Source organism: Lacerta agilis, chromosome 6, assembly GCF_009819535.1.
Source record: "Lacerta agilis isolate rLacAgi1 chromosome 6, rLacAgi1.pri, whole genome shotgun sequence".
In the NCBI taxonomy this organism is placed as follows: domain Eukaryota; kingdom Metazoa; phylum Chordata; class Lepidosauria; order Squamata; family Lacertidae; genus Lacerta; species Lacerta agilis.
In genome coordinates, this window is record NC_046317.1 from 72591489 (window position 1) to 72879846 (window position 288358).

General features: G+C 44.3%; 4 protein-coding genes across 12 annotated transcripts; 2 read left to right on the top strand and 2 right to left on the bottom strand.

Annotated features, from left to right (window-relative positions):
• The first annotated feature begins 11557 nt into the window (after nucleotides 1–11557).
• PLCG1 (phospholipase C gamma 1) lies at nucleotides 11558–97254 on the top strand. Of its 3 annotated transcripts, none has more exons than XM_033153395.1 (32): nucleotides 11558–11910; nucleotides 50440–50592; nucleotides 51648–51741; nucleotides 53277–53324; nucleotides 62895–62979; nucleotides 63436–63519; nucleotides 64339–64361; nucleotides 64871–64943; nucleotides 68682–68783; nucleotides 70149–70267; nucleotides 71302–71387; nucleotides 72514–72634; nucleotides 74114–74282; nucleotides 75323–75445; nucleotides 76461–76562; nucleotides 77713–77900; nucleotides 79388–79588; nucleotides 80888–81007; nucleotides 81197–81377; nucleotides 82554–82631; nucleotides 83235–83338; nucleotides 84250–84346; nucleotides 85571–85643; nucleotides 86949–87106; nucleotides 87555–87651; nucleotides 88233–88457; nucleotides 90039–90187; nucleotides 92034–92148; nucleotides 94525–94686; nucleotides 95283–95371; nucleotides 95508–95695; nucleotides 97056–97254. In XM_033153395.1, exons 1-32 carry the CDS (start codon nucleotides 11709–11711, stop codon nucleotides 97096–97098), a joined length of 3852 nt encoding a protein of 1283 aa, XP_033009286.1. In that variant the 5' UTR covers nucleotides 11558–11708; the 3' UTR covers nucleotides 97099–97254. The 3 variants fall into 3 exon arrangements, with proteins under 3 accessions (XP_033009286.1, XP_033009288.1, XP_033009287.1); XM_033153397.1 differs by having other exon boundaries at nucleotides 85577–85643; XM_033153396.1 differs by having other exon boundaries at nucleotides 64874–64943.
• Nucleotides 97255–106515: 9261 nt separating this feature from the next.
• Nucleotides 106516–151697, bottom strand: ZHX3 (zinc fingers and homeoboxes 3). 3 transcript variants are annotated; one of them, XM_033153398.1, is made up of 4 exons: nucleotides 151594–151697; nucleotides 128328–128433; nucleotides 108874–111826; nucleotides 106516–107147 (listed from the first exon to the last, which is right to left on the bottom strand). In XM_033153398.1, the coding sequence occupies exons 3-4, from the start codon at nucleotides 111677–111679 to the stop codon at nucleotides 107137–107139; spliced, it is 2817 nt and encodes a 938-aa protein (XP_033009289.1). In that variant the 5' UTR covers nucleotides 111680–111826; nucleotides 128328–128433; nucleotides 151594–151697; the 3' UTR covers nucleotides 106516–107136. The 3 variants fall into 3 exon arrangements, with proteins under 3 accessions (XP_033009289.1, XP_033009291.1, XP_033009292.1); XM_033153400.1 differs by lacking the exon at nucleotides 151594–151697 and adding an exon at nucleotides 132797–132844; XM_033153401.1 differs by lacking the exon at nucleotides 128328–128433 and having other exon boundaries at nucleotides 151594–151695.
• A 14327-nt stretch (nucleotides 151698–166024) lies between these two features.
• Nucleotides 166025–206899, top strand: LPIN3 (lipin 3). 5 transcript variants are annotated; one of them, XM_033153405.1, is made up of 20 exons: nucleotides 166025–166125; nucleotides 178015–178215; nucleotides 180616–180711; nucleotides 183146–183396; nucleotides 185391–185498; nucleotides 186433–186550; nucleotides 189758–190223; nucleotides 190863–190962; nucleotides 194865–195049; nucleotides 196146–196242; nucleotides 196901–196970; nucleotides 197921–198013; nucleotides 199370–199419; nucleotides 200472–200604; nucleotides 201932–202080; nucleotides 202713–202799; nucleotides 203625–203777; nucleotides 204714–204828; nucleotides 204942–205045; nucleotides 206169–206899. In XM_033153405.1, the coding sequence occupies exons 2-20, from the start codon at nucleotides 178024–178026 to the stop codon at nucleotides 206314–206316; spliced, it is 2715 nt and encodes a 904-aa protein (XP_033009296.1). In that variant the 5' UTR covers nucleotides 166025–166125; nucleotides 178015–178023; the 3' UTR covers nucleotides 206317–206899. The 5 variants fall into 5 exon arrangements, with proteins under 5 accessions (XP_033009296.1, XP_033009295.1, XP_033009293.1 ...); XM_033153404.1 differs by lacking the exon at nucleotides 166025–166125 and adding an exon at nucleotides 166132–166259; XM_033153402.1 differs by lacking the exon at nucleotides 166025–166125 and adding an exon at nucleotides 166132–166242.
• A 7299-nt stretch (nucleotides 206900–214198) lies between these two features.
• On the bottom strand, nucleotides 214199–234773 carry EMILIN3 (elastin microfibril interfacer 3). Its single transcript, XM_033153407.1, has 4 exons — nucleotides 234193–234773; nucleotides 224066–224188; nucleotides 217233–217480; nucleotides 214199–216211 (listed from the first exon to the last, which is right to left on the bottom strand). The coding sequence occupies exons 1-4, from the start codon at nucleotides 234390–234392 to the stop codon at nucleotides 214317–214319; spliced, it is 2466 nt and encodes an 821-aa protein (XP_033009298.1). The 5' UTR covers nucleotides 234393–234773; the 3' UTR covers nucleotides 214199–214316.
• Nucleotides 234774–288358: the final 53585 nt, after the last annotated feature.

The following is a 288358-nucleotide window of genomic DNA, read 5'->3' on the forward strand; positions in this document are numbered from 1 at the left end:
CAATGTCGGGCTATTTCCCCAGTCCCTTCCCTTCACCCCAACCCCTGCTTTGCTTAACATCCAGCCTGATTGAAAGTTATGGGAGACTGAGGCGCTTGCTTGCTAATTTGCGCTGTTTTGGTTGGTCCCGATAAAGGTGTTGCCTGAATGTGGACTCCGAAAAGCCTGGTGATTGATGTGTTTCTCAGTTTGGACAGCTATTGTCACCCCTCTCATTCTCATAAGGACACGAAGATGAGCCCTGCCTGCCTGGAGAGAGGTCGTGTTGTCCCTCCATAGCCCTCTGACTTGAGGCAGCTTTTAAGGAATATGTTCAGGAGAAAGTGGGAAAGTGGGAGATTGGGAGGAAGGAAAAGGAAGCTCAGGCACCACTTCTTAAAAGTTATAGTTCTCATCATGACCAGCTGGGGTGGGAACAGTTCAGGTAACGTAAAGGAAGGGTTGCTGCTAGGTGAGAGCTGAGCAAGGGCAGGGCCCAAGGCAACTGGTCTCCTGGGAGAGGGGGTGGAATTGCCCTGCTTCTCTCCCCACCCCCACCCACTGTAGATTGTGTTTATTTCAAAACTGCAGAGACTGAAAGATGATGAGCCTCTAGTGAAAACCAGATATGGATATACATTTCCAGAAGGGCATCTCCACAAGGTGAAAAGCAGCTGGCGCCTTGGTTGCAATTTAAAAGTTGGCAGATGTTGGACTGTTGTCCAAAGGGTCCAAAATGCATAACTTCCTCCTTTGTTTCACACACACACACACACACACACACACACACACACACACTTCCTACAGGGCAATTTACTGGGGGCTGCATGTCACTGGGCAAAAGAGGGTGAAGTGATGGATAGGATTCTTACTTTTAAACCACAGGCTACATAGAGCCTACATGAAATTCTGTAGGGCACAGCATCTTGCAGGTCTATGCAAGGGAAGGCAATCTTTCAGGTAGGTGATATTTCTTTCAGCCAATCTATGCAGGGCTCCTCCTTGGAGTCCATTTCAGTACTGGTGCCATATCACCGGATCAGTGTAGCCCACAATGGCATGTTGTGTAATAATAATAATAATAATAATAATACCTTTATTGTCATTGTACAACCTGTGTACAATGAAATTAAATGAGCTTCCCCACCACCACCACCACCCAAACACTCTGCTTATCCCTGGTCAGGAGAAGGAGATCTGACTTCAGTACCAAATCCTCTCTATTCATCTGTGACAGGGTTAACTGGCAACTTCCTACGCACCCAGATTGATGTGATATATAATGCTAATGGTGTTGGCTTTTCCTGTTGCAAGCGACAAAGCCTTTTATGCACAGTTCATGGGGCCCTGCTGTCGAGTACGATTTCTCCGGAGATACCCTCCGACTTGAGTGTTTTTAAAAGCGCTGTTTCCTGTGCTGCTAGATCGTATCTTGGCAGCTAGCCTCCCTCAAATGTGTCTGCCTGCTGCAGGTGAGCAGCTTTGTTGGATGTGTTGATGGAACAAGTGCTTCTTCAGACATCTCTAGCAAATTTGGCACTGTGGTGCAGGATTCAGTCATAGGAACAAGACACCAAGGGGCATGAGGCTTCTAATCGATCAGTACATAGGAAACTGACTTACACTGAGTCAGAGCATTGACCTATCAAGCTCAGTATTGTCTACATCAATGGTGGGGATGTGGGTGGCGCTGTGGTCTAAACCACTGAGCCTCTTGGGCTTGCTGATCATAAGGCCGGCTGTTCTAATCCATGTGATGGGGTGAGCTCCCATTGCTTTGTCCCAACTTCTGCCAACCTAGCAGTTCAAAAGCATAGCAGTGTGAGTAGATAAATAGGTACCACTGTGGTGGGAAGGTAAACGGTGTTTCTGTGCGCTCTGGCACTCACCATGGTGTCCCATGCACCAGAAGCGGTTTAGTCATGCTGGCCACATGACCCAGAAAACTGTCTGCAGAAAGGTTCCTTTGGCCTGAAAGCAGAGATGAGCACCACAACACATAGCCAAATTCAACTGGACTTAACCATCCAGGGGTCCTTTACCTACACCAGTGGTTCCCAAACCTTTTTGGGCCACCTCCCCCCTGGTTCCATAAACCCACCCCTAAGGCCCCCTACCTGATATAAAGCATTATTCAGAATGGTGGTTTGCATGACCCACTAAGGAAGGGGTCAGAAAGGTTTACCTCACCTGGGCCGGTTCACTCCCATGGAGATTGCTCTGTGAGCTGGATCACGCCTGCGCAGACGCGATTTCCAGTGCCATGGAAGCGAGTCCCCACTCTGCGCTGCGCTATTTGAGCGCAGCGTGTGGGGACTCGCCAAGCGGGCGGCTCGATTCGGGGGCAGCTCGGGGGCCATTTAAATGACCCCTGTGGGCCGCTTGTGGCCCATGGGCCACAGGTTACTAACCCTTGCACTAAGGAATATAGCAACACAATAAAATTCAGAACAGTGACAATTAATTGCACATTTATTTAAAATCCAGTTAAAATACACCCACCATTGATGGTAAGGCAGAAGCTTTTACAGGCTACCATCCTACCATAGCTGTCAAGTTTTGGATTTGAAAATAAGGGATCAGCAGCCTCACCTATCCCGGGGACAGTCACATGGCAGTGGTGGGCGGAGCCAGAAGCAAAAGTGGGCGGCACTGGTGTGAACGCGCGCAGTAGGCTTACTGTATTTTGGAAACGCTGCCCGTGGGCTACAACGCCTGTAAGCGCGGGAAATGGCTCCCGCTTGCTTTGAGGCTGCAAGGAGGCGAGGTCTTCCCAGTCCCTGGCCAGCAGGGGGAGGGAGAGGAGCTGCTTCCTTTGAAAAAACGGGAAATTAAAGGGATATAAAAAATAAGGGATAGCAGCAGGAAACTGCTTGAAATAAGGGAGATTCCCGGGGAAAACGGGATACTTGACAGCACTGCATCCTACACACAGGCACACACATCTCCAATGGTGTTCACGTTGCTATACAGAATGGAAGAGGGCTGGTCGCTGCCCCAAGGAGCTTGGCATATAAAACTCAACATGGGGGAGCCACAGAGGAAGGAGAGGGAAGAGGAACAAAAATGAATGGAAGGAATATAGTTGCTACATGCACACAGGTTTGGGTGGATGTTTAAGGCATGAGAACTAAGGAGTTACAGCAATGGCTTCATTTGGTAACTACCCTCTCGGATTTAGACCTCAGAGCTCTCAGCGTTTCAAAACTTTACATCCAGCCACATCCCCATGTGGTGGACTGGGCTGTCTGGTTTTCACATCGAGAGATTTATTTATTGCTTTACTTATTTCAAGGGCTGCTTCTTTAACTTTTCATTCCGTTTAGTCTCTTCTTTGTCCTTGGTAAATATCGGTATGTCTAGTGAACTTTTATTAAAAATAACTAAGCTGGTGCAAAGTCAGGGTGGCTGAACCCAATGATGGAGCAATGTTTCCCCCCCCCTTCCTGGTTTTGTTTTAATTATTTCTTTTTATCCAGATTCCTTTGCCTGGTTCTGAGGCTGGGGAGGCAAAGGGAAATAGGGGATTTGGAAAGAATGAGAGCCACAAACTGCCCCTGAAATACTTTCCATATCAGCCCTTTATTCCCATAAACTTCCCTTTGTTCTCTTTCCAATGCAGCTTTGCAATTGGCCTGGTGCTTTCAAAAGCAATGGTAAACCTGGTGTTAATAGGAAAAGAAATGTATCCTCTGTCTGAGATTTTTTTTTATGGGACAGGGAGAATGCACTTTCTTAGTTATTTTTACACGGGGTCACTAAGACTTCTTTTCAGGCTGGAGAAGAATGAACTTCTGGCTCAGGTCCTGGGGAATGCAGATTCATTTTCTCTCTCTGCCACAGCTTTCCCTTCTGAACCTGGGTAAGTCCATGTGAAGGGCAAGATCTGTCTGACACGCCTGTAACTCTCAACATGCAAATGCAACTCTTGGTACTTTGTGGCACTCTTTTATTGCTTGGAAATAATTTATAAAAAGGATCAACAATATAACACGTGCAGCTCAACCCTGTGCATCTTCATTTGGAAGCAGGTCCAGCCTTATTAGTTGAAATAAAAGATTGCAAACAAAACTGCCACAATCTTGTTATTCACAACTAAGGGTACTTACAAGGGACTGCAGTAAATCAGCATAGCACAGTAGGAATCGAAAAGCATTTTGCAGAAAAGTGAGAGACATTGGAGGTTGAAAGGGGGAGTGTGGGGAAGCTTATGAAGCTTGCTCCATGCTGATCCTTTCAACCTCTGACACTGGAGGTTGAAAGTGTGAGTGCCCCTTGAATGGAAACTGCTTCCCCCTCCTCCTGCCCATCAGCTGATGTGTGATTGTAAACGTACCTTTTTTCCAGCAAAGGAGCAATTGGAAGCCCACAGTGAAATGTCACAATCAGCTTTCTGGAATAATACTTCCTGAAGTTTTGGCCTAGTGCTAAAGCAGGCAATTCTTGCACTTCCAATTCTTTGCACTACAAAAAAACACACACCCAGGAATACTCCTGGACCAATTGCTCAAGTGACTAGGCCACTCCAAAACTCAGCCACAAACCAAAATCCCCTGTTGCTTCTTTCTGCTTGAATGGCACGATTATCTTCTCCTGGAACATTATGGCCCAGGTGCTGCCAGGTGAAAATCCTTTATCACTGTTCCACTCTGGCTATGAATCAGACCCTTGTTCCATTGCAAGGGATTATTTCTGATGGCATCACTTCCATTCGGGAGCATGGAAGGACGCAGGTCAGCGTGGGACCATGGGAGTTCTTTAATGTGCTAGAAGAGGCGCTTTTACAAAGGATTTCCCCCCAAGCCAACATCAGGGATATTTCGACGTCCACAAACATGTCTTGGGCAGGAACGCCAAGTGTGAATCATCATTAACGTTTAACTGCTGCCTCTTTTTGTCCTGGTTCCAGCTCTCGCTAGTGATCTTCTTGTGTGAGATTGATTATTTCATTAAGAAGTGGGGTTTTTCAAGGATGCAACAAGAGGAGCTGGCATTGTCTGAAAGCCAATCCATGAGGCCATGAAGGCTAGATTAAGCAGGAAGCAAACTACCCTAAGGGCAATGAAAACATAAGGCAATGGGCATGTAAGTCAAAGGGAAGGCAGGATAATGGCAATAGTAAGAGCAAGGCACAACAGCACAGACTAACACTTATTTTGAAACTGCCTCCCTTTACCTGGCTGTTTCTCCAGATGGCTCATTACAGCCTTCCCCAACCTGGTGCTCTGCAGATGCTTTGGATTACAATTCCCATCACCCCTACCATTTGATTTTGCTGGCTGGAATTTAATGGGAGTTGTAGTACGAAACATCTGGAGGGCACCAGGTTGGGGAAGGCTGGCTTGCTATCCTTGGCCACATTTTCTTCTGCCATGGGCTCAGTGGGGGTTGTAGCGCAGGCCTCCACAACTTGTGACCCACCGAAATACTCACACACACCCCCTCAAAGCCACATACTGTGTTCTGCCCCCTTTTTTTCTGTCAACCCCTTTTTTTGGCAGCTCCTTACCACACATTTTAAACACCAGTGAACGCAACGTACAGAAAGACATGATTATGCTGGTGAATTTTCAGGATGATTCCCCCCCCCCTTCCCCCATTTAAATAGATAAACCACAAACTGATGAAGAAATGTGGAGAACTGAACATAAGGCTGGAGAAATGAGAAACTGAGAGAAACAAAATTTGACAGATTCACCCATGCCTTACCAGAAGCACCTGGTTTTGTTGCAGCTGCCATCCATTTGCTAGGCAGATGTCCAGCTAATAGCTCTGAGTGGCTGGCTGATGGGAGTTAATGATTAAGAGACAGTTGGGAATGAGATGCCCATCTGAGTTTGAGGAGACACACACACACATAGAGACATACACACACACACACACACACACACAGCACTAAAGAGAAGGGCAGATGTGTAATTGTGTATGCGACAAAAAAACAAACCAGTTTTGAACAGGCAGAAAGAGCACTTGCTGTGCACTGGATAAAGCAATATGAAATATTCACTGAAAATAGCAATAAAATCAAACATTAAAAACAACAGGACATAAAATTCACCAAAATATAATTAAATAAAACCAGCAGCTTTAAAACAAATACATTTGGGTGGGAGCTTCCTAAAAAAATGCTCAACACCCAAAAATAATGATTTAAAGTTTTTTGAGCTGTTTCTGCTTCTTTTTCCATCGCATTGCCATACATCCGGGTTTCCTCTGACATTTTGCCGTTTTGGCAAAATCCCCCGATGCCATTTTTACACCTGAAAACCAGGACATGTCAGGACTTCTCCTGATGTATGGCAAGCTTAGTGTTTCCACAGAAACTGTTTACTGAGCGCTCATTCATCCTGATTGGTTTGCAGGGAGATTAGATGATGTTGCATCAGAGCAAGTGTTACCCCACACTTTTTTGGTGCAGTTTCTCATCATTTTCCTTATCTCAAAAAGCCCGATCTTTGGGGGGAAGTGGGCTTGTTGCACAAGACCACCCAACCAACTGGAATTGTGCAATGCTGAATTTACCGGTATGTGACTGAATCCCACCCCAAAATAGTGACAGCTGGGAAACACACAAAAATCGCACATTTAACATTTCATGCCTGGGTATGAGGACATGGGAGTTGAGCCGTAGCCTGAGATCACACCTGAGGTTGTTGAGACAGGGCAGCTTCTCCGGCTGACCCCCTTTTAACCCCCATCTGTCATGCAGATGATCAAGGGAGCCACATGGGTTGAGCTTGGTGTTACTTCTGCAGCCCCAGGGTTGGGGGAAGCTTAAATGTGGCATCTGATCTCACCCTCTCCAAGCCACATGCTAATAAACATTCTAACAAGATCATAAAAATACATTTAAAAATGTATTTTTTAATCTGAAGAAGTGTGCATGCACACGAAAGCTCATACCAAGAACAAACTCAGTTGGTCTTTAAGGTGCTACTGGAAAGAATTTTTTTATTTTGTTTCATACATTAAAAAAATCAGTCAAAAGTCCTTCCACCCACAGTTTCACTTAACACAGATGCACTAGGATTCAGTCCTGAAGTACTTTGAGAACCAGGAGGAAAAATATCTGGCTGGTTGTAATTGGAAGCCAAACATTGAGGCCAATAGAGCTGGACCTTGTTCTGATCAAATAGGCTATTCTTATGATATAATAATACAGCTGGGGAAGGTCTTGTTTTGTTTTTGCTTTGCTAGAGAAAGCATCATTTGCTTCTGCTTTCCATATTCAGTTGCAATCAAAATTATTCGAACCCCCCATTGCAAATTGGGTTTATTAACAAAATTTACAGACTTTCAGCTGTTTGCAATGAGCAAATCAGACAAAAGCAATTGAAATAGCTCAGCATAATGGATGCTTCAAGTGGTTCCCCCAAATTCAGCTGAAATTGCAACTTATACTGGCTTCTCCAGTCTCACTCTTATTCAACCCTCTAAACAGAATCCCTCCCAACAGCACAAATACAACTGGGGTTGTCTCAAGCACACCTGATGCAACTAATCAAGGGCTTTTTTAGTTGCACCAGGTGTGCTTGAGTTGGAACACCCTTTGTTTGATTTGCTCATTGCAAACAGCTGAAAAGTCTGTCAATTTTGATAATAAACCCTAATTGCAATGGGGGTGTGTGTGAATTTGATTGCAACTGTAGCTCTTAAAGGCAGAGAAGACCAGCTAGAAAGAGAAAAACTTTAGCTAGTAACCAAAACCAGTCCCCTGCAGGATGTCCAGGTGGTGCAACAAGTCAGCGCATATGGCTGTTAACCAGAAGGTTGGTGGTTTAAGTCCACCTAGGAAAAGCTTTGGGCAGGATTCCTGCATTGCTGGGGGACCCTCAGGGTCCTTTCCGACTCTATAATTCTATGACACTGTAAAAAAAAAAACAAGGGACCAGAGAAGTGGTTAAAAGAGGACATGGATCTGCATAAAATGTGCACGTTCATTTATATGCACATTTCAAAATCATTACTGTACTATGATTTGAACAGAAATGCCTCACCATAGTGAGAAAATCGGCGTGTGTGCCAGCTCTTTATAGTATATACACGATACTTTTGAAGCATTTTGCTTGCTCCTGCCCACCAAAGAATCTTGGGAACTGTAGTTTGTTAAGGGCGTTGGGAATTGCAACTCTGTTAGGTGTACACTGCGGCTTCCAGGAGGGGTGTGGGTGGGTGTGCTTTAAATGTAGAGTGTGTGTGCAGCTGTGTGGTACACAGGCAACGTCAAGGCATCTGCTCTCCATTCTTAGGGTTAAACCAGGGTTGGACTGGACAGCCCTTCAAACAGAAGACTGTCTTCTGACAGCCATTCAGCTAGAGAAGTGGCCAGTGCAAAGTAGAACACACCGTCCCCCAAATCTCAACCCCTAATATTAGAGGGGAAAGTCTCTAGGGTAGAGGACATGGCTTCTAAGCACGTTTGGATCCTCGTTTCTTTCATTACAGAAACCAACCATCGCTCTTTACATTCTTCTTTCCCTCTCTGCTTCAAAGAGTACTCTTACGCCATAATCACTGTTTCTCTCCCTGAACAGTATCCTTTCCACTAACAGCTCAATCCTAGGTGTTTCTACTCAGAATGGAAACACGGCTTTCTCTCAACTGAGTGTACCTATAGTTATAAACCTGACTGAAAGTCAACTTGGCCAATACCTCTGCTTCCAACAGTGGCCAGCTGGATGCCTCTGGAAAGGTCACAAGGAAGGCCTAAAGGCGATAACTGTCTTCTAGGGTTGTCCCCCAACAAGTGACATTCAGGACTATACAGCCCCTGAAGCTGGAAGTTCTATTTATTAACCATTGAAGGAACAATGTAGAGGGTTCTTTCCCTCCGTGTTTTCTCTTTACAACGACCCTGTGAGGTAGGTTGGTTTTTGTAGTATTTGTGTGTTTTTTCCTTGGAGGAGACCAGAGGCCAGCCAGGCAGGGCGCAGAAGGGCTCCTCTTGTGGGGGCTGTTTCCCTAGGTCCCCCATCCCACCACAGCAGTTAGCAGGGGACCCGACGAAGGAACCTCCTGGGCCGTGGAGAGGCCTCATAGGAAGCCTCTGCACATCCCAGCAGGCTCCTCCGCCAGGGCTTTACTTGGTCTTAAACCGTATTGTGTTGTGTTGTAATCCACCTCGGGACCTTAGGGTGAAGGGGAGGTATGTATTATTGATAATTCTTCACCGTAACATCCTAGGGCAGGCTGCTCTATAAAAATACAATACAGTTGTACCTCGGATCTCAAACACCTTGGTACTCAGACGTTTTGGTTCCCGGACGCCGCAAACCCGGAAGTGAGTGTTCCGGTTTGCAAACGTTCTTCGGAACATGAACGTCCGATGGGGCTTTTGATTGGCTGCAGGAGCTTCCTGCAGCCAATCAGAAGTCACGCTTTGGTTTCCGAACGTTTTGGAAGTTGAATGCACTTCCGGAACAGATTCCGTTCGACATCCAAGGTATGACTGTACTATAATCTGTTAAGATGATTTCCAGTCAGAAGAATTGATTTTAACCATATGTCGCTTTTGAAATCTTTACGCCCAGGCTTTCCCTGACTCACAAGAACGGACCCTGTGGCACATGTTTGAATTTCCATTTCATTTGCTTTTCTGCTTTTATATTGCTGCGTTACTGGTTTTAGGTTTTTGTCTCAAGGCCCTATTGTTTGTTTTCTGCACCAGTGGTTCCCAATTGGTGGCCTGCGGACCCCAGGGAGTCCACGTAACCCACGGGGGGGGGGGTGTGTGTCTGTGGTGCATAACAAAAGCTACCATAGAGATATCAAAAAAAATTACAAAGTATGGGGTCTGCAGTACTTGGCTTATTGGGAACCAATACTTCTAGACCATAATCCACTTAACAGCTTTTATTTTGAAAATTAAGTATACAGTATGGAAAGCAGCAGCAGAGACAGGGTGCCTGACCTAACACCGTCTCCCCAGTGCAACACTGCAGCCACCACAACACAGTAGCCATTGATCTGAATTCCACAGCGGAGTGGCGCGTGTGTGTGTGTCTGTGTTGCATCTTCTTCTGCCTGTCTTGTCCCAACTGTAGCCTTCCACCACGCAAGCGGCGACAATCCCGACGCCCGACCCCACCGCGTCCTTTTCCTGCTTCTCCTCTTAGGCGCCGTCACGTGTTCGGGAAGACGGCGAAAAAATAACAAACCAACCAAGCCGCCACCTGGACGCGGGTCGAGCCGAGACCCGAGACTCGCAGGCCGCAAAAGGGGCCCTGCATTGCGGAGGCCGGCGCCTCCTGATGGGGCGATAAGATCCCCATCACCCCCCTTCCTTCCAGAGCTCCTCTCCCGGGGTCCCTTTTGATTTGGGGTGGGTGGGTCGGTGGGGGAGCGGGAAGACAAGACCCAACAGAAACGTGCCACTGCCTTGCCCTGCCTCACTCGTGCTGGGATGAAAAACCCACCCGCCACCCCCAAAACGTCTCCTGATCTCTCTGCCCCCGCCCCCCCCCATTCATGCAAAGGCAAGGAGGAAAATCTGGATTAAGGAAATCTTCGCTTCTCGCTGGGCCCTGCGGACTAGTCCTGCCTGCTCACTTGGGGGAGAGGACGTCCGAATCCAACCCTGAGCCTCCTCCCCCCCCTTGTTATAATGTGCAAAGAAAGGAAGGTGGGGTGGTAGGACGTGGGGGGGGGGGCGATATGCGAAAAAAGAAAATCCTGCTCCGTTTTTCTACATCTCACCCGGACCTTGCATACGTTGCTGCAAAGCATGACACAAAAGAGTCATTTAAGAATGTGCAATGGACTCCGATTACTGGAGATTTTCCTCCCCCCGCTACTTCCAGCCATTACTTGCTGAGCTCTAGGGAGATCTTTATCAGCCTGTCTCTGATCGATTCCGAGAGAGAGAGAGAGAGATCTGCCTGCAGAGTCGAGGCAGCGCCAAAGGGGGCTGGCAGAGGAGGAAGAGGAGGAGGAGGAGGAGGAGAGGGAACGGGGGCGGGGATAAGAGGGGCAGTCGCAGGGGGAGGGAGCAAGACTGCGGGGGTTGCGAGAGCCCTCCTCCCCGCCCCCGATCGCAGCCAGCCCTTTCTAGCCCCCGGCCAGCCTTGCTTGTGCTTGGGGAAGACCGACTTGGAGTTATATTTTTATGCATATTTGTTTTCTCTTACCTCCCGCGCCGCCGCCGCCACCGTACCATCCGGCCCGATTCCCTTTCTGCTCGCTTTCGTTTTAAAAGACTCCGAGAAGACGCGGAGGAGGGGAGTGGGTGGGTGGGTGGGTAAAAACCCAAAAAGGAACGAAGGAAGAAAAGAAAGAAAGCAGAGGGAAAATGGTGCATGATCGCGAAGGGGAGAGGGGTGATTTTCTCTTGTTTTGGGGGGTCGAAGAGCTGCTGGTTCCCAAGCGGGCGCCCACCGACCGGGGCTAAGGAGTTCGCCTCGATTCCCTCCCGTTCGCATTATAAACACTGGTCGGTGGTGGCATCCTGGCTCCTTCCCGTTAGGGACGGCTTCCCAAGATTTGAAATTCGTTGCTTCTCGATTGGAAAAGGCTCGCAGGATGTTGGTGTGGAGTTGAAAAAATAAACCCACAACCCTTTCCCCCCTTTCCAAGCTTTTGCTTCCAGCTTTGCTGTAAAAGAAGCGTTTGAACTCCTTCTTTTGTTTGGGAAGTTTTCTACCCCTTTCCCTCCCCCCTTCATTCGCCCAGCGTTTGCTGAACCCGAGGGGGGGCGAGAGAAAGAGAGAAGAAAAAGGACTCGGGAAGCCACCATGGCGTCTGTTTTTACCAATGGACCCTGCAACCCAAGCGAAGCCGAAGTGGTTCACCTCTCCAGGAGCTTGGAAGTGGGCACCGTGATGACTTTGTTCTACTCCAAAAAGTCCCAAAGGCCAGAAAGGAAAACGTTCCAGGTGAAGCTGGAGACCCGGCAGATCATTTGGAGCAGGGGATCGGACAAAATCGAAGGCGCAAGTAAGTTGTTTGGCTGATAAAAAAAACACAAACACACACACACACATTTTAGGGAGCAGCGTCTGAGTGGAATGTGATGGTACATTTTTTGACGCTTTATACTTTTTCGGGGGTTGAGGCTGCAGTCCTGTAGTTGGGGGGGGTGACTCTAGGGGAAAAGCTCCATTTGCCACAACTGGACTTACTTGCAAGTAAATTACTTGCAAGGCTTAGCTCCTGCTTGAATGAACTCTCCCTCTAATGTAGGGGATGCAGCTAATGGTCTTAATAAATTAACAGATGCATGCATATTAATTCACCCCTGCCCTCATGTAATGCTTTATTGGTTTTGCAAATCCACAAATGTTTAGCACACAAATGGGCTTAAAAAAAAGTTGGGGGAGGGGAAAATCCCAACCTGGTCACCTGGGGAAATCCTTACTCACTATGGCGATGACTGGCTAGTGGTGATTTACATGCCTAATTTTTTTAAGAGTCATTTGTTCTAGGGCAGCGATGGTGAACCTGCGACCTTGTTGTCGGACTCCAACTCCCATCAGCCCCAGCCAGCATAGTCAATAGTCACAGATGATGGGAGTTGCAGTCCAACAACATCTGGGGCTCCAACAGCTGGAGGGTCACAGCTTCCCCATCCTGGTCCTAGGAGAATAACGTAGGTTTGGGTTATTTTATGAGTTGTTTTGTGCAACAACCGTCCCAGAGCAACTTGCTCCGTGGTAGCTTATACAAAGAAAAATCCAGCATCATTTACAGTGGTAATATATATTAAAATTGTCCAACAATTATACTGCCTTAAAAAGAAAAGAAAAAATCCTTCCCATTCACCAAAAGGATAACCACCTCCAAACCGAAGAGATTGCCCATGAAAATAGCAGCAAGAACCACCTCAATGTTAGCACCCAATAACCTGGTAGAACAAGAATGCCTTTGACTGGGGGTGTAAATGTTGCTGAGTTTTCCTGAGGTGACCATTCCACAAAGGGGAGTCTGCCACTGAAAAGGCCCTGTCTCTCATCCCCCAGAGTATGGCCTCAGATAACTATTTTGGGGCTCATTATTGCAGAAACAGCCGTTGGTGAGCTTTTGGGGTCCTAATAATAATAATAATAATAATAAATTTATTATTTATACCCCGCACATCTGGCTGGGTTTCCCCAGCCACTCTGGGCGGCTTCCAACAGAACATTAAAATGCAATAATCTATTAAACATTAAAAGCCTCCCTAAACATGGCTGCTTTCAGATGTCTTCTAAAAGTCTGGTAGCAGTTTTTCTCTTTGACGTCTGGTGGGAGGGTGTTCCACAGGGCGGGTGCCACTACCGAGAAGGCCCTCTGCTTGGTTCCCTGTAACTTGGTTTCTCGTAGTGAGGGAACCACCAGAAGGCCCTCGGCACTGGACCTCAGTGTCTGGGCAGAATGATGGGGGTGGGGACGCTCTAATAATAATAATAATGATTTATTTATGCCCCGCCCATCTGACTGGGTTTCCCCAGCCACTCTGGGTGGCTTCCAACAAAATATTAAAATACAATAGTCTTTCAGATGTTAAAAGCTTCCCTAAACAGGGACTTCTTTAAGTCCCAAGCCATGGAAACGTTATATGTCAAAACCAGCACTTTAAATTGGACTTGGGAGCAATTCAGCAACCAGTGCAGGCACACCATAATGGGTGTGATCTATTCTGAACGCCTAGTGCATATTCATAATCCGGCTGCTGAATTCTGCTGTCTTCTTCCTCTGGCGGAAAGGTTACTGGCCGATCTTGGGCCAGCAAGTATATCTCAGCCCAGTTTATCCCATGGGATTATTCTGAGGATATGAAAATACTTCTCTTCCCACAACACATAATTTATGGCAATTCCTGCTCCACAATGTGGAGATGTTCGTGGGCTTAACTTTGTAGGAGAATAGGAGTCTCATGCCCGGTGGAATTATAAAACACAAGGAAAAAAATCAGTTTAGAAATCAGTGGTAAATGCAGGGGAGATTTGAATGGTTCTGTCTGCCATCTTGATTTTTAAAAGCATCCAATTGTATCCCAAACATGGACAATATCCTGCTCCTTGATCTCAGGAACCATCATGCAAAATTTCTTAAGAGGTGTCCAAATGCATACTTTAGAGAGTAGCCTTTCTAAAATATACTACAGAGTAGACAAACTCATGGTTTATCAGTGGTGGTTATCTATAATGGGTAAATAGAACCTCCGGGTTCAGGGGCAGTGAACGCTGAATACCACATTTTTTTGAGGGGGGGGGGGTCCTGCTCAGGATCACATAACCTTGGTCCTTAAAGATCCATACTTCATACCGCCAAGCCTTATTCAAGATTCTGACATACAAAGCCCTGAATGGTTAGGACCAAGTTATCTGAAGGAGTGCCTCCCTGTCTGTATTGTCCTGGCTGTGATCTTAAGAGCTACTGCTTGTCATAGCATTGCCAAGTGAAATATATGGGATAGAGCCTTCTCGGTGGTGGCACCCTGATGATGGAACAGCCTTCTTGATGTATAGCTGCTACCAACTTTAGTTATTTTTCATCACTATCCGAAAACTTTTCTGTCAAGCCTTTGGGGACGTAATCCTCTAAAGGTTCTGGTGTGTACTGAGGGGAGGAGGTGAATGTCTCGTGGTCTGAACTGTGCAAAATTGCTTCTGTTTTAATGCATTGGTTGATTTTATGAAGTGCTGTATTTTTGTGGTTGCCACCCACCCAGAGATCACTTGGTGATAAAGGGCAGGATATAAATTTAACAAATAAATTAAATACATAAATGGTGATGGGTGGGTATTATCTTCATACCCTGCTTGTTGACTTTTGAGAAAGATCTGGTTAACTACGCTGAGAAACAGGAAGTTGGGTGAGACCTTTAGTCGGATCCAGCAGGGTACTTGTATGATAGAAAAAATTTAGGGGTGTGTATGTCTGTGTAAGGGGGGAATCAATTATGCTTCCCTGATGATAAGGTTCTAGTCATACATTTGCAAGGTGCCATTATTTAACTGGGCCAACCATTGCTGTTGAAAAAGGTATTGCAGGTGTTCAAGTTTTACTGAAAGCAAGCTTACTTGGCCTGATGGTGAATTCTGTATCACCCTCAAAGTGGGTAGTACAAGTGTTTGGCATGCATATAATTCCAATATGCCCTTACCTCAAACTATGGTGCACAGATTTGTATAGACACTTGCCAATGCAATAATAACTTTTTTTAAAAAATGCATTGTGATGTAAGCAAGCATTCCCCTCCTTCCTGATGACATAGGTCAGGGGTCTGCAACCTTTAAGACCAAAAGAGCCACTTGGACCCGTTTCCGAAGGGGAAAAAAAATCTGGGAGCCGCAAAACCATTGCGACATTTAAAACAAATATAACACTGCATTTTATTTTTAAAAATCCGATTTAAATTTTAAAAAATCCGATTTAAATAAAAAAAAAATCTGATTTAAATTTAAAAAATCCATTTTTTTATAAAAAAAACCCATTCATTTTTATTCACCCTGGGGACCACTACCAGGTCACAGCCTGATCCAAGGTGGGTTGCAACAGCATACAAATATTTGATTTGTTGTTGTTTTTTTAAAAAAAAATGAGTCCTCAACTGCACACTTGTGTTAAATGTTTGTCCCATGTCTTATTGAAGACTGCTGGCTTTTACAATAATCTTAGTGTCTTTTACCCTTAATATTCCAGACCAGAGGCTATGTTCACCTCTTCCAACCTCCTCTCTTGCTAAATAAAGCTCAGAATTGCACCAGAGAAGCCTGTGATGTTTGTGCTGACTTGCATACAGGTGGCTGTAGTAGTTCGTAGTGTTCAAACCTTTTTAGGGGAGTTCCCTGCCCCCTTAATGACAATGGCGATAGATTTTGCACATGAACACAGATCCAAGTTAGGACTCCTCTCTTCCACGCCAACAGGTGCTTTGTCAAGGCTCCCCTAACACACACTCAGGACAGAGGAAAAACTGAAAACGTCCCGGCCTTGCTCCGGGGCGGAGAGAGACGCGCGCCCGCAAGAGCGCGGTCTGAGGCTGAGAGCGGAACCAGGAGCGAAGGAGGCAGCGGCAGGGAAACAGGCGCCGCTTCCTCGACCATTTTTAAAAAGAGGGCTTCCCCCCTCACCCGCCACCCTCTGCCCCTGGCCCAGCCCGCAGCTGCCTACCTCGTCGTCGCCTCGACGCAGCAGCCAGCAGCCTTCTGAGAGGAACCGCGGCCAGCCCTCCCCCGCGGTCCCACGACCCAGCCGAGGAGTCCTGGCCTCCAGTGCCCGTGCGGGGACGCGTCTGAAGGCCCCCTTCCTGCCCCCATCCCGTCCCGCCTCCCAGCTGCCTCTGGATGCCGCGGGGTCCCACATACCCGCCGACCCCGGAGCTCCGCTGTCCGCCCCAAGGCCGCCTCCCACGCTAGGAAGACTCCCGGAGCTGGGCAGGGTTGGTCCCGCCAGGCAGGCTCGGGGGGCGGCCTCTCCCATGGGTGCCTGCTTCGGAGGCGGAGGCGGGGTCTTCAAAGTTCCCCCTCCCGCTCACCCAGCTCCATCTCTTCCCGAAGGAGCGTGCACGCCGAAGGAGCGTGCGCGCCTCAGGCGCGCTCCCCGCCAGAGCCCTCGGCTGAGCTGCGCCACCTCTACTGCGTCCCCACCGCCTCTGAGCCCCGCTGCCCCGCTGTTCAAGGCCAGGTGATCCTGGGTACGCCCCTGAGAAGCGCCCTCAGCCTCCGGAGGGCGGACCGCCGGCCAGCTGGAGGGCGGTCGCTGCCAGCTGGAGAAGTGGGCGGGTGTATCCGCCCCGGAGCCGCGGCAGCCGTGTAAAAGAGCCGCATGCGGCTCCGGAGCCGCAGGTTGCTGACCCCCGACATAGGTAGTCACGATCACCTAACCATTCCACAATTTCCCCACTTGCCCTGTTGATACATCAGAGCTGCAAGAGGAAAAGATATTTCCTGTTTTTCTCAAGTGATATATATATATATATATATATATACACACACACACACACACACACACACACACACACACATATATATATAAAATTTCAGATTCTTCTCAATCATGGCAACTGGTTTTTGGCTTGCACATTCCGAAGTTTGAATATTCTCTTGAAAGGTTTTTATAATTATTATTTTTTTTGGGGGGGGGGAGATTCTAAAATTTAAATTGTAACACTTTAAAAAAAAGTAAAGGGGAAAGTACAGCTTTTGAAGCAATGTAAAGCTTTTGAAAGCTCTCAGTGCAAGTTCGAACTGTGTAATTCCTGCAGGCAGGAAACAGTTAATTGTCTGGTTCTCTGTGGTGAGTAATATTTGTATCCAGGTGACAAGACAAGGAAGATTTTGTAAAATGGAAGATATTTTTTTCTGCAGTGATTGCACGATAAATGAGTAAGGTATGCACAAGCAGATTGGCTAGTATAAAGTTCACTGCACCAGGAACTTTTTGGGGATTTATTTTCAAGGCTAAGTTCCTCTGTCAGATACACTGTCTGTATATTTTCAAACTTAATTCATAGATCTTCCTCAATAAACTTTCATTTATTGTTAGGTGCTTAAAGACTGCAATATCCTCCCATGTACTGTAATACAAATGTTATTTTCTGTGAACCTGCCTTTTTTTTACCAATACCTTCTGCTGCCATGTGTTCTGAAATGTGGAGGTCTGGGGTACTTGAATCTCACGCCAGATAAAATCTGGGTAGTGAGCAACTGAGATAGCAACACACTTTTCTGTCTTTCCGTGAGCTATAGATATCACTCAGCAAAAGGTCTTGGCACCTTCAAAACAGATAGATACATTGTGGCATAACAATTTATTTATTTGTTGCAGTGTGTGTAGAAATAGAAACAGAAAGAAACTGAAATGTAAGAATACAGTTTATGACGTTTCATGCTTTTGGACCCCATTGTACACACACACCCCTTTTGTACTTGTGCATGTTTTTGTTTGTTTGAGTGAGTGAGAGAGATTAAAAATATATATACATAAAGGTAAAGGTAAAGGTACCCCTGATCATCAGGTCCAGTCGTGTCCGACTGGGGTTGCGGCACTCATCTCGCTCTATAGGCCGAGGGAGCCGGCGTTTGTCCGCAGACAGCTTCCGGGTCATGTGGCCAGCATGACAAAGCCATTTCTGGCGAACCAGAGGAGCGCACGGAAACGCTGTTTACCTTCCCACTGGAGTGGTACCTATTTATCTACTTGTACTTTGATGTGTTTTCGAACTGCTAGGTGGGCAGGAGCTGGGACCGAACAACAGGAGCTCACCCCATCGCAGGGATTCGAACCGCTGACCTTCTGATCAGCAAGCCCTAGACTCTGTGGTTTAACCCACAAATCTTCAATTAAAGACAACAGTTCATGCATCTGAGTCAGTGGGCTCTGCCACAATAAATTTGCTGATTTTTAAAGTGCTTTTTCCTCTTGCTCTTTTTTTTTGTTTCTGAACTAGACTATCACAGCTACCCCTCCTGGAAATGACAAAATAAGAAATGCTAATCTCTAGAGATTAACTGTTAGTCACCAATTTATCAGCCTTTCAAGCAAATGGTCCCCCCCCCCCCCGCAGGATGGTGGATTGATTAGCTGTAATCCTTTTGTAAACCCTGCGAGTTGGGCCTTTAATCATACTAATTTAATATCTCTGTCCAAGCTTCATGTGCATTAATTTGGGGGGTGGGGTAGGGAGCAGGCAACAAGGCAGATTTCCAGAGGAAGAGATTTAAACTTTGCATCTCTTCCTTATTGTCATTGAGGTTATTTTTTTTTGCAGGCATCAGTGTAGGGAGTAATTTTCCTTCTTTGCAGCATTGAGCTGTGATTGATGGGGTCCTATTTCTCTTTCTCATAGTTATTTTGCTTTCAGTTCCATGAGTGGATGGGGGAGGAGGAGAGCTGACCATGAAATGGTCGGTTTAGCATTATTTACGAATCCAGGATCGTGGTTTGTTTTGCCCAAACCGCTGTGATCACTGCTGTTGGATAATAATAATAATAATAATAATAATAATAATAATAATAATAATTTTATTATTTATACCCCGCACATCTGGCTGGGCTTCCCCAGCCACTCTGGGTGGCTTCCAAAAGAATGTTAAAATACAATAATCCATAAAACATTAAAAGCTTCAGTAAACAGGGCTGCCTTCAGGTGTCTTCTAAAAGTCTGGTAGTTGTTTTTCTCTTCGACGTCTAGTGGGAGGGCGTTCCACAGGGCGCGTGCCACTACCAAGAAGGCCCTCTGCCTGGTTCCCTGTAACTTGGCTTCTCACAGTGAGGGAACCGCCAGAAGGCCCTTGGCGCTGGACCTCAGTGTCCAGGTAGAACGATGGGGGTGGAGACACTCCTTCAGATATACTGGCTTAGTGACCATAATTTTTTTGGGTGGAACAAACCCTGTGTTCAGACGTAACTATGTACCTGCATCTGATCCCCCCCCCACTTGTGAAAGGGAGGAAGGGGGTATGTGGTCTGTATGCACCAGGATGCAGACCATGCAAAGTATGGTTTTAACGGACAATGTTTTCTGGCTTAGTGTTATGTGTGAATGTGTCCAAAAATGCTTGAATAAAGGCCAAGAAGCATTGTATGTCAGCATTGCAGAGCAGTACAAACGCTGTCCACCTATCCAATGGCTGTGCTTAGCACTTTGTCGCAGGGAACTTTTCAAGATGTGTGTCAGATTAATGATTTCCCTTGCAAAGAATTGCTTGCTTGCCAAGGTGAGGAATATCTGTGAGGATGGCCCATAGGTCTGCAACTATCTGGAGTAAAGGGAGGTCTTCTAAAGGAGGAAACTGTGAACTGTGGTTTTGAGGCTACGTTATACATGAGTGCATCAACTGATTCCAGTGGTTGAAATGATAAGAACGGTTCCCGGACCCTGTCAGTGGTTGCATCTGGGATGGCTGCTCATTCACACAAATTGCCACTCAACAGAAGACAGTGCTGTCCACCAACCTGTACGGCTTTGAAAGAGGATTGGACAAATTCATGGAGGAGAAGCCTATCAGTGGCCAGTAGCCATGATGGCTCTTCTCTGCCTCCACAGCCAGAAGCAATACAGTGGTACCTTGGTTTGCAACCGCTTTGGATTACAACCACGTCAAACCTGGAAGTGCATGTCCCTTTTTTTGGATTACAACCCATTTTTTTGGGGGGGGGGAAGGCCCCATAGGCGAAATCATGCCTTGGGTTACAACCTGTTTTGGTCTACAACCGGACCTCCAGAATGGATTATGGTTGTAAATACCAGTTCCTGAAAGCCACAAAGTTAGAGAATGCTCTTGTACTCAGGTCCTGCTTGCAGGTTTCCTATAGGCATGTGGTGGGCTGCCATGGAAGAGAACAGGATGCTGGACTAGATGTGCCGTTGGTGTGATCCTGCAACCCCCTACTTATGTTCTTAAGCACCATTCTTCTTAAGTAGCATGCCAGTCAGTAATGCAGGGCACGTGTGTGTGTTTTAAGCATTGCACCTGCCTGCAGCTTCCATGTATTTGAAAGGAAAAGGCTAGATTGGAAACATTTCCATTGCCTTTTCTGGTTTGGTAGATGGGTGTGCTTGATGTAGCACCTAGAAAAGGAAGAATACTAAAATTATTAAATGATGACAGGTGCTAGTATACTTTGTGCTAGGGTACTTGAACTTGGGAACAGTCGTTCTTGTGAGTTGAGGTCCTGATTCACTTTCTTCTCTTGTTCTGCTTTTCGTAGGCCTTCCTCCAAGATGGCCTTAGAATGCATTGATGTGAATATCAGTGGCTGAATGTAAGAATGAGCTTTGTATTATCAGAGGCATTAAGGAATACTGTGTGTTCTGTCTTGTGCTTAAGCTGAAGACTTTTTTTTTTGAAAGGCTGTCTGCCTAGTCCAGGGGTCGGCAAACTAAGGCCTGGGAGCCGGATGTGACCCCCAGGCTCACAAATCTGGCCTGCGCCGCAAAGCCGGAACTTGCTGCGAAGCCGAGACTCCCGGCGATGGCGACAGGAGGAAGAGGCCGAGCGGTGGCGGCTCTGCCAATCAAACGCTGCACCTAGTTTACCTCAGCACAGCGTGGGGACGTCTCTGCCAATCAAACGCCATGCCTGGTTTGATTGGCAGAGCCGCCGCCATTTGGCCTCTTCCTCCCACCGCTGCCACTGCCCTGTTGCTCCTGTGGGCCAGAGAGTGGAGCGGACGAGCTCGCTCTGCCTACCCGCTTCAGAAGAAGAAGCAACAATGGTGGTGCCGGCGGTGGCAGCCCCTGGGGTGGTAAGTGCAGTGCCTTCTATCTCTAGGAGGGGAAGAAGTGTATTTTGCTCCTCCGCCTCCAGCCCTTTGGCAAATGAGGCAGGCGGCAAACTGAGAAGGCGGCTGGGGCTGGGGTGTGTGTGGGGAGGAGGACTACTTGCCCCCCTCGCAGTGTGCATAGGAATTCGTGTGTGTGTGTGTGTGTGTGTGTGTGTATAGAGAGAGAGAGAGAGTCCGGCCCTCCACAAGGTCTGAGGGACAGTGGACTGGCCCCCTGCGGAAAAAGTTTGCTGACCCCTGGCCTAGTCTTTGTTTTCAAGCCCTAATACCCAGTGCTCTGGATTCTGTCTGAGGAGTGAAAGTTAAGCCATGGGGTCCAGTGCTTGATCTGTTCTCTCATTCTACTTGTCCAGCATATCCTATCCCTCCTTTTCAGGGTTTCCATTGCTGAAGAGCATCAAACTGCTCTGTTTGTGTGATGACACTATAATAGGAAACACTTTAAACTACTGCAGTGAATAAAGCTCTTTTATCCCCAATGACTTCAGGGATACATTGTGGGCGATAGCAGTCCAAGGGCCAGTGCAGCTGTATCTGTTTTGGTGCCCCGCAAGGTATTGTCCTCCTTCCCCTTATAGTTGAGGGAAGAGGCCTGCAGACTGCTAAGTATTCATGATGCTTCATTAAATATATCATTAAAAGCAGTGCTGTGGCCTGTTTGGCTGCAGGACAGCCCCACATTAATGATCAACATCCATCACAGGTCTACATGTGCTGTGCTTACTCTTAAGAGGACCTTTCGTAGGGCTACTCCACGCAAGATGCCCAGCCAAGCACTTAGCTGAGAAAAGGATGCACAGGAGCAGAAAGCAAGCGAGAGGGTCTTCTCTTCAATAAATCAATTGCGACTTTGCTGTGCAACTGGCTGCAGAATCCATATCTCTGGTAACAGTGCATCTCACTTGCTTGATTGCTGGATCATTTTGAGCCATTCTCTGCTCTGCTGGGCCCTTCATCACTATAGCAACAGACTGGAAGCAGTGCCACTTATTTTAAAATAGGAGTATTATTTTTCCACACTATTCGTGTGCGTAGCTGGGCCAGTTTGTCACTGCATTTGCGCTTACTTGCTGGGTGTGTTTATTGCATTGGAAGATTGTGGAGACCTTTGGTCCTGTCCTTTACAGAATATGCTAGGCTTCCAGTAGTTCATCTGAACAGGGGTGGATAACCTGTGTTCATCCAGATGCTGCTGAACTACAACTCCCATGATCCCCCACAATTTGGTATGCTGGCTGCATCAGGAGTTCAGCTGCATCAGGAGGGCTACAGGCTTCCCATCGCTGAGCTAAAGTAATCTTCCATTTGTATCTTCTGTGATGTAAAAGAGCATGGTTGAACTGAGATGATGGATTGGGTATGAGTGGCAGGTTTGTACGCTCCCTCCTCCCCTTTTGCTGTATGTCAAGGGAGGAGATTAAGCAATTCTGCTTCTAATTTGCAACAAGATACCTTTTTGTCTATATGTGGTAAACCATGGTTTGCATCAACCAGAGTTTGTCCTCAAAGCAAGATAAAACTGTGGAGAAGGGAAGGAGGCAGCATGTTATCCTGAAGCTCACTGTTGTTTGTTCTTACACCTCCAAACCATGGTTTGGATAATTGTCTAAACATGACCATTCCCTTTCTTCACTCCCAGAGCAAAACAAAATAGAAAATTCTTTCCAGTAGCACCTTAGAGACCAACAGAGCAAAAACGTCTTGCTGTCAAGAATCCCATTTGCTGCTTGCGAGAATTGAGTGGGTGATGGAAGAAGTCTCAGAGTGCTTGTATTGTGGGAAACCGGGTGAATTATGCAAGCCGCCAGCTGAGACTGTACAAAAGAAAGCCAGCGCAAAAGTTAAAATGAAGCAGTTATGAATCCTGGACTGACCAAATAATCTTAGCCATAAAACGCTGCTGTAGGCAGCTGTGGGTCCTGACTGCCAGATGAGTGGTCTCAAGTTGCTGTTCTCCAAACGCTGTGGAAACCTCTTAAGAAAGCAGAAACTTTCTTCTTTGTGAGACTGGCTGAAACCTCTTAGCAGATGTTCTGTAATCAGTTACAGGTCAAATAAAATCTGCATTAGGAAAGTTGCTTTTAAGTGTCATTACATATTTTAAAAACAGAGGTGTTTTTGTTTTGTTTTGTTTTTTAACATCTGAGTCTAAGGCAGTGTTTAAAATGCTGCTTAGTATTAAGTGTCATCTGAGTCTTCCTCCCTTTTCTGGATGCTGCTAATATAGTTCCTGTAAGAATATCTCTACTTTTTAATGCAAGGTAGAGGAACTTTTTCAGGAAGTCTTCCAGGGGTTTTCAAGCTCAAGGTGGGTGGGACCAGAGGCAAAGTGACTCTTAGCTTTATGCTACAGATGTTTCTATGCCCGCTCTCCATCCTCCCATCTGAGCAAGCAAGAAGAATGATCATAGTTCAAGAATATACAAAAGTACTTAAGGAGGGTATGGAGCAAGGCCAATGAGAGGTGCGGCCAGGAAGGGTGTCCAAGGGTCAGACAGAGAGATCTCAAGGGATGCATTCAGCTCCTAGGGTTAAGGTTCCTGATGCCTGCTCAACACAGACTCCTAACACAAAACAATGCCAGTAATTTAATCAATTTTCTTGGCTTTTCTGTTGACCATATTTCCTTTGGTTAATGCATCTGAAGAAAGACTATAGCTGAAGAGAGCAGAAATGGCAAACTAAAAACGATAAGGTGCTTCCCCCCCAAATGACCCAGTCGCAATACCTTTGTTAGATTCTTGTTTGTCTTTCTTTAGCCACATCAAGTAATTTCCCCACCCATTGTCCCATTTCTGAACTCCTTCAACCGGGAGGTTGCTTTCAGCGGCCTGAAGGAACATAGTTTGTGCATTTCACTGAAGAAGAAGAAGACAGCAAAGCTTGTTCCCAATATGGTTGCATTTGCAATGTGTCAGGATTTGGTACCTTCTAACAACCCAACCTACACTACTGAATAATGGTTGCAATTTGATTGAAAAAGTCCAATTCCTGGCCTTTCAAGATGTTGTTGGATGAGTGTTAATATTTTTTGGACATGTTCATATCATGCCTGTTCTTGTGGCTTAAATTATTATTGAATCTTACTCTAGTCTTTAAGCCACATTGAGGTTTGGGAAAGCAGTGTAAAATGCACTGAACAGTTCTTTACTTGTAAGTTTTGGAAAGTCAATTGTTTCCCCACACATTTTGGCACTTCTTAAAATACCTTACACAAAGTTTGCATGGTGGTTTCTGGCATCAAAGAGCAGGTTTTCATCTGCACTTGTATTCAGTTTGTTGCCATTTTGAATCAAGATCTTGAACTGAATCTTTCAAAACTTTTAACTATAGATTTCAAACCTGCACTAATCTTTTTGAATTCCGGAACAATGCCAGGTAAAAGACTTAGTCTTCTTTTTTTAAATTTGTAAAGTGGGTTGCAGCAGCATAGTTCTCCCTTAGAAGAAGACTCTTGTTCTCTGTGGGATGCCGAGGTTGTGAAATAGTGACCAACAGAATAACCCTTTTAGATCTGATTCTGTGCCAGTGGACAATATTACTTCTTTATTAACCCTACAGTCCAATCATTTGCTGACTCAGAAGTCAGCCCTGCTGATCAGCACAAGGCTTCCTCTCAAATTAAAATTCTGTGAAGAAGATTGCAAGATTTGTGACTTGGTGTCCCATTATTTCTTCCCAGCTCTCCCTGTTATTAATATGTATGAAGAAGTAAGAAAATGTGTATATATTCCTCATAAGGCCAACTAAGAGTCATGTTTTCTCTCTGGGAAATGGCCATGTGTGTTGGTTACCTAAATGTAGGCGTAAGTAGTATCTCTGTCTAAAATGAAAAGTGGTGCAGATACTGGAGAGTAAGAGAGGAGGTGGGTTCTATCTCAGTTGGAAGATACAGGCTGAGGGCAGCTGCTGGGATGGATTTTTTTCCTGTTTACATGCTGGGAGAGGTGCCAGATGGTGATGGAAAGCCAAAAAAAACGCTTTACCATTGCCTCTGTGCAGGCCCAAACCCGGGGTGTGTGTGTGTGTGTGTGTGTGTGTCACATGGGTCACTTGGCTCGGGCCTCCGATTCCAAAGGGGGCCTCGGTCAGCATATTCACAATCGCTCACTATTATTTAAATGTAAATACTTAAAATAATCATTTTCCCTATGCATTTTTTTTTAAAAAAACAACACTATTGTATATCTATATGTTCCATTTCGTCTTTATATGCAGATACGGTTCAAGCCTTGAAATCCCCAGGGTGGAAAAAGGGGGGGGCACCTTATCTACCTGGCCCGGGCCTCTGCCTGGCTCTGCAAGGGCCTGCCTCTGTGTGTGTGCACGCTCATACACATTTGTATGTGATTTGTTTGGTTTTTTCTTCTTCTTTTGGAGAGCATGTGACTATCAGAAAGAGAGCTCAGGATTTTTGGAATCTCAAAAGCTGCAGTGCTTCTGTATTTTTTGAAGCGTACTTGATTACTTTTTGTCTTCCCCCACCCCCCTGCCCAGCCAACCACTGATACGATGCTTAACAGAGCAGCTTTCCTTTTGATAAATTGCTCTTCACCTGTTGATCCAGAGCAAGCCACTTTGCTGTCCCTCTGTGGGATTCCTGCGTGCACTTTCTGCTGCCAATGGACTTGTGGGGATTGGTAATTACAGTGCTGAGATCCCACAACCACCTCTTTCAATTGTGGCATGTGCACACACACTCTTAAACACACACACACTATGATGGTGATGGAAATTATCTTACAGACATAATGACTGGAAGTGTTAGAATTAATGTTGCTTCATCTGCAGCTGAAAATTTCTCTCTCTGTCCTCTTGCTAGCGGGGGGTGGGGTGGGCAGTGGCGGAGATGAACAACAGTGGAAACTATGCAGTAGTGCATAGGATCTGATGCCATGGTGGTAGGGGAAGCAGACAGCTCATTGAACCTGGACCATTCTTGTCCCTTTGGACCATTGGCATTGACATAACGATGGTTCGAGCCGTTCTGTGCTCTGCTGTGGCTATCCTTTGCAGTGGCACAATGCTCTGGGGTTTTCCCTTTCTAAAGGGAGTGGAATATAAAGAGGTTTTTAGTTGCAACTGGGACAGATCTTCCCACTTACCAGTGTGTAGGACATTGTTGTTTCTGAATATCTGTATCCCGCTTTTTGAACCAAAGCCTCAGCGAAGCTGAAAATAGCATTAAAACCAGAGACGTAAGAATAAAACATAATACATAGACAGCAAATTAAGCAGCAGGGACAGTGAACGAAATTAGCAGTTACAAAGAACTCAGTAAAACAGCCAGGGAAGCCTTCTACAAACCCGAGCACCCCAATGGCCTCTGAAAAACAACACTGCCTTCTTCTGGCATTGGAAGGCTAGCCGGAAAAAAGGAGAATGAAATTTTCTCTCTCCCCCCCCCTTAGTATTTTCAAGAAACCAAAGAAGGTCATTGAGGAAGGTCTTCAACAGGTTGCTTCTTATGGCAGGGGTTGGTCTTTTAGCAGAGATAGTGCCATAGAATCAAGAGGCTGTGTACTAGCAACATAAGCTTTTGAGAAACCATAAAACAAAGGTAGCCAGTGTTGTTAGACTACAACTCCCATCAGCCTCAGCTAGCATGGCCAGTGGAAAGGGATCATAGGAGCTGCAGTCCAACATCTAGAAGGCACCACATTGACTGCCCTCTGCCATAATACACCCATATAACTGTATTTTACTGAAAATGAAATTTCCACAAAATAAATTCCAATTGCATATTTACCTCTGCCCTACCTTTTCTAAGCCTCACTAGTGCATGGATTTTATAATACTCAATGTATTCCAGGCTCAGTTCAGCAATCTTTTATATGTGGGTCTTGCCCACCTCAATCCAAACTGTAATGATTAAATTGCTACCGTAAGTAATTCCTGATGGTCTCATGGGATTGTAGCACTGGCATATTACAGAATACTTTTTACTGGCACCCTAGGTAAGGCACCAGAGGTGATTCTTCTAATGATGCCAGCAATCTCTATTTCTGCATAAAGCTTGGATCTTGGCACATCCATCCATGCGAAAGTCATCTGCCCCAGGGAGGCACATTGGTAATATATCTGCTGTTGTCCCTTTTGTCTTGGTGTCACATACTGTAGTTGCTAAGGAAGAAGGAGATAAGCATTGGAAAGAGGTTGATTTGCAACTCAAGTCTACTGTGAATCCACATGGTGGAATAACCGGTGACGAAAAGCAGGATGGATTTGATTTAAATCAAATCCATTTAAATCATGATTTAAATCACTAGTCAGTAAGACTTGGTTTAAATCATTTTTTTTTTACAGAAAGACTCATTCTTGCTGGCATAATCTTAATATTTACAACCAGAGGAATGTTTCGTTTTTTGGAATAATACATAGACAGATAATTGTGAAATTATTGTGAGGTTTATTAAGTTAACTGTTTATATTTGGACAACTTTTCTGCTGTACTTTATTGGAAGGAGAAGAATAATCATTTCCTTAATAACAATTTAAACAATTTATTTAACTAAAGCAATAACAACAACTGATGTGGTTAAACGTTTGTTTTTTGTTTTTTTAACTTAACTTAAAACAAATCCTTATTTCCTGATAAATAGCCTTTGGACTGCAGTGGTACTTCAGGTTACATACGCTTCAGGTTACAGACTCCGCTAACCCAGAAATAACGCTCCAGGTTAAGAACTTTGCTTCAGGATAAGAACAGAAGTTGTGCTCTGGTGGTGCAGCGGCAGCGGGAGGTCCCATTAGCTAAAGTGGTGCTTCAGGTTAAGAACAGTTTCAGGTTAAGAACAGACCTCCGGAACGAATTAAGTTCCTAACCCGAGGCACCATTGTATAATGTAACTTAAATAGAAAACTATCTTTAGAAAGATTTTTTCCTCCAAAAGCATTTTATTTTAAAAATCTGATTTAAATTAAAAAAAAATCCATTATTATTATTATTATTATTATTAATCATTGATTTTTATCCACCCTGACAAAAAAGGGTTATGGGCTGGGTCTGGTGCATGGATCATTGATGTTCCATCCTTGCCCTAGGGCAAACTGCTTTCTTTCAGTCTCAGCCCTGCTCCATGGAACCTGGGAATAAGAAGCATTGGCCCGCCTTACAAGTTGGTTAGTAGCTCCAGTGGTCCTCAGGCAAAAGTATGTCATCTGTTTTAACAAATTGTGCCAGAGGGGTCATGATGACACACTTGCCTGATAAAACCATGAAACTGAACTTAGATCAGCCTGTAGTTTTCCAAGGGCTGGGGAAGGGGGCAGAGAGATCTGAGGCCAGCAAGGTGATCCTAAGGCAAAAGAAGACATGGAATGGGGAGGGAAGTGCAGGACCACCCAGGAAGCCTCAAACAAAGCTTTGAATTTTTTCCGCTGACACTGAGATATTGTGGCCATTTTCACCTCTGTCCTGTTTGGAGGCAGACCACACTAACAGCCCAACCAAGTACTGTGAACATGCCAGTTTAATTATGACCTGACAGATTTGTGCTTTTGTGCTAAGTACTTGCGGCTTCGGGATGTTGTTTTTGTTTGTTTGTTTCGGGAACAGTAAAGATCTAAAAGTTTTGTAATTTTAAAAAAATGGACTTGGCCGTGCTGGAGAGATACCAGTAAAACTCTAGGATTTTCTCTGGTTTCTTCTTGCCAGAGCATCCCTTCAGATCTAAAGCTTTCATTGTGAGTGTACTTAGTTTGAACCTTTCATCTGCCATTTGGTAGACGGTCCAGCAGAGAGCTGGAACCTATTACAGGAAGAAGTAGAGAGGCGTAGCTGGAGTATTTTAAACTTAGATTTTTAGAGCTCTGTTTATTTGTTTCTGCATTTTAAATGAAAGGGCACGGAATTCAAGTTCAGCGTAGAACAGCACTATTAATCATGAAACCTTTCAACCTGTTTTTGAAACAAACAAACAAAATCAAAGTGGAGAGAGAAAAAAAACAGAGCAGTAAAGCTCCTTCCATTCCCTTTGTCTTTATTTCTGTGCTGTTTGGACAAGTTGCTTACGATTTTTTTTCTGGTTGCAAGCGTTCAGTCATTTGCATGGACTGATACAGGGTTTCCGTAAGACTTTACCATGTGCTGTGCACCAGATTGCAGATTTTATCACCATTTCTTCTCTTTAGAATTAGATACCGTCTCCTTTCCTATGTATTTCCTGCATATTGATTTCATATAGTACTTAAGTGGAAACTATGAGAACATAATGAGTCTTCCTGAATCAGACCAAGGGTCTGTCTAGTCTTATCATCCTGTGTCCCAGATTGATCAACCAATGATATGATATGTGTAAGGTCCTTGTGGTGGTTACTCACGAGTAACGGGGCAGAACTCTGGCATGTCTTTTATCAGGTTTATTGTGCAAACTATTTACAGTGCACAGCAAACAAGTTCATGACCATCTCAGTCACTTGCAGAATCCGGGAGTGGCCCCTTCTGGCTACGTCCCCAACATAAGAATTTTGGGACCCCGAGTCTCTTCCTCCCCTCTTTGCGTTTCACCCCTCTGCGCAATTGGGCCATGGAAATGTCATACCTCCCTTCTGGTCAGCCAGACGAGATGAGGCGCTGGGGCTCTCCGCAGCATCTCCAAGCCCTCTCCCCACCAGGCTGCCCATTTCCCTCTCCTCCCCACTAGAGGCATTGCTGCTTCCCGCGCTGGAAGAGGTACTGCTGTCCAGGTGGCGTCGGGGCTCTCTGTATTCTGACAGAGCCTCAGCCCCCCTCCCACTGCCCAATGGCAGTCCCCTGACAATATGAAATTAAAATAGTTTGTAATATATTTATGTGACTTTATCTTCATCTTTTAAAACTTTGTTATACTGTATATCACTTTGGGACATGGGGGGGGGGAGAAGCAATGTATAAAATTAATAAACCTAAACCTAACTACAGTGGACCCTCTGGATACGGATTTAATTCGTTCCGGGGGTCCATGCCCACCCCGAAAAATCTGTATCCAGAGCTCTTCTGCGCATGCGCGAGTGGCAAAACCCGGAAAAATACTTCTGGGTTTGTCGCTTTTGCAACCTGAAGTTTATGTTACTCGAGAGTAACGTAACCCGAGGGTCTACTGTAGATTCTTCTGGGAAACTTATAGGCAGGGTGTTAAGGCAAAATTTGACTCTCACAGCTGCCTCCTGGCAAGTGGTATTAAATGGTACTCTGGCCTCTGAACACAGAAGTTCCATTTGGCCACATCATGACTAGTAGCTATTGGTAGACCAACCTTTCATGAATTTATCTTAAACCCCCATTTTAAAATACATAAAGCCAGCAGCTGTCATCACATCTCGTGGCTGTAGTAGACTCTCTAAATTAATTGTGTGTTGTATGAAAGCTTCCATTTGCCTATACTGAGTCTCCTGTTAATCAAGTAAATAGAGGGAGATTGCTGAAAACTGAAGTGAAATCTCTTTGTGGTGGGGGCAGGGACAGTAAGGCTCGTCTAGGGTTGCTCTTGTAAGGATAAACCACCGTTTATTGTTAGTTCTTTTAAACTGACCACAGTATCACAGCAGCTAAAAGGTGTCAAGTGAAATAAACACGCAAGGAGAGAATGATGTATATATACAGTATAGGCAAAATTAAGCACGGATAAAAAACCCCCACTGTTTTTAAAGGGGTGAGATTCAAGTCTGAACTCTCCCGTTTAAATCGGTGGGACTCAATAGTTCTCAATGCTGGATGGACTTTTGCTTTTGTGTGTGCACATACTTCTAATAATGCATTAATGCAAGCTTCGTCAAACGTATCAAATCTTCCCAATAACTTTTTAAACTTGATGGAAGGACCAAACGAATTGTTAGGCAGTGCATTGCATTGCAGCTTGGGAGGGAAAACATGCTGTGCTTGGTAGCAAAGGTATTTCTACCCCCCCCCCCCCCAAGGAGCTCCTTGTAAACTGAAAGCTGGTCAAGGAAAAAAGCAATCATCTTGGCTTCATGGCATGCAGCTCTCTGCTGTTTATGTGCACAATGGATGTGATTATTTGATAAATGCTTAATTTTATTTCCTTTTTTCCAAAAAGATAACACCAGCAGCTTCTTCTTGTAGCACAAATTTACTCATTCAAAGTAGATATAACAATTGAACATATTTTAAAATTTAGGCACTAGGATCTAAGGCAGAAGTTGTAGGGAAAGAAAGGCTCTGTGCTTATGGGGTGAGGGGGGCCCAGTCCTTTGGGCTTTTTCTAGTAATCTGAATGTAGATGTGTGGCCTTTCCATCTATGCATTACTAATTTAGTTTAGATGCAGATATCTGTCCACATTACCAGTATATGGCGCCACACAATTTCCTTGCTGGTGTGAGAGTGCACAGTTTATTCCTGTGATGTACCCAGACTTTAGTTTGGGCCAAAAAAGCTGTTTGTGGTTCAAACAGCAGCCCCGCTTTTTAAAGAATGACTTTTGATCCTCCATTTTCTCGTCCCCCCTTGCTGCCCACCCCCCCAACTGCAGCTCTTAAACGCCTTGGATGCCGAGGGCGAAGAGCTATGTCAGTTTCTCATTATCAATTGATCTTTGTCCTCTGAGACACCTTTCTCATATCTGGTTAGTGCTGCATCCGGCGCAGAGAATTATACAGGTTACGCCGTTAAGAAGATTTGCTGGTGTGAGAGAGTTTGTGGGGGAAGATGCATCTTCTCTCCAGCCTTTCCTACTCTGAATTTTTCTTCTAGCATTTGGGGTTGAGGAAGAGGAGAATGGCTCAAGGTGTGATCATTGCATAAAATTTGGGTTGCAAAAAGAATATTTAGCCCGAATCCTGTTCTGACTGATGGTGGTTATGTTGTTACTGTTATTTTGTTTCATTTTGTTATTTTGTTGTGGTAGTAGGTGGCAAGTGGCAAAAATGTCTTGGCACAATGGGCCACAACAGAGACAACTGGAGAGGAACTTATTTTCCCCACCCCCTGAATTTATCCAGCTCTGTCTTGGACCTGGTGAGGTTGTTTGCTACCATAAGCATTCCAGTTACAGGTAGGTAGCCGTGTTGGTCTGCCGTAGTCGAAACAAAATAAAATTTTTTTCCTTCCAGTAGCACCTTGGAGACCAACTAAGTTTGTTATTGGTATGAGCTTTCGTGTGCATGCATCTGAAGAAGTATCTGAAGAAGGTATCTGAAGAAGTGTGCATGCACACGAAAGCTCATACCAATAACAAACTTACAGTAGTTGGTCTCTAAGGTGCTACTGGAAGGAATTTTTTTAATAAGCATTCCAGTGGTAGTATGTTGCTGCATTCATCTCTTGGGAAGTAGTATTGTGTGTATTCTGCTCCTCTGGTCTTAAATGCACAATTAAACAACTGGTTGCATGGTGTTGCATCAACCAACCTACAGTTGTAGGTCCATTTTTCAAGAACGCATCCTATTGCAAAAATCAAAATACAAAACAAAGCCGATGATACTAGGTGAGATGGCTCACTTTGCCTGCAAAGTCAGAAAATAAACAAGATGCATATTTTCAATCAATTAGATTTTCTCAGCTGGTCTACATGGTTCCAGTTTGAAGCTAATATTTAAAATAAGAAGTAGAATAGATAACAGCGTAATTAGCAGACAGCAATTCAAGTTTATTGATGTGGCTCTGAAATTGATGGGAGAAGCAGGGAGCATTATGAGCCCATATATCTTGCTTAGCTGCTCTTTGAATAAAATAATCTGGCTCCCAAAGCAGCAGTTCAGATAGGATGACATACTAGGGTGATCACATGAGACTTCCTTTCAGCAAATTATTCTGCCGGCATGGCAAGCTTTCAACAGAAATCATTTTTCAGAAACAACAAAGGGTATGTTCAGCTTATTTGCCACCTTCCCCCCCCCTTCAGTGCCCCACAATGTATTTTGTGTGATTCCTGGTGGTGCAAAATACAGGTGTTTTTTTTTAAAGGCCTGCCACATTACCGTGCATCCAAACCCTAAATTATGTCACTAGGAAAAAATAATAGACTGATGTGTGACCATCATAAACAGATAAAGCATCAAAAATTATAGTGATTTTTAAAAATGTTATTGGATTGTAGAAGCGAAATTCCATTCTTTGTTGGCATCAGAATCAATGCGAGTACTAGGAGAAAGCCCTATCAGTGTTATAACCAGCAGGTGCGGTTTTGGGTCAGACTCACTTTGTGGCCAATACTGTACACAATAGATATTTACCATCTTACACCAGATGCCCCTGACTGCTGTACACGCTTCTCACTTCCATCCAGAATATACTACAAGATCTGTTATATACAGCCAAGCCCTGTGATGCAGTTTCATTTGTTATCATCTACAGCTCCCAGCTAAAAATATTCCACTGTATCGTGAATGATTTGGGCAATTCCTTTCACAGGACTTGGGCTGTAGGCACACTGTTGCTTGTGACAGGCCCCTTATAAAAGAGTTATTCTCCAGCGGCAACGGGCTGCCTGAGAGAGATCCCAAAACAGCGACCAAAGCTTGCAACAAACCCAGACGCCAGCCCTGTCCCTGCATCTGCTCAAGCAACACTCTTTCAAGGGCTAATATCGTCAGTCACCACATCAAGGGTTTATCTACCTTGCTTGTCTTACAACATGATATTTGCGACAGCTCCCCAACCGTCCCTGCATTCTTGACATAATTGGCCAGAACAGGCCATTCTCTATGCAAAAATAATGAACGGACAAAAGTTTCACTTCAAAAAAAGGCAGCGTTCAGAAACCTGTGGGGAAGGGGTCAAATCACCCAAGAGACTCTGCTGTTGACTTGAAAGTGGCCATTTTTCAGCAAGGAAACTTCCAAGGGGAATTCCAGTTTATCAAGAAGCGTAATTCTGTCACTTTGGGCCTGTATAAAGGCCATGGCTTTCTATCACCACAACACGTGTTAATTAACATAGCAAATCAAAGATTACTGTGTGTTCGTGACCACACCTAGTGGGGATGCTGGACTCTGAGCCAGAGCTAGACCAGGGGAATTCTGGAGACTCAAGGAGACCCTTGTTCATGGAGGCTTCTTCTGACAACCAACAGAAACTCATATGGCAATTCTGGACTTTCTGCTGTGACTGCTGCCACTTTCACTTGAGGTCCAGGGGGTGAAGGGGAAGAATCAGGGATCCAGCCAGGGCTTGGGATATTATCAGAGGAGTTATTGGGGTAGGTTGGAGGAGGGAAGAAATCAATAAGAGGGGGCATTTCAGTCTGCACTGGGGCTATGGTTGGTTCCCCCAGATCCTTAGTCATAATAGGGGTCCAAAGCAGTCTCCCTGGGGAATGAGGAATGGTTATTTGCGACTATTTCCAATGGAATTGGTTCAATTCTGCTTTTTGCATTTTGCTTCCATTTGGCACCAGTGTTTACAACATTTCCCCCCTTTTGCTCTACATATACAGTGGTACCTCAGTTTACGAACTTAATCCGTTCTGGAAGTCCGTTCTTAAACCGAAACCGTTCTTAAACCGAGGCGTGCTTTCCCTAATGAGGCTTCCCGCCACTGGTGCCCTTCCACCGTTCAGATTCCAGGTTTTGCTATAGCAGCCTAACATGGCTAGTTCTCTTATCCTTCCATTGATTTGTTCACTCACTTAAAAAAACCTTATTCGGATCAGGATAGCTGCATTGGGAAGGGGAAGGTTAACCCCTTTTATGTGGTGCTATCCAGATTTAAATAACCTGCTTCCAAGTTGCTATAAGTTCTCTGCACCCACAGAAACAATAGAGATAACTGCATTGTGCCTGCATTGATAGTTTATTGCTGTGGGGCTCATGCCAGCTTTGTGGGGCGATTTAGATCTGGAGAGCAGTGCAGGGCAATATAACACCCTCTCTACATTTGCCCCCTTGAAGCTGTTTTTAAATGCAAGGACCTGCCATGGTCCACATTCAGAGGCTTGCATGTGAAAGAGCGAAAAACCAAACGTGTGGGAACTGGAGAGCCCAAATGGCACTGGGTTTTGGAAAAGTTGACATTATGTTGCATTGTGTGTTTGAACTTCCAAGATGGCAGTTGTTACCCAAGATTCATGTCATGATACATCCTCATTGTTGGAGTGAGGTGGGGAAGGGGCCCCTTTCAGGAAGTGGCAGAGCTAGTATAGATAGCAAATGGTTCTTTTTGGAGTGGGTGGGAAGCAACAATACAAAAGTACTGCGGACAAATACTACTGGATGGACTTGAAAAAATTGTTTTTGCCTAGGCTTCTGCAGTCTAATTGGAGGGCATGGGTGTACCAGCTATTTTTACATAGGATCTTTGCCCTAATGTACCTCAAATAGTGTGCACATTCTTGCTTGTCATGCTACATCCTGTCCTGGTTATTGCTCCACTTTTGGGTTTGAGTGTGTGTGTGTGTAAGTGTAAGTAAAAGTACATCATTGCAGAAGATGAAGAATTGCAACTGAAGGGTTTTGGTACCCAGATGGTCTAATCCAGGAAGAAATTGGCTGCTTTCTGCTGACTGGAATCGCAAAACCATTTACACAGCATCCTTTATCAGCTTGTGGCTCACTGCACTGGCCTGGAGAGTATTGGGCTGACAGCTGGGTGGGGTTTGTGGTTCTGTGGTGATTCTCATGACTGAGGCCAGATTAGTCACTAGCAGATGATAAAGGGCTTCGAAACATCCCTACAGGAACGGGGAGTGTTACTGGTATTATTATTATTATTATTATTATTATTATTATTATGAAAGTCAGTTAAAGCCAGGACAATTCTATCCCTACTGAATCTTCAAATAGTATTGTATCAACTCTCACCCAAGGTTTGCTGTGTAAAAAGTATTTGAAACAAGGAAGCAAAAGAGAACTGTTCATAAACATCACAACTAAAGGGCAAAGGAGTGGGGGCCTTTGCAGATTCTGTCATGACTGGGCTTAGATGCTACCAAAACTTGCTAAACAAAAACAGCAGTTTTAAGACTAGCAAATTAATTGGTGCATTAGCTTTTGTGGGTCTGAGCTCAGTTCCTCAGATGCATGAGATGGTAAACCTCAGTGGGCAAAATACTAGGGTTTTGTTTTGTTTTGTTTTTTTACAAAATGAGATAGAAAATGCAGGCCACAGAGCACAAATGAAGATGAGATATTATAAAAGGAGTAAAAGATAAAAGGAGTCAGTGTGATCACTCTCAATTGAATTGGCAAAGAAAACTGAATAGTGTACATAAACCTCTAAAAAGAAAGACATGTTCTGTTGTGGGCTAGCCACCCCCAGTTTCTATTGGGTCCAAGGCTGATTATGTCAAACCTTTAAATGTAACCCAGCTCTTCATCTTAATTGCAGGAGTTTCTCTTTGAAATATTTCTGTTGAAAATATGGAAGTATTCAGGACTTTACTGAATGGCCAGGGAAATGCTTCCCCATTGATTATAAGGTTATAGTTTTTAATATTGGGAAACTTTGTCAAGATCGTCATCTTGACTGAAACAAAAACAAAACACCAGCCATAGTTAAGTTAGGAGTAATTGTAGAAAACATCCTAAAATAAGCCAACTCTAATAATTTGTAGAGACAAGGCCTTTTCAGTGCCACATTACTGAATGTAGCTGTGATATTTTTGGGGGTAGTGCTGAGGAAATGATCCCCAGAGTTGGATGTTGGCTAGGCACAGCAGCCCCTGCTGCAACGAGCAACTGGGTGACTGCTTATTCCCTTAAAAGCGGGATTTGTATAAATCTCATTGCTGCACTAATTGGCAATAACAAAAGGAATGTTTAAGGCAGAAATGGGGGGGCGGATAGATGAGAGAAATGAAAAGTTAAGACTTTGTCTAGGTAATTACCTTCTGAAATTCCCATTACACCGTGATGCCTCTGAAGCCATGAATGTGGACTCCAAAGTGTAAATTGAAAGTAGGGGTAGGGAGAAATTTGATGCACTCTACATTTAAAGGCGAGCTTACTAAATTCTCATTTTTGAAACAATATGCGAGCTGAAACACATCTATCCTTCAAAATTCCCAGTGATCTGCATTTCGCAGTGCAGTTCTCTTGCCAAATCATGTGCTAAAATATATATATATCATATGCTACGGTAAAGCATGCATATATTAGTGAAAATAACATACAAAAATGAATTCTATTAGGGTAAATGTGGATATTAGGCAGACCATAAAAATATACATAGTAAGAAATTCACACGCAGTGTTGCCAGTTTTCATGAGGTTCGTTTGTTTTATATTTTACAGGCAACTCCCAATTTGCGCGGGGGGTTACGTTCCAAGGCCCTGTGCATTTAAGTGAAATCACATATATTTGAAACACCATTTAAAAAACCTGCAAATACCCCATTCTGCCCTGCCCTGTTCTGCCCCCACTTTTTTTACATTTTTGTGACGTTTTGGGGTTGCTTCTAGGTTCAGCGTGATTCGTGGTCACACACATATCAGACGCGCCTAAAAGTCATTGCCTGCAGTTGAAAGAGCTGATGTAGAAATATGGATAATTTAAGATAGAAAACGCAGACAAACCAAAAATGAATATTCACCCATCCCTACTTGAGAGAATAATACGGATGTATAATATTGCAACATGCTCCGTGGCCTTCACTGTGCGCCCATCTCTTGGTTCTGCATATCTAGACCTCTGCAGTGTTCTCATATTATGGCATCCATCTGTTGCCCGTCAAGGCCAATGTACGTCCCGCTTCGACTTTGGACCATAGGAACGAATTACCACCCCCGGGCTACTGCGTTCTGCTTTGTGCCAGCCATCTTGCTCCAGCTGCTCAAGTCTCATTCCACCCAACTATGATTGCATTGACAAGGGAGAATGAGTGTTTATGTAACCAAACCCCAGTGCGTGGGATTGGTAACCTCTGGCCCTGGCTAAAGTAATCATTGTTTGCTGGAACAAGAGCAGCGCTGTACTCGAGACAAGTGGGTGTGCTGTAAAGCCTGGAGACTGAAGAGGAGTTCCACTCTGGAAGGGCTTCCTGTTTACCTTCAGGAGGGTGGCTGGTGTTGGCTGAGGTGTTCGGTGTTTATTTGTGACTTGCATGACGCTACGCAGGTTGGGAATAGTCAGGAAGGCTTGCGTTTATTTTGTCGCAATCTTAAATTTGTGGGTCCAGTGTGCCAGACCTGGACTGAAGGAAAGGGTTGCAGCGAAAGGGGTAGTAAGTCGAATCCACCACAGAAGCTCATGCAGCAGTTGGGAGGGAGAATTTACGTGAAATTAAAAAACAAACAAACAACATTTTGCTTATTCAGAAATAACTTCCTTCAGTATTTCGTTCACACATGCCCTCTTCATGTATGGGACTAATGTTCTCAGTTCTCCCCCACTTCCTCAGCAAATCCTGAATTTCTGCCTCCTGTGCTTTCTAGAGTGGTTGAGAGGTGAGTTGAAATGGTGCCAAGCCTTTGCCAGCTGTGGTGGCCCTTCCAGGAGTCCTGGTGGCATTTTATTTTCCCATTTCAAGAAGCATTGCCCTTACTCTTAACTGGCTTCATAGCATAGCATTGTTATGAATGAAGGGCAAGCGTAATACTCTCCTGGTGGGAAGAAAACCATGCCAGCTGCCTGTCACCAGGACTCCCGGGAACAGCATCAGGACCAAGGAGGAGGTGGTAGTGATGTTGGGGGGGGGGAGGTGAACTGGGGTGCAGTTTTGGTAAATATTTCACTTCACCCCAGATGTCCCCAGTTTCTCACTCAGATTGATTTGAGCGAGGAATTTTGTCTCATTCCCCAAGGCACCCCCAAAGGGGTCAGTAGTAACTGCTCTGTTCTGGTTACAGGTAGGTAGCCGTGTTGGTCTGCCATAGTCAAAACAAAATAAAAAATAAAAAAATCCTTTCAGTAGCACCTTAGTAGTAGTAGTAGTAGTAGTAGTAACTGCTCTGTTCTGGTAAAGTCCAGGTAGTTACTGACAATATGACCTTTATTTTCTTTCCCATCCTTTAAAAGTACAATTTTCCTGCTTTGTGGGTTTGTGTGTGGTGAATGTGTGGGCTGCTTTACCTTCTATTAGAGAAAATATTCCTCCCAACTGAGCACAGATTTCCGCCCCCCCCCCCCCGTGACGCCTCTCTTCCCCACCGCTGCCCGGCACAATTCATCCTCCTACAGGTTACCCTCTGCACAGCCCAAGAACTGAACAAAGAATTTCCTGACAGCTTTGTAAAAGCAAAAACAAAAACGCAGGGCAAGCGCCAAATCAAGATCATTCAAGCAAGCAGATTAAAACAATCTGCATAAATCCTACAAACAATAATTTGTGTGTCTTGGCTTCAGGGATTGAGGCAATTGTTCTTTAATTGGGTTACAACCCTTATGTGGGGGTGTTACCTGAGCCACTGTAATATGCACTAGGAATACATGTCCCGATACCCTAGGCTAGTAAAACTGATAATTTTATATGTTGCTGTTCTCTAGCACTTATCATGTTGTCATTCTAGGTGTCATTCTGAGGTGTTTCTTCCATTTTGGGGCTTCTTGAACCTTCACTTAAAGGCATAAATGTGGGTATTCTGCTGAGAAAGGCAGTTGCTTCTCATTTTGGATGTTATTTGAGGTTTTGCTTTTAATGCAGGAAATTTGGCTGTTTAGAATCATAGAATTATAGAATTGTAGAGTTGGAAGTGACCCCAAGTGTCATCCAGGAATCTCGGCTAAAGCATCCATGACAGGTGGCCCTCATGACTGTTTATAACCTGGAAATGTTTGTTTCTGAGTGAGGAATAAACTAGCTGTGATTCCTCACATTGTGGTGTAGTGGTTAAGAGCAGTAGACTTGTAATCTGGGGAACCGGGTTTGTGTCTCCGCTCCTCCGCATGCAGCTGCTGGGTGACCTTGGGCTAGTCACACTTCTTTGAAGTCTCTCAGCCCCACTCACCTCACAGAGTGTTTGTTGTGGGGGAGGAAGGGAAAGGAGAATGTTACTCCTTAGGGTAGTGATAAAGCGGGATATCAAATCCAAACTCCTCCTCCTCCTCCTCCTCCTCCTCCTCCTCCTCTTCTTCTTCTTCTTCTTCTTCTTCTTCTTCTTCTTCTTCTTCTCACTGCTTTTCTTACCTTCTTAACAGAATCATAGAGTAGAATCATAGAATTGTTGAGTTGGAAGGGACCACAAGGGAAACTTTTGCCCAACATGGGACTTGAACCGATGGCCATAAAATTAAGTGCTTCATGCTCTACCAATTGAGCTATCCCAGAGGGCTACTTACAGAAGGGAGCAGCCTTCCATTCCACCTTTGCAATGAGGAGTGATGGTGGAAGAAAGATATGGTTGGGAGAAGCTGGGGTTGGCTGGTATCTTAGGAACCTAGGCACCTGTCTTATATTGAGTCAGACCACTGGCCCGTGATGTAGCCTAGTATTTTATCCACTAACTGTAGCACTTCTCCACGGTTTCAGATGGAATTTTCTCCTAACCCTACCTGGTACAAAGCAGATGCTCTAGGACCCTTTACCTAAAGGGGTCTCTCGGTTGACCTCTTGCGTATTTTGAAAGTGATAGATTATTCTCTGGGTTGCAAGCTGGCAACCTGAGGAACCTGGTTGTTCTTGGCTGAGAAAATTAATGGTCCCGAAGGCTTTTTTTTTTCTTTGAGGATGATGAGCAAACTTTCCAGACACTGGAGTTGAGTGGTAAAACCACCTGGTGTATCAGAGGTGGGAGTAGCTGATCTGATTCTGTAGTGGCTTCCGCAGAGCCATTCTTTGCTTCTCTGTTTGACACGCAGAAGTGCCTTTCCTGCTAGTAAATGAAGGGGGTGGGAAGGAAGCTTGAACCACAAGGGTGGCAGCGAAGGGAGCACTGTGCATTTACTGAGGCAAGGTGCAAGGGAAGTGGCTTCTATTTCTGCTGAACATTTGTGCCCAATCTTCTGCCATTCAAATACCCAAAGGCTAATCTAAGAACTGGGTGGGACAGGTGACAAGAGAAGGGGATACCCTGTGTCAATAATGTTGTGCCGTTTGTTTGGGGGGTAGGGGACCTATTTCTGCTGAAGGCCTCACTTAGTCACGTGCATTAATTTAAATGGGTTTATTCTAAGTAAAACTTAAGTTGACTGCTACTCCATTGGTTTGGTTTTTTCTTATGCCACCTTTTTCTTTGAGACAGCCTGCCTGCCCTCAGTCTCATTTTTATATATCTTTCTAACTTCTCTATCTGAGCTAGTTTATCACCGAAACGCATCATAATTGTCTACACAGATGTGGAAGACCGGGAAGAAAATAGCAACTCTGATGGCTGTGTGTGTGTGTTTGTGTATATGTCCTTTTTCAATGTCCTGATGTTCCAAAACAGAAAAGGACGTACAATTGCATCCTTTGTCCCTGTATAAGCTTTAAAATTTAATGTAAAGATGCAATGCTTAAAATAATATAGTTGTCCACGCCTCTCAGGCAATTCCCCGTCTTGCAGAGTTTTGGAATTGGAAGTTGCAGTTCTCAGACTCTGATTCTAATTAAATGGGAATTTCAAAAATGCATTAGTAATCATGGAGTAGTGATGGTTCCTAGAATGGCTTGTTTTATATATTGACGCTTAGTGTTGAGTTTTATGTGTTCCGTGAGACTGTGTGCATATAGCCTGTTGAAAAAATATTATATATTGCAGGGGAATGAGGAGTGGGTGGTGTGGAACAAAGAGGGGGGTGGGGCTGAATGCAGACCCCATCACCTGCTTTTGAACAGCCAGTTGGCAGGATTTCAGCTTTGTTTAAATGTTGGATCAGAAAGGGGAGTCATATGCTGGAAGTTTTCTGGCACTACTTCTATCACCCAGCCATCTCCAATTCCTTAGAGATCAGTGCAGCCACTTCATCAATCCCTTATGGTGTGCCTGGCATTCCACCAAAGCTCTCAGAGGGAACTGGGCAGCTTTGGTTTGCTTGAATTGGGCCACGAGAGCTTGAGTTCAGCTGAGTGTCTGGATATATTGGCCTCTGTAACCTTACTGCAACCTGCCCAAGCTCCCTTTCAGAAGTCTACACATAGGTTTTACCCAAAGGACTTGAGGAAATTGTTCTTTTTTATATAAATATTTTTTTTATTTTTTATTATATTTTCAAATTCATACATCCACCAATGCATCTTGCATGTTATGCTTGTTGTACATTTTTTGTTCCACTATACAGTTTAATAAAGTATATGTACATTTCATATGCGATTTGTCTTTCATTGGCTTTCTTCTCTTTGCTTCCTCATACACATAATAATAGTAAAAATGCTAATAATAGTATATAAAATTACATAAATTATAACTCATATTAATATAAACAACAAGTAAGAAAGGAGGAAAAAGAAAAAGAAAAGAAAGAAAAAGAAAAGGAGGACTTGAGGAAATTGTTCAGTGCCCCCGCTTCCCCAGCAGCTTCCTAAATCCCTATTGCATTTTTCATCTAAAGCTGTAGCTGGGGACATGAGTGGCAGGCAGACTGACTCCTGCAATTTGTGATGGCAGTTTTCGAATCACTCCAAGGATCAGAGAGTGTGGGGATTTGTGGTGAGGGGGCTTCATTTTGCTTTTCTCAGTGTTTCAATGAAAAAAAATGTCATGGTAAAGTTAAAGTCTATTGGACACCCTAGCCATCTTGTTAAGGGCTCCACGCACCTGCTGAAACCCATAAGGACATATGGGCTCAGAGCTGGCAGTAAACCTCGTGTGGCTAGCATAGGAGTGCCAGCCCAACAGCAAATTTCAGATTTAATCCAGCTCAAATGTATATTAATATGTAACCATTGAAGCACAATACATTGTTTTATTCAATTTTTTTTTAAAAGTTCCATTTGTAGTTCTAAATTTTGCTTGCTATAATTTTGTGTGCATTGGGAAGCAAAACATTCCTTTTGGTGCTGGGCCCTAAACAGGTTGGACTCAATGTATTATTGAAAAGGAAGGTACAGAATAAACTAGGACTTGTGTTAAATTCATCACAGTGGCAAGTTATTTAAAGATATGTCAACACCCTGGATAAATTAATATATCAAAAGTGATATGTCAAAATTATTTTCTTATATGTATTTATATCCTGCCTTCCTTCCATTATAGAATCCAAGGAAGTGATTATTATAATTATTATCATCCTTTATGAATCACTTCTCGTGACTCGTCCTGAAGCCACAATATAAATATGGCTCCCAGGAAGTCTACCATCCAGACCTGGAGCTGCTTAGCTTCAGAAAGATGGTAGCCTCATCTCACTGCTTCCCTCCTCCATCTCTCCTTGAGGCTTGACTGTAGAGTTAGCTCATGGGTAAACATACCTGCCTGCTGTCTTAGGCAGAGGCACCTTTGCCAAAGCTGTTTCTACTTCTAAAGGCACATTTAAAAGTAAAACAAGCACGAGCAAACAATGCCTGATGGGTTGAAATATGCTTATATGATAGGTTGTGGATGAAAAAAACCACAGTTTCGTATTTTTACAGTAGGGGTTCCATTACACCTGGGTGTCTACAAAAGGGTTTTTACTCTGTGCTGCTTGTAAATGTCTTGTGCCTGGAAAACTGTGAGTCACATATGTCATTAATTGATTCCACTGAGGGTTTTCACAGTCATTTTCCAGGAAGGATATTGACCTGACTCTCTCTGTGTTTGTTTTGTTAAACAAGATCCCGTGAACCTCCTTTAGTAGTGAGACGGCAGCATAAATGGTCTCTCCTCTACTCGATCTCTCTTTTTTTTTTACACCCATGTGAGCTTCAGTAATCATATTTGTTGTCACCAGATGCTGTTGTCCTGATCAGTCTTTGAATTCTGCTGTTCCCTTTCATTATCTCCTCCCCCAGTTATTTTTCTTTTTCCTCCCCACAAGTCGTTTGTGGGCTTGAGAAGCAAAAGTGCATGCTTATTATACCTAATACCGGATTTTAGAATACATAGCCTTGGAAACACAGCTGGATAAATGCAAAACGGTAAATGTTTCCTACATGGTTACACCGCTCCGTGTGCATGAGTCTAGGGGAATGTATCCCTTTGAGCCTATAAGAAACAGGTGGATTTCTCTTTTGTGGAACTTTATGAAGCAGAACCAGGACCAGCTTATGGCCTCATTCCAGGTGGTAGAGAGGCTGGGGATCTCTGAAAGTTTGGAAAGACTGAGGGGGAAATGGAATTGCTCTGTGAGAAGGGAAAGATGGTTAGCTTGTTCCACAGCAAAGCAGGACACTGTGTTTCATAAGCTTCCTGTTCCTGTCTCCTTCCTGCCTCTGCCTCTTCTTCTGCATTACAATTAAACCTTCCCTATGCTTTCCCCCCTGTCTGGTCTGAGTAAACATAGCACAGTCAGCTTGGGGTGAGTGCACATTATATTTTACCACACATGTGGCAAGCAAGTGAGGTAAAAGGTGAGCATGTGACATAGGCTGTGCACACACAGCAGTTTAAAGTGGGTTCAGTATACAGTGGTACCTCAGACTGCAAACACTTCGGATTACAGACTCTGCTAACCCGGAAGTAGTACCTCAGGTTAAGAACTTTACCTCAGGATAAGAACAGAAATAGTGCGGCGGCGGCAGCAGGAGGCCCCATTAGCTAAAGTGGTACCTGAGCCAGCGTGGTGTAGTGGTTAAGAGCGGTGGACTCATAATCTGGTGAACCGGGTTCTCGTCTCCGCTCCTCCACATGCGGCTGCTGGGTGACCTTGGGCTAGTCACACTTCTCTGAAGTCTCTCAGCCCCACTCACCTCACAGAGTGTTTGTTGTGGGGGAGGAAGGGAAAGGAGAATGTTAGCCACGTTGAGACTCCTTCGGGTAGTGATAAAGCGGGATATCAAATCCAAACTCCTCCTCTTCTTCTTCTTCTTCTTCTTCTTCTTCTTCTTCTTCTTCTTCTTCTTCTTCTTCTTCTTCTAACGGTTTCAGGTTAAGAACGGACCTCTGGAATGAATTAAGTTCGTAACCAGATCTACCTCTTTACATCCTATATGTGCATATTTTTTGTTTGTTCACATGATGTCCTCGCCCAAGTGGCAGCCTGCGCTCCCCCCCATTTAATTTGGATTTTTTTTTGCAGACAATGCAGTATGGGGGGGGGAGAGATCCAATATGAAATTGCATGTTACCCAATGGTAGACATCCTGAGGCACATTGTGTATGGGGGTTGTTGTTGATGTTTTATAGATATGTGGTGACATTTTGCAGGATGCCATCTATCACCACACCTCCTGCCTCTATTGGTGAGGTGTTCCTCAGGCTGCTGGTGAGACTTCATGAAACAGAAACAGGACCAGGATGTAACACATAGGAATTTAAAAGGGGCAGCGGCGGAGGAAATAACCCAATATTTTGTGCAAGTCTGCTATATCCGAAAACTTTTATCTCAAAAATAAAAACTGGCTGCATGCCCAACTAAACAAAATTCTGCACACATGTCCAAAACTTGAAACCTCAAGTTTCTGAAAGTCAAGATGGGTGGTCTACTGGTGGTCACAGGCGTGGCACACACTTTTTTCAACCCACTGTTTTGTGCAGATGTATATAAGATAACCACACACACAGGTAAAGAAATACCTGCATGCAACCCCATGATGGACCTCAGATTTCTGGAAATCAGAAAGGATGAGGAATGCAAATTATGGGGAGGGAACAAGAACAACTAATTTAAAGTGTGTATGTAGGGACAAACATTTCCAAAAGCGCACATGGAAAAATTGGATCTGTGTGCCCAGCCATAGAGTAAATAGGATCACAGTGACTAGGAAAATTAATTGTTGGGAAGATATCAAGGTCTAGTACAGACAGGGGCGTCGCAGGGGGGGCGGAGGGGGCGGGGGGCCCCGGGTAGCGCCCCTGCTGGGGGTGACACACCGGGTGTCGGCCCCGCCCATTGGACTTTTTAAAATCTTTTTTAAAAAAATCTTTTTAGGCTATTTTCGGCACTGCTGGGGTGGAGCCGCAGGGGCCGCCAGCGAGTCGGGGTGTCACCCCCCTCGCTGGCTGCCCCTGCGGCTCTGCCCCGGCAGTGCCGAAAATAGCCCCCGCCCTCCAGCGGCTTTTCGCGCCGCTGGCTGGCTTGCGGAGCTGGGGCAAGGAGAGGGGCGGGCCAGCAAAGAGGGGTGACACCCCTCTTCGCTGACCTGCCCCTCTCCCTGCCCCACTTGCGCTCCCCCAAGGGGGCCCGGGCGGGGGCTTTGGGAGCTTCTGCGGGCAGCAAAGAGTCCCGAAGCCGCTGCTGTAGCACAAAGGGGTGATAGGCTGCGGCTTCGGGGCTCTTTGCAGCCCGCCGAGGCTCCGAAAGCCCCCGCCCGGCATCCCCCGGGGGCGGGGCATCGCGGGGCGTGTGTGTGTCATGACGCACACGCAGCGATGCCCCGCCCCCGGGGATGCCGGGTGGGGGCTTTCGGAGTCTCGGCGGGCTGCAAAGAGCCCCGAAGCCGCAGCCTATCACCCCTTTGTGCTAACAGAAGCTGCTTCGGGGCTCTTTGCAGCCTGCCGAGGCTCCGAAAGCCCCCGCCCGGCATCCCCCGGGGGCGGGGCATCGTGGGGCGCGTGTGTGTCATGACGCACACGCAGTGATGCCCCGCCCCCGGGGATCCCGGTCCGCCGCTTCGAGAGTCTCTGCGGGCTGCAAAGAGCCCCGAATCCGCTCTTTGCAGCCCGCAGGGTTGCCAGGCTGCGGCTTCAGGGCTCTGCAGCCCGCCGAGGCTCCGAAAGCCCCCGCCCAGCATCCCCCGGGGGCGGGGCATCGCGGGGGGCGTGCGTCATGACGTCATGACGCACGCACGCACCACGATGCCCCGCCCCCAGGGGTCCTCTTGGCTTCCCGCCCCGGGCAGCCAAGGGGCTAGGAACGCCCCTGAGTACAGAGAATCAGTCTAGGTCCCAAACCTGATGCAGAAGAAAGGAAACAAGGCAAGGCCAGACAACACAGCAAGGCTGGGATACTAGAATCGGGAACTAAGTGCCACAGAACGAGGAGCCAGAGACCTGTGTTGTTGCCAGCAACAGAAAGGTGTTTAATGGCATATCACTACAACTGAGAAGCTCAAGGGGAAGGTCTTAAATACTCTAGCCTCCTAAACTGCAGCCTAACCACAGCTGCTGAAGGAGCATCAGGGCTGACTCATGAATAGACTTCTTACTTCTTTTACATTAGAAGTCAGCAACCAGAGTCCCCTGGGACTAAATCCAGTCAACTGGGGAGTGCAACCTGCTCCCAGTGTGGAGAGCCAGTGTGGTGTAGTGGTTAAGAGCGGTAGACTCGTTATCTGGGGAACCGGGTTCGCGTCTCCGCTCCTCCACATGCAGCTGCCGGGTGACCTTGGGCTAGTCACACTTCTCTGAAGTCTCTCAGCCCCACTCACCTCACAGAGCGTTTGTTGTGGGGGAGGAAGGGAAAGGAGAATGTTAGCCGCTTTGAGACTCCTTCGGGTAGTGATAAAGCGGGGTATCAAATCCAAACTATTCTTCTTCTTACTCATAAGTAGGGGTGGGCAATATATCAATACTTTGTCTCTTATCAGTGTGAACCACGATAAAGGTTTCATATTTTTTCACCCTGGCCTTGCCTGCCCTGTAGGTTGCGGAGTAAAGGGATTTACTTTGCAGTAAAAGCTGCTTTCTTCCTGCACAATCCCAAGGTGCAAGCCCCTGCCTCTTGCTAGAGACAGAGTCTGCATAACAATAAACTTCCCTGCCAAAGCAGAGAGATTCAGATCAGCAAAAGATAAGATCCACATGGCTTTTCTCTTGCTTTTGTTATGCAGGTTTAAGGCACATACCTCGCCTCTTGCTAGGCAGAGTAGAGACCCAGCACAATATCTGGTTGATATCAGGCTAAGCATGATATGTCTACAATTTAAGAAGGATATTAACAAGCTGGAACATGTGCAGATGAGGGCAACCAAGATGGTCAAGGGTCCAGAAACCCAGCCTTATGAGGAATGGTTGAAGTAGCTGGGTGTGTTTAGCCTGGAAAAGAGGAGATTGAGAGGAGACAGGGTAGCCACCTTCAAATATCTGATGGGGTGTCATATGGAAGATGGAGGTAGCATGTTTTCTCCTGCTCTGGAGGGGGAAGGACCTAAATGAATGGCTTCAAGTGATGAGAAAAGATTCTGAGTAAACAACAAGAAGAACCTCCTGACAGTAGGAGCTGTTCAACAGTGGAAAGGACTCCCTTGGTAGGTGGTACATTCTCATTCCTTGGAGGTTTTTAAGCTGAGGTTGAATGGCCACCTGTTACTTAGTTTTCACGTGGCAAGTGGCACCTAGATTGCCTACCTGACTTTTTAATCCTGATCTACACCAGTTCCCAATTTGTTACAAGGCCAAGTTCAAGGTCTTACTATATTAGTAACAATATTAGTTACAGGTAGGTAGCCGTGTTGGTCTGGCATAGTCAAAACAAAATAAAAAAATTCATTCCAGTAGCACCTTAGAGACCAACTAAGTTTGTTCTTGGTATGAGCTTTCGTGTGCATGCACACTTCTTCAGATTCTGTTCAGAACAGTAATATATTTTCCAGAAATATTTAATGGCTTAGTTGAGCATGCTATCACTGAGTAAATTTTCATTTCATTATATACATCAAATTTAGACCCCCCCCCCCAATATTTTCCCCAGATTATTTATAAGATCCAGTCCAACCATCTCGTCCTCTGTCGTCCCCTTCTCCCTGTGTCCTCAATCTTTCCCAATCTTTCCTCAATCTTCTTCTCTTCTCATGAGGTGGCCAAAGTATTGGAGCCTCAGCTTCAGGATCTGATTTCAGTGCTGATTTCCTATTTTCCCTATGCGTCACAGTGGCCTCTAGCGGTCCCAGGTGAACCCACAGAGCAATCTAGAATTGCTTAGAATGCAAGCAAGGCTTGAAGTGACCAGTGTGGAACTGGTAAGATGTTTTCCCTTTAAAAAAAAAGCAGTGGAATAATAATGGAGAAGCAGGTGGTGCCAGGAACTCACTGTGGTGTGGGCATAGTGGTCGGATCATCATTGGATTGGCTCTGCCATTGTGCCCCCACCATGCTAATTGCCTTGCCCCATCAGTAAGTGGCAGTGGCACTCATTGTTGAGAAGCTGGGTGTGCCACCCTGCCGTCACTTGCCCCACCAACCACTGCCACACATAATGTAGTGATGGCCAAAAACTTGGATAGTTCAAAAAAGGGGATTAGACAAATTCAGGGAAGATATCAATGGCTATTTGCCATAGTGGCTTTGTTTTTCTTCTACTGCTAGAGGCAGTATGCCTCTGGGAAGCAAAACTGGGGAGAGTGCTACTTGTGGTCTTCCTGTAGACACCTGTAGGCATTATGAGAACAGAATGCTGGACTAGGTAGACCAGAGGTTTTCAACCTTTTAGAGTCCCTTGGGAGTCCTCTGGGCAGCAGTTGTTGCCATCAGGGCCGTCTTACCCATAGGCGCTAGGGGTGCAGGGCACCCGGGCGCCGGGCTCTCAGGGGCACCAGACTGAGAGTCCGGGGCCGAGATTTGGAGTCCGGGGATTGAAGAGAGCCAGGCCAGCCAACACCCACTGCTGAGTGGAGCAGAGCCCATTGGAGCGCTGCAGGTTTTTCTGCTGCGGGCGCTGAGGCAGCTGGCCGGGATTGGCAGGCTGTCAAGAGGCCCGCCCAGCACATGTACGCTTACACGAGGTGCCCGGCTTCGGTCAGTTGCCGCCGCCTTGGGCTTGACTGTTGTGGGCTCTGCTTGCTCGCTGGCTGCCCCTCCCCTCTGCCACTACTGCTGCCCCGGGCTTCTCTGTTGCCACTGAGGCAGCCAGCCAGCTCTGCCGTGTGTGCCTCGACGGCCTGCCCAGAGTGCACCTTGGGCTGGTTTATTGCTCTGGGCTCTTCTGCTAAAAAAAGGTTGACAATTCTAGGCAACCGGGGGGGGGGGGGCAGGTGGATCTGTGCACCCCGGTGCCACATGTGCTTAAGACAGCCCTGGTTGCCGTCCTTGGTCCCTCCGTACCCCAAAGCGCCTGCGGAGCTTATAGCCAGGGCTGCTGCAATAAATAGCTGTGCAAGCCTTTGGGGGGCAGAGACGTGAGAGGGCGTTAGAGAAAGGAAAAAGGGATAGAGGTCGGTGTAGCCCGGGGCACCCCTGACCATTTAAGGCACCCCAGGGTGCCACGGCACATTGGTTGACAACCACTGAGGTAGACTGTTGGCGTGATACAGCTGTGCTATTCTCATGTTCTTAATAACAGAGGTCTAGACTAGCATTGCAATTCAGGATCAAGCCGTATTGAGAGATTGCATATTAGCTAACACAGTACATGATACTGGAACCCACACCACAGGCACCTTTTTAAAGCACCCTAATCTTGCCTCATTATAATTTATCCCTTTCCCTTATTTTTTCTCTTACAGTTGATATTCGTGAAATCCAAGAGATTCGCCTGGGAAGAAACTCTCGAGACTTTGACCGATATCAGGAGGATCCCTCTTTCCGGCCAGATCCCTCTCACTGTTTTGTCATCCTTTATGGCATGGAATTCAGACTGAAAACACTCAGCCTGCAAGGTGGGATCTCTTTCCCACTTTCCTATTTTTATTGGGTAAATATAGGTTCAGATGATACACTGTGATTGTCCTGTTCCTCCCACAGCCTTCTAAGCACCAGTGCCACTCCCACAACCCACTCTTCCTTCAGGAGAGCCTGGCTTCTAGCAGAGGGAGCAAGGGGTGGCGCTGATACCAAGAGGATGGAAGAAGGTTCTTGGGTGCTGGTAGCAGCTGCCATAATAGATAACTATTATAGGGAGCACGAGGCTTCTGAGCAAATGGATGCTTGTTCACATCTTATCTTGTGAATCTACTCTGTGGCCAGCCCTGTTGTTGCTGTGTGTCCATTAACTGTCATACTTATTGGAGAGTGAGGCTCATGCTGTTTAATGCATAGCAAGTATCAAAATGGATAACATTTGGTTTACTTTTACAATACTCATTTTGGGGAGCTTGCAAGATTGACCATTGATTTGAGATGTTTTGTTTTTGTTTAATGTTATTTCATCATTATCATCATCATCATCATCTGCTACTTCTAAAATGTTTAAAAGATGTACTGCGGCTTCGAGAAAATTCAAATGTCTTAATCATCTGGTTTTTAATATATTTAAATTGGGGATAGGGAATCTCTAGCCTTTCACATGTTATCCCATCAGCTGCAGCCAGCATGTCCCCTATGTACCATAGGGATATAATTTAAGAGTGTGATATGGAGGATGACTCCACAACAAACTTTTCCCCAATTTAGAAAAACCCCTTCATGTCACTGCCCAGACCTTACAGGGCACTGGTGACCAGAGAAGTAGCTATTTATAGGTTCGCCATTGAGTATTAAAAATAAATTCTTGATTTGTTTAGAAAGGGTAGCTGCTTTCAGTCATAAACATTTGAAACACAGGGAATATTCTTGAGGTTTATGAATGAAAGCAGAGAGCCATTAAACCTCGAGCTCGGTGGGATTAGCTTCCTCCTGCTGGAGACCAGCTGCTTGGGGACTTCCTTCTTGGAAACGGGGGTCAGTGCCTGTATTTCATATCTTTACAAGGCCGGCTTGTTCTTTATTTTCACAGCCACATCCGAAGAAGAAGTCAGCATGTGGATCAAAGGGTTGAACTGGCTTGTGGCGGATACCCTAAAGGCTGCTACCCCGCTGCAGATTGAAAGGTAAATCAAAAAATTGGGAACAGGAAGACACAGGCAGGTGGCTCTCACTTAATCCCCCTCATCGCCAACATATTTGAGACTATGCATGCCAAAAAGAAAATCTGCACTGCCTTTTCATAATAAATTTATGTACAGTTCCATAATTTACAGCTTCCGGGAGTGAAAGCTCCTGAAATGGTATTGATTGATTGATTCTGAAGCCACCATACAGCTGAGAGAATTAAAAATGTGTCTTCCTTGATCTGTGCCCCATGACAGCTTCTCAGTCAACAAATGCACTCCTGAATCTTTCACTCCTGGAAGTACAGTAATGCTGCAAATTATGTAAATGTAGCTCAGGTGCTCAGCCAGCTCTCTGTCGTTGCACTTAGCTAAGCTGGACACCCCCATCAGCAGGATGCCTGGGTTCCTTCACTCTTCTTTCTTCCGCTCTCTCTGCCACCCACACCTGGTGTCTCTTTATGTCTGTGGAAGCATCCATTCCAATGGGGACAGGACTTGGGAGGGGAGATCAGTCCTGCCTCTTCCGCGGAGTCTTCCTCAGCAGCTACCAGGCAACAGCCAGCCAGCCTCTTCTGGGTAATAGGATGGTGGAAAATAGCACAAAGGCTTTGGCACAACAGCTGGGCAGGGCCAGCAGAGCATAGAACAATTTCCAGTTGTGTCACACATCCACATAGCAAAGGGCTGAGCCATTAGAGCAACTTTGTAGTAGTAGTAGTAGTAATAATAATAATAATAATAATAATAATAATAATAATAATAAAATTTATTATTTATACCCCACTCATCTGGCTGGGTTTCCCCAGCCACTCTGGGCAGCTTTCAGCACAATATTAAAATACAATACAGTAATTCATCAAATATTAAAAGCTTCCCTAATCAGGGCTGCCTTCAGATGTCTTCTAAAAGTCAGATAGTTGTTTATTTCTTTGACATCTGGTGGGAGGGCGTTCCACAGGGTGGGTGCCACTACCAAGGAGGCCCTCTGTCTGTTTTCCTGTAACTTCGTTTCTCACAGTGAGGGAATCGTCAGAAGGCCCTCGGAGCTGGACCTCAGTGTCCGGGCAGAACGATGGGGGTGGAGACGCTCCTTCAGGTATACTGGGCCGAGGCCATTTAGGGCTTTAAAGGACAGCTCAAGGTCAGATGTAGGTTCTCCATCCCAGTTTTATAGGATTCAATTTTGATACCTCTTCCTGTGGAATCCTATACATGTCTAGTCAGAAGTGGCAGAGATTTATCAGACCATTTTGTTGCATAAGCTTTCTAACTTTGATTTTCAGAGAACATGGGGTAGGGAAGCATTGGAGGTCAACGTAGGTTATATGCAATTCAACCCTTGTACAATACTGTAGAAAACAATTATGTGTAGCTCTTTTCCCCCCTTCTTTATCCAACCATGCTTAGTGAGTATACTTCCACTGTACCTATTTATTCTTTGGTGAACTGTGGGTAACCAGTGGATAACCTGTGCTTTGAAAGGTCAGCACAGCACTGGAAAGACTAAGATTTCAAAACCTATTTTGTTTCAGGTGGCTCCGAAAGCAGTTCTACTCAGTTGATCGCAACAGAGAAGATAGGTAAATAGAGCAAAAGTTTCTCTTGTTTACAGTGTGGTCTCATTTATTGGGGGCATCCAGAAATCTATGTAAACAGCAATTCTGTTTTATGGCTGTTCCATCGCATTCTTCAGTCCTAAGACTAAGAAGACTAGACACACATTTGAATTTTAAACAAGTACTGTAGGCTACCTTTGGCACGCCTGCTCTTGGTGTCAGTGCCGATGTACCTTGCCATCTGTCCTTCCATCTTAAATGTCCTCTTCAATTGCCTCTAGGTCCCCCCCACCCCACCACTCAACACAGATTTCCTTTAATGATGTTAAGAGAGTAGTACATTAACCTTTCAGTATTGATTTTTAAAAAGAACTTTTCCCCTGGAGAGATGAAATGTTTTAACCATTACCACTGAGTGCAAAAATGGGAGTTGGAGCGCAGGCCCTGCCAATAGGAACACGAGAAGCTACTTTGCACTAGGTCAGACGGTTAGTTCATCTAACCCATTATTGTCTCTTTGGACTGGTGCTGGCTCTCCATTGTCTCAGGTGAAGGTCTTTCCCATCACCTTGATACCTGATCTTTTTGAACTAGAAATGGTGTCGGCAGCAAAAGCCACCTGCCTGCAAAATAAATGCTGCAAGAAAACTTTCCGAAGGTTCCACCTTACAAGGGCATGTGCAACCAGGAATAATGCCATTGTTGCCATGGTGACTGAGCATCTGATGGATTTGGTAGTCTGCAAGATCATCTGTTTTGCCCGTTTCATTTTTTTTAAAGTCTTCGTTGGAGACAGAGATTGAGCACCTGTGTTTGTTTATTTAAAACATTTCTGAATTGTTTAATATTTAAAGATCTCTTAAGGGAGTATGGTTTCCTTAGGCCAAGGGAATAGTGCACAATTAATTCACTGTGTTAGGACATGACATTTCTCCTTTGCAAACAGGGAAGGGGTTACATGTTGCTGGTAATATTTCTGCTCACGCTTACATTACAGCTTTCAGCCCTTCCATTCCTGAAATGTAGCTATTTCCCATCTGTATTGATCTTGTTCTGAAGCCGCAGTGGGGACGGTTGGATGTGTTCAAAGGTTCACTCTTAGACTGCACAGGGGAACAGTTACGTCCAGCAGTGTCTACACCCTAGATTGCCCTCCAGAATCCTTTGCAGTGCAGATGGCAAGTAAATCAATGTGGAGAGTCTTCCTTGAGATACTGTAAGTTTGGGAGCCACTGCCATGAAGGAGGAATGCTAGAGAGTTGTTCATCTCCCACTACTGCAATGATGTGCTGGGAGACACCTCATGAAAGTTACTCTGCCCAGCCACTAAAGGCAAAGGAGCCCACTTGTATATTAAACCTGCCAAATGTAGTACAGTCGTACCTCTGCTTATGTATCCCTCTGGATACGTAAACTTTGGGATGCGAATGCGGCAAACCCGGAAGTATTTCCCGGGGTTTCGCCCCGCATGGAAGCACTAAACCGTGCCGTGCGCATGCACAGAAGTGGTCCTCCAGTTGCAAATTCCTCGAGATGCGGCCGGACCTCTGGAACGGATCCTGTTCGCAGCCGGAGGTACCACTGTACTTGCTTGATACCACTGTACTTGCTTGATACCACAACTTGAAACCCTTTGAATCTCTTTCCCCAGCAAATAAATACAAGTTGCATTTCCCTTGTGCCTCCAGTGCCAAAGGCTGCCTGGCGCCTCTGCTGCTTGCTTGTGTCCTTTCTCCCTTGTGCATTCGGTCTTCCTATTTCCTGTTCTGGCAGGAGGCCTTGGCTTGATCGTTATTTAATCAGGAGCTGGGACAGAGGCAGCCCACAGCACCAACACAGCATGGAGGCAAATAATGAGCAACATCTGTCAGGGAGGGCGGGGTACATTATTGCATGATTTGCATATTGACGAGTTTGTGTCGTGTCTTCAGGAGATTATTGCCACCTGCTTTCTGAATTCTCTGCTCCGTGGACTTGAGGGGATGGTTCAGCCTGCAAAGCAGGAAAAATGCTAAGTGCTCTCAGTGGATATAATAAGCCAGCCTGGGGTTCTAAATGAACCTTTGTCATGCCTTCTTGTTTGTATGTGTCTTCTGAGTTTCCCTGTTTCCACAGTCCCTTGTCTGAGAGGGCGAAGAAACAAAGACACAACTGGCTGGTGTGCTTTGAGCAAGAGCCATTGTTGTCAGAGGAATAAATAGGCCCTTCTTTTGTACAAGGGACCTAGATGCTCAAAGCAAGGTCTCTCGAAATCTAAATGGCAGTTATCTTCTTTGTGTGTATTTGACTGGTGTGTGTGTGTGTGTGTGTGCATGTGTGCACACACACATGACTAGCTCTTCATCAAGGGAAGCTTTACAACCTGAATAACAAATAAAATTTGCCATGCTCATTTGCTATGAGATTGAAGTTGGTGGGGGGGGGGCCCAGGGCAGTAATAATTGAGGGTGCCCCTCAAGAGACAACGGAAACTCTGCTTTTTGCTTAAGTGCAATGCATTCTGCTACTGCTGCTGCTGCAGAAGTGCAGCTAGGGAGGGCCGGGGTGGCAGCAGGGTGCACTGGGCGCCACTTACCCCAGGCACCCAGCTATGCTGCTGCTTGGCAGCGTTCAGTAAAAAAAAGATATTGGTATATTAAAATTACAGTTACAGGTAGGTAGCAGTGTTGGTCTGCCATAGTCAAAACAAAATAAGTGTGCATGCACATGAAAGCTCATACCAAGAACAAACTTAGTTGGTCTCCATAAGGTGCTACTGGAAGGATTTTTTTATTTTTATTTTTATTTTTAAATTACAACGCAAAAGCAGCCAGTAGACGAAAGTAGACATAAAATAAATACAACCAACAGGTACTAATGGCCAGCAAAAAGCTTGGGAAAATAAATGAGGTTTTAGCAAGTGCTGAAATGTCCTCTATGTTGACACTAAGCTGGTTGCATGGAAGGCACCACTCCACACATACCTGGAAGTGGATTGCTCACATGTTTTTGCTTGCTTGTCGGCCTGCTATTTGAAACCTGCATGTGTACTTAGATTCTTTGAGTAAATGCTGGAGCCAACACATTTGCAGGGAGGTGTGCTGTAAATATAGTTTTATAAATAAAGAACAATCAGAGTTTCCAAGCTGGGGAAATCTGGCATGCTCGAGGTTGTGGTCCTCCTTGACAACTGAGCTGTCGATATGGTTTACTCCTATACGCACCCGATCCACACAGTAAACCCATGTGTTGGGGCCAAAGCAGCATGGGTTGCATGCACACCAGGCCAGCAACTGGAATTAGACCTCGCATACTTCAGGAAATGCTTTTTACCGCATAAGTTCTTCCTACTTGCAAAGATCACCAAAGGAGGCTCTGCATTAGGTGATAACCCTTGAGAGGCTCAAATTGCCAGGCTTGGCATAGATGCTCCTCGGTGGTATCATCTGGTACTCTCTGTCTATTGAAGCTCCCTGGTTTATATCCTGATATACACCTCACTTTAAGGCACTTAAGTGGGTCTGTGTAAACTATCCATTTGTTCGTATTCCAAAAGTGGATGAACACCTTCCAAATAGCAAGGTTCTCCCTATTAAAAGGTGGGGCTCAGGAAATTCAAGGACGTTTTCCCAGTTCCAGCTTGCTTTGAACTTCCTGGCCTTGATTGGACTTCTTTTTTTCTTGCTCTTTGTTCTCAGAGAACATGTGTTATAGAGTATAATGGAGACTAGTGGTGGGTGTTCAGTGACTTTGATATGGTTTTGGAATCTGTACATTTAATTCTAGACTCCTGCAATTATGCAAGTAAGAGACAAGCCCTTTTTACCATCTTGGGGGGCGGGCGGGCAGAGGGAAGCCTGCTTCTTAGGCAGATTGTAAATTACCTTTTCTTGATTGCGCCATGTGTTTTTGATTCCTTTCAGAATAAAGCCATTCAGTAATACAGTTCCTGGAATTAGCTGGGTGAAGCCTACCCTCATCGCCTGCTTTGGTGTGCACACTCTGCTGATAAACAGATATTTTGGGTTTTGTAAGAGAGAGAAATACCCCTAGTATTTCAAGTGAAACTAACCTGTTTTGTGAGGTTTGGGGGTGTTTATGTTTTTAATTTTATTCTATGAGGAAATAGTAGGTGGGATTGCTTGTCTGGCAAACTCTCAGGGCCCCTCCAGACACCCCTTTCATTGCACATTCATGATGATTTGTGCTCATGATACTATTGGGGCAGTCACACGTGATGCCACTTTCAATACTATTTGCACCTGCAGAAGTTTCGGAGTGGCCACACCACATCATTTCCAATCCAATCTCCTGCTGAAATCCCATAACTTTGTATACCCCCAAATGTTCTGCTTTATTTTTGTCCCACTTTTGCAGCCACTCTGCAAAGCAGTAATGTGGTAGCATTGGGGAAGCACTGCAGAACAAACTAAAGCAGAATAAATCCACCACTAATGCACTGTGGTGGCGCTATGGGTTAAACCACAGAGCCTAGGGCTTGCTGATCAGAAGGTCGGCGGTTCGAATCCCTGCGATGGGGTGAGCTCCCGTTGTCGGTCCCAGCTGCTGCCCACCTAGCAGTTCAAAAGCACGTCAAAAGTGCAAGTAGATAAATAGGTACTGCTCCAGCAGGAAGGTAAACGGCATTTCGGTGTTCTGCTCTGGTTCACCAGAAGTGGCTTTGTCATGCTGGCCACATGACCCAGAAGCTGTATGTCGGCTCCCTCAGCCAGTAATGCGAGATGAGCACCGCAACCCCAGATTTGGACATGACTGGACCTAATGGTCAGGGGTCCCTTTACCTTTACCTTTAATGCACTATAGTTGAGTCAAGAATTATTGCAGAATTATTGCTGGCATCCATCTTTCTTAGGCGACTGGGGGTGAAGTCAAACTGTTACGGGTATGTTTTGCAGCCCTGAAGTGTGCAAGCCTCAGGGCGCAAGCCTAGGCAGTGTGTATGGAGGTCCTGGGATGCCCAGATGACAAGACTCCCCTCTCGGCCTCACAGTTGGGCCAAATGAAAGCAAAGCAATTTGTCTGGCACCAGCTTGGCTGCAGGAGTTGCTGGAAGGAGGTGTGCCATCTTAGGGACTCCACTCTAGATTTGTGTAGATACCCCACAAGGCAGCTAAGGTTTACAAACCCCACCTGCCCCTCACTTCCCTCTACAGAATATGCCTTCAGTAAAACAGCCTGGAGGGGTTTTGAGCTGGAATGTTCATATAACCTTTGCCTCTGCACATGTGCAGAAACCTGGAGTGTTTTTTTTTTTTTTTTACTATGATCTGAATATGAGAATCACACAAAGTCATTGAATTTGCAGCTGTTGTAGTTACAGAAATCCTTGTATACTGATGTGTGTGTGAGTGTATGTGTGTGAGAGAGGGGTGAGGTGGGGAGATGAACTCGTGATTACAGTGTGGAAAACTGATTAGTGGCCATTGGTCCTTTGTTCAGTTTCTCAGTTTCCCTTCCTCCTCTTGGAATGCAGACACTGTTTTCTCACCCACTGAGATCTGGAAGTAATAAATGGGTAGTTACTGGGTTCCATTTCCTGACCTAATGACTGGAGCTAATCCTCAAACTGCAAGGTTGTCTGTTTGCAACATGCATCTCTCAGGAGTTCAGCTGGGAAGGATTTTTTAACTGGATTAAGTCCAGTGTTTTCCTGTGCTGCTGTGAAGGGAGTTCTGCAGTCTCTCTTCCTGGGGAGAGGGGACCATAGTGTCTGGGTTGCCAGGAGCACATTATTTCTTTGCCAGCAAATCCTCATCTGAAACTGATTTGCTTGGATTTTATCAGTCATCGTTTGGCTGACAAACTCTACTGAATTGTTAGGTTTCTCCTCTCAACCTCAGTTTGCTCTGTGGAACACAGAGAATCCCTGGACAAATGTAAACCTCGGCTAATTAGCAAATGGTCGAGATCAGAATGTTGAGAAGGCTCCTTTGATTTGATTACACACTGCAGAAAAGGTAAAATATGTTGATTACATAGAACCACTGGTAGTAGTGCTCCTAAACTGAAAGGCCAAACTCATTTAATGACAGGTAACTTGCTCTATTGGGAAAAGGCTGTAGCTCAGTGAACAGGAGGTCCCAGTTTCAATCTTGCTCATCTCCAAGTAGGGCTAAGAGAGACCCTTGTCTGAAACCCTGGAGAGCTAGCGGTGGTCAATGTAGACATTACTGACCTAGATGGACCCATGGTCTGACTTATTATAAGGCAGCTTTCTACTTTCCTATTTTGGTAATTGGACCAGTCAATTATCCCATGTTATTGAAATTCATTTAAGTTAAGAGCCCAGTTTGCATGGAGGGCACTCAGTGAAGAAATGCTGTTCCCTGGCACCACACTTTGGAGTCTCCTTGCCAGGTAGGAGCAGAGTCTCAGTCTCTCTCTCTCTCTCTCTCTCTCTCTCTCTCTCTCTCTCTCTCTCTCCATATATATATAATAGCAGTATTACTCTACCGGGTCTTGCGTTAGAGTCATCAGCAGTTTATAATGAAATGCTGCTGAATTATCTAATCAGGCCAGCAAGAGAGAATTCCCTGCAACTAGCAGACAAAAATGGTTCACTAATCACTGTTCCTGTTTTGAAACCTTACTGGACACCACATTGGCACGGGTTCAGATACCCAGTCACATCCAAATGATCCTGGCATTGCCAAGCGATGACCCATGAGCAATATAGTTTATCGAAAAAGGGATGCTTTTAAATATCTTTAACATAATATGTGGAGAGGCCTTCAGTAAGAGGATGGAGTGCCATCCAGAGTTCATAACCTATTCTGAATCTGTGGCAACTAATTGCACTTTAATGATCATCATATGCCTGCTTTATGGGACTGGGTGAGTCTATAATTGGGAATATAGCTAGCTGGGGGGGGGTGCAGACCACCAGGGTGAATTGCTTGCTTCGTGCAAAAGTTGTGAATGTTGCCCATTGTATAGCCTGGTATACAGTTCTGGGGCAGAATCAGTGGTCATGGTGCATATCAGTATCAGTGACATGGAGAAACGGAGTCATGAGGTCCTGGAAGCAAAATGTAGATTTCTGGGAAGAAGATAGTTCCTGAAACCACAACCTCTGGCCCATGGGCCTTGTTGGAATCCATGATTTGCAGGCAGCTTTGCAAGTTTGCAGTTAGAATCTCCACAGCGTGGGAAGACAGAACATGAAAGGAATCTGCCAAGAGATAAGGAGACCCAGCCTTATACCGTATAGGCATGACCTATAACACTGGTGTGTGTGGAGAGTTTTAGTGTGGTGTGGCTAGTGCTGAGGAGTTGCTGAGAGTGAAGAGGTCGTGTTGTAAACAGTAACTTGTGAATAGCTTGTATGTTTGCTGCTGTAAATAATAAAACAACAAGAACCAAGTTGCTAGTCAGCAGTTTTGGTTCCTGCTCGTCGTCCACCTGGGCAATCTCAAGAGTTGCTCAATAATCGCTGCGATACTCTGCTATACTTTGCTAAGCTGTGCAACAGGCGAAAGCACTTTGAAGGTTCAGATGGCTTCCAAAAGTTTTAACAGGCCTAACTGGGCTCCCCAGGCCATTTCCCCCAACCCCATATGCACCTGCCCTGCACCAGATGTTATGTGTCATGCCAAGTGTGGGGTAGGCAGAGGCACAGGTGCAAAAGAATTTCTCACATATTAGCTGGTGTGTCGGGAGTTCAGTCCTGCTTGGTCCACATGTACCAGTGAGTTCCTGCAGGGAACTGGCTTGCATTCCCAAAGCTTGCAGAAAGCAGAATTTGAATCAGCTGATGTGCAGAGAATTTGATGCGGCCGTGGTGGTATATCCCACACCTGTCAGTCATGTGACATTGATACGTGCAGGAGGGAAAATAAAGATCTGGCTTGTTAGGACAAAAAGATCTAGCTTTACCCCACTGACATTTAAACGATCGTAACGTTTTCCCTCTTCATCTGAGTGGGAAAGTTATATGCCACACCAAATCTTCCTCAGCTGCTGTCCACTCCCCCCGCCCCGCCCCCAATCAGTTTAAAATCAGCTTTGCTGCTTTTTTATTTATTTTTACTCTAGATGGGCTTTTCTCTTCATTCATCAAGCTCTTCTAATGTTCTTGTGTATGTAAACTAGAATAAGGCTTGAAAAAGCGTTAGGAGGGGTGAACTTCAGTTCACTTCAGAGGGTATTCAATGAAATAATTGCTCAAGTGAAATGAATTATGCTTGTGCAAGGGGACTTCCCCTCCATCACCCACAAATCCGCTCCTGAGGGAAAACCTTAAACAGATTTAGTGGGGCTGCTGAGGGAGTGCGTGAAATATTCTGTTATGCAAGGAGAAATCCATGCACTGCTTGAACATTTCCCTTAGCGCTGCTTTGAATACAACCCTTAACGTAACAGTTTTCAAACTGTTTGACTTTTTCAGAACTCTGTTAACGTTATTGGTGGCAGAACCACGGCACATCTGCCGCAAAACCCCAGTGCAATGTCATATTTTTGGGCATGCAGGGCATGGACTCCCTGCTGCCCTGTATGAATAGTTGGCACAACCTAGAATGTGTTCCCCTGTGGCCCCATGTGGCAGAGCAGTCCTTGAGGATAGGCTACCTTATTTTCTCATCTGGGAACCCCTGCTAGGCTTCCAGTGAACCCGAAACACAATTTGGAAACCCATTTTCTTAAACAGACCCATGAGGCCCACGAGGACTTTTTCCCAACAGCAAACAAATAAGATTTTTTTAAAAAAATGACTTTCCCCATTCCTCTGGAAAAAATTTTTCCCCTCACATCTTATGTCTCTGTGCTCTTCCTCCTTTTCCTTTATTTTCTCTTCTTCTTCCTGATGCAGCTTGAAGAGAAACCATTTCCCAAACAATTTCTGAAAACTGTCCAAGTGATGGCTGGGAAAGCAAACAGACCTGTTTTTCTCAAGCTGTTGGTTGTTTTTTTTAAAAGCTCTTTTGAAATCATTTCAATCTGCCGTTTGGGAAAGGCCCACAGGCCTTCCCAAGTTGTATCCTGCAGAAGTGGCAGCTTTAATAGTTGTGTAATTTTGGAGATATTTAGAGATAACCACCACTTCAGCTTCTGCAGGGACTGTAGGTGGTTTTGACCTATCACCCTCCTTTCATTGAGTTGCCTTCGATTTTATAGGTGTATTTGCCTGTTATTCTGGATTTAAAGCGAGAGCTCAGATTTTAGGAACCAGGCAGCAACCAGGTTGTCTGTGGCAGTTGCAGCACCTGAGGACTGGGGTTATACACACATTCACTCCCCCGGTGACTCTGGGGCCAGCCACCGGAGACGGAAGTTGTGAGAGGCATCAGCAGCACTTTGAGTGAGGAAGCCCTGCCCTCGTGAGGGATGAACATCTGGCTGCTTTGGCAGCCATTTCTGGGCCAGGGTCATTTCCTGTGAGGCCAGCTGTGACCCGTCAGGGTGGCAGTTAGAACATCTCAGGAACTGCAGTGGAGGGACCTGTATGTAATTTTGCCCGTCCTCATTGGCTCTTGGCTTTTAAATTGTATTTTAAATGTATTTTAGGTAGTCTCTCGAACTTAGGGGTTAGTGAGAGGTATAAATGCTCCACATGAACATGCCCAATAATTTATTTTCTTGTTCTTTACCATCTAGGATCTCTGCAAAGGATCTGAAAAACATGTTGTCTCAAGTGAACTACCGTGTCCCTAACATGAAGTTTCTGCGCGAGAGACTAACAGTAAATACTTGATATTCTTTGCCCCTTTAAACATGCATTCTCTTTGAAGTCATTGCCATCAGCTGGACCATAGCATCAGTTGGGGAAGGGCCATAGCACAGTATTGTCTATTCTGGCTAGCACCAGCTCTGTGGGGTCTTGGAGAGAGAAATGTGTCTTCTGTTCACTTGATCCTTTTAACTGGAGAAGCCAGAGTTTGAACCTAGAGCCTTCTGAATGAACATGTGCTAGCGCATATGCTCTACCGTTCAGCAAACTATTAAGACACTCTGGGGATGGACACCTGCTTTGTATATTTAAAAACACATTGGTGGATCGCAAGGATTGTAGTGTTAAAACACCACAGTCATCTCTGCACTCTGCTTTCCACAAATAGGAGAACTGGGGTGTCATACATGACTGAGGATGAGTGTTATTTATTAAGAGGATTTCCTTCTCCCTAATCTCTCATTTCAGGATGTGGAGCAGAGAAATGGTGATATCACATATGGACAGTTTGCCCAGTTGTACCAGAGCCTGATGTTCAATGCACAAAAAGGGGTGAGATACTTCTAACTGTAATATTTGATACTTTGTAAAATCTATGCCTCCTCTTTTGTTTTGGTGCTGTTCCACTTCCCATTACTTTCCCTTTTGTTTTATCTAGCATGTGAATTGAATACATTTCAAAGAGCAAACTATTTCCCTCACCTGCACTTATGACCCTAACTAGAAAAAAATATCTGTGCCTACAAATGGAAGGTGGAAAATGGGAAGCTCCTTTTGCAGTTTAGTTTCTAGTGCCGTGTACAGATAACCATGATCAGAAAAGTGAGGATCACCAGCTCTCTTGCATCAGTTTTCTACACAGACCAGGACTTGCTGTTGCTATGTGTGCTGCTGACCTGCTATTGTGAGAGAAAGGGACTCAAAGACAGACAGTAGAGTTCTGAAAAGGAAGAGGTCCCAAGTTTACTTGCCATTTTGTCTTTGTTTTTACAGAAAAAAGTGTTATGTGAGCTCTCACCATTTGTCCATCTCCAAACTCCAAGCGTCTCTCTAACTTATTGTATGTAAGAACTACATGACACCCTTCAGTAAGAATATTTTAGGGCAGCCTGCAAATAAAACAACAGAACAATAATAGTAAAACAATGATGAGAATCAGTGTCGTCATTGAGTTGTCCCCCCCCCCCCAGCCCACATCTTTTATTTCATTCATTTCATATGTGGGTATACTGAAATAATGATGGCAGGCACAGCCTAAAATAATAGGGGATTGTGATTAAGCCGTTGCATAACTTTACTGAAGTGTAAAGTGTGACACTGAATATACCAAGCAGAATCAGCTGATATATGCATTTTTTCCCCATTATGCAGATGGCTATTCCATTCTTGGAAAGGTAAACTGCTCTCTTTCCTATATACAGTGGGAGGGTTGAGTGGGTTGGAAATTAGACTTGTTTATGAATGTATGTTGACATTTGACTGCAGACTGCTCATTTCCTCAATAGGACCCTATTCTCAATATGTCTTCAATGAAGGGCCTTGTTGTAAAAATGCTGGGCTGAGCTGTTTGGTGGTGGAATTTCTAAATCAGGGGTGTTCAAAACAGATTCTGAGGCTAGGTTTCTCTCTTCCCATTCTTAGTTCACCATTGGCATAGCAATGAATCTATTTCGTAGCAAACTGTTTTCTTTGACTCGTTATTGCCTTGTGGGAGAGGGAGGAGCAGAGACAAGGAGCAAGGCTGTCATGTATAAGGATGGTTGAGGCTCCCTAGTTGCTTTCAGTAATCCATCTCAGCTCTGACACTGTCTTCCTTGTTTAGCCGATTTCTCAGTGCAGCAGCTGCTTGTTCTTAGGGTGATGCTTTCTAACCAACGTGTCTTGTCTGTGCTTCCTTCTCCAGCAGTGCAGAGAGATCTGAGCACTGCAGGGTATCACTGAAGGAGTTCCAGATGTTTTTGCTAGAATACCAAAAGGTGAGTTCGTGCAATAGAAAGGGAAATGGAGAAAGAAAACAGCAGAATGTGATAATCAATGGCTTTTTTTTGGACACCACTCAACACAGTGACCTCTCGTAGGCAATTGAGAATTCTGAGTTCTTTAAATAAAGTTGAGTTCCTTGCACTGGTGCTGAGAAATAATTGGGCTCTTTCAGCCACAGTAACAATTAGAAAATTTGGAACAGCAGTGCCTTATTTCACAGGTTGCACTGACTGTTTAACTACTATTAAATATAACCAAACAAGTGCTTTTACGTGGAGACCTGGCTTCTCATCAGGTCTATTGTGTTAGCTGTCACCTAAATAACGCATATGGAGTCCAGAGAGAAAATAAATCCTGATAAAACTTTACTGGGCAAAAGTGAACAAGGCCTTGTCCGTAACAGGGAAACACTGAACCCAACATGCAGAGGAAAAGGTCCCTTAGGAGCACACAGCCAATCAGAGCATATGTTGCCTCTGTGTTGATCATGCCACTATGCCTGGTTGCTAAGCAGGCCTCCTGTCCCCCTCTTGGCTGGTAGACTTTAACACTAACAGAAATAACTCTTAAATTACAAACTGAATGAACCCTCCTGTTGCACATCTACCATGCTGCTAACCTTCATTATTGTGGTCCTGAGGAAAGGGGGATGACGGATTAAGGCAGGATTCAGGATGTGGTTGGGGAGCTGGGCAGACCAGATGAGACCAGGCGCCAATGAGACTAGATGCTTTAGGCTGCCTTAGAACTATAGTGGATTTTCCATGACATCCAATTTCTCTTCCTCTGAGGAGCCCCACCCCCCAATAGTCCTAATCCTGACAGCTGGTTAGTAGGAATGCAGCATGAATCTGCTGAGTTGGTTAAAAAACAAAACAAAAAAACCTCTTTGCTGCTGTGTCTCATTTTTATGTTTTAAAGCTAGATGGGAAGCATTTTAGTGGTCTGCATTTTTAATTGTTTTATAGACATTTCTCTTTGTCATAAGCCACTTCAAACAGAAGGGAAGTGGCATGCAAATATTTCCAATAACTGTATGGCTTGAGAACAGTCTGACATCACATGATGCAGAACACTTTGGATACAAAGGAGGCCTGCTAGGATGGCAGAGAGGCTGCCTGAGAATAATAATAATAATAATAATAATAATAATAATAATAATAATAATAGAAATAGAAATAAATAAATAAATTATTTTATTTATACCCCGACGTCCCTGGCCAAAACCGGGCTCAGAGTGGCTTAACATCAAATATATAACATATTGCCATAAAATCAAGCAATCAATTCAAATACATCCTAAAATCAAATCAGAATCAAAGTGAAATCCAACCCGCAAATTAGGGATGGGGACCTCAAATGCTCACCAGGCCTAACTGTTTATACTGATCTTATATGAGCCTGTGAGAAAAGTTGGGGGCACTTTCATATAAGTTCTTATAGGGAGAGAGGGGGAGTCAGACTGGACCAAGGCCAAAAGGCCTGGCAGAACAGCTCCATCTTGCAGGCCCTGCGGAAAGATGTCAGATCCCACAGGGCCCTCGTCTCTTGTGACAGAGCATTCCACCAGGCCGGGGCCACAGCCGAAAAGGCCTTGGCCCTGGTCGAGGCCAGTCTAATCTCCTTGAGACCCAGGACCTCCAAGATGTTATTATTTGCGGACTGTAAGGTCCTCTGTGGGGCATACCAGGAGAGGCGGTCCTGTAGGTATGAGGGTCCTAGGTTGTATAGGGCTTTAAAGGTTAAAACCACAGCACCTTAAACCTGATCCTGTATTCCACCGGGAGCCAGTGCAGCTGGTATAGCACTGGATGAATGTGATCCCGTGGCGAGGACCCCATAAGGAGTCTCGCCACGGCATTCTTGTGCGGGCCACTCTGAGCTCTCAGAAGAGATTGGGAGAATGGGTGTGGAAATACAGCTGTCACCATTATTATTTATTGCAATAAATGCCAGTTCACAATGGAACAATGCAATTTGGCAAACAAAGTTATTGGAAAAACTGACACAAAAATTAAAAGTAGTAAGAGGCCAAAAGAAACACAACAATTTTTATTCTGTCTGGTGTGACTTTATTGATTGCACAAATAATGAGGCATATGGTAGAACAGTACCCATAGTCTGCAGCACAGTACGGCATGCATGAAGTAAATATTTCATTTCCCCTCTTCCCCCTCCCTGCCCTTCCTACAAATTCTAATTGTTACTGATACAAAATATATTCAGAAATGTCTTTCTGAGTGTTTGTGGTTGTTTTAATTTTTATGTAATTATTGCATGTCATTTGCTCTAACGTAAACAAATACTTATATCTCAATGCAACCATGTTAAACAGTTCAAAGAAAATGAAAATGAATAAAAAACACCAGTTCAAATTTAAATAGACCAGGTAAACTGGAAAAACAACTCTGTGCTTGTCTGAGCTGTTTCATGTTGCATGTGGCTGCCAGCTTGCAGTGGTCCCAGGAGTGCATTAAGATATTCACTAACTAGCGCAATTTCTGTTTCATCCTGCTGATATTGTAGAATGAGGACAATATGCCACTGGAGAAGTAAACAAAAAGAAAACAGCCTGTTTTCTGAGCACATGATGAAGGAGAGGGAGCCATAAAGTCAAAGAGCAAAATAAACCATGTCTCTCCTTGCTCTTCCCTTCATTACTCTGATGGGAGTTGGGGATATTATCTGGCATAGGGCATAATCCAAGCTCTGGGCTTGGGGGCAGTGGCAGAACCACTGCTATGTCTGAAGCCCTGTTGCTCACCAGGAGGTGGGGAGCAGTAATTACACTGTGTCGTGCTAGCACAGTAGAGAACAGGCCTATCACTTAGGATCCAGTGGGTCACTGGCTGGCTCATCTCTATTCTCTCTTTGGCCCCAAACACCCCATTTCAGGGGCTTACATTGGTCTACCTGACTTGTGAGAAGTCATTTAGGGCCTCTTGAATATTGGCCACAAACCCACCATTCCACATATTCCCCACATATTCAGGGCAGCTTCCTCTGTGGCTTGCTATTTTCTCTTTGTAGCTGTACGAGTTGCACTGCCTTGCTAGATGTAGGCTAAGCTGAGAAATAGCTCCTTCTCCAGGCTTCAGGGTTGTACAGGGATTTGAGCCTAGGCAATTACAATTCAAGCCCAACACAATCACCCATCCTTAGCTCTTCACCTGCAATTCAGGGGTAATAATACTGACCCACCTTACAAAGCTATTTTAAGGATTTCTAAAGCAATAGATGTGACACACACCAAGCACTTTAGGATTGAACTTTAGGATACAAGAAGTTAAGATTTGCAATATGATGTTGTATTTGTTATCTAGAAGTTAAAAGATATAAGATGTTGAGATGAAGATTAAGAATAATGGTGAATGAATTGTTAAAATAGTTAGAAAAGTTACTAAAGTAAACTAGAATTGAGCGCAGGAGAGAGAACGGGGGAAGTCCCCCCAATAAGATTTGAAATAAGATTATAATTAATAGTTGGTGTGTTCCTGTGTGTAAGGTATGTATTAGTTTTCTTTTTATATTTTGTTGATGTTGTTTGTAGTATTTGTTTTTTCTTTGAATGATTGTTATTATTTGTTGTTTCTTTTGTTGTATTTGTTTTTGATGTGGAAAACCAATAAATTTCTGTTATAAAAAGAAAGGATTGAACTGAATGCTTGGATATGCTGGAAGAATCTGGCTTCTGAAAGTTTCCTTGTCTTCCTCCTTCCTTGTGTTTACAGGAACTTTGGGCTACTAACCCCCTCTTTGTCCAGGACTTCATGTTCAACTTTCTGAAGGACCCACTGAGGGAAATCGAAGAGCCTTATTTTTCCCTGGATGAGGTAAGACTCCCAAGAATCTACTGATGTGGGTGGCTGCAGCGGGGCTGGGTGGGAGGGTGAAGTGAGAAGGTACATTGCACAAGCCCCTTTTTACTGTTCCCCTAGGATGCTTTACAATTCCATGTTCTCTGATAGAGGCTGCCTGCCGGCCACGTTGCAACCAATGAACACTTGGCCTCCCTCCCTCCTCTTGCCCCTGCCATTTCTCTGCTGCTCCTGGGGGGGATCACTGGTACCTCAGTCCTGGCTGCCGTGTCTCTCTGTGTTACTGCACATGTGGACAGGTAATAGTCTTCAGGAAGAGTCAGGCCAGGCGGTAGCTATCCTGACTGCTGCTCACTGTAGTGAATTAACACTACAATGCGGCATAATGCAACACTTTCTCGCCTCCCCCCTTCATTCTCTCTCTCTCTTTCTCCCCTTATCTGTCTTCTGATGTACATCCTTCTCTCCTGCCAAACCTCCTTACCCACCACCCTCGGTCCCACATTTAGGCTTAAGAGGGATAAATGGGAGTCCCACCCCATTTTGACAACCCAAATTTATCTGCAAGGAGCGAGGCCAAGTGGGGGAATGCTGTGGGCCAGGTTCAAAAACCTTTTGGGCCTTATCTGGTCCCCAGTTAAGAGCTTCCCTATTCCTTATATCTTCGATTTCCCAAGAGGTCCGGAGGGTGGCAACACGAGAATGGGCCTCCTCTGCAGTGGCTCCCCTTCTGTGGAATGCTCTCCCCAGGGAAGTTCACCTGGTGCCTTCATTATATAACTTGAGGCGCCAGGCAAAAAAAAAAGTTCCTTTTTAACCAGGCCTTTGGTTGACCTGATCAACATCCCATACCCTTTTAAAATGTGGCTCTTTTGGGGGGGGGGTATTATTGGGTTATTGTTTTTATTTTTATTTTATATATTGTTATTGTGATCTTTTTATTTGAACTGCCCTGAGACCTTCGGGTATAGGGTGGTATATAAATTTTAATAATAATAATAATAATAATAATAATAATAATAATAATAATACCTCAGTTTTCAAACACGCCTCAAAAGTCTAACAGGAAACGCGGCTTCCACTGAGTGCAAGACTCTGAAGCCGAGCTGTCAGCTATTGAGATTCAGTTTTTGAACATTTCTGAAGCTAAGTGGTCTTCCGGAATGGATTACGTTCAAAAACCGAGGTACCACTGTAGTTTTGTTACGGTTTTAATTCTTGTTTCGTGCTGCTGCCCTTTGGATCCTATGGAATGAAGTGGTGGCGTATAAATGCTGTAAAGGAAGAAACACAATTTTAAAAGCTTATTTAAAAACTGCCTTTCTTGTTTTAGTGTTTTATGTGGGTTTTCCCTTCCCTTGTTTTTCTCCCTCTGGGCAGTTCCTTACCTTCCTGTTTTCCAAAGAGAACAGTATATGGAACTCGGAGCTTGACGTTGTACGTCCTGAAGACATGAACAACCCCCTCTCCCACTACTGGATTTCTTCCTCGCATAACACGTAAGAAGATAAAGGAAGTTCCCTGTTTAGTTCTACACTTGAAAATCTGATTTGCATGATGAGTTTGGCTTGGTTCCCCCACCCCCACCCCATACCTGTCTTCCATTTGTACCAGCAGGTCAGTATGTTAGCCAACAGCCGTTAAGGGATCTCAGGAAGACACAAAACCTGAAATGAATCCATCTACTCAAGTGGTTTCCATATTTCTGCTAAAAGAAATCATTAGAGTGGGACATTTTTTGATTGATACAGTGGCACTGGGGATGAGTGAGATGTCTAATCCTATAATCCCAGTCCAGGTTGCCCCTGCAACTGGAAATTTCCAGTAGTTGCTCAGGTTTTAGACAAGGTTAAACCTTGTGCAGCTAATGGCAGCTTCATGTGTGTCATCTGGATTGGGGCCAAACCCTCCAGCACTTTGACTTCTGTACCGATTCCACCCCTGCCCCTCAACAGCAGCTACTTCCCACAGCTACATCACATTCATTTTGTAATCTTTGTCATCTCAGAGCTTCCAGAACCTATGTTGGAGATGCCTGAGCTATTGGCACTTGCATTGCTCGTTTGTGGAAAACTGGAGGGAGGAGGAACAAAGTGTGAAGCTGGCTCTGAAATCCTCTAGTTTGGATCCTTTGCATAAACCTCTGTAGCTTCACCAGGATTTTTTCGAAGTCCATTGAATTCTTTTTGGTAAAAGAATTTTATGAATTCTTTGCATTGGTGCTGTGGCACTGAAGCAGGTGAGGTGGAGTTATACTCAGTCCTCTTCACTAATTTCATTTTCTGCATTGCTGGGAGAAGGAAAATGTCGGCACATCAACCAACCCTTCTTGCCTGGGACACCATGAACCTAACGCCTATCCTGATGCAAACTGAGTTGTACAGTGTACAACCCCCCCCCCCAAAAAACCCTGCTCTTAAATTATCTGTTGCATTTGAGTGTGTGTTGTTGTTGTTTTTAACATCGCTGTTTAAGCTTGCTGTGATGTTCATAGGTCATGTAAATGGTTTTCCTGTCTTCTTCTCATGGATAGATACCTGACAGGAGACCAGTTCTCAAGTGAGTCTTCGCTGGAAGCTTATGCTCGATGCCTGCGCATGGGATGCCGCTGTATTGAGCGTGAGTGCTGGCCTCTTCCCTATTGCTCCCTCCAAGGCTGTTTTCTCCATCCAACTAGAAGTGATTTTGCCTTGGAGCAGGGCTTCAGCTCAGTGGTAAAACACATGCTTTTGCACACTGAGGTTTGCAGCTTCTGTCTCCCGTTGAGGAGATCTGGCAGTAGGTGATGTGAAAGACCCCTGTTTGGAGCCCTGGAGTGCTTTTGCCAGTCAGAGTAGCCAGCACTGGGCTAGATGAACAAATAGTCTGACCTGCTATCAAGGCCGTCTTTAGCATATGCGTCACTGGGGTGCAAAGATCCACCCAGCGTCCCCACATTTAGTTTAGCCCCCGAATTAACTTTTATTATGCTTATGTCAGACAAATGCCGACAATTAGCGAAAATAAACATTTTTTAAAAACGATTTCTCTAAATGAATTTGAACTGTAAATGATGAAATTAAAATGTGCCATTGTGAATGACGCTGGCGCAGTGCGTCTTTGGTAAATGAGCGCACAAAGTCGAAAGCCCTTCAGTGAAACAGTAGGTATACATTTCGGTAATACCTAGGTATGTATGTATTTTAATTTTCTAGCTTAATCAAAATTACTTATTATTTCATAACAGGTAGATAGTTAAGAGCTTAGGCGCCCCCCTGAATTCGGCGCCCAGGTGCCCCGCACCCCTTGCACCCCTGGGTAAAGACGGCCCTGTCTGCTATAAGGCAGGTTCCTGTGTTCCACATGTCGCTACACAGGCCCAGCCCAAAGTTCTCTGCATCAGAAACTTTTCAAGGAAGCCAGGACACTTAATTATAAGAGCTTCCTGTAGCTTGTGCTCTGGTGTCAATAGCATCATCAGTGCGCTGTATGCTACGTATATTCACAAAACTGTTTTGACCTGCATTCCCTTCCACACATCACTTCCACGTATGTTGACATCAAGAAGGAAAAGGAAATGATATTGTTCACTGGAATGTGTGTTCTGCCAGGTTGCTGGCTGCCAGAGTGCTCATGATGCATGCCTCTAGATTCCTTGCTCACGAGAGATTTCCTGCAGAGCTGTGCCTTGCCGCCTTATAATGATGATGCTCTTTGCTTGTGTTTCTTGAGTTAGATGCCTTTTCTTAATTGTTCCCCTTTTTAGTTGACTGCTGGGATGGCCCTGATGGAATGCCAGTGATTTATCATGGGCACACGTTAACTACCAAAATAAAGTTTTCCGATGTCCTAGCCACCATCAAGGAACATGCTTTTGTGACCTCTGAGTAAGTAAAGTGGGGGGTTGTGGCATTCTGTCCTCCAGGAATTTGCAGCTCACGTACTTGGATTCCAGGGGCCTCTGACATGCAAACCCTAAATTGCTTGCTGCAGCTTGTCTGGGGGTTGCAGTACTTGAATTTATATATGTGAACCGCTCTCACCATATTTCTGTCTGCGATGATGCATTGGCATTGTAGTCGGTAAAAACACCCCCACCCTAAATATTGTCTTCCTTCTGTAACAAATATTAAAACTGGGCTATACATAACTCGCAATTCAGTGTGCATTTGGCTCATACTTTTATTTCATAAAATGTATTGACCGCTTGATTGTATGAAACTTCAAAGTGGTTTACAAAATGATAAAACAGTAGAATCAAGAAAAATCTAACCCTACCTTAAAGCGCGCAGAAGTTAAAATACTAAAACCATTTAAAATTACCTCAACTTTCTAAGCATGTGGAAAGGCTTGTTTAAGCAAGAATGTTTTTAGCTGATGTTGAATAAGCAAGGAGTTCCAAAGTCCAGGTGTTCCTGCACTAAATGATCAAGTTCTTATAGATGTGCACTAGTTACAGGTATGTAGCCATGTTGGTCTGCCGTAGTTGAAACAAAATAAAAAAATTCCTTCCGGTAGCACCTTAGAGACCAGCTAAGTTTGTTATTGGTATGAGCTTTCGTGTGCATGCACACTTCTTCAGATACACAGGTGTATTTTTTATTTTGTTTCGAGATGTGCAGCAGGTATTACATGCACCCGTAGGAGTGCCAGTTCCTCTGATGGAAGTGTTTGAGTGCGCATTTGGGGGCAAGGTGATCTCATAGGTAAACTGGTCTCAAGTTGTTAAGGGATTTGTATACTAATAACAGCACCTTCAACTTTGTCTGGTGGGTTATCGACAACCAGTGCAGGTCTCTGAGCACAGATGTTGTATACCAACAAAGCATCATTCTGGGACGAAAATGTTCTGTTTTGTTTTTTTAATGGAACTAAGAAAAAAACCTGGATTTTGGCATACATGCTGATCAAAGCTGCATAATTAATTTCATTTTGCAAAACCCATGCATTTAAAAAAAATAGTTACATAATGTGTCCCTTTTCTAATCTTTGGTATATGTAGGACCTATGCAAGGCAGTGAAACTTCATCTCCAGCTACTGGAAGTTTTAATCTGCAATTCACTTGACATGAAATGTGGATCCAGACATTTCAGCAGGCTCTGCTAGTGCCCTTTAAGCATATTTTTTAAAAAAAACTTTTAAAAACCTTAAGCAGAGATTTTCAAGAAGCTGGATTCTCTGCCTGTTACATTCTGTGCTTTCTCTGTGCTCCCACACAGTCACTTGTATATACACAGCCTTGATCATACTGAGAGATGAGTGCCTCCTGAATTACCGTAGAATAATAGACTCTAGCAGCTAGACTATCCAGTCCACATTATTCTGGCCTAATGGCCATCACTTGCTGTTTTCGTTTGGCTTTCAGCTTCCCTGTTATTCTGTCCATCGAGGATCACTGCAGCATCGCCCAGCAGAGGAATATGGCTCAGAACTTTAAGAAGATCTTTGGAGATATGCTGCTAACCAAACCGGTAGATATCTCTGCTGATGGGCTTCCGTCTCCAAACCAGCTGAAGAGGAAGATTCTCATAAAGGCAAGTCTTTTTCATGGCCTTTGCTTTTGAGATAACAACCAGAACTCAAAATGGGGGTTGGGGCACATGGTTTCTTGGCATTATAGCTTCAAACCCTCTACGTTACTGCAAGTTGCCTAAGGCTAGTTGGTCTGTAAGATCTGACAACAATTGATCTGCCTGGCCAGGGATGCTGTGGACCACAAGATGCATCTTGCAAAACCAAACAAACAAACAACACCCTGTTTTTGCCAAGGGTGTTTTGTGATCCACTGAATTCCTATATATGTGCCAACCAATACAGCATCCTTGCTGTTTAAGTTATTGCACTTTAACTGGATATGTAATGTTTATCATTCTCTTTTCTGGTATTGGGGATTCATACAAATAATGTAGAATCACAATTATTGCATTGTGAAGGCAATGAAATAGTCTAAGAAATGAGATGAAGATTAGATTTCTTTAGCGGGCTAGGAAAAATATCTAATATTTATCTTGTTCCTTAGGGTGTTTATGAGAGCTCAGGGGGAAGCTCTCAATTAGATATTGGATGTGCCCTATAGGCCCACAGTTGTCGGTCCACAGAATTCTGTCCTTTACTGCCAACGCTGGGAAATTGCTACTCATATGACTTCACCTTAGCAAGATTCTCAAAGCTGAATTCAAATCTTGCTTCAGGCAGGATTTAGCTAGGAAATCTTCAGGGTAATTATCTTAGTGTGCAAACTCTGTTGTGCCCCATAATTAGTTGTGGGTGCCCTAGAGATATCCAAAAGGCAGGTCTTGTTCTCTTGGGCAGTGTTTTTCAACCACTGTTCCGCGGCACACTAGTGTGCCGCGAGATGTTGCCTGGTGTGCCGTGGGAAAAATTGAAAAATTCAAGAGAATTACTTTATATATAGTCAATATAGGCACAGAGTTAATTTTTTTAACATTTTCTAATGGTGGTGTGCCTCGTGATTTTTTTCATGAAACAAGTGTGCCTTTGCCCAAAAAAGGTTGAAAAACACTGCTCTTGGGTTCATTTTTAGAGAAGCTGAGGTGTATACATTTCGTTGCAGCACAAGAAACTGGCTGAGGGCAGTGCTTACGAAGAAGTGCCATCCACTGCTGTGTATTCAGAGAACGATATTAGCAACTCAATAAAGAATGGAATCCTCTACCTCGAAGACCCCATCAATCATGTGAGCTTCTTGTTACTGCTGCTTCTGACTCCTGTGCCTAGACTTGGTTGGTCTGTATGATCAAAACAGCAATTAAGCTGACTGAGAAAGGATGCTGTAACCCCTCTTTTGACCATAGATGTATTGTGATCCATTTAATGCACACAGAAACTTTCTCTTTTCGCTTCTACTGACACTCTGGTTACACCTAGACCTTTCACTTGCTACAGCCAGTGATTGTTGGCATCCTAGACCTGGCCATAATGACACCTTAGATTAAAAGGAATGCATGGTATAATGGAACGATGAACGAAAACTGTGCATGTAAATGCATTTGGGTACTGCCACATGCTATGTCTCCACCATATAACAAATAATCATGCCAACTGGGGCAGGGCTGCCAGTGGCCTTTGTATGTGAAGGGAAAGCACGTGGCTGAAAATGGTGTCATGGGTCTGGCCAACATGAACATTTATTTAAATCAGGCATGTCCAAAGTCCGTTTTGGGGGCCTAATCCAGCCCCCCGGCCATTTTTATCCAGGCCCTGTGGCAGTTTATTTATTGGGGTCAAATCCTAAAAAAAAAAAGCTCAACAACAAAACTTTGGTTGGCCCTCACATACACTTCATCAAATCTGGCCATCTTTGAAAAAAGTTTGGGCACCCCTGATTTAAATGATCACATGGGCCTTTGCAGGGCAGTGACTGTAAGAAAAGTATGTTGTAATACAAAGCAAAGCCAAATCCCTCTGTATAATATCTTCATAGGACTCCATTTTACAAGTGGAAGCATTTGATACTTTTAAAAAAGAAGAGTTTAGGCAGGCGCTGCTTATCTTCTTCTTTTTTTACTTTGTATGGCACTTACAAAGCAGACAGGTCCTTGTCCAAAGGCTGTCTCAACAAGTTGGTTGATCTCAGGATAAGCCCCCCCCCTTCACTTCTGGTCTTCCCACAATCCTTTCCTAAACCTGATAGACGATGTCTTGAGGGTAATATTCTAGGATGAACATCTTTTCTACATGTGTGTTTGCAGGATTGGAACCCCCATTACTTTGTCCTGACCAGTAGCAAAATCTATTACTCTGGAGAGAGAAGCAGTGATTTGGGAAATGAGGATGAGGAGGAGCAAAAGGAGGTATGTGAAACGACTTGCCACAATTTTTCTGCTGTGCTGCTGAAGATCTTCAGGCTTCTCGGCCATGCAGGTCTGGAAGGAGAGACTCTTCCTACATCAGAAGGTGCTTGTATAGGTGCGACCTATGGAGCAGTGGCAGCTGGAGGTGGGCACCACTGTGCACTTAGCATCCCACCAGCCGTATTACTGTGCTTACCAGGAGAGGTGGTGGGAAGGTCAGTGTGGTGCAGGTATAGGAGCATGCATTGCACTGTTCTACCTGCTGCCTCCACCACCCTACTTTCCAGTAGCCAGCTGCCTCGGTGATATATGCTACCGTTGGACCTTGAGCAGCGTAGATTCATTAAAGACAGTCATGCATTTTTTTTTAAAAAAAAACCTATGAACATTATGGGATTTGCAGTATTTTCTGTATCGTGATAAATGACACAAGATGTGAAATTTAAAGAACAAACCAAATAAGACTGAACTCCTAAGTGGGTTTCCCTTATTATATCACCTTCATTCAAATATCATCAATCCAGTGATTGATGATAGTGTGCTATGGCGATTCGCTTTTGGAAGGGCTAAAAGCAAGCCAGACCAATCATGTCTTCTTTCCCCTCTGTAAATTAGTAGTGACCTACTTTAACACTGAACTCCTCATTATATTAGAAAAGCCCAACTTAATGCAGTAAAAAAAAAATGTGAACAGGAAGGCCACTATAAAAAAGAAAGAAAAACAGCAAATTAAAACCCAAAATAAACATGTATTGACTTACCACCAAAAATAAATATAAACAAAGGGCCCCATTGAACATCCCTTGTGGATGAAGCTGTGATTATATGGCTGCCTGCACTGAGTACACTATTTCCTCAAGTACTTGTTGTTAGATGCAGAGATTGCATGCCCCAACCCCTTGGTCTCTCTCAAGTTTGCTTGTCCATTTACGCTGTTGCATAATAGCACATCGAGGAGTATTTTTGAAGCTCCTGAGAACACTGGTCTCCTCCTGCCTGCGCTGAATCTAGATTCCTGAAATCTGGAAGGAGATTTACTGGGAAGAGGAAGTTGAATTCCAAGACAATGTAGTATGGCTCTGCCTTCATGCAGAGCTGGTCCTTTCCACAGGAAACTAAGCTGGTAAGCCTTCTTTGGTTTCCATACTAGGTGAGCAACAGCACTGAACTCCACTCCACCGAAAAGTGGTTCCATGGCAAGCTGGGAGCTGGGCGTGATGGGCGCCACATAGCAGAAAGGCTGTTGACCGAGTACTGCATAGAGACGGGAGCCCCTGATGGTTCTTTCTTGGTGCGAGAGAGTGAGACCTTTGTTGGTGATTACACCCTTTCTTTCTGGTAAGAAACTCTTGGGCATGGCATCCACCCTTCAGGTATCTCTGTAACTAGATGTGTAACTGAAAGACACAGGTTAATGGATATGAGGCATTACACAATCTCCCTCCCTCCCTCTAGCCAGAAGATTAATGGAATTTGGATGATATGTTATTCATTCAGTTTATGTAGGAATTGGGAAAAGATGGCTTATGGCAGATTGAGAAGCAGTGTGTGTGTGTGTGTGTGTGTGTGTGTGTGTGTGTGTGTACTAATATTTGACTTACCTTTGCTGTTGCATTCTATGCAGTGTTTACATTATTTGACCTCACATCTGTGAGATCAATGGTAACTTGCCCAAGGCCACACATTGAGATGCATTGCTGTGAGAAGGGATGTGAACCTGTCTTTCACATCCAAAGCCAGCATGCCGAGTCCATTGCATTTTTGAAGTTGGTCACTAGATTGAACAGGAAGCTTTGCTGTGCGAAGGAACCCTGCTGTTTGATTACTGGAATATTTGCCTATCACAATTTGGATTTCTAAGGCTTTAGCAGCAGTTGCAAAGGTGTTTTGAGGTTTTAATGTTGAGGGGTAGAAACTTGTTCCTGTTAATACACACACATTAATGCCAACATTTTAACAGCACAATTCTAGCCATATATATTCAATGGGGCTTACTCCAAGATAAGTAGCATTAGGACTGAAGTTTATGTCAGGCTTTTTGAAGTCCACACACAACAGGATACCTGGTCTAATAATAGTGGTCTAATAATAATAATAATAATAATAATAATAATAATAATAATAATAATAATTATTTGTACCCCGCCCATCTGGCTGGGTCCCCCCAGCCACTCTGGGCGGCCTCCAACAGATATTAAAATACATTTAAAATATCACAGGTTAAAAACTTCCCTAAACAGTGCTGCCTTCAGATATTTTCTGAATGTCAGATAGTTATTTATCTCTTTTACCTCTGCTGGGAGGGCGTTCCACAGGGCGGGCGCCACTACCGAGAAGGCCCTCTGCCTGGTTCCCTGTAGCTTTGCTTCTCGCAGTGAGGGAACCGCCAGAAGGCCCTCAGCGCTGGATCTCAGTGTCTTAGCTTTTCATGTAATTTGAAATTTCCCCAAGCAGCCTTTGCTTCATCCTTTTCGTCAGCTGAGTGCTGCTGTTTCTCCCCTATCTTGCTTACCACCTGTTGTTTTAAGGCACAACCATGCAAAGAGCTGGTTGGATACTCTCAAGGTCTACCAACCTATCCCAATCTATTCCACCCTACTGAATAAACAGCTTTTCGCATGACACTCATGTTTTCAGGCAGTGTTAACCACTGTTGTTTGGAGGAAAATGGAACTAAAATAATATTTCTTTATTTTAAAAAGCAATTTTAGGCTGTAATTCCAAATGCATTTACCAAGGACTAAGCCACACTGAGTACACTGGGGCTTATTTTGTGTAAACACACATGGGATTTCACTGCTGATCTTTGTTTTTCTTGCATGCAGGCGCAATGGGAAAGTGCAACACTGCCGGATCCATTCCCGGCAGGATGCTGGAAGCCCCAAATTCTTCCTCACCGATAACCTGGTGTTCAACAGTCTTTATGACCTCATCACTCATTATCAGCAGGTGCCGCTCAGATGCAATGAATTTGAGATGAGGCTGACTGAACCTGTGCCACAGACCAACGCTCATGAGAGCAAGGAGTAAGCCAACATGTTTTTGTCCTTTTGCTTATGTCAGAATTCCAGTAGAATTGTTGCCTATGAAGCATTAGGGCTGAGATCATTCAAGAATATTGTAGCCTGAATTTAGCACCTTGAGTGATGATTTTGGATATAGCTCACACTTAATTGGAGTGGTTTTATTTTGGTTACTTCTATTGCCCTACTGCAGGGTTGGGGATCTGTGGCCCTATGGATGTCCCTTGACATTAGTTCCCATCATCTCTGACCATTGGCATGATGGCTGGGGCTTATGGGAGTTATAGTCCCGAAATATCTGAAAAGCCACCACTTCCCCATCCTTGTCCTACCTAACCTACTTTGCTTCAGAAGAGGAATTACATGTCATAGTTTTATGCTAATTAACCTGCTATCTCTGTCTTCTTTTTAGCTGTTACTCCTTATTATGTGCTTGTCTTCTAATGAATTTTCATCCTGTTATGTGGGCCCTTGGAACATTTCATTGGAAAGGCAGGATACACACACAAATCTGGTGCTTTCAGGCCATTCTCCACAACTTGGTTAACATAAAAGACAAACTGCCCAGAAGTCTCCAAAGAGTCTAATGTGAATGGTATTCTAGAATGCTCAAACCGCTCTCTTACATTTAACTCCTCTGCACTGTTTATGTGAAGCTGCAAAGCTTGCTTCCCTGCTGACACACATTTAATTTTAATTTAAAAAAATCTACCTCTGAACTATTATGGACCCCCAGTTTAGAGATGCAGAGAGATGGAAATGGAGCTGAACAAAGCTCAGGAGGAAGCCAAAGGACCACGTTTTTCCTTTCGTTCCAGTTTGCTTAAGTTTGTGCCTGCAATATTCCATTGTGCCACAAAATCCCTAAGCATAGAACCTGCTTACATCCGTTTGGAGGTTAACCATGGTTATCCTAACTGGTGTGTGCAGATCAGCTTGGAGCCTTAGTTAGCATTCACCGTGGTTGGGATGTGTGCAGAGGTCACCTTTAAGCATGGCTTTGTCACAGGGAAGGATTGGATTTGTATGTAAGAGGAGGACCCACAGACCAGATGTGGTCTGTTTCTGACCTCTTAACAGTTGAAACATTGCTTCTGCACTGGCCCCTAGTGAAAATGAAGACTGGTTTCCCACTTCTGCAATGAAACCACAATGGCTCTAAATCTCCAAAGGAAACAATACAGCCAAGTGCTTTGGATCTGTTTATTACTCTTCTGTGAAAAGAGTTAATCCTGGGGTCCAGGCATTTATCAGGTACTGCTGTGCTACATTCACTTACATTGCATTATTTTCACCCCCTAGATGGTATCACGCTAATCTCACCCGGCCTCTGGCCGAGCGCATGCTTATGCGGGTGCCACGGGATGGGGCCTTTCTGGTGCGCAAGAGGAGCGAACCAAACTCCTATGCAATCTCCTTTCGGTGAGTAGTTTGTCTCCCGGGTACCATGGACTGCCTTATATATGTGTCGCTGTGGCTGTGAAATGTAGGAAAGGAAAGTAAATCTCCCCCCACCCCAATCATCATGCAACAAACACCCTCTTCAGCCATTGTTAAGTGGTTGTTTGAGAAATGACTGATCACTTGTTCTGCTGCTGTTTTGTTCCCCAGGGCAGAAGGGAAGATAAAGCACTGCCGAGTCCAGCAGGATGGCCAGACCGTCATTTTAGGTAACTCTGAATTTGAGAGCCTGGTGGATTTAATCAGCTACTACGAGAAGCACCCGCTGTATCGCAAGATGAAGCTGAGGTATCCGATTAATGAGGAAATGTTGGAGAAGATCGGGACAGCGGTGAGTATGGTGTTAGGAATGGAATCCAGTGCATTCTTCCTGGGACTGTGGTCGTAACTGCTCTTGTTTTTCTAGAATATGGCTCTAGGGCAGGGATGGGGAATCTCCAACTCCCAGTCTTCGCTTGCCAGGGGATCTAATTTAGCCTGCAAGGTCATTCTTCAAAATCACTCTCACTTGTCCATCAGCTGATATCACTGGGTGATGTCAGCTGATGGGCAGGGTTTTTCTTTAAGTCCTACTGGGTGTTGCTTTTACAGCGTTTTCCCAGCCCCATATATCTGTCAAAGTTGGCTTGCAGTATGGCGGTGAGTCCTGACCTGACCAAAAAGGTTCCCTATCCCTTCTCTAAGAAAATGGAATAGTCCACTTCTTCTAGAGCAAGGATGGAGAACCTCTATCCCATGGGCCAGACTTGGTCCTCTAGTGGTCCGAATTTGACCTGTGAGGCCATTTCCCCCAAACCACACCCACTAACACCACACTGAACATCATACGCGATGTCAGGTGCAGGACAAGTATTGGCATGTCTTCAAAGGAACAACTGAGAGCTTAAGGCATGCTCTCACCATCCAGCTGATGGAAGGAGGAAGTAGTTTTCCTTTTGCAAACAGCCCCACACTGCTCCATGGACCTCTGGCTTTTGGGTGTTTAAAGAGCAGTGTGGGGCTGCTTGCAAAAGGGCTTTCTAACAGCCCTGCACTGTTTTTTGAAATTTTGAAAACTGGAGTTTCACAGTGCAGTGCTAGGCTATTAAAAAACCTTTTGTAAACAACCCTGCACTGATCTTAAACCTCTAGTTTTTGGAGGCTGAAGGAGCAGCACATGGCTGTTTGAAAGCCCTTTTGCAAACAGCTCTGTGCTGCACTTTGAAATCCCAACAAATGGGACTTCAAAGTGCACCTTCGCCTGATGTCACAGTAACATCTAGTGATTGACAGGTAAACAGCCCAACCTGCCTGCCAAATTTGTCCCACCAAGGGTTGGGGAGATAAGAATCTAGCATGTTGGCTAGAAAAAGTGCTCACCCTACTCTATAGCGTGGGGAGAGACTCAGCCTGTTTCCAAGCTGTAGAATCACCTTATAAGTGAGTGACTTTAGTCACCTCTTCTAGCTCCTGTGATCCTTGCCTGAACAAGCATACAGATACTCATCTTCTTTCCTTTGTTCACCAGGAACCAGATTACGGTTCACTCTACGAAGGTCAGAATCCAGGATTTTATGTGGAGGCCAACCCTATGCCAACCTTCAAGGTATTTTCTTTGTATCTTGAGATGTGTCTTATTACAACATTGACTGGGCTGAGATCAGCTGTTAAATTGCTTGTGTGGCCAATATGTTTTCACTACCAGGGCAAGTAGCAGCTTATGAGGAGGTGGCTTCCCTGTGGATCAGTCCTTGCCTTGGCTGCATTTGCATTTGCTTATCTCCATCATAATCTTTAGTCTTGAAAATGCTCTTAACAAACCATTAGCACACTGGGGCCTTGATGTAAATGCCTACCCACCCTGCAAACATTAGTACACTAAATTTTAAACCCCAGGCACTAGCGTATTCATGAAGTTATTTGCATATGGAAACTTCTGACTTTCATACACAATTGGAGAGAGAACTGAACCCTAGTAATGGGAGTCAGAAAGGTAGGCAAATTCCTGGCCAATCATTAGTTTTTCCTATTGATTGCACTGTATTCCCCCCCCCCCACGGTGGTCTTGCACATCACAAAGACTTAGAGGCAGGTATTGATACCTAATTGTAAGTGGATTCCTGCAGAATTCCTTGGTAATGAGTGGCATGTGACTTCATCTCGGCTTCTGCCGTGATCACCTAGCCTCATTATTTTGTATGTGTTTCAGTGTGCTGTCAAAGCCTTGTTTGACTATAAGGCTCAACGGGAGGATGAGCTCACCTTCACCAAAAATGCCGTCATCCAGAATGTGGAAAAGCAAGAAGGAGGCTGGTGAGTTTCCTTTAATCGCCAGATGATCAGTCCTTTTAAAAAGATCTCACAGAGATCACATCTCCAAGCAGCAACAGGGCATTTGCTGACTTTCCCATTCCTGGTAATGCCCTTTGAAAAGAAATCCCCCCCCCTTTTATATGTTTTAAACAAAAAAGCAAAATGCGAAGCTGAACACCCGCCTCACTTTTAGAGCCAAACGCATTGGTTCCCAGACTGTGGGAACCTAGGTTGCTCCTGAACAGCTGAAAAGCAGCTAGAGTTGGTAGAGGGGATTTGAAAGGGTGACTTAACCCTTCCCCCATCCACCACTTTCCCCCTTACAACTCCTTCCGACAACTTCTCCACCTCTCTCCTCTCCATCTTGTATTATACACTCGCCATGCTGCTTTGCAGCTGTTTGGGAATGACTAGGGCAGGCACCCCCAAACTTGGCCCTCCAGCTGTTTTGGGACTACAACTCCCATCATCCCTGACCACTGGTCCTGTTAGCTAGGGATGATGGGAGTTGCAATCCCAAAACAGCTGGAGGGCCGGGTTTGGGCATGGCTGGACTAGGGTTTCCAGATACAGGGTCTGCTACTGAACTTCAGCTTCAGCCCTTAGTCAAGAACACTTTGGCACAGGGAAGTGTTTTTGCTAGTGGTGTGATAGGGCATGAATTTGGTAACTTATTTCCATTCCTTGGAATCAAGGCAAAATTAACAAGAGAGTATCCTCGTTTGCCCTCCTGCCCACCCCGTTACTGGCAGGTTGCAGCTTAGTGCACAGCTAGCTAGCTCTGTTGGTCTGCTTAATGCCATACATTTACGTTCTCTAATCAATGCATTTTGATGACCTTGGTACAAAATAACACTAGTTTGGTGTAGAATGTGTACGGCTTTGCACATGCATCTTATCATTTCTTCCAGGTGGAGAGGAGACTGTGGTGGTAAGAAGCAGCTGTGGTTTCCATCTAACTATGTAGAAGAAATAGCTAGTCCAACGGGCTTGGAGCCTGAGAGGGAGGTGAGCATTCAGTTTGGAGAAAGATGGAAAGAGAGCTGCAGAGTCTTATCAGCTTCAGATTCCAGGGAAAGCTCAGCTTGAGTTTTGGTCTTGAAATAAGGCCTTCTAAATACCCAAAGGGCCACCTTCTTCCACGTGAGCCTGCCTGCTCAATAAGATCTTCCAGATGGGCTATCCTGTGCATCGCACAAACACCTAGTTTACATTCAGCTGGGATGTGGGAGAGGACCTTTGCTGTTGTTGTGGCAAGTTCTCTGGGTCTCTTTGCCCAGTAAGACTTAGAATCATAGAATCACAGCACTGGAAGGGATCCCCAAGGGTCATTAGTCCAATCTCCACTAAAGATGGCCATCCATGAAAGGGAGAGTCCATTTCCGACAGCCTTCTGTTGCTGCCTTAATACATTTGCTTTCTGGCAGGTATTTTGTAGGCATTAAAGCTCCCTGGTATATTAGTTTCAATTTGGCCTTCTGCAATCTGGTTGTTCTTCATGTTTTAGACTACAACTCCCATAAGTCCCAGCCAGTGTGACCAGTGGTTAGGTGATGCTGAGAGTTGTAGTCCAGAATTAAATTCATTCATTTTAAAGTGATTTATTTCAGGGGGGGTTGTTTGTTTGCTTGTTTTACAAACAATCAGTATATAAATGTTATGAAATAAAATAAATAAGTGTTGTTATCTGCCACGACGATGAAAACAATAACTAATAATACATGGTTGGAAGCTTCTGCAGTTCAAAGATGTGTGTGGATAAGAGAAAGATTGTGTTAGTTATCCTTCCTGGTTCTGTTCACAATTAACACCTGTATGCCAGGACTGTATGATGAAACCACACAGGCAGATATCTCAGAAGAAAACTCCACTGTAATAAAATTCCTTTCCCTTCAAATGTGGCAAATCTAAATAATATCCAGAATTAATTTTATTACTTTTTGGCATTTATTCAGTGTCAGATGGTCCTTTTCCAGAGGACTGAGTAGCTCTAATTTTCTAACCACAAATCACATTGGGCAGTGGAGGCTCCCAAGCAGGGGGTAGTCAGCTGGCAGTGGAGCAGGAGGCCAAGGGAAGGATAGGCATTTAAAATGTTTTTAGAATACTTTGCTATTTTAAAACAGAATGCATTTATGTGCGCGAGTGCTATTGCCTCCCCTGAGGTTCTCACGATAGGGTAGACTCTAAAATGTGGGGAAATGTAGTAATATGCTATGAACTTGCTTCCAGCAACAGATAGATGAGAACAGTCCATTGGGAGACCTACTTGGAGGAGTTCTGGACGTACCAGCCTGTCAGATTGGTAAGTGGATGCTTCGTGTGGTGGGTGGGAGAGGCAAGAAGTGATAACCGATGCTGATTTTCAGCTGCAACTATTTCCTTAGAACCCACCTTTCCTTGCTAATCTGCAGGTTTTCTGTTCCCAAGGCTTTGCTCCAGGATAAAGGCCTTGTGTGGCTAAGTGCTCAGCCATGCAGGACCAGTTCTCTGGGTTGCTATTTAGCAAGGGCTGTGCATGCGGGAATGTTTTGCCCCATATCAAGCCCCCTTCAAGTGCATGGGTCTTACCTGCCTGCAGGAAGGTGGTCATGCAAAAAAATGGAATTCTGGAGTTCATGGGTCTGACTATTGGGCAAGATCTGTGCACCAGTGATTCACACATAAGATTCTTATAGGAATATAGAAGAGTGCCTGCTACAGTGCCTGCTTCTGGAGATCGATCCTGGAACAGGATTGTCTGATGCAAAGTGACACACCTCATTGTCTCTTCTGCTGAGTTGCTTCTTTGCTGCTGAACACGAATTCTCAAACATACTGATGGTTAATTTGGTGTTTAAACCTGCATTTTTAGTTTATTTGGGCCTGTTGGGGAAAGGCAAGATATAATAAATAAGAATCGGGTAGTGTCTTATGCAGAAAAGCTCTGCCATAGACTTTGGGATGACACTGCCTGTCAGAATGGACAGTACTGGGCTAGACCCGTAGTCTGGTCTGGTAAAATGCTGCTTCCTATGTTCCTCCCTAACCATCTTGCATTGATGGACAAAGCAAGAAGGGAAGAGGAGAGGGAGGGAGGGAGAGATTTTAAATATGGGCCTGGGGATTAAATGTAGGCCCTTAGTCTGGAAAGGTTGATGTCCACTGAAGCTACCTCTTAAAAAATACCATTGCTGCTTCCTTTCTTTCAAAGAGACTTTATTTATTGCATTTATATACTGCCAAGGCACCCAAAGTAGTTTACAATTTTGAAATACCAATGCAAATGATGATATACCATGTAAAATTGACCCAGGGGAGCAGGGAAGAAGCCAACTTGAGAAGGCCCTGATGTTAGCCTGCCTTCTTCCTTCTCACAGGGCAGATGATGTCTATTGGGGTAACAGTTTGTCTGCAGCTGGCCTTGTGGGGTGCAGAAACACTCCAACTAGGATGTTATCTCTGCCTCCCTTCTTCAATTACTTCTTCTTTCTTATTTTTATCAGTTATCAATACTACCTACATACTATGGAGAATTTTTTAACTATAACTCTGGTACAGATCATGTCTATGAGGATCTTGAGGCAGGCTGTGGCTTAATCTTTGTTTTCTGCTCATTCCTCATCCACAGCCATCCGCCCAGAGGGAAAGAACAACCGCATGTTTGTCTTCTCTATCAGCATGGCTTCCATCACACGATGGTCCCTGGATGTAGCAGCTGACACACACGAAGACCTGTTGGACTGGGTGAAGAAGATCCGTGAAGCCGCCCAAACTGCTGATGCCAGGGTAAGATATGCGGTCTCTTAAAATTTTGTAAGCCATAGATGCAAAAGTTGAGGAACTTGTTATGAAGGCTCTTGTGGTCACTGCATAAAATGTGAAAATAAAATAAAATATCTGGGTTATATAGGAATGCCCGAAGAGTAACAGACCAGAATGGAGATACTCCACTCATCATGTTTTGTATCCCTGCAAGTGGTTGGTTCCCTGCTGTCTCTGCCAGCTGTATGCATTTAAGTGACTGAGTGCAGTGGGGAGAGGTTTTGCTGACTGTCTTGAAGATGTACCTTTGTAGAAAAGCACACACTTTTCACAATATTCTACACACTTTTCAAACCACAGTGAAATCCACTTGTCCTGCTGTTTCTGTTTTCTGCTCATTGAATTCGTGTACCTGAGCCAGTGCTTCCACCCATACAATTAATGAGCCCTGTTGTCTTTTATTCTTTGTCAGCTTTCAGAAGGCAAGATGATGGAGAGGAGGAAGAAGATAGCGTTGGAGCTTTCTGAGCTGGTCATCTACTGTCGTCCTGTCCCCTTTGATGAAGAAAGTATGTGCGGATTCTATTAGGCAAATATTGCAAATGCTGTGCAATGACCCATTGCACGGCTAGAGCTGATTACTGGCATTAGTTCAGCCTTGTGATGTTTTAGTTGAAGCTTTTAAATCATTGCACCAATCTGGCATGGTAGGTTGGTAAAGCTCTCACTTGTAGGTATTTGAAAGGTGTTTGCCAACCATGACAAAAACACACCAGTAGTTGCAATATAGCATTTCTTTTCTATATTGGTTCAAAACCTAATTTGTAATCATTGCTAATTCATTATCCTTGGATATACTATTTAGTCACGACTCTGGTTTATCTAATTCACAACTTGAATAATCCCACTGAAGAAAAAAGTGGACATAGATTCTTATGGCTTATTTTTTTACAGATGTGAAAATTGGCTCTAGATTTCTGAAGCTGATTGATTTGTTTTTTTAGAAATGACTAGAAATATGCATATCTTATTTGTGGAACTGAAAAGTTCTTTGTCTCCCCACTGCTCTTTCTTCTCCTGTTAAATATTGTGGTGGGATCATTCTGACATAGGCTGCTCCGTATCATTGTCTCCCCTGTTTCCTGTACAGAGATTGGCACAGACAGGGCTTGCTACCGAGACATGTCCTCCTTCCCTGAAACCAAGGCAGAGAAGTATGTCAACAAGATCAAAGGCAAGAAGTTTCTGCAATATAACCGGCTACAGCTTTCCCGCATCTACCCAAAGGGACAGCGCCTTGATTCCTCCAACTATGATCCTCTGCCTATGTGGATCTGTGGCAGCCAGTTGGTGGCACTCAACTTCCAGACACCAGGTGAGAGCTTAGGGCAAGAGTATACAACATGGTACCTGCCATATGTTGTTGGACTGCAAGTCTCATCAGTTGCCATGCTGGCTGGGAGTTATGATCCACAACAGCTGGATGGCACAAAGTTGGCTAGCTCAACTTAGGACATGTCTACTTTGCAGGAAAAAAAGGTATTGCTTCTGCATGGTCTGGTGTCCAGCTGCTTACAAATGGGCAAAAGCTATTTGTGCTTGCTTATGATTGGGAGTTGGGCCATATTTTCTTCTTCATTTGAATGTTTACCTATAAAGCCTTAAATGGCTCAGGACCAAAATACCTCAAGGACCGCCTCTCTCCATATGAACCTACCCAGACCCTGAGATCATCATCTGAGGCCCTTCTTCATGTGCCTCCCCCACATGAGGTCTGGAGGGTGGCAACATGAGAAGGGGCCTTTTCTGCAGTGGCTCCTGTTTCTGGAATGCTCTCCTCAGTGAGGCTTGCCTGGTGCTTCATTGCGTATCTTAAGACAACAGTCAAAAGTGCTGGGCTGATACTCTGTGGCTTTTGAAATGTTTCTGGGAGAGGGGGGTTGTTGCTTTGCTTTGCTTCTGCTTTTGTTTTATTATATATTTTGTCTTTTCATATTGTGTTTTTATGTTGTGAATTGCCCTGTGGTCTTTGGATGAAGGGGGGTACACAAATCAAAATAATAAATAATGTTAACATTTTTTTTATAAAAAAAATGGGTTGTGCTAGGTTGGTACATATGTCAGAGTAGCTAGGATGCTGCCTCAGAACAAATTTATATAACCTTAAAACCGGGGGTAGCCAACATGGCAACCTCCAGATGTTGTTGGACTACAACTCCCATCATGCTGACCCAGATGGGAATTGTAGTCTGGTGAAGCCTGGAGGAAACTGTTTTGAGAGCCAGCATGGTGTAGTGGTTAAGAGCGGTGGACTCGTAATCTGGTGAACCGGGTTTGCTTCCCTGTTCCTCCACAGGCAGCTGCTGGGTGACCTTGGCCTAGTCACACTTTTCTGAAGTCTCTCAGCCTCACTCACCTTACAGTTTGTTGTGGGAGAAGAAGGGAAAAGAGATTCCTTAGGGCAGTGATAAAACGGGATATCAAATCCAAACTCCTCCTCCTCCTCCTTCTCCTCCTCCTCCTCCTCTCTTCTTCTTCTTCTTCTTCTTCTTCTTCTTCTTCTTCTTCTTCTTCTTCTTCTTCTTCTTCTTCTTCCTCTTCCTCTTCTTCTTCCTCCTACCCTCGATGTAAAATGTGGGAATGGGCATACATGTGTTGAAGTCTGAAAGTAACCACGGTATTGCCTCATCCTATCCAGGTGTCAATTGTAACAAGCCTTTTCAGTGGCGGCAGATACTTTACTGTGCCCTTCTAGCAACACTGTCAGTATGGTTCATTATCTTTGCCTTCTAAAAGAAACTGCACCTGAGGTGTTCAGGGTTTTGTGAGCTGGCCAGTTAGCACTGGCTTTCCTTAGGGGCCTCATGCAAACATGGCCGTTATGCCCTGAATTGTCCTTAATTGTATTCCATAGTACTGGAGCTGTTGCTCATCAGAGCCACCTGTTCTTTTGCAGATAAGCCAATGCAGATGAATCAGGCCCTGTTTATGTCTGGAGGCCGATGCGGCTTCATGCTGCAACCGGGCAACATGCGGGATGACATCTTTGATCCCTTTGACAAGAGCACTCTGCGGGGGGTGGAGCCGCTTTCCATTTCCATCGAGGTTGGTGTGTTATGCTCTTCTCTGCATGCCTGCTATAACAAAACCTTATTTTGACTTTGGTTTGGGCAGACATGTCCCTTCTCCTACAGCCCCAGGCTTCAGAATACTGCTACATTACGTCATGAATAGAAATCTTGGGTGTGTGTAGTACATTCATTTCTCCACCTCCTTGATCTTCTGGCCCTGCCCACCACTAGCATGGAGCCCTGAGAAAGTTGCCCACAAGGGAATGCAACTCTTGGGCTGAAATATTTCCTCCACTTTTCATTTTTCATACAAATACCATGCACTGAAGTTCCTCCTCCACTAGAGGTCCGGAGGGTGGCAACACGAGAATGGGCCTTTTCTGCAATGGCTCCCCACTTGTGGAATGCTCTCCCCAGGGATGTTCATCTGGTGCCTTCATTATATACCATTAAGTGCCGTGCAAAAACGTTCTTCTTCAACCAGGCCTTTAGCTGATTAATATTCTGCGGCCCTTTAAACGTGTTTGTTTTGGTGGGGGCGGGGGTAATTGTTTTGATTTGTTTTTGTTCTAATTATTTATTTGTGTTTTTATCCTGTATTTTTATCTTGTGAGATCTTTGGATGAAGGGCAGTATAGAAATTTAATAAATAACGGCAATTTTGTAAGCTAAGGCCCTTCCCTCCTATCAAACAAATTACCAAATGTTGAGCCTGAGGTGCTTTTTGTCTCAGCCACAATAACAATGGACCTTCTTAGATCAGTGCACTGAGTAGCCCTCTAGAGATGGAACCAAATAGTCAATGCCACCCAGCCAAAAATCCAGCAGCACAGATTGACTTGAAATAGGTGACAAAAGAGAGCAGAGTCACACCAGGACTGCACAGTGTCAGGGCAGAGGGGAATTCTATGGGGGCAGGAAAATGGCAACATGCAACCTTTTGCCACCCATAGGTGGCACCCTCCACTTAGAAACCTCATGCGTTCTGTATTTAGCTGGGGCTCAATGTAAAAGCATTGTTGTGACTCTGGCTTCATAATTTAAGTCAAGTGCAAAGCAGGGGAGCAAAGAGCAAGGTGATTTGTTTGTTGCTTCTGTCCTGGCACACACCACCAATGCTTTTGTCATTCTACTTTTATATAGAATGAAAAGGGCATATGAGAGGCAAGACAAAAGATTTCTAAGTCCTATCTAGGGTTGTTCATCCTGATTGGGATTCAGTCATGATCAGCTAGCCACTGAAAGCATGGAACTAAGTTAGTTACGACTGACTTGTTCCAGCGCTTCAGTGAGACTCGCAGTGTAGTCCCTGTGCATGTTTGCTTGGAAGTAAGTCCAACTGTATTCGATGGGGCTTCCGCCCAGGCATGTGTGCATGGGATCAGGGCCAATGACTTTAGGCTCTTTCATAAGATATCAGATACAGATGGGCAAATGCCTGTAAAAGCCCCCCCCCCCATTTCTGCATTTTTTGTGCCATCAAGTCAGACCCTGTGTCGACTTCAGCTCTGTACCCACCATGTGAGGAGAGTAAACCTCTTGTTTGTGCAACCTTAGCCTCCTGGGGATGGGATGAAACACTCATGCCCAGCGCTTCAGCTTGCCTGTGCAGCACTTTTGCACCACATGCACCTGTCAAATAGGTGTTGGCTCTCAACAGACTTACTACGTCTTGTTGGAGAAAGCTGACCAGGGGCCATGACAAAATGCATTTAGTTTCAATGGATGAAATGTTTTGTTTGTTTGTTTTGAAAATGTTGTCTGTGCTGGAGTTACCTCAATAGATCGAGGAATTGGCCTGCTGCTGCAGTGTACATAGCCATTCCTCAAACTGTGCAAAGCAATGGCCTAATTTTGTCTTCCCTACCTGCCCTGCGTAGGTCCTCGGGGCACGACACCTTCCGAAAAATGGAAGAGGGATTGTTTGCCCCTTCGTAGAGGTTGAGGTGTCTGGAGCTGATTATGATAACGCAAAGCAGAAGACCGAGATGGTGGGTGAGTATCCGAACCACCTAAAATTCAGACGGGTTGCAAGGCATGACAGTGTTGTTTGTAAGTCCAAGCCAGGGCCGGATTTAGGTTTGATGAGGCCCTAAGCGACTGAAGGTAATGGGGCCCTTTATATGTCCAGCTGTCCTTTGTCAACAACAAATTGCCACTTTTTTGTGTTGAATTTATGCTATATGGTAATTTATGGACCTAATAGGTTTCTAAAGCCATTTGCACATATAGAATGTAGGCACCCTATATATAGAAATGGGCAAACCAGTGACATTTTAGAGAGCAGGCTAGCATGTGGGGCCCATTATTTACATCATAGGACCCTAGACAACACAAAACACTGTTGCTGTATGTGGGTTTTATTTTACTTGTTTTTTATCTTCTGTTTTGGAAATGTACATCCAGTTTTTTCCCCTTTAAATTTTTTTGGGGCCCCCCAAGAGAGTGGGGCCCTAAGCTATAACTTGTTTAACTTATACGTAAATCTGGCACTTGCCCAAGCTAAGAAGAGGGCCTCGAAACATTCCTTCTCATCCCCAGAGGTATATGTGTACTTTACATTAGGGTTCCCCTTCCTTTTGCACTCTTACTCTGGCATCATGCCTTCAGCTTGGTGTGTGAAGACAAGATTTTCAAAGATTTGCTGTAACACTAGCCAGTTCCAAGCGCACTGCGGCCTCTTTGAGGTGGCAAGAAGTGTTTCCTGTTCACTGAACCAGCTTCCTTCTCATCGCCAGAAGTATATGTGTACTTGGTGGCCTGACATTTGGGGTTTCTTCCTGTTGCGCTTCTTACCCTGGCCTCTGTGCTGCTTTTTCTCATGTCTCCGAATCATTGTGTGAAGGCGAGGTTTTCTGAGCTTCGTTCTAACACTGGCCAGTTCCAAATAGTCTGTGATGTGGCAAGGAGTGTTTCCTGCTCACTTGACATGCAAGAAATGCTAGGCAAAAGAGGGGTTGGAAACCACTCTGGTGCCAAGAATGGAAGCTACAGTCTGCTGCGGAAATGAGATCGTATAGTAGCAGATTGCTTGATATGCATTAGATTACTGAGATGCCTGGAAAAGAAATGGAGTTGTGGAGTTGATTGTACAAATTGGCCTAGCCATCAATAAGGAGCCGGTTTGTGCAGCCCTGGCAAGTTCTTGGAGCATGTTGTCCTGTGTTAATGAAGAAACACTTAAGTAGTCGCAGAGAATGCTGTGTCTCAGTAAGACAGGAAAGAGTCCAGGAACACCGTCTTTGGAGGAAAGTGGAGGAAATGGCATGTGAACTGTGACAGTAACTGCAGCAATAAATGTGCCATACATGCATGTTTGTGGTAGTTAAAGTTTGAGAGCCCGTCTGATTGCATTGGATTTGGAGTTGAACGGCTTGACCTCAGGTCTCTGCTCTGCCCTGAACCTAGTTGCATGGACTTGGGCAGGTCTCAGTTTGTCCTGCCATAGGCAGGGCAAATCCTCACTGTGGGAGGCGGTTAAAGTGGTGACAACTTTAGGACATCTCTCTGAAAAAATTGCACCCTTTTCCCATGTACCTATCTATGATGTGCACCAGCTGCCCTTCCTTGATGATGGGTAACAACAGACTCCATTGAGGTGGTGCCACAAACACATGTGAACACTCCTCTTAGAGGCAGCACCCCATTCCAGGCAAACAGGTTGGTGCTTTGGAACAGCTGTGAGATTCTGGAAGATGGTTAACTAAGGATAAGGGATGCAGGAAGGTGAGCATTCCCATCAGGTACTTGCAAAGGTCACAGGGCTTTCGTGGTTTCTTGAATGAAGGCATGCAAGAAAACAGTCACTTCCCTCTCCCAAATTGAAGGGTTGCTCTGGGAGGGGAGAGTGTTCAGGATGAGGGTCTGCTCCATTAAGAGGACTTGTTGCCCCTACTCCCCAGCAGCAACCCTTCAAGCCCACACCCTATACAAAACCATGGAGAATACACCCCCACAAACTTCATTTTAAAATAGCCCCTTGTGTAAAGCAATGGGCTGGTCTTCTACATGCTGTGAAAGGTGGCAGAGTGGAAGCAGCATCAAAGTGAGGTGGGCATTGTTAGAGGTGGGTTGTAGCTGTTTTTAATTCTCACCTGATTCGTACTAAGGGCACAAGGTTCACCAACTTCAAACCGGGAAGTTTAATAAATGGATGCGAAGAAGTGTGGCCCATTTAAAAGTGCTGCTGTAGAAGTTAATTTCCAAAGAGTAGTTCTGTAATCCGTTAATGACAAAAGCGTTCTGTGACACCAGAGACTTAGCAGCTTACTGTGGATTAAGCTAAACTACTGTTAAAAGTATTGAACTACTTTCTTTTAAAAATACCAGAAATGACAAGACATTGTATGTTTGTTTGTTTGTTTAATATAGTGGACAATGGCCTGAATCCTGCCTGGGCTCATAAGTCGTTTCACTTCCATGTCAGTAACCCTGAGTTTGCTTTCTTACGGTTTGTTGTGTATGAAGAGGATATGTTCAGTGACCAGAACTTCTTAGCTCAGGCCACATTCCTGGTTAAAGGCCTGAAGACAGGTATGTGGTTGAAAGGTGTTTCCAATATCTTTGGAAGCACATTTCTGTTGATAAGATTCATGGGAGCATAGATGTTGTCGTGTATAGATGTTGTCGTGCAATCAGTGAAAAGTTGCTTTGTAATAAATTGCAAACGTCTATTGTTAATTGGGTGAAAAAAGCAAGGCTGCAATCCTATCTACACTTAACTTGGGAGCAAATTGGGGAGTCACACCCTGCAGAGCATAATCTGTAGCCTACATGTGTTTTTGGTTTATTGATTGCGGTTTGACATAAAATAAGCCAGGGATGGTAGTTTGCTTACTTTGTGCCTAAGGCAGTGATAGCCCAACTTGGCCCTCCAGCTGTTTTGGGACTACAATTCCCATCAACCCTGACCACTGGTCCTGTTAGCTTAGGGATGATGGGAGTTGTAGTCCCAAAACAGCTGGAGGGCCGAGTTTGGCCACCACTGGCCTAAGGAGTGAAAAGGCCCTTTTAGGCACAATCATAGCAATACAGTAACTTTGGTTTACTATGATGTGTGAATGGGGCCAGTGTAACTATATGACTGCAGTTAGTTGGCTCCCATTGTAGCGCCTTTTATTGTCTTTTAGGGTACCGAGCCGTGCCTTTGAAGAACAACTACAGTGAGGATCTGGAACTGGCTGCCTTGCTGGTGGAAATCGATATCACCCCTGGCAAAGTAAGTCTTATGTTCTTTAACTATTGATGTGCAGCATCCTGCAAAAGGCTCCCTAAGTTGAGGTTGAAAATGTTGAATATGTGACAACCGTCTTTTCACAGCTTTAAAAAACCTACTTCTCTTTTTGATTCTGAAGCAGGAGAATGGGGAGATCAGCCCTTTTGGAGTTTCGGCCTTCCGAGACAGGTCATCAGATTCTCCAAGCCAGCAGACAGGAGGCAGAGCCAGAGAAGGCTCCTTTGAAGCCCGATACCAACAACCATTTGAAGACTTCCGGATGTCACAGGAGCAGCTAGCAGACCACTTTGACAATCGAGACAGAAGGTGAGTTCAGTAGGGATTAGGTGCTCTGGATATTCAAGGTAAACTGATACTCTTAAAGTCAGGTAATATCTCCTAGTCAGTCATTTGGGTTGACCATTTATGGTGGCGAGCTTCAGGCCCTTCTACAGGGCCAAGGTATCTTTACATATTGTGGAGTTTGAAATGTTGCATAGCATAAGCAGCCTTTGTCTTAACGTATTATTTCCCATAGGAAGCTTAGACTTGCAAACTGAGCCAATGCATGCAGGAGGAAAAATGTTGTGCTTTTATAAGGCTGCCCTTGCAAAGGCCAGTAAGCATAGGAGAATTATCATTTTTCTTTGTTTTGGGAAGAGGTTTGATTCTGCTGGAATGCCAGCCTTCCCTGATAGGGAAAGCAAGCCCCTTCACTCCCTGCAATGCTGTCAGCATCCCAAATGATTGTGGCAGGGGGCTGCTGAGTTCTTCAGGGATATGTTGGGCAAGAGGAAATGTCATGCTTTCGACCACCTCCCCCACAAAAGCCACGAGCTGGCTAGTCCCATGGGAATGGAGAACATGGAAATCTGTTCCCATTGCATGCCTCTTGGGGATGACACTACACATACTGAGTCAAACTGCTGAATGGAACCCCTCTCATTCTCTGAATAGCCCTGATGCAGTGTTCCCATGTGTGGCAGTGGGAGGGTCGGAGCAATGGCCTAGGGGCCTCGTTCTGCATGCAAGAGATGTATCATTGAATGGGGAAGTTTTCAGTGGTTTCCCCTCAAGTGGAAAAAAAATCAAATTGCCAGGCAAAATATTCCCTGTGCATAATTGCCATGGCAACAGCTCATCATGAAAAACCATAGCATCAAAAAGCAAGAATCAAGCCTCAGAGATGGCAGGTGCTAGCTGCTAACAGCCAGTTCACATACCGGTATTGATCATTTCCCAGTCATAGACGATGGTGTAAATTTATCTGATTATTATAGAGTAAATGCATGACTAAACTTTGGTACCCACCAACGTCCCATAAGGTTAGTAGGTGCCAGTGTGTTGTAGTGGATAACGTGTTGGGTTTGGATGAGACCTGGGATTAAATCCTGGTGCACAAGATGGCCCTGACGGGTCAGATCCCTGCCTCTCTGGCTCACTTTCCTAACAATTGGTTGTAAAGATAAAAAGAAGGAAACCTTGAAATTTCTTGGCGAAAGGGCAGGGTGCAAAGGTGGATAAAACAAAAATGCCATTACACTTTCCTGTCAAGAAAATCAGCACAGTGTCACTAGATAAGTGGCTCTTGAAGAAATCCCTCAATGCACTTCCAAATGTAACTTGCATTTTTATAGTCTGCTGGAGAGCTGTGTTGTTTTTCAACCCCCTTTCCCCTTCCCTGCAGGGTCCTGCGAAAGACACGGGTGAATGGGGACAACCGCCTCTAACCCAACCTTTGCCTGCTGTAAAGCACCCTCCAGTGCTTGTGATTCTCACGGATTGCTGTGAACTGGTTTCTATGGAAACGTCACTGCTTTGGCCTACTTTCAGGCAGCTTTTTGAGTTTCTCTTCCGAAGGGTGTTCAAGTGGAGAATTTTTTTTTTAAAGGAATCTACGAATCAATGGTTTCATTGTCTTGACCATGACCTGTAACAAAAACTCAACAGCAACGAAAGACCCTTTGCACCAAGCCGTAAACTTAGGTGTGCTGAACGTGTATGTCTTTGTCAGTACCTAAGGCTGGATGCAGTGGCCTCTCATCGACACCCTTCTTCCCCAAGACTGTAGTTTATAGAAAGGATAATGCCCTCAGAGCTGTCCAGCAGAGCCCAGAGGACCTGGATCTATCTATCGTATTATTATAGCTATTAAACTCCTTAATCACAGCTTGTGCACAGAATGTGAGGTGATTTCCATGGCAGAAGGAAGTATGAGCGTTTCTGGTGGTAGTCAAGCACAATCCTGGTAGGACCTACCAGGCCCCGGCCTCCGTGGCCGTCTCAAGCTATGCAAGGCCCTTGAGTCTGTCTTTTCCAAAACAAAATGTTACTAAAAGTGGATCATGTATTGCATTAGCTACGGTTTTAGGCACACAAAGTGGCCACCTATATAATCTTCCTTTGGGTGACCAGCTCATTGAAAAGTGTGAGGCAGAATCACATGAAGACTTCATTCTACTGTTTAAAAGTGACTGAGATATAAAGGGTTGAGGAGGGGAGGGGAAACCTGAGCCAAAGGCAGCTCTGCAGGAGTTAGAGCTCTTGCCACTGAAACAAACATTTTTTAAATTTGTTTGCTTCCCTTTCCGTTGAATTTCAGCCAACGCTAATGGGGTGAAACAATATTTGATGGGGCAGGTATGTGCAGCAGAAGCTGTGGGCTCTCGTGACTGGTGTCCCTGAAGAGAGGCACTGTAGCTGTGGCCAAAGTTTCCAGACCAAGACTTCACTTGTACCTCCTTAAGGGGCAGGGGGAGACTTCTGCATAGTGTCAAACCATCTCCCCCTTTCTGAGGAAGCCGCGGCCACAGGAATTAGGCCATCTTCTTCCTGCTGTGGTTGAGCAGGTGGGGGCAACTTCAGCCAGTCATTCCATGTTGACATGGCAGCAGTGATAGTTGTGCTGCTGTGCTTTACTAGAGACACTATACCACCCTTCCAACAGAACTGAATTGTTTTTATTTGGGCTTCCCAGACAGGAGCAGGAGGCAAACATGCTCCAGTCTCCAAAGGCAAGTACCATTTTCTGTGGCAGTATTTACTATATATTGTTTGACTCTCTTATGAGGAGCAGAGTCCTGCCTGACTCCTCCTGTCCTATGGATTCTGATCAGCTGGCTGTTAGCTGGGATGGATCAGACTGCACAATAAAGAAATCCTCAAGTAACTTTATTTTAGTCTTTCCTTGTTTTTTTTTTTTTGTTTTTTTTTGGTGGAAGCCCCAAAGCCCTGCCTTTGGAATACTTCACTGAGATGAAGAGCTGTTTTCACAGGTGACAAATTTCCAGGCTGGACAACCCTTCCCACTAATTGGGTGATGCTCAAGGTCCCAAGTGTTTCAAGGAAATTCAATTGCAAGGAAGCTTGCTTTAAAAATGGAACAGAAGAGCCTGCTGGATCAGGGCAATGCCCCATCTAGGCCAGCATCCTGCTCTCACAGATGCCTGTGGGAAACCAGCAAGCAGGATTCAACCACAAGAGCATTCTTGCCTCCGGTGGCTTCCAGCAACTGGAACTGCACACCGCATCACAGTGTATGTGGCTTACTATAGTTGCCTGCTTATAATGGACAGGAAAGTGGATGGAGCAATGGACTGTCACCAATGCAGGTGTGCAAATAAACCAAATTGTTCAAAAAGCGGCAGCTTATATTGCAATTTAGGGCAGTTGGGTGGACTCATAAGCTATACAGCAGGATAGTGAGTTATTTAAATGTCAAGACACCTGTTGGGGACAGCATCATTTTCTCATCTCATAACCAGAGTTTGGAACTTTGCACTCATGGATCTTGGTTCACCAAATCATGCTCCAAATCCAGCCACAAGATACGTAGTGACAACTTTATGGAAGGAGCAACTGTGGCTGAAGTATTAATAAACTGTCAGACTAGGGCCAGGGAGACTCAGATTGAAGTACACACCCAACATATAATTAATGGGATGACCTTGGGCCCTACCTCACAGGGTAAACTGGAGGGTGAGGCCCATGTACACTGGAACTCCTCAAAGGTGGCATATAATGAAATAGACAAATTCAGAGAAAATTATCCCAATGCAACAGGCATTGCTTCTCTTTTATACCCGTTCCCCTCCCACCAAGATTGACAAGCTACAAATGTGCTTTCTTCCCCCTCGTCGTTTATTAGGAACAACCAAAAAGGTCTCATATCACCAAACTGTACAAGCAAGCTCTTCCCACCCTCGTAGCCACATATACAAAATGAAGGGAAACTTGCAGTTCACTTCGCAGAAGTGGCGTCGTTGCTGAAAAGGAGCGAGTGCCATCATAGCAGGCGCCAGTTCCCTCTGGCCAAAGGAGAACTGGCATTCACCCGCACCAACACCTTCAGCTTTTTCCTCTTCAAAAAGTTTTACCAAAAGTACAAAAAGAAACCAATTTTTCCTTCACCTAGTTTGTAAGTTAGCCCCACCCCCACCCCTTTTCCACAATACAAAAGCAGACCACCACCCATCTGAAGCTTGGTGCTAAGGGCCCCTTTTCAGCTACATTACAGCAACCTTGTGGATAAACCAAATTTCTATGGTGCATTAGAAGGTGCAATTTACAACAGTTTTCCATCAGCTTTGAAAGTCAGTAAGTGTTGCGGTCTGCTTTATGAGATAATTTCACCAAAGTTGAAGAAAAAAGGATGATAATAATTTATTACTTATACCCCACCCATCTGACTGGGTAGCCATAGCAAAAGCATCATAAAGCTAGAAACTGTCCAGGAACATCTGCAAATGTTCTTACTCATTTGTTCCAGGCATTCAGGTTACCTGCTAGGATCCTCCCATAATAAGAAAAGCATGTTAGGGATAAAACCAACAGGTAGGGAAAAGAAGGAGCTCTAATTCAGTAAGAGAAACAATTCTAGCTCTGGCACAGATGGCCATCGAGAGGTCTTTTTCACTTGAGAAAACCCCACTGTTTGCATGCCCTTATAGTAACACTTTCATTTTTAAAACAAAACACATCCTTCATCAACATGATCCAGACATCATCTGTCATCAACAGAATTCCTGGAAATGAGAAACGGGCAAAATGGCATCAAGTAAAAGTAGGAGCCCTTAAATTTGTGTGGACTCTCCTCTACACACACACACACCATCCAGTAGGCCACCTGCCATTTGTTTCTTTCCAATTGCCTTACAGATTCAGAGGCACCCAACCAGTGTGGCCAATGGGATGAGATGGTGGATGTTGCAGTGCAATTGCAGCTGGAGGGGCACAGGTTGAGAAAATTGAGAGCAAACTATGGAGAGGCTCTGCAGGGCGGGGGGGGGGGGGGATGCATTCTCCATATTGTGCATGCCAGTTCAAACGTTAGATTTCTGAGACAAGCGAAACGATGCTTATACACTAGGGCTGGGCAGTATCTGGTTTTCAGCATCGTTCTATATCACCAGCTACACATCACGATATACCAATATATCATGATGTCTGAAATAAGGGTGCAGTTACAGTTGTAGAGGCATAGGCTGGCTTCATGATTTTTCCTGCATTGTGATTTTTGCTGGTGCTTGCTTTTGTGATTCGCTGGCTTCTGCATGAGGCAGCTCTCTCTCTCTCTCTCTCTCTCTCTCTCTCTCACACACACACACACACACAATAAACTGATATGACAATATGGACTTCAAACTGGTTTTGGATGATATATCGATCTACCGCCCAGCCCTTTTATACACACTGAATTATTAACACACGAATCCAGTTCCTGTCAGGCTTGTGCATTTTCAAAGCTGGTTTCAGGGTTGGGGCTTCATTAGGTCTATGAGGGAGCCATTCATTTACTGCTAGTTAATAGAAGAGATGCACTGACACTATGTTTACATCATTCCTTGACTTAGAAGCTTTCTTGCTAGCCCCATAGAGAGAAAGAGTTGCACAAAGGAAGCTGCCTTATACCTAATCAGGTAGGTTTCCTCATCTGGCTCAGTTTGGTCTATTTTCATCAGAGGCAGCTCTCCAAGGTCTTTGACAGCACCTGCTGCATATCTGAGATTGCAGGGGTTGAATCTTGGGCCACCTGAAGACAAAGCACGCACTCTACCAATGAGCTGTGGGTCTTCTCCTACATACAGATCTCATTCAGTTCAACGGAGGGCACACAGGAGAAATTCCTAGCAGCTCACAAGGGTTGCCCTCTTTGTAAAGAGACTAAACAAGCCGCCTTCAAAAGCAGAGCTCATTCTACTGGTGAGCCTCACGCACACCAGCCCATCATTAAGAATTTTACAGTGTGCTATTCCCATTCCAAAGGGTGGTTCAACTGGCTTTCAGTTTTAAAAACAACAACTAGCAGAAGTTTCGCTAGGAATCGGGAACAGATGAAATTAAGATTTCAAGTATGACTAATAAATACCACATGAAGAGACACTCTGTGCTTGCAGCTGAACACACTCCAATCCCTTCCCTTGATCTAAAAACATTTTGCATTCTGGTTCAGAATGCTTTGCATCTCCACATTTCATCTGTCATGTGCCTATTTTGTATAAATGGAGGGGGGAGATTTTTTTTTTATTAAAAAGGTTTCAATTATGAAGAATGGTTTCTAAGACCTTGCAAAATAGAAAATTCTTTCCAGTAGCACCTTAGAGACCAACTGAGTTTGTTCTTGGTATGAGCTTGGTCTCTAAGGTGCTACTGTAAAGAATTTTCTATTTTGTTTCGACTATGGCAGACCAACACGGCTACCCACCTGTAACTGGTTCTAAGACCTTGTGTATGTATGATCTTGTCTAGCACCATTTCCAAATTCTGAAACCGTCAATGATGGCACTAGCTGTAATGCTATGCCATCACCATGTTAAGATTTATTTGATGAGATGGCCACATGGGAGTGTCATTGTCAAGTCAAAGCATCTACTGAGCACCTCCTAATCTCACAGCTTGAGCAATGCCGAGAACAAGTCGTTGTTTATGCAAAAGCTGCACCACTAGTATTAATCCTCATTTCACCAAGCCAATACAGACGCCAAGTTTGTGTTAATATGGTGGTGTGGCTCTGTTCAACTCAAAGCTAGTGTGGGGTAGTGAACACCCCATTGAACTGGGGCTGGGGAGGCTTGAGTTCAAATCCCTGCCCAAGAGGTGACCTGGAGTGAGCAAACAATGCCAAGCCTGAATGGGGAACTAGTGGCCATCTAGATGTCCTTGCTGATGATGTGATGGGAGTTGTAGTGCAGCAACATCTGGAGAGATGTTGGTTCCCCATGCCTGCCTTACAGGGTTGTTGTGACAGGAGGGGGAGACACATCCACACTCGACAGAGGAGGAAGAGTAAATGTAAGGCCGTAAAGCAAGTTCAAAATAAGCCAATGAGCCAAAATAATTTAATGTAATTATGTTTGCAAAGCTGACTGACAGGCTTGAGTACTTTGGTTCCTACCCAAGTACTTTCCCTCCTGCGCTTGTGAAACGTGGGGGCAGGAGCAGAATGCAATGTGAAGAAGCAGATAAATGCTTTCAGAAAATGAAACACATAAATAAAACATCCTCAGGGCACCAAGAAACCGCCTTGCCTAACTGCCCAGCATGTAACAGTGTCTATAACTAGCTAAACAGCCACATTTCTAACCAAAGTGCTCCAATATCCTTAGGAGAGGTGTGGGGATAACTTTTTTCCACTGTAAATTCTGCAATGGTACTTAATTTTCTAGCTACAACTGAGACTGATTCATGTACATAAATCAGTGTAAAAGAAGACTTGTTTTACCACCAAGCATCCAATCTCTGTCAAAATTAGCTTTTGTATTATGGGGTGGGGTAGAGACCTACAACTCATTCTCCAAACAGAGACGCACAAAAATGACAAGCCTCTTTGAATTAGGAAGCTCTTTTATACTGAGTCAGACCACTGATTCATCTAAGCAGCTCTACGGGGTCCCTTCAGTATGCAAAGCCTCCTCCAAATTTTCTACGTAGTTCAAGAGTTGGAACTTCTTACTAGAAAACCTGTGCAAAATTGTGGCGATGCTTCTTGTGACATGAAACACAGCTGTGAAACCACTGGGAAGATCAACTAAAACTCTACAGTTTTGCTAGAGAGAGGAAGCAAGAGGATGCAATAGCCATTGCTCATAGCATCCTCTCTTTGGAATCAGTCCTGTCTTGCAAACTCAAATCGAAGTATTGAATATGGCTTTAAATTGGGTACAGGTCAACAAGTCAAGTATGACATGCAGGGTCCCAATTATGCTCCTCTGTCCACATTTGCTCTGGAGAGAGGGAGTTGTGTGCCCTCATTGGAATCCACATGCCCAAAGCTAGTCAGTCGTTGGACCAGACACCGATGTGGTAGGAACCACCATGAACTGTGCGTTCAACTGATCCATGCTATATGACTGCACTGCAGACTGGTACAGCCACACGGCTGGTGCCTGCAGTGTTTTAGGAGTGTTGTTGGTGTGTGGCTGTTGCATACACCAGGGATGCTCTGCCACAGTTCCAGCCTAAATGATAATTAAATTAAATACCTACTTAGTTACAAGCTAACACAGAGTCCACTGAAGTTGCAGGCCTGCAAACCACAAACCTGAACCCAAGGCTTGCAAACCAAGTACATCATAGAAATGTCTGATCTGCTAATTAAACTTGGCTACTCTAGACCCAGTTACATGGACCTGGGTCTCTCTGACACCCTGCTTTCTGAGTCCAAAGATGTTGAACATCGCAGCCTTAGGAATCCCTTCACCCTGCCTTCCTTAGGTAGACCTCAAGACACCCACTTCAAATTTGATGCCAAGTCCTTTTAACTGCACACAGAACTATTTTTCCCTCTTAAGAGCAGAGTGAGATTTCCAATTACACAGCAATCTGTACATGTACATTTTTAATATTGATGCTATGCATAAAATAACTGCATATATGTACTGTATATGTGTATACTTAAAACAAACCTGTATGTATGTAGACATAGAAAAGCAGGGGTATAGACTGCCAAGAACTGTTCCTGTGCCACTCCCATTGAAGTGAATGAGGTTGCTCTTTCATTTGAGAGCTTTGGCTTCATTCCCATTCACTCCAATGGCAGTGGCCTACAATCTCCTTTGAAAACTGTACCCTAAGACAATTACCCACATTTGTTCTCTGAAGGCATTGCAGTAAAAGGAAGCTACAATATCTCAGTCAAAACTCATTGCACAAACTTTCCCTGGATCCAGACCCCTTGCTTCTAAAGTAAACCATAAACAGGCCTGGCCACGCCATCAGTAGGTTCTAGCAGCTATCCCACACTGTTTCTCAAAAGATCTATGGAAGTGCTAGTAGGGTCGTAAGGCTCCTCTCCTGTGAAAGCAGAAAGAAACTCCAGCAAATCTATCTACGTCTTAAGAGCAGGTTCCTGTGTTTGAAGCTCTAACATTGCAAGCTAGCTGAGCTCCTTTTCCTACTTGAGCATGAAGAGCAGAAGCTTAACTCGCAAGACCTCTTTTATGGAAATATCTTTGAGCCATAGATGGCCTTCAGGTATGATACTGAAGGGGAGAGCCATGAGTCCCATTTGGACCTTACAGCAGAAGCAGAAAGATGAGGCCTTTTCTTTTAATATGTGGATTGCTGCTTAATATAAGCAGAGCTCGCGAACCTGGACATCCCCCCTCTTCTGTGCTAAAGTATCTCCTATTGTGTGCAAAAATATTTTGTGTGTGGATAAGGGTAAAACCGGGGCGGGATGGGGGGGGAGTTGTAGAATCAGGCTGGAAGGCGTGGTTTTCACAGAAATACAAAGGGAAAGGGTTAAGAGGACACCGTCCCCCTCCTCACATGATGAGCTGTCTGTCACTTGAAATTGTAGCATCAGTGGCTGCGTTGTCAAAAAGATCCAAACTAAGAATCCAAGAACTCCACGCAATGTGTGCATTTGCGCCTTCAGATTCGCGCACAGCTGAATTCTGAGACTGAAAAATACCATGTTGTGCTTTAAGGGGCTTGGACAACAAAACACAGACTTGTGATTTAAAGGCTCGAGATACAGTCATGCTTTTTGGAAAAGAATTCATGAGGACAGGATAGCCACAAGCTAACAAAATTTAGGTGGAACGAAGTATCACACAAAGACAACCTTTCTGAACCAGAGACTTGAGATATACTCAGTACAGCAGCCTTCAATCAACACAGTGCCCCTCTAGAGGTTCTGAGAGGACCATCCCGATGATCCCTGCCCATCTGGAGCTGACAGTAGTCCAAAACATCTGGGGGCACTAGGTTGGGGTTGGCAGGTAAGAGAGCTGGGATTGGATCCAGTGCTACCTCTGGAGAAGATACCTGAGGTGGTTCTAAGGAAAGGAGGACTTCCCTATAACCACTCAGTATAACAAGTTACTTAGTGCCACCAAACTGACTCACTTAAATAAACGTTTTCAGCCACTACAAATAAACCCCAGCATGTTAAATTACAATTTTTCCATACTATTAAAATAATTAAATAAAATACTTAAAAAACAACAAGAGGCCAAGACTTGGGTAGGTAGGTAGGAGAAGCACACCTACTATAACTATGTAAGATTAATTGTGCAATTAAGGTAGCACAAAGCTGCTTGACAAAAAAAGAAGAAGAAAGCAGCAGTTCATAAATGGCTAGGAAGCCTGAAAGAAATGGCAAAAGTTTCCAACAAATCATCCCTCTGAAATAAGGTATGGGATAAAACACAATTCTGGTCCAAACACAGAGGTAGGGTAGGGGTATGCAAAATGTGATGATTGCCTACTAAATGCTTTCATGGCCATCCCCCCCCCCTTATAGTCTTCTTAATAAAAATAAATAAAAATAAGTTTACTTGCTTTAAACAAGGGATCTGGATTAAGATGTGTTTTAAAAGTGCATTGATTCATATACTTGCAGATTAATTCAAGTAATAGATTCTGCTGCAGAAAAGTCTCACATTGTTTGTCATTAAAAGATGAATGAATGACAGATGCCAGAGTTTGGGGTCGTCATTGTTGTCATTCCCCCCCTCCTCAGATTTTCACCCTACTAGCATGCAGCAACACATGCCATATGGGATGCCCAATTAGAATGGCTGTAATTTGCCATATTCTTATTATCCTGGTTTTGTGCACAAAAACTAGGAATACTGCTCAACAGAGCTGTCCCTAAAACACACACACATGATTAGCAGCACAACCCTATGTCAACTCAGAAGTTCCATAGAGTTCAATGGGACTTGCTCCCTGGTGAGTAGGTGCCAGTTGCAGCTTTTATTTCCATACCTAGAGATTCAATGGTGAAAGGATGTCTGTCTGTCTCTCTGTATATGCAATAATTCAGCCTTCAGAGAACAAACACTGAAAGATTATGAATGTATTATGCCAATGATAGTCCAGTTCTATGAAACAATTAACGTTTAACACAATGCCCCAGATTCATGATCCTGTTTGCAGGCCACTCTGTAATATAAGAAAAACCGTTTCCTTACCGATAGGAAGTTTGAAAGAAATTGTCCACTGGAAAACAAAAACAGAGAATCTATTTGAGAGAGAGGAAATTTTTGCCACTGTGGCGGTTCTGCTCCTATGCTCGACAAGGCAGCAGACTGCTAGACTAAAACTAAACATACAAAAATGAGCCCCGTCCCACACACAAAAATAAGGTCTTCTTGAGTAATCAGTTCCCTCTTGCTTAACTCCCCAATGTGCTTTACAAAAGTATGATCTTGGCATTATGGCAGTGTTTCCTCAGGACCTTCAGAGATTCAGAATGAGGCCTACAGCTGCTGAGTCTTCACAAAGTTAGCAGCAGATCCTTCAGAGGAGGCAGGGCCGGTTCACTCCATTTCTGAAAACAACACACAGGCGTGTCACAATGCACTCTACAATACTGAAAGAATAAGCAGGCAGAAAGGCCAAGAGTGAGTTTGTGGAGTGGGGGAGAGGACCCACAAAGTCATTATGACCTCAGCTATTTTGAGAAGGAAGTGTTTTGTTTTTGAGAACTGCTTTAGAATGCCTGCCCAATGCCACCAGTCTGTGTGCTTAAGAAGTTGCTCTTTGCCTGCCTATCTTCTGACCTTATCTGTATTATGTAGCTCCCTTTCATTTCCCCTCCTCTCACTTTTCTACCTGTAACAGACCAGAATTCCCCTCTCCTGAACGATGAAGTCTTAAAACACAGGAAGCTGACTCAGGCCACTGGACCATCTAGCTCAATACTGTCTGAACTCACTGGCAGCAGCTCTCCAGGGTTTCAGACAGGAGTCTCTCCACAGCCCTACCTGGAGATGCCAGGGATTGACCCTGACACCTTCCACTCTTACCACTGGGCTATGGCCCTTTTACCCTTTCAGAGCATAGGAACCTGCCCTGTCTAGACCAGGGGCGTTCCTAGCCCCTTGGCTGCCCGGGGCGGGAAGCCAAGGGGCACCCCTGGGGGGCTGGGCATCGCGGGGGGCGCGTGCGTCATGACGCACACGCGCGCGGCGACAGCCCGGCATCCCCGGGGGCGGGGCATCGCTGTGTGTGCGTCATGACGCGCGCGGCGACGTCCCCACCCCTGGGGTATGCCGGGCGGGGGCTTGGAGGCATCGGCGGGCTACAAAGAGCCCCGAAGCCGCTGCCATAGCGCAAAGGGCTGCCAGGCTGCGGCTTCGGAGCTCTTTGCAGCCCACCGAGGCTCCGGAAGCGGCGGCCCGGCATCCCAGGGGGCGGGGCATCGCTGCGTGTGCGTCATGACGCACGCGCGCGCAGCGACGCCCCCGCCCCTGGGGTATGCCGGGCGGGGGCTTGGGGGCATCGGCGGGCTACAAAGAGCCCCGAAGCCGCTGCCATAGCGCAAAGGGCTGCCAGGCTGCGGCTTTGGAGCTCTTTGCAGCCCACCGAGGCTCTGGAAGCGGCGGCCCGGCATCCCAGGGGGCGGGGCATCGCTGCGTGTGCGTCATGACGCGCGCGCAGCGACACCCCCGCCCCTGGGGTATGCCGGGCCGCCACTTCGGGAGCCTCGTCCGTGCAGCGCTGCTGCTCCCGGGGTGACAGAGGGAGCGGCGGCGCATGGGAGTGGTGGGACGCGCCGCCGCTCCCTCCGTCACCCCGGGAGCAGCACCACCGCACACACCCGCCTAGGGGTGGCACGAGGGGCGGCCCGCCCCCACCGCCCCCACCCTACGACGCCCCTGATCTAGACCATTGGTTGTGTAGTTCAGTACTGTCTAAACTGACTGCCAGTGGCTCTCCGGAGTTTCAGATGCCTTGGAGATGCCGGGGAGTTAACCAGAGACCTCATCTGCATGCAGAGCAGATGCTCTACCACTGAACAATGGCCCTTGCTGAGCATTGTGACTGAAATTCCCTTCTAGGACATTAATGTGCCATCATCTCCCCCACCCCCCAAAAAATCTCTCTCAGCCCTCCATTTCTGTGAAATCTTTAGCCCCTTCTAAAAAGGGGGAGGGAAGCGATTTTCTACTGAAGTTTCATCTGATCATCAACACATGTTTGTTTAAACCACTTTTTAATGCTGAAATGTGAAGGGCCAAATTAGCAGAAACAGTTAAGATGAAATCACTTACCAAAGTGAACTGCAGGCAGATGACACTCCGGATCTTCAAGCTCAGAGCTGCCATCTTGACCTCCAGGCTCCCAGGATTCACTGTTCTCCGAAACCTCAGAAAAGGCATCAACTGTCCCTTTTTGACTGCCAGCTGGCTCACCAACACTTGAGGACTGATCTTCACTGCCTGTGTCTGACACTCCCCTGTTTTCTTCATCTAGCCTTTCGGCAAACCACAGCCTGATCTGTTGTGTGGTCATCTGAGTTCTCTCACACAGACCTGGGAGGTCATCTTCACAAAGCACCTTGTTCTTTTGGAAATAGTCCTGCAGGACAGCCCTGCTGGCCTCACTGGAGGTCAATATATCTTTAGGAAAGATACCATGCTTGTAGTTCTCATACCACCTCAAATTTCCATTTTTTAAACCATAGCGACTATCTCCAAACCAACGAATCACCTCAGTCCTGGGAAGTCCTGTATGAGAACATATTTGGTCATATTGTTCATTTGTCGGCCGCTGGGTCTGCACAAAGAGCTGCTTGAGCAAATGTCTCTGCTGAGCAGTCTTTTTAGAACTTAGCTTGGGCTTCTGGGGCTTATTTCTTTGGAAATCTTCACTCAAACCTAGCACCTCGCTTTTGCCATTTGACTCAGTCACCTTAAAGTTCTTAAGGTTGATTTTTATGGGGGTTACTTTGCGCTCTCCTGGCCTTTGAGAGCTGGTGGCTGCATCCAATGAGCCATTTTCACTGGAAGCTTTCAAGTCCTCCGAGGAGCCCTCATCTTCCCCAGAGTCATCTTCGGCGTCATCGTCCCCCTGCTGCTCCGCATCTTTGATCACCTGCCGTTTCCTCCGCTCCGAGAACCAGCTGTCAATCTCTCTCCTCGTCATTTTGGTTTCGCTCCTCAAACGGTCCACTTCCTCCTCTGGAGGAGAGGGATTTTGTGCAAAGCTGCTTTCCAATGCTCTGAGCTGCTCAGGAGCCCTCTCTTTATATTTTGTAGCGGAGAAATCGGGTGTTTGATGCCAGGATTGCCGACGGGTTGGGGTGTGAACAGCAGGTGTTGCTGCCAACGTGGAAGTTAATTCTGGGGTTGCTTTGGGAGAAGAGGTGAAGGTAATTTCAGGCACAGAATCTATTATTATTGTATTATCTCCAGCATGTACAGCTTTGCCACCTCTTATGTTCCTGCAATGGTACCTCCTATCGCTAAACCATTTTCGAACTTCCCTTGTACTAAGGCCTGTGATTTTTGTAAGCCGCTCCACTTCAGCATGTCCAGGAAACTGGTTCCTACAGAAACTGTCTTTCAATGCAGAGAGCTGCTCGTAAGACTTCTTATTCTTGTATATACTGGGATCTAAGAATGCCTGTGAAGTTATAGTTGGGCAAGCAGTGAGCTGTGATGGAGCAGCACTCACCACTTTCACAGGGGACGAAGTGCTAGAAACTGACACAGTGGCTGGCGGCTTTGCTATCTGAGTCTTTGGAATGGATGTGGCTGCTATTGCAAGAGATGAGGTTGTCCCTTGAAGTCCATTTGATATTATTGGTTGCGTAACCAATACACCACCTGCTCCTTCGGGTTTCCCAACAGAATGGCCAGGTAAACTGGCCTGAATGAGATGCTGAACACTACCGGGGCTTGCAACTAGGGGTGTATTTAACACTGTAATGGTGGACTGGGGTATGGACTGAATCACAGTGTTAAACATTTTCTTCCGTGCATCTTCTATCTCCTCCGGTGACCAACTGATACCCTGCTTCAACCTCTGGGCGGTAAACCAAATCTTCAGCTGTTCTTCTGGGTACTTGGTCACAACAGTCAAATAGCAAAGCTCAGCTTTGGTAGGGTAAGGGAACTTATGGAAAGAGTTTTTCAGAAAGCTATTAGAGTCCATTGTTGCATTGTATGTTGGGATACTGCTCAGGGGAATCATTACCTTGGGAAGGGATTTTGATGTGGGTAGCTGCTGATGGAGTTGTTTTTGTTGCTGCTGCTGCTGCTGCTGCTGCTGCTGCTGCTGTTGCTGCTGCTGCAGTTGCACAAATTGAGTGATGCCTGCCTGCAAAACAGGTACATTTCCTATTATTGAGCCATTGACAACATGTGTTGGTTTAACTGTTCCTGTTGATGATTGATTCACTGGCACCGATCCATTGGTGAATGGCTGCTCGCCAACTTTTTTCTCCAGATCCTTGACTGGTTTACTAGATACATTTTCTTTCAGCGTGTGGATTTTTTTCACTTCTGGTTTCGTTTTCATTATCTTCATAATGGGTGTTTTGGTAATGATAATTTCAGCTTGGCTGTCTTGACCTTCCTCAGGGAGGTCCCCCAGAAGGTCCTGGCTGCTGGTGGTATCTCCAATGGTTTGCTCCACAATCACGTGCTTGCCTTGTTTCACGACATTCCAGATTAAGCCAGTTTCCCCAATGTGGCACTCTGCGTTGTGGCATGAAAGCTCTTTGTGACTCTTGACCAGGAAACTGCACTGCACACACACAAAGGACGGGCCTTTGCTAAAGTCTATGTGCTCAGAATCAAGGTGACCAAGGAACTGATTAATGTCTCGAGAGCCAAAATTGCAATACATACATCTGTAAGTATCACCATCTAAGATACCACTATGTCCATTGGACAACAGCCCATTTTTGTGATTATTGTGAACAACACTGTCACTAATAGGCAGAGTTGCAGGAGTAACAGACTGTTGAGATCCTTCATGATCAACTCCAACAGAGTCTGGTTGCAACTCCTGCAGTGCCAGTGTTTTTGGTGGTATCATGCAAGGTGTTGTGGATTTCCTTTTGCTGGCCATTTTTACAACCAGTGAAGATAATAAAAGATTAGAGGGCAGGTGCTACTTTTTGAGACTGCTTTGCAGGCTATATTCCTGAAAATCCATGATGCCCAGAAAAATGTGTGTGTCAGGAGTCTTGACAACCATTTAAGTCGGCCATTGAATCTGAGGAAACAAAAAGAATACCATATCAGCAAAATATTATGCTAAACGTTTTCACCAGCACAACCGCAGGCTCTTTATTACTCAGTTATATACTGTGTTGCATATACATCATAAGATAGTTAACTAAGAAACAGTATTTCAGTTGGCCAACTGAGAAACTGAAAGCAGTTGTCTTTATAGAGCTAAGGAGATACAGGTATGTTGGCCACACACCATGGCATAGCTGATATTTTGGAGCAAACACAACCTACAATATAGGAAATATTTAAAGTGACCCAGATTAAAGATGTCATGAAGGTATTATAATTTTGATTCTCCTCTACCCACCCCTCCAGGTAATGATGACTATATCTGTTTTCATTAAAGTACAATGCAGTTTTTAAATCTAAACAAAAGATGGGATAATAGCCAAAGTTTGATTTTCAGTGGGTCTACTTAGAGTATGACTAATATTGGATATCATCCATGGAGTGCGATTCATCTAATGAATTACATGAGATATATGAACTATAAGACTGGCCAGCCAAGTGTGCAAGCAGGAACCATCAATGCTGGAACCAAAAACAATTCCAGAAACTGGTGTTACAGAGATTATACGTGCCGGTTTTTGTAGCAAATGCAGGTCACAAAGACACCTTTATTTTAAAAGGAGGAAAACACATCTTGTTCTGTCGATACGTCTGACACATTACTCAACTGAAGCAGGACAAATTAGGTGATAAGCTACAAGTTTCTCGCACAAACATCAGCATAAGCAAACTTATAGAACCTTCTATGCCTGTGAGTGTGAAAGAGAAACTCCACAACTGATTTACACTAGAGGAGATAAGTACATGGGCGGGGGGGGGGGAGAGGAGATGTCTGACAGCTGAGCAAAGCCAACATACACAAGCTGAAAATTAGAAAAAGGGCTTCCCTGTGCAAGTTTCCCTAGCCCCTTTTCCAGACTGTATGCACATGAACATAATTAAACTGCACTGGATATATCCATAGGAATAACTAAAGAGGGCTTTGCCCGATTCCCACAGTGTTCATGCATGTACAGTGGTACCTCCAGTTGCAGACAGGATCCATTCCAAAGGTCCGGTCGGATCCCGAGGTTTCCACAACCTGAGGACCGCTTCCGCACATGTGGAGAAACCCAGTAAAATACTTCCAGGTTTGCATCCCGAAGTTTACGTAACCAGAGGGTTATGTAAACGGAGGCTCGACTGTATTCAGAATAGGAAGACATAATGCAGTTTCTATACCCTTAAGAGGATCACTTTTGGTGATGCAAAGTGGATACACCCCAGAATTCTCCCAAACTTCGCCTCCTGCAAGACAATCAGCCATGCTCCTTGTGGTGGGTAGCGGCACCTTTGCAAAGGAAGAGCGAACCCTTTTGGCACTTTCACACAAACAAGCTGTGCGGGAATTCAGACATCACTCTAACTTGGAAAGGGTCTATTACTCTCATGGTTGGGATAGATATACAAAAACACAAAGCTACCTTGTGCAGAAACTGACGCACTACTGTCTACTTGGAACGTTCTCCAAGATTCCAGACAGTGTCCCTTAGCCTTACCACTCTGGGTTCTTTTTCACTGGAAATGCAAGGGACTGAAACCCCCGATCGAAATAACCCTGTGATGTGGGCAAGGGTCTTCCCCGTATGGGTTGTAAAGTGGCAACCATGTGGCAAGGTTTAAGAGAGCCCCTCAATGCAAAAAAGAAAGAAAGAAAGAGGAGTTAAATAACATTCTGGTTTGCTAAATCAGAGTTACTGATTGACTAAATATTCCTTAAGTTCTTTAGCATGCCATGAAGGCTGGATCTCCACAATGAAAAGCAGTGATGAGTGTGTCATTTACAGAACAACTGCAGGGAAAGCTGTTTTGATTCGGCTGAACTACTAAAAAGGCCAAATCTGGAATACTGTGGCAGCCTGACCTTATTCCCAGAGGGAAAAAGTTAATATTTGCTCGGCCCTCTCATGTAAAGTTAGCTGGAGTTTAAGCACAGTGACAACACACCAGACAAAATGTAATCGAAGGGACTGTTTGTACATTTCTTTCCCCCCTAGAACAGTTATATAAGCACTATGCAGAAGGCTGGTGCACACTTGCATCTGCAACTTGAGTTGCGTACTGAACAGACCACAGGATGTTTTCGATTACTAAGCAAACGGGGCTCGCGTATTTACAAGCTGCAAAAGAGTCAAGCTCAGGAGCAACACTTCTTACAATTCACTTCACAACAGGTTAGGCCCAATTTCTAAATTTTCATAATTTGTTCATTTAAACACGAATGTGTGGAGCTGTCATACAACGAACCAAGACCACCATATGCTCCAGCAATGTCTTGTCTGACAACAGCTCTTCAGTGTATCGGGGAGACAGTTCCTCCTCATTCATCACTTGCAAGCTATGATCCTTTTAACTGGAGGTCCCAAGGGTTGACTCATAGAACTGTAGAGTTGGAAAGGGACCTCCAGGGTCATCTAGTCCAACCCCACCCCCCACAATGCAGGAATCTTCACTAAAGCATCCATGACAGATGGCCATCCAACCTGTGCTTGAAAACATCCAAGGAAGGAGAGTCCAACACCTTCCAAGGGAGTCTATTCCACTGTTGTACGGCTCTCACAATCAGAAAGTTCTTTCTGATGTTTAGTTGGAATCTCCTTTCTTGTACCTTAAATCCATTGGTTTGGGCCCTACCCTCCACAGCAGGGAGGAATCTGGGACCTTTCACATGGAAAAAAATGCTGTACCCATTTCCTATGGCCTCTTCTCCAAAATAAACAACTTAAAACTGCTTTAACCAGTGCCAATTTATATTACACATTGTTTTCCTACGGTAAAAGCATCACAATTGCCCAGGAATATTTCAAACCTTTCTTACTTTATTTTTAAGTTTGGCAATTTCACTAATTTTTCACTAAACTTAACCATCCAGGGGTCCTTTACCTTACCTAATATTTTTTTCCTCCGATTTTTACCTTGTTTTAAAGAAAGTTTATGTTTAATGTTGTTGTTTGTACTTTTATATAGGCATTGGGGTCAGGTAGTTTCAGCCCCTATCCTGTCCCAAATTCTAATCTCGCTAAAATAATCTTATTTAACAGCAGCAGTTACGTTCAGGTGGTGTTAGCCACTGCGTACTATGGTTTTATTTATATTCTAGGAAGGTTGAAATTTCATTTTTTAAAAAAACTTAACATCACACCTGCTAACTGTTACACTTTGAGACAGGTAAATTGAAAGGGGGAAGGTATAAGTAAAATACCATAAGATCTTTTAAGAAACAACATTAGAGATCCTCTAAAATGTACCATCCCTACAGAGCTCATGGCTGTCTTACAGCTGATGCTACCCAAGTTATTTTGATGGCCTTGAGCACTTATTAAGGAAAGTACAACTCTGGGTAAGTATGAGTTATCTATACATTAATGTAATTAAGTTTTAAATAAGTACCGCTAGGTAAGAGTGCCCCAGTCTTTTCGGCTGGCTTGTAAATGGCTTGTTTTCATATAATTAATAAAGGCAAGGTTGTTAATGCAAAGCATTCTGTCTGGTCAATGCCAAAGTCTACATTTAGAAGATTGAAAGTGTGATCGTCACCCAAGGCTTGCTTAGCAACCAAAACTGAACATGTGCCACGTTTGAGTGTAGATTCTTAAGACCACTGAATACTCAATAAGGTTTTCCTTTTAATGAGCTTTCAGTACCAGTTTACCTACACAACTAGGGTGGGAGAATATGAAGCAAAGAGCAGTTAAGACATGAGTGATCAAGTCCTCTGACCTCCGAATACAGATGCATGTGTACTAAATAATCCCCGTGCCAACAGCATCCACAAGTAGCTTCTGGTGACAGCTTGCTTGGCACACTCATTGCCATGCTAGTGGCAACTGGCACAGATGGCAAAGGGTAGATTCCCTGCAGCACCCATAAGCAGCTGGAACTTGTGAAAAGTTTACTTCTGTTGGGACCATATGGAAGGCCTGTCCAAATATAGACTGTGTATGAGTGGGTCAGCATTGTGCCCTCCCAAGGGGTGGCAAGGAAGCCACATTTTGCAGCCTTTTAAATGCGTTTGTGGGTGGGGGTTCATTATTTTGTTGTTTTTTCTTTTAACTATCTATTTGTGCTTTTACCTTGTATCCTTATCTTGTGAACCACCCTGAGATCTTACGACGAAGGGAAATATATAAATGTAATAAATAAAATCAAATAAATTATCAGTATTAAGCCGGTTAAAGTTATAATTACATTAGCTGTAGCACACACTCACAGACACAAATATAGGCAGGCATGTGGGCTGAGAAATTCCTTGTAACTTCATTTTTAAAAACAAACCATGATGAAGTGCTGCTTTCAAACAACATCCAATTAAAGGGACACAAACACTTTCCAGGTGCCTGCTAAATGAGTCATAATTTTTGACACGAATGCTGTAGGTATTTGTTTTCATGTCATTAAAAAAAAAACCAAGGCAACTTATGAAAACATTTTTAAAAACCTGCCAAAAAAAACCCCTAACAAAATTCACAGACTAGAACAAAGATAAACACAACAGCACAACTATATGGCATAATTTAAGAGGTCGGGTTGAGGCCTCAAACTGCAGCCCTAAGACATGGAATGTCCTCAGACATTTCCTATCACCTGCACCCAGGTTTGAAAGTGGAAAGGCCTGGTGCACATGCAAACTTGGCACATATGCATATTTAGATCACAGCATTGATAAACATGTCTCCGAGCTGGTTGGATCACTGTTTGCTAATACAGAGAACCATTAACCGCAGAGAACCATTTCCACATTGATTCATCTGCTCATGAATCTTTGTATTACAAAAAAAGATTTGGGTGTGCACTTCAGGAGAAGCTTCCAATTTACCTGGAGCCACTGCCTTACCTGTTCAGCTGTCATCAACCCACATAAACTGAGTATGCTAGAACACGTCCAATAATCCTCTGAAACTGTGCTTTGCAGAGGGAAGACCGGTAACGGATTTTTATCCAACTGCATTTCACAAAGCTTCTTCATGAATTTTCTTGTTTTTAAGAATACGGAGACTGTAGAAATTCTACATAGACTGCGCCACTTTAAAAGGCTTGAATCTTTTAAATAAGAATCCACTTCTGTGTCCTTATTCATTACTCTTACTACAATATTTCTGCAATGCCTGAAGATTTGCTCTGGTCCTATGTAGAAGCTCAAATGTTAAGTATTCAGAAGGGAAGACCAATCATGTGCAAGAATCATAGAATCATAGAGTTGGAAGAGACCACAAGGGCCATCCAGTCCAACCCCCTGCCAAGCAGGAAACACCATCAAATCATTCCTGACAGATGGCTGTCAAGCCTCTGCTTAAAGACCTCCAAAGAAGGAGACTCCACCACACTCCTTGGTAGCAAATTCCACTGCCGAACAGCTCTCACTGTCAGGAAGTTCTTCCTAATGTTTAGGTGGAATCTTCTTTCTTGTAGTTTGAATCCATTGCTCCGTGTCCGCTTCTCTGGAGCAGCAGAAAACAACCTTTCACCCTCCTCTATATGACATCCTTTTATATATTTGAACATGGCTATCATATCACCCCTTAACCTTCTCTTCTCCAGGCTAAACATACCCAGCTCCCTAAGACATGCAGCTTTGCACACTTACATCCAGACATCTGAGGGTGCTTCTAGCAAGTAAGGCAATAACATTTCCCTTGCATTGGTATTCGGCTCTTGCCAAACTGTTGTGCAGTAGTTCCACCACTCAGCTTAATTATCCCTTGATCTCCCAATTGAACATGTTGCCAGGGTGATCAGGTCATGAAGGGCTGAAATCTTAACGTTGTTTCAGGCCAAAAACTAAACTGAAAAATAATAATGTTGACAAGCAAACTAGGGCCTAACATCACAATACAAGCTTGGACAAACACCTATATGGAGGCAGCTCCTTCTTTCTTTGTTCAAACATTTTATCTGCTCTCAGAGAGCTAAGCGCTTCCAGTTTGAAGAATCGAGAAATTACACCAGGGGAGAAGCAGGGGGAATAAGCAATCAGGTGGCAAGCCTAACTGAACTGCAGTTTTTAGATTCCCTGTAAGAATGAATGTGGAACACAGTTCATAAAAGTTATGAACCTTCAGTTCATAAAGAGCATATCAGAACCTGAATTACAGGTTGAAATGGACAAAGTGGCCCAGAAGCATATCAGATTAAAAAAACAAAACAAGCAGTGCAGATACTTGGTGAATCTTGGAGGTTATGTACATCCCTAAAAGCAACACCTTCTTGCAGTAGACAACTATTTGTCTGCTCTTCTTCGTATGACAAAAGCAAGCACTGAAAACAGAGGAACAGCCTGGTTGTGCCAGTGGACCAAGAGATGGGTCACCCCAGTGCAAATGGAACTTCGGCAAGGAGCTGGGTTCAAATCTCAGGACCTGAGCCAGGTTACTTGCAAGAATCACCACAACATGCACATGTTTCAAGGGCGTCACACCACAACATTAGACCCATGTCCTTTGGGGAGAAGCACACTAACAAGTAAGTTGTATATTGTACAGAAAGCAGCAGAGAATATCCTGCACTGGCTCAAAAGCAGGATTTCCATTTGATATTGGTTGATAAAAATCTGATTATCTTCATCTCTAAAAAGCTGGTGCAGCAATAAAACTGACAGAGCTTTTGGGGGGGTCTGGTATGGTTTCAAATTGGTTGAAATTCCTGCCTTTCAGGGAGTTGGACTAGATGACCCTTGAGGTCCCTTCCAACTCTACAGTTCTATGATTCTATGATGCTCTGCAATGCAAAAAGACACGAGGGACAAATTTTCAAATTACACTCATTTCAAGCTCACCTTGACACGTGGAGAGCCGGGGGGGGGGGGGAGAGAAAGACATTGCAAAAAAGATGTATTTACTCTATAAAACATAACTCCTCTGCTATGTTACCATTGCAGTCATTTAAAGGAGCCAATGTATGTGACATAATTGCTATGTGCAGGCAATTCCTCTCAGCTCTGCTAAGAACTCATGGTACCCGTGGCCTCCCTCAGGCTTCTCTCTGTGAAATGGGGGCAGCAATACTGGCATATCTTTGCTTTTTTAAGGATTACTGAAAAACATGGTGAGAGCCCTGAGCACTTGGCTGCTATGTTAGTGAAGCTAAAATCAGGGGGCCCACCCAAAACAAACAAATCACCCACTAAGAAGAAAGAATGTTTGTATAATACTATCAAAATGTAAACACTGGAACTGCTGCCATTTTAATCTGTAAAACATCCCCGCGCAGTTTGCATCAGTATCAAGAAAGACTCTATTGTGCCCATCCTTCAATTGTGCTTTGTAGATGTTGCTTGGCTTTCAAAACGCTTGGGTGGTTTATGGGCACAGAAAGACCAGTTGAGTGAATGATCACATTCATTTCCCAAATCAGGGCAGAACGGAGATTTGTTTATTTATTTTTTTAATCTGGATCAAACTGTTGAAAGATGCATTTTGTCCAATAGGGCCATGCAGCATAAATATTTAGGAGATGCTCGCTTATATTTGCTCTTGTTAAATCATTTCTTTGTAGAGCACAATATGAAAGTAGCAAATTTCCTGCTGTATTTCACTTTTCTTCCCTTTGCATAGATCTGTAATTGCATCTCTCCGTGGGACTACCCTTGAGGTTGCTTTGGAGGATGCAACTGGTGCAGTGGTCCAATATCCTGTTCTCACTGGCCAATCAGATGCCTATGCAAGCAGGACCTGAGTGCTAGAGCACTCTTCCCTCCTGTGGTTTCTGAAAGGCAACTCTGACGCAACTTCTGGTTTAGAACAAGTACTGTTTTCTTTTTTTTTTTTATAAGAATTTATTGACCTTTTTCTTATAACAACATATACCCACACCCACACCTACAATTAAACAAATACAAAACAAATACATTGATAAAACAAATACAAACAGTGTCAAGTTTTCTTGTTGCATCTTTTCTTTAAAAAGAAAATTTCTATTTCCATATCTTAACCATTGACTTCCCCTGCCCTTTCTCCTTCGAGTTCATATCCTTAATCTATTTTATAACCATTTCTCCTGAAATTCAAATTCAATTATATAGTTACACACAATTATATATTCAACATTTAACTAACAATGCATCATCGTAGTAATATCTCATCATAATTCTTCTTCCATTGAAATCTTCACCAATCATTTATATCATATCTATCTCTTCTATCCTTTAAACTGCTGCTAATAACATAGTAACTCAAAATATCTCCTTTCATATTCGAACAAAAAATAAAACAAAAAGATTGTTGACAGTATTCACCCTCCGATTTCAAAATTCCATGACAGGCTACTTCAAATTTTACTTAGTGTTTCACCCCACACCCCCTCTGTCCATTATTCTTCTCCTGGTGGCATCAACACTGAATTTCCCTGTGGCTTCCCTCTCCAAGCGTCCACAGATCCAGGCACAGTCCAAAACTCTCCTTGCCACGAGCTCCAGGATGTCCATCTCGTCGTCTCTCAGCTTCTCCGGTTCTTTGTAGCATTCCTTTTCTTCTTGTAAAAACCATAATTCTCTGTCCCTGGCCCCCGAGCTCACACCTCGGGGACTGGATATAACAAATCTTACCGTCGCCTTGGGACTGCCACCCCCAAAAGGCGAGTTTCTTCTCCGAAGTAGCTCACTCATTTCTCTCCATCTTCCCAGACACCCTCTCAGCTCTTTGGCAAGACTTTCTTCCAAAGTGTTAAAAGTTTTAAAAGCCTCCTCTGTGGGCAATTGGTTCTCTTTCAGACCCCCACACAAGACTTTGACTTTCCTGTACAGCAGTTCCACCTTCAAAGCAGTGAGCCTCTGTTCGTCCGTTAGTCCAGAGTTCAGTACCAGTTCAAGGACGAAGCCCAGCATACTGGTAGAGGGGGAGGAAGTGGGTATCAAATTTCTACTCCTGCCTCTCTGTTCATCGCCATTTTCCTAAACTGGAGCGCAGATACCGCAACTTTAAATGGAGATATTTTCCACTAATTTACTTCCCAAGAAAAAAGTTTGCCAGTCTCATGTATCAATTTTAAGCACATTGTAGCAGTCCTGTAGCAGCAGTTGCTCAAATTGGTTAGCTTCTTTAACTCGAAGGGAAGAAGGCAGGCTGCCTTTCTCCTTCCCCCCGGATCGTTCCAAAAGCTCGATTTCTGGTCAAATTAGTTACTCACGACCACCGGGTTCCTTTGGCTCCATTCTTCAAAGGTAGAACTAAGACGCTCACCGCGGGCTTTGTCGCCGCATTTGCATCCCGGTTGGGGCATATCCCCGTAAGCCCGGCTCCGTTGTCCCTTCACCCCCACTCCCCCTTTACAGGGGGGGCAAGGGAAGGGTTCGGAGCCTCCGTGGGCGCAGCCGGGGAGCCCAGGGTGCGGGACGCTCTTCCCGCACCCCAACCGGAGCCCCGCTTTGCGGTTGCGGGGCTCCTAACCCCCGGGATGGATCGGGCGCCTCGCAGCCGAAGCAGCCCCGACCACCCGCTATGGCGTCGCCAGCCGGAAGTCCTAGAACAAGTACTGTTTTCATGCAGAGGCTCTCAGGAATTGTAGACCCAATGTTCTTTCCCTCCACCCAAATTTTATCTCAAAACTTCACTGCTTACAGTATTCTATACCTTTTGCTATTGGCATTTGATTCAGTAATTCGCCCTTCCAACCTACAACCAGGTAAAGGTAAAGGTACCCTTGACCATTAGGTGCAGTCGCAGACGACTCTGGGATTGCGGCGCTCATCTCGCTTTACTGGCTGAGGGAGCTGGTATTTGTCTGCAGACAGCTTCCGGGTCATGTGGCCAGCATGACTAAGCCGCTTCTGGCAAACCAGAGCAGCGCACGGAAACAACGTTTACCTTCTCGCTTTCGTATTGCTAGGTGGGCAGGAGCAGGGACCGAGCAACGGGAGCTCACCCCGTCGCGGGGATTCGAACCGCCGACCTTCCGATTGGCAAGCCCTAGGCCAGGCATAGGCAACCTTCGGCTCTCCAGATGTTTTGGCCTACAACTCCCATGATCCCTAGCTAACAGGACCAGTGGTCAGGGATGATGGGAATTGTAGTCCGAAACATCTGGAGAGCCGAAGGTTGCTGACCCCTGCCCTAGGCTCTGTGGTTTAGACCACAGTGCCACCCGCATCCCTCCAACCAGGTACAGGGTTACAAAGCTTAGGTTAACAAACACTCTCTGAACAAGTGCTCTGCATCTCTTATTGCTGCCTCCCACCCACCCTCCCTCCCTTTAAAAAAAATCTGCTGTGATACTTTTTGTGTGTGCTCACAATCAGTTTCAAGTTTCAGAACACTGAAGATAAGCAATAACAAAAATCCAGGTGACTCAGGTAGCGGCAGGCTTTTATAACACTGATCAAATGAGAGGACAATCTTGATAGCAGCATTAAAACTAACTCCTTCTGTGGAGGTGCACAAGAAGCTTAGTGAGTTCAGAAGAAAGAATTCTGGGCTAGAACTTCATAGCCAGCTTAAGATCTTTTAATTTGCAGTCTCCATGCCAGAAATTTCACATGAGGCAACAGGGGCATTCATTGCCAGATCCTAGCATCCGCCACATTCATGGAAATTAGTCATATTTTAAATGCAAATTACACATACCAATTATTAGTGGGCATTCATTAACTGCACACGCTTTGTATATATCACGCCACAGAGGTTTGAAGCAGAAGGTCTGGTATACCCAAGTTAGAAAAGTTTGAATGCTTTCTGCAAAATGTTGAGATGGGGAATAACAAAAGAGCCCGTTCTTATTCTGAATGCATGCACAACTTATTTCTGATGTATTTCATGCTACGGTTAGCTGAAATGACTATGTCAAATCCAATGCCAGGGGGGTGGGGTGGAGAACTGCCCCCTTAGAAAATATCAATTATTTCCCCGTCTTTTTTTTTCAAGAGCTTGGTTTCAAGGCAACTTCATTAAAGCCAAACACTTTTCCAGTTTTCTGAATATGCTGGTTTGCAGCTCTGAGTTGTTCTGCTCACTGAACTGGCTCATTCTTTTAGCAGAACAAACTGTTCCATGTTGAAGCAGGATTTGGCACTGTGTTAACAAAAGAGTCCCCCCCTCTACTTTTGACAGCATTCTGCCAAAGACCTAGTGTATTTCCAGTGCCAAGATACAAAAGGTCAGAAGGGGTCAAGCCAAACAACGGGTATACGCTCCAGCATGTGTTGCAGACAGCAAAGAGAATTGAGAGGGGGAGCAATTGTACCCCCTTTTTTCAGAATAGCTATTGAGGCAGAACAAGAAAAGTATCACCGGTGAGCCTTAAAGCATTTGCTGGTTTGTGGAAGATCAACATGGCATAGAAAAGATAATTTACTCCCAGTTTCAGCTATACAGTACATGCTTCTTTCTGGGGCTGAGGTGTATGGATCCCTCAAGCTGGGGAGATTTTAAGGAACCTGAGAGTTTTGAATGGGTTGGTTCTGTCCAGTGGGGCCAAATATTATTTGCCATTGCTCTCATCTCTCGCTTGGGATTTAATGAACTCTGGCAATGAGCTACTCTCCATAAATCACAAGCAGTGATAAAACTGAATTTTACCTTACAAGAAACAAAGTCAACTTTCAACATGTACAAGTTCATTTACTCAAGTCCTGAGAATATGGGATGGTGCTCAGAGTCATGCTCCATTATACAGAACATGCTGAACACCGGGAAGGAATAGCTTGGATGGTTCAGTTATCAGCTTCTTGGTTTTTTAAAAACATAAAAACAGCGCATGAAATTAACTCTGTTTTTTTCTAAAATACCAGTTGTTCTCCCATCCCCCTTAAGCTGGAAGATAAAAGCAAAGGTGGGGGGTGGGTGGAGCAGATATTGCATCAATGTAACACTATGTCAGGTTTTATAAACTATAGTAAATATACAACAACTGTATTCAGAGGAAAACCATGGAGACACATGCTTCCAATATCAGGGGAATAGAAAGGACATGTGCTATACAGTCAGCATAGATGGACAAGCATTGCACAGATTTACAAGCATATGCAAAAAAAAATAAAAAAATAAGAAGTATTTTTTGGTTGGCGGAATAAATACACTTGAAGGAGGTTGTAAAGGCTGGTTCCAGAAGCGAAAATAAATCTGATCTAATCTAAAGTGTGAAAAGGGTATTGTTTTAAGAGTCTTTGGTGGTATGCAACTACCATATCCCATGAGCACAATAATTTCTGCTTGTGCAATGGGACTTCCCAGCTCTCCTCCCTCCATACCTTTTACCAATCTGCTCCAGAGGGTTGGGAAAACCCCTAGAACAGCTTTAGAGGTTGCACCTGGGGAGAGGTCCACTGTGCAAGCAGAAATCCTTGCACTGACGTAAAGTTCGCATAGCACTGCACTGAATACAACCTTCTTTTGCTAGGTGATCTCATTCATTTGGCTTAACTTGCTCAGTGTAAAATGAGCATACTTAATTTCTTATGAAATATGGGAGGCTTGCTCTCTGAAGAAGCTCCCTCTCCTAACAAGCAACTTGTCTACTGGGAAAAAAGTTGTTATTTACTTATTGCATTTATATACCACCTGTCCTCCAAGGAGCTCAAGGTGCTGTACGTATGTAGTTCTCCTCCTCTCCATTTTAACCCTGTGAGGAAGGTTAGACTGAGGGGCAGTGACTGGCCCAAGGTCACCCAGTGCGTTTCATGGCTGACCAGGGATCTGCAGCTTTTGCCGGTAAATTTTGCTTCCCACAGCAGACGTATCCTTGGAAGGGCTTAATGCTGAATGCAAACAACTGATATAAAACAAATGAAAGTGCAGGTGTGCGGCTGGAGGTCACCCAAGACTGTTTGCACCTGAAGCGAGGATTTCTTTTCCCAGAAGAGAAACACACAACAAGACAGGAAGTGTCGGATGGGAGTGTAGCAGAGATATAATATCAAGCCATACAGAATTCCAAAATGCAACCACTGCACCTGTCAGATTTGGAGGCTACTTAGGGAGGGAGTTAGCTAACCAAATAATGCCCAGGGAAAACCAACCCTACCTGTTAGTACTGCCACCAGCCCTGAAAAGGCCCCCCCCCCAAAAAAATCAGGGAACACTCAGATCTGTTTGTGGACAACCTTTGGGACTCAGCCAGGCAAGAGACAATGATCAACTCCTTGCCTTCCAAGCCCCCAAGGTACTCAGTAGCAATGACCAAGCAAAGCAAGCAGGTGCCAGATCTTACAGTAAGAAGCCACTCCAATAAAGACAAATGCTTTATTAAGAGACAGCAAAGACAACCCTTTTATACTAAAGTTGTGGTTTAAGAAACGAAAGACCCTTTCGAAATTTCAGGTACAGACCAAAACTACTTGCCTCATCCTAACACCAACCATTAGAGTCACAGGAGCACCAGCAAACTGCAGCCAGACAAACATGGTTACACAGCAACGTGATCCTTTATCTGAATGCGGCCCCAGAACCAAATCAATGGCCAGGTTTTTTATATACCAAAAGGCCTAGACACAGGAGGGTAGATTGCCAGATTTCCCTTTAGCCAATCAAGGCCTAGGGCCTATTTCCCCCAGCACTAGAGGGTATACAGGCTGGAAGACGATGCAGCTGCGGCTACTAAGTTGATTTTTGCACCCCCACTATGACCTTGAGCAGTCTTTCAGCCGATGATTCACGCAGGTGGTAGATTAAATGATAAACTGGAGCTTTACCCTTGGAAATACTATAACCAGAATCCAGTAAAAAGCCATTAAAATAAACCAAAGATAAAGGGGGGGGATACAATATAAACACATTTAGTGGGCATGAAACCCCCCCCCCAAAAAAAGCAGCAGGCATGCACTGCAATTCTAAGCTTCTTTACTCAGAAGTGAGTCCCACTGGACTCAATGTTTTTTATTCTCAGGTAAGTGCATAAAAGCGGGACGCGGGTGGCGCTGTGGTGTAAACCACCGAGCCTAGGGCTTGCCAATCGGAAGGTCAGCGGTTCGAATCCCCGCAACCGGGTGAGTTCCCGTTACTCGGTCCCAGCTCCAGTCAACCTAAAAGTTTGAAAACACGTCAAAGTGCAAGTAGGTAAATAGATACCGCTCCAGCGGGAAGGTAAATGGCGTTTCTGTGTGCTGCTCTGGTTTCGCCAGAAGCAGCTTAGTCATGCTGGCCACATGACCCGGAAAAACTGTCTGCGCACAAACGTCGGCTCCCTCGGCGAGTAAAGCAAGATGAGTGTCGTAACCCCAGAGTCGTTCGCAACTGGACTTAACTGTCAGGGGTCCTTTATCTTTACCTTTTACTAAGTGCATAAAACATCTTATGATTTTTTTTTTTTTAAAAAAACACACCTTCAAATACTACCAAAAATTGGAGGTGGGGGAGAGAAAGAGCCTGTTCATACTTTCCCAGGAGGATAATTTCATAACTGGTGTTCCTCCATTGCATCTTAAAAGGAGAAATTACCTTTGTACAGGAGTGGAAAGAAGGGGAAATAGGCAGAATCACATTTACCAGTTTCAGATACTCTCTCTCCTTGCCATTCAGCTCCCCTCCCCCCCCCAGTCCCATGGCTTGTCTGAGGGTGAGTTAAAGGCTACGAGACACAGCAGGGGGCACAACAACAGCAAAGGCAGCAGCCTAATTTTCAGCTAGTTGATAACTTTCGATGGAATAGGTGGAGATTCTCTCATTACATAATAATTTTCAAATATTGGAATATAGCCACTATAAAAAGGGGAGGGGGGAACCACATATAACATGAACGCTGGTATACTGTAATATTTGTGTGCATTTCACTTGCGTAGTATAGTATATTTCACTGGTGCAGCAAAAGAGAGGACATCTCCTGTACTTTTTCCATAGAAGGAATGATGCTATCATCTGCAGGAGCTGCAATTGCCAGCATTGTGAGTTTGGCTAAGGGTGGGAGGGTTGGAATATAGAACATGCTGTGTTCACTCCTTTACTGGCAATAACCTTTGCTGTGCTGTTTTAAAAGACATTTTACTGTCTGTCCTTTACATTAAATTTATGTTAGAAACTAACACAGTTATCCAACAGCCTGTTTTAAACAGTTCAAATGAGCCTCAATGGCATCTGAAATGGCAGCTTGTACACAGCAGGATACAGTACTTTAGTGTTCATGGTTTTTTCCAGTTCTCCAGCTTGGTATATATAGCTCTGTCCTCCAACCAGGGATGCAAGGAACTGTCAACTTTGGTATACTTCGTTCCTCATTGTCCCTAGTTTAAATTTGCTTTGCCACGTATCCGCATCATTTGGCAATTCTAAAAAATCCTCAGAAAAATTCTTTAGCATTCTGAGTAAATTTCCCTAATGTACACATCTTTCTGTTCAATATACACATTTTTGAAAGCCAATTTTACCCAATATAATGTACAGTCGAACCTCTACTTACCACAGCCTCTTCTTACAGTCATTCCAAGTCACGACCATGGCAAACCCGGAAGTAACCGGAGGGTTTGCCCCAATTTCTTGCATGCGCAGGAATGGCGATCGCCATTCACACATGCGCAGAAGCAGGCACTCGCCACCCGTGCTTGTGCACAACGGCGCCTCTCCCAGTGACCCGTTTCAACTTCTGGACAGACCTCCAGAACAGATTATGGTCGCAAATAGAAGTTCCACTGTATTTTTGTATGTTATTTCCACTAATGCATTTTTATGCACATTTTTTACCCTGGTTTGTGCATTTTAGTACACTTTTTTTTAAAGCTGGAGAACTGTACTGCAAAATTCAGAAAAATGTGAATTTTCAAGGAGGGCTGTATTTCAGTTCGCCTATCGTTTCAGAAAATGTGAACTGCATTTAAATGCAAACTGAAACAAATTTCTCTCACACTCCTAGACGAAGTCCAATGTGCTAAACACAACACTATCTCTCCCTTTCAGGAGTGCCAGCTTGGCCCCACGACCATGGGTGCCTAGGGCCGTGGGTGCCATGCAACACACATGGCCCTGGCACCAAAATTTGTTGTTGCTCAGCCCCTTCACAGGAAATTTTGTTGATGATCAGGCACCCAGGGAGTTGGCACCTATGCTCTCTTCTATGAACTGATACAACACTCAACCAAACCATGTTTGATTTTTGGATTTACAGCTCATGGTTAGCCTGGAAGAGACAAATCATGAGCCCAGGTTTGGGCAACATACTAAGCCAAATCATGACTGAGATCACAGTGCTGCAGCAGCAGAAGGTGCAGGGAAGCAGTACAGTGGCTGTGATGGCCTCTCCAGGAACCCTTGATGCTTACATATTCATGCTAAGTCTATGACTGTGAGCTGAGACTGGGCATTGTGCTATAGTGCTGCTAGGATGTGGGTGTGCATATACCGCAGCCTACATTTTTGAACTCTCCTTAGGGGCATTGGTGTGGGGGCTGGCGTCATAATGAGCTCATGCTCCAAAGTCTTTACCGCTGCATCACTGGCATACATGACCTTTACATTAAAAGGCTGCAATGACCCTATGTATGAGAGCCAAGTAAAAAAAAAAATACCAAGACCAATGCGTACCTGAAAAAAGTCAATGTTTTCTTAATGCATTGCTTTGCATTTCCTTCTCTTTCCTTTTAGGCATCATAAGATACTTTGTCCTGGCAGCTGCAATCCCGATTTAGCCCTAGAAGTATTAAAGAGAGCGTGCTTGCATTAGTAAATTTCTAGGCAACCTTTTAAGAGCATGCACTAAGTTCTGCCAATTTCAATGAAACTGAAATGAACCACCAAGGCCCTCAGGATACAATACGTTTGAAAAATCAGGCACACCCCTGCAGCCCTTTAGAATATTCATTCATAGGATACTTTGAGGCAGACAAATCTATTTTTTTTACAGAAGCATGCAGTCTAGCCCTCCTGGTTGGGACTGCATCACTTCAGGATACTGGTGGTGGGAGTTGGTGGGAGAAGAAAGAATGCTTCAATAAAAAACACGAATCCCAGCATATTAAAGAGAAAGAGACAGAGACAGAGAGACAGAGAGAGAGAAGAAGAAGAAGAAGAGTTTGGATTTGATACCCAAGCTTTTCACTACCCGAAGGAATCTCAAAGCGGCTAACATTCTCCTTTCCCTTCCTCCCCCACAACAAACACTCTGTGAGGTGAGTGGGGCTGAGAGACTTCAAAGAAGTGTGACTAGCCCAAGGTCACCCAGCAGCTGCATGTGGAGGAGTGGAGACGCGAACCCGGTTCCCCAGATAACGAGTCTACCGCTCTTAACCACTACACCACACTGGCTCTTACACCACACTGGCTCTCACACCACACTGGAGAGAGAGAGAAGCATCCTAGCCTAAGAATCAGAGTTTGTTTCATCTGTTCTGGGGTTCTGTCGTCCTCTTCTTTCCCCCACTGAAGCCTCCAGGAATCCATCTTTTTATCACGGCATGACCAATAGTTTTTTTCTTGCAACTATCCATTATGAATGATATTGTTAGTAAATACCTTTAGACACACAGCAGCAAGCAATCCTGAGTACAACAAACAATGGTTAAACAGGCCATATTCATAACCCATGTTGTAAACTGCAATCCTTAACACTAAGTCAAGATTCTTTGAAAGCAAAACTAAACTCAGTATAAGTCTTCTCCAGGTAGGGCTGGGAATGTCTCACTGGAAACCATGAAGATCTGCTGCCAATCAGTGTAGACAATTCTAAGTTAGATGGGCCAACGGTTCTGACTTGGTACATGGAAGCTACTTATGTTCCTATTTAGGGGGAATGTGTGAACCTGACACATCACTCAAGTCTCATGGAATCTCATCCATGTATTGCTAAACTATGGTGTAGTATTATGTGCGAATGAAGGCTACTGGAGTTTCATTTTACCATGATGGCCAATTACCTTTCACAGATAATTCATTTGGGAGCATCCAGAAAAAAATTAAACGAATAAGCATTAATCACTCAGATACTGATCAGCAGCAGCCCCGTGTCATCTGTGTGCTAAAGGTTCCAAATGCCACAATCAACTAGCCAGGAAATTGTTTAGAGAAGCGATCACAACCACCAAACCAACACCGTTACAACCAATGGCTATATATAGGTCTTCCACTTGACTTCCCACTATAGGCTTCCTCTCTTCAAAGTGGCAAGTCAATTCTATCTGTTCAGAACTGGTAAATTGCTTAAAACAGTTTCCTTTAAAAGACTCAAAGACAGATGTATAACCAAATGTAAAACTCTCACACACAAAAGAATGCACACAATACAGGGAAAGAAACCTTTAAGATAAATTCATTTCTTTTAAGAAAAATCCACGATATAATAAAATGAAAAGAAGAAAACAATCAGCTTTACTTCAAACTTCCAAAATTAATACACCTGCCAGAATATTGAGATTTTTGTCCATTCTAAAGGTTGAAGAAAGGGACTGGGAAAGATTCTTGTTTGAAAACCTGGCTATTTGCTGCCAGGAATGAGGAGCCTGCAGTGACAGTCAGTGTTGTGGGGAGGGGCTTCCCTCTCAGCATCACTGTCGCTGCAGCTTACCTGGACAGGGCTGGGCTGCGGCAGGGTGGCAGTCAGGTCAAGGCTGTGCAAATTCACCAGCAGGAGCATTGGCTTGGCTCTGTTGGTACATCTTTGCAGCTCCAGCCTCTTTATAACCCTGCCCTGCCCCAGCCCTACAGTGGTGTCCATGTCAGCTAACTCAATGATTTCCCCATAGTGCACTAGTCAATCCTGGGAATATATGGCTCTCCAGATGTTTCTAGACTAGATGTTCCCATCATCCCTAACTACTGGCCATGATGTCTGGGGCTGATGGGAGCTGGAGTCCAACAGCATGGGGAAATTTGCATAGCATTCTCATTCCCGAGGCAAACTGGTCTGTCTAGTTTATTATTGTTGTAGACTCAGTATAAGTCAACCTCTTAGAAAGTCTCCCATCCAAGCACCGACCACACCCAGACTTACTTATTTTCAGCATCATGTCGCTTCTGTTCAAACAGCAACACATGATACTCATGCTTTGCCTCTTGTTGGAAAAGTTGATGGGCTAAAGGACTGTGGCAGTGGTTTCATGTACCGGTACTTCCAGTGACTGAGCACAAGCTGCAGTTGCCGTAATAAAACTTACAGGTTAAACCTCTTAATTGACAATGGACACCAGATGTCCTTGTAGGAAATGAGAGGTTCTCAGTTGTGTCACTAAAAAGTAGAGATGACAGAGAAATTCAGAGAAGTTCACATTCAAAGGCAACATGCAAACCAAAACGAAACCTTCCTTCGAAAGTTGCACTTCTCCGAATTTTGCAACTCAGCTCACCACCCGAGTAATGTGTTCAAAAATGCATCTGCTGGGGTAAATCATGCATAAAATGCACATTATTAGTGGAAATGACTTACAAAAATGCATTCTAATGAAAAGTGCTTGCAAAAACGTGCATATTGGGTAAAATTACATTTAAAATGTGCACGTTAGGCAAATTTTGCAGGCAAATTATCACGAGCACCCCTTTTTAAATAAATAAATAAATAAATAAATAAATAAATAAATAACAGATGTGGAGAACTGAACTTAGGATTCAAAAAATGACAAATGGAGAGAAACTGAAACCGACACATTTGCCCATCCCTAATAAGAACAGACATCCAGGCAACAGCTCCCCATGCTGCCAGCTATATGCTATACTGTGTAACTGGAACACACATTGTGAGAAGCAGTAGGGTGTTGGAAAGGGCTCGAGAAAGGTGTCTTTCCCCAGGAGGGACCCCTGCACTAATCCTAAGAAATCAGGGCACACAGATTGTGTACTGTACTATACACTGTCCTAAAGGCCACATGGACCAACAGGAAACCAGCATGGGCTAAATTGGCCTACAAACCAGGCCTGGAATCCAGGCATCAGATGTATCCAAAGAGTCCAATTAATTTCCCCAAATTACTGCTGTCTATATCTGTCTTCCGGATAGCGGTACACATAATGATTGCTCTGAGACAGTGAAATTATACCAGTGTTTCCAACAGCAAACATGTGAAATGTGCACATCATACAACTTTATTCAAGTTCGAAGGAACACTGGCCCATTCAGTATTCCATGAAGTGTGAACATGGATGCTTAAAGACCTGAACATTCATATATTATGCCATGTGTTTGTTGCAGGAGGCAGCAATGTAACACAAAAGGTTTTCTCAAGTAGTGCCAGTGTTAACATGCAGCAGCACCCTTGGTATGGGTTGATTCCCAGCAACATTCCCAGCAATAATAACTACTCTTCTGCGAACAAATGCCGGCTTCCCTCGGCCTGAAGCAAGATGAGCGTTGCACCCCATAGTCAAGTTTGAATGGACTCAACCATCCAGGGGTCCTTTACCTTTACCATGATTTCAACTGCTGCTTAAGTGCTGGTGTTACGACGCTCCAAAAATATCCCAATAATATCCATTTCAGAAACAGTTTACTAACTGGGAGGTGGGGAAGAGGGAGGCAGAATGAGGACAGAAGCTAGTTAGGTAAAGGTAAAGGACACCTGGACGGTTAAGTCCAGTCAAACTGAACTGTGGCGAAGCTAGTTAATCAATATATTGTATAGTGGCCTGGAAGTACCAAGGATTATTCTTACAAAATTCTTGTGAAGCATTAAAGGAACAAAAAATGGAGTGGATTCTGATGGCCAAATGCCACATAGTAAGCAGCTTACAAATATTACTGCGTGGGTCAAGATGCTAGCCGGTTAGCATGCACAACAAGCTTACAAAATGGGAATAAAAATCAAAGCTCTCACACACACAACCCTGGTTAAACCCAGTGTAAGAATATTTGTAAAATATAATAAAACTATTTATAAATTGCCACTCCTCCAAAGTTGCCAGTAAAATGAAAGTATGGCAGCAGTTGCCTTGACTAAAGGGACAGAGGCCACAATGCAGTCTCAGATATTTTAGAGCAAGTTTATCTAAGCAGCTATCCCATGTCTCCACAAACAAGAGCAAAAAGAGAGTGTTTTTAAAAATAGAGTGGATGGAAAAATGCATCTTACCACTTTTTCAGGTGTATGTTTCAACAGCTTACAAACTCACTCAGCCCTTTCCCCCCCTTTATCAGTCTCAATTTCTACCCTTAGAAGCCAAAATGCCCTTCTGCATGAAACCTCTGCAGGGAATGTATCGATGCCACTATTCCTGTGGTTTTCCCCCCACCTCAGCTGTGACTCTCACAATATTTAACCCAGCTCCATACGCAGGATTCCAATACCTTTCGGTAACTATAACAGCAGAATGTGGTTTGTGACGTCACAGCAGACGCCACGAAGGCTCATTCAGGTTTCCCATTCTTCCATGTTTTGGTTAATCAGAAGGCGCCCAAGCCCACATTTCTGTATTAGCTGGCAGATAAAGATGAGATATACTAGGAAGTCTGGTTCCCCACAACAAGACAGTAACTATTTGAAGCTTGCATCTTTTATGTTTCCGGGTAAAAAGAGTCTACAAAACATATCTTCTTGTTATTGTTTATGGGGTTAAGATTTCAAACACACTTTGGAAAGCAATCAGCGCTGAATGCCAAGTCCTTGACCTGCGAAGTTACCAAGAATTTGCCAGGAAAATTTTAATAACGTAATGAGAGAACAAGCAGTGAAAAGTGCTGAGTGAGGAGGGTGCTTTGCTTTGAAAAGCCTGCACAAAAGTTCTGCTGGAGCGTACTATGCCCTAGCCTTACATTCTTCTGGGCTAGTTATTGTTAATTCTTGTTATGCAACAGGGGAAATTAGAGTAGCCAAATATCTGGCTGATTGTTTCAAATCACCATATGATCCTACAACTCTCTCCTCTGCCCATTTTCTCTCCACTCCCTCCAGCTTTCCCCCCCCTTACTCCCCTGAACTACTTCCTCTCTTAAATGTCAACACTTGCTTTCTATCTCAACTCACTTCCCTTGGCGTGTTTCCTTCTCGGGCCCTTGGCTGCTAATGCCAAGGTTGCAGGTTCAATCGCCATATGGGCAGCTGCCTATTCCTGCATTGCAGGGGGTTGAACTAGATGATCCTCAGGGTCCCTTCCAACTCTACAATTCTATAATCAGAGCAGCTCAACCATCTGCAGCCAGAAACCATGGACAGAAACCATCATAACCAGAACAGTTGCATTTAAACTTCTCTTCAGTTGCTTGGAACAAATCTGGGATGGAATTCTAATGTGAGAAGAATACATGAAGGCACCCAACCTGTTATTTCAAATTGTGGTTCCTCACAGACCACCATTCAGTGTTAAGCACCACACCAAGATGGAACCCAAAACCAATTTGCAATAACAAATGTGTGGCATTCCAAACCTGCTATAGTGTATCTGAAGGCTCATGAGGTCACCATGAGGAGAAGAGGAGGAGGAGGAGGAGTTTGTATTTGATATCCCACTTTATCACTACTCGAAGAAGTCTCAAAGTGGCTAACATTCTCCTTTCCCTTCCTCCCCCACAACAAACACTCTGTGAGGTGAGTGGGGCTGAGAGACTTCAAAGAAGTGTGACTAGCCCAAGGTCACCCAGCAGCTGCATGTGGAGGAGCGGAGACACCAACCCAGTTCCCCAGATTACGAGTCTACCACTCTTAACCACTACACCACACTGGCTCTCAAGGTTACCTGGGAGGTTACCTGGGAGGAAGGCCCAGTGAACTCAATGGGACTAACTTCTGAGTAGACATGCCCAGGGTTGCACAATTACTGCCTGTATTTTCAGCAACTTGACTAGCTTATAATAGCCACATAAAATGTTATCCTATAATTGTATATTGCGTGTCTTATGACACTTACTTGAAATACCTTTTGAACTGGCTTCTTTACTTTTGTTCAGCCCAATTCACTTAGCATTTTTTGAATTAGTAGATTAAGTGATCATCTAGTTTGGATGTAACAATTTGGATTGTTGAATGACTCCTTATATTGTGAAACTGTATTGTTTTATTTAACCATGCAAGTTTAAGTTTATCAGCGGCAAATAGGTTAAACACAGAAAGTTTAAATTAAGTGCCAGAGCATTAAATAAAGAATGCTGAAATTCCAAATTATTTTTCTGACACAATGGTTCAGTCCCATTATAGATCTTTCTCAACAGGTGAAGGTTACAACTGAGACACTGCATGTACAGTTACAAGGCAATTGTTTTTTCTTTTTGTTTTTAAATGTAATTGATTGGTTAGAATGGTTTATTGTAAAGACATGCCTTTAAAATCTACTTTGGCGAAGTATAACTTAGTAGAAATTGCATTTACAATTTTCGGAAAACAAGCAGTGCCACCCTTTGGATACTACCGTTTAGAAATGCAGTTTCTTAGCTTCAAAGGGAGGCAGATGAACAGCTGTGGAAAGAAAGGTCAATTCACATATACAGCAGCAAAGTACACCACATTCCTTTTGTCTCAGAATTAACATATCATTTGTTCTCATCAGTGGGAAATTCAATCACTTTGCCTTCTCCTTAAACTTTTGCTTGTGTAGCAGAAAACTTGACCTGCACTTCAGACTAAACTCTTTTGCCTAGCAAAGCAGGGGGCATTTCTTCCCTACTCAGAAGTTTACAGGCTAAAAAAAAAGCACTTTGGAAATGTGGGGAAAATTTTCATTTTAAAAAAATAGCCCACAAATGGCAATATTAAAATAAATAAAAATCAATAGCTTTTCTTGAGAATGCAAGACGAAAGCTGTTTGAAATATTTTATCTTAAATATGGAGAGTTTTGTTTTGAGGGCTATGGCTTAAATTTACCCAAATTTGTTTTCTAAAGAAATGGGTGTGGATATGGAAAGAGGGGATACTTATTTTTCTCCACAGCTTTAAAACATGCAGATGTTTCATTCCACAATCCTATCCCCTCTAGGGAATGTTCCAGAGAGTTTGCACCCAATGGCGTAATTTGAAAACTACTTTGTAATTTTCAACAATATAAAATTTTGCAACAAATATTTGTGCCAATAAAAACTGAGGGGGAGGACAGAAGAGGAAGATTCTGGACTGCAAAGTAAGTTTGTGTTTACTTGGATCCAAGAGTAACATTTCTGCTGAAAAGAGGATAACGAATTACATATTTGTATAAACGTGTACATGATTTGGGAGCACACACAAAAGAAAGGTTTCCAGTAAGATTCATTTCCATTCCCCCTCCCCCAATTAACATTTAACTTCAGGGTCGCTTCCCATTGATAAACCATGAAACCATTCTATTTAGTCTAAAAGAAAACTCCATGAAAATTGTTCATGAACGATTCCTCACACCTGTGAGAATGACACATATTCAAAACTCAAGGAATACATCCTACTGGTGGCACTGTAGAGCTATAGGGACTTATTGGTACCTATGGTGGACCTGCCCTTGGACAGCTTTCTGGACTAAAGTTATGGGGGAAATTAGCAACATTAGTAACATGGTCCAACCAGATCTGGTTGCATCTCCTCTCTATATTTAATGGCAACAGATCCACAGTTATTTCACAAACCTGAGTTGCAGCTCATGGTTTGGGCTGGAGATAGCTAAACCACAAACCCAGAATTGGATTAAGGCAGGCTTCCTCAACCTCGGCCCTCCAGATGTTTTGAGACTACAATTCCCATCATCCCTGACCACTGGTCCTGCTAGCTAGGGATCATGGGAGTTGTAGGCCAAAAACATCAGGAAGGCCGAAGTTGAGGAAGCCTGGATTAAGGCATCCCATAGCTTCGCTAAGTGCAACAGCAGAATGACTGGGGAGGAGAAAAGTTGCCATGTTGTCCTTTCCAAGAGCCTGCATGTTTGCTAATTCATACTAAGCCATGCTTAGGCTTACCGTTTACATGTGAAACAGGCCAAAATACTTGAAAAGTCAGGGTATTACATAAATATAACCAAAGGCAGTGATCCACATATGAGGAAACCTACATGCACAAATGAGCCTACATGCACAAAGGTTTGCTTTTGTACAATAAATATGCTTACGTTTCCTAATTTGTTATATATAGACAGTAAGTCTCTTCAAGTGACAGCCCCTAGACCAGGGGTCAGCAAACTTTTTGAGCAGGGGGCCGGTCCACCGTCCCTCAGACCTTGTGGGGGGGCCGGACTATATTTTGAAAAAAAATATGAACAAATTCCTATGCCCCACAAACAACCCTGAGATGCATTTTAAATAAAAGCACACATTCTACTCATGGAAAAACACGCTGATTCCCGGACCGTCCGCGAGCCTGATTTAGAAGGCGAATGGGATGCATCCAGCCCCCGGGCCTTAGTTTGGGTACCACTGCCCTAGCCTAAAGTATTCACATCAGTAATCTGGCTCTAGGTCAGTTTCATTGACTCTCCATTAAAAAGAGGAGACACTTTATATTTTCTGGCTAGGCACTCTACACATAGCGTGTGTGTGTGTGTGTGTGTGTGTGTGTGTATTCTGAGTAAGGTCACCTTTATTTGATCTAGAAACCTAAGCAACTGCAGGTAATTACAGGCTTGTTACCAAAGGTGTTTGGACTGCATGAAAGAGCTGCTGCAGAAAGTAAAGGAAACTTTGTAGGCAAGGCAGTTCACAACATGATCTCAAACAGCTGACTTATTTTGTTAATAAAAAAAAAATAGTCACCTTGTTTACTCCCCTCAGCTGATCTTGCTTGACCACTAATACGGAGGTGTTTTTAGCTTGCCTCCCCCTGGTTTCCCCCCTTATTTTAAAGAGCAATAGGCTTAGTCACCTATTGCTTTTAGGTGTTATTTGGCTGTGCGGACACACCGACCCCAGCTGCTACCTTTGGTTGTGCCCTTTGTGGCAACAACATTTGAGACATGTCAAAGGGGATGTGAACCTGAGGCAAATGTTCATGTGGACGTGACCTACCTTAATCCACATGAAGTTTCCGATGAACAAACCACACAATCCATTTGGCCATGTCTCCTTCACAGGTTCAAAGAGAATTTACTCCCCCCCCCCAAAAAAAGAAATACACATAAATTTCTTCAAAGTTAATATATTACACCATAACTATACTTTATCAATTTAGAATTTTAAAAGCCCAAATTCAGCTCCCCATATACAAATTTAAGACCGAAGCTCACTGGGCTGTGGTATGCTAGTTACATCTATATTTAGCTTGTCTTCTAAAAAAAAAAAGAGTGTTCCCACCATTGCTGACAGGCTTGAAGCAGCTCTGGGGTACAGTGCCCTCTGGAATGGGGTACATCTGACATCATCAGTGACTAGGAGGGGGGTGGGGAGAAAGCGGCATTCAGCTCCCCCTCTTAAGATTATCAGTCAATGAGAGGTCCTCTTTCTTTCTTTACAGTGGGTGACTCTTGGGTATTCCTTCCCCAGTACTTTTAAGAGGTTAAAAAGGAAAGGTACGTGGAATCTGATTATTAAACACAATTCTGTTTTGGGAATAAGTTGGTTTAGCTTGATGGTCCTCAGCAAATATCAAGCACAAGATAATAAGCAAATGCAGGCAGTCACTCTTGGTCAAATGCCTAGCATAATTTGAGAACCTAGAGAAACTTTCTGCTATTCACAGTCACAGAAGTTCCTATTCACCGGAAGAATAAGAAATCAAGATAGCAAACATTTTATAAAAGAATGGAAATGGTTTATAGAATATTTACAGATAAATTGTAAACAGATAAGATCATTGGCAGGATTACTGCGTGGACAGGCGGAGTCCCCCCGACCCCATGTGACTTCCAACTCAAGACAACGTGCTATGGGACTAAAATTGGCCACAACTTTATTAAGTTTCAGATGTAGGGAGACCTTGGCTCAGGCACTGGGTGTTTATCCTTCCCAGTCCCCAGCCGGGGATCTGGGAGACTTCAGGGTTATCCAGAATTTATGGGGATTGGGCTGGCTCTGGAGAACATATGTTTAAAAAGAGAGCCCACTCCCCGTTTTGCCGCCGTTGGAGGGGAGAGCAATGACAACTTCTCAGCGTATGGCCAATGCCTCCCCTCAAGACCTCTTTAACGGGGAACCATGGGATCACCACTGCAAGGGGGGGGTCTGGGTCACCGCTTCACACCCCCACACCCCATTTAGGAAGATAGACTAAAGGATTCCGCCCAAGGCCTGAAACCGCCAAAGTTGTGACGTTTTGCTACAGGAAAGGCAAAACCTGCCAATGCAGGAAAATTCCTTTCCGGCCCTTCAACAGCGACCCTGATGTAGCAGCACCTGCGTACCTGTGGAGAAGAGGTTAACCTGCAAAAGAAGACTTAACTGAGGGAGGGCAGGGTGGGAGAAGCTCTGAAGCCAACTGGCACTTTGCAGGTAAGATTCACCTTCTGTTGTGTTGGCAGGGCGGTCCCTCCCCTTACCTGGCCAATCCCCTGGCCACGCCTCCCCAGGCGGGATTGGGCAATTGGCTGAGGTAGGCGGAGACCTCCAGGAATCCAGCCTCGGGAGGATGAAGCCAGCCCGATCTACCAGCAGCCGCACTGGGATACGGGGGGGGGGGGGGGGCTGCGTGCGACTATGCAAAAGGTGCCCCCCATTTGATGTGGGGAGTGGTCACTGTAATAACCTGTAGTTTTATAAGAGTATATATTTAAAGTAGATGAATAAATGAGCAAATTAAGTTAATTTGGATATGCAGAGGAAATAAATTTAAGGAACTGTAGAAAGAGGGGGAAGGAAGTCAAGTTTTGAAATGTTAAAATGATTATAAAATTAGTGAAATGTATAAAATTGAAAAGTATAAATAAAATTTGAAAAACTGGAAAAAGAAGAAGTTCCTATTCACTGGGGTGGGGGAGTGAGTAAGCTGTAATGAAAACTCCTAATAATCCAATACAAAATAATACTTTGAAAGGTAATTTGAGTATTACACTCTTGCAAACAATCATCACTTGTGTACTTCAGCTGAACTATGCTAAATAAAGTATTGTATATTTGGTTTGCATTTCCCATCCTAGCAGCTATACAAAGACGTCTGTCTGTATTTCACTGTACTGTCATATAAATTAAACGGGTATGGCTCTACACAGAAGGGAATTCATAACATCAACCAAGTGAAAAGCTCCTAGGTTGGCTGCAGTAATTCACTGCTCAGTACAGCTCCTAGAATACACACAGGCACTCCTCTTTGTTTAGATCCCCCCCCCACCCGTCAATATCTGAAGGAGCATCTCCACCCCCGTCATCCAGCCCTCTGACATCTAGAATCACATGGGAAGGACCTCTCTCCTCCAACCCTTGGTCTCAATCTTCCACCACCACACCATCTTCTCTGCCTTCCTACTGGTCCATCTGAGTCTGCCAAAGCATTCCAGATTCTGGTGGAGCCGAGGAGCCCATGGCACTTTGAGAGATGGAAGTGTGTTTATTATCATTATTTCTGACTGCTCTTTTGTGCAAATCTGGTATACAGTGGTAACCTCAGTTTAAGGACAGTCCTGTTTATGAACGATTCGGTTTACGAACTCTGCAAAACCGGAAGTAGTGCCCCGGTTTGTGAACTTTACCTCGGTCTAAGAACTGAATCTGAGCAGTGGAAGGGCACCGGCGGTGGGAGGCCTCATTAGAGAAAGTGCACCTCGGTTTAAGAACGGTTTCGGTGTAAGAACGGACTTCCGGAACAGATTAAGTTCGTAAACCGAGTCACCACTGTACTAGAAAACTTGTTCTTCAAAAATTAAAATTAAAATAAAATGTAAAAGATGCTGTTGCAAGGTCAAGCAAATACGTGTGTGCATGCCCACAGCTGGACAGGTTTCCGGAACTTACGGATGACAGGAAAATACTACTTGATGGGAGAGAACAACAGCATCCAGAGCAAATAAATTCCATGAAGGACCACCCACTAGTGTGGTCAGGAAACATCAAGAACAATTTCAGAGGCATAAAATTGAAAGCACTTGTGTGTGAACAAAGTTGCACAACTGCACACAATGGAACAGCAATCCACATACATATTATTGCCCTGGTGTAATCTGATGCCAGCAAGAAACTTGAGGGTAATTGTCGGCATACGCCCCCTAGACCACAACCTGATATTTGAAAATATGTAATCTCAGCAACATCTGTCAGTGAGGGAATTGTCATGTCATGATAATAATGAATCTGAAGCATTGGAGTCTTAACTTTCTGACAGAATCCGTGCGTGTTTCCAGAATGCTAGACTAATCTTTAATGAATGCAACACAAGCAAACAATGGATAATTCGGTAGTAGAGATCTGTTCTGCATGCGTAAGGTCTTTGGTTCAATCTCTGGCATCTCCTGGTTGGAAACAGCTCCTGCCTCACAGGAGACAATTTTGAGCTAGATCAACCTGTGGTCTGACTCAGTATAAGGCAGCAGCTACCTGTGAACTCACACTGACAGTTTAGGTTTGACTTAACATTGGAACAACCATAGAATCCACTCCAATTACTGCTGGCAAATTGATTTACAGGTACTCTATCATAAAATGTTGTCGTCCCCTTAGATAAACTAACCAGATAGTCAGGAAACACTTATTTTTATATATTTATTTTATTTATTAGACTGACATTCCACCCTTCATCAGAAGCTCTCAGGGCTGTTCACAATATAAAAACACAAATAGTTAAAACAGAAACAACAAAACAGTAACTCCCTTTTCCAATTCTAAACTTCTGAACTCTGGCAAGTCACGCCAGTCTACATCTGAACTCTTGCAAATCTTCTTTCTTTTGAAATACTAGACTGTAAACAAGAAGATAGCCCAAAACACAAGCTACGCATGAGCTACGCAAAATTCAAAAGTGTTAGGAAAATCAGTCCTACTAATGACCATTCTCAAAAGAGAACTAACAAATCTGGAAGTGTTTAATATCTTAGTTTTGAAGCTTGTTACGAGCCAGATGGCACAGTATTAGCACACCAAGACTGAAGCACAGGGCTAGAACATTTGAGTCATTATTGACTCAGAAGAAAATAAAACACTCCATGTTGCCTCCATGCTTCCCAAGGTGATTTCATTTTCTTACAAATTCTTCAACCCAAATATTAGCAGCTCTCCCCCTTGAACTCAGAAGCTTGAAGCTACAGACATTACTGCTTTTTTAAAAAAACAAAAAAACAGTGCCCAGGAAGCAGTAGTAAGCAGCACTGTTAATACAGAAAGAGAGTGTGGTTTAGACTTGTATATCAAAATAGCAGGCAGGAAGATTAATATCACACTAGAGATAATGCTTGCTTCTTGTTCCCACAGCTAGTACAGTGCGGTTAATTTGACTGATCACAAGTAAAATGAAACTTAAAACAGAGCCTCCGAACCTAGGATTGACCACACCTGCTCCTGCTGCAATTAAAAAATGCCCCAAACTCCTGCACGGCAGGAGAGCATTAAATTGGCATCACATTTTCAGTAAACATGGGAAGAGAAAGGACACAAAAAAGAGGGTTACTGCTAATGAACTATTCAGACTACCACAACCATTCTTGGTGATTTTTTAAAAAGGAAGAAAAAGCAACAAACTGATTTCATATAACTCGGGCGGGTGAGTGGCTGCTTTCATATAACTCGGGCGGGTGAGTTCATACAGCTCAGTACCGACTGGCACCAGCATCCAGACTTTTAGACAAGGGTCCCGCAAAACCTACCTAGAGCCGCTGTGGATTAAACCAAAATATTTTGCATACAATGCAGATGCTCTACTGCTACAGTCCATTCCAAATTAGCCCTCTTACAATAACATTGGCTGTTTTGTTAACCATTTGCAAATGCAGATATGTAAAGAAACAAGAATTCAGAAACAGATTATCAACACATCTTGCGCCATTACCTCAAGGACCGCCTTTCCCCATATGAACCGAACCTGACCCTATGATCAACATCGGGGGGCCTTTTTGTGCTTCCTTCACAAGAGGCCCAGAGGGCAGCAACACAAAAAAACAGGCCTTTTCTGTGGTGGCTCCCCAGTTATGGAATGCTCTCCCCAGGGAGGCTCTCCTGGAGGTTTTTATTACACACCTTCAGGCACCAGGTGAAAACTGCTCTGAATTACCAGGCCTTTGGCTGTTTAACATTCTATGGCTTTTTTAACTGCGTGTGAGGGGGGTTTACTGGTTTGTTTCTGTTTTCTTACATATTTTGTGTTTTCATTTGGTATTTTTACTGTATGTTGTGAACAGCCCTGTGATCTTCGGATGAAGGGCGGTATACAAATTTAATAAAGAATAGTAATATTCTACTATGCTCTTAATGATTATTGTTGAGCATAAGAAATGCTTCCAGGCAACTTCATCTCACCTTATTGGATTTTGTTTGTATTTCTAGAAGAGAAAAATCTGGTGAAGTAAATATAAATCCATCAACATAAGTGTGCATATGGACCCATGGTACAATGTTTTTCTATTCCTTAAGACGTCATGCCTGGTTTTAGGTAACAAGAGCTAGGTTTTAGGTACCGGTATCTGTCCTTTGGCCAAACTGCGGGAGGCAGTGAAGGATAGGCGTGCCTGGCGTGCTCTGGTCCATGGGGTCACGAAGAGTCGGACACGACTGAACGACTGAACAACAACAACAATCTGTCCTTTAGCTGGGTTGATTTTATTATTATTATTTTTGGGGAAAAATAAAACTTTCCTATGCACTTTTCTCTGGTGTCTAGTATTTTTCCAGTACCACCAAAGCTTTGGTGTTTTCACAAAGGTGTACAAACATCTTCAGCGCAAACTAACTCCAATGTGGAGTTTCTCACCAACTTTTTAACTAAACACAGTGCTTCAGCGGGTAAAAGGTTTTGTATATTCTTAGCCCAATAGAAATTTTTCATTCCAATCAATCACAACCCTAAATTTTTAAATAAACTTTGTGAAGTGTTGGGTTCACTTTTCTGCACAGGTCTCTCTACTTGTCCCCTAGTTGACTTGCACTGTGACAATGTAACCCACCCACCAACAAGGCTATATAAATATAACTACTCAATTGACATCAAATTTAACCTGGGAATAAGTTAGGATTAAGGGACGCAGGTGGCGCTATGGGTTAAACCACAGAGCCTAGGGCTTGCTGATCAGAAGGTCGGCGGTTCAAATCCCTGCGACGGTGTGAGCTCCCGTTGCTCGGTCCCAGCTCCTGCCCACCTAGCAGTTCGAAAGCACGTCAAAGTGCAAGTAGATAAATAGGTGCCGCTCCAGCGGGAAGGTAAACGGCGTTTCCGTGCGTTGCTCTGGTTCGCCAGAAGCGGCTTTGTCATGCTGGCCACACGACCCAGAAGCTGTACGCCAGCTCCCTCAGCCAGTAACGCGAGATGAGCACCGCAACCCCAGAGTCGGACACGACTGGGCCTAATGGTCAGGGGTCCCTTTACCTTTTTTAAGAGGTTTACAAAAAAAACCCAACAAAATTAAAGTTAGCAATACAGGACAGTTAAAAAGAGCTACTAATAACTCTTTTGCCTCTAAGCTGTTGTATAAGGGGCAACCTGTTAAAAGCAGCCACTTGTAAACACAACCAATTGTCACTGTGGAAAAATGTAGCAGTTGGCAACCATTGTGGAAATATCAAGAACCACCTCCTTTAGAACACTGGCTTGTTTACAGGGCACAAAATTACCCAGAGAACTTCCAGGCGAGATGTGGGCACAATGTTCACTTTGAATCAGGGTTCAAATCCCATGAGAGAATCTACCCTTCCAGCTCTGGTCCCTCATCTGCAAATAGGGACTAATTCTAGCTGACTTCATGGAGCTTTTCAAAGGCTGATTGAGGCAAGCAAGGAAGTCACCCTTCCTTTCCTTTGACCTCATAGTAACACGAAAGGAATTTCTAAGTATTCATTAAATGCACAGTGAGAACCAAAGCTCATATAGCTCCTCAGAGGCTGAAGCCCCAGGCCTGGCAACACCTCATATACCCAGTTTACAATCTTCTGAAAGGTGAATGCTGGCAGCCAGCAATACCCAACAGCAAAACTGTATTCAGACCAACAGCAAAACTGTATTCAGACCAACTCCAAGGTTTGTCAGGATGCAGTGTACTTCAGCTCCTCATTAACGATAAAGGAGTCCCACCATGCTGTTATAAAGACATTAAAACTGACTGGAAAATAAATTTAAATTTCATAAGATGCTTAACACAAATACTTGTTTGTCTTGCGGCGTCAATAGGTTCTAACAATTCATCCCTCGCTGCCAGATGAGATGCAGTACGGATTAAGAAACCAAAATAGCAGAAATGGGTTCAGGTGCCAAGGCACCTATGTTCCAGAATGAGCATAACAAAGACACTGAATATCTTCTTCACAGGGCTCTTATGTAAATGATACATAAGGTTTATATGCTATTAGCAAGAACAACACAAGACAAATCGTGTGTCTATTTCAGGGCCCTCTGGGTGAGTTATTATTTTGGTTTGTTCCTTAGGAACATATAAATTTTGCTGGGTTAGACTGAAACCTGCCTAGTCCAACATTCCATTTCCCAGAGCGGTCCACTAGATGCCTCTAGGAAGCCCACAAGACAGGAAATGAGCTTGCAATATGTCTAACTTGTTGCTGCCACTGCTGCTGCTGCTCCTCTTCCTGTTCTTTATTATACCTCTTATTCTGGAGACAGCATATAGAGCTAGCATAGGATAGTGACTAGAGTATCTAAGACTTGGGAGGCCAGGAGTGGTATTCAGCCAAGTTTCAAAATTAGTGGGACTATGTTAGTCATCTTCATTAATTTCATTGGGTCTACTCTTGAGTAAAATAAAAGGCAGAGCCACACCATACATTTAAAGTACATGCAGTATACATTTAAAGTGAATGACTTTCCCCAAAGAACATTTGTGTTTACTTCGACTGGAGTCCCCAACAAACAAACTGAAGCAATATCCTGCACAGATGTATATAGATTTGTAAATGTATCAATGGGAATGTTCATACATTCAGGTACAAAAGAAATTTTCCTAAAGCACTTTGCACATTCATGCTGCAGTCCTGCTGTGCACAAACTCCATTGGCTATAGTGGGATTTATTCCTGAGTAAGTGTGCATACGATTGCACTATAAAATTGATCATCAGGGAACAGGGAAAAGGAATTTTAAAAAATTATCATCATCGGATCTGGACTAGAATTGCAACACTTCAACACACAGCCAACTTAATTAAAACAGCAACAATTAAGCAAGGCCTCTCTGCTGCAATAAACAGAATTCTCCTTTCAGTTTATTTCCTTCCGCTCCTCACAGGTTCTCTGCTCCACTTGATTTTGTTGCTCTTTTGTAATCCTTCATGCTCTTACGCAGGGGGGGGGGGAATCAAATTAATTCGCCATAAGTTGTTCCAGTTCATAAGAAAACTTCTGGCTCTTCCCTATCCATGGAGAATTAGCCAGCAAAGTTTCTTAGGACACAATGATCCCAAGTTTGGGACTAACAGAATACAAATGCTTACAGGGAAAGAACATGGAGTAAACTAAAATCTAAATTAAAATTACAGATGGGGAAAAATATTGCCCAAAATAATAAATGGTTACACTGTGTTTGTTCCCAACACCTGTGATTAGAAATCTTGAGGGTTGGGATTGAGGAAAGGTTAAAAAGTAAAGATTTGATGGGGGAAGGAGAAATGTTATGGGAGTACATAAAGCATTAGATTTCAGAATCTCTTCCTTTCTTTAAGAAAAAAAAATCCAGCAGGAGAGTTTTTAAAACATCATAATTCCAGACCAGTCATTTCTCAGAAATGCTAACCATCCAAGTGAAAGTGACGTAAGATGCCAGCACACGCTCTTTCCATCTGCAATTGGCATCCCACTCAAACATTTCCAATTCCCAAGATCCTCTGCAGCTAGCTAAGTGCAAATAAGAGGTCCCTGAGTCCAGAGAGGTCTTGCCTGCCAACGCAAGTCTTCCGGAAGACCGGATTACAACACTACTCCTATCAGTGACGTATCATAGTTTTGGTTCCCGGTATCAGGAGAAGCATAAAAACCTAGGTCTTAGGTTAGGATGGGAAGATATTGCTTCCAATAATTGCTGCAAATTCTTCAAGTGGTCATCTTCAAATCATTTCACAGCAGTTGCTTCTGTTGGTTTTCATCACTGCTGTTCCCTGTTATTTATACAAAACCTATAATGTGTTTTGTGTGTGTGTGTGTGTGTGTGTGTGTGTGTATATATCGTGTTTCTCCTAAAATAAGACACCGTCTTATATTTTTTTTCGCCCAACAAAACACAGTATGGCTTATTTTCAGGGGATGTCTTATTTTAACCGCGTCACATCGGTATGCTGCATAGCCACGCCTCTCCAGGCTGTTTTAATGGGAGGTACCACGTCACTATGGCTTATTTTCGGGGTATGGCTTATTTTTGGGGAACGGCTTATATTTCGCAAATGCATAGAAATCCTGCTATGGCTTATTTTATGGCTATGTCTTATTTTAGGAGAAACAGGGTATATATATATATATATATATACTGTATATATATATTACCTGTCATCACAATAATTCAAAAAAGGCAAGTAACTATTATTCCTAATATACAGATGAGGAATCCAGACGGATGCAACCAGTCTACTCATTATATGCAATTGTGCGTAAATTAGCTCTGCCTTTAAAAAAGAAAAGAAAAAGTAGCAACAATTGGGAGCAGTGGAAGGGCCTGTGGGAGCTTAAGTCTGTCCCTGCCCTATATTCCCTCTCTCACTAAAAATTGCTTCCACCTGCTTTTACCCCTGCAGTGAACAATATACCAGTTCCACAAAGGGGAAAAAGAAGCTGGGGCAGATTTTGAGTGGAAGCGTGCTTCCAAGAGAGAAGGCTTAAGCATACTGCCACTGGTCCGTAAATTTTCCACAGGCAACTGAACTCACTCTGTACAAAATTACACTTAAAAAAATATATGTTATTTTGTACTAAAACCATAGCACACACAGAAGGAAGAGTGGCTATGCTACGTTTTGACTGGCACTGCTCAGAGCCCAGGAACTTTTAGTGTCTCCTCTACTTGAACTTCTCCATTCCAGCTGGTCATCAGGATAACTTGTAGCCAATAACTTGAACCTGAGTTTGCTTGTTTGCTTATTTCCTCCTCCCTCCCAATCATTTTTTTCTTTTTGTGTCATTACAAAAGGAGTTGTGATTTTTTAAATTTGGGGATGGTAGTGATTTGCAAGCCATTCTGGGAGTCTTTTTTGTTTTGTATTTGTTTTTGCTAAAGATAAGGAATTAGGGAAAGAAGCTTTAAATGAACAAAAATTAAAAAGTTCTTAGATAGCTCTGACCACACCATCAAAAAAACACAACAATTTTCTTTGAATTTCTAAGCAGCAAAGACCAAGTGTGTCATGAACTTTTTCAGGCAGCCAATTGAAAGAAAACAAACCTGTTATGTTTATGCATCAATGTCAAGCTAAGTACTTAACGTGGTGTTGTTTTCAAAAAGGGAGAAAGGCTCCAGAGAAAATGCCAGCGGTTTATTTTAATATACCAAATGCAGTTGCCATGCTGTGTCCGGTTTGAAGATAGCAGCACATTGCAAAAACAGACTGCGCTGGCAGCCGCTCGTTACAGAGGCGCAGGATTATAAATGAGAAATGACACAGGTAAATACACTGTTCACCACAAGCTGGCATGAACACAACATCAGGGCCAAGCAGAGTGCAATGCACAATGCAACTCGCTGCTGTTGTGACACACATACCAACTGCTCTCAACTGCACCCCACTGCATATGAGTATCATCTCCAGGCTGCAGCTCAATAAACAAATACCAAATTCTGACACACTGAGGAAATCTTACTTTCCATGCTTAAAATCCACATTTCTAGTCCTCAGAAATATTTGGGAGAGGGTGTGTAGTGCTGGGGTGGAAGGGGGAAGGCATCCATATTCTATGAAAACCGGAAACCTGGTACTAAACTGATGTCTTACAATCATAGAGTTGGAAGAGACCACAAGGGCCATCCAGTCCAACCCCCTGCCAAGCAGGAAACACCATCAAAGCATTCCTGACAGATGGCTGTCAAGCCTCCGCTTAAAGACCTCCAAAGAAGGAGACTCCACCACACTCCTTGGTAGCAAATTCCACTGTTGAACAGCTCTCACTGTCAGGAAGTTCTGCCTAATGTTTAGGTGGAATCTTCTTTCTTGTAGTTTGAATCCATTGCTCCGTGTCCACTTCTCTGGAGCAGCAGAAAACAAGCTTTCACCCTCCTCTATATGACATCCTTTTATATATTTGAACATGGCTATCATATCACCCCTTAACCTTCTCTTCTCCAGGCTAAACATACCCAGCTCCCTAAGCCGTTCCTCATAAGGCATTGTTTCCAGGCCTTTGACCATTTTGGTTGCCCTCTTCTGGACACGTTCCAGCTTGTCAGTATCCTTCTTGAACTGTGGTGCCCAGAACTGGACACAGTATTCCAGGCGAGGTCTGACCAGAGCAGAATACAGTGGTACTATTACTTCCCTTGATCTAGACGCTATACTCCTACACTATACAAGGTAATTTACACAATATATTTTAACTGTACGTAATGTAGGCAACTTCTGAATAGGGTAGTTGTTTTTAAAAATAGTCAACACAGCCATGCCAATTGACAGTGAATCTTTAAATTGCAAAAATATTTTTCTGCATCATGTTTTCCTACTTTCAAAACACCTTCTTACTATTGCAGCTTCCAGAATAAACAGCTTTTTGACCTTAAGAGATACCCGTTGGTATAAACCGCAAATAAAATCTTTTGACACCTGAAACACTTACAGATTTATTGTGGAATCACTTTCATAGAATAGAGTCCACTTCATGAAATAAAGACGGTGCTTGATTATTTTACAGTATATGTGTATGCATACATGTGTGTGTGTATACACAAACAAACATATAAACATATTTTTTAAAAAAATGTAGATTACCCTTCATTAGGAATTCAAAAGCAGTTTACAATTATCTTCATAAAAATCAGTACAATAAAACCAGGAAATATATAATGTCCACTGTGTGTGTGTGTGTGTGTGTGTATATATATATATATAATCCTCATAGACCATACTTTTTAGTATTTCATGGTCATTTGACCTCAGTTTACCTGTATATTTTTTCCCCTATGCTTGTTTGTGCATGTGGCTATATAAACACTGATAAATGCACACACCCTTGTCAAATGGGAACAATACTCCAGGCATCTAAGTAGATTCCAGGCCACAAAAGCGTAGGCCACATTAAATTTGTAGTCTTCAAGGTGCTACAGCATTCTGTCACAGTTCCCCCTGCCACACACACACACACAGGGGGAGAGTAACATAGCTAGGAATGGCAATCTCAGAGATCAGGTAAAAAAATTTCTCAAGGCTTTCCTTTCCTTCCTAGCAAAATAACACAGTGCGAGAAGTAAAGAAGTCAATGGGAAAATGAGAAGGCAGTGAGATCTAGGATCAGTGACAGAACCCAACAAGGGGAGGAAATATTATCAATAACAACATTTGTATAGTGCTTTCAAGCGTCTCGTGGAAGTGTTCAAAGTGCTTCATAAGCATTATCTAAATGAAATCCTTTAAAATCCCGTAAAGCAGGTATGGGGAATCTGTGGCCCTCTAAATGTTGTTCAACTACGATTCCCACAATTCCTGATAAGTGGCCATGCCAGCTGGGGTTGATGGGAGTTGCAATCTAAAAACATCCTAGGTCCCCCACCCCTGCTGTAAGGTTAGTCAGTGTTATTGTGGCTGGGTAGCTAGTAGACAGGGAGCGGTAATCAAAAGAAAATGAGCTATCCAGCCAGGCTTTAGGGTAGGAGTGAACATCCTGGTGGGACTGAGAAACAATGATCAACCTTAACCTGACTTACCTGGGAGTAAGCCCCATTGAATTCAATAGGACTTACTTCTAAGTAGATGTAGTTAGAATTGATTGCACTGGAAGAAACCAGAGTCACCAAAAATGTAGCCCTTGCAGTGATTGGAAAGAAAAGTAAACAAACCAATGGAGGAGATTTTAAAAAACAACTTTCTGAAGGGGCATAGAAGTCAGAAACCTAGAAAAAGTTTAGCAAAGGTAGCATGTCTCTCTCTCTCTCTAATTCTTGCCATTCTCCTTAAGGCAAGGGACAGGCTGTCAAAAGCAAAGCTATTTAAGGAATGGAGTTGAGAGGAAGCTTCCCGGCTGAGATGGAGGAGTGGGAAACTGAAGGATGGATTAGACAAGTTACTAAAAAGTCCAGGGGCCCAGAGGGGTGTGTGAGAGAGAGAGAGAGGTGGGGGGGGGGAGTGAATGGATGACAAGAACGTGTAGGTATGGATTGGGTAAATAACAAACTCAGGAGAGCCAAAGATCAACGACAGCAGGCTCAAGGCATGGAGTGATAGGGTGGCAACCCCGTCCGGGGTGGGTGGGGAGTGAGAATCCTGAGAAAGGTGTGTGTGGGGGGGGGGGGAGAGAGAGAGAGAGAGAGAGAGAGAGAGAGAGAGAGAGAAGCCGTGTTTCTGGGAAGACAAAGGGACACGGATCCTGGGGTGTGTTGATGTGAGAGGGAGAAGAACCATGTCCAGAAGCGCAGGGTGGGAGTTCCCGGAAAGGGGTGGGAGAAGCAATGACAGCCTGGGAGCCCAGGTTGGTGGTCCTGGGAAAGAACAGGGTCAGGGGGGAAAGGGCATGAGTGGGAACCGAGGGGGTGTAAGGTGGGGGGGGACTTTGGAGGGGTCCTATGCTTGTCCCAGGGGAGAGAAGAGGGCATGACGCCCGGGGGGGTCTGCGAGGAGTAGGGGGCGTGTGGGGGCCACTGACCGAGAGAGGGATTTGGGGGCGGGTGCGAACCCCCAGGTGGCACTTAATGGAGTAGTGGGACCAGAGCAGAAATGGGCAGCACCTCCGACGTGGGAGGGGGGAGGCTGAGTTAGAGCCCCCGAAGGGTCGCTGCCGGGCGGGACTCACCTCCTGCCGTCGCGGCTTCGCCGGCTCCGGGTCCCGAGCGAGGCGGGAGGAGGAGGAGGAGGCGCGTCCTGCTGCCCAGCTGCCGAGGCCCCGACGGCGGCTCCGTCCTGTGCGAGGGAGGAGGAGGAGGAGGGACGGCGCGTGGGGGCACTGCCGAACCGACGCCGCGGAACCAACGTAAGGCTCGGGGGGAGTGGACTCAGCGGGCTCGCAATGCTGGGAAGTGGGAAGGAGCGCGGGGGGCGGGCGGAGTGACGGGCGCGGCGCGGGCGGGCGCAACGAACAGCGCCGATTGGCAACACTGTAATCTGGAGTGGCGGAGTGGAGGGCGGGGGGGAAGGGAGCTGGGCCCGGAGGAGTGGGCTGACGTCACCAGAGTCGGGGCCGGGGCGTACGCATGCGCCGTGCTGGCTAAAGTCGAGTTGGGGCGACGTTGCTTCGCTAAGCCGGTGAGACGGGAGATTGCTTTTTGCTCTCTTCCTCGGCTTCTCATTTTCTGCGCCCCTTTCCCCTCCCCACTCCCTCAAATTCAGCAGTTTTTTTTCAACGTTTCCTCCTTTTAATTAAAAGAAAGCAAGATTGGTGGCCCTCAGCAGAGCAGAAATTTGGAACGGAGGGACCTACATTTGGGGGGCCCCTTCGCGGCCAGCAACATAGGAGCCAACTCCCCGGGGTCCAGGGGTCTTTGCCCCCCCCCCAATCAATTACAGTATTTGATGGGCATTGCCATTCAAATGGTGTGCGTGCTCCGTGTCATGTGATCGATTATGTGGGGTGGGGCTTACCTCCCCCCCCCCAATATTTTATTCAAGTTGGCACCCCTGACCAGCAAGGAGGTCTGTGGGTAACCACTGCTATCTTCAATAGGGCTTTTCCATGACAGATCACACCTTTACAACCTCTGTGCTGTTGACCCTCAAACTTTGGGGTTGTTGAAATACATACAACAACAAAAAAAACAATTTGAGCCATGCGACTCAAATTGGGTCCTCTAAACCCAATGTTTTTAAACAATGTGGACTAGAGTTTCTTATGGGGCCCTTATGGGATTAGAAGTCCTGAAGCTTAAGCTTTATTGGTTTCATAGTAGATCTGCCCCTGCCTGCAAGGCGCCGAGCTATGGCAAAAGGGGCACAATGCTGCACATCTGAAGAGCCCTGTTGGATCAAGACTAGGGGTCCTCCAGTCCTCACGGCATCCTCACAGTGGCCAAGCTGTGGGCCAGCAGGACCAGAGCACAGCAGAATTCTCCCCAGTTGTGACAACTTTTATTCTCAGAGGCATACTGTCTCCCAACAGTGGAGGTAGAATTTACTAATCTGGCCACTGTCACAATACATTGGTCTAAATCCTTTTAAAGCTATATAGCGGCCACAGGGTTTTGCACCAGTTGGAACCTCTGAACCAGGTCCAAGTGTAGCCCCACATAGACCCAGAGCCGGCTTTGCCATTAGGCAGCCTGAGGCAACTGTCTCAGGCAGCAGAAGCGCCCAGGATGACAACCCTAAAAGGGTTGGTGACCCCTTTATAGGGTAAAAACAAAACAAAAAAAAAGCACATGGTCTTAAAACCTTGACACATAGGAGCAATAAAAAGGGGATTTGTGAAAGGACAGTTTTGGAGTGTGCTGCCATGTGTGTGAGTGCAGGGATTAGCATAGAACACAGGTCTCTACTACTTGTCCCCTAGTTCAGTGTTCCCCAACCTTGGGCCTCCAGCTGTTTTTGGACTACAGCTCCCATCATCCCTAGCTAGCAAGGCCAGTGGTCAGGGATGATGGGAGTTGTAGGCCAAAAACAGCTGGAGGCCCAAGGTTGGGGAACACTGCCCTAGTTGACTTGCACTGTGACAATGTAACCCACCCACCAACAAGGCTATTTAAATATAACTACTCAATTGACATCAAATTTAACCTGGGAGTAAGTTAGGATTAAGGGACGCAGGTGGCGCTATAGGTTAAACCACAGAGCCTAGGGCTTGCTGATCAGAAGGTCTGTGGTTCAAATCCCTGCAACGGGGTGAGCTCCCATTGCTCGGTCCCTGCTCCTGCCAACCTAGCAGTTCGAAAGCATGTCAAAGTGCAAGTAGATAAATAGGTACCGCTCTGGTGGGAAGGTAAACGGCATTTCCGTGCACTGCTCTGGTTCGCCAGAAGCGGCTTAGTCATGCTGGCCACATGACCCGGAAGCTGTACGCCGGCTCCCTCGGCCAGTAACGCGAGATGAGCGCCATAACCCCAGAGTCAGACACAACTGGACCTAATGGTCAGGGGTCCCTTTACCTTTACCTTAAGTTAGAATTGCACTATAAACTGGCAGAAGCAAGGGGAAGTACCACTGCCTGCTTATCTCATCTGGGCCATGGTTGGCCAAGTTGTGTCCCCTTCCATCACCACTTTCGATAAGCCACAGACCAGGGGAAAGACCCCTTGAAAATAGGGCACTGGGAAGCAGACTCTGGTCTCAGTATGAACATGGAGTGCATACAGTTCTGTAGAGGGCCAGAATTGGGTACAGCTGATATTCAGAGAAGCCTGGTAAAAACTCAAGCGACTAGCATGAGTTTGGCCAAACTGCGGGAGGCGGTGAAAGATAGGCATGCCTGGCGTGCTCTGGTTCATGGGGTCACAAAGAGTCGGACACAACTGAACGACTGAACAACAACAACAAAGTAAAAAGTAGTGGTGTTGGTTTGTTTTTGTGTTGTTGTTTTTTTAAAGATGGCTAGATTGTTTGTAATTAGTGTAGCTGGTTGTAAGCAACTGTGTCATTTTCTGAAACTATTATAATTTGTCAGAAATGTTCACAAAATAGTTGGTCTCTGTTTTTTTGTTTTGTTTTGTTTTGTTTTCTGCTGTGTGCTGTCTCACGGCATATGTTTGCCAGATACAGTACTTGTCAAATGATTTTTAAAAAACTACAACCTTCAGAGAACAGGAGCCCATGGCTTCCTAAGCAGTGCAATGCTATGTATGTCTATTCAGAAGTAAGTTCTATTAACTTCAACAGGACAGCGGTTTAGGCAACTTCAGGGACAGTTGTTTGTGGAATGAGACCAAGCAATGTGACAATAGGGGGACACTTTTGTAATTTATTCACACTCCAGAGAATGGCTTCAAAAATGCAAACTTTTCTCATTGGGGCAAGGTTCAAAAAGAAGGAATTAAGTATGAGTGCAGGGCAAAAGCCATGCATGTTTACTCAGAAGTAAGCCCCATGGTGTGTAATGGGGCTTAGTTCCAGTCAAGTGAGAATAGGACCACAACATAATATTATAATTATTGAAATACATACGATGTCTATGAAACAAAACACACACACTAAAATAACTAAATCAGACACTGTTTATCTTGAGAACACTTGGGGGGGGGGTGGAATAATAGGTTCAGAAAGTAACGCATCAGTTTACAACCAGTTACTTTTGTTACAAACAATGTACAGTATTCACCATTTTAAATTTAAAGGTACATTTTATCAGGCTTCAAACTATCTCTCCTGCAGAGTTCAGGCCAAAATGAACATAAACTTGTTTCATACATATGGGTGTGACTTTATAAATAAAAATATGTACCAATATACTTCCCTCATTCCTGCTATTTCCATTTCAGGATTGCTTCCCAGTACAGCCTGTTTAGTTAATGAGGTATTTGTGCACACCTGACTACAGTCTTCACCCTGCGCCTGAGTCACGGGAATGGCACCTATTGATTTCAATGGGACAACAATATTTAACTGCCTCACCCTGAAGATCTGCTTTAGATGATGGTGCAAACAGTAGCATGTGCCACCACACCTAACAGGTGGGGCTGTGCCTGCATGGAGGCTGGAGGAACAAAGGAAGCTACCTTATACAAGGTCAGCTTACCTGATATTGTCTACTTTGACTGACAGAATCTCTCCAAGATTTGTCCCATAACCTGATCCCTTTAGCTGGAGATGCCAGGGGCTTTCAGTATATAAAGGGTATCTTATATATATTTTTATATATCTTTTAAGATTCCTAGGCTGTGTGCACACCATACATAATTTCCCCCAAAGAATCCTGGGAACCTCACAGAGCTATAATTCCTAGCACCCTTAACAAACTACAGTTCCCATGATTCTTTGGGGGAAGTGATGCACTTTAAATCCATGGTGTGTATGCAGCTTTTTGAGTTGGGTCAAATATCAATTCAATGCTACGATACTTAAAATTAATAACATACATACTGAGACTTAACTTCTACACCATATACTTAAAGCACATGAATTTCCCCAAAGAATCATGGGAACCGTGGTTTGCCACTCACACAGCTACTATTCCCAGGCCCAGTAAGAAACTACAGTTCCCAGGGTTCTTTGGGGGAAGTCATGTGCTTTCAATGTGCATTAAATGTATGGTGTGGATGCTTGACCTCTGTTGCTCCACTTCTCAGCAGAGCTTCCAAATAACCCTGTGGAAGGAAAGCCATAAAAAATACAATAAAGGTCAATACACGCTTCAACATCAACTTTTCATGACCCCATGGACCAGAGCATGCCAGGCACTCCTGTCTTCCACTGCCTCCCACAGTTTGGTCAGACTCATGTTGGTAGCTTCGAGAACACTGTCCAACCATCTTGTCCTCTGCCGTCCCCTTCTCCTTGTGCCCTCAATCTTTCCCAACATCAGGGTCTTTTCCAGGGAGTCTTCTCTTCTCATGAGGTGGCCAAAGTATTCGAGCCTCAGCTTCAGGATCTGTCCTTCCAGTGAGCACTCAGGGCTGAGAACTTTATGGTAACACAATAATAAATATTAAAATTTCAGCACCAGCTCAGGAAAGCAAAAGGCTAATTTTTCAAACAGAATAGTCTTCACTGTCATTTGAAACACTGACATTGAACTCGGGGATGTGAGCATTTTACGGGTGTTCCAAAGATACAGAGCCAACACTGAGAAGGCTCATAGCTCAAACTGTGGCAAAACCATCAACTGAACCTCCTCAGATAATATCAGACCCCACAGAATGGGAGGAACATATAAACAAAAGTGTTGATTTAAATAAGCCTCCACCACTCCAGATGTTTTGGACTACAACTCTGATCAACCCCAACCAGCATGGGAGTTGTAGTTTGGAAACAACTGGAAGACACTAGATCGGTGAAGGCTGATTTGATTCTAAGCCTTGAAACCAGAAACCTCAGGACTCATCCATTAAATCCAATGACCCACTGGTTGAGATCGCTCATGTGTCCTGAGTGACTTTATATTTAGTCTGCACCTTCTGCATTTAATTTCCCTGTGACAGCACTGTTTATAATTCCACCATGCCACAACCATGTGTCCACCTGTAACTCAGAATTAGCATTTCATGGCTTCTGATTATAGTTCGCAGAAATGTATGTCATAATAGATTTTATAGTCTTTAAGGTGCCACAAGAGTCTCTGTTAGTTTTGAGGAAATTTCTGTGGAAATGCATACGAGAGAGCAATTAGGTTTGATAGATTTTATGATATGTGAAATGTCTAGGCTTTTAAACTTATTAAAGACATTTTGAATTGTTATCCATATGTCAATTAATAGACTAAGCTAAAATTATATTTACATATAGGTAAAAGCAATATTTCTGAAGCAAAAACATTCTTTGTAGCGTATGGACATGTTTGCTTGCCATTCACAGTTTTTATAAACCTATTACAAATAATAATTATTATTTAATTGCTATCTTTTTCATCAATTAAATGAGCTTTAATCGATTTTTCTATCCAGCGCTAGAAATGACATTTGATACAGCCAAGCAAACTGAGTTAGCCATCTCCTGAGTGCACATTTTCTGATCTTTGCCCTGTTTTCTGAGACCCCCAGCAAAACTGTGTGGACAAATGCCTGATGTTTTCCAAAGCACACACAATTCAAGATCACGGCATTTTGAAATCAGTCAGCCCTGAAAGTGAATCCACCCAGGCTTGGCTAAGGTTTTGTTTCACTGCATGGGAATTTACATTCTTCGGGAAAACTGACACGGAGTTTCAGTCATTCTTTATTTTTAATTTTTTTAAAAATAAAAAAATCCCTGTTACTGTTTGCTGAATCACCTCTTTTGAAAAGCCTCTTTGTTGATCTACCTGAGGAAAACCGGAGCCCCCCTTTTCAGAGAACCATCTGAGAGGAGGGAGAGAGAAGAAACAGCACACTTTGCCAGGCTTCTCCCCTGTGTCTTTCTCTGTGTCTTTAAATGGCTCTTTATCGCTCTTCCTGAGAGAAGAGTGGGCAGGCTGGGAAATCCCTTTAAATGTCCCTCCTCCTCTCAGTGGGGATTCCCTTTACCAGTGTGGTAAAGCAGAGAGAAGAAGAGGGTTTCACAGATCCAGTTGCTAAGGGAGGGCTGCTGCTGTGTATCTTTTTCACACCACACAGCAATGCAATGTGGAAGCAGCAGCAGCAGCAGCAATAACTTGTTCAAACCCAGAATAATGTCTCACTCCCCACCTCCCAGAGTATATTTTTGCCTGCTATGTGTCTGCCAAAACAGGATTCCTGGACTGACTGCTAAAGAAGCATGGTGGGTTCATCCACGCTCCCACTTGCCCTGTGCCTAGGAAGCTTGGGTCTGAGAGGTTTTCTGCTTGCCCTGCACTATCTAGGCACAGGTCCAAGTGGTTGTGCCCTTGCCCCACATCTTTTCCTGGGAAAACTCACTCTTTAGCTCTGAATCGGAGCAAACATCAGTCTGGAGTAAACTCAAATTGCCGTTTGCTTAGATTGAGCACTAAAGTGTCAAAAGCAGCAGGAGAAGAGGAAGTGTGGATAAACCCACAGTCTCTGCACTCACACCTTCTTTCTATGTATCTTGCCATCTTCTTGTTTATATTCCATGTATCCGTCTAGGGAACCAGCATTTGACATGCAATGGCATGTTATTAGATATTTTGCTGTTGTACTGCGGAAGTGAGAGCTGGACCATAAAGAAGGCTGATCGCCGAAGAATTGATGCTTTTGAATTATGGTGCTGGAGGAGACTCTTGAGAGTCCCATGGACTGCAAGAAGATCAAACCGATCCATTCTCAAAGAAATCAGCCCTGAGTGCTCACTGGAAGGACAGATCCTGAAGTTGAGGCTCCAGTACTTTGGCCACCTCATGAGAAGAGAAGACTCCCTAGAAAAGACCCTGATGTTGGGAAAGATGGAGGGCACAAGGAGAAGGGGACGACAGAGGATGAGATGGTTGGACAGTGTTCTTGAAGCTACTAACATGAGTTTGGCCAAACAGCGAGAGGCAGTGAAGGATAGGCGTACCTGGCGTGCTCTGGTCCATGGGGTCACGAAGAGTTGGACACGACTAAACGACTGAACAACAACAACTGTGGGCCGCTTTGGAATGGATATAGCAACAGCAATGACAACAGGTTCATGACAGGTGTTGCATTGGTTTCCCCCATTACTAATACCCTTACAATACCGAGGAACTGAAATGCCCAGGTTTAGACTATGCTAGCAATGCCTGCCATCAGTATAACCAGATAGGTTGCCAAGTGTGTGCTGGAAATTAATTTGGAGTTAGAGCTGAGCCAAATTGTTATGTATTGAAGTTCTCACCCTAGGCCACTAGGGGTGTGTGTATATAGTTCATTCTGCTGCAGTTTTCACTCAGGTCCGCACATGCAAATGAAGGATTGAAAAGTGGCGTTCAGGGATTGGGTAACTACAGAAAGTTGTTACTGTTGCATTGTAGCTGAGTTCTATATAAGCAGGCTGCTGAGCCCTTCAGCTCACTTCTGTTCCAGCCTGAGAATAAAGAAGAGCTGCCTGATAATCACTGTGTCGTCTGCTGTGTCCACCCACAACTTAACACAAATGGTTTTGTGTTCATTTGAAGGGCACTGGCCTCAGTGGGAGAACATCTGCGTGTGTGCAGAAGGTTCCAGGTACAGCGCCTGGCACCTTTAGGTAGGGCTGGAAGAGACCCTTGCCTGAAACCATGGAGGGCTGCTGCCAGTCAGCATAGACAATATTGAGTTAGATCTGGGATAACCAACATGGTGTCCTCTATATGTTGTTGGACTGCAACTCCCATCAGCCCTAGTACCATGGCCAATTGTCCAGGATGATGGGAGGTCCATGACACCTGGACATCACATTGACTACACCTCACCGTTCTCTCTGCAGTTTTCTTTCTTCATCTACTTTGCCCTCTTTGGCCCACACTGTCATTGACTGTAAAGCATGTGGGTCACCCCAGCCAATTAGATTCAATAGTTTTGCTTATGATACCTCTATTTCCCCCCCCCCATTTCTCTCTCTCTCTTACACACACACACACACACACACACACACACACACACACACACCAGTTCCTAAAGAAGGGCTGGCAGACCTGTGGTCTAGATGTCATTGAACTACAACTTTCCTCATCCCTGAACATTGACCATTCTGGCTGGAGCTGTTGGGAGTCGGAATCCAGTCATATCTGGGGGGGAATATATTAGCCACCCCTATCCATTACATTAGGCAGACTCTTCTCCACTTTAATTCTTGTATTCTGAAGTGGATTTTCCTGCTGAGCTAGTGTCTGGAAAATAGAGAGTGTTAGTAACACAGGACACAACTGTCTCCCTTTTTCAAATTGAAGACTGTTTCATAGACTGTTTAGTCTCATCCTGTTGTAATTACAGAACAGCTGCAACTCAGACACATTTGTGTAGGATTTGCCCACACCTGTATTTGAAGCTGATTGTGTTCCTATTTTGCATTGTCCACGTGGCACCCCCATTAAAGAGTTCCTATCTCTCTGGTTTCCCTCTGTAAATGTGAGTTTCCTTGATCCAGGGATAATGGGATAGGTTTTGAAAAATGCAACTATAAGCCATGGCACTCAAGACAGTGGGTGGGTTGTCTTGTTTTTTCCCTGGGGTTAGATCAAGCATTCATTTTTGTTTCTCCCCTTTCCATAAACCCTACATCCCGACAACAACAGTATTGGCAGTGGTGGTAACAATTTCTGACAAGCCCTGCAGCTCTCTCTGTGTGTTGTTGTTGTTGTTTTTGCTTTTGTTTGTTTTTTTAAAGCACAATAAGATTTGCACAAAAGAGGAAAATTGAGTAACTGACAAACAATGATTTCTCCAGATCTTCCTGCTTCATTTCCCCCTACAGGTTGCACTGCATGTTGTTTTCCTATTTTGGAATGGGAAGTTCCACTTTGTTGAGCATGAAGTGCATACCGTCCAACTTTTTCTGATGCAAAACCAAGACGCACATCTTCTGGGATGCACTCTTGGGCAAGTCACATGACCTGCACCTCACTCTCACCCTGAAAGGGCCATTGAGATCTTGTGTGAAAAATGGGAAGTCCCATTTATTCCAGAACACTTGGAATTTATGAAAGTGTGTGCACACAAGCTTGTATTGAATGGGGAAATCCTGCATGTGGGCTATTTGTGAAATTCCTGGGAAATCTGGAGGAGGGGGAATGAAAGACCAAGTCACTTTGTTGCTTTAGGACAGGGGTCAGCAAACTTTTTCAGCAGGGGGCTGGTCCACTGTCCCTCAGACCTTGTGGGGGGCCAGAATATATTGGGGGGGGGATGAACGAATTCCTATGCCCCACAAATAACCCAAAGATGCATTTTAAATAAAAGCACACATTCTACTCATGTAAAAACATGCTGATTCCTGGACTGTCCGCGGGCCGGATTTAGAAGGCGATTGGGCCGGATCTGGCCCCCGGGCCTTAGTTTGCCTACCCATGCTTTAGGATAATAACATGCATTATATGCCACTTGGTTTGCCATAAATTTATGTGGGAGTGAAAGAACCTGTTTTTCACTGGGGAACAGTTAGTGCCAGAGACACCAGCTTGCAAGGGCGATGGGGAGGGGCCGCACCTTCCTTCCTAAGCTGAGCAGAAGCTTCCTGGGCTTTACAAAGGATGTCAGGATGCTGGCGCCCTTTTGCCTCCTAGCCAAAGCCGGGCAGGCTTTGCGAAGGTGGCAGGAGGCCTCTTGGATCCACCGGAGCATTGCGCCTCCCTCCCTAAGCCAGGTTTTGGGAAGGAGGCACCAGGGGAGTTTTTAGGGGATAAGCTTAGTCCACTGACCACACACCACTGATGGGGACATAGAAGCTTTAGTTCCTTACTGGGGCTACACTCAAACAGATCAGTTTTGATTTTTTTGTGAAAATAAGGAGCTGGGAACAACTTCAGCCTCTTAGGGTTGGCTGGGGATGGAGTTAGAGAGCTGGGAAGGAAACCATTTGCAGTGCAGCAACACCCTTCCTCTCCTTTCCCTCCACTCCACCCTGTCACCCACACTAGTGCCTAGACTCCTCTGCTGCTAAAAGTGAGGTTACAGAGAACCAGGCAGAGGGCCTTCTTGGTAGTGGCGCCTGCCCTGTGGAACGTCCCCCCATTAGATGTCAAGGAAATAAACAATTATCTGACTTTTAGAAGACATCTGAAGGCAGCCCTGTTTTAGGGAAGTTTTTAATGTTTGGTGTTTTATCATGTTTTTAATATTCTGTTGGGAGCCACCCAGGTGGGCAGGGTATAAATAATAAAATATTTATTATGATTATGATTATTATGCTGATCAATCTGCCCGACTTTAGACTGGGAGGAGGATCTCTTTGGAAGACGCTATATACAGAGAGGAACTGAAAGTATCATTGTCTTAGAACTGGTTCATTTGAAGAGAACTCCTAGGTGTGCCTAGGCATGTAGATTAGACTGGGAATTTCAGTTGCTACTTGCTTCTGCTTTCCTAAGAAATTTCCTCCTCCTCCTAACAAAACTTCCCTCAGTTTGAGCCAAACAGGACATGACATGGATGATGCCTGATTCGGATCTCTCAGGCTTTTCATACTGAAAACTTCTTACCAGTTTGTCATACTGAAAACATTTCAATTAAAAAAAAAATATTATTATTTTTAGAGTTGGGGATTGAATGTTCAACTGTTTCATCTCTTGCCCTTTCCACAATTTAAGTGCACTCCTCCCCTAGAGCCAGTGCTCCCCCCCTCTATAAAAACGTTTAGGGGTACTCTCATTTTCCTGCTCATATTGAAATACTGCCCCTTAATGAGGACAAACTTAGATTCACAAAATGTTTAGGGGTATGCGTACCCCTGTGTCCCCCCAGAAAAGAAGCACTGCCTAGAACTATTATTGGTTCTACAGGGGAAGGAGGGGGGAGGCAGGTATGGCATATATACTCCCCCCCCCCAACTAAGAGAGAGGAAGTTTTGATGGGGGAGGGGAGATAGGGAAAAACACAGGAAGACAGACTTCAGAAGGATTCCCAGAGCACCACTTTACTAATCTGCAAAGCAGCAGCGTAGGGGTGCTAATTCGTTTTTCAATAACAAAAACCAGCAGTAGGAAATCCAAACCTTGCACCACCAAAGCCTATCAGCATCATTTTCAGCTGGTGAGATTCAGCCTCCTTTCAGGTAGGAACCAGTGCCAAAACCCAACCCTGTCCCCTTGCATATTGTCATGTTCCTTCATTGTATTGCTTTTTGAGCCTGCTGAAAACCCTTTTGCATAGGCAAGCCTACCCAGACAAGTCATTTTTAACATATAATTTTATTGCGCATTTGTTTTTAAAACTGCTGATTTATAGTTTGATTCTATTTTAGGTCAATTTGTTTTTGTTTTTTTAACGTTTGATCTTATTGGTATTTTTATGAATATTTTGTGGGGTTGTTTTTTTTTTTTTTTAAAAAAAATCTAAATTACAAAGAGGGTTTTGTTGATTAAGTATTGCAACGTACATGTTTGTTCATTTATCGTCTTGGGAAGAATAACTTTCAATGTGAATGAAACCCAATTTCTCCCTGATCTCTACCTTGAAGGAATGTGCCCTTGACAGAAAAGTATAATTACCTATCCCTGATGTACAGGGCTGAGCTGTAAAAGTCTGAATGTCTCCTGTCCCTTCTCCACCAGGGAAGACCAAATACAGTGGTACCTCGCGTTAAGAACTTAATTCGTTCTGGAGGTCTGTCCTTAACCTGAAACTGTTCTTAACCTGAAGCACCACTTTAGCTAATGGGGCCTCCCACTGCCGCTGCACCACCAGAGCATGATTTCTGTTCTTATCCTGAAGCAAAGTTCTTAACCTGAAGCGTTTTTTTCTGGGTTAGCGGAGTCTGTAACCCGAAGCATATGTAACCTGAAGTGTCTGTAACCTGAGGTACCACTGTAAAGGAATTCAAACTGAACCAGTAAGTCCCTGCTTTGGGCAATAAGTATGTACACTTTAAAAATCTTTATAGTTAGTACCACTGCCCTAAATAGCAACCATTTATAAGTAAGACATAACTCATGGGCAAAAACACTAAAAGGCAGGCATGTGGTCATTTTTCATAAATAGTGTCTGCACATTTTGCCTCATGTGTTCAGTTTTACAAGGTCTCTTTCTCTCTCTCTCTTTAAAATGAAAGCTTGAAATCTAAGCCAGACAGTGGCGCAAGCAGGCATCTCTGCCAGCTTCCTATACTTAGCATTCCTCTGTGTGTGTCAGATTTCTTTCGAAAATGAACCTAATTGAGGGGAAGAACCAATAAAGCTGAGGCCACAATATAGCTTGGTAGAGATAGGCCATTGCCATCTTGTGGTGAAATGAAATACTTGCTTTTTCCTCAGTGGTGGCGTTGCAAGCTGCAACTAAATGTTGCAGTGTGGGAGGCTCACCTTAAAGGTTCTAAGCAGCCAACAGCCATCCTCTTTCCCAGAATGCACCATTCCATTTCTCTCCCATGTCTCTCCGATCCAGTCAGTGTGTTTAGTCCCCATTGGGCTCTTTTGGAATTCCTTCTCCCCTCCCTTCTATAGTTCTATAGTTTTATATATATATATAAAACATCTGCAAACTGAGATTTGCTCAAGACTGCTGTGCTGGTATCTCTTCCCTGTGCACGGAAGGTGCCATTTGGACAGCATAAGGAATCCCGCACTCGGAGGATGAGTTCATTGTTGGTAGATGGCTGCGCATTTCTTTTTCACTCAGGTGCGATTTGACAAAGCGTTGGGGGTAATTCATGAATGCTTTGTGAGCCACCAGGAGAACTCCTGTTATAGGATAGCTATATAGATGTAGGAAAAGACGAAAGCGCGGCTTTATGACATCACATGCAGTACAAAATTAATATATTGCAAAATAACAGGAACAGGACAACTATCCCAGTCGAAGTCTCTGGATTTTAATCTATTCCTAATAGGCCTTTATAGGGAAAACTAGAAGGAAAGTGAAGTGAAGAAACTGGAAGGAAATAACAGAAGGTTAGAATGGGAAGGAATCTTGGGGACCCTTCTGACCTTTTTATTGCATGTTCACGATGCTCTTGGTATGATCACATGCGATCCCACTTCCAATATTGTTTGTGCTTGCAAAACTTTTGGGCTGATCACATTGTTTCATTTCCAATCAGTGCATATGCTGTTTATTTTTGTCCTGCTTTTGTTGCACTATAGCCCCTCCGGACATCAACAATGTGGAGAAGCATCACAGAACAACAACAACAAAAAAACATAATTAATCCACTATTACTGGACAAGGAGCATGTTGCAGAATACACCTGTAATAAAGTACCGGTCTGGAGAGGCCCTTGAAAACCATCTGGTGGTCCAAACCCCTGCTCATTGCAGGAATCTCGAAACAACAGCATCCCTGATAGGTGGCCGTCCAGTTTCTGTTTAAAAACATCTTTTTAAAAAAGGAGAATAGATTGCCTTCCAAGGCAATCTGTTTTACTGACAGACAGATGGAACTATCTTGATGCTTAGTGGAAATTCCCTTAGTAGAGCTTTTTCTGAGATGGTGCTAAATGGGTTTAAAAGCTTCACCTCCTTAATTTCTCTGTTTCAAACTGCATGCACACCATACATTTAAAGAAACATCCCCCCCCAAAGGAATCCTGGGAGCTATACTTTTCCCATCACACAGCTACCCTTAATAAACTACAGTTTATTTTCAGCACCCTTAATAAACTACAGTTCCCAGGATTTGGGGAGGGGGCAGATACATGCTTTAAATTTATCGTGTGCTCAAAACGCAACCCTCATTCTCAGCACTTTCATTTTACAAGAGCATAGGTCCATACTCTTTCCTTGCAACACAAGAGGAGACACACACTGTTGCCCAGTTGAACGCAATCCTGAGCTTTTAAACCTTGCTTGCAACACTCACACGGAATTAGTCCTTCCACGAAAACATTCACAGTCGAGTGAGTCCAACTTCTGTCGTTCTGCAAAATCTTAAGCCGCTTGAAAACCCAGCTCTTGGAAACCACATAGCAAAATCCACTGCCTGCAAAATGAATGATCAATCAAACAAACAGCAGGGGGCTCCTTGTTGCTAATTAGTGGCAATCTGTCAGGTCTGATAAGCCCATGAGAGGGAAAGGCTGAACTGTCAAATACCTGCAGCTCAAACACTCATCTGCGGCTTAATACAAGGAAGCCCAGGAGAGATTTCTGATGTCCCCATAGGCTCAGCCCGCAGTAACCTGGTAATGCTTGTTATACAGACTCCTCCCTTCATTCAGGTGTGAGGAAAACAGGAAGCACCAGGTAAGTAGGTGGAGCACAGAAAAGATGTGTCTGTAGGTAGCAACCTGTTGGAATCCTGAGACTGTGCTCATTTCAAAGTCCAAGAACCACTGAAGTCAGGTTGAAGGTCCTATCCAGGTAATGCAAGCTGTCTGGCAAGTATATTTAGAAAACTATTGTTGTTGTTGTGTGTACATTTGGGGAGCTGTTATGGCAGAGAACGTAAGCAGTAGTGCTCTGTTTGGAAACAGTCCAGACAGTGGAATCCTATAATGCCTACTCAGAGATAAGTCCTGTTGAGTTCAGTGGATCTTACTTCCAGGTAAGTGAGTACAGGATTGCAGCTTGAAGATTGTGGCACACAGACTGGGGTGGGGGATTTTGGTATGCAGGAAGTATCTCACTGAACTGTCTGGTATATCGGACAATGAGGAAACATTTCTGTTTGCTTGCTGTTTTCTTTTTCTTTATCTGTATAGCATGAATGGAGTAAAGCTTGCAAATTGGACAGCAAACTGAAGTTCTTTTGGCGGTGGGATAAATTCAGCAGGGCTAAGGATCTTTATGGCCAAAAGAATTCCAGCTTGCTGTCTTAGTTTAACCAGCCTCACAAGGTGGTTGTGAAAATAAAATGGGTGGGGAACAGAAGGACCATTTAAGCCAGCCCTGTGCTCCTTGGAGAAAGGGTGAAATAGAAATATAACAATAAAGTTGTCTTTATGTACTGTCCTTTGGTAGAATCCTGTTAATCCTTTCCCTGGCGCTCCTCTGTCTGCTGCTCTGGTCTGCGGGAAGAACTAAATTTCTGTATGGCATCTAAACCTTGTTGGCTTCTCTTTAGCTCCAGTCCTGACCTGAAGCTGCCTTTCTGGCTGCATCCTCTTATGTTCCCTTCGTGCAATATTAATGTCAGCTTCAGCTGTGCCTAGGCGCCGCCTTCCTTCAGAAAAAAGCACTTCTGCTATGCCAGGTTGACAACTTTGGCTTTACCTGTTCGGAGCTACAATTCCCAGCACAGTCAACAAACTACAGTTCCCAGGATTGTCTGGGGGAAGTCGTGTACTTTAAATGTGTAGGGCTGTCTTCAACATAGTACTAAGGTGAATGTACTACAGTAAAAAAGCTTCTTTCCTTGTGTGGTGTAGCATTCTCCATCTTCTTCCCCATGCACCCCCTAAATCTGGTCTGGTGATTATTCCAACCCTCTGGAGCAATTTGGCAATGGCATGGGGCAAGAGAAGATGGGGAAAACATCTTGCACTAGCACTAGCCATTGTATTAGTTTGATGCCTCCCAGGGTCTCAACCGCAGCGCTCTTCTCATAATTGTTTTCAAACAATATTAAAGGGCACAGTTCACTTTATTATTAGAATATAAATCACAACGTTGTACCCTTATTTCAGCATGTAACCATCAATAGCAATATTATGACTGTTTCATTTGGGATTAACAAGCAGTTTATGGGGCAATTTCTAATACAACTGTATGGCATCCCTTAACAAAGGTCTGTTCACATCTTGTGACACATGAATCCAAATATAGGAACATAGGACGTCTGACTACTGGTGTATCTAGCTCAGGTGTAGCCAATATAATGCCATCCAGGTGTGGTGGACCTCCCATTAATCCTGACCATCGGCCATACTGCCAAGACCAACACATGGCAGGCACCACATTGGCTATCCCAGATCTAATTCAATATGGCCTACACTGGCAGCAGCCCTCCAGGGATTCAGATGGGATCTCTCCCAGCTCTAACTGAAGTTGCTAGGGGTTGAACTTGGCACCTTTCTGCAAGCAAAGCAGATGCTCGATGAGTGACCTATCGCCCTTCACCAAGCAGCTCACAAGCTATGCATTGTTGCTTGCCAACTACCTGACAGCTAGCTTGTTCTTGTGCTCATGGCCAGGCAGCAAAATCAGAAAGGCTGTTAAGCTCCTTGTGGCCTGCACCTGGCTTGATAGATCACCAGTGAGACAGGCCAGCCTCATTTCCATGGGAGTTGTTGGGAGACAGCAGATAAACATTGCATGTTTCTACCTGCTGTGTTGTTACCACTCGGCTGTTGGGTGGTGTTTGAAGTTGCTACAGATGTCCTATGAGCAATGTTGGAGAACTGAGTCAAATACACCGAGCCTGTATGGAAACCCAATTTAATAAGTTGCAGGTGGAGATAGGGAGATCGGAGTAGAGCTTCTTTCTAAGGTGTGCCAGTCACTAGGTGAAGGAAAGATGGGTGGTTTTTTTTCTGGTTCAGAAGGAAACAGAACCCGCAAATGCAAAGGACAGCAGTAGCATAGGAGTGAAGTATTCAACTGCAGAAAGGGCTGAGAAGTTTAGAAATACTGGTGCATGATCATGACAAAATGTGATTGTTCTGCTCAGTGTGCTCTAGCTGGGGAGAAGAATGCTCTGTTTCCCATGTGGCTGTCCTGCAGGTACTTAGTGTGTGGATAAAGAAAATAATGATGGCTTTCACAGCACTGACACTGATAAGGGTACAGGATGCTTTCTTTGTCATCCTGGCCTACTTTGCAGTTCAGGAAGGCGAACAAGCCTCGGCTGAATTTCTTGTTAGCAGGGTCTGGCTTTAGAGTTCTTGCTTTGTTTTCTGGCAGGGCACTTGTGCCTTTAATTACTAATGACAGGCAGAAACCCAGCTGGTGTGTCTGTCTCTCCCTTTACTGCATGGAGGTGCAATAGCAGGGAAAGCGTTCTCTGGTAGAGCTGTACTAGAAAGCAGCAATGACCCTTGTGGATCTGAAGTTCCCTTATGAGTGTTGTTGCAAACATTTTTCAGGAATTTGAATCATCGGCCTTTTTTACCAGGTAATTTTAGGGATGCAGGTGGCGCTGTGGTCTAAACCACAGAGCCTAGGGCTTGCCGATCAGAAGGTTGGTGGTTTGAATCCCCGTGACGGGGTGAGCTCCCGTTGCTCGGTCCCAGCTCCTGCCAACCTAGCAGTTTGAAAGCACGTCAAAGTACAAGTAGATAAATAGGTACCACTCTGGCAGGAAGGTAAACAACGTTTCCGTGCGCTGCTCTGGTTTCGCCAGAAGTGGCTTAGTCATGCTGGCCACATGACCCGGAAGCTGTAGGCTGGCTCCCTCGGCCAGTAAAGCGAGTTGAGTGCCGCAACCCCAGAGTCATCTGCGACTGGACCTAATGGTCAGGGGTCCCTTTACCTTTACCTTACCAGGTAAATTTAAAATTGGGAGCCCTGGGTATTACCTCTGAAAAGTATGTGCTCCAGTGAATGTAAAGTTTCAGTGTGCTCAGGTCCAAGATAAATACTAGGTGTGCTTATCTGTGCATTTGCAGCCTGTTTGAGTCACTGTGTGCTGTCCCCTTTGATCTGCAATTCAGGTCCTGTGTAACTCTTTATAAAATAAAACCACTGTGTTTTCCAATTCAGTATAACAGTAAATCTAAAAAAGGCTCTAACCTTTTCTCCTTTTGGCCAAAGTAGATGAAATTTATGGGCACAGGAGCCCCTTCAAAGTGGTTTAAACACACCAAATTGCAGGGTAATTGGTCCAGGGCCTTTTTGTTGCAACATCCACTGTGGGAGGCTTGGGGGTTTGTTTCATGCTCTCTTACCTTAAAATAATTAAGAAGTAGCCAACTGGTGTGTATTCTTGCTTGTACATTTAAAAAAAAAAAACAACTTTGTAGTTTCATGCCAGCCTTTCTTTCTGGTAGGTATTTGGGAGCCAGCGTGGTGTAGTGGTTAAGAGCAGTGGACTCATAATCTGGTGAACTGGATTCATTTCCCCGCTTCTTCACATGCAGCTGCTGGGTGATCTTGGGCTAGTCACACTTCTTTGAAGTCTCTCAGCCCCACTCACCTCACAGAGTGTTAGTTGTGGGGGAGGAAGGGAAAGGAGATTGTTAGCCGCTTTGAGACTCCTTAAGGGGAGTGAAAGGCAGGATATCAAGTCCAAACTCTTCTTCTTCTTCTTCTTCTTCTTCTTCTTCTTCTTCTTCTTCTTCTTCCAGTAGGCTTTAAAGGCCTTCAGATACGTTTTTGCAGTTTTCTGATGGGCTTTACAATGTGTCTAGAATGCCCTCATACAGATGTAACTTTCTCTTAGTAAGATTTCATAGCCAGGTAAGATACTTGCTTGTCCTATCAAAATTTAGGCCTCCTTTTGAGCCTTTTATATAGCTTAAGTTCTCGAGCCTGGGTAGAGTTCTAAAGTCCGACTTCCATGAGACTCCATGACTCTGAAGACAGATAATTTATTAATGTGATTCACTGACTTCATAGCTCTGGCTCACTGGAAGCATTCCTTTCCTTTTTTATCTAAAGGTTCATACAGAACTATAGTCACTGATAAGCTCATGACAACATCATCAGCTGCCTGTGTAAAAAGTCAGAAATGCAGAAAGTTGAGGTGGCTTTCTTGAGAAATTACAGTGGACCTTGGGACCTGTTATTCTGACTCCTACCACTTTCTATCCTATAGCAACAGAAGGCCTACCGTCTATCTGCTCCTGTGTTCTGCTCTATTGAACCACTGCCATTTTTAAAGAGTGGGGTAGCTCACTGGGGTGTCTTCTAGATGTTGTACTCCATCTCCCATCAGCCCTAGCCAATGGCCAGGAATGATGGGAATTTCAGTCTAACAACATCTGAAGAACATCAGATTGGCAACCAGCCCCTCGTTTAAGAGTATACCCTCAACATTTTAGCTCTTGGTGTTGGAACCTGTCATTTGACAGTCTTCCCACAGCCCCAGGCCTGGGATCTAGCTATGGCTGAATTTGAACCTGCAACTAAGCTTGCCAGCTTCTCTGCTGGCCACTGTAGCTGTGTCTCTTAAACTGGGTCACAACAGGAGCGCGGTCACCATGCAGTTATATGATAAATATTAAGAAATGGTTCCTCAAATACATGTTTGGGTTAAAAGTGGGCCCTGGATCTGAAAAGGTTGAAGATGACTGTTCTAGAGTACTCTGCTGGAAGTTCACAAATATGCCGTTCTGCCACAAATGCATGTTGCTTTCTTTATGGGTGCAAACTCCAGGCCTCTGATGGCTTTGTCCAGCATGGAGATCCAAGCAAAGATCCAACTGCAGGACTTTTGCTTGTCCTGCAGTTGCTTATAAACCAGGACATTGTCCACAACAATGTAGCAACATGTGTGATTTTACACAATTGTGAACATGCACACTATTTACAAATGCTTTCCAAAGCTGCCCTCAACACTTTAGGCGAACATAACTGTTGAGGACAGAGAGGGGAGCTCTAACAGTTTCTGTGCTAGGGGCTGTGAGCTTGCCTGCATAGCTGCCAATTAAATTGCACCAAAGAATGCTCAGCTCAGCAGGTTACTGTGGCAAGGGGACTGTCTCATGACCTTCTCTCAGCTCTGAACAGCATGGAGCTGACAGAGGCAATGAAGTTTCCAGAGTCAGCCAGGGCCCCTTCCCCCTGCCTCTCTAGGAATCACTTTATCCTTGATATGTGCAGGATAGGAAAGGTAAACACCTGGATGGAGCTCTCTTCTGCCGTCTGCTTAGAAAGGGAAGCCTGGTCCTCATGCTGGCTCAGTTTGGCTCAGTGTAGATTCCAGAGGGCCTTATGAGATGCTTGGGAGCAAGATCAGCTCCCTCAAATTGCTCAGCAGAGGTGGGTTTCTTTCTAGGGAGGGAGGCAATGTGAAACTGCCCCAAATTTGCTGGGTAAGAAGCAGCTTTCTTTGCTGTGTGTGTGTGTGTGTGTGTGTGTGTTGCTCTTCACATGGCTGTGGACATTTCCACGGGTTCATGGATTTTGTGTGTGTTCACATACAGTAATTGTATAATGGTTGCAGTGGAGCATTCTTTTCCCAACAGAGGATCACTGTTGTAGGTAAATGGCGTTTTTTCAGGATACAAAAGTTTCACTGCTGGACGGTGTCTTTTTGTATTCTGCTTGCTGTGGCTATTGCATTCTGAAGCGCTGCATAGACTTAATTCATTGTAGCATTAAAGAGAAAGATCCCCAAGTGCAAGCATTTGGCTGATAGAATGACCCCCTCTTCTCCCCCCGAATTCTGTCCTGGGGTTCTCTCAACCCTCCCAAGTAAGCCCCACCGAGCTTGGTTGGACTCTTGCATATCTTACTTCCCGAGACACGCATTTAGGATAACACTAGAACACTCTGTATTTTTTCAGGACACAAGTCATGTGCCCAGCACTTTGTGTTAGCACTCATGTGAGCTCCTTCACAAAAATGGAGGTCAGGGATGGAGCAATTGGGCACAATGGGCATAGCCAAGGCAGGGCAGGGAGGGCTACTGCCCCATCAATAAAAATACATAGCAAACTGAGGTTCTGCCGCCCTAACAGAAATCCTGGCCATGCCCATGACAGGCACAATCCCAATTTCTCCTTTCTCCTTGACCATTTTGAAACACTTTGGACATCAGACCCAGGCTCTATATAGTGTAATGGAGCAGTGTTCCTTTTAAAATATTATGGGACAATGTGGGTAACAAATACCCTCTTTTTCTTTACATCAATGCATTGCCGACTGTGGCTGAACAAATGAGCACAGCACACAGGATGTTACAAAATACACACTTGTTCTTATTTTCTTTTATGGAACGTTGCAGGGTTGAAAAGTCTAAATGAGCACTGCTAAATGACATTGTGTACCAAATAAATCAAGTCCCTGTGATGTTACTTCCTCCCCAGTAACCATTTATAGATTGTCAAGTGAGAGCCATTTGAAAAAGATGAACTCACGAAAGGGGGAGAAACACACAGAGACATTATTTAGACTTTGCTTTCAATGAGGCTCTTTAATAAGAAATGGAAATGTCAGGACCTTGGTGTCCATTAGTAACTGTTGGGGGAATAAACTGCTGCCAGATGACATCCTTGAGAATTAGTCATAGAATCGCAGAGTTGAAGGAAACCTCAAAGGTCATCTAGTTTATCCCCCTGCCACAGAATGCAGGAAATGCGCTGCTCCAGCATCCCTGGTAGGTAACTTTGGGCAAGTGGTCTTGACTTGCTCTCTGTTATCATGTCTTTAATGGCTGCTTTGTTGTAGTATATCACATCGTGAGGAAAAAGTTGAGTGCGCAACTGGGTGACCTGAAACCCAAGGATTTGAATGAAGATGAATATTGCATGTTTGATGTACAAGTAGCTCTACGCTTAATTTGACTGTGCCAGTTCCTATAAAATAATTCCATGTGGCCACTTCATACCAAAAAGGAAGTAAGCCATTTCACATACTGAAGGATAACTGCGATTGGGTGTGCTGAGTTATTAAATCAGTAGCCAAGATGATTCTCTTCCTACATGATGCCTTATTTCAGCACTGGATTATTATTTTAATTGCACATCTTATTACCTATTAATTGGGAGTGGCTGTTTACCTTAATGTTTCCACATGAATTGGCAGTGGTAACTCTCTGGTTCCATTTGTGGGCAACTTCCTATGTACCTGTGACTTTTATGCTACCATGTCCCTTCACTAGTTCCCCCATTCATTTTTAGACGAAATTAAATTGTTGTAGATGGCTGCTCATATCAGAGAGAGCATTATGCTTCCTGTGTGGAGGGAAATGGGTGTCTGGAGTAAGAGTGGTTGTGGGCTGACTCACTCCTGATTCTACAGGGAGCCCCATAGAGCAGTGTTCCCCAACTTTGGGCCTCCAGCTGTTTTTGGCCTACAACTCCCATCATGCCTGACCACTGGCCTTGCTAGCTAGGGATGATGGGAGCTGTAGTCCAAAAACAGCTGGAGGCCCAAGGTTGGGGAACACTGCCATAGAGGATGCCACATATTTTACTGCCCCTTAGCTCTTCCACTTGTTCCACATACAGTTGAGGTCAAAGCAGTTGTTTGTCCATTTTGCTATGGACTGTAATAGCGACTAAGGCTTCTGCCTATGCTGTCCATTATGTGTTTTATGTAAAATAAGCTTGTAATGACATCTTCAGTGTAAGAAGAGTGCATCATGATTACTTAATTTGTGTAGGTGTGTAGTGTACTGGCACAGCCAAGGGGCATCAGTGCATGGTTACTATAGACATTTGAAGTCTTCTTAACAACTTCTCGTGACTTAATTATAAGGTTCAAAGCCTTTCCCATGAATAATGTGAGTGCACACTGGGTGACTCATATAAAAACAAAGTTGAAACATGGATCAACACTGAAATTGCTCACTCTGCCGAGGTGCAAGTTTCTTCAAGTATTCTGTATCTTCCTGATCTTAATTTCTTGGATGTCAAGGATGGAAACACAGCAAATTAGCAAGGCTGTCACATTGGTTGAATTGAGTGGATTAATATATATTAAAAACATTTAATTGATTAAAAAGGTGCCCTTGATTTAAATTTTACAAACATAGACTTCCGGCGGCGACGCCATTGCGGGTGGTCGTGGGCTGCTTCGGCTGCGAAGCGCCCAGTCCATCCCGGGGGTTTGGAGCCCCGCTACCGCAAAGCGGGGCTCCGGTGGGGTGCGGGAAGAGCGTCCCGCACCCTGGGCTCCCCGGCTGTGCCCGTTGTGGCTCCGAACCCTTCCCTCGCTCCCCCTGTAAAGGGGGAGTGGGGGTGAAGGGACGACGGAGCCGGGCTATAGGGGACATGCCCCAACCGGGATGTAAATGCGGCGGCAAAGCCTGTGATGAGCGTCTAAGTTCTACCTGTCTTTAGTGAATTGAAAGAACCCGGTGGTTGTGAGTATTTGATTGATTTTGATTGACTTTTATATCTTTGGAACGATCCGGGGGGAAGAGGAAAAGGAGCCTGCCTCCCTCACTTCGGGAGAGAAAGAAAATAACCAGTTTGAGTGACTGCTGCTACAATAATGGATACAAAGTGTTTGGAATTTGAAAACTGAGACTGCTGAGATTTCCCTTTGGGGATTAAGTGGGCAGAAAATATCTCCTTTTAAAGTTCTGATCTTTACACTCTGGCTTCAGAAAAAATGGCGATGGGAAATTTGGACTGACGTGGGAAACAATTGAAACAAAGGAAGGAAGAGACAGGAACTGAAATTTGACACTCACCCTCTCCTCCAAAATGCTGGACTTCGTGTTTGAACTTGTTTTGAACTCTGGTCTAAAGGAGGAAGAAATGTTTGCTGTCTTGAGGCTGGAACTGCTTAATCGGAAATTGCAAGTCTTGAGTGGAATTATAAATAAAAAGAACTTACTTCCCACAGAGGAGGCTTTTCAAAAGTTTTACACAATGGAAGAAAACCTTGGCAGAGAGTTAGGAGGGGTACTTGAAGGATGGTCTGAAATGGCTGGGCGACTCCGGGAAAAGGAACCGTTTTCTGGGGGTGGCAGCCCCGGAACGGGAAAATTTACAATATCCAGACCCCGAGGTGGGAGCTCGGGGGCATGGGACATGGAATTAAGATATCTACAAGAAGAAGAAGTATGGTACAAAGAAACGGAGGAGCCTAGAAATGGTGTGATGTGTACCCTGAAACTTGATGCAAGGTCTGTTGTGAATACTGCCTGGATCTGTGGACATTTGGTAAAAGAAGACATCTCGAGGATTGGTTCCGGCGAAAGACAGAGAAAGACAATGGACAGAGGGGGGGTGGGATGAAGTACTAAATGTAAAATTCAAATGGTCTGCTATGGTATCTGAAATCGGAGAGTGAAGCTTGTTAATTATAAGTTTATTTTGAATAAGTAAGGGGATATTGGATTTTAAGTTAAAGCAGCATGATAATGGACAGAAGAAATAAGTTTAGTTTTTATAAGAATATTTTGTTAAGATTTACGATATAATAGGATGATGAAGATAATTGTGTTATCTTTAATCTAAGTTAAATTCTTTTTTATAGAGAAAAGGTGTTAAGAAAGTAAAATATGGATTTAAAACCGAAGGTGAAAAGGCAGGGGAAGTCAAACGTCAAGATTCGGAAATAGAAATTTTTTTTTGCTAGGTATATAAACAAGAAGAAGAATCCTGGCATTATGTGTATTTGTAATTGTTTTGTAGTTGTAGGTGTGGGTCTGGGTTTGTGTTGTATTATGAAAATGCTAATAAATTCTTCTAAAAAATTTTTTTTACAAACATAAAAAAATAGAAGGCCAAAGGGCATTCCCCCTTTCTCTTGCATAGGCAGACATGGCTTTTCCTGCGATGCCTGCTATGACATTTGTGTGCATCCTCTAAAATCTAATTGTGGTGCTTCGGAACCATTGTTTTAACTACATGTAAATTTCATCAATAAAACTGATTTATCAGCTAAAAGCAATATAATTAATTGGCTGGTGATACAGTTGCTGAATGTTCATTTCTGTGGTGTCTGTTAAAAATCTCATGCTTAGAGATAGGGCATTAGATCTAGGCAAAAAATAGAAGCTAGCATAGGTAAATCAGTCTACTATCCCTAGCCAATTAATCTTCTGTATACTGCAAGCAGAACTAGTCATTACAAGGGAAGCACAAGATTCCGAAACTTTGTCTCTTAACACCAAAATGTTTGTGGGAGGTTCTTGCACAGGAGAATTGAGTAAAAGCAGGTGCTTAGCTGTTCTCCTGCCTAGTCATTCTACCCAGCAGGTGTGGCCCAACTGGATTTAAACCTCTCCACACACCCAGTGGCTCTTAAAATGGGAAACTGGCCTGTCCAGGAAGATGGCTTAGGGGAAACTATTTTGGTTTCTCTATGATAGTCATGTATCTGTTGGCTCTGTGTCATTTGCAACCTCTTGTTTTCAGGAAGCCATTATTCATATGTCACTGATGATAGCCTTCATACCAGATGAATCTCCTAGTTATCTTGGGTGACACAGAACCCTGGAATCAGTAACTTCCGATGTGTAAAATCATCCATCATGCATTCCGTCAAATGAGTTTAGGAAGCAGGAAAGTCTAATATGTCTCCTATCATTGGTGGTCTCCTTAGGCTTCAGGAGGAATCATATCACAATGGCTGACTATAGATGTCTGTTTGCCAAGTGGTAACTGCCCACACTGCAAACTTGATAAAATTAGAGCTGGGACATGGCTGAACTTCCAGATCCTTCACAGAACAGATAGTAACATATAGAACACAAAGTAGTCCAGAAATGGCATAACACCTCCTTTGGATTGAAGGTGCCATATACTAAAAGTTGCTGACCTTTTTGGACCTGTGGGTACATTTTGAATTTTGGGGTGCCGGTCTTAAAATGGTTGCCATGGGGGCAAAGCATAACCCAAAATTGGCTATTATGGAGAGCATAGCATAACCCAAAATTAGAGAGGCAACTATCCCTGCCAACTTCAGCCTTGCCATCGAAAGTCAGTTATGCCCTGATTGTGGGAGATCACAGAATACAGATTATTCTCATCCTCTACCTCTCCCTCTCTGATGGTGTTACTGTCTAATAACAGGGAGCATCACTATCACTCTCAAGTCACATAAATTGGTTAGAAGGTATATGTGCACATTTTGCCCCATAGCTTTCTTTCTAGGAGGCTAGAGACTTATCCACACTTATCTTTTGCCTCGCTCTTTCCTGGCAGAGGTCTGCACTGAAAAGCTCTGTGTCTGAGGGCATTGTTTTTGTTTTTGCCCCAGAGCTTTCCCTGCAAAAAACCCTCTCTTTATTGCTCAATCAGAGCAAACGTCAATTCAGGTTTTCCACAAATTGCCACTTGCTCTGATTGAGCTTTAAAGAGCAGGTTTTCACAAGGAGAGCTCCCAAGGAAAGGGTGCACAGACACAGACCTTTAAAGTGTGGTCCGTGCCCAGAAAGAGCAGAGGAAGGGTAAGTGTGGATAAGCCATTACTACTTTTTGTTAAAATGAAAGCTCGGAGTCTGTGGGACTTGCCCAGTGATACCAATGGAAGCATTCCTAGACAAGAAGGCACCTGTGGGTTGGGGACCCTGCATTACACGATTATTCAAAAACTTTTAAAAATCTGTCTCTTCATTCTTTCTGTTTGTAGTCTCGGACAATGAACTATGTGGGGCAGCTCGCTGAAACGGTGTTAGGCACTGTGAAGGAGTTGTATAAGGGCCTGAACCCAGCCACCCTGACAGGCTGCATTGATGTCATTGTGGTGAGGCAACCAGATGGCTCCTTACTCTGTTCACCTTTCCATGTGCGCTTTGGGAAGCTACGTGTTCTGCATTCCAGTGAGAAAGTGGTAAGTGACGCCTGATGTGTGTTGACAAGGACTAATATGCTTGAAGATCAACGAGGTCAAATGTATAAACTACCAAATTCCACCACGATCAACAATTCTCACAAAGTTATGCTTAGAAACCTTAATGGGTTATTGCTGGGAAGCTGAATTTGTTTTTGGCATCTACTAACAACTTTTTAGTCCCAGCAAGACTATCCAAGCAGGTGATTTTAGCAGCCACAAGTGTTTTTAAATTACTAATTTTAATTTTGTATGTATTTTTTAGCTCTTTAAAATATTTGCTTCTCATTGGTATTTTAAATGTGTATTTTAGACTGCATCGCAAACCACTTAGATATATATATCACTTACTAGAACAAATGACATTTTGCTAAATAAAAAAATATGAGTAAGTTGTGTGGGGGATGCACATTCATACAGTCTTCTTAGCACAACACAGTATGAATTATTGGTCTCATTGTGACATCTGAGCAAATTTAATAATCTATCACTGCCATGCTAAAAAGATTGTATGAATGGGCCATAGTTTTCAAGTGCCATTCAGAACTTCAGACTTATCCCACATTATAGATTGACTGTTGGTTAAAAATTCTCTAAACATGCCTGCCAAATAGGAAAGAGTTGATCTTCCATTAACCCTTGAGCCCAAATCTGTTACCTGTCCAGTTGTCTTCTGTGAGACATATGGGAAGCCACAAAAGCACAATCTAGAAATGCACGGGTCGAAGCTCACATTGGCTCAAACAACATAACCAGTAGGTTTCCGAGCACAACTCGAAGTGTTGGTGCTGACCTTTAAAGCCTTAAACAGCCTTGGCCCAGTATAACTGAAGGAGCGTCTCCACCCCCATCATTCAGCCTGGACACTGAGGTCCAGCTCTGAGGGCCTTCTGGCAGTTCCCTCCCTGCAAGAAGTGAGGTTACAGGGAACCAGGCAGAGGGCCTTCTCGGTAGTTGCACCCACCCAGTGGAACGCCCTCCCATCAGATGTCAGGGAAATAAACAACTATCCGACTTTTAGAAGACGTCTGAAGGCAGCCCTGTTTAAGGAAGCTTTTAATGTTCGGTGTTTTATCATGTTTTTAATGTTCTGTTGAAAGCCACCCAGGGTGGCTGGGGAGACCCAGCCAGATTGGCGGGGTAGAAATAATAATGGAAATTATTATTATTATTATTATTATTTATTACCAGTTTTACAGTGGAGGTGGGTACTTGTCATGCATCCTGCTGAAGGCCATTTTTGAATTGGACCTGTGTTCTGCACAATACAGCCAAGTGATGAGTATTGCACAAAGATGTGCCTGCTGTATGGGGAGATGAGCTTGCTTGTTGCTTTATCTCATGCCACATGGTTCCTGACCTTTTAAATACACACACACACACACACACACACACACACACACACTGAGGTACAACATGTACTTCAACCTTTCCACTGGCTTCCTGCAATCTCAAACCTGCTATGCTCATTGGTGACAATGGGGTTTAAGTGAGTCATAATATTTATGAAAGGAAATGTGACTTAAGTGTATTTTCTTCCTTGTCTCTGATCAAAGTCCTATTAATGTAGGGGGTGGGGGACAAAATGGAAGCATGGGCCACTAAAGAGGGTTCGTGATGGAGAAAGGCTACCTTTATGGCATGGAGAGATGAGGCGCTTTCTTGGACGCTAGAGGCAGTTGTCCTCTTGGAAAGCAAGCCCCCATTTAAATTAGAATTATATTACTGGAATGTGCTGTGTCAAAAGTTCTCACAGTTAAACCAGGCCTGCAGCCAGGCTGATCTTCTTTTAAAAAAACAAAACAGGCCGGACTGTTTTTCTTCCACTTAGCCTGAAAAAGTCTAGCAGGTACAATTATGAATTTGCATGTGCATGTGTTTCGACTGAGATTATAAACTAAGCAGTGCCTGGTTCAATTTTATTCTCTTGCTATAAAAAGCAGCAACTCGTATCAAAGCTGGTGAGGTAACATTACACGATTTCTGCACTAATCTAATATGTGTTTATGAATAACCTGCATGAAAATTCATTTTTAAAAATAAAAAATTGAAAACGTTCATCAACATCTATCAAAATACAAATTTCTCTGTTGTATCGTCTTTCAAAATGTGCATTTTAAAAGGATTTTTAATGCGTTTGTTAATTAACTGCACTATATTTGCATGTCATCCCAATGCATAAAGTTCCCTGAGTGGTTTATTGGAATATTTTGGAAGTGTGAAAGGCAGGGGATAACTATTCCTCACAATGCAGATGAGGTCAGTTTGGTCTTGGAATTCACAAAGATCAAATTCCTCATACATCTCTTAAGTCCCAGATATGGGAAGTGGTTAGAATGCATTTTGTGTTAACTTCACTGTTGCTTTCTAGGCTATAAACAATTAGCCCTCTTTTTTTAGGTTGACATTGAAATTAATGGCGAGCCAGTCAATCTGCATATGAAGCTGGGTGACAATGGAGAAGCCTTTTTTGTCCAGGAGTCAGAGGAACACAAGGTGGGAAGATATTAGAAAGCACATTAAAAACTACCCCTCAAATTTTCAGCTTCCAAATAGACCACACTGAAGGCTTGTTGTTTTCCCAATACACTTTTGCCTTACTTCTCACACCTGAAGTTCTCGTCACTGGATTTAGGGTAGTGTGGGTGGTTCTCCTGCACAGGGCACCAAGCCGAGGGGGAACAAAATTGAGAAGATCCATTCAGAGGTGCCATTTTTTTTTTTTGCCTCACACAGAGCACCATATCACAAATAGATTACCTAAATCCACCCTGTAATCCTTGGCCATGCCTATCAACAATCTGGATAAATTCCTCCTGATAAATTCCACCTATATCTCAGACCATAATCTACTGGATTTCTTGTCTTGTTTTTTATTTATTTTTTGCTAGTCCAGTGCTTGGCCCTTTCTTGAGTCACATTGAAAACACATTGCTTCCCCCCCCCCCCAAGGATCCTGGGAACTTTACCCCTCAGAGTTACGATTCCTCTAACAAATTACATTTTGAGGGGAAGCAAATTTGCTTTGAATGTATGATGCGGGTGTGATCTTGGTTAACCTCCTGCAACAGGGCTTTTCTGTTCTCTTCCTCGAAACTGGTACAATGTGTGCAAAGTTGGCACTGAGAAGGCCCTGATTCTCTGGAGCATAGCAAATCGAGACCACCTGCATATATTCTCTCATTTTAGATATATTTTGTCTGTTTTGGCTAGTTTCTGTTCTCTTGAAATCAGACAACTCTATCCGCCTTTGGAGACTTTGCCAGGCACTTCTTCTGGCTCATTCAACAAGAAGTGATCACATTTCAATAGATGTCCAAAGCTTTGTATAAAAGAGAAGCTTCACTTCAGGGCGAAAAGTTTGTGAGAAAAAAGTTCATCTTTCAAATGGATCCTCAGAGAAATGTGCTCTGAAGCCCATCGTAATTCTCTGCTGAAATTCTCTGGGTGCCGAATTATGACTTTGTGGCACTGTATAGTAGGCTTCCTGTATTTCCTAAACTGACTCAGAGGTGGAGCAGCTGGTAAAGCATTTTATAGATGTATTTCAGCTGTTCATTACCAACAATGTAAACTAGGAGGGGCAGCTTTCAAGCAATGACCCACCCCCATGTATGTTCATTGTCCCCTAACGAATACATGAAAAAAGCTAGCGTTATCTTCTCTTCTCCCCTCTCTGCACTCTATTCATTTGCTATCCTCACTACCTGTTTCTATATCCTGGGCTTTTTTTTCACTCTCTGGCAGTAATAGTGGTCCAAGAATTTGGCCCTACAACAGTGGCCGAAAAAGGAAGGAAGGGCCTTTCTTAAAATTCCCCTGCCTTTTCATCGCTAACTTCCCATCATGCCAAAGTTCACCATAACAAATGAGAGAAGCAATTTTGACATAATAGCCTGTGCACCTCAATCCCTGGGTTGAAGCAAGGAACGGGATTCCAAATTCTTCCTGCACTGGTCTCTCAGATAGACCATAAAGCCTGCTAATCCTTTGCATTTGACACTAAGGGGTCATCCAGTCTTTCTTTTGCACTGTGCTTTCCAGGTCTGTGTCCAAGTGGGGGGTTTCTTTTGTCCTTACGCCTTTCCCTGGGGAAACCTGCTGATTACCACTGACTCAGAACAATCGGGGTTCTTGCAGATTGACACTTGTTCCAGTTCAGAGGTAAACAGCAGCAGCTTTACCTGGGGAAAGTGGTGGGACAAAAAAAAAAGGAAGAAACTGTTCAGACATGCGCTTGGAAAAGCAATGGAAAACACAGCACAAAAGAAAGTCAGGATGAGCCCTAACACATCTATTGTACAATTTTATTCTAGGTTTATCTTTGTTTCTATGAATTTATACCTAGCATTCAATAAAATGATCCCCAAGGTATATTACAAGAGATTGCAATAACAGATGCACATCAATAGCCCTTACTCCTCAAGTCAATATATGGGGTCCTGGGTGTTCTTCATTTCTATTGCATAGTCGCAGAGCAACATACCATTAAAGCCAAATGTTCTTTCTGGTGGGGTGGAGTGGGGGAGAAGGCTCCCTGCAGCTGCTCCTTCATTGGCTGATGAGGCATGGAGCCAGCTGTTCTTCCCCTTGCTGTGATGTTTGTTTCCTGGGAGGTAGGGGTTTCAACCTACCAAGCATTCCTTTGTCTCCTGACCAGTTGCAGAGGCCACATCGTACTCTCCTTCTGTTTGCCGTTCCAGGTATTCCCAGCTATTGATTTGCCTGGTTTTATAGTAGCCACAAGGAACCCGTGGCCCTCCAGATGCTGCTGAACTACAACCACCCATCACTCCTGCCTGGGGTTGATGGGGAGTGAAGTTCTACAACATTGAGAGTCACAGGTTCCCCATCTCTGCTTTATAGTTTAATCAGCTCCTAACTTGGGTCAGATGTTGAGCATTTTTGTGTGCCCCGCCCCTTGTTCCAGGAGAGCATCCCCACTTCCATGTGCACATCTCCCATCCCACTGGAGAAAAATGCAGAGCCTGTGTCCAGATCGTCCAGCTTGCATGGAAACCCTGAAGTCTTGGGCTCAGAAACAGCCCTTCGCAAGAAAAGGTGGCGCAAGAAGAAACCAAAGAAGAGGGAGTCACTGGGAGACTCCACTTCAGAAGAAGAAGAAGGAGGGACTGAAAGTGAGAAATCTCTGGAGGAGAAGCGGAAGCTGTTGACTTCAAAGTAAGTAGGTTGTAACCAAAGCTTGGATTGCTATCATGTGTTGAATTGCTGCAAATGCCAGCCATCATTGGTATTTGCACCAGCTTTGCAACTGTGCAATACATTTTGTTGTTTTGCTGCTTTGCTGCTGGGAGTTCAGGGGATGGGCAGGAGAGCAGGGGTCAGCAAACATTTTTGGGAGGGGACCGGTTCACCATCCCCCAGACCTTGTGGCAGGCTGGACTGCGCATGCGTGTGCATGCAGTGGAGGGGGCTTCTCTCTCTCCCCAAGCCCCCCCCCACCTATGGTGCTGCTGGCGCAAATGCAGGCTGGCTCCGGAGAGGCACTGCGCTGCGCTCTGCCAACCATGGCTCCTGTGTCTGCCCTTGCTTTTGGGATGCTCGTCCCGCTGCTGCCACCACCAGCCTCTGCCACTCTCAAGGGCAGGCACAGGAGCAGCAGTTGGCAGAGCACAGCGCAGTGCCTCTCCGGAGCCAACCAGCCCTTTTGGAGAGGCGCTGCGCTCTGCCAACCGCAGCTCCTGTGCCTGCCCTTGTGAGTGGCAGAGGCTGGCAGTGGTAGTGGTGGAGGGACAAGCGGCCCGAAAGGGCTGGCTGGCTCCGGTGAGGCGCTGCCCCAAATGACGCTCAGCCAGTTCAGCCCAGCCCCCTTCCTCCTCTACGCAAGGCTGGGAGAAGCCAGGAGGAGGGAGGGAGGGAGACACCGCAATGTGTGAGAGGGAGAGGTGGAAAATGCCCCCCCCCAATGGTGGCACAGGGGGAAAAAATTAATGAAAAAAATTAACAAACAGAATCCACACAATCCACGGACTGTCCGTGGGCTGGATCCTGAGGTCAATTGGGCTGGATTTGGCCCACGAGCCGTTGTTTGCTGACCCCTGGGCTAGAGGACTGTTTAAAGCTCCTTAGAGGTCAGGTGGGTCAGATGCATCCTTTGTTAGGAAATTACAGTGAAGGGGGGTGTCACAGTCCTGCAATGCCAGTATATGAGATAACCTGAGAAAGTGCTCTCTCAGCACAAAATTGATTACAACCAGTGGTTTTTGTTCTGGGGGGACGCAGGGGTACGCATACCCCTAAACATTTTGTGAATCTAAGTTTGGCCTCATTGAGGGGCGGTATTTCAATATGAGTAGGAAAATGAGAGTACCCCTAAACATTTAATTTTTTTTTAAGAAAAAAAGCACTGATTATAACCATATAAAAATGCACATTTGATTGACAAACAGCATGGGACAGGAACAACATGAGGATAATGCTGTGTTTGTACAATGCCCTCAAAAGTCCCCTGCACTGAATGTATAGTATATTATCACGCATTGTGTGTATACCCTAAATTTAATTGTCAGACTTCATAGCCCTATTAGAAGGCTAAGCTAAGAGAAAAGGAAACATACAGCTTTTTATAGTGTAATGATTAGGACACTTGTGGGGTCTTTTCTTGGGATATCTGTGTGACTAATTGGTTTGTATTTTGCTTGTCAGAACAGTAAGGGGACTCTCTAGGCTACTGATCATGTGTTATGTTTGCTTTGTAGAAAAAAAGTAGTAATTGACCACATCCTACTTTTCTCTTGACATCATTTAGACTGTAGAGTCATAGGTGGTTTACGCTTCTCTTTGCCATGCCGATGGATTTCCCCGGATGGTATCTCAGAACATACTGGGTGATCATCCAAGATTAATTTCAAGAAACTATAACAGGCTATGTGGTTTTGTTTTAGAGGTCTGTCCAAATTCCCCATAATTATTTGGAGGACTGGAAATGTGGCTTGAAAGCAAAACATGAACTTCCCATGTCATGGCTGCATAGAAGAAATACATTCAAGAAAGTTACAGATGACATGCTCTGAGTTTGCATTCTGCCGTGGGAGTAATGCAGAGCCATGTAAAACAGAGCCATGCAAATAGGACCTATGGAGACATTTCAGCACTCAGTTAAGAACTATTTATTCGTCATTGTACCTAATTTTCCTTGTAATGTTCCTTACCAGCAACACAATGTATTACTCGTTCACCGAAGCACAGAATGAAGGAGCTGGAGCTCTGCAACCTAAAGAAGCTTATCCCTATTCTGATGGAGAGCTGGCTCCTCTACAGAGGTCAGTATATGATGCTGCAGAGAGAGCAGAGAGTGCCAAAGGCTAAACTGTTTAAAAGAGAAAGTTCCAAAATCCCACGTGTTAATACAGCCCCTTGAGCGCACGTAAAAAAGCTTTTGGGAGGTAGAGTGAGATATTCCATTAGCCTGGCCAGAAGCATGGGAGCCCAAATGTAATACACTTCCACAAGAAGTACTGATGTCCACCAACTTGGATGGCTTTGAAAGAGGGTTAGATAAATTCAAGGAGGATATGTCTCTCTAGCCACAATGTCTATGCTATGCTTCCATGGTCAAAGGCAGTAATGCTTCAGAATACCAGTTGCTGGAAACCACAAGAAGTGCTCTTGTGCTCTTGTGCTTTTGGGCTTTTGGTTAGCTACCCAGGGCCGCTGGGGTGCAAAGATCCATCCAGCACCCCCAAATTTAGTTTAGCCACCAACAAATTAACTTTTATTGAGCTTTTTTTGGGGGGGGGAATCGCTCACCTGTAACAATGACGCAGCAGAAAAAACTGCTTTTCTTTCCTGACTCGTCGGGAATATTTGATGCTACGGAGTGACAGAGCGACAGAGGGGTGGGGTGGGGACTTTCACTCCATTGCTTTTCACTGCTGCCGATCGAGAGGGACTGGTATACATTTGGCATCCCCCAGAAATTGGCGCTTGGGTGTCCCACACCCTTTGCACCCCTGGGTAAAGATGGCCCTGTAGCTACTGCAAGTGCAGGATGCTGGATGAGATGGGCTGTTGGCCTGATCCTGCTGGCTCTCCTTATGTTATTCTAATGAGTTCAGGTCAGGAGAATTGCTTGGGACAAGAAGCGACTTGAGCTAAGCCCCTTTTCCTTTTGCCTGATGCCCTGCCCTTGCTTGCCCCAGTAGACTTCTCCACTACAGCTAGTAAAAAGCTTTTGCTTTTATCTTCTTTTTACAGCCTTCCTCCAAACTGCCCATCAGCCCCCAAAAGTGACTCTGAGTTGGAGATGCGAAATCCTGAAATGCCACTTTGCTCTGAATCACACATGCAGTGGTCATGGGGAAGGTTGCCTGAGGTGAGTGTGGTTCAAAAGGGAACTCTGGTACCTGCTACTTTGTGCATTTCACACACAAAACAGATGCACAAGATGCTACTTTTAGCATTTGCTATATTGTTTCTAACTAAACTGGGAAAATGCAATTCCTACTCTAGAAACAATATTTAGAGGCTTTGAGTGCCTTTTGGGCCCCTGTGCTTTGTGCATGCAGTATTTACTTTGATGTGTAATCTGTAGTGGAAGAGAGGCATTCTTCAAATGACTTCTATTACAAAGTGATCTAAGCAAAAGAGTACCATTTACAATGAATGCAGATGTGATTGTGTGTGATTTTTTTTTTTTTTTGCAAACCACATGATTATTCCTCAGGAATCCCTTATTTCTGATTGTTATTAGAGATGAATACTAGACCACATGGACTTTGGCGAAAGATATATAAAGGGGATTGAGGCGATATATTGTAAGCAGAAAGCAAAAATTATAATAAATGGCAACACTTCACAAGAATGCGAGATTAAAAAGGGGGTAAGGCAAGGATGCCCACTATCACCCTTATTATTTATTTTAACATTAGAAATTCTGTGTAAAAGAATAAGGGAAGAAAAAGATATAAAAGGTATAACGCTGGGGGAGAGAAGCTTCAAGCTTAGGGCCTTCGCAGATGATATAATAATAACCACAGAGCAACCATGCGAAAGCTTAGGAAAAACTCTGGAAATAATTCAAGAATACGGCAGGGTTTCAGGCTTTAGGCTAAATTTGGAAAAGACTAAATTACTGGTTAAAAATCTATCTGCGGTCCAGAAAGAAGAACTGGTGAGGGCAACACAAATTAAAATCTATCCTAGGATAAAATATTTAGGACTATACATAACACCGAAGAATATAAACCTATATAAGGATAATTACTCCAAGTGTTGGGACGAAATCAAGAGACAAATGGAGACATGGAACAGGCTAAATCTTTCTTTGCTAGGTCGTATTGCGGTATTGAAGATGAACGTTTTGCCAAAGTTATTGTTTCTGTTCCAGACGATGCCAATTATGAGTAAAACCAGCAATATTGATAAGTGGCAAAAAGAGATATCTAAATTTGTGTGGGGAGGCAAAAGGCCTAGAATCAAACATAAGATATTAATAAAACCAATTGATGAAGGTGGTTTTGGCTTACCGGACTTCAAGTTATATTATGAAGCCGCTTGTTGTCTTTGGTTAAGAGATTGGTGTTTGCTACATAATTGGGAAATCTTAGACTTGGAAGGATACGATCTGCGTTTCGGCTGGCACGCATACTTATACTACGGCAAAACTAAAGTACACAGAGGATTTACCAACCATATTATAAGGAATGCAATCTATAATGTTTGGAACAAATATAAAAGACATTTTGAAATGAAAACTCCAAGGTGGATTTCTCCCCTGGAGGCCATAGCATTTAAAAGGAAAAATAATGAAATGAGAGAATGGATTACATATAACATACTACTAAAGGAGAGAGAAGGAAACCTGGAGTTGAAAAGTTACGAGGAAATTAGAACCTACCTTACGAGTTGGTTGGACTACTTCCAGATCAATGAAAGGTTCAAACAAGACAGTATTACGGGGTTTGGCAAGGAAAACTCTAGATTTGAAAAAGAAGTTTTACATAACAAGAACAAGCTGATCTCACGTATTTATAAGATCCTGTTGAATTGGGAAGTGATGGACGAGATGATAACAGATTCCATGACTAAATGGGCACAGGATCTGGGGTACCCAATTAATATAGAAGAATGGGAAAAGCTATGGCAGGTCACCTTAAAATTTACGGTAAATAATAACATTAGAGAGAATATGTTAAAGATGGCGCATAGGTGGTACCTCACACCCGCTAAACTCTCCAAAATGTATAAAAGCCTCGCAAATGTTTGCTGGAGATGTGGTGCAGAAAATGGAGATCTGATGCACATGTGGTGGAGGTGCCCAAAAATTAAAACGTTTTGGGGACAGGTGTATGAAGAAATGAAAAAGATGATGGCAGTTTCTTTTGTCAAAAAACCGGGAATTTTCTTACTTAGTATGGTTGGCAAGGAGATACCAAGTAAACAAAAAGAAGTTTTCCTGTATGCGACCGCAGCGGCCAGAATGGTAGTCGCAAGGTGCTGGAAAGATCGAGAAGCACCCAGAGTCACTGATTGGCAGGTCAAACTGCAAGAATTTGCGGAGATGGCCTTATTAACAAACAATTTAAGAGATAATACCAAACAGGATTTCGTAGGCAAATGGGAAGTCTATAAAAGATACATGCTGAAATATAATAAGAGTTTTCTTACCATGCCAGCATTCGAGGGATGAATGGTATAGAAAGAGATTGTAGAAAAAATGAGGAGCAAGGATATATTTAAGAATGTATCTAAAAGGTGGCATAAGAGATAGCAAGGGATTGAAAGCATTCATATAAATTTTTGTTCAAGCGAAGGGGTTTGTCAGGAAGTCGAAAACTATGTGGGGAGATATTTGGTTTTTATTTATTTAATTTCTTTTTTTTTCTTTTTTTTTCTTTTTTTTTCTTTTTTCTTTTTTTTCTTACTATTTTTATTATTATTATTTTTTACTTTTTTTTAACTATTTTTCTTTTTATCTTTTTTATATTATTATTATCTATTGATTCACTATTTTGGCAGTGTTCAATAGGTGATACAGTAAGAAGTTACAGTGTAAAGCATGACACGGATTAATATATCGGTATTGTAAATAACTTTATTATTAATGTAAGGCACTTTCGTTGTTTTCTCTTTTTTCTTTCTCTTTTCTTCTCTTTCTATGTCCACGATTGTTGCTTGTTGTATTTGAGATGCTGGAACTTTGTATGTGGAAACTTTAAAATATGCAAATAATCAATAAATAAATATGAAAAAAAAAGAGATGAATACATTTCTCAATTTCCTTCCACTGTGGCTCTTTAAATATTCTAATATTCTTGGGTCCTCCTTTCTTTGAGTTCTAGTAGGAGTTATCTATTTTGAAATGCCATAAATTGATTATGCACACTGTTTTTAATTGTTATTACGAAAAAAATCTCAATCATTTGTGCACCCACACCTACACACACCCCACCCCACACACACTTGTGGAAGCCATAGAAATAATTTGTCAGTCACATATCTAGCCTCTGAAAACAATCCTAAATTTTCTCTTTTTGTGCTGTTTTGTGATCCGAACTCAAGACATTTCTCCTCCTTTAAGGTGAGCAAATCTGACAGAGTAGAAGCAGCAAAGTCTGCCGCAAGTGTCTCCATGACAGCAGCCATTACTCCAGCAGCAACCATTCCTGTAGGTGAGATGACTCACTTTGCTGCCATTACACCAGACTCAGAAAGTGACCTCGGCATGGAAGACTCTGATGAAGCATTGTGTTCTCCAGCTGCTCCTGTAGTTAGGCCGACACCTGTCTTTCCTTCTGGAAATGGCCTCCCAGTGAGTGAAGAGACCCGTTCTTCCATTCAACCCACTGGCAGTGCTCTACAAACCACTCCCAGCCTTTCAAGTGATATGCAAGTCCTAGCAACTGCTGCAGAGAATGAAGGAATAGCATCCGTTGAGGAGATTATTGAACCAGTTGTGGATGTGGAAGTGCCATCCTCAAGGAAAGCTAGTTTGACAAACCCGGAGCCCTGCAGCAGCCCAGAGTTGAAACAGGAGAAGAGAAGGGGTAAGACAAGTTTGAAGACATGTAAAATGTGTGCAAGTGGGGACCTATGACAAAATGTTGCAGATTATCCCCACCCCCTAATAGAGTGTTTCTGTTTATGGCTCCAGCCAGTCTGGAACAAAAGATTCATAGTTCTACCTGCAGTTCACAGACAGGACTTTTTGTTGTTGTTGTTGTTCCTACTCCTAAAACTATCCCCCGCTGTGCTATATCACTGAATACAGCTTGGGACTAACTCTGCCACCATATAGCTTTCTTTGTGTGTAATGTTCTGGAGGGGAACTTTTGCATTTTTAAAGAAAAACAACGGTGTGCATTTCTCCTCCCTCCCTTAACCTTAATGCTCACCTCCAGTATATTGTAAGCTGCTAGTGAGCTATTCACGGAAACCATGAAGAAACTGGACAGCAGCTTGTTCACCTGTTTTGTGGATTTAAAAAATATATATTTCTTTCTTTTTGCATATATCTAGGGAGTCCCTGAAGTATGTACAAACCACTTGACTTATTTCTGGATCACCCATTTTGGTTCCTAAATGATAGGCTCTGACCACTGAAGCCTGATGTTAAGAGGGAATGATTGCAGAAATGGCTGTTGAGCAAAGTCTCCTTACTGAAATGATAATTCTTTTTGGATCAGGTTCCATGAGGAGAAGCTCTCATCTGGGACCCACAGATATTTACTTGGAGGATCTCTCAAACCTGGATGCAGAGCAAATAGCACTTTATTTCCCTAAAAGGTATGAAGCATGATTCATTCAATAATTCTAGCGTAGTATGCAAGGATGTATGAAGAAGCCTGTTTTCAAGATGCTTGATGGGAGTTGCATCTTCAAGCTGTCATGCCTGAGTTGGTATAATAATTTCTGTATGTTCTTCACCATGGTTCCTAATGAAATTAACATATCTTAAAACTATTCTCTTGGAAAATTGAAAGAAGACTCCACCAAACATGACCACCACTAAATATGTACCGGTATATTCTGCTGCATCTGTCTTAGACATTTTATTGGATCGTGTCCAGACCAAGTAGAAAGCATCCTCTCCTGAGCAATTTTGGAAGTGCGTTAAAAGGTGTCTTAACCTTCTTAAATAAATTTAAAAAGTTTGCAAAATAATTTGTATTGATTTGCACGAGGGTCAGCTCTAATATAAGTCACAGAGAGCCACATGGTATAAGTGACCATTATTGCCTGCCATTGCAGAAAAGCTGTGATGCTGGAGCTGTCCCATGCTGCCTCATCTCTGTGCCTCCCTCTGAGGAAAGGCCCTTTTCTTAGAACAAGCTCAGGAAGCCATGAGGCAAAAGCAGCTTATTTGTGGGGACTAAACTATGGTGGAGGGGAGGCCCGCCTAACTCAGGTAGCCCCTGAGTCTTGTGCCAACTCATGGATGTAATTATTTTTTAAAAAAACATTAATGAACGTAGCTCAGGGGTTGGCAAACTAAGGTCTGTGGGCCGGATCAGGCCCAATTGCCCTCTGGATCTGGCCCGCGGATGGTCCTGGAATTGCTGCTTGGATTGGTGTGATCGTTCGGGCTGTGCCATTTTTTTTGCAATTTTTTTTGGAGATGCCATTTCTTCCCCCTCCTTCCCTCACACCCAGCGCCGCCTCCCTCCCTCCTCCTGGCTTCACCTCACCCTGCGGAGAAAGGGAGCTGGGCTTTTATTGGTGCCAGCAGCCAGCCAATCCAAAGCCTTGCCGCCCATGTGCTGAGGCATGGCCCAGACTCGCCACCTGCCTGCTGGCCTCTCCGTCCATGGCCGCGCTGTGGGCATTGTGATGGGTGTGTCACAGGGCTTTGGCTGGAGCCTGGTGTGCCTGCTGGCCCTACACCTGGTGCTCGGGAAAGCTGGCCCAGAAAGAAGAGGCCCTGCCACCACTGCCGGCTCCCAACCGCCAGCAGAGCAGCGGAGAAGGTAGGAAAGCAGGGGGAGGGGAGGGGCTGGGGGAGAGAGGGGGAGAGAGAGGAGGAGGAGGAGAGTTTGTATTTGATATCCTGCTTTACCACTACCCGAAGGAGTCTCAAAACGACTAACAATCTCCTTTCCCTTCCTCCCCCACAACAAACACTCTGAGGTGAGTGAGGCTGAGAGACTTGTGACTAGCCCAAGGTCACCCAGCAGCTGCATGTGGAGGAGCGGGGACATGAACCCGGTTCACCAGATTACATGTCTACTGCTTTTAACCACTACACCACATTGGTTTGCCGACCCCTGTCCTAGCTTGTTTGGACAAACCATAGTTAAAAAAGCCATAGCGGGTGGTCGGGGCTGCTTCGGCTGCGAGGCGCCCGATCCATCCCGGGGGTTAGGAGCCGCGCTACCGCAGCGCGCGGCTCCGGTTGGGGTGCGGGAAGAGCGTCCCGCACCCTGGGCTCCCCGGCTGTGCCCGCGGAGGCTCCGAACCCTTCCCCTACCCCCCTGTAAAGGGGGAGTGGGGGTGAAGGGACAACGGAGCCGGGCTTACGGGGATATGCCCCAACCGGGATGCAAATGCGGCGGCAAAGCCCGCGGTGAGCGACCAAGTTCTACCTGTGAAGAATGGAGCTAAAGGAACCCGGTGGTCGTGAGTAAATAATCTTGGCAGAAATCGTGTTTTTGGAACGATCCGGGGGGAAGGAGAAAGGCAGCCTGCCTCCCTCCCTTCGAGCCTAAGAAATTAACCAATTTGAGGGATTGCTGCCACAGAACTGGTTATAAAGTATCTAAAATCGATACATGAGACTGGTAAACTTTTTTCTTGGGAAGCTAACTAGCGGAAAATATCTCTATTTAAAGTTGCGGTGTTTGCGCTCCAGCTTAGGAAAATGGCGACGAACAAAGAGACAGGAGAAGAAATATGATACCCACTTCCTCCTCCTCTGCCAGTATGCTGGGTTTCGTCCTTGAACTGGTATTGAACTCTGGACTAACAGATGAACAAAGGCTCACTGCCTTGAAGGTGGAACTAATTTACAGAAAAGTCAAAGTCTTGTGTGGGGGTCTGAAATGGAACCAACTGCCCACAGAGGAGGCTAACAAAACTTTTGACACTTTGGAAGGAAATCTTGTCAAAGAGCTGAGAGGATGGATGGAAAGATGGGAAGAAATGAATGAGCTACTTCGGAGAAGAAATTCGCTTGTTGGGGGTGGCAGCCCCAAGGCGATGTTAAGATTTGCTATATCCAGTCCCCGAGGTGTGAGCTCGGGGGCCAGGGACAGAGAATTAAGGTATTTACAAGAAGAAAAGGAATGCTACAAAGAACCGGAGAAGCTGAGAGAGGGAGAGTTGGATACCTCGGAGCTCGTGGCAAGGAGAGCTTTGGACTGTGCCTGGATCTGTGGACGTTGGGAGAGGGAAGTTGCATGGAAGTTCAGTGCTGATGCCAGCAGGAGAAGAAGAATGGACAGAGGGGGTGTGGGGTGAAGTATTAAGTAAAATCTAAAGCAATCTGTTATGGTATTTTGAAATCGGAGGGTGAACACTGTCAACAATAGTTTGTTTTATTATTTGTTTGAATATGATAAGAGATATTTCAAGTTTATATGTTATTAGCAGCAGTTCAAAGGATAGAAGAGATAGATTTGATGAGGATGATTTGTGAGGATTTATAAGGAAGTAGTATAAATGAAGTCATTTTAAGTGGTTTAAGTTTATAGATTAAGATGATTAAGACTAAGATGAAGATTAAGATGAATGTTTTACTCTATATATATAATTAAGTTTAATTTTTTTTTTTTTAAAATGAAGAGGTTAAAAAGTAGATTATGGATATAAACTCGAAGGTGAAAAGGCAGGGGAAGTCAACTGTCAAGATTGGAAAAAGAAATTTTTTTTTTGTAGATGTCTAATTAAGAAGAAAAATCATGGCAATTTTTGTATAAGATGTGTAATTGTATTTGTTTTGTATGTGTATAAATGTAGGTGTGGTTAAGGTTGTATGTTGTTATAAGTAAAAATGTCAATAAATTCTTATAAAAGTAAAAAACTAACTGTAGTTTGCCCCGCTTTGGACATCATGGCAAACTGCAGCAAATGCTTCCAGTCTCCTCATGGCTGTGCTGCAAGAGGGAAGGGAGAATGCAGAAGCCCAGTGCCCATGCACATTAATGCTAAACCATGATTTAGCATTATGAGCAAACCAGCTCTTTACCGACAAGTTTGTATTCCGATCATTTCATATTAGCCAAATCATTCTTTAAGGGAAACGTGGCATTTGCATTTCTTTCCCCCCCCCCAGAGAAATATTTATATATATATTAATTGGATGTTTATCCACCCTGTGATTATGTGATTACGTACCATACAAGCAGCATCCGCATGATGTTGGAATGTATCACGTGCGCAGAAGCCTCTGTTGTACCTGGGCTGAAATGGGAGCCACCCACAGATGCGGCTCCACCCATGTCAGTCAAAGTGGCTCTCTTGAGTTGGTGGCTTGACAGCTCTTGAGAAAGCTGTGCACTTGAGTGCAACTGCAACATTCTGAAATAAGAAGGAACCTTAATATTACCGACCAGATAATTAAAACCAGGGAGAACTTCCTAAAATACCAGGGTCCTGCTGCCTTCTCCTTTCTCACTTTTGTTCAGTTATTGAAAGAAATGTAGTAACTGAGTGGCCTGCATGGTATCAATGCTTTGTTCTTCTGTTGTCAGTGATGCTGAGCTGAGTGGCCAAGTACAATCTGACCCTGGCAGCTTCTCCTCTGAGCATTGTGCTGCTGCTACTACTGTTGACAACAGCGCAGATAGTCTCTCGGAGCCTTCAGAAAGCAGCCGGGTGCCTCACATGCTCCTGTCTGTCTGTGGAGGTCTTGGGGATGATGGGGAATTATCTCATGGTACGTCTGAAGGAGAGGGAATAATTCTAGTGTGTGGTGCCTCACAAGGCCTTCAGGCACATCTTTGTGCTCGCTAAGGCCTCCCGCCCCTCATAACAGATTGGTTTGGACTTTTTGTTCCTTGGTTGGGGGTGGGGAGGTTTGATGCTGCCCAGTTTTTGTTTTTTGTTTTGGAGGGGGGGGAGCACTGTCTGCCCCACATTACTGTTTTTATTCCTAGGAGAGTGTGGTAACTGCAGGAGGCAGAGGTGGCACACTCTGTTTCTGCATGGTACATCCCCACCCACCCACCTTCCTTGCAGCTGGTTATTCAGAACCCAGCTAAGGCTAAAAAAAGAAATAGAAAACCTGCTTCAAGCTGCTGGAAAAGTGAATGGCAGGCCAGCTGGTCTTCTACACACCATAGTGGATTTGCCCTATGACTCCTTGCCAGGCTGTGTCTTAAAATGGAAATATGCTTGTGTGAAACGAGAGCCCTAGTAAAGGGGAATTTGGGGAAACATATCTACACCACAGACCTTATTAGGTCTAAGTGTCTGTCCTTCTCCCCAGGAGCTGTTGTTCCATCACGTGAACAAGCATCCTTGGCCCCCTCACCCAAACTGAATTTTGCAGGATTCCCTGCGGGGAAACCATGGCAGGATAACTGGCATAACAGCAACAAAAGTTTGTGTGTGTAGATAAGCTCTTAAGGGTACTAAGCATGATGACGTGTCTGTATGGGAGTCATGGCCAGCAGTGGCCGGTGTGGTGGGGACGAGCCCCCCTCCTGACACTGTCACCACTGCAGCTTACCTGGAGGGGGCTGGGAAGGGGGCAGCACGATCGGGATTGTGGAAGTGCACCGTTTGCAGTGCCAGATTGGCTTCACGGGTGTGCCTGTGTACCTCCATCCTCAGCGCTGTCCTGCCCCAGCACTGTCTCAGTAAACTCCAGTGAAGCTGGAGTTGAGAGGGTGGCTCCACCCTACTGCTGGCAAGGTGGAGCGGCTCCTTGTTTGTCGTGATCCTCTAGTTAGCAGCCACCACCAGCTTTGCAAGTCGCTGGAGGGTTGCTGGCCAACTGGCATGTATTTCTCTCTCCCTTCCATTTCTAGCTGAGAAGTTCACGAAGCACATAGTTTCCTACCAAGAGTTTGTGGACAACACAGCAATACTCGAGGACCCAAATTTGGTGATCCAGATCCACAAGAAGTTAGTAGAAGGAGCAGTTTCTGCTCTGCTTCTCCCCCATAACTGCTTTACGTGTGCAAATATGCATGCCCACATCAATCAGCTTCTATTATGTGAGCCTAGAGAAATTATTGGCTATTGCTTGAAATCTGCCTCCCACTGCCCACATCCATCAAAGATGAAGGTGGGACTTTCATTCTTCTCTTATTCTGCTGTGTGTGTTGTGTTCTGTCTGCGCTGAAAATACTCCCTGTACAATCTAAAATTTGCTGACATGTATGAAGTCCCACAGCCCTTCATTATGAGCTCACTGTCACTGACAACAGTAAAAATAAGGTGTGCTGGGCTTGGCTTTTAGTGCATGTGCGAATGGCTGCAATTATGGGGTAGAATTCATGCTGCACTGTCCAGAGGAAGGCCTTACCAATATGCCATTTTTAGAGTCGTCTTGGGCAGTGTATGCCAAATTTCAGCTTTCTATCTGTTGTGGAATTATAACAGTTTGGGTTCCCCATGAGGTGGCAGTGAGCCCAGGTGTGTGTGTGTGTGTGTAGGAGTGTTCTGAATGCATGTCTTTTCATGCTGCATCCTCACTGGTACATCCATATCTCAATGCTTTGCTACCACATGAATGGGGCTACAGACAGAGTGAAATTTCTTCCCCTCTCTTTGCTTGCAGATATTATAACTGGGCAGTTGCAGCCCCTATGCTCCTCTCCTTACAAGCTTTCCAAAAGGACCTTCCCAAGGTAAGCTAAAGTAGTCTACACTGTACAAAGTTGGAGAACTGAAATGTCTTGTTTAAGCTCATAGGTCTCAAAAATCAAAGAATGCTTTGGCACAAATGTTTAATATCTGGAGACAGCCAGCTCTAGATGGAAAGGAGCAAGTGCATAGCATGGGGTTATTTTTGGATACATCATTGTCACATAGCTCACAGTGGCTATGAGTACCAAATTTCTGACTTTGGTTGGTTTACCAGCCTTTTAAAAGCCTTTATTTTCACTTTACCTTGATTGTTAGAGTCTTGACACAGCAGAGGTTTTCTTACCTCCTGTCTTCCAGATCACTGACCAGCTGGTACCTCCTGTCTTCTAGAGCAAGAATTTCTAAGCTGACTTTGACGTGTCCTGTCTCTATATGCATGGGCATTCTCCTCGGCTAAATTGCACCTTCTCACCCCACAGAAACTTTAGTAAATCTTTGTAATGCCTCATAATTCTCTGCACTTCCAGTTTGGAAGACAACCTGGTGCCAGTTCTGTGTTGGCATTGGTTGATCAGCTGTTCATTCTGGGGGCTAAGAATACACCTTTTGACCTCTCTGCCAGCTTGGTCATATTTCTTCTGCTGGGATAGCTGAGAGGAGACCCCTGTTGCCCTGACAGAGCTACAATTCTTGCTCTGTGTGCGGAATAGGGGTCTTCTCTCAGCACCCTTAGCAAACTGAAGCTCCCATGATTCTTTGTGGACAATTGTGACTATTTCAAAGTGGAATAATACTGCTTTAAATGTGTAATGCAGATGGGGCCTAAGCATTTGATACTGGCTACTCTGGAATCTAGGGCATATCCTACATCTGTATGACTAATCAATTGCTGTTTTTAATTAAGGTAGTAAGAACATCCTGTCATGGTATGTGGATGATCTCATTTGGGGTTGAACCTAATTCACCACTCGTTTTCTCTTCATGTCATCAGAGTACTGTCGACAGGCTCATGAAGGAAAAGATGCCCAAGAAGGGTGGCAGATGGTGGTTTTCCTGGCGGCGAAGAGAGCTTTCACATGAGGAGGTACTTTGTGCACCATGATTCTATGAAGTTATGCTGTGGGAAGGAAACATTGCAACATTTTGGTCTGAACTTCTGTAGGCAGCTGATCTGGAGCTGAACTTCAATTTGGGATTAGCTAACATGAATGTGAAACTGGAATATTTTGCCTTTGGATAAAATTCTAACTCAAGCACAGGAAAAAGCTGTGATACAGTCTCTTCAGTGCTGCAGAGGTAGATTTGGAGGAGGCAGAGGTCACATTCACACCTTACACTTAAAGTGCTGATTGTTGTTTAGTCGTGTCCGACTCTTCATGACCCCATGGACCAGAGCACGCCAGGCACTCCTGTCTTCCACTGCCTTCCCCAGTTTGGTCAGACTCATATTGGTAGCTTCAAGAACACTGTCCAACCATCTTGTCCTCTGCCGTCCTCTTCTCCTTGTGCCCTCCATCTTTCCCAACACCAGGGTCTTTTCCAGGGAGTCTTCTCTTCCAGGGAGGTGGCCAAAGTATTGGAGCCTCAGCTTCAGAATCTGTCCTTCCTGTGAGCACTCAGGGCTGATATTCCACTTTAATCAGGTTTGGCTCCCCCCTGACCAAATAATTCTGGGAATTTGCTGTCTCCACTGGCCATTATTTCCTCAGGCTCCTGCTTCTCAGGTCAACTTCCTTTAGTCACCCTGTCTCTTCACTAGCTTCACTAGCATTCCTCCCCGCCCCGAAAAATAATAACAATAGCACACAACCCCTCCTGACTCAAGCTCTGTGAGACATCAGTGGATAAATAAAATGTCAGTGTTGTTACAATGTCAAAATACCAGATACAAAGGCCTAGCTTCTGCACAACATGACAGCTTAGCTGCTAGAATTGCAAACATCCTCCAGCAGAGGAGGGCTGACTCTGAACCCAATATTCTGAACCAGAAATAGATAGACAATCTGTCTATAATTGCCTTTTCACTTTCACCTTTCTGCATTATTAAAAAGTGCTAAGGGCCCATTTTCAGACTTGTTCCTTCCATATGTGTTGGAGATGCTATGTCAAAGTGCTCCCAGTATATCCAAGCTCACATGGCCATACTTGGTTGGATGATCCTCCTCCCACTGATTCCTCAGCGTTAAAATGAGGGTTATTGCCTATAGTTGTGAACACCTGTGCTCCTTGAAATTCCTCTTTAAGGCTGTTGAGAATCCAGCAATAGCTTGAGGTCCACGAGTTCCTTCACCCCTGGAGAAATAATATTTCCTTTGGTATATTTGTCTGTGCTTGGAGATGCCATTGCACCTGCTTCTTTGCGGTGTGCCTGAGACTTTGGTTTGCTGCTCTAACTGTTGCTTAAAGAAGATTAGTGATTTCCAATCTCTTGTGTCCACAGCATGAATCCACCGCACAGAAATCTAGTAGAGCTAATTCCTCACTGCGGAGGTAAGATGTCAGCATGCCCTGAGGTGAAGCAATGTTCAGGGTACCAAAGGACAAATTTACTGGTTTTGTTTTTCGCTTTTTAAAAGTTATAATGAGGAAACCATCTTTATTTTTAAATCTTGCAAAACGAAGCAGTCTCAGTCCCTGAACTAATTGGGCCATATACACCTGTATTGTCTGCATCTCCTGACAGCAATTTTCCAGGGTTTCAGACAGAGAGCCTTTCCCAGCCTTACCTGTAAATTCTGGGGATTGAAACTGGGATCTTCTGTAAGCAGATGCTGCATCATTGAGCTACGAACATTCCTTCCCTTCCCTTTCATTGTTTAACATGGAAACTTGCCTGACAATGGTTCTATGAAATGCTTCTGCTCTTTGTTTCTCAGGAAGATTGCTGTGTTTTCTAGACCCAAGTTTATTCTGGATATTGTATTACAGCCTTTGGAGAACAATGCTTAAGAACATAAGAAGGGCCTGCTGGATCAGGCCAAGAGCCCATCTAGTTCAGCATCCTCTTCTCACAGTGGAAAACTCACAAAGCAAGACCCCCAAACACAAGAGCACTCTCCCCTCCTGTGGGTTCTAGCAACTGGTATTTGGAAACATCACTAGCCTCGGATCATGGAGGCAGAGCTTAGCCATCATGGTCATTGATGGCATCATCCTCCATGAATTTCATCACACTTTTTTCATGTAGCATCTACTACTTAACATCTAGGCAAGTTTATGCTTGCTGGTAACTGCTTAGGACAGGAATGAGAACTTTTTGCCCTCCAGATGTTGCTAGCGTTTACTATCCATGGGAGTTGATTATCCATGACCATTTGCAGTGCTGGCTGGGACTGGTGGGAACTGGGAGTCCAGCAGCCTCTAGTGGCTTAGATGATGACCTCGACTCATTTCAGATTCCCCAGAATTATGTAGGGTGACATCTCTGTTTCCCCCTCAAATAGTGAATAGCCATTTTCCTGCTCTTTGGGATTTGGCTGCTATTCTTGATCTTTGCCCCATTTTCACTCTTGAAATTCTCATTCTGCTTCTTTGTACTGCAGAAGAGATGATGGTTCATCCAGTGATGACGACTCTATATCCTCAGGCCGAGGGGAGAGACCCGTACCAGATGCTCTCACACAGAAGTTTCTTCCAACCTACAAGAAATCCCTAAGGCTCTCTTCAGATCAAATTGTATGTAGTTTTAAGGGGTTCTCCCCCCCCCCTTGTTGCCTTTTGTATGTATTAATGTGACTTCTTTGCTTTGAGAGATGGACCTCCAAACAGGCTTGCCTCATTGGAATTTCTGGACGATCCTTTGCAATTACAGCTCAAACCCCTTAACTATGAGTTAGATCCCAATGACTTTTGGATGTAGATCCCAATGACTTTTGGATGTTAAGGGCCTAACTACACATCACATTAATGGCACAAGAGCAGCAGCTGTAGTTTTTTAAAAAAAATAAATACTAGGCTGAGGTTATGAGTGATTGTCATTGGAACTGCAGCATGTGAGGACAATAAATTTAAAGCCTTCTCTGCTCCCCACCATCTTGGTAAGGACATGGCAATCGCCCTTAGAAGAAGAAGAAAAAACTCCCATTATTATTGCAAGCTGGAGGAGGAGAGGGCAGAGGGTTAAGAAAGAGCTATGAGTAGAGGAGGGCACTTTCCCCAGCCTTTGGACTCCCTGGGAAACTCAACAAACCTGCCACGTCTGGAACTTGGTGTGGAGAGTGCAGTTGAATGAGACACAGCGGTGGGCAGGCTGAGGAAATACCATCCACCTTGAGACAGGCCATGAAAAGCAAGTCTAGACTGAGAGACTAGGGTGATGTCTACTATTACTAGGAACACGTCTTGTCACGAGACTTTTGTGGGGGGGTCTGAAAATTTGTTTGGACCTGGAGTAAGAACCTGGAGGCTGAGAGGGAGGGTGTATCAGAAGGAAAATGAACTGACACACACACACACACACACACACACACACACACACACACTAACATTTTTATATAATAATATAATTTTTTTATATACCCCGCCCATCTGGCTGGGTTTCCCCAGCCACTCTGGGCGGCTTCCAACAAAACATTAAAAAATACATTAAAACACCAGTTGTTAAAAACTTCCCTAAACGGGGCTGCTTTCAGATGTCTTCTAAAAGTCAGTTTTTTATTTCCTTGACATCTGATGGGAGGGCATTCCACAGGGCAGGCACCACTACCGAGAAGGCCCTCTGCCTGTTTCCCTGTAACCTCATGTATTTTTGTAATATTTTTGTTTGTTGTCTGTGGTTGCTTCAGTTTTCTATACGTCACTTAGAGATATAGCGGTATAAGAATGGTGTAGATCATCCTTCATCATTGCCACTAATTGCATCCCTTTCCCCCTGACTGTTTTTTAAAAAAATAAAATAATAATAATAATAATCCACTCTGTGATGGCTAATCTACACTAACAGCAATGGACAGATGCTGAACATGGTGGGTTTTTTCCCCCTTTAAATCTCTCTTTACTGTAGAAAAGTCTCAACCTGAGAGACGGTGTCAATGAGGTAGCGTTCAGCGTGACCACTCAGTACCAGGGCACATGTCGTTGTGAAGCCAACATCTATCTATGGAACTGGGATGACAAGGTGGTGATCTCTGATATTGATGGAACTATCACCAGGTAAGTCCCTTTGGCATCACTCCCACTAACACTGAACATGGTGCCATCATGCCAGCAGGATTGGAGGCAAAATGGGGCTGCTGAGAAACAAAAGCAAAGTGTCAACATGCACTGGGAAGCAAAAACAAAATACTGAAATGGGCAGTGAAAGCTCCCACCCAAAATAACCTAATGAGGACTGTGCAGGCTCACATGTTTCTAGCAGCCATGGAATGTTAAGTATCATTCGTCTAGCGAAGTGGCAATGCAGCACGGAGGTTTTCGTGCCGAATTTTTTTTTTTTCGTCATGCGAGGCAGCCCCATTGACTTTTTTGTCTTGCGGGGCAGCCTTCCGCTAGCGAATGCCGTTCGTCTAGCGAGTTTTTCGTCTAGCGAGGCATTCGTCTAGCGGGGCACCACTGTACTATCCTGGAGGGTGGCATGGCTAAGTGCCTGACTGAAGCTCTAAACCGAAGCTTTTCCCTTAGGAAATGAGGAAGCTCTGTAACAATTTGTTGCCAAATCCCACATAAGAACATATAACAGTCATCAGATTTTCACTATAAGGTAGAACCTGAACCATGAGCTACACTGCAAGGAGTTCATAGTTGTTTTATATGCACATGTTTCTCATTATTCCTCTTCCCATTAGGTCTGATGCTCTAGGGCATATCTTGCCACACCTTGGGAAAGACTGGACCCACCAAGGCATTGCAAAGCTCTTCCACAAAATCCACTTGTAAGTTGTAGCTACTATGTAGTTCATCTTTGGTGGTGAACTTGTCACTTAGGTGAGAGCAATGTCTACTTACTGGTTTCACCAGATTAATGTGTCCAAGTATGTAAAATCACTGGAGAGTAGTATATACTTTTTTATTCAGATATGTTTCACAACTGCTCAGCAGGTGAGAATGTAATTTTCTTCCTTTCCCCCTGCTCAGTTTGTTAAAGAGGTTTTATACTTCTTGATACCCTTGGCAACTCATCTAGGAAGTGATATCTTTTAAAACCAGTCTCCTTTAAACAATGTCTGCATTCTGCTAATACTATTTTCCTATGTCTCTATCATAGTTTTTTTTTTTAAAATGTATGTTCTTTTGCTTATATCCCTCCTTTCTTCCAATATGACAAGGGCAATGAAGCAGCAGCAGAATGGGAGAGGGGTGACAATGACTTTTAAAAGGCAAATGTTATTGGCATTAGAGGGGTCTTTGAGAAATATTTCAGCACTCCAAACTACAGCCTTGCTTTACTCATAAGAGTAAGGAATGGGTGTGAGTAATTAAAATCAAGCCATTGAAACTGGAGGTAGAGACTAAGATCATTTGCATTCATACCATACCTCCCAAAGAATCTTGGGGACTGTAGTTTGTAAAGGGTGCTGAGAGCTGCTAGGAGAACCATAACAAACTACAGCTCCCAGAGTTCTTTGGGAGAAGCCATGACTGTTAAACTGGTATAAAAGTGTTTTTAAATACTGTATATGGTGTGGATGTGACCCAAAGGGTCTGGGCATTATGCAGATATTTTACCGGTACTTGTTTTAATTATACCTTCGTTCCAGGAATGGATACAAGTTTCTTTACTGTTCAGCCAGATCCATTGGCATGGCACATATCACCAAAGGATACCTGACATGTGTCAATGACCAGGGTTGTGTGCTCCCCAAAGGTCCCATACTGTTGGCACCCAGCAGTCTCATCTCAGCCTTTCATAGGTAAGTTCCCTTTTCCATCCCTCACCATGTGTTGATGCGACATAGCTTGTTTACTTTGTGCAGCTGGACTTTGGTGTTTCACCATTTTCTGCTTGCTTTGTCTTCTCCAATGTAGAGAAGGACAGGAAGCTAATTAAGCACATGGGGATATATTTGGGGAACATTTTATGCTTTGGAATGCATATTTTCCATTTAATGCATGGAAACAACAAATTCAACAAAGACACAAACGATCTTTAGCGCGTGCACACACACAAACATTGCAACTGAAAACCAAGTTAAAGAGAAAAGAAAGTGTTAACAATACGGAATTCTTTATTGCAGCAAAACAATTATCCATACACACCAACACTCAGATAATAATTCCTTAATAAGCCACAAAGGTCTCCCCTTTACATTTAATATCATGTGCATGAAATATGAGAGACAACATCTTGCAAGGGAGAGGATTTCCAAAACCATCCAAACTGTAAATGTGCGATTTGTTTTGTAAGGTGTTAAAATGTATGGCCTTCATTTAACTAATGTTTTACCTGTACTTACAAGTGTCTTGAACTGAATAACTTTTACTTGTTCCCAAAATAACTGATGGCAGCCACTGATTTATTGAGAGAAAATGTGGTGCAATTGTGTATGTAGGCTAAAAACCCAGTCATTCTCACCTTCTGTCCCTCTATGGTTTTGTTTCTTAGATTCTGTTACGGAATGGGTACATCAGCTACTGCCAGCCAGACACCTTCCAACTGTTATGAGCTACAGTGCTGACTTGGACTGTTGAGACCTCCAGTCCAAAACATCTAGAAGGTGCCAGGCTGGCGAAAGCTGGTGTCGATTCTTCTTCTTTTCTCTTATATTCTTACCTTATTTGGCCAGGGGATGGGTGGGAGCAGCACCCCGACATGGTACTAATGAAATGTCTGCCCACCATCGTTACAGGGAAGTGATTGAGAAGAAGCCAGAGGTGTTCAAAATTGCTTGTTTGACTGACATCCGGAACCTCTTTGGCCGCAACAAGCAGCCTTTCCATGCTGCTTTTGGGAACAGACCAAATGTGAGTGGGGGGGGGGGTCACCTGGTGCATGAAGGGGCGAGGGGGGGGTCTTCCTTGTGGGGAATTCCTGCCTTGCCCATGACCTTGGTCTTCCTCTGTTTCCTCCTGAGCAGGATGTCCATGCCTACAAAGAAGTGGCGTTACCAGAAACTCGTATATTCACTGTGAACCCCAAGGGGGAATTGACACAGGAGCACATAAAAATCCACAAGTCAACGTAAGCCTTCCAATTTAACCGGAGCATTTCCTGCATTGAATTTGAAGCTCTTTGCAAGACGGTAGACACGGTGCTTTTAATGTTGTTGTTACATTTATATCCTGCCTTTCCTCAAGTGAATTGAAGGTGGCATACGTGGTTTTCCACATTAATGTCCTCGGAAAAACTCTGTGAAATAGGTTAAACTAAGAGAGGGTGACTACCCTTTGATTGCCCAAAGAGCTTCATGATGGAGTGGAAATTTGAGCCCTGGTTTCCCAGGTCCTGGGACGCGGGTGGCGCTGTGGGTTAAACCACAGAGCCTAGGGCTTGCTGATCAGAAGGTTGGAGGTTCGAATCCCTGCAATGGGGTGAGCTCCCGTTGCTCGGTCCCAGGGCCTGCCCACCTAGCAGTTCAAAAGCACGTCAAAAGTGCAAGTAGAAAAATAGGTACCACTCCGGCGGGAAGGTAAACGGCGTTTCGTGTGCTGCTCTGGTTCGCCAGAAGCGGCTTAGTTATGCTGGCCACATGAACCCGGAAGCTGTACGCTGGCTCCCTCGACCAGTAACGTGAGATGAGCGCCGCAACCCCAGAGTCGGACACGACTGGACCTAATGGTCAGGAGTCCCTTTACCTTTACCTTTACTTCCCAGGTCCTAGTCTGACATGCTACTCACTATACCACACCAGTATGCATTTAAAAATCCAGGAAAAGCAAACTCTGCAGCCAGAACAGCAGTTTCCCCTCCTGCCCAAGTAACATTTAAGTGCAACATGGTACAGTGTGATGTTTGGGTTTTTCTTTCCTTGATCAACAGCAGTCATTGATGGGGGAGGGTGACAGTGGAAGCTTGCAATGTCATTGTGTCACCTGGTGAGCACTACTAAAAGTAACAGGTGGGTGAAAGAACTCGCCATGGGGATGCCATTTTCAGTGGCATCCCCAGTGTGGATGTTATGTCCCACCCTTTAGCTTGTTCCGATCCCCAACTGGTAGTTGTTTCTACCTGCCCTGTATGTGGATAAAACTGTGTTTGTTGCCTTACTGAAATTCAAGGGAGATGTGTGCTTCCAGGGCAGTGGGTGAGAGTGCGAGGAAGGAGGCTTGCTGTCTTTAATCCTTTATATTCTATTTTTTTCTAGATATGACCGACTGAGTGAGGTGGTAGAGCTCCTCTTTCCACCTATTGGCAAGGATGTGAGCGTTTCATTGGCTTCCCCAGAATTCAGCCAGTTCTCTTACTGGAGATCTCCATTGGCCACTGTTGACTTTGAAGATTTTGCCTTGTGATGCAGAGCCAACAACATTCCAAAGCATATTTCACTGTTGGTCCTCTAGTATAATGGGCAGGCAGCAGACATCTCTTGTAGCATCTTCTCCACCATGTGCAATACTTGAGCTTTCAGATAGCAGGGGGAAGGGGGACACTCAGGACTCCATTCCCCATTTGTGTGTGTGTGTGGGAGGGATACATTTCCCAACCCAGGGTTTGACAGATGTGTTTATGCCATATGACAGAATGCATTTTACCTGCAATCTTGTAACCTGGGTGCATTTAAGAGTTGGTGACACTGGATTTGGCTGAATATTAATAATGGCTGCTAGTCTCCCTCCTCCTGTTTCTGCCTGATGACTTGCATAGTTGATGGCTGCAGAAACCACAAGGTTTGGGATGGAAGAACAGGAGAAGAATACTCACCTAATGGACATTTAGGAGCTTCAGTCTGTTATGTCAATGAATTCCTCTGGCTTTGTCAAATAGCTCTTGTCTGGATTGTGGTCAGTATTCAGTAATGGCATCAATATGTGCCTGGACACTAAGTGCCTTAATGATCTTTGATAGGGTGGTCTATCTGAGTCTCGTGGTGTGTCCCGTCCCCATCCCCATCCCCGGCCCAGGCCAAGAGCTGAAAGTGCAGATTTTGCTATTGGAGTATACACAACTTCCACTGCCATCTCAGTTCTCAGGTATTGATTTTAACATTTCAAAAAAATCAGCAAATCTGGTTTGATCAGCGATGAGAGTCGGACAGAAACAATGACAACTCTATCATACCATCTTCAGCTACTATGAGCTCCATGTTTTAGCTGGTTATAATAATACCCGAAGTACTGGGTGTGGTTGTTCTCATACCCCAAGGTGTGTGTAGCTGCTTATTATTTTATTTAATTTTTCTTTTGCTGCTGGGTGTGTGATGATGCGTTCCTCCACTCCCACCCCAAAATAATGTGCATTTTAAAGTACTTGGATTAGCAGTTGGGAGGGAAAAGGTGGAAGGAAACACATAAGGACAGATGATGAAGAAGTGGAGAAGTAGTAAAGTCGCTCTGGAGCACTTTGGAGGAGTTTTGCAGGCTCCCCTCCCTCCTGTACATTGGCAGCATTGCTGTGAAGATAGTCTCTAGCCTTAGGCACCAATTCTTGTTCTACCTCACTTTTATGTGCCTCCTTTTGTGAAACTAGATGGTACTTCACTGCACAAAGAGGTGGATTAGACTATAGCTACTATACGTTGGAGCCAAAGGATTCTACTGTGCAAATGCAGCAATAAAGTTTTTTGCATGTCTGAAACGCCTTGTGCATCTCTTGTGGTTTCCATCAAATCTGTGTTTCCACCCAACTAGGAGGGAGGGACTCCAATCTTGGGCACATCCAGTGAGAAACATCAGATGGGAAAGGCCCAAGACACTACACAGAGCTACTGCCTATCTGAATCAATGTTACTCTGCTGGATGAACCAATATTCTGACTTTATTATAAAACATTTTCCTGGGTCCGTATTTAAAACTATTCAGTTTGCCACCACCAGTGGCTTTCCATCTGCTGCTGTCCCAAGCAATAGATTTCCAGTTCTTAGTTGCAACTTCATCCTCCTTTGATATTGTTTCCCATCACCATAACAGGAGCCACCCAGAGTGTTGGGAGCTGCCCAGAGTGGCTGAGGCAACACAGTCACACGGGCAGCATATTATTATTTTATTTTATTTTATTTTAATTGATTGATTGGGGACCTTTGGCCTTTAGATGTGGCACAATTGGTGTTGCCAACCTGAATAAAATACTGGGGCTGGGGCAGATGTGCTCTCCCATAATCAATGCACACACACCATTTTGAATGGCAAAGCTCATCAACTTTGGGGGCACTTGGCCCCCTCAAGTATTTTATTGGGTAGGTGAAGGGACCTTGGCTCCTAGGCATTGTCTCATTGTGCCAATAGGAGCCAACTCCCATCATCCCTGGTCATTGGCCATTGCAGCTAGGGCTGCTGGGAGTTGGAATTTATCAATGTATGGGAGGGCCATGGCTTCCTCATTTATAGGGCCAACATATCTTAAAACCAGATTACGTGCAGCATGGATTATTTGGTTTGAAATTTTCCCTGGGGGAAAGAGCAAAAGGTGTGTGTGTGTGTGTGTGTGTGTACACATACATACGTACACACACACACAAGCCTATCCATATTGGTTGAAGCCCATCAATGGCCTCCCTATTTAATTCATTGCCAGTGTCATGTGAAAAGAATGTGCTAGGTTTCCACCTCTCTTAGCCTTAAAACTCCAGATGTTTTCATAATAAGCAGCTGCTACCCACCCAGCTTAAAGACATAGCCCTGTCCTTGATCACAAAATCCTAGCATATTTGGAGGAAAACTGATGGGTTGACTTGCTTTACCTCCAGCCTATGAATAGAACTCTACATTATATACAGTTCCATGTCGTTTCTTTTTTCGAATCATGTACCGTATTTTTCGCTCCATAAGAGACACCTTTTTCCTCCTAAAAAGTAAGGGGAAATATCTGTGCATCTTATGGAGCGAATGGTGGTCCCTGGAGCCGAATTGCCCAGGGGCCAAAAGAGGATCATGCTTTTTATTTTACAAAGAGAAAAGGGGGTGTTGAAAGGACCCTGCTCAGCAGCTGATCAGCAAGAGATCGGGAGAGAGATAAGAGTCCCCGACTCACTTTCAGCCCAGCCCCCTTACCCAGGCCTCCATTGTTGAATGTGCTGCAGAGGGAGGTTGTTTGTTTCCCCAGGGCATGTGACTGACTGATTAGATTATCTGTCTGGAAACTGTAGAAAAGGCTCCCTTTCCTTAAGAAGATGTAGAAATGTGAGTTGAACCCCATTAAAACGAGGCTTTTCCTCTTTGCTTTTCCCCCTTTGCAAAAAAGCTGCACAAATCTGAGCTGATCCTCAAAAAACCCAGGGCTTTTCCCTTTGCAAAAAAGCTGCAAAACTTTGAGCTGATCCTCAAAAAACAGGGTTTTTCCCTTTGGAAAAAAAGCTGCAAAACTTTGAGCTGATCCTCAAAAAAACCCAGGGCTTTTAGAGGAGGAAAACCAGAAAAATATTTTTTTCTTGTTTCCTCCTCTAAAAATGAGGTGTGCCCTATGGTCTGGTGAGCCCCATGGAGCGAAAAATACAGTATGTTGAAGCCTCTGAGGCTACAATTTGAAGCAGAAGACTGATTCTTTTGCCATATTTCTATTGAAAGTATTTCTGCTTCCCATTCCACTAAGTTGCATTTACCTCTGCTTCAGAAAAAAAGCAAGACATCTTTCCTCACTGAGATCTGTGCAATCTAATATTTCAGGGTTGTTTTTTAATGGACAAACACTTTGACCCTTTAATTAGCTGCAGGCTGGCACAGAACAGGCATGACAAGCATGAGGAAAATGCTCTTATCTGCAAAATTATTTTCCCCTTTCATTTCATAATTTATTTCATGAAATTAATATACCTCTTGGTTGTAGAAAGAAACCTCAAAGCCCTTTTGCATGCCCTCAACCTTCACGTTCCAAGCAGATATGAGTGGTAGTTTGTGTTCAGCACATGCAGCTGAGAGAAGGAGTGGCTTGCCAAAGGCTAACTGGTTGTGAGATTTGTAGCGGAGTCTTTCTGCTTAATTCACAAGGGAAATCTCTTAAGGGAGGGATGAGAAACCTGCTGTGGTCTTCTCCAGATGTTGCTGAATTACAAATCCCATCATCTCTAACCATTCACTATAATGTTGTTTTCCCCAATTGTCATGCCCCTGGTTGATCTGCCCACACATACACCCTGCCAAAGCTTCCATTAGCCATGCAATTAATCTTTCCCTCTGCATGGCTAATACTTTTGGCCATGGACATTTAACTTTGCATACAAGCTCAGTATTGTTTTGCTAACAATTAAAGCACTTTCCCATCCATGCTACAGACCTGATCCAAATAGGTTTTTCTCCCTTCTCTAATCTCCCTGCTGCTTTTAGCCCAACAAAAAAACAAAAACCCCAGGTTGCTGATATAATCTCCTTCTTCATGTGCAACTCGGCCTTTAGCCCCTATGCAATCCTTGCTCTGATAAAGGCTGAGGCTATTTGAACTATGCTTCTATTGGGCCAATATGGAGGTCAGTACTGGGTCTACACAACTGAAAGCAATGCTCATGCATTCAGCTTTGAATTTTGGTTCTTAAGGATCTGAGCCCTAGATGGGAATGTCTCAAGAAGTTGCAGGAAGTGGCATCTTGCAGGTTTCAAGGAGCAGCAAAGATTTCATTCTCGCAAGCGGTGAAAATGTTGAGCAGTGGTTGCACGCAAAGAGCTGTAGATGCTGTAACTGCTACGAACCTACACCTGTTTATCCATATATAGCAACCCACATATCCCACCAGCAATCTGGAAAACAAACTCTAGACGGGTGTTGTTTGATTTTCTCAGTAACTCAAGCCTCATGTTTTGTAGGTGGGGGGTTTTGTGTGTGGCTCTTTATGTTTAGAAGATACAGTAATCCAATCTCGGAAACCTTGGTGAGAGTCTCCCTCCTGCCCAACAGTACAAACAGTCATTCAACTTTTACAATCTGAACAAAATGTACAATATCTTTTTTTAAAAAAAATACAAACTGGACTGAACAGGATCTGTTACCAGCATTGGCAGAAACCCCATCAGGACCAGCAAATGAACGTCAGAGTCTTTCTTCAAAAGTGACACAATGCCCTGTTTCTTGAAAGCAACCACAGAGTGATTTAGTCTTTAAACTAAGAGAACAGATAACTGTGAAAAATGTCGAAATGTTCAAGTTCCCAGCTAAGAAATAAATGCAGACATTAGCACCATTGCTGAGAGATAGTCACATAACCATTATTTCTCAAACTCTGCTCACAGAAAACGCCCAACCAGCAGCCTACAAGAAATACCGGTAGGTTATAGATTAGGATAGTTTCTGATTTTTGTGATACCATTTAAACGCCTATTTTAAATAAGGAGTTTCATTTTTTAAGGATTTGCATAGCCTGTCTGATCTCTCTCCCACATTTCAAACTGGTGCCCAGTTTATATGTAATATGGACCTATTGGTGAAACACCAGTGTAGGCATCCAATGCACAGCCTGTCACATTTAAATGCACCTGCTGTTGTGCTGCCCTTTATGCCCATAGTATTAGTATGGCAGTGGAGCAAATTTCCTTTTCCTCACCCCTGATAGGGCCAGCGCTACCATTAGGCAAAGTGGGGCAGTTGCACACAAGGGATGCTGGGGGTAATATCTTCAGCCAGCCCCACCTGCTGTACATGGCTGGGCTAATATGTGGGTTTTGGGTGACGCACACAATAAGTGGATTGAAGCATGACAGGGTGCATATGAAATCTTCCCATGGATAAACTGCTTCACCATCCAAGATGGTTATGGGTGCAATTATTTCAGCAGAGCTTTTATTTCTCCATCTCTCAACATGCAAGGACCCCAAGCCGAGGTTCTGAGGAGGTTGGGGCAGACATAAGAAAGCACTTTGTGAAATGAGTCAATTGCAGAGTCCATCGTCACAGCATTCAGTGATGACCACTGGCTTATAGAACTTTTGAATAAAGGGGGAGGTTAGAAAAAACAAATGATGCTTCACTTATTAGAAGCATGATGCCTCTGGATGCTGGGGAAAATCTGTGAGCTTCCTGTGATATAAAGTTGGCCACAATTGAAAACAGAATACAGTGGTACCTCGGGTTAAGAACTTAATTCATTCTGGAGGTCCGTTCTTAACCTGAAACTGTTCTTAACCTGAAGCACCACTTTAGCTAATGGGATCTCCTGCTGCTGCTACGCCGCCAGAGCATGATTTCTGTTCTCATCCTGAAGCAAAGTTCTTAACCTGAAGCATTATTTCTGGGTTAGCGGAGTCTGTAACCTGAAGCGTCTGTAACCTGAGGTATCACTGTACTGGGCAGGAACTGGGTTGGAGAAGCTTTCATCCTACTCCTTTCCCTTTCCCTTGGAAAATCACTTTTTAGCTTTAAATCAGAACTAACGACAATCCCTGGATTGCTGTTGCCATTTGTCCCATTTCAGCACTAAATATTGGGTTTCCCCAGCAGAAATCAGCTGGGCAAAATGAAGGTGTGGATAAGCCCTCAGTTCCTTGGATGAGAATGGAATTTTCATCCATGGAACTCATTTCAAAGTAGACGTGTTTACCACCTAGCTGCCATGTTTGAGGGTAAAGGTTATGAAACAGAATGAGTAGCATTAGGAACCCCCTGAATATTTAATGCTTTGTCTGAAGAAATACTGACTTCTTTAAAACAAACAAACAAACAAAACCTTTGCAGTTGAGATGGTGACAAATGAATAGCTTCACTTGAACATACTCAAGATCTGATAAGAGATCCTCACTCCCCCTCATGATCATTGATCATTTTAAGGGCATTCGCCCTTTGGTACAGGGAGCTCAAGTTAAAGCAGGTTGGACTTGGCAAGCTGGTGAAATGAATCTAAATGATGGAGGCCCCTCACAATGTGCTGCTACTTATATGACCACCTGCTAGAAGTCAGCTTTCTTGCCCATCCCGTAAGGGGAACATAAGAAACTGCCTTAATACTGTGTCAGATGTGCATGCAATGATTCACTGTGCTTCTAGAGCACTGGGGGCTGCGTCCAGTGTTAGTCATATGCAGAGCTGACTCATAAGAATGAATGGACCTGACTAACACATTCATTAATTTCAGTGGGGCTAATTTGAGTAGAACTTAGTTGGATACAGCCGTAGGACTGCCATTGTGTGTTCAAGAGTGTCCCTGAAGAGGAACTTTGTTCAAAACAGGTTGGTCTTTTATCTTTTGACCTGCATGTCTGTCTCCTTCCTTCTCTAGAAGGCAGGGAGTGACAGTATAGCATTCCTACAGCACCATATGGAGAAGTTCATGTGCTTCCTTCTGCCAGTGTCTAGGCTTACAGGAAGCCACCTAAGGGTCAGACTTGATGGTACATTAGCTTCATATTTGTGTCCTTCAGTGCAGGTTTAATGCAATGATTTAGCACAATCCCTAGGATCAGGGCCTCAGTGTGGGAGTGGGAAGGTATTAACCAGTTAGGATCGAATTTCCCATGTCAGCAGTTTGCTCCCCTTTTGCTTCAGTGGGAGAGAATTTTCCCATTGCAGATTAGCTGGGGGATCAGGCAGAACTATGGCCTCCCCCAGCGACTGAATCCAGATCAGGTGTCCCATGCATGTATGGACACAGATATGGAGCTACCTTGGTCCTAAGCAGGTGGTGCATTCAGCCTGCCCCCCCCCCGCTTCTTTCACACACAGCGCATTCTGCACCCACAGTGCTTGAGAACAACAACTGTCAGAAAAATGTCCTGAACTTTGTAGCAATGAATGCAATGGATGAGGAGATAGTGAATATCGGGTGTTCTCTTCTTGGGTGAACCCATACAATACCTGTTGATTTCTGAACTGAGTGTTCCTTATGCTAGTATCGATCAATGCTGCCATGAAGAATTCCAGTCCAGGTTTTGTACACATGTATAATACGGAAGTGGGGAAAAGTCTTAGCTAAAACCAAAGTGTTTCTCATAGCTGGCAGTATTGCTTAGAATGGTCCCTGAACCAGACCTTTGCATCGAGTAGATAGATATAACGGCCAAGAACCGATTTTCTTTGCCCCAGCAGGTTTTTCATTATTCCGAAAGCAAATAATCCTATAGATAGGTCTGTCTCCTCTCCAGTTTCTTCCTGAATTGAACCGCATATTGGAAATGTAACCCAATGTGACCCCATCTATGGGAAGGCACTTTGCTACATACGTACAGCTGCTAAATATCCACAGAGAATACAGTAATGGCAAATGTACAGCTTAAACTGTAGCGGGAAAATGTCGTTCTTTCGGGGGCAAAATGAGAGATGGGATTATAGCAGCTTTTAACATTTAGTAACCTCCTTACCCCGCAAAAATAAAATAAGATCCTGGTATCATCACATTGGAGTCTGCATGATATAAGTTAGTTGTACTTTGGGTTTGACATAGCTAATGCTGGTTGCCTTGCAGCTTGGTTTCTAAGAGGCTGATGTCTTCAGCTAGTTCCGTGACTTTTGCCTGGCAGTCCAGCAAGTTATCTTTGAGTACAGTTATTTCCTGAGAGTGGGCAGCTAAGGTTGCGTTCATATGGTCCATGTAGCCCCACATACTTCCTGCGTTATTTTCCAGCTCACTTTTGATGTGGTCCAGGCTTCCCGTTACCATGCCCAGTCTGCCACACATGTCCTCCACCTGGGCCACACGGTCATCAAACTGGAGCACTTCCTTCTGCAGGCCATGAGCCACACTCTTGCAGTTGCTCAAATCACTGATGATCCTGGACTTGAGCCTTTCAAGGTCTCCTTTTAGGTTGAAGACTCGCTTGTTGCTGAACAGAAGCTGGGAGCCTTGGTTGTTGATCTTCTCTTGAATGGAGTGGACCTCATCTTCTATTTTGCGCTCGCGCTCGTCCAGAGAGGAGTTGACATGGAGCACCGTGTCTGAGTACTGAGAAACAGAATCCTTCAGCCCAGTTAAGGACTTGCTCATGGTGTTCAGGTTGATCTTCAACAGAGTGATCTCACCTTGCAAGGACTCAGCTGCTTCCTCTTCAATCCGCCTCTGGATTTCCAGGATAGTAGCATTAAGTTTCCGAAGCAGGTCAGAGTTGCTGTCCATTCTGAGCAGTATATCCTGGTTCTTGCTTTGGCAGTCCTCAATTTCTGTGCGAAAAATCTCTACGTCTCTGGAGGTGGCCATGCAACCCAATGAGCATGTGCTTTCTAAGGTAGTCAGCCGACTCTGGAGTACTTCCAACTTCTCATCTGTTCCCTTTCTTATGATAGCAAGCTCCCCTTCCAAGAGGGGCATTACAGCTCCATCTATCGCCACTGTCGAGCTGACATTGTTCACATCTCCTACAATGGTTATAAATCTCTCCTCCAAGGTTCGCATTTTGTCCTCAAACAATGTCCTTGTGCCATCCAGCTCTGACCCCAACAGACCTCTCATGTTGTCCTCTACACTGGAGCAACAACTTCCCATTTCCCGCTCTGTAAAATTCAGCCTGGCTTCAAAGTCCTCAAAGCGCCCTTCAACTATGTTCCCCAAGGTAACAGTGGAAAGTTCATTGTCCAACCTGGAGTGTAGATTCTTTTGAGACTCAGAAATACTGTGCAAGCCCTTCTCTAGGATATCCATCCGTTTGGTGAGGTAGTTTAAGTTGCTACAGCAGCTTTCCACAACGGTCAGCCCTTGGATCTGGGTTTCCAGCTGGGAGATCTCCTTCTTGATTTCCAGCTCTTTTCCATCCAGGGTCTGCTGAAGACGGAGGTTGGCAGCTTTCTCTTCCTCACATTGTTGCTGGACTTCCTTGATCCGGTAATCACATGTGCTCTGAATGTTCACCAGCTTCTTCTCAAAGCCATCCAGCAGCTCTACCCGCAAATTGCTAAGCCTGCTGTCCACATATTCTTCTAGCATATCAATGGAGGTGAGAGGAGAAGGCCGGGCTGACTCCAGCAGGTGTTTGATCTGTCCATCGTGGTCCAGCACCATGCCATGCACCTCGTCCAGCAAGTTAGTCTTGGTTTTCAGTGAATCACTCATCTCAGTCACTTTGCTTAGGATCTCACCTACTGGTGGATAAGGGGAGAGGTCTGCTTTGTCTGCGGCATCCACAATCCCATCGGGAATGACTCCAAACCCCATGGTTGAATCAGGCACACTTGGGCTGTTCATCAGCGATCCAATCATCTTACTGGTGTCCTCTTGGATGGCAAGTCGCAAATGGTCTCCCAGGCCATTCACCATGTTGTGTAAGGTGTCATAGGACTGTGAGAGACGCCTGATTTCATCCTCTAGCCGATCTAGTCGGTCTCCGAACAAACTAGGCATTTTTCGACCTATAAACAACAAGAAGCAAACCTAAGTTATAATCAGTGGCACAATTTCCCTATCCGAGGGCATGTTCAAGTGGTGGCTGCCTAGACTTTCCAGTTTGTCACAAGTGAAGAAAGTTACTTACAAAATGCTTATAAACCTACTGGAATCAAGCTGTACTCACACTTAGTGTGAGAAGCACATGCATGAACAGCTCTGCTGGATCACGCCAGTGGCCCATCAAGTCCAGCATCCTGTTCTCACAGTGGCCAACGAGATGCTTGTGGGAAACCTGCAACTAGCAGCTGAGCACAAGAGCACTCTCCCTCCTGCAGTTTCCAGCAACTGGCATTCAGAAGCATCACTGCCTCCAACCATGGAGGCACCCCATAACCATCATAGCTAGTAGCAAGTTTTGCACAACATCTGCATAGTGTTGTCCTCCTCAAATGCTTCTGCCTGGCTGGAATGTGTCCTTGAACTGCAATCCTGCTTGCCTGGATAGAGGATAATCTGACTTCTCCATTTGAAATGTAGCCTACTGTAGAAAAATATTCACCACCTCCATCGATACACTCACTGTCCCCAGTCGCCCAGCCCATCATTGGAATTTAGCACCAGTAAGGTTATTATTGAGGGAATATGAACCTTGGGCTGAAAAAGGTTCCCCAGGAAACCTTTTCTTTCCGGAAAGTGACATCTGGAGAAGGACCAGGGCAGAAGGATCAGGGCAGGCCTGTTTCACATTGTACAGCTTATGGCCCTCAATCTTCCCCTGCAGCAGGGCTTTTTTCAGGCAGAACTCAGTTCTGGCACCTTTCAGGTGGGTGCAGTTGCCATTCTAAGAGAGTAAGAGAGGTGTTCATGGTGAGTTCCAGCACCTCTTCTTCTAGAAAAACAGCATTGACCTGCAGGGACCTTCTTGACCAGGGTGTGAAGTGTTGCTTATCTGCATCTTTAGCCCACAAGCTTCCCAAGTCAACCATGCCATTGGATTCTGCGGATGGAACTCAACAGACAATCCTAAATGAAGCCACGACTCACCATAGTGGTTCTTTTTTGGTCCCGGAAACGAGTCTGCATGAACTTTGGGGTGAGGGGGAACTCTAGGAGCTGGGAACATCTTCTGAGTAGGAGGCAACTTGGGACTGGGGTGCTGGGGAAGAAGCCCTGGCTGGTCAGTGGGACTGTCGTGGCATCCTTCTCCCATGAGGCCTGGGCAGCACCTCCACACAATCTCAGTCACTGTCTTGTAGCCAATCTTGTACCTGGGTCTGAAGAACGTGCGATACCTGAAGGAAGGAAGGCAGAGCAAGATTAAGAGATGTACCTCTGTGTCTCAGCTTCCGTAATGTGTAGGTCAAGGAAATCTTGCCAGCGCTCACACACAGTTTGCATCAGTGATAGGTAACACATGCATAAAGTGCGCACACCTGGTAAATTATATGTATAGAGCAAATTTAGAAATAATTACCGTAATTTGTATAGGAAAACGATATCTCTCCTCACATGGAAGCATGTGGATAAGCCTGCTGGATCAGATCAATGGCACATCAAGTCCAGCATCCAGCATTATATTATGGGAAATTGTTTGTATATTAGGAGAAATTTAAACTAAAATGCTGGTGAATTTTCAGGAGGGCATTAATTTTTTTTTTAAGGAAAAAAATGCAACCTGATGTGGAAATGTGGAGGGATGAACTTAAGGATGTAGAAATGAGAAACTGAGATAAACTGAAACTGATGGATGCACTCAGCCCTATCTCTTCTCAAAGCTTCTATGATTTTATGTGGGGAAAATGTACTGTATCTGCCTCTCCACCCTAAGCAGCACATGATATTAGACCTTAAAAGTGCTGTCTTTTAGCACTAGAGGGCAGCAGCTGCCCAGCAGTTGTATGTCCTGCCTGTACTATCACTCTTCTGATCCTTTGCCCAGGGAATGTGGTAATGATAATCTTTTGCATTTATAGTGTAGAATCTCAAGACACTCTACTAAGAGGTAGTACTTAATCATCTGGGATTCATAAACCAGAGATTGGAGAAAGCAGCTTAAAGAGAAATATGTAATCCCCAGATAAAAAGATATACAGGTACATAGATATTTCTTTAAATGCAGGGATTCTGTGTGTGTGTGTGTGTGTGTGTTTTTAATATTTTATTGATTTTGCATTATTGATTTTGTCTTTTGAACTCAAATGCACAGCTACATAGGTGCATGTAGCTAACCCATAAAGCCTAACACATTTTACACTGCTTAGGGAAAGGAATGTGATCTACAAAGGCAGAAATGACACTTACAGTCCAATATGAAACCCCATTGAGCTCAGGCTTCAAGCAACATTAATCAGCACTCCAGAGCCATTTTGGTCTTGCAGTTGCACTGGCTATTCAAAAGCTGCAGGTCAGCTTTCAAGGGCCAATCTAACAATCAGAAATTAAAATCTGCAGCAGCAGCAGCAAATAAATGAGTTAGGGTTGTTTTGTGTTTTAGTCCTACATGTACACATTTTTTAAAAAATAAAATAAAATGACGTATTTAAAAATGCAGTGTGCTTCCACAATCATGTAGTGGACATTACAGTGAAAACATCCAAGTACATCACCTGATGAGTGTAAAACCAAGCGATGAGCTTTGTCTCTGAAACAGCTATCACTGATCAAAGCAGAGCTTTTCATCTCATGTAACATGACTTCAAATCACTGACATATTTTCCTGTCAAGGCAGCTCATGTGCTCAGCTGCCAGACCTTGAGTGATACATCACCAGGTGTTATGACACTGCCAGAGACATCCTAAGCATGTTTGCTGAGAAGCCCCACTGCTTTCAATGAGCGTTACCTGCCAAAAAATCAGTTTAGGATCACCACATTTATTTTTATTTTTATTTTGAAGTGTTTTTATTAAAGATTTCTTGATTTACAAAAGTATGCGCAATGTCTCTCGTATTTTTTACATGTGTCATTTTTACACATGTAATCAGTGTAAAATCAGTTTCATTTGTTGAGGCATTGGGAAGAAAAAAGGGGGAAAGAGGTGGACACATTTATGATTTATATTCATTTGCAAATCGGCCCTTGAAGATGCATAGATTGTAACATTTGTGGACCTGTGTATGTGTGTTGCATATATACTGAAGGACTGGTTCTCCCAACCCAAAAAGTGCTTATGATATATGATTAGAACCAATTACATCTGTTTCTGATATGCCAAGGACACATGGAAGTGCTACCAACCTCAGAAGATTTTTTTAGGGGGGGTGGCAGCTTAAGCAGGCTGTTATCTGTGGAAGCCCCTAAACTGTGGAATTTCCTCCTCACAGAGGTCCATCTGGTACCTTCATTATGCAGTTTTTGTTGTCAGCTGAACATACACCTGTTTATTCAGCCCTTTGACCCCAAGATGCATATTTTTAGGACCAACACTCTGTTGTTCTTGTAAATTGTTTTAGCCGATTTTGATATCATATCCTTACGTTGTTCTAACCTGCCCTGGAACCTTAAGGTGTGACAGGCAGGTAAGAAATCTAAAGTAAAAATAATAATGTGAGTTGAGCCAATTGGTTCCAGTTTGGACACAAAAAGAATCAGCTATGCAGATCATTGACAAGATGCCTCGAGCCAGATTATACCGTGCTCCTTGTTGTCACACATGCATATTTCATGTTATTAAGCTACTTTTTTACATATCTGTAAGGCTAATGGTAATCCTCTAGAAAATGCTGTGGATTAGGTTGAATGTAGCCCTGATCGGATGCACAACATTTCATTCTTTTCAGGAATTACTGGTAAGTGGTGCTGGTTCATGATGGAAATATGACCACTTTGCCACACACTCATAGGCTTAACCCACTACATCTCAGTGCTGGTTTTGTCACAAGAACTACCGCCCCTCCCCCCATCTGATGACTTTAAAAGGGGATTATTAGACCAATTTGTGGGAGGGGTGGAATAAGGCTATTAATGGCCACTAGTCATCCGGAATCAGAGGCACCAAACCACTGTCTGAAGACAAGTCACTGGAGAACATATGAGAGAGTGCTGTTAGACCCATGTCCTGCTTTTGGGTTTTTTCTATACAGTGGGAGCTTGGTTCCCGAACTTAATTCATTCTGGGAGTCTGTTCGATTCCCAAAACAGTTTGGGAATCAAGGTGCTGCTTCTGATTGGCTACAGCAGCTTCCTGCAGCCAATCAGAGGCTGCGGGAGCCGCACCAGGTGTTCAGCTTCCAAAGAACGTTCGAAAACCAGAACAATTACTTCCGGTTTTTGATTTTTTCGGGAGCCGAGGTTCCACTGTATTTTTTTAAAATTAGTTTTATGTATTAAATTTGGATACCGCCCTATGCCCATAGATCTTAGGGCAGTTCACAACATAAAACCACAACATAAAAAAACAGAAAATGCATAATAAAAACAAAAAGACAACCCAAGAGACTCCCATTCCACTGCACATTTAGAAGGGTATCAGATGTCAATCAGGCCAAGGCCTGGTTAAAGAGGAACATTTTCACCTGGTGCCTAAAGGTGGTGTACAGTGGTACCTCTGGTTATGTACTTAATTTGTTCCAGAGGTCCGTTCTTAACCTGAAACTGTTCTTAACCTGAAGCACCACTTTAGCTAATGGGACCTCCCACTGCCGCCGCGCCGCTAGAGCACGATTTCTGTTCTTATCCTGAAGCAAAGTTCTTAACCTGAAGTGTTATTTCTGGGTTAGCGGAGTCTGTAACCTGAAGCGTATGTAACCCAAGGTTGTTGTTGTTCAGTCGTTCAGTCGTGTCCGACTCTTCGTGACCCCATGGACCAGAGCATGCCAGGCACGCCTATCCTTCACTGCCTCTCGCAGTTTGGCCAAACTCATGTTAGTAGCTTTGAGAACACTGTCCAACCCATCTCAACCCAAGGTACCACTGTATAATGAAGGCACCAGCTGAACCTCCCTGGGGAGAGCATTCCACGAATGGGGAGCCACTGCAGAAAATGCCTGGTCTTGTGTTGCTGCCTTCCGGACCTCTTGTGGAGGAGGCACATGAAGAAAGGCCTCAGGTAATGATCTCAGGGTCCAGGTAGATTCACGTAGAGAGAGGTGGTCCTGAGTTGTTTAATGCTTTATAGGTCAAAACCAGCACTTTGAATTGGGCTGGGAAATTAACTGGCAGCCAGTGCAGTTGGGCCAGGATCGGTGTAATATGCTCAATCCATCTTGTACCAGTGAGCGACCTGGTTCTACACTAGCTGAAGTTTCTGAGCTGTCTTCAGAGGTAGCCCTACATATAGGCATCTGTTGGCAAACAGGTTTGCTGGCTTAATAGACAGCCTTTCCACCTGATCCAGCAGGGCCCTTCTTATGCAATGTTCCTATGATAACTGTTTGCGGTGATGTGCTTAGGACTGGATGAGTTCGTTGTTATTTTTCCGGCGAGCCACTGGACATTGGCTCCTTTTCTGGCAGCCTCCTTTTGGGAAGCTGCTACAGAACTCCAGGCTGTACCAGAACCTGCCAGAAATGTCTGTTTGTTCTCTCTGTCATTGATTGAGATGAGTGGGATTGGAGAAATGCGGGCCTTTACGAATTATGACTCCCTGCAGAAGCCTCCAAGTTACAGCGGTAGTTTAAAAAAAGAAAACAACTCCGGTGCGCCTAAACCCGCTTGGAAATCTTGCTGAGTCCAGAGAAAGCTGCCCAGCTGAGCCACTGTCAACAACAACATTGGCGCGAGCCATCGGCTTGGCTCTCTGCAGACATCTGGGCCACTGCCCACCTCTCTCTCTTTCTCTCCTCTCTTTCTCTTGGCAGGGAGTCAGGCTTGTAAAGAGAGCAGAACCTTTTGCGGGTTAAAGGGGGAAGGCAGTTGGCATAGAGGTGCCTCGGCTGTGCCATGTTGCCCTTAAGTGGTGCTTTCACTTAGAAAGGAGGCTGCTTCTTTTCAGGGGGGGGGGGGAAATGTCCTTTCAAAGTGCAAAAAACTACACTCCACATGTCAGCAACAGGAAGTATTTATTGCAGCTGGATAAACAGTTACCAGTGGCCCCGGTGGCTGGAAAAAGCTACATCTCTTTCTCGGTCTTCCAAGCTATGTACAAAGTTCAACTGGCAGGACTTGCTTGGTTCGAAAAAAACATCCTTTTTAAAAAATACCCTGTGCTTGTTATGAAAGGGTGGGGATGGTGGTACCATGGTGGTAGGACTTTGGGGCAGGAGCCCAGGGTCCCACTCAGGAGAATGAGCAAGTGAACACGTTCCCTTTTAAAGAGACTCACTTCTCTGTAAGACTCCAGGGTCTAAAATTACCTAACTGGCCAGGTTGGAAAGACTGCCATTTCCTTCTTCAGTGGGTTAATTAATTAGATGTATTGTAGACAAATTTCTACCCCCAAAAGGTGGGATATAAATAACAGTAATAATAATAATAATAATAATAATAATAATAATAATAATAGCCAAACGGTTAGGAAGCATGCCATATTTACATATAACTGCTCAATCAGAGGTGGCACAGATGGGCAACTAGGAGTGTTTTAACTTGGCTTGGATCTGCTTTTTCTCAGTCAACTCCTTCCATCTTTAACACAATCAGGCAGAAACTATCTTGTCTCAAACTCTCCCTAGACACTTTGAAAGCCATTTGGAGCTTCGTAAGTCCCTATCAGAGCTTTGCATGTTTTACTCCTATCCTCAGTCCTGCTAATGAAATGCATCTGCTAGAAGCCGCCTGACCCTAACACACTTGCTTGGAAGTAAGTCCCACCAAGGGACTTATCCCAAACAAGTGTGCATAGGATTGCAGTCTTAATATGCAGTACTGAGTTGATACATTCATGTTCATAGCTCTGAGTGCCATTTCTTTGTCTAGAAATATAGAATCGGGACCAACAGTGCCTTTCTGCGTACGGAAGACGTGCCTGCTCAATGAAGGACTGTATTCCATCTGGTCATTAAAATGGTCTAGCTGACTCCAAAGATGTTCTCCTAACTGTGCTTTCTCTTGTGCAAGCAGAAGCACAAGAACTGCTATTGAACCCAACCTCTGATAGCACTGCATGAACTCTCTTGTGCAAGTGTTTGTGGAATGGCGCTGACGGCTATTTTTCCTTCCACTCACGGTGCTTTGGACCTACTCCACAGCATGCGAAGGATTTATGCTATATTTGGGTGAACTTCCAAGAAATACACGGTCCACGCTGAGCTGTTTTTGGGCTCTCTTGGCTAGCACGGGCCTTTTGCGGAAGCAAGCAAGCATAAGAACCCTTCCAATTTTTAAGCTTGCGCTATACAAGAGCACTTCTGTCACTTAAATATATGACATGGGAAATCAAAACTCCCAATGGGAGCATGGGAAGCTGCTGCCTGGTTTGCCCTAAATAAAGCATCACATACCACAAGCAGCAAGTGTCAGTTGTCTGTCTCTGTTCAATGGTTTTCCATTGCAAGCTCTAACGTCACTCAATCAATCTTGTCAACTACAATGAGCATGGCGCATAGGCAGTTCTTAAGCACTGAATGATGAGAATTCCACTCCCAAGGTCCCCCAAGTCCACCCTTAGCAATTAGTTTACTAGATTTAACTTCTGTGACATCATAGCAGCTAAACCAATGGCGCCTAGAAAGGCTGTATGTGGCACATTTGCTCAACAGGGCCCCCTTGTGGCAGCAAAGAAAGCAATGGCCAGACAGGCAGAGAAATAAGGGAGGAGATTTGATAGGGGAAACGGAAAAAAAATATGTTCATGCTTGTTGGACATCTGCTGCTACTTATTATGACGTTTAATCCACAGGAGTTGCTATGGAGGCACCGCTTCCTCTAACCATGTCAGAAGATGCTGATAGTCTTCTGTAGTCCCCACCATGCTACAATTGCAACCCAACATTTACTTACAGGACTTTCCCAGGACACTTGGGTCCCCAGCTGCACTTGTGATATTCGGCTTTCACGTAGCTCTCTGCTCCATCCTGAAGGGTGCAAGTTATATTCCTCTGCACCACATACGCACAGTAGCTCCTGCATTCGAAACAGAGCAAGATTTGGTCAACATCTGGTTGCTGGATCTGGTTCCCAAAACCCCTTCCAAAAACTCCAGGCCAGGCATTGCCTGCAGTTTCCCACTTATTTGCCGGGGTGATCTCTCCTGGGGTGAACAGCTAAGGGTTCTCTGGGAATAACCAGTTCACTGATGCCATACCACTGACCAAAGAAAGGGGAAAAGCATGGGTGCTATTCAACTAAGTTTTACTCAGAGGAGACCAACTGAATCAATGAGCATGACTAAATTAGGTCCAATAATTTATAGTATATAGACATAGCTGACTACGACACCATGGAAAAAAGAAATAATATTTGTTCTTGTTAGTGGCTGAGTTGCATTGAAAGTCACACCCAGCTGCAGAAACATGGGGCTAAATCATCTTTTGGCTTTTTATGGTTCTATGCTTAAGCAGTCAAAGGCAGGATAGATTCTGCAAGGAAGGTCCACAGTGAGGGAAGATTGCAGTGTATAGTGCTGGACAGATGGAGACTTGAGACAGTATTTTAAACCAGCGTTCTTGGATGCAAACAGAAAACATATGGGATATGATGAGAAATTCAGGATGGTGGTGAGTAAAAGATGGCAAAACTGCAAAGGAGGATTAAGGACACAGGGCTATAGCAGATGGCACTATGAGAGGAGAAAGAATTCAGGGATCAAGGGAAAGATGGGGATAGTAGGTCCCTGTGACATGGCAGATGGGAAGAGATGAGCTCAGGATGCTGAGAGTGGAGATATTATTCAGGGGAAGGTGTAAGCATCTCACTGGAAATGTCAAATATAGTCATTTTGTTTCTAGTAGGCAACGACGTAAGAATAAGGGACAGGTCTCCTGTTTGAGATCTCATCATTGAAAGGAAATGCTAATACAGCCCTTATCAGACCTGATACATAGTGCATCTGACACCTTGAGGATTTGAAATGCAGGAAATCTGAAATGTGAGGGTTTGACATACAATGTTATCTTCTGAAATTCATTGCAATCCTAGTTAGGAATACTGGAGCAACCGCTGTAACAATTTGCCAGTGGAATGCCATGTGTTTGCAATTTGATAATAACGAAACTCAGTTTAAAAAAGAAAAAGGAAAGGAAAATTGGCATGCATAGCAAAGGACAAGAAAAAAAATCCTGAACATCTCTTCGGCATTAGAAAGTGCTGCAATCTTTAGTGGATTTATTGGGAAATATTGAGTGGGGGAAGTTAGCTAAAAGTTTATATACAGTATTAAACAAAATGCCAGCGCGGTTCATCCACTGTTGCCAGAATAGATGGGCCTTTTATGAGATCCACTAAGGCAGTTCTTACACACTTTTACAACCTGCATCCACCAAACTGAAAAAATATACTCCCAAATCAAAAGTCCACAAAATAGATTTGAAGCTTAGAGGTTGAACTCTTAAGATACCCATATAAAAGAGCCGGGTGAGAATTTTCCTCCTGACATTTTTTCCAACTCTAGTCCATTTAAAATTGGTCCCAGCATTTCTACAAAAGCATAAGTTACATGCTTCACCAAAGAAATGTGGTGGGCTTCATATGCCGACACCATTGCAAAGAAAGATGCCCACTATGAGTGGGATAGTGGAGGCTGATGTACTGGGAACAAAAGGATGCTGATTGAGACAGGGAAAGAATGGAACAAGGGCATCCCCACCTCCATTAAGAGTCTTATTGTTTAGGGTTTCAGCAAATCAGCTATTCCCTTCTCCAGGATAAACATTGTATTCTATTCACTCCCAATTTTCTACTCCCCCCCCCCCACCCCACAAACTGACAATCAACAAACTTGGCTGCATTTTCACCATACATTTAGAGCAAATGACTTTCCCCATAGAATCCAGGGAACCCAAGAGTGTTAAACTGTAGCTGTGTTAGGGGTAAACTACTGTCCCAGGGAATCTTGGGAGACGTCATGAGCTTAAAATGTGATTTAAGTGTATGGGTATATAAAGCCACTGTAGTTACTCAACATGCTCATCAGTGTGGTGTAGTGGTTAAGAGTGGTGGACTAGTAATCTGGTGAACCGGGTTCGCTTCCCCGCTCCTCCACATGCAGCTGCTGGGTGACCTTGGGCTAGTCACACTTCTTTGAAGTCTCTCAGCCCCATTCACCTCACAGAGTGTTTGTTGTGGGGGAGGAAGGGAAAGGAGAATGTTAGCCGCTTTGAGACTCCTTCGGGTAGTGATAAAGCGGGATATCAAATCCAAACTCCTCCTCTTCTTCTTCTTCTTCTTCTTCTTCTTCTTCTTCTTCTTCTTCTTCTTCGAGCTAGTTTGGGGGGGAAAGATTTTGTCAGGCTCTCATGCTGCATACGCTGAGCCTGGACTTTTCATTTTATGTAGTTTAAGCACTTTTCAGCTGAAACAGCAGCTAATCAGACCGGAGGGAGAATGAGAGTGAATGAGCACATGCCTTGAGTGGCTGGGCTCAACAGGTGACAAATAGCTCCAGTCAACTATACAATCTGCAGCCAGGCTCAAAGGGAGCTCAAAGGTAGCACCACCCACGGGAAAGATGGGACACTGAGTAAAAGACGACACGCTGGGGATGGTTACAGGATGCAGCGGAGCACTCAGGGGCCCTTTTAGTGTTGGTGGCATACTAGGCACGAATGCCCCCAAACAAAACACAAAATACCATCTGTCGAGAAGGAAGAGTGTGTCGATGCATTCCACTTCACACAAGGGATGGCTAGAGCTGGGAATCACTTGCATTTTAAAGGAGAAAATGCAAACAAAGTGCAGGGCAGCACATGTGGTTTTTTTTTTGGTTGTTTTGTTTTTTAGTTATCCTACAATGTATAAAGGGACGCGGGTAGCACTGTGGTAAACCACAGAGACTAGGGCTTGCTGATCAGAGGGTCAGCAGAAGGTGTTCAAAAGCACATCAAGTGCAAGTAGATAAATAGGTACCGCTCCAGCGGGAAGGTAAACGGCGTTTCCGTGCGCTGCACTGGTTCGCCAGAAGCGGCTTAGTCATGCTGGCCACATGACCTGGAAGCTGTACCCCGGCTCCCTTGGCCAGTAATGCGAGATGAGCACCACAACCCCAGAGTCGGACACAACTGGACCTAATGGTCAGGGGCCCCTTTACCTTTACCTTACAATGTATAAGCTGCCACGTACAGTGTAATAAAAATAAACCAATTTACAACTGCATCCATGTCCAAGTACACTCCAGATGCTGCTGGAAAACAGCTCCCATCACAACCCAGCCAGATGGGCAAGGTATTAATAAAAAATAATTACACATTATTATGGCTATTAGCTATGCTGGCTTGAGCTGATAGGAGCTGGAATCCAATAACTTCTGGGGTGTCCCAGGATCCCCATCCCAGCTGTGGAAGTAGCACTTAGCTATGGCAGGCAGCAGATAAGATCTCATGTGTCCCAAGGTCAAAGAAGAGCAGCCTTGTCTGGATCAGACTACTGGTCACCATCTGAATTCTTCCCAAAAGCCCAAGCAGTGCAGAAAGACAATAGCCCACCTCCACTGTCTTACCCCACTCCAACCAAAACAACTGGTTTTATTTGGTAAGAACATAAGGAGAGACTGCCAGATGAGACCAAAGACCTGTCTAGTCTGGCATGCCTAAGGGATGCTCACAAGCAGGACATGAGCAATGGAACCATCGCAAGGCACTTTGCTGCCTGGAACAAAGATATCACACACACACTGTTCCACATACAAAAACTGATCAGACTGATTGGGCTGCACCTGAGATCAGCAGGTTAGTTTAAGGGGTGCAGGGTAGGTCAGGTTAGGTGGCATACACAGTCTGCCCTGTCACAGAATTAAATTTTTCAAAATTTAAGTGTGTTATGGTACAGTTGCATCCTGTACCAGTTTATGTAGTTTGCCATATAAGTGGTAAGGGTCATGCTGGACTCACTATGATTCCCTCATAGGCAAAAGAGCAGTGCAGACCCAGGGGCTGGTTGGGGCACATGAGGGTTTGGCAGACCAGTCACAGCTGACCCCTATGAAAGCTCCATGCACGCACACACACACACACACACACACACACACACACAGAACCTATAGTCCACCAAAGCATGTAGACAGGGCTGGGAAATAGCAGGTTTTCAACATCATGAAAAGAAAGGAGCATTGGTCTTGTCCTGGTCCCAAAGCACTGGGGTGAAGCCCCCACCACTCTTGTCAGCACCCAGCACAGGGGTGGAGGAAGGGGGTGCGGTGGGTGCAGGGGTGTCACCACTGAGGGGCGGGGTGACAAAATGCTGGGCGCACTCACCACGGGGCCTGCAGCACCTGAGCCATGCATCTCTCCTGGGAGAGACGCAGTGGCTTGGATGTGTGCAGGTTCCACACTGCCCAAACGGTCGGCCCGCTACCTCTCCCCCAACTGTAGGGCGGCTGAGTGGGAGGAGCAGGCAGACTCCAGAGGCCCCACGGTGTGCCCTGCCCCCATGGGCAGCTCGCCCTGCCCTCACCCCGCCCCTGGGCATCTCGCCCTACTCCTGAGCACACCGCCCCAGGCACCCAAGCAGCTTCCTCCGCCGCTGACCCAGCATGCAGTGGGCAGAGAAATGAGCATTGGCCCCTGCCCCATGAGGCACCAGGGTGAAGTCCACACCACTCCCCCCACCGCCTGTACCCGATATACTGCCCAGTCAAGACACCATCACGGTCCAGCCCTCAAACCGGTGCTGGGATGTATTGATACATCCCCAGGCTTACATGTAGACAGTGGGCTTTCAGTGCAGGCTGCTCCTTCCACATGGCTAGGAGTTCACTTCGCTCTCGCTCTTTAACTTGAGATATAAGTAATTGAACTGAGGGGTGGAGACCAAAGAGTAGGAGAACCCCACACTCCACAATGTTAAGTTATCAGAGATGCAAAAGAAAGTAGTGGTAACCTTCAGTATGCCAGGGATCTGGAGCTACCAGGTAAAGGATTTGTTGACCTGGGTCAATTATGCAAATCAAGTCTATTTGCATATATTTGCTTCATAACTTTAAATGAAGCTTCTTTAAATCACGGCATGCAAGGTATGGCCAATTTGCCCACCTCATCCTTCTGCACAGCTCCTTGAGGGCTTCTTGGTTTTTCTAAATCCCACAATGGGAATGCCGAATACGCACACAACCCTGATTGTGCTGTATGCACTATGGTGAATCCAGCCCTGGGAATGTCCTCTTGTATTCTGTAAAGCACCATGCATGCTGATGGTGTAACAACAAACAACGTAATCAACAGCAGTACACTTGTTAGCTGTAGTCCATCAACTAATAGTGGACCACAGGCTCTCTGCCCTGGTTCTATGACCTCAGAGAGTTGCTGCTGGTCGGAGCAGATAATACTGGCATATATAGACCATGTATGTATAACACACCTACATATGCCCAATCCCCTTGCAACAAAATCCTCTTTTTCTACCTCAAGAACAGCTCCGCTCTTTGTCCTCCACTTGACTAATGGACATCAAATTTCATCCAACTTGGGCCTCCTTACTCCTTGTTGGTACTTTGCTGTCTATATTACATTGTATAGGAAGGGGAGAGTCTGGTAAGGTGAGCACACAAAGCTCATATCATTCATTGGCCTGTCTGGCCCTTTTGTCTGCTTTGATGGTTTCTGCAAAGGTCAGCTTCTCTCAGTTGGGGCTGGGGATAGCCAGCTGTTTCTTTTCTTAAAGAAAGTCACGCTTACTTGAAACCATGGGCTTAATATCCCAATCCTCTGCACACTTACTGCAATGAGACTTACTTCCACAAAAGCATGCTTAGGGTTATTGCAGTCTAAGTGTGACACTTTCTGTGGTGAGACACTCTGAGCCTTTAGAGGTTAGCTGTTACAGCAGGAGACAAGATGTGAGGCTTACCAGCAGACTTGATGTACAGCTGGAAATGGAATATGAACACAATAATAATATTATGAGTTGGGTAGGATAGAGGGAGGGCATGGATTCCAGTGGACACCCTCATGTAGTTCCCATCCTATCCACGGCTTACATGCCTACAGTCTGCTCATACCCCATCTATGAGTATATTGTCTGCTGCAGTTTGAAATACAACGTAAACTTCTCAGTGTTGAAAGGATCGGGGAGGAAGTCATGGTGTTGTGGTCCAGGATCACAAGAGGTTGAAGACGTGTTTCCATATCTGCAGCGGGGTTCCTGTCTCCAGCAACTAGAGCCATTAATAAAAATTAATGGGGAGCCTTTTAGCCACAATATGCTCTGGACCTAAGTAGTCAGGAACACTGAAAACACAAGATGCTTCCATTTCAAGAGAACGGTGGGCATGCACAATGGAACTTCAAGGAAAGCACAGCTTAAGTCATTCTGAAAGATATGAGAGCACTCCAAATTATTTGCCCACATATGTGCACAGAAATAGTAGATCTAGTTGAAAAGCAACACATGGAGATCTGAACCCATTGTTGCAATACACCCCCCCATTATTATTGTTGTATACTATAAAATGATGATATGATCAGGGCTTCTTTTTGCAGCCGGAACTCAGTTGCAGCACCTTTCAGGTGAGCGCCATTGCCATTATAAGAGAACAAGGGAGGCATTCATGGTGAGTTCCAGCACCTCTTTTTCTATAAAAATAGCAGTGGATTTAATCTTAGGCTGTATACTCTCAGAAGGGGTGTGGCTGTTGACCATCATGAATGGACCCTGCACTTCTGAATTTGCTGCTACACCACTGGCAGGAACTGCGCTCTCAGTGACCACTACTGCAGTCTTATGGACAGAGTAAAAAACAGAAGTCTCAGAGTGAAATCTCATTCCTGATCTCATCAAGCCCCAGCAGTGGGGTGGGCCACTCCACATGCATTCTCCCTCTCTCATCCACCCCCCGCCATCCACACATAACAACCCCGCACAACCATCCCCACCATCCATCCATGCTCAAGACTTCAGAAACTCTGCTGCATCAGACCTATGTCAGCATCCCATTTCTCACACTGCCCAAGCAATACTTCCAGGAAACCCACAGCCCCCTTCCCCCCCCCAACCCTTGCAGTTGCCAGCAGCAACTGGTGTCCATTGGCATGCTGGCTCTGCACACGGGTATTCATTGATTAGCCTGTCATCCATGGCTTTCTCTAATCCCCCTTTAAGCCATATAAGCTACCACCATATCTCAGGGCAGGAAATTCCATAAATTAATTCTGTGCAGTTTGCCTAACTTTCTTCCATGGTGAATGCCTTGCCATTGGGTGACCCCCACATTCTATGTACTATGGGGGAGGGAGGGAGAGGAGAGGGAGGAAGAGAGGAAGGCAGAAGCAGCCCTCTTCCAAACCACAATTTCATATCCTTCAAAGAACTTACTGTCCAGCCTCTTGGGCAAGTCCATGTCCACCATCCCAGGATGCTCATTGGACATTTAGGGGGCAGGGGGTTATCCCCTGACTCCATATCAGACCCTTTGTAACTATTGGTCAGGACTACCAGCACTTCTGCCAAGTTTTCTACACAACGAGCAGCAATTGTTACAAATTATGTGGATTTACATGCCAGCGATAATGTACAGCACCTCTTTTGTCTGTAGAAAGCCCCGGGTTCAATTCCTGGCATTGCCAGGTTTCTGTCTGAAACCTGGGAGAAGCACCGCTGCAATGATAGTGAGCAAATGGACTGATGGTCCAACTCAGCATAAGGCAGCTTTCTGTGAGCACACACCTGGCAGTCTAGGGCTGTGATGGGCACTCCTTTGCCAGATATTTAAGTAGAAGCTGGAAGGCCACCTGTCAGGGATGTTGAGGTCACATCCATGCCATACAGTTAGAGAATCTTTAAAGCACACGAGTCCCCCACAAAGTTCAAAGGATCTGTATTCTGTTAAGAGTGTTGCTGGGAACCATAGTTCTATGGAGGGAGAGGTCAAACTACAGTTCCCAAGATTCTTAGTGGGGAAACCATGTGCTTTAAATGTATGTTGGGGGTGTGGCTTTTGCACACTGCATCACAGGTTGATGATTCTGTGCAATCCCTTTGATTTGCTTAAAAAAAAAAAAGCATGTGCGCGACTTTCCTGTCCAGATATAGATAATGCTGCTGCTGAAGTTACTGTGCGGCATAAAAAGCAACAGCAGCAAATGCTCCCAAAATAAACTGCCACTTGCAATTCAATCTTGACTATATCTACCAGTAGGTTATTAAGCTAGGCTGAATATATTTCCCCACTCCCTGTTCCTTCTGATTCCACTCAGCACTGAAAGTGCTCCCAGTTCCCCATTGAATGAAGCATAATGTTGTAACTCACAAAGTTGCAAGGAGGAAAACAATGAAGTTTTGAAGCACTTTCCAGTCGAAATTGCCAAATCAGTGATAAATATGAACAACTGAATTGAACTGGTCCTCATCTATGACTTCACTCAGTTACCCTTATAGTAACTGTAAGCCCAGAATCATCAACCTTGGGGGGGGGGCACTGCAAACCAGAAAAATAGTTGTGGGTGCCACAGATACACTGAAACCGAGCACAACCGATTGCATTTGCTACACTATAATGCTGCTTTCTTGCCTAATTTCATCAGGAGAGGGAGTGGCAGGAGGGAACCCCATGAGCACCAGGGAAAGCTCTCAGTGCCCGTGGGTGCCCATGGGCACCACGTTGGTGACTTCTGCTTAAACAATCAACAGGACCTTCCTTCAAAACTAGGGCTGAGTGCACTATACTTTTAAAGCACATTTGAAACACATTTCCCCCTTCCAAGAATTCTGAACACTGTAGGGGGGCGGGGCGCCAGGAAACAAATGCATTCTTCCTTGGAATTATCTTGTTCCCATATCTAAAAAGGTAAGTCCAATTCAGGGTTTGCTGCTCCCCTGGATTTGACCGCCTGGAACCCCTCGCCTTTGGCAGAGAGGCCTGATCCCGGCCAAATGCCCCCTCCAACGCGCTCGCTCCTCCTCCAGCACTGTGCAAACTTTGCCTGCTCCACCCAGCTAGGAGATGAATTCAGACCGAGGAATTCTGAGAGAGAGAGGTCCTTAGCCAGTCAGGCAAAAGGTTACGGGGCAGCGCTGGCTGGAGAAACCATCCTTCCCCACCTGCGGCTTGCAGTTAGACGCCAAAGTGTTCGGCCCGGTGTTTTCACGGCGTGCAGACGGAAAATCTCCCTTTGCTGTCGGTATGTGTGTGAGAGAGGAAGAGAAAAACCATCGGCGATGGATGCATGGGTGGAAAGGCGCGGTTGGGGAGAGAGAAACCTCTCCGTCAGTCCTGCATCTGCATCCTTCTTTTTATTTGCAAAAGAAGCTCTCCAGCGAGAAGAAAGCAAAGCAAAGCAAAGCAAACTCTCCAGAAAAGGGGCACCCTCCCCCACATTCAATGCAGTATCTCCCCACCGACCCACCCCTTCCTTGAGCATTCCAGAATGCTAAAATCCATATGAATTTTTGGCAGATCCGCTTTTCGTGGAAGGAAGAATGGAAAGGGGTGTGTGAGGGAGCGGGGGGAAGGCAACGGTATATACGCGACTGACCAGAAGAAAGCAACTTCGATCGAGTCTTAGAGGTAGAAATAACCCAACTTCCATCGTTTGTCCCACATCGCTGTGCCTTAAAGTGGGGGGTGAGAGGACTATCCAACTACGTTAGAGAAAACCCACTGAAATTAATAGGTCTATATTAGTCATGCCCACTATTTTCAATGACTACTCTGAGTAAGGCTAACGCTGGACATATCGCATTATATCTATTTAGATAGGCATGCATATGTCTGTTTCTGTCTATCTATGCGCACATCTATGCATACACGCCCAGACGTACATCCCTCCGCGGAATTGAAACGTGCCACAAACTGGGTGCAATTGGCCAGTAATGCCACTGTGCTAGGAAAGTCCCTCGGATGAGGAGACCCTCGCCATCCTTTCTCCCCACCCGGGTCTTTTTGAGATGAAGAAAAGAGAGAGGACGGAAGGAAGGAAGGAGGGAGAGAGTGCGGGAAGCTCGGTGAGCCGAAGGAGGGAGGAGGGAGGCGCAGCGCTTACTTGTGCTTCCCCATGGGCTTTCCCGGCGTGAGCTGGGGGCTCGATCCTGAGGTGTAGAGGTTGTATCGGTTGCCGTAAGGGATGGGCACGGGGTGGCGGTAATAGGTCCCTTTGGCATCGACGAAGCCAAGCAGGGCGCACAGCAGCGAGATAGACGCGCCAGAGAAAGCTCCCGCCGAGAATCGCCTTGCCCTGTTCATGTTCTCCCGGGAGAGCGAGGGAGATGCGCGGCTCCGACGAACTCTTCCCCTTTCCCCCCTCACCGAGGAACCGCCGAAGGAGGTTTGGCTGGAGCCAGTTTGCTCTTCGCTTTCCAAACTGGGGCGGGGGGAACCTGGAGGAGGGGGAAAAACCCTTCAAGGGAGAAGATGAGCTGCGCTTTGCTCCTTTACGCAAAGTTCTTTATCCAGTTTTCTAAGGCGCGCGGGGAAAAGATCCTCTCCCCAAACTGAGACTGGCCAAGCGAAGGCGAGGATCTCCGCCTGCTGTTGCTGGAGCTCCGCGATCGCCAGCCAATCTCTCTTTTTGTACCTTTCCTTGCTCTTCGGCTCGCTCTAGTTCAGCCCCGGCTCCCCTCGTACGGCCGGGGAGAGGGAGGCGGGTCCCTCGTTCGCGATTAGCATAATACTCCAGCCGTCTCCTCCTCCAGCCGGCGGGCCTTTGAAATGCGCACCCCTACCAATCAGAGGACGAACCCCCCGCAGAGCAGCATCAAACAAATGCCTTCTAAAAAGAGAGAGGAAGAGGGAAACAAAGGCAGCAGGTGAGAGACAAGAGAAAGTGGAGAGGAGGAGGATGCCCCACCCAGTCAAGGATGCCAGCTTCGGGGAATGTTGGGCTGTGCATTTCTCAGGCCTCTGGTGCCTCGATCCAGCACATCTGAGCCAAGTAAACTGCCATGTGCAGCTGGCACCCCAGTAGCTCACAGACAGACAAATGGGGCATCTGGTCCAGCATCCTGTTCTCACAGTGGCCAGCCAGATGCTGGTGGAAAACCTGCAAGTAGGACCCAAGCACAAGAGCATTGTCCCGTCCTGGGCTTTCCAGGAACTGCTATTCAGAAGCATTGCTGCCTCCTCCAGCTGTGGGGGCAGAGCATCGCCATCATGGCTAATAGCCTAATCCTTCATGAAAATTCTCTCTCTCTTTTTTTATTAAAGATTTTCTTGATTTACAAAAGTGTGTGCAATGTCTCTCTCGTATTTTTTCCATGTAACATTTTTACAAATCAGTTTTGGTTGTTGAGACATTAGGGAGAGAAGGGGTAAGGAGGTGGAGGGGATGGGGGGATGGATGGTGGGGTGACGATGTTTCTATTTTCCTTAGTAGGTGTAGGGTTTGGTGTCAGCGTTGATTGTGTAGGTTCTCTGTTGTTCGCTTGTGTTCTTTTGGCGATGAGAGGTCGGGATCGACGTATGGGTGATTGTTCATTTGTAGTTGGCTGTGGTGATCTTTGGTTTCCTGTGTGAGTGGGGTTGGTGGGTGTTTTGGATCAGGTTAGCCATATTGATTTGTATGCTGTCGGTAGATTTTTGTCATTGTCTTGTTGGGCTGTGTGTGTGATGAAGGGGAACCATACCGGGTGAAGGTGTCTTCTTCTGTTTGTCCCCGTGTCTTTTAAAGCCCTCCAGGTTGGTGGTCATCACTGCCTCCTCCGGGAGCGATGTGTCACAGATCACACTGGGGAAAGATGCAGAGCTCTTTTGGGGTTTTGCCATCAAAGTAGGGAGATGGGTTGCTCTTTGGTGGCTAGGTTCCCCAGCCTGCCCTAAGGGAAAGGCACTATAGCCAGTGGATGCTGGTATACACCAGTCTCAGACAGATCTTGCCCAGTCCGCATTGCCAGGCTTCTTACAGGCAACCAGCCAGAGCATGGCTCTGTCTGTCATTGACAGTGTCTTCACCTACTGTCTGTATTCCTATCTTCAGCCCTACCACTCCCAATGGGCACAAGCCACCGTTGTAATTCCAGGGATCATATGCCTGCAAGCTCATATGCTGCACCACCTGGTTCAATCACCTGCTCTTAGGTAGCACAGCCTGAGAGCTCCACCAGTCAGTGTTAGATCAACAAAGTGGGAGAGCGTTCTGGGCCAGGTGAGCCAATTGTCTGATTCAGTGAACACAGCAACACTTTACATCCTTCTGTCACCTGTGTGGCAGATTAGGGGAGGGCCTGTTTCCATTGACCAGGTAACAGGCCTAGCACACAAGTGACAATGAAGAAGACACATTTTTCTTTTTTAGCTTCTCCAAAGTTGTTTCCCACCAAGAGCAAATAAACATAACCAACGCCTTTGGGGTGTGTATGGCTTTTATAGAACAGCTTCCACACTGGATGTGTAGTTTGGGCAGACTGGACTCTAGTAGATCTCATCTTAAGATATTAAGTGTTAGTAGAAGCACACTTGTTTTTCATTCCCATGGATCTAGTCTCCACAAAACGTTCAAAGTGGTAAAACTACCATGATTTTTTTGCATGCTGACCTGATCTTCTGAATGTCCCCCTTTCCTTGACCCCCTCAGTCCATTTGGAACATTAGATATATGTTTACTTTGGACCTAAAAGACCTGGGTTCAAGTCATCAGCTACTCAGACCTGCAGTACCTCTGCAGTATATAGAAATTATTGTAACTGGTGAACACACAATTCTTTCACTGTGTACACATTACCAGCTTAAGACACAGGTAGGTGATCTTTTTTTCTCAATTTGGATTGAAGCTGGTTTTGGGGAAAATGCAACAAAATGAAGTTTTTAATAAGAAGCAATGGGATAGATATGGATTGTGGCTTATGTTGTGTGTACACATTTTCCCAAACCAGTGATGGTAGCGCACTCGATGCAGAATAAACAGGAGTGCATACGCAGTCTTCAGGTGGTATCCAACTAAACCCTACCCAGAGTAGACTAATTGAAAATTAATCAATTTAACCTGCCATATAACCTGTGCACACACCAACCAGAATTAATGTTCATTATACAGCAACAGCACATAACTGAAGTGCCAGTTGTCATGTAAATGAATCAGATTGAATACTCAATAAGCAGGTCATGTCAGTGGAAGGGTTACTTGTCACCAGTAGTGAACAATGGAGTGGTGGTGTTTACCTGACCTCCTGGCAGCAAAGTTGCTGCTTCTTACTAGGAGGGAGAGCAGGAGGGGCAGGGCGGTAGAGAGGCTGGCACTGTGCAAACACATCTACAGGAGCACTGCATTGGCTCTGCTGGTGGGTTCGCACAGCGCTGACCTCTCTGCTACCTTGTCCCTCCTACTCTCCCACCTGGTAAGCAGCAGTGACTCCACTGCCAGGAGGTCAGGTAAGCACCACCAGCTCACCCTGTGCTCCGTTATGGTTTGTCACAGTTACTGCCAAGCAGTTCCAGCATTCTTGGCACTCTGTGATCTTTCTCAGCAACACCTATACAATATCTTTATGTGCCCGAAGGGTAGAATTATGCAAAGCAGCAGATACATGTATATATAAAGAACTATACCTGGTTGTGCAGCATTGAGTGTCCCCTGTGTGGGATAAACTAACCCAGAAGTCCTGGTCTGCAGTGAACAGGAAAGAAGCCAAGAAAAGGTTTGGTGGATCAGACCAAGAACCCAACATTCTCTTTAAAAAGTTGCCTACCAAACACTTATGGAAGCGTGCCCATCCTCTCTTCCCTGTCCCTGTATCTTGGTTTCTGTGAAGTGTCCCCACTGAGATATGGAGACCTTGTTCAGCTTTCAATGGGTCGGCAAGGACTCTGCATGGGGCTTATGGATATTGGTTCCACTGAATCACACAAGAAGCCACCACCCGAGCCTCATTTGGAGATGCTTCATGAGAAGTAACATACGCAGACTCTTCTAGTGTGATGTTTCAGATATGGGTGTGTGAAAGCACTCCTTGATCGCTGGATGTGGCCCTACATCAGCCATTATTGTCTTGGGAGTGGCATATCTAAACCCCATACCTGCATCATGCTGCAGCTGGGAAGAGATAGCCCCCATGCAGCTCCACTTAGGCAGAAGAACACAAGAAACTCCTTATAAGAGCATTTTGTCCCTCAGGCTTAGGATTGTCTACTCTGGTTGACGATGGTTCTCTTAAGGTTGATACGTTTTTTCCACATCACCTGCTACCTGAAGGTGCAAAACATGGGCTGTGTTATGGCCTCTCCCCAAGAAAGTGGGTTAACAAAACGCAGGTGCGACGAAAGATTATCCTTCCGTCCACCTTTCCCCCTATGTTTCTCCGTGATCCCCCACATGCTCACAAAGCACCATGAGTATTTCTGATCTCACAGCAACTCAGAAATGTTGTACCTTTCAGTGTCATGATGATTAAGTAACTACATCCCATCATCACCATCACCCTGGAGAAATGTGTGTGTGTCGTCATTTTCTGTTTGTGGTCTAATGGTACAGCGACAGCTATTCCCACACACAATTCTATAATGGTTTAACTACCATAGCTGCTATAATAATAATAATAATAATAATAATAATAATAATAATAATAATAATAATAATAATTTTATTATTTGTACCCTGCCCATCTGGCAGGGTTTTTGCCAGCCACTCTGGGCGGCTCCCAGCAGAATAAGAAAAATACGATAAAGCATCAAACATTAAAAACTTCCCTAAACAGTGCTGCCTTCAGGTGTCTTCTAAAAGTCAGGTGGTTGTTTATTTCCTTGACATCTGAAGGGAGGGTTTCCACAGGGAGGGTGCCACTACCAATAATAATAATAATAATAATAATAATAATAATACGATTGCCCAAACAAGGTAGACAAATGAATCCAGGGCCAAACTACTGTATCCACTGAATCGCTAATTGGATTGATAAATTTGTCAATTTTGGTTTCTATCTTTTCCTAAATTCATTAGGGTTTTTAATTAAATTTCTCCTAACATACACATTCTTGTATGCCTATTTGCCTGTCAGACACTTTTTTGCATGCAATTTACATGTTATTTTCATTTTAATATGCATTTTTTACCCACACTTTCTCCCAATATATGCATTTTTCTGCACTTTTTTTGGTTGGAGAACACCATCAGAAAAATTGTAGAAGCGTGTTGCACTTCAGCTCATAAATTGTTTCAGGGAATGAGAATTAGGTAGGTTTGTGGTCAAATTTCTCCCCCTCCCACAATTGTGCAGCTACTAGTTTAGATTTTTTTGGGGGGCGGTCTCATGGGGTAGACACTGAGCCATTTTGAGCCTACCAGTGAGGTTCTGGTCCAGGGCAATCCAAAGAGGAGAGAATTCACTCCAAACTGTAACGTTTTTTGAATGAAAGATCAACCTTTCTTCTTTCTCTAACTAGCATGGGTTTAGTCAGTGAGTGACTCCCTGCCCCTCAGCATGAAAGAGAACTAAGGCTGCAATCCTAGCACCAGTTACCTGGGAGTAAGCCTCACTGAATTCAATGCAACTTCATTCTGAGTAGACATGGTAGACTCTTATTTATTCTGTTACCTGCCAAAGAATTGTGGCTTATCTGTTTCATTGATTTAAAATGTCTGTTTTATATGCTGTACAGTCAACCCTATGCATGCTTATGCAGAGGTAAAATGCTATTGAGTTTACTAGGGCTTACTTCTAAGTAAGTGTGCAGGTTTCAGATATTATTTACAAGCCAAGAGCCTTCAGGATCAGAGAAGGCTTTAAAACCAATTAACGAAAACTTGTCCTGCCCTACTCTAGCCAAGTTGCTAAAAGCACAACAAAATTAAATAAAAGTATTCAGATAAAGCTTTGTGTTTGGGCAATCATCTATCTATTCCTCCTATTTTTAGTCAACATCTAAAGTTGATTATAGGTGTTTGGAAGGCTGTCAAGTTTACTCCACAAAAATCCAGAGAGGCCTTCATGACCTCTCTCGTACCTGATTGCCATCTACATGTATTTTATTTTTTTTTGAATGGCCCCCAGGGCAGCCAATCCTGGGATCTTTTGAGTGAGCTATCCCAGGATAAATCATCACTGGACAACATCGCCTGCTTTGTCCAGCAGAGGTCACCCCATATCACCAGAAAGGTGAGTAATTTTGAAAAGCAGGGGCGAAGGCTGTGCCTGTGCCAGAACTGATAATACTCTTCAGCTGAAGCACCAGGTAGGTGAAGGAATAGGAGGCACACCAATTATAGAATACTCCCTTTTAACAAGAAGGGGGGGGGGGAATGCAAATCTATAGCATCCAACAGTCTTTCCTTGGCTATGACCAAAATAATAGGTCCTTCCCCAACATGAAACAGGGGGGAAACATGTTCCTTATTCCAATGGAATGAAACAACAGGCCTGAAATTGTATCATATCCTTTGCAAAGTTATCTAACACTGCCATTAACCCAGCATTGTGCAGACAGAAGCAGGGCCGATGTAAGGCTCTTCTGATGTGGCTGCTGCAGAAAAATAGCTGGTGTGAGCAAACTATAAATAGTAATGCAATCAAATCCTAAATTTTGGGTGGGGGTTGGATACTGGGTTCCTGAAAATCTCATAGACTGCTTAGGAACTCGAGGCTTTTGGTGTTCTTTAAGAAACCTGTAGAAGAACATTTCGACCTCACAGGACACTGTGCCATTCATGAACAAAGGGATTTCAAAGGGTGACTCAAGTTAGGCTAAGGAGTTCAGTTCTGTCACCTGTGACCTGAATCAAGATTGTGGGTTTTTATTCCACCAACAGGTATCATAGAGTATCACAGAATCATAGAGTTGGAAGGGACCCTGAGGGCCATCTTATCCAACACCCAGCAATGCAGGAATCTCAGCTATAGCATCCATGACAGATGGCGACCCAACCTCTACTTAAAAACCTCCACAGCTTTCCAAGGGAGACCGTTCCACTGTCAAACTGCTCTTACTGTCAGAAAGTTTTTTCCTGATGTGTTAATTATTAATGCATAAATGCCCATATGTTTGTGCTGTCATCAACACTGCTTTGGGAACAGTCGCTTTCATTATATTCCATGCATTTAACCTTTCACACAATTTCAATGTCTGTATTTCTTCCTTCCTTCCTCTTTTAAATACTGTTTTTATTATTTTCATGGTGCAGAAGATAAATTTTGAGGAAAACAATTGTTACAACAGTAAACAACAAGTAACTTGTCCTGATAAAATCACAGACTTTATCATGCCATGTGTTAGTTTCATCTGATTGCTCTAAGAGATCACGTCACATTTTCCCATGAGTGCTGGGTGGATTCCTGCCACAGTCTGAACAATTTACGTATTCAGTGGTGTCTGTATTTCTTGCATTTCATTTCACTCTGACCTCACAGCTACCTTGCTCCACCCATCTGCCCCCCACCCTCTGTGCCCACCTGCCTGCCAACTCAATATAACATTCCATGCATTTGATGAAGAGCAGTGGAGAGAACGAGCATCTCTAAACATGTAGCCATATAGCCTGACCTACTTCCAATATTCTACATCAGAATATGCTGCCCACCCATAAATCAGAATACAGGCATCCTGATTCTGTGCAGAACTGAACATCAAACTGAACATGCTGCTGTATCCCTGCTATAGAAGAGCTATAAACTACAGGTGGTTTGACAAAGGGCAACTACAGAAGTTCGACAAGAAGGTGTTATTTTCTGTGAAAGGAGGCACAATATAAGCCACCTAGAGGCTAATTTCACAAGAGGCTGACACCAAACAGTGACCTCCTCTCCCTGATCTGCTTTTTAATTAGCACCCTGTACAGAGTAATCACCTGAATAATTGCCTCTTTTCATGGGTCAACAAATCAGCAAGCTCTGACCTCCCTTCCCACCTGGGTAAAAGGTTTTCTTGGAAGTGTGTGCAGGGGGGCAATTGATTTGTTTATGTTGCATAGGCTGTAGAGCAGATGAAAGATTCCATTCTAGTTCCTACCAGCACCGTCTTCCCGCCTCTCAAAAAATCTCCACAGTGTTCCTTATTTGCCAGAAAACGAAGTACTGTAAAGCACTTCACTTGGGGTTGCCTTTGACGACTGTCTAGAAATTGCAGTTAGTGCAGAATGCTTTATGATCATATCACAAATGGGTTACGTCAGCTGCACTGATTCCAGGACTCGGTTCAAAGTGCTGGTTCAGACTTTTCCTGCCCTTCGTGGCATAGGACCAAGGACCTTGAAGGACTGCCTGTTCTCATATTCTGTGCCTGCAAAAACGTGTCGAGATTCCTGCATTGCGAGGGGTTGGACTAGACAAACCTCGGGGTCTCTTCCAACTCTACAATTCAGTGTTTCTATGATTCTCTGTAACCAGGCATCTGTCACCCTTTAGAGTGGGTGGGATTTTTTAATGCACCCCCCCCTCTTTGTTTTAATGTCTCTATGTGGGCTTCTTTGTTGTTTGGTTGCAAGTTGCTTGGAGTTGAAGGCAACTCGAAAGGGGGAAGAGAAAACAACTAACAAAAAAATGTTATATGGAAAAATTCGAAAGAGACAATGTACTACCTTTGAAAATCTTTAATAAAAATATTTTAAAAAATGAATGAATGAATGAATAAAGTATCTGAACTACAGTGGGAGGGTGGCTGTTTTGCTGATGTCCTGCTTGTAGGCTCCCCGAAGACATCAGGTTGGCCATTCAGGGAAGATAATGCCGGATTAGAAGGTCCTTTGGTCTGATCCAGCAGCCTATTCTCAGCCTTGTTTGGATGCCATGTTCTCATGAAAAGTGGCATCTGGGGAAAATAACTTTTGTCCATGCAGACTTCTCAATGGACAGCTGGGGCATTAAGCAGTGCAGGCAGAGAACACAGTGCTAGTTAATGTTAACAAAGCTGATGCCCAAGTTATTTGTGCAAATTGAGTGTTGGGTGACAGACAGAGCATATGTTTATTCTCCTTATAAATGCCTTGTTTTCATGGGTATCTGTGTGCTTTGTGGGTGGCAGAAAGAGAGGCCCAGGCCAACAGCCCCTCTGGCTTGAAGCCTTGGGGGATACTCCCAAGCAATAGAAAGCTTAAAAAGTAGGGAATGGGGGAGGTTTTCTGTGATTTACCCTGGAATAGATGCCCAGTCCTGCTTTTCAGGAATGTAAACACACAGACGCCCATAAAGACTGAGCAGCTGGATGCAATGGGAGCTCACCCCTTCACAAGAGAAGTATTCATCTCATGTCATATGTAGCCAGCCACCCCCTCCCTCACACACAGAAGGCATGTGAGTTTGTCTGGGGGGGGGGTCTCAAGATGGAGATATTTCAGCTCCTCAGGAAAGAAACCCCTGCCCCTGTTTCTTCGTGGGGAAACATGTGCCTGCTTGAAGTGGTCACACAGCCTTATCGCTGGCTTGGCAAAACTTCCTCTTTTGATCATTTGTTGAGATTAACTGCATGTCCTAGTGAGGATGGAGCCTGTCCAAATCCATATTAAAACCGATTCACGGTTCTCATGGTCATTCACAAAATTGCTCGGGTAGCAGCAAGCAGCAGTACATTGGATGAAGTGGATGCAAAAGGCATTTCCTTCCCCCCCCCCCACAAATGCAATATAAAATCCCAGGTGGTGGGTTGGAAGTGAGGCTAGCAGAAGGTATGAACGGGATCAGTGGAAATGAATTTTGGAACAAGAAGGTAATAATAGCATAGATGGAATGCAAAGAAGACCATGCAAGCAATTGTGTCCTTATAAAGGTAAAGGGATCCCTGGCCGTTAGGTCCAGCCGTGTCCGACTCTGGGGTTGCGGCACTCATCTCATGTTACTGGCTGAGGGAGCTGGCGTACAGCTTCCAGGTCATGTGGCCAGCATGACAAAGCCGCTTTTGGCGCAACGGAACACCGTGACGGAAACCAGAGTGCATGGAAACGCCATTTACCTTCCCGCCACAGCAGTACCTATTTATCTACTTGCACTGGTGTGCTTTCGAACTGCTAGGTTGGCAGAAGCTGGGACAGAGCAATGGGAGCTCACCCTGTCATAGGGATTCGTACGATCAACCTTCTGACTGGCAATCCCAAGAGGCTCGGTGGTTTAGACCACAGCAGTTCAGAGTGACATGGAAGAAAATCTTATCAGTAACTGAGTAATCCATATCCCTCATCTTATGTCAAGCTTGGATGGGTTTGGATTGAGCAGAGATGTCCCACCACTCAGCTCTGGTGGCTGAGCCAGCCTCTCACCGGCTAAGCACTGCCTGCACTGTTGGAGGCAGCAATATTTCTGAATGCCAATTGCTGGAAACCACAGGAGGGGAGAGTGAACTGGTCCTCAAATCCTGTTTGCAGGTTTTCCACATGAATCTGGTTGGCCACTGCGAGAACAGGATGCAAGATTAGATGGGCCATTGGCCTGATCCTACAGGCTTTTATTCTGAAAGGAGATAAAAAGAGTGGAGTTGATAGTGAGAAGAGGTACAAAAGAGAGAACTACTAGGTTTTGCAGCTGCAATAAAGAATAATATCCTGGTTTGACCCCCACAAATTCTTGCTGAGGATATTCTGGCTTCACTGGCTATGGCTTGGCTGTAGGGGACAGCCCAGTGTTTGTGAAGCTTTCCTGAAGCATTCTTGGAGAGGGCAAAAATACACCATGTACAAGTCTCACATCATGTCACAGAAACAACATGAAACCACAGAGCTTCTACAGCCCACAATAACATTATGTTTTTTATTGGTCTGGTGCTGACAAACCTCTGTTATCTTCTTCTGGATGGTTGCAGTGCCAACCCAATGAATTTCTTCTCTTCCTTTGCAAAGAGTGAGGCCAAGTGTCAGGAAGCTGACCCTTGGCTGTCTCTTGCCCTCAGGTTTTGCTATGGGCCAGTTCTGGTTTCACAGACACTTATTGCACCTCTGACCTCTGTCGCTTGCACAAGAGATGAAGAGAAGGGTCGTGGTGGCTCACACACACAGGGAGAAAATGTACTTTGCATGCTAAATGTCCCAGGTTCAGTTCCTGGCATCTCTAAGCAGCATTGAGAAAGACTCTGGAACAACTGTCCATCATTGTCAACCAGCAATAAGGAGCTAGATGGAACAATGGTCTGAGGCAGCTTCCTATGTTATGAAGATATCTAATGGGCTGTTGCGATTTTTCAGGGGCACATTACAGAGCTGCACAACCTGCTCACTTTCCCCTAACATTTATGAAGAGGCACTCCAACATTTTCGGGAAATTGCACTGGAGTTTTAAGTATGAGAACCATAAAAATACTGGCTCACTGTCCTTGGAATTACCTGGTAAAAAGCAAACTCCAGCATTCCCTGGGTCAGCTGCATAGAGCTGCTAATATTGGAAGGATAGGCATTATTTATTTATTTATTTATTTATTTATTTATTTATAAAAGATTTATAAAAGCTATCAGTTAAAGAAAGCACACAATATGTCTTCCAGCTAAATTATCCTGAAAATATATTATATTATTAATATAAGGAGGCAGTTTATACCAACGAGAAATACATACAGGGCTTTTTTTCACCTCTTAAGTGGGTGCCATTGCCATTATAAGAGAGCAAGGGTGAGTGCATGGGGAGTTGTGGCACCTCTGTTTCTACAAAAACTAGCACTGCATAAATATATGATTTATTTTTTTGGTAGTTAATACGGGGGGGGGGGGAGTGAAGAGAGTGCATTTTAAACCGAGGTACCACTGTATATGGCTACCCCCCCCCCCCAGCAGATCTCTCCTCCTCAGCTTACCTGTGCAGATCTGCAGAGAAATGGTTGCTCTGATGATGAGGGAGGAGAAATTTATATCCATATCAGACTTGCTAACCTGTATCTATTTTAAATGCCCCCCTTTTACATTGTTTCAAAAAACCACAGGGGTCGTAGCTGGCAAGAAAAAAAAATTATTGGGGGACCATCTGGATCAGGCCAGTGAGTTGGGGGTAGCCTCCCCTGTTGCAGAGAAAGCATTTTTTTTCTATTCAAAATATCTTATATATTTGTTCCAACATGTACACTCTTGGGACCCATGTACACTCTTACTCTTTATCATGTTTTTAAATGATATTTTAATCTCCCTTCATAATATTACAGTGTCAAGACTTTTCAAGATGTGAAGAACTATCTATTATACTGCCAGAATAAGGAGACTAGAATGGTCATTGAACCATTTGTGGAATACACACATGATATGGGTCACTGAGGCTGTGTATATTATATCAATACACATGAAGATAATTTGAAATAGGTCAAGTGCCAAGCTAACCACTGGACTGAGACTCTTGAGTTTTTCCAGATACTACCAGAGACACAAATTAATTTCTAAGTTATTTCAGAGCAATCATACAGCCTCAAAATATTTTTGCATTACTTCAGAGAAATTTTATAGCCTTAGAAGTGAACTTTCACATCATGGGAACTGCTATTAAAAAGCTTTATTTTGGCTGACTGTACTTTATGTGGTGGTTCTTATATTGTGGATTTTTATATCTCAGGGTTATTTTTTATATAGTATATAGATATTGTTTTGCTCTGATTGTTCTGCAAGTGAATATATGTTATTGCTATGTATCTCATTGCTGGAAGTGATGTGTTTGAGGGATACCTCTGCCCTCCCCACCCCCACCCCCGTGCTACAAAAATATGAGTGGACAGAAAATCTCTCAAACTGCAGTGTCTGATTGAGTGCATGTATACAGACACATTTGTTATAGGGAAATGTGCCAGACAACATAAGACTGAAGGGTGCTGACCTGCTTAGCATATGTACTACATGTGCATTAAACACTCCATGCATCCTCAGTTGCTGGCTTGGTCATGTCAATAGGCCCCAAATGAGAAGCATCCTTACACAACACAGTTTGCTTATCAGCCTGCCATTTGTGATCAGTCATGGAGATAAGACTATCAATGGCTACTAACCACTATGGAAATGTTCTACCTCCTATGCCAGAGGCACTGTACCTTTGGATACCAGTTTCTGGGAATCAAAGGTCGGAAGAGAGCTGTTGCACTCAAGTTCTGATTGCAGACTTCCCATAGGCATCTGATGGGCTACTGTGAGAATCCTGGAATAGATGGGCCTCAGCCGACTCCAGGAGGACTCTCCTTATGTTCCTATGAGTAGGAGGGGGGAGCGGGGAGCGAGAATTGATTCAGTTCCCATTTATAGGCATACCTACCCAATTCACGCTTTCCAAAACAATATACAAACTGCAACATTGGTCATCCTTCCTTCAAAATTCACATTTCTTCAAATTTTTCAGTGCAATTCTCTAGCCAAGTAAAGGAGTAGGCCTACATATTACCTGGCTAAAGTGTGTGCAATGCATGTGTCTGTGAAAACAGCATACAAAAATGGATTATATAAGGGAAAGGTGTGTCTGTTAGGCAAATTTGCATGCACAGATCTGTATAGCAGAAGAATGCTGGTGAATTTTCATAGGGAGTTCTTTTTTAAAAACACACACACACACACACACACACACACACACACAGACTGAAATCTCCAGTAGAGAACTGAAAAGAATGGAGAAAGAAGAAACTACACTTGACAGATTTACCCATCCCTACTTATAACCATTCCTGTTAATTTTGATCTGCATCAATATCATACCCTCCAACATTTCTCCAATGAAAATTGAGATGTCCTATTCAATAATAGTAATAATGAACAACAACAACAATTTTATTATTTATACCCTACACACCTGACTGGGTTGCCCCAGCCTCTCTGGGTGGCTTCCAACATATATAAAAACATAATAAAACGTTAAACTTAAAAAAAAACCCTTCCCTATACCAGACTGCCTTCAGATGTCTTTGAAAGGTTGTATAGTTACTTATCTCCTTGACTCGGGGGGTCACATAAGTCCATACCCTCCAAAAATTCTCTGATGAAAATAGGGACATACTAAGGAAAAGCAGGACATTCCGGAATCAAATCATAAACCGGGACGACTTCTGTAAATCCAGGACTGTCCCTGGAAAATAGTGACACTTAAAAGGTCTGAAATATACCATGATTTCTGCAAGGCTCTTTGGTGCTTCATTCTCCAACATTTGTGAAGCGGAGCTCCAGGTTGTCCAGGAAATTGAGCTGGAACTTTAAGGATACAAACCATAAAAGAGTGGTTCTCTATTGATGCAATTAACCTGCTCAAAGCAAACACCAGTCATCCCCGAGCCAGGTGCAATGTGGGGTAGTTTGTTTTTATTTTCACACAGACCTACTCTCTGTTCTGTTCCTCCAGCCAAAGCTTTCCTGTAAGACGTTAGGGCCGAGAAGTGGGCGCCTTCCAGCAGGAAAATATGATGTCATCTGCTTCAGAAATCATTCACTCGTTTCCACACCGTTTAAATAGTTCAACCCCATCTCAGCACCTTGCAGTTCAAACATGTCCTTTCATTTCTCCCGTGCCAAAGGTTCTGTTTACAGATTGTGTCACTGGAACAGGAAATGAAGTTTCAATAGTAGGGCTGAAATTACCTATTGGCTTTCGAGGGTGTGGGGGGATTGGAGAAGCCAGGCTGCCTCTCCTGAGATGTCCCTTAACTTCCCCTAAAGTCCAATCAAACCTTTTGCAAAGTGCCCAATAATATGGAGCCAGACCAAGACTCCTGCATTTGAGGAAGGTTTCTTTTCCTCATTGTATTTACTATGCACATAAACAAGCTCATTTCCAGTGAATTTATCACTTTGGCCAGAGATTGGGGTGTATGACATCTTTGTTACCTAGTCTTAAATTCAGTCACCCCATCAGTCTGCAATATATATATATATATATATATATATATATATATATATATATATATATATATAAACGTTTGCATGAAAATTCATGTGCATTTTTGTGGATGTTGCTTCTAATAGGCACATTTCTGCAAGCGTTTCCCAGCAGTTTTGCATGCTATTTCCCCTAATTTTTGTATGCACATTCCCTTATTGTATGCAAATTTCGCACCCATTTTCTGATTGGAGTAAAAGGTAAAGGGACCCCTGACCATTAGGTCCAGTAGTGTCCGACTCTGGGGTTGCGGGGCTCATCTTGCGTTACTGGCCGAGGGAGAGTACTGCACTGCAAAATTCAGAAAACAGCTGCATTTTGGTTCACGTATTGGTTCAGAAAGTGAAAAATAGATATCTATATTTACGTTCTGCAAAAGAACAGTATGGTCACACATTTGAGGGTGTTGAGTCAGGACTCCAGCATGAACTGGGGGCATGAGAGATGACGGATGAAGATTCATCCTGTGTACATCACCCAGCTCTGCCCCAAAGAGGGAATTATGGGGAAATCAGCCAGGCCAGCAAGGAAGTGTCTTAACAGTCTAATGAGGGCCATGTCACTCCTTGATATCTATAAATGTTCTCTAGCTGAAATGAAATGAAATAAGTGTTGAAAGACATTTTTATTAAGAAACCAGAGGCCTTTTTACTGGGAATAGTAGGAGAGGAAATCCCCCCAAAAGACTTAATGTTCTTTCTGTAGAAGACAACTGCTGTGAGGCTACTACTTGCTAAGAACTGGAAGAGTCAAGAATTACCAACAATAGACGAATGGCAAATGAAGATGATGGACTTCATGGGACTTGCTGAACTGACTGGGAGACTCTGCGATCAAGGAGAAGAGACGGTGGAGGAAGATTGGAATAAATTTAAAATTTATTTGAAGAAGTATTGTAATATTTAGTATTGCCTTGGAGGTAGTTAAAGGTTTTCGCTATATTTTTAGGCGATAGGTTAATTATAGATGTTTTAGAAGAATATATTGGTTAAGATGTTATTCCATAGAAACTGCTAGAGAACATTATGGAAATGAAATTCAGATGGGGGGGGGGGACCGGGGGAAGTCACCCAATGAGGTAAAGAAAAAGTTATGTGTATGTAAGAAGAACATAATGTTCTCCGCCCCCTCTTTTTCTCTTTTCCCCCCTACTCTTAAAACTCTCTTTTTTCATGTAATACTATGTTACCTTTTTATATCTTACAAAATGAATAAAAACTATTTAAAAAAATATAAATGTTCTCTAGCTAGGTTTATGCAAAGTTCTGAAAAACAAGGAGACACTTTGGTCACTGGGCTCCCGCTGAGGGCAAAGCTATATGTTATTTATAATTTGAAGAAGAAAACAGTCAAGGGCCTGCAACCTGAAGCTAAAGGTAAAGGTAAAGGCACCCCTGACCATTAGGTCCAGTCGTGTCTGACTCTGGGGTTGCGGCGCTCATCTCGTGTTACTGGCCAAGGAAGCCGGCGTACAGCTTCCGGGTCATATGGCCAGCATGACAAAGCCGCTTCTGGCGAACCAGAGCAGTGCACGGAAACGCCGTTTACGTTCCCGCCAGAGCGGTACCTATTTATCTACTTGCACTTTAACATGCTTTCAAACTGCTAGGTTGGCAGGAGCTCACCCTGCCGCAGGGATTCGAACTGCCGACCTTCTGATCAGCAAGTCCTAGGCACAGTGGTTTAAGCCACAGCACCACCTGGGTCCCTGTAACCTGAAGCTAGTTTCCCGCTAATTGGTCACCTTCAGCTGCTATTTGCCCCTGAATATGGTCTTTGCAGCACTGCCAGGGCAAATAGCAGCTTGGGGTGGATTTTAGTCAGGAAACTGGTGCAACATTCCAGACTGAGGTTCTGTGTTTACTTTTTCTTCAAAATAAAAATGGCCAGTTTAGGGGTGCAACCCTATACCCTTTTATCTGGAGTAAGGCCTATTGAACTCACCAGAAATGAGTAGGCATGTACAGGATTGAGTTGTAACTAAGTATATTTTTACATATATACTTAAGTGTGATTTTACATATACAAATAAAGAGATACATAGTTTCCTCCTAAGAGAATATTTTAGCCTTTGTCAGCTCGACACATTAAATTCACATGTTGCTAGAACATTGCAAAGCTCATTGAAAAGGATATATATAAGTAGTTAATAAGGATAAATAAATAATTCAGATCTCCCACTGAAAGCTTACAGTCTAAATGCTAGAAATGGAAAGAATAATTAAGAGCTAGTTGTTTACATGGCCACTTTTTTTCCAACCCGTGTGCCCATTTTTGTTTTGTGTTTTGTCACCTTGGATGGAAAATTGAAGTGAAGTGCCTGCCGCAATGCCAGAATATTTCAACTTCTGCCAACCTGGCATTTACCAGATGTTTGGTAACATAAATGGGAGTTGGAGTGGAAAATATCTGGAGGATGCCAGGTTGGCAAAGACTGCAATACTCTACCAGTGCAAACAATGGCATGAGTCAGTCAAGTTAAATGTGGAGAAGTGAACTCAATACTGGGGAAAATTGGAAAGAGATAAATTGAAATTGACAGATTACTCTATCCCTAGTCAGACTAGGTCATTAATGTGCATATGGATTGCTTTTTTTATGTGCACATTTGTGCACTGTCATTCACGCACAAGTGTTTTCAGTGTTATGTCTCCAGAATCTTAATACTTGTGCTGTGCACAGTTATCTCCTCCCCTCAATTCCTATTTCCCTGCCCTTTGGAAGCTCCAGAAAACTGAGGTCCTTTGTTTATTTATAGCAGTATTTCTAGATGACCGTCTCACAAAATATCTGTGTGCTGTACAACTATAAAACATCCAACAGCATTAAAAACAACACAAATAATCATTAAAGCAACTGATGGCATGCAAGCAGGTCTAGGTTTATCTGTGCGCACACACCTTAAAAAACAGTTTTGTCCACGGAGTTGTGCAACAATTGTGCGGTGATAGCTAGGTGCCCACTATTTGCACTCAGGCAGGCTCTATTCAGATCTGTAGCTGACTGCATAGAGTTTTGAGCAGTGTAAAATGGGCACAATCCATATTCGCCCTCTGTGAGTTCACCGAAGACGTGAAAGGAGTTTCAAAGTGCTCCTGGGTCCCTGGGGAGAAATAAAGAGGGTGCTGATGCAATGATTGCTTAGCATTCCCAACAAGCTGATAGGATCCCCCTTTTCTTTATTGGGGGCACCACAGAACACTTTTAGGCTTTGAAAGACAGAGAAAGGAGCAGGAGAGGAAAGTAGAAGCAGGGAAGGAAGGGAAAGCAAGAAACTCAGCTTGAACACATATGCCAGGCAGGGGAAATTGCTGCTTTAAAGAAGTGTTTGTCTCTAGTTTGTTTAGTTATTCTCTAGGCAATTTCACAGCTGATGAAGCCAAGGCTGCTCAGGCTGAGAACCGAACAATATCCTCACTGTTTCGGCAACTCTTGCTCAAGTCCTGGCTGCCGATCTGGAGGGACGGCAGAGAAGGCTCCTTTATAAAAGAGCTGAAAGTGTCCCTAGAAAACGTCACAGCAGAGGATGTCCTGTAATTAAGACATTGTTTAAAAGGCCCAACCTGATCAGCTGTCAGCGTCACTTGGATAAGGCTCAGACCAAGACTTTGGTCTTTTGCCTCCAAGGGAAGGTTTTTATTTGGGACTGTCTAATGGGCCCATTCTCTTGCTTTGCTGGATTTCCCCCCTGTAGGTGTTACAGGAGCTGGGAGCCAAGTTGCTTGGCATAGATATGTTTAGATAATGAAATGTGTGTTGTGTGTTGTATGAGCGTACTTGAGGGGAGGGTTGCCCCCTGGGTGGTGTGGTGATGTGGTTGTGGACTGGTTTCACCAACTGCTCCCCTTCTTGATTTAAAGTGCCTCCACAAAGCTTTGGAAACTGAGCAGGAAGATGTAGAAAAATTGAGAACAGAGCACATGGCAAAGTGGCTGAATGATCAACACTCTCTCCATGCCCTGACAGGAGGAAAACCTCAAAATCCATTAATGAGCTCTCCATATCATCACCAAAAGGCCACGAGCAGCACAGAGTTAGCTGTGGTTAAGACCACTGAGATCAATGAACACTCAGTTCTGTGGTCGATTGCTCTGAATAAGTGAATCAGACATGAAAAGGAAGCGACAGAATGCAGAAGCTTGCAGCATGAAAGGAGAGAGTACAGCAACTAGCACAGAGTGATTACTGAATTTCAAAATCATATGGGAGATTACATTATCCTGCATTAGAAGATACTGTCACGCTTGTCCAACTCAGAACCAGAGAACTGGAAGATTGTGTAGTAGCACAACCCAGGAAATCTGCTGCAACAGGATCCTCGATAGTTGGCTTTCAGTTTCTGTGTAGAAGCTTCTGATGTAAAATGACAAGACAAAACCCCTCTTCCTTGAGCAGTACAGTGCTTGCTCAAATTGCCACTTGTTCCAATTTAGCAGTAAAGAGCAGGTTTTTGCAGGAAGAGCTCCAGGGCAAAAGAAAAAAGACACTCGAACACAGCACTTTAAATATGGGCCTCTGCCTAGAAAGCAGGGGGCAAAAGGTAAGTGTGGATGAGCCCTCAGCTTACCCAGTAATTATGGGTGTAGTTTGAGATTTTGAGATTTTTGAACTAATTCAATACACTTTGTTGAACTAAACTAGTTCATTCCGAGCATTGGGTCTGGGTTGCTCTAAAAGGAGTTTCCAGATTGGGTAGCCTACCCATGTTAGTCTGTTGCAGCAAAAGCTCAGCGATGCCAATGATGGGAGGCTGGTGCCCCTCTCCACTGGCTGCCCCTCTTTCCAGGGCTGTGATGAGTCCCCAACAGTTTTTCTGCCTCCATTAATCTCTCCAAACGCCCAACCTTACAAAACTACATGTGAACTTCCCCTGCTATGTAAAAGTGTAGAAAACGTTTCACAGTGAAATCAGTCTCTGCTGCTCACCCTCCAACTTGGTAGAAGACATTGCTGATAAAGCTATTGAGCCTCCCTTGTCCTGAAGGGGGATAGCATATTGTTCACCCTTTAAATGCAGAATGTAAAAAGCAGTCACGTACTGCTTTGTGTTGCAATCTGAGCGCCGGAGAAAGTAGCATTATAAATAACGTACGGTCAGATATTTATAAGATCTGAGATGGTCACGTTTTTCCTGTTTACTTTTCGGTTGAATGGCTTGCTCATGAAAAAGGGGAGCTGGACTGCAATGGCTAGACACAACCATTGTGCAAGGAGAAGGCACTGTACAAACTGTCCCAGAAAGCTTTGCCAAGTGCCAAGCCGCATCACTTCTGATCTGCGTCCCATGCTCCCACCCTCTGCTGCCAGAACTCATTGGTCCTTTGGGCCGTTCAGGAAATGTCAACTACGCCACTAGGAAACGCTGTTTCTGGGATGCACACGGAAAAGTAGAATGAAAGGTCACCGTGGCCTTGTGCCAGAATCCAGTGTAGCGAGCTCTGTGTTGAATGATATTCTGGCACCTCGTGCATCTCAGACACATAAGCTGTGCTTTTCTGCCCTTTCAGCATTCATGCACAGAGGCAGATTCATTTATTTGAAGCTGGAAGGACACACAGACATTGGAAGCTCTTCAAGTTAGGTTACTAGGGCATAGCCCTCCCAAAGAGAATGTCAAGCCATTGTTTAAACTCCTCCTCCTCCTCCTCCTAAAAACCCCAAAGCCATGCATACTTCCCTGTCCCATGTACAGTGGTACCCTGGTTTGCAACCGTTTTGGATCACAACTGTTTTGGATTACAACCACGTCAAACCCAGAAGTGTGTGTCCCCTTTTTATTATTATTGCAACCCATTTTTTATAATTACAACCCTTTTTTTTTTTGGCGGTCCCATTGGCGAAAGCGTGCCTTGGGTTACAACCTGTTTTGGTTTACAACCGGACCTCCGGAATGGATGATGGTTGTAAACCAAGGTACCACTGAATATTTTATACTTCTATGAATTTACAGAGGCTTGGCCAGGCACTTCTGTCAATCTCTTTTTTTCTCTGTCCAACAAGGGCTGGCCAAAGACATTTTGCTGCTGTAGGCAAAATGCCCTGGCACTGCCTCTTCCCCATGGTGATGCCCCCCAGCAGATCCAGGGCCCTGCCCTGCCCCTCCCATCATGCCCATGCTGTCACCGTCCCACCACTGCAACGGCACCCTCGCGTGTGGCTGTGTCCACACTGACTCTACAACGCAGCAGCAAGGGGGCAGCATTGAGGGCAATTGCACTATGGTGGTGAAGAGTGGGGCTGGCAATAGCAGGGGTGCGGGGGGGGGGAACATTAGCTGCCCACTGCAAGTGGCTTCACCTTGCTTCATTGATGGGTCACTCCTGCATCTCTGCCCCAATCATTCAGTCCTAATTCCAAAGTATATATGTGGCAAAGAGATCCTTCCCATGTGTTTCTGGGTAGAAAAACCATGTGATATTTGATCATTAGGATTGCCAGCTTTCCAGCCCCTGTTGTCAAGAATCCCACGGCCTCCTATTGTTTTAAGGGTAATTCCAGCATCTGACTTGGTAGAGGTAATTGAAGAGCAGTCTTTCCTGCCTTCTGAGCATGCTCAGAGTTCGTGTTTTCTTTGAAGACAACACCCCCAAATGGCTCAAAACAAATTATTTGTAGCTAGCCAGCAGAATGGTGTGGTAGCTGGTTTGAGCAGCTTGTTTTTTATTATTAATATTTAAGAGAGATAGTAGGCACAATGTGTGACTCTCTTTTTATAATAAATATCTGGGTTTTTTGCTTAATCATTTGCATTCACTTTTGTGAATGGGGGAATTATTGGGAGGATAAATGGTGGGTGACTTCTGTGTGTGTTGGAACTTTTGGTGCCTGTGTGTTTTTGGAACTGAAGGGTTTTTCCCCCCTTTGGATACCATAAATATGTGTGCGACTTGAAGTTTGAGAGAAGAAGAAGAGAAGAGTTTGGATTTGATATCCCGCTTTTCACTACCCAAAGGAGTCTCAAAGCGGCTAACATTCTCCTTTCCCTTCCTCCCCCACAACAAACACTCTGTGAGGTGAGTGGGGCTGAGAGACTTCAGAGAAGTGTGACTAGCCCAAGGTCACCCATCAGCTGCATGTGGAGGAGCGGAGACGCGAACCTGGTTCCCCAGATTACGAGTCTACCGCTCTTAACCACTACACCACACTGGCTCTCGTGATGTTTGCATTCCTGGTTTACTTTAGGTTTAAAAAATGCTCTCTCTCTCTCTCTCTGTGTGTGTGTGTGTGTGTGTGTGTGTGTGTGTGTGTTTGGTTAGCTACTGTGAGAACAGAATGCTGGACTAGCTGGATCTTTGGCATTATCCAGCAGGCTCTTCTACCGGGGTGATTATAAGATGCCCTGTTTATAGGAAGGATACCTGCTTTGGAATACTCTGCACATGCACACGCTATTCATTTCAGGGGCTCATAGTTCCTAATCATCTGTCTCCCCTGCTCAAGTCTGTCAGAGAGGAGACTTTGCTTTGCCAGGAATAGCTAAACCACTTAAGGTGCTCTACCTTTTGCTTGCTTAGAATACTGCCTGCACATTTTCTTTCTTACTAAGCCAGTTGGTAAGAGCCTCCTTGTCTTTATACCTTTTTTTAAAAAAAAACAAGCACACAGAATGATCTGGAGACCTAACTTTAAAAGCCTCCTCTCTGTTAATGGGCTCATTGTGTGGTGCAGAGTAGCCTACATTAGTCTGGCATCATCTCAATCAAAGGGATAGCCAATTAGCCATGGCTTTCAGCAGAAATGAAAAAATTTTCAAGTAGCACTTTAGAGGTGAGCAGATAGCAGCTATCCCATAAGCTTTCATGGATTACCACCGATTGCATCTGATGGAGTGGGCTTGAGCCCCTCAAAAGCTAATGCCACAATTAATGTGTTCATCTTTAAAGTGCTAGTGCTGGGGGGTGGGTGGGGGTTGTTTGTTTTTTGCTGTGATGAAACTACCTCTGTCCTCACGCATAAGAGTTTCTTGCCATTCACTCTTATGGAGAATGAATGTGCACCATTCATTCCGATGGAGAAAATATGTCTGTATTCATCCGTAATCAAATATTTGCCATTCGGTCCTATGGAGAAACACAAACTGCTGCAGTCTGGACACTGCTACATCATTTGTTGGTCCTCACTCATAGGAATCCTGTAAGAGTGCACAGCATGTCTCAGAGTCTAGAGAGCTTCACAGCAGCCTCAAAAAGAAAAAAACAATTTCAGTGCACCAGTCCTCCTCCCTTCATCTGCTTATCATCTTAATGTGTATTTTCCTTATCAACTATGAAGGTTAAAAATGCTTCTGTTTAAAAAAACGACAACAACAGAGACAATCATATCCTTTCTGGAATGCATATCATTGCCAGAGCACAACTGCACAGACATGCCCACACAAGCATATATGATTATATGCAGATGACGGCAATTGCACAATCATGCATAAAGAGAATGTAAGACAAACAAACAACACAGAAGATGAATAAAAGGGATACAGATATTTCAAAACCCTGCGTGCTCCTTTTCACCAAGATTGCCTTGCAAAGAGCAACTGACTCTTGTCAGTGAGAATATTGCAGCTGAAATCCATAATAGTTTTGGAGCATGAAAGCACATATTCCTCAAGGGGAATGTTCTCTCTTATTCTCTCCATTTCTGACAGTTTTCAGAAATATGAACAGATGTCTTATTCAACTGGTGATATGAAACACATCCATGATCTAGAAGGGGAGTAGTATTTGGAGGGGCCAGGCACAAGAGTAGAAAAATTTCCCGTGCATGCTTAGTCCCTAATTTAGTGAAGCAATGCAGTTAGCCTCTGACTGGCTCAAGACCTGTTGCTATGAAAATGTAATCAATATGTAACCATTTTGCTGCCATCACATAAAAAAGCCATCATGTTCATCAAAAACCTTAAAGAATGAGGAGGCCTTTATAAGCTCCATAGGCAGAGGCAGAACATTTTCAACAGATAAAATGCCCCTTATTGTTGCAACTCAATGATGGGCAAAGCTTCACCTGCTGAACCTCTGCCAGCCATGCAGATATTGCTAAAAATGGGTGGGGAACCTTTGCCCCATCAGATGTTGCTGAACTACAACTCCCATGAACCCCAGCTGCCCGAACCTGTTTTAAAAGGCAACTGTTTGCTGGTTTATGCAGCACTCTTTCCAGCCTCGTACCTGTTACACAAACCACCCAACAAACCCAATAGGCCAGAACTGAAATGAAAGAGAGATCAAACAAGCCAACTTCAGTTATACTCAGCTCCTCAAATTATTGGTTTATGGATCAGGAAGCTGTCTACCTCTCCATCCACTCCTTCCCAAATCTGCTCCAAAACACAGACCCTGAAAACATGCTCTCCAAGTTCATGATGCTCTTCATACCAAAAAAGTGTTTCCTGGCAGCCCTAATCCTCATCTGCTACAGCTTCTGGGAGCTTTTTAAATCACAGTCTTCTGTCTCGACTCATCCCAACTCCCTTTGCATGTGATACTCAGCTACAAAAATCTCTGCCAATAAAAACATACAAACGTTAGGGTTTTTTTATGGATCAGACATAAGGTCCATCTTGTCCAGCATTTTGTAACCAAGTGAGTCAAGGAAGCACTCAAACAGAGTGTGAAGAAAGCAGGCTTCCACTGTTGTATCCCCCAGTATCTACTGTATAGATGTATATTGTGTCTGTGCATTGACAGGCTCAGTGTAGGCACCAGGCACAGTTGGTCAAATGCCAGGGCCCACTTCAGGGCCCTGGAAGACCACCTGGACTAATGCCAGTATTTTCTTCCTGTTGTTGTTCTTGTGAGAGAAGCACTGGCTAAGACAGCTACTGCTGCCTCTGCATCTAGCATCTAACCTTATCACTTTGGGTTCTGCCCCTGGTGTGTCCATTCATGGATAGGAAGTGCCATAGTTCAGTGGCAGAACATCTGGTTTGCCCATAGAAGGTCCCAGTTTTGATCACTGGCACCTCAATAAATTTTGCCAGTCTGAAACTCCACAGAGCCTCTGCCAGTCAGTGTAGACAATGCTGGACTAGAGCGATCAAGGCTGTGACTTGGCAGGAGGCAGTTTCCTATGTCCCTGTGCTGCCATGCGTGCTGCTGTGGGTGGGTGACATCAGTGGAAGAGCCAAGGAGCCCCTAGCACTGCAAACAGAGGTGCTTCTCCTCCAGGGCTGGCCAGGCACAGCTGCTTCCACCATCCTTGCCCATCCTACAATACTGACCCGGGCAGTGGCTCAGAGAGACTGAGCTAAATCAGCACTCCTGCCATTGCACCTCCACAGCCCCAACCTCACTGCTGCTCTGCCCTACTCTATCCAGATAACTTGCAGGGATGCTCATGTATAGAGGGTGGCTCTGCAGCTCCACCCCACCACAATGGCCACTACTGGAATCAGGCGAGGGGAACCAGTGCCTCACTAAAAGTTGCCGGACTCCAGCTTCCATCAGCCCCATCCAGAATGGCAAATAGCTACGGATGATGGGATATGTAGTCCAGCAACATCTAGAGTCACAGGTTGTGCAATGTAAATCTTCTAGTTCTGTATTGCATAAAAGAAGAACGTCTTGTGTTCCATCCTGATCCCACCACTAATTCTGGTGGTAACCATTTACCACAGGTGATGAAGATGCTTGCTGCTGTTTGTAACATTCGCCCTCTTTCCCTGGGTTGAATTCATTTGGTTCCACAGCATTCAGCCAAAAGAAAGAGAGCAATTGCCCCAGTTTTTTTTTACAGCATTTTCCTGGGGGGGGGGGGCGTGCATGGCTCCAGTCCTCAGTTGATGCAAATTGGATGGGACATTATTACATAAGTGTAGTTTGCAAAAGAACATTCCAATTGACAAGACCGGTTTCCTGTCAATTCTCCATACCGTGGTACCTCTGGTTAAGTACTTAATTCATTCTGGAGGTCCGTTCTTAACCTGAAACTGTTCTTTAACCTGAAGCACCACTTTAGCTAATGGGGCCTCCTGCTGCCGCTGCGCCGCCAGAGCACGATTTCTGTTCTTAACCTGAAGCGTTATTTCTGGGTTAGCGGAGTTTGTAACCTGAAGCATACGTAACCTGAAGCATAAGTAACCCAAGGTACCACTGTATGTCATAAATTTGCCTGTTGTTTACAAATATGCTTTTTTGTGGCAATCGGTAAACAGAGGTAGTTGCAGAAACATTCAAATAATTTTGTAAATAAATAAATAAAAAAACCCCTAGACTTCTGGCTAATCACACTGCTGCAGCTTACCAGGTAGTGGAGGGAGAGGGATGAGTTGGTGGCAAGGTTGTTGTGGTGCAAATGCAGTGATGGAGCTAATCCAGCGTTCCTGCTGGTGTGTTTGCACTGCACTAACATCACCACCACCTCACTGCTCCCCATTCCAATAAGCAGCAGCAACATGGGAGGCAAATGGTGCCGTCCACCATGCTGTCCACTCCTGTCAAAATGTAAGTCACACAAGACTTTGTGTATTTTATTCCAACAGGCACAGACTTAGTTTTAGCCATGTTAACGCAGTCTCCCAATCAGCAACTGTCTGAAGAATGATTCCTATGACCTTTGTTATTGTTATTTTTCCAAGATAAGGTGGCATTCTGTAGCCACCCCTCATCACGGAACCCCACACATATCTTCATCTTGTAAATGGCTCAATACATGTTTCAATCTCAGGTCACTACAAGTTCAGCAAGCCTTAAAAAAAAATCACATCTGCTGAACGCCTGTTGGCCTGCAGTCAAAATGTGTATTGAACCATTAATAAGAATGGGATCCATCTGGATGTTCACCTAGTGCTGAAATAGAACAGCAACCAGTTATACGAATCCATAGTTCATTGCTGAAGGGCAGGAGGCCGCTGGTGCACAAAGCAGCTTCTTATGTCTGATTCACACATGCATGTACGTGGTTCCTTTGAGTTTTATTGTTTGGCAACTCACAACTCTGAATCGACAAAGATTGAATGAATGGCAATGCTAAGGTTGGCTACACCTGTAAATATTGTGCTACTGTTCAGTTCTTTCCAAAAAATCGGTTTCCTTGCAGACTTTAAAAAGACGTCCAGCTAACACATAGCAGAAGCGGAACAACGTCCACTCGCGCAACAAAACTTTCCCTCCCTCTCCTCCCACGGCTCAGTCCCTGCACTCCCCCTCAATTCTGCTTTGAGGAATCTCGCTGGAGGAGATTGGGGGGATGCACTGTGAGAGCCAGTGTGGTGTAGTGGTTAAGAGCGGTAGTCTTGTAATCTGGGGAACCGGGTTCGCGTCTCCGCTCCTCCACATGCAGCTGATGGGTGACCTTGGGCTAGTCACACTTATTTGAAGTCTCTCAGCCCCACTCACCTCACAGAGTGTTTGTTGTGGGGGAGGAAGGGGAAGGAGAATGTTAGCTGCTTTGAGACTTCTTCGGGTAGTGATAAAACGTGATATCAAATCCAAACTCTTCTTCTTCTTCTTCTTCTTCTTCTTCTTCTTCTTCTTCTTCGGGAGGAGAAGGAGGGTTCTGTGAATGGAAATTGTTCTGCTCACAGAGTGACTTATTATTATTATTATTATTATTATTAATTAATTAATTAATTAAATGTATATGCCATCCTTCATCAAGACACCATAGGGCAATTTACAATGTAAAACACACAACAACAACAACAACAACAACAACAACAACTTTGTTGGATTCAGCTCAGAAAGAGCTCAGGGAAAACACAGGAAGGGTTTGATGATAATATATAAATGCCCTGTAAAAATTGAATAAAGTAGGGGTCACTCTTCCACAGTAAATGTATAGTATGGGGCCACTCCAAGTTAAAATTAATATGGGAGATCTGGTCACGCATCCCCACCTCACCCTGGTGGCAGAGTGCTTGACCATTACTTGACAGACGGCATGCAGCAATAGAAATAAGCATCCTCTTCCCATTACCCAAACTTCCAGTCCTGATTCAAAGTGGCTTCCTGCAGTGGTTGTGGGTTAAACAAACAAGCAAAGGTAAAAATTCTGAGGAAACCATGAATGCAAATGGGAACATGTAATTAACTCTCAATGCACATTCATTGGGAATGGTAGGTGCCAATTTCTGTTTATGCTACTACTTTCCACAGACTTGATTTGTAACTGTGAGAGATTATCCAGAGATTCTGTTTCATTCATAATTCTACACAATTATGGAACATGCATTATGGCCTCTCAGTCTGTAGCACACATTAGCAGAGGAGTTTATGATTTAATAAGCATTGAGGATAACAACTCAGCTACAACAAATGACATAAGTCTTGGCATCTTTGCTGCAAACCCATCAAAATAACTTTTAAACTCCTCAAAGCTTCAAGGAAAAACCATCCAACGTCAGTAAAGCCTTGGTCTCAGCTGGAAACTTTTAGCCAGGCTATAATGCCGGTATGGAATAATTAAACTATATCCAAAATTATCAGTTGATTCATTCCATTGAGAAAATAAATATTCCATCTCCTTTTTAAATAGACATACAACCCATTTATTTGAATTACGGCCATGGTTTGTCGACCAATGTCGTACATTTTAATTTTTTGCCAAAAGAAAAAGTGCTCCTATGTATCTGGCATTTTAAAGCAAACAAGCAAACTCTGGTTTTCACTACATTTTAATAAACATGATTTGTTTCAACTTACTCTGCAGACGACGGGGTTTTATACCCTGCTCCAAAAACAGCAAACATGGTTATCTGAATCCTCTCAGCCTCTTGGGGATACTTGAGGCCTGATTTTCCTACACTGATACCACTCTTGTGTAGGAGTTATAAAAAAAAACCCCACAAAAACATTTGCACATCTACGTGATCATTTCACATCCTTACACTATTTTCCTCTCTGTTCCCAGATCTAGCACAGACTTCTTCTCCTTGCTTTCAAACTCTCCATGTCCATTCAGCCTTATATTTCTGTCCTTTGGGCCCATTTATTTATTTACTTTTCCTTTGACATCCCATCTCTTCTCCAAGGAGCTCAAAGTGACCGCCACAGTTTTCCTCCTCCCCACTTTATCTTCACAACAACCCTGTGAGGTAGGTTAGGCTAAGAGATATTGACGGGCTCACCACTGAAATAACTCATATAATGTAAGATGAAAAGGACACGGTGTATGCCAGCAGTGGCAGACCTACATTTGGGGGGCCCTGAAGCATGAACTGCCATCCTTTCTCAACCACCAATGAGATCTGGGTAACCACTGTTATCTTCTGCAATGGAGTTGTTCCACGGCAGATCACCACACCTTTACAACATTTGTGCTACTGGCTCTCAAGCTTTGAGACTGTTGAAATATACAACAACAACAACAACAACAACAACAACAACAACAACAACATAGCAATTTGAACCGTGCAACTCAGACTGGGTCTACTAAACCCAAAAAATTTAAGCAAAGTGGATTAAGGTTGCTTCTGGGGCCCCTCTGTGTTTAGGGACCCTGAAGTAGAATAGTTTCATACCAGATCTGCCCCTGCATGCCAGTGCAGAGGCATAGCATGGGCAGGGTGAGGGGGGGCATTGCGTCAGACACAGGTTTTTTTTGAGGGCTCATTTTGCTCCTCACGCTGCCCCTGCGAACCCTGCGCTGCTTTGTGTGTCTGATCCCACATCCCAGCCTTGCAAAGCAGCGCGGGGTTGGCAGGACGACACCAGGAGGATGCAGCAGGCATGCACCCTTAAAATCAGCCCAATCAGACTGTTTGGAAGGGTGTGTTCCTGCCCTACTGCATCTTCCTCATGTCACCCTCTACACACCCACCCAGTGCACCTGCCCACCCTGGGCACCTTGAAGACAAGCTCCACCGCTGTACCAGTGAACCACCAAATAAAAAGAAATAACAGCTAGTGGGGAAATGATCAGAACAAATGAGCCTCCCCCCCCAAAAAAAAAAATTCTAAGAAATGTTTCCACACCCTGAAAGTACTACCTTTGATGCAAAAACTGAAACAGGAGAACATTTGACACATCACTATAATTTTGAAGTTCCTTTCCTCATACCATATTGTACTGAACAGAAAAAAACCACTTCAGTTTCCTTGCATCTTTATTCAGACGATGATCAAAACCAGCAACAACACTACAGAGAGGCTTAACCAATGCCAACTAGAGTAGTACTTTTAATTTCCATGAATTACATGCCCTACATTTGGGTTTATGCAACCTAAATGGCTCAACCCCCCCCCCCCCCACCACACACACTGTTGTCTCCTATTCAGCTCCAAACCCATTGCCATTTAACTGGTATAGCCAACTTGTTTGTTTCAGCAATGTTGGCTTTGGTTAATTCTTGACAACTTTTATTGAATCTAATAGACACTTCCTTCCACTGCCAGGACATATGCAGCACATACTTCTAATAAACACAAGTTATACAAAACATGTTACATAAACCCATTTTTGTGAGTACCAAATAGCAATGTGAAATTCACTTAGCAAAATCAATAGTTTGTGAAGATGAAAATGCCAAACACTTAGACAAACTATGCATCTAAGGACCAGGATAATCTATTCCATAATGATCTGGATAACTCAGTTATGATAATGTAGAATTTCCATGTGCCCTCCAATAATGGGTGACGGGTGGACTCCCTACATCTGATTCTAAGTTAATCTGATAAAAGGATTAATTCAGCAGACATCTGAAAATGAATCCAACTCTGTTTGTAGTCTCTGTGATGCCAGATATCTCAAAAACATGTGTGCAGGCTGCCTGATGCCTCCCTACAGCCTACTCCAACTCTTTCCTACCAGGATTGAACCCTGCCCATTGCCCTTGTTCCTGGAAGCAATGCAAATGGTTATGGCAAGGAAGACCCCATCCAAAAGATGTCACAGGCTTCACAGAAGACTCTGTACCACATCATGCTCCTGATGGCATCACTGGAAGCTCAACAGGGGTTAAAGCTTCAGGTTTATATCCTATGCAGCACTATGTCAGTATAGCTCATTCAGTAGAACATGAGACTCTTAATCTCAGGGTTGTGGGTTCGAGGCCCACATTGGGCAAAAGATTCCTGCATTGCAGGTGGATGAACTAGATTTATCATGTTTTTAATATTATTTTGGGTGCCGCCCAGAGTGGCTGGAGAAAACGAGCCAGATGGGTGGGGTTTAAATAATACTGTATATTATGATTATGGTTATTATGATGATTACCCTCGTGGCCCCTTCCAATTCCGCAATTCTATGATTCTACATGAATGTTTCATCAGTGCAAAGACTTCTGCTTACACCAGAGAACATTCTCCCTCTCCCCTCCACCCCCCATGTCCACTAAATCTGTCCTAGGGGCTCCCCCAGCCCTTGGGAACAGATTTGGGGAGAGCATGAGACATACAGGAGAGAATGGGTGGATGGAGCATCATGCAAGTATAAATCTTTACACTGACAAGGCGCAGTATTTTAATAGCATCCTCAAAGTTTGCCACAGCTCTTCCAACACAGTTCAAAGCTCACTCCTCTGCCCATTGCCACCATCTCAGACTCGTCTAAGGATTAACCTGGGAGCTCATGGTGCTAACCATAGAAGGGATTTCTGGTTCTGAGTTGGAAGTGGGGTCCCTATTCTTTTCCTTGTAGGCAGAGCTGGCCCTACCATTGGGTAGAGTTAAGTGGTTGCCTCAGGTAACTGCACCAAATAGTAGTAGTAGTAGTAGTAGTGGTGGTAGTAACAACGAGAAGAGAAGCAGCAGAAGCAGCTATTTGCTTGGGAAAGGAGGAGGGGTTTGTAGGATCCCAAAGAAATTTGACGGACCTCTGTTACTCTGCATATTGACCTGGTTGCAGGGAGGCCTTTGCTCTTCTGCCCCAGGCAGAACAATACATATGCAATATGCTGGGATTGAAAAGTCTGGGCAAATGCCTCTGGGTGAGGCCTGCAAATCAATTACTAGCGATGTGGTAAAGTGAAAGAACTGCATTCTTAGGCTGGGGGGGGGGGACAGGCGCAAAGGAGCATCATCCCAGCTATTGTGTTATTGCTGGGTGGGAGGAGTGATTAAGAGGATTCTAGACACAGTTGCTTCACTTGTTGCCAAAAGACTAAAAAGAATGTGCAACAGACAGAAAGAAAATTGTAATTGGGCATTTTCCTTAATCCTTTTCTCAGCTCCTGAATAACAGCTGGGAGGGTGTCAGACTGGAACAGACCACTGGTCCATCCATTCCATCCTCCCATCGCTGGTGATGCTGTGAAAGCCTCAAGATGCAACTCATTCTGCATTCTGCACCTTGCTTTGCGTCATCGAGTCTTTTGTTCCCCTGAGCTGGTTATTTCTATGGAAACCTAGGGTGGCAATAATAGAAAAACCTGGGAGCGAAGTTAAGGTGGAAAATTTAAAGTAGAGGGGTCCCTTACAAAGGGAGAATTGGTGTAAACAATGGAGTTCTGTCACACAGCCTCTTATCATGAGGTTTCTATGGACATTCTTGAGTGTTTTGTCTAAAATGCTCTACTCCTGAGCTCCCCATCTCTCTCAGGAGCTGAAGTCATCTGTTTTTTCCCCTTCCAATTAAAACATATAGTTTTAGAGTTCAACCACCCTCTGCATGATGCAGAAAATTCAGCATTAAGGTATCCCCAAGCTGTCCAATTGCTGCTTGAAGACCTGCAATGGGTAACTTGATCACAAAGCCAATTCCTGCAGAAAGCAGATTTGCCAACCTTATACTCAACAAAGCCCCATGCACTGCAGTTCCCAATCACACGACAACCAACTGACTGTTGGGTGCACGAGAAGTTCAGCACAAGCGACTTCGACAGGTAGGCAGGGCAACCCACCTGTCAGTCACCTGATGTCATCTTTCTTGCATACTGAATTCTTGTGATGGTAAGGATTTGCTTCTCTGTGGATCTTAACAACATTTAGCAAACATACCACTTGATCTAGTTCCTCCTTCACACAAGCCCATTTAATTGTGTACATTAATCCATGTTGAGGTTGCAGAAAGCGATAACATTAAAACAGAAGTCACGGCAACTTTTTGGCCCACAGGTGAGGCCAGCTATCTATTGTTTATTTCACTACAATCATGTTTACATGATTACCTCTTCCCACCCAAACCTCTGTGATCATCATCTGAGACTCTTCCCAGGTGAGGCATAGCATCATTATCATCATCATATGCATATGTCAATTCATGATTTTGCAATAAAATGTGAATTTCCATTACATTTAAAAAACACCTGCAGATTGCAGAACAAATGTGAGCAATTGAATTTAAGATTGGAAAAATAGAAGCAGAAAGAAAGTGATCAGCAGTCTGGCTATGACCAATGGGAGCTGAACTGAAAGCTAATTGCACCTGTCAGAGACCCCTGAGGCAACCTATAGTGTAAATATAAGCCCACCCCATGCCCGGTCTTTATTTATAAAGGTGAAACATGCAGCCAAACCAGTCATGAATGTTTAATAATAATAATAATAATAATAATAATATTTTTATACCCACCCATCTGGCTGGGTTTGCCCAGCCACTCTGGGCGGCTCCCAGCAGAATATTAAAAACACAATAAAACATCAAACATTAAAAACTTCCCGAAACAGGGCCGCCTTCAGATGTCTTCTAAAAGTCAGGTGGTTGTTTATTTCCTTGACATCTGGTGGGAGGGCGTTCTGCAGGGCGGGTGCCACTACCGAGAAGGCCCTCTGCCTGGTTCCCTGTAACCTCACTTATCGGAGTGAGGGAACCACCAGAAGGCCCTCAGAGCTGGATCTCAGTGTCCACGCTGAACATTGGAGGTGCAGATGCTCCTTCAGGTATACTGGACGAAGGCCATTTAGGGCTTTAAAGGTCAGCACCAACACTTTGAATTGTGCTCGGAAACGTACTTGGAGCCAAAGTAGGTCTTTCAGGACCAGAATTATGTGTCACCAGTCTAGCTGCCACATTCTGGATTAATTGTAGTTTCTGGGTCACCTTCAAATTGGTGGCAGCCCTTTATAATTACTTCTTGTTCTGACTCTATTTGCTACATTGCCCCATAAAATGTGCCCCTTTCATGTGCCGAATAGACCTGAGATTGGCACCACTTTTGGCCTCTCTAATGGAAGCCATCTGGTGGACCTGGCAGATGCTGGCGTTTGTAACTTGAAGTGTATGATAGAAACCTTTTTTGGATCCAGCGGGAGCATCTTAATGATGTGGTGTACCACATACACCACCACAGTGCTGCCTCATGGCTTCTGTCAGATGGAATAGCGGGCCTCGAGAAACATTGTGGTCTAATGCAATTGAGCCCACCCAGCTCAAGAGAAACTCTGGGAAACCTGAATAAAAGACGAGATCGTGCCTCTCACCGGTTTTTTGAAAGAGCAACTAAGAGGCTCCCTGAAACCTATGGCAACATCTGGTTTGTAGGAATCATGTCCTGATTGAGGGTGGGGTTTGTGGAGAGAGACCAAGCACTGATACTTCCTGTGTTTGAGCATTTCTGTATTTTTCTATATTTCTGGAGGGGAAAGGCCATAGCTCAGTGGTAGAGAATCTGCTTTGCATTCAGAACTCAATCCCAGACAATTCCAGGCAGAACTGTGAATTTCCCTCAGCTGAAACACTGGACAGCCGCTGCCTGCAACTGTGGACAATATTGAACAAAATAAAAGCCCTACTGGATCAGACGAAAGGCTTATCCAAGCATCCTGTTTTCACAGCGGCCAACCAGATATTCCAGTTGATGGAGGTTGATGGAGTAGTGGTTTGACTTGATATAGGTCTGGCTTCCTATGTTCCTGTGCAAAAAAAGGGGGGTAGGCCTACTGAAAACAAAAGTGTCCCTATTTTCACTTCCGTTATCTTGAACGATAACCATTCCCACATTACAAAAAACCTATACCTGTTGCCATTTTTTCTTGTTGCTTACTTTTGTGTGTTTTTTTCAGATCTGATCAGGGTTAAATAATGTCTGAAGAAAAGCCCCCCCCCAAAGGATGAAATATTTAAACAGTCACAAAGAAACCTGTGGCAACTGGAATGCAGAGTGCTCCCCACTCCCCCACCTCCAGCAACGAAACTGGATCCATTTCCTGGGATTACGCACAGCGGCTGAAAGAAAATATTTGCAGAATTTATATTCACATCCCGTTTGCCTTCTGCTCATAGAAGTCTCTCCTTCTATCTTGATCTCCCAGCTAATACAATCTGCTCCTTTGTGAAAGGAACAATGTTTACTCTTGATCGGGGGGGGGGGGGTGTTAAATGAAATGCCTGTCTCCCCCTCTCCCCACTTTAGACTGAGCAGAGTTACAGTCCATTCTTGAAGGCCACTCAGATGGGTAGGAATTCTGTCAGGAAGTCTGAGAGGCGAGAGAGGGGGAGAAAGAGAAGCCTTATAGGTAGGCATGAATATTCATGTGGGGCAGGGGAGAACAGTTTCTAGGGACCAGCTTTGGGGAAGGGATGTAAATTTAAATGACTCTATTGGCTCAAGGTCTTATTCAAAAACCAAAAGGTAAGTAGCTATGTTTCCCCCTCTGGTGTATTATAATTTTGCCCATTTTATTCCATAAAGTATTAGTAAAGGAAATCAACCCTGAGTGCTCACTGGAAGGACAGATCCTGAAGCTGAGGCTCCAATACTTTGGCCACCTCATGAGAAGAGAAGACTCCCTGGAAAAGACCCTGATGTTGGGAAAGATGGAGGGCACAAGGAGAAGGGGACGACAGAAGACGAGATGGTTGGACAGTGTTCTCGAAGCTACCAACATGAGTCTGACCAAACTGCGGGAGGCAGTGGAAGACAGGAGTGCCTGGCGTGCTCTGGTCCATGGGGTCACGAAGAGTCGGACACGACTGAACGACTGAACAACATTAGTAAAATAAGAATGACTATAAGTTAAAGCTGAGCTCTGTGTGTGTGACAGAGAGAGACATCAGAATGGTTAAACTGCTGCTATAGAAATCAATAGGCTTCATACACACCATACGTTTAAAGCACACAACTTCCTCCAAAGGATAATGGGAACTGTAGTTTGACATGGGCGCTGGCTCTGTGAGGGGTAAACTACAGTTCCCAGGATTCTTTTGAGGAAATCATATGCTTTAAATGTGCTCTAAATGTATGGGGTGCATGCAGCTGTAGTCTTTCTGTTTTATTGCTGATGGCTTTTGGGGGGAGTTGTACTTCGGTGGTGTTATTTTTGTGACGCATGTCACCTCGAGGATACCTAGAGAGGTGAAAAATGAATGTATAAATTGATTCATAAAAGTTATCAGTTAAGAAAGCTGAAAGCACACTGGCATATCTGAGGCAACATCTTTCAGAGGGGTAGCCATGCTAGATGGTTGCAGAAAAAAAACCCAGTCCTGAGGCACCTTCCAGAGTTACAGAGTTATGACCTAAGCTTTCACAGACTAGGGCCCATATTGCCAAACACATGAAGTGTTATCCTCCTCAAGGGGAAGGCCTTGATAACCAGGCATACAGTGGTACCCCGACTTATGAATTTAATCCGTTCCGAATGCACATTTGTAGGTCGAAAAATTCATAAGTCGAAAAAAGCTATTTCCCCATAGGAATGCACTGGAAACGAAAAATGCGAAAAAATTCATAAGTCGAGTAAACCACATCTAAAATTCGTAAGTCGAGTAAACCCCATCTAAAACCGCCAATGGATGTCCATTCTTTTTTTAAATAAGAATTTATTAGGATTTTCAGACAGAAAAGAAAGAAAGAAAAAAGAAAAAAGAAAGGAAAATACGCATACAATCCAAACAATACAAAAAAACATCTTAAAACAAACAATAACTCAACAAAACATATAATTATACATTTTCAAATCCTTATTTTCATATTCTTCTTAGGTGGACTTCCCCAAAGTCCCCCCTTTCTGATTTTCATTATAAAACGACTTTGGCAATTTCTATTTCATATTTTTTCCATCTTAAAAATAAAAGAATTACTCACCCCCTATCTTCTATCAATCTAAATTATTTTCCAACCCTATGGATGTCCATTCGTAAGTCGAAAAATTCGTATGTTGAGTAATTCGTAAGTCGAGGTACCACTGAATATTCAAACAAGACTTTGGCCTGGACAGCCCTTCAAGTAGAGGATTGTCCGGAGTAAAATAGAACATATGGCCACCCCCTTCATCCTCAGTGTTGTTCATTTCTCTTCTCTGCCACAAACTTCACGAGAGACTTTGGCCAGTTCACATCTCTTACCACTTCATCTGCAGAGTAAGCCTGAGGGTGCAATCTCAGGGGACTCTGTTGATATCATTTCCAGCTATTAGGTGAAAGCTGATTCTCAGGGCAATCTGAGACTTTATTAGGTGTGAGCTGAGGGACAGGCCTAGAGTGCTTTTTCATAGCTAGATAGAAAGGAGGACACAGTTCCTTAACAGTCACAGAGAAGAGGGGATTTCACTAAGTGCAGCTTTGCATGACAAGCTGTCAAAGCTGGGCCAAAATAGTGAACCGATTTGGTTTCCAAACCGGTGCATTTTTGGCATTGCACCATCACCTTCTGGGAGAAGAAGAGCAAACACTTATTTGAAGCAGATTAAAATAAGCAGCCTCTGAAATGTTTCAGGATATGCCTCTCCATCTCTCGGCTTGAGAACAAATCATAGCAAAGAGCTTTGTAAGGGCCGGTTTGGGTCTCCCTTACAAGGCTGTTCCTGCCAATAGTCTCTGTTCCGTGCAACTGTTAAAACTGTTTCAATAACGGGAGCTCTGTCTGTTCCTTTGCATGTGCTTGTCCTTCACACAGTCACTCCCAGTTCATGCAGGCATCCCTAATGGAGGCCCAGCAAACAAAAAACTAAGCCAACCAGTTTGGAGAAATCCAGCCAGCTGTTTCTCCAGACCGCATTTCTTGGAATGCCTTAGGAGGATATGACTCTGTTTGGGGGCAAGAGGGTTTTGGATGTGTGAGGGTTAGATAAACAAGATCATCAAGGCCCTCCTTTATCTGTTTGGATGGGCTACTTTAAAGGTCCCTGGCAGTACATCAGAGCAAGCCTCCCGTTAACTGAATCAGAGAGTATAAATAGCCTTTTTACACAGTCTCCATCATGCTATTGTGCAACAGAGGCACTAGCTGCACGTGTTGCTTTTGAGTTAACCGGCCTCCTGGAAGAGGCGCATAGACTTAGTCATCAATTGCATTTTCATGTGTGGCGTCTTGCTATATACACCAATTCATTCAGGAATGTTTCTCCCACCCCCAGGGAAAAATATATTAAAATGATAAACCCAGTGAGTTTCCCTCTGAACCCATCTTGACTGAGCAAGATTGCATATACAAGAGGTTTGTTGTGCTGGGGGCTTGTTTGTTTTTTTACATCGACATTCTTGAATACCCGAAACCACATTGCTGAACAGCCCAGGACTTTCGGAACTGAGATTTACAGTACCACCCTGCACATGTCTAATTCCGCATCAAGTCCCACTTGAGGCCAGTGGGGTTGACCTCCAGGTATGTGGGTACAGGAATGCATATTCAGCACAAGAAATGAATTACAATTTTGCATCAGATAAAACATGTTGGCAAACTGAACCTGAGGTTCTACTCCAACTATCCAGAAGAAAGCCCCCCCCCCCCCCGTGCATGCACACACACACAAAAAAAAAACACACACAAAAACACACACATATGGCTGGGCAAATCTTTCTTAGCCTGAGGGCCACATTCCATTCTGGGTGAGGGCAAAAGCTATTGTGGTGTGGGTGGAACAATTAATGTAAAGGTTACTTTTGTACCTTAGACTCGTTTCTACACATGCACCCCTCTGTGTCCTCCATCAAGGACACATTCCAGCTTGGCAAAACCACCTGGGAGAGAGACTGTGAGGAGTGTGGTTGGAGAGGGGTGCAGCCTGTGAAGAGTCACATGGGCCAGATAGAGAGATCAGGTGGACTACATTCAGGACCTGGGACTGAGCTTCTCCATTTCTGGGTTAAACAAAGCCAGAGTTGTTTTGCTTTGTTTTGTCCTCCCCCCCTCCCTTGATTTCAGCCAGCAGAATGTTTGCCAGCATATGTCCCCTGAAAGTGTGTCCCAGTGGTGTGGTGGGGGCAGGAGGGGGGGAAAATAGATTTTTAAAAACGCTTGCAGCTCAGTCACATGGCCTGGGAACCCAGCGGAATGTATGCCAGCAAAAAAGGGTGGTGTGAGTAAAACTCTGTTTTAAAGGCTTGTTTTTCCTTTGCCGTGCTCAGGCCAGCTGGGATGGCAGTAGCCTCACTCCTGAATGGAATTTAAAATGCATGTTGCCTTCCAACTCTTAGTACAGTGGTACCTTGGTACTCGAACGGCTTGGCTCCTGAACAAATTGGCTCCCGAACGCCGCAAACCCAGAAGTATGTGTTCTGGTTTGCGAACGTTTTTCGGAAGCCGGACATCCAACGCAGCTTCCACTTGAGTGCAGGAAGCTCCTGCAGCCAATCAGAAGCTGCGCCTTGGTTTTCGAACAGTTTCAGGAGTCGAACGGTCTCCTGGAACGGATTGAGTTTGAGAACCAAGGTACCACTGTATTGCTCTGCCCATGAGCCAATGTTTAATGGCTTAGTGCAGTGTGCCCCAAACTTAGAATAATCCTATGCCCCTTTTGAGAGTTTTGTCTTATCGGTATACCCCTTCTCGGACAAATATAATTTGGGGGTGGTTTTTAAAGATGCTATTTTATCTAGACTAGAGCCAATACAATATATGGCACCAATTTATTAAGACATAGTGAACGTTATACTACGATAAAGTAAATTTTAAAAATTCTGCCCTGTACCCTCTGAGATCCTTTTGCTTACCCCGGGGGTATGCCTACCACACTTTGGAAAACACTGGCTTAGTATTATATGTTTAGGTGACCAGAGGTAAGCCCAGTGGAAGAGGAAGTCGCTCGGGCACCTGGGGCAGGGCGCCCAGGGACGGGGCGTACTGTGGGGCCTCCAGAGTCTGCCTGCTTCCTCCCACTCAGCCGCCCTACAGCTGGGGAGGAGGGAGGCAGCGGGCGGACAGTTTGGGCAGCACAGACCCTATGTGCACCTAAGCCACCTTGTCTTTCCCAGGAGAGATGCGTGGCTCAGGTGCACTGCAGGCCCCGCGGTGAGTGACGCCCGGCATTTTGTCACCCCCCTCAGTGGTGACACCCAGGGTGAGCCGCACCTACCGCACCCCCTTCTTCCACCCCTGGGTAAGCCCCTGTCTCTTTCAGTCACAGTCCCAAACCCCCAGCAGAAGCCTGTGGGGCAGCACAGGCAGGATGGGGCGATGAGCCTTGCTTCCCAGCACCAAGTGTTGCTGCTGCTTTCTGAGAGGGAGAGGAGTAAGGGGCAAGAGGCAAGTCATGGTTGCAGCCAGGCAGCAGGAGCTGTGCGGGATAATAATACTGATTTAACTTACAGGGTAAAAAGTGTGTGAAGCACCTTGAACGTTTGAAAGTGCTTTATTGAACATTATTGCAAGTTGTGTGTCTCCTTTCCCCTTTCTTGTTCCTTGCCTCAAAACACAGGTCTTGTAACACCTTTTTTATATCACTCTGTGAAGAACCAGATACACTGATGTTGCTGCAGGGAGAGACGGAGGGAATGTCCCAATGTACACATTGCTCACAGCCTCAGCCTGTTTAAAAAATATACCAGCTGTTCCCAACTAGGGCTCCGTTCTTTTCATGTCGAGGGATGTCAGCTAGTGGGGGAGTGGGAAAAGATTCCCATGATCCTCCTGAGGCATGGGAGAGGAGGAGGATTAAATGCTCTGGGTTCTATATTGCTTTTCCTGTTTCCCCATTTTGGTGTGGTATTATTTGGAGGCTATTAAAAAAAAGATCTGGAAACATTGCTGTGTAAATTGCTGTTATATCCGCCTAGCCCTTCAGAGGGGCCTGGTGTTCTCCTCTCCAGATGGACTGGCTTATAGGCACTGCCGGTCCTGTGAGGACCCTCCCGGGGCAGGATGGGGGAGCAGTTCTTGCCCCTCGTTTAATTTGGTGGACTGTCTTCCCCCCTCCTTCTTTTTGCAGTTCCCTGCGCTGAGCAGCTACCCCAGTTATTAAAATGGGTACCAGAGTCAGCTCAGCTCAGCTCAGCAAGACCAGACCACAGCTGTGGAGATGCCATTCCTTGGTTATTTGCTGCAAAATGAAAACCATACATCTCAATAAGAGGGACGATGCCGAGACAACCCAAGAATGCTTTGCTGAGAAGTGGATTTGGATTTGGGGCCATCCATCTTCGAGATAGTTTTAAGTTAGAACACAGTGGTCAAACTACAGCTTCTCAGAACTGAAATGCAAATAACTTACTAGCGAAACCTTGCTGGTGAAATGACAAAAGTTACTAGAGTGGCCATGTGTCCTACTCTAGAGAACAGTCCTTTAACTGAAGGAGTCCTTTATTTAAAGGGCCAGTTTAAAGATATTTTTTTTAAAACATAATAAGAGGGAGCAGAGGTCTTGAAGTTGCCCATCAGGGGTTCCTCCCTGTAGCAGACAAAACAGGCATACAGGTCACTTGGTCACAGTCTTCCCCACTATGGTGAGATGCATTGTATTTTTATTTAAATTATAATTGCTGTTTCCAAAATCTGCAGCTATAAATTTTATGAAAATCTGTGCCCCCCACTTTTTGCTAATGTCTTTTCCCTCCTTTTTAATGAAAAAGTATATTTTGATTTTTTTCAATACAAAGAATTAAAACATTCATGGCCACTTGCTATCAATGGCAAGGTGAAATAATTCTAGCAAGAGAAGCACTTTGTGTATAAAACAAAAATAGGATCACTAAATGAACAGAAATGTAGCATATATACGTCTACATAGCGATGACCCAAGTGGCCACTCTTTTGATTAATCACCTGTTGTTTAAATGCTGAAATCTGGATTATTTCATCCATGTTTATATTTTTGTACTTGGAAAGCCCACCATGCCCAAGGCAAACCTACAACATAAAATGAGAAACAAATAATTATAAATACCGTAATCACATAAGTAAAACAATCATAATCAAGGTAAGTGAGTGGGAAGGAAGGGTTTGGAGATTCATGGGATGCATTAGGAAAGGGATCGGACAGATTGCGTGGAAAGGTTCAATATGATTCATAATTGAGATTAGTATAACCAGATGAGTTGTTCGGGGAAATAGTTTTATTAACCCAATTATGAGCCTAACCCGAGGTTCTACCACTTCCAAGTAATCTGAAAGCACAATGCACATGTAATAAATAGGTAAAAAATAAACTATTGTTTAGTTGAGATCAACAACATTCTGTTTTTTGTTTCTCTAGCCAGTAAATGGCTAGTCAAAGGGAAACCTCTGTATTTATCCTTCCCTGTTTATTTGCACAACTCTGAATCTCATTACACTGAATAACTGGGACTTTTTGCTTACAAAGAAGGACATACACAAATTACAACCACCTTTTAGGCAAGATAAGAAAATGAAATGGAACATATTTGTGGTTCATTCAAAGTACTGTATAATCTGAAGGCCCATATTTTTAATTTTGAGATAGGTATCTCCAGCCTTATAAAACATAGTGAGTCTTCAATGGATTTTCACTGACCTTCATAATGAGGGGTTTCAATTGCATGGCCGGAACCCTATGTACCTAGCATTAGTTCCACTGAAATCTGCTCCTAGAATCAGGCTGGATTTTCAAAAACTGCAACTATATTCAAATTTGGGGGGTGGGGTGGTATTTTAATTGGACTTTGGTTTGGGCTGCTTCAATAAATAAAAATCTGCAAGAATATTTCTGAGCTCCCCTCAGTGATAGACTTAAGTATCCTGAACAAAATCTTATCTAACAGTTTGTTGCAAGAATACTGGTATATTCTTGAAGCTCTTTTATAACAACATCTGATGTCAACATGGCTAACGTTAAGGCTCTCATAGCAAGTTTTACCATTTTGTGGGGGGGGGAGCCTTGTAAAAACTTGAAATGACAAGGCTTGTAAGAAAGTTACAAGACTTCCAGCTTTTATTGAAAATGTAAGTTAGGTTTAATCATCCTTTGCCACTGTAAACAGATATAAATACTGGTAGAGGAAGTTGGGGGGTCATTTAAAGGACACCCCATTTGTCCATAGAGTGACTGTAAAAAGCTGTGATGGAGGAATGAATTGGATTTAAGAGTAGTTTTGAGTAGAAATTAGAGCCCTTTCCCCTCAATTTACATTTGTGTCATAGTTTGGATCTATCCAAAAAAGGTCCTGTGCTAACATAATATTTCCATGGAAGTTTCTAGAAAAAAGTCCAAGTGACATCATTCTGAGCCCCCTACCCCCCTCCATTCCCCAGCCGTGGCCCTTTGAATTTACACGAAGGCCTTCTTGAAACCATTTCCCACAATAACATTCCAGCCCTTTCTCCACTAAACTAATTACCAAATTGTTAAGTAAAGTTTCGCTGTAGTTTGAATTTGTCACTGGTCGGCTGCAACCTCAGCTCATCAATCAAAATACCTCCCCTTCACAGGAAGCTAGAGGGAAAACAAAGTTTGTCGGCAACCCTTGAAACTGTGTGTGAAAGAAAGAGAAGAAATGATGAATAAGACACGGCTTGGGATGGAAAACACAGACTGAAAGCAGCATAAAGCAAAGGCGAGGTGTAGGTCAGGGCCCCTCTTTCACTCAGTGCTGTGTTGTTCTTTGCAGGTGTGTATTTCTGTGTGAACAACATATGGTCAGTGTGTTACAAAGGCTTTCAGTAGGTTTGATTGATATTAAACTGACAGGCGGCATGGGAAGGACTCTGGCCCCATCTGCACGATACATTTAAAGATGCGCCATACCACTCTAAACAGGTATGGCTTTCCCCAAAGAATTTTGAGTTAGTTAAGAGTACTGAGAGTTGTTAGGAGACCCCTATTCCCCTCACAGAGCGTCAATTCCCAGGGTGATGAAACAACAAATCCCTCTTCCAAGGAATCGCAGGGAATTGTAAGTCTTTGGGGCCTCCCTACAGTTCTCAACAATGTGGGACATACTTTAATCTAATCAAAGTTTGGATGTTATTAAATTTACTTGTTGTAGTAATAGCAGCAGCAGATGCACACTCTTTCTCCTGAAAACATGGCCTAACTAGTACTTGAATCCACAGTCTTTTGCATATCTTATCCCAGTGCCTCTCAAACTTCCCATTCATAGGGTACCATACATTTCCACAAATTTGTCTGCTAAGGACTCCTGCATATTTTCCATACATATGACTTCCATGTGCATCATGTCATTCCATTCGTTTATTTTCCAAGCATAGCTTCCATTTGCGTTTCAGAAGATTCTAGGGTGCTTTCTTGGCCATTGTTGTTGTTCAGTCATTCAGTCGTGTCCGACTCTTCATGACCTTATGGACCAGAGCACACCAGGCACGCCTATCTTTGACTGCCTCCCGCAGTTTGGCCAAACTCATGCTAGTCGCTTCAAGAACACTGTCCAACCATCTCATCCTCTGTCGTCCCCTTCTCCTTGTGCCCTCCATCTTTCCCAACATCAGGGTCTTTTCCAGGGAGTCTTCTCTTCTCATGAGGTGGCCAAAGTATTGGAGCCTCAATTTCAGGATCTGCCCTTCCAGTGAGCACTCAGGGCTGATTTCTTTAAGGATGGATATGTTTGATCTTTTTGCAGTCCATGGGACTCTCAAGAGTCTCCTCCAGCACCATAATTCAAAAGCATCAATTCTTCGGTGATCAGCCTTCTTGATGGTCCAGCTCTCACTTCCATACATTACTACTGGGAAAACCATAGCTTTAACTATACGGACCTTTGTCGGCAAGGTGATGTCTCTGCTTTTTAAGATGCTGTCTAGGTTTGTCATTGCTTTCCTCCCAAGAAGCAGGCGTCTTTTAATTTCGTGACTGCTGTCACCATCTGCAGTGATCATGAAGCCCAAGAAAGTGAAATCTCTCACTGCCTCCATTTCTTCCCCTTCTATTTGCCAGGAGGTGATGGGACCAGTGGCCATGATCTTGGCCATACTTATTACCAATTCATTGCCAGGCATCAAAGACTATGCTCAGCAGTCTCCTATGACTGTCTGTTTTTCCCAGCAATGCACAGACTATCCACTGCTACTGAGCTCAATCAGCAATCATGGATAGATTTCTAAGAAACCCAGCATTCCTAGGGAACTACTAGCCTTGACCAACAAGCTCATTAATGGCTTAAACACCAGCATTTTGCATTAGGTTCAAGGACCAGCAGAACACAGAAAAGAAAGGAATGATGGGCAGGAGAAGATATACATGGGAACAAAGGAAGCTGCTTTGTACTGAGTAAAATCTTTGGCCCAGGTAGCTCAGTATTTTCTACATCGGGGTGAAGAATCTCCAGCCCACAGGCCTAATTAGACCTGGCACAGGTTCCAATGTGGTCCATGAATCCGGTTTCTGCAAGCAATGCCCTTCTCCCCTATACCTGACCATGTGATGTCAGATGAGGGGCAAGTGGATATGCGGCTGCCAAGGCACTGCCAGGAACCTTAAAGTGTGCTTCTGGTTGTGCAATAGCACAGAAGGCTTGGTGCCACTGTGATTGGTGGTGAGCAAGCCAGCTGGGATCAGATGTACTATGGAGTTCCCCACTGGGAACTCTTGCACAGCAAATCCTAGCAGAAGGCAGTGTTCGGATTTTTCCATTCCACCTTTAGTTGCAGACATGGGATTGTTACATGTCACATGTCTGTTTACATTCCAGCACAGCTTGTTGGCATAAGCGGAACTTCCGCTGGTTTGCTTTTGCTTTTGCCTCTCTTTCTGAGAAGGCAAGGGGAGACAACATGTTTCTGTGTCTTGATTTATATTTAATAAATCTGTAGTAAATAGTATGTATTCACAAGACTCAGTCTCATCTGTTGTGCAGTTACTCTGCTAAGTATAGTGTGCCCAAGTCTGGGAGGCTTGGGTCACTGATTTATGTCGGAGCCAGAAGTTGATGGATCTTCGCAGCGGCATGGCTGGGAAGGAGACGATCCAGCTGGGGGCTAGCCAGCTGGCCTTTTGACCCCAGAGGCCAACAGGCAGAACCATCAGCTGCTAGGCACTGACTTCAAGCTCCATTGGATCAGCTGCCAAGCAAAGCTCTTTACGTGCTGTTTGCTTGCCCACCGATCAGTATTGCTCTGAAGCACTGAGTTCTGCATGGTGCTTTGAAGCCCCAATGATGCGGGGACTTCAAAGTGCCCCAATCACCTGTTGTCATTGTGCTGGCAGCCCCATCGCCATGTCAGATTTGCAAGGGGTTGCGAGCCAGAAACAGCTCCTCACCCCTAGTCTACACTGACTGGCTGCATCTCTCCAAGGTTTCAGACAGAGGTCTCTTCCAGCCTTACCTGAAGATGCCAGAGATAGAACTTGGGAGTTTTTGCATGCAAAATGTGTGCTGTACCACTGAACCATGACCTTTCCCTATATAGCAAAAGAGCTCTGTTATCCTCAGACTCAATTTTTTGCCAGTGACCCAGCTATCAATAAATAATTAGCATTCCTCACCGCAAGCATATAAATTCAATCTAATTTCCCCTTTTTTGGCTTCAGTTTTACATATAGCTTTGATACGCTTTTTGTTCATAAAACCTCCTCTTACTTTAGGGCCTCATGGAAGATCTGTCACTTGGAGCTTTCTTTATCTCTCCCCCCCCCCAACTTCTTCTTTAAAATTAGCTGTTCCAAAGTATGCATAATGCTTTGGAGCTGAGAAATTAGATAGCTGGGCCTCCTTCAGACTATCCTTCTGAGTGTTTGATGGGCTGTAGGCTTTTCCTAGACTGAAATATGGTGGGTGGGAGTGTGGGTAGTTAAATGTTAGTCTCCCCATTAGCTAGATGGGATTTAATCACAGGCCTAAAGTCTGAGAGCATGAAATATATCCTCCAGGAGGACACTTAAACACAATATTTGTTTTCCCATTTTCCTTCAACGGTTTCAGCCCATGCTTTCCTGTTGCCTCTTTGGTATTTTTGTTCCACATACAAAGTCATTGAACTGCCATCTCCTAGGTCAGAGCTTTTTTCCCTCTCAAGGAACATATTCCCTTGTGAATAACCTTCTGGGAGCCACCTGTCTGTGGTGGCTAACCAGGCCCAGACACACAAACTCCATCCTCACAAGCGAAGGTTTCTACTTGTATTCACCCACATCCACATCCACAACTTCCCTGCTCTCTGTAAATCTGGGGCAGGCAACCTGCAGACCCATTTCAACTTAATTTCATGAAGATTACAAGGAGAGGAAGAATGGTAGGGAAGGGGCATTGCTTGCTGCTAACTCTAGATAATTTATGAACAAGTTAAAAAGCACAGGTCACAATACTGATCCTGGGGGAACTTCACTTTCTACATTTCTTGATTTGGAGAACTGTCCATTTATTCTTACTCTCTGCTTTCTGTGTTTTTTTAATCAGTTACTAATCCACAACTGGACCTTTCCTCTTATTCCATGACTGTTAAGGTTATTCAGGAGTTTTTGGTTGGGTACTTTATCAGAAGCTTTTTGCATCATATCAACTGAATCACTTCTATCTATATGTCTACTGACACTCTCAGAGAACTCTGTATGTTAGTGAGAAAGGACTAGCCTTTGTATAAGTCATGCTGGTTCTGCTTCAGATGATGCCTTCATTGAGCCCAATTCACCTGAGGAGTCTAGTACTTTCCATACCACCCACCCACCCAGTTGTGCAGGGAGTATGCTAAGCAGGAAAATACAGGAAGTACCAGTAGTTGTCCCCTTCAGGTCAGGGTGATGCCCTTTTAATGATTCACACTCATCAGGTGATAGGATGGAGCTTAGGAGGGTGTAGTGGGTGGAGAGGCTCTGAGGGCCTCAGTCCTACCTCCAGATTTTGTCACTAGGAGCTTTCCATGGTGCTGTAACCCACTAAACCATCTTGCCTTGTGGGTATCTACTGGGGTTGGCACCCAAACTGTTTACTGGCTTGGATTAAAATATGAGCTGCAGAAGAATCCCCCTGCCATCCCTGCTATGCTCTTGTGCCCCTAGAAGTATTCCTTCCCAGCCCTAACATTCCTTGTAGTTTCCAACCCCTACAAATATATCCCCTTCCCTTTTTAATAGGTGTGGTGGAGCAAACAGCAACAGAGATGCGTGAAGTGAGGAGAGGCTCCTCTCCCCATTTTCCTCCTCCTCTGGTGTTTTGATGTGTTTATTAGTGCTAGCATGATGGAACCTGTTGGTTCATGGGATACATCATACTCCTGTGGCTGTCTTTAAAGTTTAAAACCTGTTGGGAGATCTGATCACGGATCTTCTGTGCAATGTCCATTTCAGCCCTAATACATTTGTCCAGACAGAGATATAGGTCTGGAACACATCTACACCTCAGTCTAGGGGGAGGAATGCATCTCAGTGGTAGAGCATCTGTCTTGCAGCCTTACATGCAGGAGCTCCCAGGTTCAATCCCTGGTGTCTCCAGGTAGACTTGGGAGAGATCCCTATCTGAAATCCTGGGGCACTTCTGCCAGCCAGTGTATGAGTTATGGGCCAATTGTCTGATTCAGTATAAAGCAGCTTCCTGTGTTCCTAATCACCTCTAGTCACATCTGGAATAAAACCAGCATTTGATGTTTTATTTCCCCACAGGAGCCAGAAAGACCATTCATAGATAGTTCCAATAATTCAGTCTGAAATGCCAGGAATCATATCTCTTCCCCCTCCTGTTCACCTGCTGAACTCTGTCCATGGTTTTATAGTGGGCCAAACTGTTTAACTGAAAGGTGTTTTTTTTAAAAAAAAAAAATGTGACCTAATCCCAAAGTTTCTGGATTGACTTTCTGCTCCAATGTATATGGGGGCTTTACAATCACTGAACTGGAGGCATTTTGATTGCTTCCAGGATTACTGCCCACCATGTTTATCCCTTTAGCAAGGAAGACTATATAACTCATGGAATCTCTGTAGTTCCTGACAGTGCATGTGTATATTATATACATATTGTACAAGAATGATGACCATGTCCAATGATACTTTACGTATGTCTAGCCAATGTAAACAAGTGTCTGGACTTAACTAAAGTGCATTGGATGAGCCTGAATTACTGGACTTGCATGTTCCATTTATTAGCTTAAAATCCATTCCTGTTTTTTGTGTGTTTTTTTTACTTTGTGCTTTTTTCCCCCTTTCAAAAGAACCCTGCAAGTGCAATATGTTTAAATGAGAACCAGATACGCTCAAGAGGAATTTGAAATATGAGGCTGAGGAGCAGCAGCAGCAGCAAAGAGATTCCAGATTAATAGGAAAATCTGGAGCTACTCTGGGGCTTTATAATAAATGAGGGTCAGAAAGGAGTTGCCCTATGGGGCATAGTTTGGGTAGAATCTTTGCAGGCAGCCTCACACTTAAGGACACAGGTCAAGTATCTGGAGAGAAAGAGAGGGGTCATCATAGCGATGCCCCTAAAACAGCTACAGTACTAAGAAACAGGTTCTCCTAGGGCTTAATTTGATCTTACAACAAATTTTGTGCTGCACATTATCTTAAGATTGAGATTTCTTTATTGTCATTGTACAAGTACAACATTGTACAAGTGCAACAAAATTGGATGCCATCCCATAAAAACAAAACAAAAAACAGCACAAAAAATGTACCAAAAATCTTACCCCTATACATTCAACAGCCAGGGATGGGAAGCAAGGGCAGAACAGTGATACCCCACGATCCAATGGATCCAGACTAGGCATGCAATCCCACATCATCTCCCCTCCAGTAGGTTTTTGTGAAGTGACAGGGCCACTCTTGCATCTTCACCCATGATGGCATGGTAGCCATGGAAGAAGGCAACAGGGTGATCAGGACCAATCTGGGCCTGATCGCTGCATCCAAAGTTTATATTGGGCCAGATATTGTCATGCAATGGCAGTGAAACTGGCTTGGGACCCAGCAAATCTCAGGCTGGCTCAGCCCCACCCTGTTTGGGGGATTTTCACTGACTTCTGTTGGTGGCCCAATGGGTCTGCCACCCACACATTTGGTGGTTGAGAGATGGCCAAGTAAGCCAGGAGAGTGGGGTGGAGGGGTACCTAAATAATAATAATAATAATAATAATAATAATAATAATAATAATAATAATAATTTATTATTTATACCCCACCCATCTGGCTGGGCTTCCCCAGCCACTCTGGCCGGCTTCCAACAAAATACAGTATTAAAATACAATAATTCATCAAACATTAAAAGCTTCCCTAAACAGGGCTGCCTTCAGATGTCTTCTAAAAGTCTGGTAGTTGTTGTTCTCTTTGACATCTGGTGAGAGGGCGTTCCATAGGGTGGGTGCCACTACCGAGAAGGCCCTCTGCCTGGTTCCCTGTAACTTGGCTTCTCGTAGCGAGGGAACCACCAGAAGGCCCTCAGCACTGGACCTCATTGTCCAGGTAGATCAATGGAGGTGGAGATGCTCCTTCAGATATACTGTAAATTAAATGAATTTAGTTCTCATTATGACTTAGTTCCTAATGGGACCTATATGAGCTAATGTACACATTTTGACTAATGTGCCTGATTTCCATGGAACCTAAGTTCAACTAACTTACCCATCTGGGTCCAACCTTTTATCTTTATGTTACAAGGATGAGGGTGAAAAGGCAGCTCCATGCCATTTGTAACTTCTAGTCAAGATCTTCATTCAAACATTTGTTTTATACTGCATCCTTTGAATATTTCTCACTGCACCGTTCTTCTAAGGCTGCGAACCTATGCATATTTGCTTGGCTCAAGAGCAATTCATCTGAAAGGAATACCCACTCTGTGGCCAGCCATGGACTTTATCAAGTCAACTGAGCAGCAAGTCCCTTTGAACAAAGTGGGAATCCACCTCAATGCATAGGATTGGTCTGTCTGTACAGGATTCTAGTCCACTTTGGTCTCATAGCATGATGTCTTCTATCAGAAGTAGTGCAGTAGTGCACAGAAGGGATTAGAAATTCTCAGGGAAGTTCACTTTTGAAACTGTGTGCCACATGGCAAAGACTAGCATACCAAATGGTGTGACCTGTTGGCTTCATTATTTCCATTGCTGGTCACAGAGTTGGTATCATTATCAAGAGACAGATTAATTACACTTGAAACAGCAGGATTCCCCCCTTTCCCATAACATCATGGGCCCTTAACACAGCAAATTACAACATCCTGTAATGTTGTTGTTGTTGTTGCTGCTGCTGTTCATTTCAGGACATCATGGGTATAATGTTTCCTCTATTCTAGAATGTTGATCTAGAAAGTCCACATCAGAGCTAGCCTCTAGCTTTTTGAGGACAAAGAAGTCCAGGGAAGGCAGAGCTATGGATTTGTGTTAAGGTATGTCCCGCACCTAGCAGCCATTTTGTGCTGTGCCATGCCTCTGTGGCAGCCATTTTGTGACTGGAGCTTGCAGGACCAAAAAGGTTGATGACATCCATGCTTCACATTAACTTGAACATCTGTGGTAAACTTACTGAGGTGCACTGTAGCCGAACAGAGGACTAATGAATCTATAATGCCTAGCTGCTTGTAGTGATTTCTGTACTGTATAAACAGTAAATGTTGCTGATCAGGTCATAGGACTAGGAGCCCAGAGAGAACTAACATGAACAAGTATTGGCTGTAGAGCTGAGTATCGGCTTGAGAAAAGCAGGCCAGGTGAATGCTCTTGGCAGGAAAGTGTGAGCTATTCAAATATTCCGCTACAAAATCAACTTGGTATATAGTGGAAAGATTTAAAAGGCTGTTTGAGGCAGCTGGAACTCAGGTGGCCTGAAGCTGGAAAGACATAAAAAAAGAAGCCTTGCTTGCTGCACAGCTTTTAGTGGGGTGGGCGGGAGTAAGGGACTTGGAGAAAGTAGAATTGAATGGGCTGCACAAATTGGTTTTGACTGTGAAGCTATTTGATCCTTCTGTGCCACCCATCCCAGGCCATCTAGCCCTTCATTCCCACAGAGCCAGCCAAGAACTTTAGCTTCTGCACTTGACTTCCATGTGCTGCCCTTGTTAGTTCTGCCAGCGCTCTTAAAAGCCCTTGTTGATCAGATCAGGTGCTCCCCCAGCACAGCATTTTCATTATTTCCAAAGTACAAGCCAGTCAAAGTATAATAACAAAATAAAAATAAAAAAGGGAGATACATTAATGACGTAAATAATATACACAGTAAACAAAAACAGACTATGAGAATAGTACATATATTCCAATATTTATTATCCAAATAGCTCAGGTGCTTTGTAAAAACATTTTCTCCTGCTTTCTTGCCTCCCCTATATAGCATGTGCAATGCTCAGACGGTCATTTTAAAACATATTTTCATATTTTCTTACTTTCTATATTTAGTATGTAGCATCTTAAATTGCTCTCCCCCGCCCAGTCCCTGGGACAAGAAGGACATCATTTGTCCCCCTTTTCCCTGAATCGCCACATGCAAATGGCTAAACAGGAAGTGGGGAAATGTACTTCTAGATACATACTTCTGGCACAGGACGTTAGTGCTACTATTGCTGGTTTTGTGCAGTAGTTGCTGCTGTACACCTGTTAAACTCCTCCTGGAGAAACTGTGAACAGCACTGGGATTGCCACTGTCACTGTCTGAGGTTGCCTTGGGTACCAGATTAGCATTCCTGATGCTTGTAAATGCCTCCATCTGGAGATGCTCTAAGGTACAGTTGCAGGAACTTTAAACTAATGCAGCGACAATTTATTTCTGCGAATTTCAGCAGAATAAGAAAAATACGATAAAAGATCAAACATTAAAAACTTCGCTAAACAGCGCTGCCATCAGGTGTCTTCTAAAAGTCAGATAGTTGTTTATTTCCTTGACATCTGATGGGAGGGTGTTCCACAGGGCGGGCGCCACTACCAAGAAGGCCCTCTCCCTGGTTCCCTGTAACTTGGCTTCTCGCAGCGAGGGAACTGCCAGAAGGCCCTCAGCACTGGATCTCAGTGTCCGGGCTGAACGATGGAGTGGAGACTCTCGAGGTATACTGGGCTGAGGCAGACAATCTTTATACTATGTTTTACTTCTTTTCTCATGAACTGATGGAGAATGGTTACAAAACAAACGCTGGAGGAATTTTTGGCACTGCACTGCTTTGAGCAGGGGGGTGCTCAGCTATGACCAAATTTGAGAACGCATTTTCTCGGCGGCATCCCACCATATATGATGCAGAAAAAGGATGAAAGTGGTGTTTTTCAGATGTCAGCTAGATGCCACAGATCACACATACGTGAGTCCCACATATGTCCAATTCAAATGTTCACCATCTGACATGGTTCAGTCCACTCACAGGACTGCACTGCCAGGTATCATATACACAAGCAAAGCCTTTGCAGTGGAAGCTTCACCTTGGATCAAAACATAACACATCCAAGAGAAGTCCAATACACAAACATTGTCTCCAGGGTGTTAATTTTGAGTGTGGGGTTGAAATTTTCACAAAAGAGTGCTTTTAACAATCAACTGCCCAGGTAAATATGGAAGTGGTGCTGCCCTGTGAGAAGTCTGTACCACCTGGGAAAATGCTAGCCTCAACCAGCCCTCTGAACACACATGTTTAGGAGTAGGGATGGATGAATCCACCAGTTTGATGAATCCATCAGGCTAATATTTACCACTTCTCCTTTCTGCGTGATCTTGTGATTTTCCCCTTAGGCTGCATCTTGAAGTGCAGTGGGAATGCTCTTTCCTTGCAGCTTGGATTGGGAACAGACTGAAAGAGGACTTCCTATCTCCACCATCTGAGCTATGTGGAAGTGATCCTTAACTGGCCTCTGGAGCTGACCAAGATTCTGCTTCCAAGCACTAGCAGTATATCTGTGTGACTGCCTAGGAATGATCTTGGCAAAGAAGCCTGAAAAATCCAGCCTACAGCAGAGTGGCACCAGAGACAATGAGAGCAGACTCACTGGGTGGAATATGTTGGTTTTAGGCTTGGTTTATTAAAATAGGATGCCTGAGCAAAGACTGAGAGATGCTTTGGAGTATTATGAACTGTTGGATCCATGTCAAATTGGACGAGAAAGAGTAACGGTCCTATTCAAGAGGCACAAGGAAGCAAAGGATTCTTTTATTATACATGCTACATGAAAATATTTCAGCTTCCTGTGGAATTCACACATACTCTAGGCACTTCCACACCTGACATTCACCCCACACTTTCAGTGTCTCAGGCACTCATTTTTGGGGAGACATGGTGCTTGAGTCGCACACATCCCATTTTTCCCATCTTGTTAATGAAGATTTTCTCTCATTAGGAAAAACCCAACTAGTCTTTTTGAGGCCAATATTGATGTGCGAACTCCAAAGGTATGGCTGTTTCAAAGCAGAACTATTCAATTTTTGGAGATGCCTTGTTTCTGATATGTTATCCAGGGGTGGACTTCGGTAATCTTTCGTAATATGGGACAAAATTTGGGGACAAAGTTTCATGTCTGCAAATGATGCATTTTCTTGATTTTGCATCTCCTTGGCTTGGCACCTTGTGCTGCCCACTCCACCCTAAATCTGGCACTGTGTTATGTGACATTTCTTGGGGATGTGCACTTCTACCATGCCCCTTTAGTTTTGTTTTAGCACA

Bases quoted from the DNA above. Each gene is read 5' to 3' on its own strand.
- ZHX3 (XM_033153398.1), bottom strand. From the start codon at position 111,679: ATGGCCAGCAAAAGGAAATCCACAACACCTTGCATGATACCACCAAAA.
- PLCG1 (XM_033153395.1), top strand. From the start codon at position 11,709: ATGGCGTCTGTTTTTACCAATGGACCCTGCAACCCAAGCGAAGCCGAA. The intron at 74,283-75,322 runs GCAAGTCTTTTT...ATTTCGTTGCAG, and splicing joins AGAGGAAGATTCTCATAAAG to CACAAGAAACTGGCTGAGGG. The intron at 95,372-95,507 runs GTAAGTCTTATG...TTGATTCTGAAG, and splicing joins TCGATATCACCCCTGGCAAA to CAGGAGAATGGGGAGATCAG.
- EMILIN3 (XM_033153407.1), bottom strand. From the start codon at position 234,392: ATGAACAGGGCAAGGCGATTCTCGGCGGGAGCTTTCTCTGGCGCGTCT. The intron at 224,189-234,192 runs GTAAGCGCTGCG...TTTCGAATGCAG, and splicing joins AAGCCCATGGGGAAGCACAA to GAGCTACTGTGCGTATGTGG. The intron at 217,481-224,065 runs GTAAGTAAATGT...TCCTTCCTTCAG, and splicing joins AAGTGTCCTGGGAAAGTCCT to GTATCGCACGTTCTTCAGAC.
- LPIN3 (XM_033153405.1), top strand. From the start codon at position 178,024: ATGAACTATGTGGGGCAGCTCGCTGAAACGGTGTTAGGCACTGTGAAG. The intron at 203,778-204,713 runs GTAAGTTCCCTT...CCATCGTTACAG, and splicing joins CTCATCTCAGCCTTTCATAG to GGAAGTGATTGAGAAGAAGC. The intron at 205,046-206,168 runs GTAAGCCTTCCA...ATTTTTTTCTAG, and splicing joins ATAAAAATCCACAAGTCAAC to ATATGACCGACTGAGTGAGG.